The following is a 243793-nucleotide window of genomic DNA, read 5'->3' as shown; positions in this document are numbered from 1 at the left end:
TTAACAATACTCAAAATGCATGTATTTTGACTATAAACAGAAAATAAGGTTGGAAATCCGAGATTAAAGTACTAAACACATCTATTGTATATATGCGAAATCAGCGTGTCAATGAACCAGATTTGTAAGCAATTTTGGGTATTGGATAATAGCGCATCTAGACGACGATAGAAAATATTTGTTGAGAACATTTTTTTGCAGAAGTGAAATTAAATATATCTCAGCCGATTTACAATTTTAGCCAATTTAAGAACATTTGTAAGTACTAACTTACATCGTAACAAAACATGTTATGAGACTGCAACACACTGTAATTCTAGGTAATTTATTAACTTGTTGTAAAAGTGAAAGAGATCATACACAAAACAACTTTTTGATAAGATTTATTTAGTGATAAGTAAATCGGAATTTCTTTTTTCATGAACCTTGCTGACTTGCTAATACTCGCAATACTTGCAAAAGCGGTTATAAGATGTGCGTTTAAAATTACAAAGGGTGTGTTTTATTAGGGATAATTCAAAGATAACTCCGATTTCTCAATATACTAAGTGTTCCTAATGTCTGGAGACGATTATCATTCGCAAGCCATTTCTACAGGAAGATGGATTGCTATCAACTAAGAAGTACACTCCACTGGGGAAAATGCAGGCACCGCCAGTATTGCCGCTGATACTGCATGACAATCTTCGCCCTGAATTTGCATTACAGCTGAAGTATTCCGCGGAGGTACGTACCTGAAATTGTTAAAAAGCGTCGTTGGACAAGAATTTGTTGTTATTGACAAAAATCGCTTTTTCGCAACGAAATTACCAATCTATTTCTAATTTTCTGTACTTTAGGATGTTTGCCACTAGAGGGGCATTACTTTCATTTCCACTTAATTTATTATGGCCCGATAGTTTACGTAAAATTTGTTGTGTTTACATATATTTCACACATATTAAACAGATATAACTCATGGGAACATTTTATTTCTTCACGCTCATCCACCTATCGTTTCAGCAAACTCGGCACTCAGCTATAACCTTAACCGTACCGATGCGCGAATTCCGCTTCTTTCATATGTTTTAGCATTATTATCTTATTGAATTTGCTTCGGTATAAATAAAATGATACGTTTATAGGTCACAACATAATTTTATTTACATATTCACTTACTTGGACGATATTGTTTCGTCTGTTACCGTAGAAGTACACCCATTGATTTATTGCTGCAATGTTGATGTACCAGGATGGAAGTCTTCGGCCTGTTGCCCAGTAGAACTTGTAAATATCAACAGCTAAAAAGATACAAATGTGATCTTTTACTTTAATTTGTGAAATAATTTATTTTTCTAGGTGATCTCGGCTAAACACCACTTATCTCCTTAAGAAAGCTTCCGACGCTAAATCTTGCTGGTTTTTCGATCTAAGTTGAAGTATCCCAAAAATCATTATTGATTGAAAAAATCGGTAGTTTTGTTTAGTTTGAACGATGAGTTGCTAACAATTAATAATGATTGAGTGTTCTATATTGCCTGAATATTACATTTGCTTTAAAATGTTATGAAATTCGTCAATTATTTAAGTCTTACGTGTATTCGGGACGTAAAAGACCAAATTTGGAGTTGGCAATTGTAGGATAGCAGGGTCAGATACTTCTGGACATCGCTCCGTGCAATTTATGGAAGTGTAGCAAGCCCTTACAGTAAGATCTTGATCAAGCCGAGATACGAACTACATAAATAATAGAAAAAAACATTATTTAGTATTGTAAAATAACAAGAAATTGACGCAATCGAGTATTATCAGGACACAAAATACTGTAGCCGAAATCAGCCAAAAGTAAAACCATAATTAGAAAAATTATTCGAAACAACAATTTCAATAATTCGTATCACAAGTTCTAAAGACACTTTCTTTCATCAACTACCAAAATTTTCGAATATGATTGTTCCAGTAGTAGTGGAAAAATTATTTTCATCCCCAAAGCTACAACCAGTTTTGAACTGACTCTGCATTTTTTGTGTTACATAAAGGGTTACCTGTATTGGTATCAGAACAGCTTTCAATTAAAAGTTAATACATTTTTATGAAAAAAAATGAAAGTTTAGCGAATATGCTACAATATAATACTACATTACCTCTCGGTCGGATATGAGTGTCAATTGAGGAACACGCTGACGGAGAGCGGTAGCCTGACCCAACCGCAAAGTTCCACCTAAACGGTTGAAACTGGTCAATTGAGAGCAGGGTCTGTTACTTGAATCATCGTAATAATTAACATAGAAATTCGAAGATGTGTCGGAGAAATATTGCGCTGAAATTGAATATAGAAATATATTGATGTGGTAACATATAGATATATACATTTTCTTTGAAGAATATTTCATAAATTTTGCCGATAAAAGCTCCGATAAACACACTTTACCATATATATATATATCAAAACATTACGACCAAGAAACAAATAATGAAATAAGAGACCAAGTATAAAATAAATTAAAAAGTTACTCTAGCTGTAAAATTATCATGTTTGTGCAATTGGCGACTCAGACTATTAAAGCACGAAAGAAATATTTTCTGTTGTTAGCCTATGGTTTTGCTTAAATGTAACTCCATAGATACTCGTTTTCTTATGGATACATTTGATATCATTAGATGCAGACGTTTTTTGGATATCGTGTAACAGCAGACAGTTTATTTATTTTCTTTAGTTTATTTATCAGATACTGTTGTAACTGCCACAAAATTCTTGCACGAGATAACATCAGAATGAAGTAAAGAAAATGCGGTATGTAACTCCTACATTTTATTGCTATGGTGTTTTTTGTATCTTACCTACAAACAACACAGCACCCTGTGGATTTCTTGAAATGTCTAGCCCGCGCTGTGGTTCAGGAGGATATCCTCTGCTACCAAGATAATCGTACTTGACACCGGTTAGTTCTTCATAATAGTAAGAATCCCTCATTGTATTTGTGGCTTTTACAACTGGGAATGAACTCAAACTTGAATTCGCGAAAGGCATGAACGGTTTACTGTAGTACAAAAAATAACAAGTGTTAGCAGTGGATCCCCAAATATTTCTTCTCATGCTTCGAAATGAGAATAACATATTGTTCCATATTAATGAGAATCAACGCAGTATGAAAAAAACTTATGAGTCGAATTCTAATTTTGAGTACTACTGCGGTTAGTTGCATTCGAGTGGAACTTCTAAGACAAGAAAGTCCCACCTATGATTGCAAAGGCGTTAAAAACATGTTCATGTTTTCATATCTTCTATGGATTGGACAATTTACCTAATGAAAACGGTAGAAGATTTTACGAACCGGCTAGCATTACGTGATACACGCATTATTATATGAGAAACTTGCCATAAGTTCTCCCTTCTTACCTGAAAATTGATGCATCTTCAAAAGCTTCTAGGGTAGATTGAAGAGTCCAAGTTGTATTGCCATCATCCTCCATTGTTTTTTGAGCCACTGCCCATAATCGATCAATATTGCAGTGATGAAGCAGAAACAACGGGTCAAATCCGGAAAAATCAAGACTTGCTGGAAAAGGAAATATAAATTTATAACATTTTTATATTAATTAGTAATCTTATCTCAAAAAATCATGGACCTGCACGATAAATGTGAAAAAACAAATAATCAAATATTTCTAAAAATAGGTGCGGAATCGAGGTTACCAAAAACTCGGCTCACATGACGTCACATTTCTGACGTCATTTGTTTATTATTATTTTTAATGCTTGTCGTATTCATACTTATAAGAGTAAAAGTTTTGGACCTCTTTTAAAGATATCCTCTGAATCTGAAGGTAATATCCTAAATAGCTTTTTTATAACCGTTTAATAAAACGTCTGGTTTTTAAATGGGGGGAATAACTTTAATGTTTGAAATAAACCCTGCACTAGAAGGTTGGACCTTTTAAATCTCAATTTATCTCCTTATTTCCCATTCAAGCTTATTTTCGCTCAAGGATTGTTTTGCGTACATTTAAAAACCAGAGTAGAAGTTTCATAGCGTGTGCTTAAATATGAAAAATACGTACCAAACGATATAGCACATTTTTGGGTAAATCTTCCTTGACCACAAGCTGACACATGAGCGCCTCCGTGAGCAGCTTCTGTGGCTTCTGCAAAATCGTGCCACTGATGGGGTGACATCTTAACCGATGCAATATTTAACCATTGTCTTTCGGCATTGTCCAGTCTTGGCTGATAGAGAAGAAAGTTTTGGTGAATGTAAAAAAGACAAATGTGCAAAATTTTGGTAGCATATCGAGTCAATACGGGAAGATTAACATTAATGAATATCATTGTTACCGCAATCATTGACTACTTTTTGTTGAAACAAAAGAAGGAAAAATTTCTGGCAAACATTTGTTTATTTGCCAATGCTCACCCTAAATATAGCGTCCCGCTGAATAGTTCTCATAGGGCCTGTTCGGTCTATCCGCACTGTCATGTTTGCAAAAGGATTTGGTCGGAAGAAGTCGTACCACTGCTCAAGTATAAATTGAGGAGGCTCTCTGTCTTCGCCCGAAGCCAGAAAATTCCAATACGGTATGCCGAGTGTCTTGTCTCGTAAGTACCTGTGAGTGAGGAACTCAAAAATATAAGCAGTAAAATATTTTCGCCGAATCATATGCATTTCGCATAGAATAAAAGACTCCTTCAATAAACGATGATAGAATTTTGCCAAGTTAAAAATTGTGGCGAGATTGTTGACTTCGAATACAATAAGTAAAATACATCATACCTGGATAGCCCTTCTTCAAAGTTAAGAATGATACTTCTGTGCCAAGTCAAGAACCCAAGTTTTGCACCGTGGGGACAACATGATTCTCTATTATTGTTCACCATGCATTGTCCTGGCCAACCATGGGCCGCGGCTGTAATTATACAAAACATTGTGGTGTTGTTGTTAAATTATAAAATATGTTATTCAAATATCTGTCGAGTTAATGTTGCACTTATCGATTTATTTTAATCATCTTCAACCAACTTCCGTTTCCCATTTTTTATTCCATTTTTCCCCATTTATTTGACTCACCTAAATTGAAAAATCCGGTTGCTGAAGTGTCTTCCTTAAACCTTTCCATTGCTTGCCTCAAGTCGGCAATTTCCGCTGTTGTCAATTGTGCTGCGTGTTTACGAACTCTGAAGGCTACGTACAAAAAGATATTTTGTGATTTAGTTTGACCTGAAACTGTACTATTAGGCATGAAATATGGGCCTCTGAATAGTATTTCAAAATTTCTGTTGTAAAGGTTGTTCATGTTGTTGTGAACGGGAAAAATGTGGCAATCGCCTTTTTTGCTTAAAAGTCGAATTATCATTGTAACGCAAAAAGAATGATTTGTTATCGATTGTTATGAGTTCAATTCCACTAAATCCAATGAGAAGCAATGAGAGCAAACTTCTTGTGCTATATTATATATCGTCACACTCAAAACAGAAAATTTCATCAAAAGTTAATTATTTACGTAGTAATGCGCGCAAGTGTGTTAACTCGGACTTCATCAAATTGTTGTGGTAACGCACAATAGGGGGGTAAACGATTTTTGCCTACATAAAACATTGCTGCAATTATTCCGCGATAATGATATATTATTATTATTTTACATAATACCGTTGTTACATAACTGAGAACAATAAACGTCAACCATATTATATATATTGATGTATTGTGTTGGGAAGAATGCATATTTTACAATTATTTTCATTTAATGTTTTCTGTTTTTGTACGGTGCGTATATAAAAAAAAATAGGATCTTACGGCATTTTGGTCCAGTGTAACACTCTCGCTTTTCCGAGCCATCTCCGCGGCATCCATCAAGTCCAGGTAGACCATTGAGACATTTTCTCACTCGAGTCTGTAATCCTCCCCAACAAGTAGCTTTGCAGGCGGTCCAGCACGTCCAATTATCCCATCGAGCTGTTTTCAAAGAATATAATCATACAAATTAGTCGTTTCAATTTGTTTTTATTTTCCAATTCACGCATCACTCAATACCTTCCAGTAATTAAACGATCTTATATTTTGAGCCATCATATTTTCTGAATGCAGTAAATCTTTTTCTCTCATTTCTTTTGACTATAAAACCTCTGTTCAAACATAATTTTGAGTAGCCCATAATATTTGTTCAAACCAAAAACGTTCACATTGAAAGCATTTTCTATCTACTGTTTAATTTATTCCCCAGCAGTAATTCAAATATGATGTTTTACGCATTTAAGTGACAGGGAGTTTATAAATAAATCTCACCTTCTTCTTCGGCAATATTTTTTAAAGTACTTTCTCTTGGTGATTCTTTGCAATCCCATGTCAGTGTTATATCAGTTCCACTGTTAGCATCGAGATTAAACCTCTCAATGGTCTATATTTCAAATCATTTCATTAGTATTTTGAGAAACGGTATTAATGCTTTTATATGCAAGCTTGTAAAATGGCTAAACAGTGTTTATTAAACATGAGAGCAATGCTGAAGTAGAAGAAAAGGGAGGCTCAAACGAAGTATTATTTTCTACAGTACCGGTAGTTTCCGAAATCAAAAAGTTTTCGACTTCGCTGACTACCAGATCGATGGAATGCGATAGCGTAACCGCCATTTTGATGACGTCATCGCACAAAACTTCTAAGTAAAAAAAACCGGATTCTATAGAGCCCGCATAAATTGTTGAGATAAATAAGAGTAATAGCCTTCCAGCGAAAATAACAATTATTCACTACTAAAAATTTCGAAGCAATTGGTCCACTAGTTAAGGAGAAAAACAACACAGCAACAATATCTACATTACAAGAATATCAACAACAAATGAAAAGAACGATCCATAGAGCAGTTTTGTGTCCAAATAACATGTGGGAGGAGTAATGGAGTTGTCAAGTTACCAACGGGTAGCTAAATTATTACAGAAATAAACAATCCCGGATTGTTGAACATATTATTAAAATCATATATATTTCACCGTTTCTCCCGTCCTTTTTCCGGCGCCACAAGTTCTGTAATTGGTAAGGAGATGTGGCCGAACGAATGAACGGAATTCGAATCCTAATTTTTAAAAAAAAATAGGTTCCACAATTTGTACAGTTTATTGAACGAACAAATAGTAAAGTTATGAATAAGTTACAATACGGTGTAGTTTTTTTTTTTTTATATAAACGTATTCACCCAGTGACTCTAAAATTCCAAGTTGTGGTGTTTCACCTAAAAAAAAGTAAACAATAGGCTGTATTATTCAATATGGCATACGCTTTACTGATGAGGCAATGTTTTCAGCAATTAACGGGTTGCTGCCTTTTTCTCATCGAAAATTAGCATTGAAAGAAACCAGGTAATTACTGCTTCATTGTTTCAAACTGCGCAGTTTTTTGTAAATCATTTTCAACAAATTGAGTTTGCTTTTTCAAGTGTGCAATAGATGAAACTAACTTATCAGAAACTGAAGGAAAGAGAAGTACATGTTATATTTTATTTCTATGTGAAAATACTAAATTTATTCGAATACAAATATGTAGTATTTAATCTGAATCTGTCTTACCATTTTACTATGCATTGGTTTGTACGGTAAGTCAATTTTAGTCGTAACAATAGATATATTCCGAAAAAATATGTATTTGTCTGAGATTAATAATGGAATGATCAAATTTAATAGAAAACAAATATTACACTTTTGATATTGGTTTGTTACATTTGTCCTGAATATGGTGCATGTGGTGCGCCGAATTATCTCGACGTCTGAAATAAATATTTTTTATCAGTTTTTGAATTCAATAAACAAGTAACTTACAGAATAGCGACAATTGTGTTCCCGGTTCTGCAAAATGTAATGATAAATATTGTTTAAAAAAATGTAATTTCATCTGACATCATGAACGTGAACTTTCATTTTTTATCAATTGGCAATGATTTGCTAAGAAAAATAAATAAATTCATTCATAAAAACGGTTTCTTTTTACCAAAGCATTCTCTTCTACATGGTCCAAGAATCCAATTGTTATCGCATTCGCAGTAAAAACTTCCTTCTGTATTAATGCAGCGTGCTTGGTTACCTTTGCAAACTCCTAGTGAAAAATGAGTTGTAACAACCAGTTTAAAAGCAATATTCCAGTCTAGTTAAATTTTGCAAACTATTCTTTTCTTGCAAACTTCTTTTCGTTTAGCCACTAACTCATTCATAGGACAATGTCAGATATCAATAAAGTTTCCCTGAACTTTGACCACTTAAAATATTTTTATGCTCTATCATTGCAAATTTTTTAGGGTTTTAGGCTTTAAAGTTAACTTGTGTGAACGGTTTAATTTAAACAGAGTTCACATCTCAGAAAACTAAAAACTTGCAATCGACACGAAGTGAATCAACTTTCACAGCTAAGCTTGAAATGTTCGAAAGAAAATGTATCTGAGCAACGGCATGAATTTCAACTATTGCGTTGTTGCAGCTAGTTTATTGCTTGATTGGTCAGAGATAAAATGAAGTCGAAGCTCTGGGAACATTCGTTACATATAGCATGTAGAGTTTCGCAGTCGAATAACCGTAGAGAAATGACTCGCTATTAAAAGTTTTGGACAATAGTGCGTATCCCCCTAACAATGGTGTTATTCACTTTACTCGCGTCAATGTGAATGTACAATTCTATATACCTTATTTCATCATATTAATAGTAGTAAAATTGTGAGTCATCAAAAATACTTAATCTCTTACCTCTGTCCCGTTGGCACTCGTTTATGTCTACACAATATCCACATCTGTTCAATGTAAATCCCTGTTCACATTTACAACGTCTGGTGCTGTAACACAAGCCTCAAGAGTCCGTCATATGATAATTTACAATATAAAATAGTTTTTCATGGAATGGTAGACTTTACTAAAGGTTCCATTTGTACATTTGTCGTAAAGAAATTCGAGTTTAGAAATGACATCGGAGTACTATTTCGACACGTCACTAGGCTTGCACGTAATTGACAAAAATCAATTCCGTAATTACGGCCAAATCTATTACGTAATGACCCCGTAATTGCGATATTTTTTCACATATTTAAACTTATCATAACAACCAATTGAATCCACTTCATTTTCGATTGGGACATCGAGTTTGGGTTTTCATATTCCGGCGACAGATGTTAAGACAAGAGTGAATTCAAATTAATTTTATTCTGATTTTTATCTTTTGTGCTAGCTTTGATTTCCTTTATCACCTTCGCAAATTAACCGTCCCAATTTTATGCAATTAATTTTATCATTACCGACACTGGTATACGGATATTTATGAAACGATAGTTGAATTTTTTAAAATCGTATTAAAAAAAAATGTCGGGTTCCAATTTATCAATGCCACGACGAGCGTATTCTCTCGTTTGATTATACTTGCGCTTGCCTCGCGACGAAGACTTGTTATTGCACCGTTTTTAACATTATTCGACTTTACTACCTAGTCAGCATTTTATAATAATTATTGATGCCGACTTATTGACGTTATTCCGATTACCATGCTTCATTTTACATTAAATCATTTCGCGGCCTAAATGTTGTAACATTATTTGCAACAAATTTAGATCAAATATTAATTATTTGCGCATAATTTAAATACCGTACTTATATGATATGGCTTTTCCGAAAATACAAAGTTATATCGCAAAAAAATGCATATTGTGACACTTATTTTGCACTCACGAAAAAATTAACTTATTCTTCTAACTCAAGTCGACGATCTTATCGGCCAAGATTGACACAAATTTGGTCGAGTGTCGGTGGTTTTCAAGAATCAAAATAAGTTGCCGCATTTGGTAAAGACAGTTAATCATATTTGGCCGAAATATTGCGAGGCATTGTGGAAAATATATTGAGCAAGGACAAGTCCGGACTGATATAAAACGATAAAACCGGTAACAGAACATCAAGGTTTTGTAATTGAAAATGGTTCTCGCACAGAATAAACACACTGGCTCATACTTGATATTTGATAGTAGTTAAATTGAGAATATTGAACTGTTAAAAACAAAAAAAACGATCGTCGAAATTCTTAAATCTCGTTGCCTTGGTGAAATATAATCCAATGATCAGGACATTTTCAATTAAATACTGCACAAAGATAGTTATACATTAAACATTTAGGCTACAATTTAGCTTTTTTTTAAATTTCAAACATGCATTGTGGTGGAGAAATCCCACTATTTAAATACGGGTAAATATGAAAATAGAATAGGATTCTGGATTCGATTTAAGTATTCTAAAACAGTGGTTCCCAACCGCCGGTCCGCGGACCGTCAAATTGTTGTTTCTCTGCCGTCTCAATCGCTTTACCGATGCCGAAAAGACGAGGTTGCGTTGGTTCATTACGCAATTTCTCTTCCGTCGTCATATTGCTGATTTTTACCGGATCGCGGGAAATCCCGTCATATTGTTGTTTCTCTGCCGTCTCAATCGCTTTACCGATGCCAAAAAGACGAAGTTGCGTTGGTTCATTACGCAATTTCTCTTCCGTCGTCATATTGGTGTTTGATAAGCGCGACATTAATTATCACGGTGACGTATTGACAAAAGAGAGAAAAGTGAAAAAACGGCTGCAAATACCGAAGCTCTAACTTCTTCTACTTTTTAAACTTTCACTTTTTACAATTGACGGAATTGACTGCTTTGAAGAGAGCTCGTTTCAATCGCGAAAGCGCTCGACCAATAATTACGACTTTACGTAATTCGTAACTTCCCTTCCGTAACTCGAAATAATTCCACAATTCCGTAAATCTGTAAATTACGTGCAAGCCTACACGTCACTATTTCAGGCAATTTTTTTTATTATAGGATGAATATGTATTTACTCCTGATACTTGAAACCAGCTATATTTTAACTGTTGATGGAGTATAAGACTTCTTACGTAAATAAACGATAGAATATTATCATATTTCCTCACAGGCATAGTATTTGTAGCTTGAACATATAATAACTTATTCCGTCGATTTTGATACTGACGGTTACGTTGCCCACCCAAACAAAATGCGTATAATGCAATATATGGCACATAAAATGAATAGGGTCCATCAATTTGTCTATAATGTTGTAATGAATCGCACACCTTTGAATTAAAATAATATCAATAATTTGAAATACAATGTCGAAGCAAGGAATAAACCTATGACGTTATGTGTCATCGTTCTTCTGAAATAAGAATGGCATCATTCTCGCCTCAATTCTGTCTAAAAAGCATCGCGGATATTGCACGCATATATGCTTATAATAAGAAAACTCCGCGTAAAACATTGTGCTAGTTCTATTTTGAAATTATTATTCAATTAGCTACTCTTAGTAGGTACTAGGCTAGGGTATTGTGCACTGAACTGCAGAGTCTTTCTCCCTGTTTACTTTCTTTCTGTCAGTTACCGCTTGTCAAGGACACTTGATCGAGATAGTATCATAAAGATAACTAAAAATAGCAAATTCTCTTTCCACAAAATAGCAAGTATATATATATGTAAGCTTTCGTTAGATCATAGATCTAACTTCTTTCAGACAGAACAAGATTTAACTGCAAATATGAAAGATCAATTAATCGACGACTGCAAACTAATTTGGACATCAGGATTAGAAATTTTTCGAACTCTTTCCATATATCCATCAAATTTACTTTCGAACACTCCGAGATACAATGGTTCTGGATACAATGGTCCACCTAATAGACAACATACTATGAAGGGAACTTTTTGCAAAGTCAATGGACATTTATCAATACCTTTTACCGTCATCCTGCCTTCAAAGCATTTACACAGGAACATTACCACGGTCCTGCAATCAAATTCAGACGCATAATTATTCTGCTTAACTCTGGACTTTTTTTAACAAACACAGTGAAAATCTCAAGCAGCATTTAAAAAATAAGAATTATCCCGAATATCCCAAAACTTGTTAGTAAGCACTTCTGGATAAACAAACTGAAAATCCGGCAACGACGAGGAATCAACGTAATAGACTGGAACTCCAGGAAAAAGATCCTGCAACAGAATCAAACAACAACAAGCCAACAAAGTTCAAACAAAGTTCAGTTGAATGGAAAATATACAAATAAACAAACCTGGAACTCTCCCACATCAATCTTTTAGACCGCGTAGTGGCAGCAGACCCAACCCACCCATCTCTGATATTTTCAAAATTTAATATAATAGTATTTGACCTTTGATCTTTCACATTTGCATCTATATCGTGTTCTGAGAGCGGAAGTTAGAACTACGATTTTGACGAAAGCTCACAAATAGACTTTCTTCTTCATTAACTACATTTTTATAAGGAATAATATGCATAACAGTTGGAAATAAACTGAAAATATCCCAGGAGAGAGCCTGAAATCTTTCAAACTATATATAGGGTAAAATTTCAAAAAGTCGAATCACTTAATATCTGCACAAGTAACTTACTTTCTGTTTACTTTCGATGGTACTCTTACATATTCAAAGTAATATGTTAAGTAGTCTCTTGAAGAACTCGTATCAAACCGAACGTTTGGTCGTGAACTCTCTATGTGGGAGCAATGTGATGGTTCCATGCACGCATCCGAAATTCGACTGGCATCGACTGTAATTAGAAATGGTTATCTTAAGCAGCTACCTCTCACAACGAGACTTATACGAGTCAATAAAAGACATTTAAACCAATAATATAGCAATGTTGAAAAAATAATTTAAGGTCGTGACTAACTTACGCTTAAACCGTATTATAATAGGGGAATTTAAAAAATGTCGGTTTGTTTATTGCTACCCTAGATATTTTTTGTACTTACGGCAATACTTTCCAGTGTAATCATTAATGTATCCACATCTACAAGCGCAGAAATAGCTCCCATCAGTGTTGACACAGTCTGCATTCTGGCCGCAAGAAGTGCTATCTCTACATTCGTCAACGTCTGTCCAAGAAAATAAAGATTATTTTATATTGACGTGTACCAAACTAATATGTAATATGTAACTTTCTTGTCGGTGCATATTTAAATCTATATCATGATGGTCGCAAAACAGGTCGTACATACCTTGGCACGTCAGTCTTCCAAAACGACGAACTTCCTCGTAGCCTGCTTTGCAAGAACAAAAATGGGTTTCTCTTCCCGTGCTCCAGCACAAACCATTGGTTCGGTCACAGCCCCCGAAATTTATACGACAAGGGTCTGAAATGAAAAGGAAAGTTGAAACATCGTGATCAGATAGCGATGCTTATAATTGACGAAACAGTTATTAGGTGGTCGAGGAATTAATCCAGTTTTATTGCGCTTCAATGGCAAATCAAATCTAGCATACGTGATTTGTTAAGGAGGAAGACAACATTTCTTACGCGAGGATAATAGTATACCTACGCTGTTACCTCATTGGTAAGTTCTTTGTTTTGTGATAACCTAATTCGTCATGCGTTGACAAATAGTAATAAATTTGAAAATGAAAAATCATAATTGAAACTGAAAATCGTGTTATTAAAATAAAGACGAAATTGACTCTGTACGAAAAGCACGTTGATGCTGAAGATACGGTTTCATAAACATACATACGAAGTTTCATATTTCTATTGCTATTTATGCTAGCACTATGAAGCAGTGTAGTAGTTAGGTTTCATGAGTAACGTCATGGTGAATATTACTTATATTTGAATGTAGTACTGCGGTATGAAAATTAAGGATTCTAGCAATGAAGCAGCTTGATCAAATTTTTATTTCACGTCTAAAAACGACACCTCGAAATATCGCAATCTGCCAATAATTTTAGAGAAAGATAAATTGTTATAGATAATAAAGAGAATGCATATATGCGGTACTATGTTTCTTTGCTGAATCCAAAATGTTATTACTAGAAAAACCGGAAATATATTGCATACCTGCATATGCCAATTGAACAACCGCTATAAGCGTGAGACAAACTTTATAAATCATGCTTGGCCTACTATGTAAGCCTAAATGCAATTTCTAAATCAAAATCAAAAACAGTTATCAACAGTCAATCAATCCCACATCTTTTTTAAATAGGACGCCAACTGATTGTGGCATCTCAAATCGTGATCGAGGTACGACTGCTTTTGCATGGTGCTAATCAACCTTTGAAAGACGTCCTTCGTAGGGGATTACTAATCTCTATCATCATCTCCTCTAACCTGTAACAAAGGGGTAAGTCCGTGGTGAACCAAACTCTTTTTGTTTTTTTGGTAAAGCAGGTCTTTGCTTTTAAAAAACTCATTACTATCCCTCATTTATAGTCGAAGTATTTCAATTTGATTCAGTCAATATGGTTAGCTACAAGATGCGGCTGAAAATGTTGAGTGATTGTTAAATTCAGATTTCAATAACGCGTTATATTAATTACATCATTTATTTATTTTCTGATCAAATTCATTGTGAAATCATCCAATGAGCCAGTTATTGTCAGCCATTGTCTTACTGTAAGTTTACTATTCATTTCTATAATGAATATGGCTCGCACGGTTTTAAACGGCTTGCAACAACTGGTTCGATCAACGTGAACACAGTGGCTTTATAAGAAGAACAATAAACTGTAGACAAATTTGTTTACGAAGACGTGAAAGTATTAATGTTAAATTGATGTCAGATGGAATGACTATCAAAAGCCGCAATGCCACGCAAATAGCCTCTAAACATTTTCAAGTTTGTCTCGAAGCTGACTAGAGAAAAGTTTAATCACAAATATGGTGAAGTTTAATTAAAAACATGGGTTTGATAAATCTGGTGGGGAATGCCAAAAAATTCCGTTTTTTCAAACAATAGTAGCCCTCAAATGTCGTTAGATATCAGCGGCTGTCCTGTGAGTGAGTTCGAACGCGCCACTTTCAGTGCACCCATTTTTTCCCATTACCTTCAGTTCTGTGGAACTTCTGTGGAGCTTTTCATTCTAGTCGTATTGGCACGATTTGCTTATATAGTAACGCTCAATTCTATTCTATCACGATGTATTATAGTCTCAGTGAGTTTGAAAATGTAAATCTATTATATCGCTTTCAAATTCTTGTCGCAACAATTATCGTGTAACTGACAAATCGCTTTTAAAAATCAGCAGTAGAACTGAAAATTTCTCAAGGGTACTACTATATTATCTATTATTACATTGATTTTTTAATTTGTTATTAAAGAGGGAAATAGGATTTATGGCACATGTATTTTGGGCGAGACATGTACCTGTGGATTGTTTTGCAAAATTGTTCTTGTGGAGTGTTGAAGTTATCGTTGTGAAAAATCACCCTGTTTTCCTAAATATGTACTAATGACTTTCAAATTTTCCATTTATACTCATTGTTTCCTTATATTTGTACATTTATTTCTCGATATCGATTTTTGTTGTATGTATAGATTTTAGTTTCTTACGAAGTTTTGTTAATACCCAAGTCAAATTGGTATTTCGTTTACTATGAGTAGGGTTTTTTATCAATTCTAAAAAAACATCGTGTTTTAAAACAGGGGGTTGTTTTAAATCAATTATTTTCTGTATTTTTTATTGAAATACCCCTTTGTATCTCTGCGAAACTACGCCAAAACGTTGCATTCTGGCAGCTGCACACGCAGCCGGAATTATAATTTCAAAATTGTAAGTAAAATTTTTTATTTTGACTTTTACCACTATTGCGTACATTTATCGCCACCAAAGTCAGAAGATTTTACCCGTAATGTTTAGCCGATCAAGTGCAGCCCTTCGGCAAAACGAGTGGGTTGTGATAATGAAGAATATGCTTATATCGACGGTTATCTACTGATATGAACGATGAGACACCCTAGCCTAGCCTATGTCAATTGTAAGAGTCCTCTGGTGCAAAGACGCCACAACTAATCTGTTATGACGTCATTATATGGGTTTCGAGGTCATGTATTGGCATTTTTTTCATAAAATGAAGTCATTGTTACGGTTAATACTGTTCGGATAATTTATGCTCGGCATACTATGTTTTTTAAGGTTGAAGTGAGTTTTTCAAGGTTATACAAACTCATTTATTCGATCGCATTTCAATTTTCGCAAGGTGGAGAAGGTGTGTATGACCCTCTATCGATATTTGTGGCGTTTTGAAAGATTTATTGCAAATAAGAAGCGCTTGGTAAGTTTTTACATCCATTTTTCTTCAACCTATTTAATACAAAAAAATCAAATAGTACAGCCATTTTGAACAAAACAGGCAAAAAAAACTTGATTTAAAACAGTTGTTTTAAAACAATTCTTTTTGAACAAATCCCTAAATTCTATGAGTCAGCCGCAATGTACTATGCATAGGCCAAGTTTTGAATGAATCAATTTGATTCAATTCACGAGGATTTAATTCATTACAAAATAATGACTTTGTGTCAAACCGCGAACCATAAATACTCAATCATGTTCTGGTCACCATAATTCCGGGGAATCGTAATATTAATCCAAACATGACAAATATTAATATTGCGTTGATTGGCCCTGGGCGACTGACACGTCAATAAAGCAGACACAACAGCCATGTTAATACTAAGTTTGGAGATTAAATTATAATACCAATGCCTTTAGAATATTTATAAGATGGCGAGATTAAAAAAATTATTATTGGTATCAGTATAAACAGCATACTCTTTCGTGAACATTTGATGTCTGCAAGTCTTCAAAGTTTTTGCGTAAAAATTTATGCTGTTAAAATTTCAAATGAAAAACAGAAATACAGTATGCCGAAAAAACATTAGTATAGTACTTTTATTTGTTGATTTCAACATATGCTTTAGAAAAAAATAGTCGATCAACAGGTTTTAGATAATCCGTTTTTCACAAAGTGAAAGCGGTCGATAATCTTTGCAAAATCGGTAAACATTCTCAAGTGAAAGTGTTTGTTGTTGATGAAATGAAAAAGTGCGAGCTTATTTGAAAATGTTTCATTTGCACCTGGAGGTATATAAAGATCAGGCAACCTCAGAAAGTAGAAAAGCAAAACTATTCAAACAAAACAGTATAAAACTATTTCTACTAAACTAAAAACAATTATTTTTAACATTTATATGAAAATATCGCTTTGTGTTTGCAGTTTTATTGAAACATACAGTATTTTGATATGTCTGTTAACGATAAATTAATGAATAACGAAAAGCAAAATATTCCACTAAATTTAAAATTATTGGTATGGTAACTGATGACCATAGCAGGGTCAGTGTTTGATATAATTACCCTCTTATTGAATATACTAATGCCTCTGTCATATACCGTACTACATTTTATCACTTATTAATGTATGACTGGGTTGTCAACAATTCGATGTATGTTTTTATTTTTTCGAATCATTCAGTTTCTAGCAGTTGATAAATTGCTTATGTTGCAGTATAGTAGAAAGGAAAAGTAATTTTAATAAAAACGGCATTAAAGGTGAAACTAATACGAGTTCGATAAATTAATAGTTGTTTTTTTTCGCCACAGTTTTATAATTAGACGAATTATACAAATGAATCATAACTAATAAATGGAGATAGCGCAGAAAACAGAAGCACCTTAGGCGGAAAAAGATTCAAGTGTCTTAAAATACCATGTTTTTAATTAAACTTCACCATATTTATGATACTTTTCTCTAGTCAGCTTCGAGACAAACTTAAAAATGGTTAGAGGCTATTTGTGTGACGATGCGGCTCGTGATAGTCATTCCATCTGACATCATATTAACATTAATACTTTCACGTCTTCGTAAACAAATTTGTCTGCGATTCATCGTCCTACTTATAAAACCACTGTGTTCAAGTTGATCGAACCAAGCTGTCATTGTTGCAAGCCGCCATTGTTGCAAGCCGTTTCAAACTTTGTGAGCCATATTCAGGATAGAAATGGATAGTAAACTTCCAGTAAGACAATGGCTGACAATGAGTGGCTCATTGAATGTTTCACAATGAATTAAATCAGAAAATAAATAAACGAAGTAGAAGTAATTAATATAACGCGGTATTGAAATCTGAATTTAATAATCACTCAACATTTTCAGCCGCATCTTGTAGCTAACCATATTGACTGAATCAAATTGAAAAAATTTGACTATACATGAGAGATAGTGTTGAGTTTTTGTAAGGATGTAACACGCTTTATCAGAATAACAAAAACAAAAATAGTGTTGGTTCACCGCGTGTTCACCCCTTTATTACAGGCTAGGGGAGATGATGGTAGTGGTTAGTTAATCCTCTGCGAAGGACGTCTTTCAAAGGTTGATTAGCATCATGCAAAAGCAGTCGTACCTCGGTCACAATTTAAGATGCCACAATAAGTTGGCCACCTACTTAAAAAGATGTGGGATTGATTGACAAGTTTATAACTGTTTTTAATTTTGATTTAGAAATTGCTTTTAGGCTTACATAGTAGGCCAAGTATGATTTATAAAGTTTGTCTCACGCTTATAGCGGTTGTTCAATTGGCTAATGCAGGTATGCAATATATTTCCGGTTTTTTTTGGTAATAACATTTCGGATTCTGCAAAGAAACTTATTGCTGATATGCACTCCCTTTATTATTTATAACAATTTATCTTTCTCCAAAATTATTGGCAGATTGCGATATTTTAAAGTGTCGTTTCTACACGTGAAATGAAAAGTTGATCAGGCTGCTTCATTGCTAGAATTTTCAATTTCCATACCGTAGTACTACATTCAAATATTAGTAATATGCACCATGTCGTTACTCATGAAACCTAACTACTACATTGCTCCACGGTGCTAGCATAAATAGCAATGAAAATACGAAACTTCGTTAGTATGTTTACGAAACCGCATCTTTAGCATCAACGTGCTTTCCGTACAGAGTCAATTTCGTCTTTATTTTAATAACACGATTTTCATTTTCAATTATGATTTTATATTTTCAAATTCAATACTATTCTTCAACGCATGATGAATTAGGTTATCAATAATCAAAGAACTTACCAATGAGGTAACAGCGTAGGTATACTATTATCCTCGCGTAAGAAATGTTGTCTTCCTCCTTAACAAATCACGTATGCTAGATTTGATTTGCCATTGAAGCGCAATAAAACTGGATTAATTCCTCGACCACCTAATAACTGTTTCGTCAATTATAAGCATCGCTATCTGATCACGATGTTTCAACTTCATTTTCCTTTCAGACCCTTGTCGTATAAATTTCGGGGGCTGTGACCGAACCAATGGTTTGTGCTGGAGCACGGGAAGAGACACCCATTTTTGTTCTTGCAAAGCAGGCTACAAGGAAGTTCGCCGTTTTGGAAGAGTGACGTGCCAGGGTATGTACGACCTGTTTTGCGACCATCATGATATAGATCTAAATATGCACCGACAAGAAAGTAGGCTACATATTAGTTTGGTACACGTCAATATAAATTAATCTTGTTTCTCTTGGGCAGACGTTGACGAATGTGCCAATAGCACTTCTTGCGGCCAGAATGCAGACTGTTTCAACACTGATGGGAGCTATTTCTGCGCTTGTAGATGTGGATACATTAATGATTACACCGGAAAGTATTGCCGTAAGTACAAAAAATCTCCAAGGTATCAAAAAACAAATTAGAATTTTATACGTTTCTCTATTATAATACGGTTTAGGCGTAAGTTAGTCACTTAAGAATTATTTCTTTAGCATTGCTATATTATTCGTTTGAATGTCTTTTATTGGTACGTATAGGTCTTGTTGTGAGAGGTAACTGCTTAAGATAACCATTTCTAATTACAGTCGATGCCAGTCACATTTCGGATGCGTGCATGACGCCATCACTTTGTTCCCACAGAGAAGCACTCCAACGAGACGTTCGGTTTGATACGAGATTTTCAAGAGACTACTTAACTGAATACTTTCGTTATGTAAGAGTACCATCGAAAGTAAACAGAGAGTAAGTTTTTTGTGCAGATATTAGGTGATTCGACTTACCATATTTTAAAAGATTTCAGGCTCTCCTGGGATATTTTCAGTTTATTTTCAACTGTTATGCACATAATGCTTTATATAAATGTAGTTAATGATGAAGCAAGTATATTTGTGAGCTTTCGTCAAATCGAAGTACTAACTTCGACTTTGAGAACACGATATAGCTGCAAATATGAAAGATCAATGGTCGAATATAACCATTATATTAAATTTTTAAAATATCAGAGATGAGCGCGGACAGCTCTACTACGCTGTCTGAGCGATTAATGTGGGAGAGTTCCAGAAATGTCTATTTGTATATTTTTCATTCCGTTGAGTTTTTTGTTTGCTTTGTTGTTGTTTGAATTTGTTTCAGGATCTTTTATTTTGAGTTTCAGTCTTTTTTGTTCATTTCTCGTGGTTGCCGGATTTTTGATTTGTTCATCCAGAAGTGTTCTTTGTTCTTTTTGTATAACTCACTGTTGTTAAGTGCGGCGATTGCCATGGCACTGAAGTCGTTCATAGTCTGCTGTTAAAGTGGTTCGAATATTCCTGATATGGTTCGAGATTCTGGTCTTCAATTTTCTGCCGCTTCCACACATGTACTGTAATTGACATTTTTGCATGTTATCAGATATATTATGTTTTTGTGCTGTAGCTGATGCCTTTCAAAACGTGGTAATTTCCGTTTGTCGACGTACTCCTAAAGTTGGGTTTGGGATGAGTTAGACAGGCTGTGCACCTTTTTTCTTGCATAGTAAATCCCGTTCCGCTGCTTGTTTTTGATACTGGTTTCAGATTGGCGTGCACTAGCAAGTTTCTGGATATTCGGGGTAATTCTTATTTTTCAAATGTTGCTTGAGATTTTCACTGTGTTTGTAAAAAAAGGCCAGATTTAAGCATATGCGTCTGATTCTGATTGCAAGACCGTGGTTATGTTCCTGTATAAATGCTTTGGAGGGCAGGATGACGGTGAAAGGTATTGATGGATGTCTGTTGTATTTGAGTTAAGTTCCGTTTCTAGTTCGTTGTCTGTCTATGAGGTGAACCATTGTATCCAAGAATGGTAATTTCGTCTCAAAGTGTTCGAAGGTAAATTTAATGGATAAATGGAAAGAGTTTGCAAATTTTATAATCTTTTACAAAGATTTTTGATTCTGATGTCCAGATTAATTTGCAGTCGTCGATTCATTGACTTTTCATATTTGCAGTTATATCTTGTTCTGTCTGGAAGAAGTCAGATCTATGATCTAACGAAAGCTTACATATATTTATACTTGCTATTTCGTGGAAAGAGAATGTGCTATTTTTAGTTATCCTAATGATACTATCTCGATCAAGTGTCCTTGTGGCGACTGACACATACGAATCCGAAGTAGAAAGTAAACAAGGAGAACTGCAGTTCAGTGCTCAACACCCTAGCCTAGTACCTACTAAACATAGTTAATTGACAAATAATTTCAAAATAGAACTAGCACAAGGATTTACGCGGGGTTTTCTTATTAGAATCATATATGTGTGCAATATCAGCGATGCTTTATAGACAGAATTGGGGCAAGAATGATGCCAATCTTATTCCGGAAGAACGATGACACATAACGTCATAGGTTTATTCCTTGCTTCGACAATGTTTCGACATTGTACTTCAAAGTATTGATATTATTTTAATTCAAAGGGGTGCGATTCATTACGACATTATAGCCATATATTGCATTATACGCATTATGTTTGGCTGGGCTACGTAACAGTCAGAGTTAATTCGACGGAATGAGTTGATATATGTTCAACCTACAAATACAATGCCCGTGAGAAAATATTAACGTTAGAAATCTTATACACCACAAGCAGTAAAGATATGGCTGGTTTCGAGTATCGGGCGTAAATACCTATTCATCCTATAGTAAAAAATATTTGTTTGAAATAGTGACGTGTCAAAATAGTACTCAGATGTCATTTCTAAACTAGGAACCTTTTGTAAGGTCTACCATTCCATGAAAAAATATTTTATTTTGTAAATTATCATATGACTGATTTTGAGGCTTGTGTTACAGCACCAGACGTTGTGAATGTGAACAGGGATTTACATTGAACAGATGTGGATATTGTGTAGACATAAACGAGTGCCAACGAGACAGAGGTAATAGATTAAACATTTCTGATGACTCACAGTTTTACTACTATTAATATGATGAAATAAGGTATATAGAATTGTATATTTACATTGACGCAAGGAAAGTGAATAACACCATTATTAGGGGGATACGCACTATTGTACAAAACTTTTAATAGCGAGTCATTTCTCTACGGTTATTCGACTGCGAAACTCTACATGCTATATGTAACGAATGTTCCCAGAGCCTCGACTTCATTTTATCTCTTTATCTCTGACCAATCAAGCAATAAAATAGCTGCAACAACGCAATAGTTGAAATTTATGCCGTTGCTCAGATACATTTTCTTCCGATTATTTCAAGCTTAGCTGTAAAAATTGTTTCATTTCGTGCCGATTGCCAGTTTTTAGTTTTCTGAGATGTGGACTCTGTATAAAATGAACCGTCCACACGAGTTAACTTTAAAATAGGCTTAAAAAATTTGCAATGATAGAGCATAAAAAGATTTTAAGGGGTCAAAGTTCAGGGAAACTTTATTGGTATCTGACATTGTCCTGTAAATTGGTGGCTAAACGAAAAAAAAAGTCTAACAATCAATTCAGCATCTTCAAAAGAATAGTTTGCAAAATTTAACTAGACTGAAATATTGCTTTCAAACTGGTTGATACAACTCATTTTTCACTAGGAATTTGCAAAGGTAACCAAGCACGCTGCATTAATACAGAAGGAAGTTTTTACTGCGAATGCGATAACAATTGGATTCTTGGACCATGTAGAAGAGAATGTTTTGGTAAAAATAAACTGTTTTTATGAATGAATTTATTCATTTTTTTAGCAAATTATTGCCAAGCAAAAATAAATAAAAATTTACATTCATAATTTTAGATGAAATAGCATTTTTTTTAAACAATATTTATTTTTACTTTTTGCAGAACCGGGAACACAATTGTCGCTATTCTGTAAGTTACTTGTTTATCGAATTTTATTAAAACTGATAAAAAAAACATTTTTTTCAGACGTTGAGATAATTCGACGCACCACATGCAGCCTATTCAGCACAAATATACCAAACTTGTTGAACCAATTTTATTATTATAGTTGCACGAATACTTTTCAGTTTTCTATCGAATTTGATCATTACATTATTAATTTCAGACAACTACATATTTCTTCGGAATATTGTTGAATTGTTACTACTAAATTGAATTACAAACAACGCATAGTAAAATGATAAAATAACAGAATGGAATAATACATATATGTATTCGAATAAATTCAGTATTTTCCTCTCTTTCTGTCAGTTTCTAATAATTTAGTTCCATCTATTGTACACTTAAAAAAGAAAACTCATTTTGTTGAATATGATTGTTTTGCGAAAAATTGCATATTTTAAACAATAAAGCAGAAAATAAACCTGATTTCTTGAAATTTTCCATGAGAAAAAGGAAGCAACTAGTTAATTGTTGACAAAAATTGTCTCATCAATAAAGAGTATGGCATATTGAATAATACAGTTACCTATTGTTAACTTTTTTAAGGTGAAACACCAAGTCCTGATGTTTTAGCATCTGTGGGTGAGTACGTTTATATAAATAACTACACATGTATAACCTATTCATAACGTTACTATTTGTTCGTTCAATAATCTATACAAATTGTGGAATCCTTTTTTTTTAATTAGGATTCGAATTCCGTTCATTCGTTCGGCCACATCTCCTTACCAATTACAGGACTTGTGGCGCCGGAAAAAGGACGGGAGAAACGGTAAAATATATATGATTTCAAGAATATGTTCAACAATTCGGGATTGTTTCTTGCTATAATAATTTAGCTATCCGTTGGTAACTAATGGTGAATGAGCTCGTTTTATTTCATTTCAATTTTATTGACAACTCCATTACTTCGCTCACATGTTAATTGGACACGAAATGGCTCTATGTATCGTTTTTCTTTTCAATTGTTGTTGATAATCTTGTTGATATTGTTGCTGTGTTGTTTTTCTCTTTAACTAGTGAACGAATTGCTTCGAAATTTTTAGTAGGTAAAGATTGTTGTTTTTTTATGTGGGCTCTATAGGATTCGTTTTTTTTTTTTGGGGGGGGGGGGGGGCTTTCGTTTTCTTATACTTCAGCATTGCTGTCGTGTTTAATAAACACTGTGTAGCCATTTTACAAGCTTGCATATGGGGGGGGGGGGGGGGCTTTCGTTTTCTTATACTTCAGCATTGCTGTCGTGTTTAATAAACACTGTGTAGGCATTTTACAAGCTTGCATATAAAAGCATTAATAACGTTTCTGAAAATACTAATGAAATAATTTGAATTGAAATTTAGACCATTGAGAGATTTAATCTCGATGCTAACGGTGGAACTGATGTAACACTGACATGGGATTGCAAAACATCACCAAGAGAAAGTACTTTAAAAAATATTGCCGAAGAAGAAGGTGAGATTTATTTATAAACTCCCTGTCACTTAAATGCGTAAAACATCCTATTTGAATTACTGCTGGGGAATAACTTGAATAGTAGATAGAAAATGCTTTCAATGTGAACATTTTTGATTTGAACAAATATTATAGGCTACTCAAAATAATGTTCAAACAGAGGTTTTATAGTCAAAAGAAATAAGAACATGATGGGTCAAAATATAAGATCGTTTGATTACTGAAAGGTATTGAATGATGCGTGCATTGGGAAACAAAAACAAATTGAAACGACTAATTTGTATGATTATATTCTTTGAAAACAGCTCGATGGGATAATTGGACGTGCTGGACCGCCTGCAAAGCTACTTGTTGGGGAGGATTACAGACTAGAGTGAGAAAATGTCTCAATGGTCTACCTGGACTTGATGGATGCCTCGGTGATGGCTCGGAAAAGCGAGAGTGTTACACTGGACCAAAATGCCGTAAGATTCTATTTTTTTTTTATATACGCACCGTACAAAAACAGAAAAAAAACATCAAATGAAAATAATTGTAAAATATGCATTCTTCCCAACACAATACATCAATATATATAATATGGTTGACGTTTATTGGCCTCAGTTATGTAACAACGGTATTATGTAAAATAATAATAATATATCATTGTCGCGGAATGATTGCAGCAATGTTTTATGTAGGCAAAAATCGTTTTCCCCCTATTGTGCGTTACGACAACAATTTGATGAAGTCCGAGTTAACACACTTGCGCGCTTTACTACGTAAATAATTAACTTCTGATAAAAAATTTTGTTTTGAGTGTGACGATATATAATAAAGCACAAGAAGTTTGCTCTCATTGCTTTTCATTGGATTTGGTGGAATATACTTTTATTGTAACAATCGATAACAAATCAGTTTTTTTTTTGCGTTACAATGATAATTCGACTTTTAAGTAAAAAAGGCGATTGCCACTTTTTCACAACAACATGAACAACCTTAACAACAGAAATTTTGAAAAAATATTCAGAGGCCCATACTTCATGCCTAATAGTACAGTAACAGGTCAAAATAAATCACAAAATATCGTTTTGTACATAGCCTTCAGAGTTCGTAAACACGCAGCACAATTGACAACAGCGGAAATTGCTGACTTGAGGCAAGCAATGGAAAGGTTTAAGGAAGACACTTCAGCAACCGGATTTTTCAATTTAGGTAAGTCAAATAAATGGGAAAAATGGAATAAAAAATGGGAAACGGAAGTTGGTTAAAGATGATTAAAATAAATCGATAAGTGCAACATTAACTCGACAGATAGTTAAATACCATATTTTATAATTTAACAACAACACCACAATGTTTTGTATAATTACAGCCGCGGCCCATGGTTGGCCAGGACAATGCATGGTGAACAATAATAGAGAATCATGTTGTCCCCACGGTGCAAAACTTGGGTTCTTGACTTGGCATAGAAGTATCATTCTTAACTTTGAAGAAGGGCTATCCAGGTATGATGTATTTTACTTATTGTATTCTGAGTCAACAATCTCTCCACAATTTTTAACTTGGCAAAATCTATCATCGTTTATTGAACGAGTCTATATTCTATGCGAAATGCATATGATTTGGCGAAAATATCATACTGCTTATATTTTTGAGTTCCTCACTCACAGGTACTTACGAGACAAGACACTCGGCATACCGTATTGGAATTTTCTGGCTTCGCGCGAAGACAGAGAGCCTCCTCAATTTATACTTGAGCAGTGGTACGACTTCTTCCGACCAAATCCTTTTGCAAACATGACAGTGCGGATAGACCGAACAGGCCCTATGAGAACTATTCAGCGGGACGCTATATTTAGGGTGAGCATTGGCAAATAAACAAATGTTTGCCAGAAATTTTTCTTTCTTTTGTTTCAACAAAAAGTAGTCAATGATTGCGGTAACAATGATATTCATTAATGTTCATCTTCCCGTATTGACTCGATATGCTACCAAAATTTTGCACATTTCTCTTTTTTACATTCACCAAAACTTTCTTCTTTATCAGCCAAGACTGGACAATGCCGAAAGACAATGGTTAAATATTGCATCGGTTAAGATGTCACCCCATCAGTGGCACGATTTTGCAGAAGCCACAGAAGCTGCTCACGGAGGCGCTCATGTGTCAGCTTGTGGTCAAGGAAGATTCACTCAAAAATGTGCTCTATCGTTTGGTAGGTATTTTTTGTATTTGAGCACACGCTTCCTCTACTCTCATTTTTAAATGTACTCAAAACAATCTGTCTGAGAAAATAAATTTGAAATAAGAAGATAACTTGAAATTTAAAAGTCCAACCTTCTATTTCAAGCATTAAAGTTATTCACCCCATTTAAAAACCAACGACAAGCATTGAAATGAATAATAAACAAATGATGTCAAAGACATAACGTCATTGAACCTAGTTTTGTTAACCTCGAATCCGCACTTAATTATAAAAAAATTAATGGTCGATGTTTTTTTGAAAAGTTATTACTTATTCCATGTAATATTTTATATGCTTTTTTAGCAAGTCTTGATTTTTCCGGTTTTGATCCGTTATTTATGCTTCATCACTGCAATATTGATCGATTATGGGCAGTGGCTCAAAAAACAATGGAGGATGATGGCAAAACAACTTGGACCCTTCAGTCTACCCTAGAAGCTTTTGAAGATGCGTCAATTTTCAGGTAAAAATGAAAACTCATGGCAAGTTTCTTATATATAATAACGCGGGTATCACGTAATGCTAGCCGGTTCGTAAAATCTTCTATCGTTTTCATTGCGTAAATTGTACAATCCATAGAAGATATAAAAACAGAAACATGTTTTTAACGCCTTTGTTATTATAGGTGAGACTTAATTACCTTGTAAGTTTCACTCGAATGTAACTAACCGCAGTAGTACTTAAAATTAGAATTCTACTCATGAGTTTTTTTTTCATACTGCGTTGATTCTCATTAATTTGGAACAATATGTTATTTTTATTTCGAACCCTGGGTAGAAATATTCGGGAATCCACTGCTAACAATTGTTATTTTTTGTACTACAGTAAACCGTTCATGCCCTTTGCGAATTCAAGTTTGAGTCCATTCCCAGTTGTTAAAGCCACAAATACAATGAGAGATTCTTACTACTACGAAGAACTAACCGGTGTCAGGTACGATTACCTTGGCAGCAGAGGATATCCTCCTGTATCACAGCGCGGGCTAGACGTTGCAAGACAGGCACAGGGTGCTGTGTTGTTTGTAGGTAAGATACCAAAAAATACCATAGCAATAAAATAAAGGCGTTACTGTTTTTTCTGATGGTATCTCGTACAAGAATTTTGTGGCAGTCAAAACAGTATATATCTGATAAATAAACTAAAAAAATAAATAAACTGTCTGCCGTTACATGATATCCGAAAAACATCTGCATCTAATGATATCAAATGTATCTTAAAGAAACCGAGTATCTTTGGAGTTGCATCTAAGCAAAATCGTAAGCTTACAACAGAAAATTTTCATTCTGTGCTCTGATAGTTTGTACCGTCAATTGTACAGATATCTTGAATTTGCAGCTAGTGTAACTTTTTAAATTATTTTATACTTCGTCTCTTCGACTAATTTTCTCCAAAAGTCTGTGCCGCTAATGGTACAAATATCTTAAATTTGCTGCTCGGGGAAGTTTTCAAATTATTTTATACTCCGTCTTTTGTTTCCTTATTACTTATCGATCTTTAGATCGGTAAGTATGTTGATTGGTCTTTGTCTGTTTGTCTGTCTGTCTGTTAGATGCACGTATCAAAAATATTGTAAAATTGCTCTATGTTGATTTCCCGTAGTATGTGAACCAAGATGGTTACCAGGTTAGGGCATAGTTTTATTGTACTTTCCTTATTTTAGTTCTATCACGAGTTCGGAGACTAGCCAAGTGACTCCTGTAGTATTTTTATCTGAAATTACGAGAGTACCTCAAATTTTCACTTTTCAATCTAACATATTTTTATTTTCAATTTCAGCGCAATATTTCTCCGACACATCTTCGAATTTCTATGTTAATTATTACGATGATTCAAGTAACCAACCTTGCTCTCAATTGACCAGTTTCAACCGTTTAGGTGGAACTTCGCGGTTGGGTCAAACCACCGCTCTTCGTCAGCGTGTTCCTCAATTGACACTCATATCCGACCAGCAGGTAATTTAGTATTATATTGTAACATATTCGCTAAACTTTCACTTGTCTCATAAAAAACGTATTACCTTTTAAACGAAAGCTGTTCTGATACCAATACAAGTGACGTTTTATGTAACACAAAAATGTAGGGTCAGTCCAAAACTGGTTGTAGCTTTGGGGATAAAAATAATTTTTCCACAACTACTGGACCAATTATATTTGAAAATTTTGGTAGTTAGTGGAAGAAAGTGTCTTCAGAAATTGTGATACAAATTATTGAAATTGTTGTTTCGAATAATTTTTCTAATTATTGTTTTTATTTTGGCTGATTTCGGCTACAGTACTTTGTGTCCTTATACTCTTGCGTCGATTTCTTGTCATTTTACAATATAAAATAATGTTTTTTTTTTCTATTTTTCATATAGTTTCGATCTCGGCTTGATCAAGATATTACTGTAAGGGCTTGCTACACTTCCATAAATTGCACGGATCGATGTCCAGAAGTATCTGACCCTGCTATCCTACAATTGCCAACTCCAAATTTGGTCTTTTACGTTCCAAATACACGTAAGACTTGAATAATTGACAATTTTTATAATATTTTGAAGCAAATGTAATACCCAGGTAATACAGAACACTCGATCATTATTAATTGTTAGCAACTCATTGTTCAAACTAGACAACACTATTGATTTTTTTCAATCACCAATGATTTTTGTGATACTTCAACTTAGATTAAAAAACCAGCAAGATTTAGCGTCGGAAGCTTTCTTAAGAAGATAAGTGGTGTTTAGCCGAGATCACTTAGAAAATAAATTATTTCACAAATTAAAGTAAAAGAATACATATGTACCTTTTTAGCTGTCGATATTTACAAGTTTCACTGGGCAACAGGCCGAAGATTTCCATCCTGGTACGTCAACATTGCAGCAATAAATCAATGGGTGTACTTCTACGGTAACAGACGAAACAATATCGTCCAAGTAAGTAAATACTCGCGCATCGGTAACGTTAAGTCTATAGCTGAGCGCCGGGTTTGCTGAAACGATAGGTGGATGAGCGTGAAGAAATAAAATGTTCCCATGAGTTATAAATGTTTAATATGTGTGAAATATATGTAAACACAGCAAATTTTTAAGTAAAATATCGGGCCATAATAAATACAATGAAAATTAAAGTAATGCCTCTCTAGTGGCAAACATCCTAAAGTACAAAAAAATTTGAAATAGATTGGTTATTTCGTTGCGAAAAAGCGATTTTTACCAATAACAAAAATTTTTTGTCCAATAATGCTTTTTAACAATTTCAGGTACGTACCTCCGCGGAATACTTCAGCTGTAATGCAAATTCAGGGCGAAGATTGTCATGCAGTATCAGCGGCAATACCGGCGGTGCATGCATTTTCCCCAGTGGAGTGTACTTCTTAGTTGATAGCAATCCATCTTTCTGTAGAAATGGCTTGCGAATGATAATCGTCTCCAGACATTAGGAACACTTAGTATATTGAGAAATTGAGGTTATCTTCAGATTGTTCTTAATAAAACACACCCCTTTATAATTTCGAACGTACCGCACCTTAATTATAACCACTTTTACAAATATTGCAAGTATTACAAAGTCAGCAAGGTCCATAAAAAAACAAAATTCCGATTTACTTATCACTAAATAAATCCTATAGAAAAGTTGTTTTGTGTCAGATCTCATTCACTTTCACAAGTTATTAAATTACCTAGAATTACAGTGTGTTGCAGTCCCATAACATGTTTTGTTTTGATGTCAGTTAGTACTTACAAATGTTGGTAAATTTTTGTTTACTACTATGCCCTGTAAATGGGCTGAGGTATATTTAATTATACTTCTTCGAAGTGTTTTTCTTGACAAATATTTTCTGTCGTTAAAAACAATAATTTCGTATATATGTGTTACTATCTAGTACCAAATATTTTGATCCCATGCTTTTAAATCTGGTTTACTGACACGTTGTTATCGCATATAGACATTAGATGTGTTTAGTACTTTAATTTCTAATCTCGGATTTTTAACTCCATTTCAGTTTATAGTGAAAATACATGCATTTTGAGTATTGATATTAAGTTTGCAGATTGTCATCACATACATTACAAAATATACATTATGGTGAATGCTTATTTTCTTTGTAAAGTTTGCGATGAATGTCAAAATTCAGGTGGGAGGTATTGTGGTATGTTTCAAAATTAGACTGCGAGATTAATTTTCCTTATTTTAGATCTTTATTTTCACTCATCATACAAAATAGTTGTTGAAATATTAAAAGAGGTCCATTTGATTGGGCCATGGTGTCATCTTGGTACATTCGTACTAAACAGATCCAACGCGGATCCTTTTGTGCATGTCATAGTTCTGGACTCCTACAATATGACTTGTAGTGCCTTTTATAAAGTCGGTTGAGTTTTTTTTACTATAATTGTTAATCCCTTAATGTCTGGATAACAGTTCCAATTGTTCGACATATTGAAGTTGTTATTCCGTATAAAGTTTCGGGTGATTGGTTAAGGCTAAAGGCAAACATGAATGGAAGATAGACAACCTTTTCAAAAATCGTGTGCAAAATGCTAAATTTAGTTGGCCTCAAAACAAAAAGGCAATTGCTCGATCCCGCGAACAAACACTGAAACGAGCGATCGATAGTGAGTCTCAGTGAAATCCCGTTCAAAATTTTCGCCCCCTGGTGTTGGGTGATTCTCTGTCTTTTTCCATCCAGGGGACGGTTGCTTCGCTACTCGCGAGGGGAAACATAAGGAAAATTTCTTAGTAAAGTACAAAGCAGATATTTGTTCGGGATTCCATGACTGCACCCGGTCGTTGTGTCGGACGAATGACGGATTTCGTCCGGCACGCTGCCCCCACACCTTTATTTTAATATTTAGTTTAAATACCACGTCATGACATAAACTGATCACCGCTAATGATAGTCAAATTCTATCAATTCTAATCCGTTCTATGTCCGTGATCACTTAACCGTGACGACAATTTTTTGTCATAAATTTCACTTCAATTACAGTATCTTGTATAACCCAAATATGACATCTTTATTTATTACCATTATCGAGATGTGATCTAAAATCACTAGAGCTAGACTTTTAGGGTGATTGGATATTTTTTTCCACGTGAATATGATTTAAATAATTGTTCTTTAGATTCTTAATAAGATCTCTCAGAGGCTTGCAATTAGTCAAAATCCCTGAAGCATGACTGGGTCAGAAGTAAAAAAAAATCCGCCTAAAACAATTCGGAACACTTTTTCATTCATGCCCCTGTCCTTAAATTCTTGCGAGGACCTCTCCGAAGCCCACAATGAGTCAAAATTACAGGAGTGTGACTGGGGGTGAGAGAAAAAGGCATTAAACTAATTGTTCCAAACGTACCTTTGTACTTCGTTTCTTAACATTATTATTCTGAGTCGTGCAACATTCCGAACTCACTGGAGCGTTTTAGGGAGGGGAAATCACAAATTTCCGGTGGTGAGATATTCGATTAATTATTCTCTTCCCGATTTATGCATCACTTTGCGCGAAATCCCATTCCAAGTGCTCCTAATCGTCCAAAATCAATATTAACCAAGTGGGCGGTTCATCCGAGCGAAACTTTGAAACCGGCATCGATATTTTAATCCGGTAGCGGCACTAGATGTAAAAATGGTGCTTTGCTCTGGTAGCGTGCTGAATCTTTATTAGAATCTGTGCTTCGGCAATAACAAGCAACATTGGCTGTTCTCCAAATTGCTGAAACAAAGTATTATAAAAGTGACTCGAAGGCATTCACATTTCGGCTTAAAAGCCCAAGTTTCCACTTGCCATAAAATTCAAGCATACCTCAAACTCCTTTGAGTTCTCGATTATAAGAATGAATGAGTAGATTTATTTAAGTTTCAAGTCGTTCAGTGCCAGCCTGGCACTGCCAGGTAGTAGTACTTTTATCCATTTTAAAACTTGCTTGTGGGTTCTATGGGATTCGTTTTTGGTGTGCGATGACGTCATGGAAATTCAAAGAGTGCGCACTTTGTGGCGGTTCCGTATTCGCTTTCGTATACATCCGATGGCCAGGCGAGGTCGTGCAATTACGTTTATTATTATTAGATTGGCAAGAAATCGTTTAATAAAGAATTTGAACGGCATACTGTCAATTCCCGACTCTCTCTTAGTCCAGCGGATAAGACCTCAAATATGATAGAATTGTGCACTTATGGATGCAAGCATGAAACTTGGCGGCACACGTGTACAGTAGCTTCCCCTGATTAATTTTGAATATGGTGCCATCCAAAAAATACCTCGTTGCCATGGAAACGAGGCATTATCCGTATTGATATCAAAGGGTAAGAAACATTACTTTAGGAAAGGATATTTCCAAGATAAGTAAACCGCATTTTGACAATTGCCCTTGATAACAGAATACCTGGTAACCAAGGAAACGAGGTATCGTTATCGACAAAACACGATTATTAGTCGCACAACCTGGACGCTAACCGGAACACAAATACTACGTTCATGTTTTGCCACCTTGGTGCACATACTTCTGGAGTTCCCCCATCTCTATATAGTTGATCAACATGATATCCCAGCCAAACTACGCTTGGAAAAATTACCGTGTTCTCACACATCGACTGCACCGAATTAGCAATAAATTTCCATAATCAATTGTAAATCCTTTGTTTATTGAATAAACAAATTGGTACTGATTTCACCTCGCTTGTTACAAACTTGGCTTTGTTTTGAAGCAGTTCCTATTGTGTTCGACACGAGCGAGAAGTATTCATGTTATTGTCATGAATCACAAATTAAGCTACATTCACTTTCACAATTTAATTCCTTTTGTGCTCAACATCTGCCATTGCCAATGGTATATTTTCAAACTCATAGCCACATAAAGCTGGTGAAAATATAAAATATATATCTCATAACTGACGGATTATTGCTATCTTGGAGCTATCATATCGTCATCATATATATTAATAAATATAAATTCTTTCTCATAACTCTGGCATGGAGTATCTCAGCCAGACAATCTGTGGAAGACGGAAAACTTGCATTACATTTCAGCTCAAACTCGGCTGGAATCATTGATTTTTGTAATCTAGATCTAACGTCGCTTTATCTAATTGCTACAATAAAAAATAAATAGAAAAACTTTTGAAATAATTATGTTTTCCAAAAATATAATCAACAAAGACTCCCCAATAACTAATGGGGACAATTTTACTATTTGGATATATACTTCAAACAAAGCACTTATATTGCATAAAACTAGATTGAAGCGGGTAACCGTGAAGAACACCATGAATAAGTCGAGTTTTCGTCTTCGCTCTGCCCAAGAAGTGTATTTTATCATGAAAGTATTTATTCGTACATATATCTGTCAACAATAAAAATGATTACAATTATACTTACGAAACAAAAATGCCAAAGCTAAAAAGTAAAATTTGAAGAATCAAAATAGTTGGCAATAACCAATAATTATACAAATTATATAGGGGCAATTTTTTTTATGAATGTGCTTGTTTAAAACCGTGTACAATCCAAGATATCACCTTATTCAATATATAATGCTCGATACTGGTTACATCCAACATACTTCTGCCACGTATCACAAAGTTTATCAAAGCAGAGGGTCATAAATCATTCATAATCAATTCAATGTTGACTTTAGCATAGATTTTGATTTGCAAGCAACAATAGTTTTTACAAAACAATTACAAAACCTTTACTGTTCGATTTCCCCGACCTATACCAAATGTTTATATATACTATAAAGTTTTCGTTGTTCAAATTTACTAACTGAAAAGAAAACAGCGTAGTATACAGATATAACAGTTTTTTTTAGTATATAACAAAACCTTCTGTTTTTTTTTTTCACGTGAAAAAAACTTTATATCTGTGGCTTATGAAATCAAGTGCAGTCATAGTTTCTTCAACTTTATCGTTTTTTTCGTGCGGCGATTCATTTTCCATTGATTGATATTCAAATTTCGAAAGAACTGTTTCGTCATCGGCATTCACAAAATAAGCTATTGATCTTCTGGTTTTACTTCGTAGTTCTGGAGCGTTCGGAATTATGACACGATGGACCTAAATAATGATTGTAGTTGGAAAATGATTATCATGTTCATCAGATATTGTTATAATGTCAAACTAATCCAAATACTTCAATTATGACATATATGGGTATAAACAGTTACTAGAGTATGGACAGACTTTCTCCTGTTGCATACTTGCAACTAAAGTTGTAGAGTCGTAGCCTGACCTCGGAATTAATTTAATTTTTGCGGTTATATTGAGTTGTATTTATAAATTCATAATGTTGAGAGTCGGAATTACAGACCTTGCATATACGGGAGTAGTCGAAAGTTTTAAATGCAAATAAAAGACTCGTAAAGACGTTTTGTTATTGTTAATGCAACTACTTGACTTTCATGGTCGAAAATAATAATAGTAAGTAGTTGACCACATTGTAAAAGTTTGTAATCATGCTCGTTGATTTCTTGAACGTCGTATAAATATTTACAGCTCAGACTAAGCATAAACTATGATGACTTCACACAAAATAAACTTACGGTAGACTTGAGATCGTAATCGCTCCACATGCTTAACATATCGCCAACATTGACAACAATTGTATCCGATATTGGTTTGACGTCGATGAAGTCGCCTTCTTTTGACCTGACCTTCAAAAATCATACAAAAGAATCGTGCAACTAAGTTAAATAATAATGATATGAAGAATTTTCGGTACTCCCGTAGAATGTGAACCTAGTTGGAGGACACCGGAGCGTAGTATGTGTACCAGGGTAGGGTTAAGCCATACTTTTATTCCAATTTTCCTTATTTTAGTTATATTACGAGTTCGGGAACTAGCCAAGTGACTCCCGTAGTATTTGTACCTGAAATTATGTCCTAACCCTAACCAGGTACGCATACTACGTTCGATGTCCGCCATCTTGGTTCACCTATTACGGAAGTACAGAATTTTCATTGTACGCAGAAAAAAAATTGGTAGGTCGACCTTTTAATTTCAATTTGACTGGTATATTCCAGTGTAATATAACGTAATTCCATTTGAATTTCAGTGTTTCGATATGTTTGGAAAAAGTCAAAGTCTAACCTTCAGTAAAGGGAGGATATGCAATTAATGTTTAAAGGTTATTGGAAGTCAAAATAGAAAATTAGACTCCAAGGTAAAAATATTAAACAGCTTGCAATATGCAAGTGATGAATATTTAAATATGGTGGTTGCTAACTCGACGCCGATAAAAGGAAGGATATGTTGCTGCCTGCAATCAATGACTTCCTCTATTACCGATTGCAAGCATGAAAAGTTCGATGACATTTACCATCGACGCTTCAAAAATCTCATCCGTTTATACGATAAATTGAACAATGAACGCACTTGCTAAGCTAATTGATGTGGCGTAATCTGAGAAATGGTGAGCTAGCGTAAATGATATTATATATAACGTGAAATAGCAGCCATGGGACTTCAAGTATACATGAATTGTACAGTAATACCTATTGATTAGGACCAATGTTCGGTTTGTAAACCTCTTGTTGTTAGAGTTGATATGAAATTACTATTTTCTGAACAATTAATAATGGACGAATAGGGAATCAAATTTTCAGAGTCTGAAGATCTTTCAAGTTGGTAAAAGTCTGTTACATTTATATTTTTCACATTTTTTCTGAGTCCTGTGGGACTCGATATTTCACCCGAAATTTCGCTGCAATATTTAAACACAAGGGAACACTTTTTATGACATATAGAAACAAAATGCGTCGCAACTCTTGTCTGCCATCGTCATGCTTGTTCGCCGATAATTTCAGCAAACGACCGGTACCGATTCGCGACCTTCGTTGTCGTATGTTTGTATACTTTCACTCAAATTGGGATACCTCTTTCATTCCGTTGTCGCACTCGACAAAACACCAACATACCGAATTCCCATCTTCGATGTAATATTCTAGGATATTACCTGAAGACCTCCGACATCATCTTGAAATAACAACGTTATCGTTCCCCAATCGGAATGTTCTCCAACTCTTGCCTGATTTGGCAAAATTGTTTCCGTCGGGTCAATTCCTCCGTAATAAATCAATCTCAATGATGTGTGATTATCTGCATTATTTAAATACTTGTGGCTTTTTTCCAATATGCGAGGATCCTTTAATAAATCAAGTGGTGTATGTTAGGATATATAAAGTATAAAATAGATAATACTGGATAAGATCAGAGACATTGATATAGGTTGTGAGATATTGTGTACCGGTATATTGGAAATTCATAGTCATTGTTCTATGACGTCGTAATTTCAAATTGTATTTTTCCTGACTGAATAAATTCGTAGACATAATTTTCGTTACCACCGAGATAACTGTGTTCAATATGTGCCCTGTGTGCGTTGCTGCCCATCAACTGAATCTTAGTTTTGAGAACTAAATTACGAATGTAGGAACAACATTCTACATTTATTAAAAAATCTTTGTACATTAGTTTTCCTTTGTATAAATAATTCCATAGGTTTGGAGCATTCTATGATTAAAGAATAAAGGGCTCAGGCAACTTACTTGATTAACCAACCCAAATTGTTGCAGTTAAAATCCAATATTGGAACAGGCCAAAAAATAAACTTGCTAAAGCATATACCGGTATATATACTTTCTCATATACTTTTACGAATTCTTCCTCACCTTTAGTTTCATGCCCTTTCCAAGAGCACGTAGTAGTCTTATTGAGAGTTGTTTACATATTCCGGCGAATTTCATGGTAACATCATTGAAGCCCGGAACATCTGGCCATTCCAATTCTTCGTCTACATAAGCTTTTCCAGAAACATGAAACCCTTCCTGATGATCGTAAGGTCGGTTCGGATTACCTCTGAACATGATATGTATAAATATGCTAATAATTAACTAATTACCTAATGTTATTATTTATGTATGCAATTTTTCATATTTTAGCTCTAATTAAGAATTAGTTGAATACAAGTGGCTAGCTCATGCGGAGTTAGTAATGAAACTTTCTCGCTCGGCTTAGTCAACTTTCGTTAGCACAACTTCAGTGAAACTGCAGTTTTAATGCTAATTTATATTATTATGACCATACCTGCTATGAACCATATCCCATAATTTATAACATTAACATAGAACAAAAAAAATATCATTTTGTGTTCATACCTTGTCAAACCTATTTTGTCATAACCGAAATTAACATCGGACTTAGCAAAAGATTCTTTATATTCTCGACTTAGGCTAAAAAATCTTCCAGAGACATCAATTACTTTCTTCACGTTTTCACTGTAAATATATTTTTACATCCGATCACCGATAATTGGTTGTGCTGGTTTTGTAAGGTACATTAGTTGTCGATTGGAATATATGTTGTATATATTAATTATAATTCGGGGAGAATAAAAATGCTTATCGTTGAATCAAATAAAGGAGTAATTACTGAATAACTGATTTACCAATATTAATCTTATTTATCAACAGTGTGTAGTGGAGATTTCACGAGTCGTTTTATTTTAATAGAAATTTTCACAAGTCTTCCATTGTAAAAAAAATTGATAATAACAATATCGAATGCAAGGGACACCATATATATATACAATATATAAAAGCACACATAATATGCAATTTCATATTGCATTCAATTCAACATTAATGTTGTATCAACAATCCATGTTTATAAAAACATTGCATTAGTTTCCGATAATTCAATAGATATACACCACTTCAAAAATTGAAATGTATGCTGCACAACGTAACACAAGTTGCTCGTTGACGGATAGATGTTTTAGATATCCTGTATCTAAGAAGATAGTCCACAATGCCTGTACTGCAGGCTATAATTCATTGCGAAACCGCAATACATATGATCACCATCATTCATCTAAATATAAATGCAATAATTCGTATGATGAAAATTGTGACGCTTACCTCGATATACCAGCACCTGCCAGATATGCAAATCCAGATGATGAAAACGCATGATAAAGTTCAGTTCCAACTTGTTGTAATGTTGTTTCATTTAAATCCGATTCATCAACATCGAGACCGCATTTAGCGAAGTTAATTACCGGCACATTCATCTTGTTTCACAGGCTGCGATTTATATTTATCTGACACGATACCCCGTAGGCAGTAACTCTCTATATATAACTTCAAAAGAGTAGTGAATATTAATAATTTTAACAAAATGTTTAACCGCTAGGAAAAAATGATGACCCTGAAAAATCCCAACTGTTCAAAAATTTCTTCTAATTCGCAAAAATCACATATAGTTATATAACAAGTCGCTGTAAGTTATAACACGTTCGTACTAATTAAGGCAAAACCTATATTGCCCAAAACAGAATTATCGTTTATATAACATGTCACCGTGTATTGGTTCACGAGATATAATAAGGATCGTGTCGATCTTTTCTATATAAACTCCGTGTCTTGTGTGTTATGGGACTCGGCTTGGTTATTCAACTTTATGATTCAATTCGGTAGATCGTTATATTGACTTTTTCTGTTTGTTACAAAACAACAATTGAAAAGGCTGGTGATTTTGTTATTGGTCCTGGTGACTGCCGGGTGGATATCGGGACTCATCTGAATAAGAGGGAATCGTATTCTAAACGTCGTGTATGTTGCATTGAACGCTTTTCACGTCTACCGTACTCCAAAAAGGATGTGGGAGTCATTTAAAAGTAAATACCAAAAGAAATAAATGTAAATTTGAACTGAACAATTCTACTCGCCATGCGTACACTAATATGTCAATACAATTACTGCACTTCCCAAGCTTATTTTGAGGAGTTGATTGCCTGAATTTAAACTTAATAACATCTTGATAACTTGTCGGAACAATTGAGCGCCAACACTCGGCAACTTAGTTTAGGTAAAGCTCGACACAGATCGTTGAGATATACCTGCTGAACATTAGACTCATTCAATTTCTGCTAACCTTACTGCTTGTTTTATCTATTGGTAAATCGCTGGTTGTGCCCAATATGCGCAAACCTTGGACAATATTTCTTGCTTGGGCAGAAATTGATTGCCATTCCCATGGACAAAACTTAATAAAATTGCTTTTTTTTATTTAGTTGCCTACCCCCGTAGAACACAATGCACATACGTGCATCTGCACACGCTGACGTAATAACAAACACACTTTTGAAATATAAAAAATATATTTCTGCTTCGACTCCGACTATATACTTCATAACTAATCTTCGAGGCCCTATAGGGAAATCAAATATTAGAATTAGAATAGATCAGAAAATAAGAATGCAGACACAACTTGACTTTCGACATGCAGTTTACTAGTCCAACAATGCGTTTGTCGCAATGTTTGTACACATCCATCCCGCAATGAGATCTAACTTTCATAATATCAAGTGAAGTTTAGAGATAGAGAGCCCATATGCAACGTCTTTTTCATACCTGACATTCGGTAAACACTTTGTTAAGGTGCCGATAACCGTCTTCTGCAAACGACGCTGCCGCCAGCGTTCGACACAAGATAATTAAAATAACGAGAGAGCAACACTCAAATATATGGACACATGGATACGTTAATCAGAGCAAAGCAGTCCGGATTTCCGGAGCAGGTCTGTTCGGATTTCCTCTGAAAATATTATGTATAAATAGGCTAATAATAAACTATTTAATAACTAACTAATTAACTAATGTTAATATTTAGGTATGCATATATAAACTTTTTCTATTTTAGCTCTAATTAAGAATTAGTTGAACACAAGTGATACCTTACCCTTGACACTTACGACTTAGCAAAGCAAGCATTTCGTTACACACCACCGACGTTCGACGAGCACGTGATCAAAAGAGCAAGAAGAGTGCCAGCATAAAAGCAAATCTATTACGTGTCAAAAAAACGAATCCCACAGTGCTATCAATAATATTTGAAATAATTGAAAGTAATAGCCTTCTCAAAAAAAATTTTAATCACTTCTTCTTTAACCACTGAAAACTTCATAGCAATTGGTCCAGTAATCAAAGAGAAAAGCGACTTATTTAGGTTTTCGACGCCGATAAAAGGAAGGATATGATGCAGCTTGTAATCAATGACTTCCTCTATGGACCTTTCCCCGACCTTCGACTTCCTTATTTACTTCGTGACATTGGCCAATCAGCAAGATGCAAAAACTGACGTAACAATGCCCCTTTTTCGAATCCGCTCAGACACTATTCTCCCTCAGACAGATTTTCAGGCGTGGTTGTAAACATTACCTCATTTTCGCGTTTTTGAACTCTTTTCGCCAGTTTTTAGTTGTGTTTCGGAAATGTAAATATAAATCAGATAATTCAATGCTCACTATGTCTTTTTAGAAGTTTTAATTTATTCACAGTAATAATAAATTTAAGTAGAAATAGCTGTGATAGACTAGGCTATAATTCCTTACCGGTACTTCTAAAACACAGATTATTGTACGCGATGAATCATAATGATGGTTTGAAACAAACACCCCATTTTACAGGGGTCAACTCGCAAAACCACTATTAAAATGAGCCTCAAGAATTTTGCAATGGTAAAGTATAGGGAGATATTTTCGGGGATCAAAGGTCGGGGAAAGGTCCATTACCGACTGCAAGCAGTAAAAGTGCGATGACCATAGACGCAATATATACGCTTCAAAAATCTCATCCATTTATACGATAAATTCAACAATGAACGCATTTGCTAATCTAATTGGTGTGGCTTAATCTGAGAGATGGAAAACCAGCGTAATTGATATTATCTATAAAGTGAAATAGCAGCTATGGACTTCAAGTACTGAATTGTACAGTAATAACTAGTGTTGATTAGGACCAATGTTCGTTTTGTAAACTTCTTGTTACTTATCGATTTTAATCGGTAAGTATGTTGATAGGTATTTGTTTGTCTGTCTGTTTGTCTGTTAGAAAATGCACGCGATATCTCACGAAAGGGAGATTGAATCTGCTCCATATTTTGCATATGCATTCATCATATGCCTATTGATTTTGGATGAATTATGTAGTATAATTAGCGAGTTATTAATTAATTAGTGATGGGACACAAGGTGTCACTATGGAGTAAGAGCGCTGTTTTGGGGGGTCCCCTAACTTTCGATCGAGAAGTCTTCGGTCTCTGACCGATATTCTCGTTGTTATGATTGATGTGAAACTACTATTTTCTGAACAATCAATAAACGAATGGGAAATCAACATTTCATTGTTCGTAGATCGTTTAATTAAGCTGCCAAAAGTCTGTTACATTCATTTTTTTCATATTTTTTCTGAACCCTATAGGAGACCATGTTTCATCCAAAATTTTGTCGCAATATTCCAACACAAGAGAACAATTTTTATGACATATCGAAACAGAATCCTTGTCTGCCATCGAAATGCTTGTTCGCCCATAATTTCAGCAAACGGCCGGTACCGATTCGCGACCATCGTTGCCGTAAGTTTGTGTACTTTCACTCAAATTGGGATACCTCTTACATTCCGTTGTCGCATTCGACAAAACACCAACATACCGAATTTCCAGCTTTATTACTTACCGATATTTAGATCGGTGAGTGTACTGATAGGTATTTGTCTGTTTGTCTGTCTGTCTGTTAGATGCACGCGATATCTCACGAAGGAGAGGTTGAATCTGCTCCAAATTGCATGTGCATTCATCATATCTCGGACCAGAAGCCTATTGATTTTGGATGAATTATGTGGTATAATTAGCGAGTTATTAACCAATTAGTGATGAGACACGCGGTATCACTATAAAGTCATGAATCGAAACCTCAGTTTCGATCGATGAGTCTTCGGTCTCCGACGATATTATCGTTGTAATATTCTAGTAGGACATTACCTGAAGACCTCCGACATCATATTAAAATAACAACGTTATCGTTCCCCAATCGGTGTTCTCCAACTCTTGCCTGATTGGGCAAAAATGTTTCCGTCGGGTCATTTCCTCCATAATAGATTAATCTCAATGATGTGTGATTATCTGCAATATTCAAATACTTGTGGCCTTTTTCCAATATGCGAGGATCCTTTAAATCAAGCGGTGTATGTTAGGATATATAGAGTATAAAATAGATAATACTGAATACTGGATAAGATCAGAGGCATTGTTATAAGTTGCGAGATATTGTGTATATTGGTAATTCATAGTCATTGTTCTATGACGTCGTAATTTCACATTGTCTTTTTCCTGACTGAGTAAGCTCGTAGACATAATTTTCGTTATCACCGAGGTAACTGTGTTCAATACCTGCCCTGTGTGCATTGCTGCCCATCAACTGAATCTTAGTTTTGAGAACTAAATGTAGGAACAACATTCTACATTTATTAAAAAATCTTTGTGCATTAGTTTTTTTTGTGTAAATAATTCCATAGGTTTGGAGTATTCCTATGATTAAAGAATAAAGGGCTTAGACAACATACTTGATTAACCAACCCAAATGATTGCAATCAAACTTCAATATTAGAACAGGCCGGAAAATAAACGTGCTAAAGCATATATACTTTCTCACACACGTTTACGAATTCTTTCTCACCTTTAGTTTCATTCCTTTTCTAAGAGCACGTAGTAGTCTTATTGAGAGTTGTTTACATATTCCGGCGAATTTTATAGTAACATCATTGAAGCTCGGAAAGAGAAAGAGATCATGAAAGAGAGTTGAAAGATCGTTGGAAGAGATCATGTTATTTTTACTTTAATTAACTAATGTTAATATTTAGGTATGCATATATAAACTTTATATAAACTTTTTCTATTTTGGCTCTAATTAAGAATTAATTGAACACAAGTGGCTTGCTCATGCAAAGGTTTTTTATGAAACCTTATCGCTCGGATTAGTTAACTTTCGTTAGTACAACTTCAGTGAAACTGCAGTGTTTATGCCAATTTATATTATTCTAACCTTACCTGCTATGAACCATTCCCCCAATTATATAAATCAAAATATTTATTCTCAAATTATGCTGTACTGCTTTATGTACATTTATAAAATTAACATAGAATAATGAAAATATCATTTTGTGTTCATACCTTGTTAAAGTAATTTGTCATAACCAAAATTAACATCGGACTTAGCAAAAGATTCTTTGCATTGTCGACTTAGGCTGAAAAATCTTCCAGAGACTTCAATTACTTTCTTCACCTTGACACTGTGAATAAATTTTTTTTATTCGATCATTGGTTGTGCTGGTTTCTTTAGTTATATTACGTGTCGCTTTGAATATTTTGTATCAATTTAATTCGGGGAGAATAAAAATACCATATCGTTGAATTAAATACTGAATAACTGCTTTACCACTACTGATCTTATTTATTGACAGTTTGTAGTGGAGACTTCACGAAACCTTTTTTTTTCGAAGAAACTTTCCCAAGTCTTCCATTGTAAACAAAATTCATGATAAGCATATCAAATGCAAGGGACACCACATATATACTTATTTTATATATATATACAATATAAATACACACATAATATACAATTTTACATCGCATACTTATGGCAGTTTCGCTTCGCGTAAGTTCAAATGTGCTGATCAGCTGCGATACGGTACCAGTAGGTTTCTGTGATAGATCGCATACCCGTACCACTTTGAGTCCATATATTTGAGCATCGCTCTCCCATTATATTAACAATCTGATTTTACCAAATTTAGTCGGTGAGAATCTAACTACGATTGTGTTAGCAGCCCCGTGAGCTATATTTGGTAATTTTTCTTGCCTTCTCGGCGGTGTGGCGCTTCGCTTCGCTTTTCTCTTTGATCACTGGACCAATTGCTTTGAAATTTTCAGTGAGTAAACTTTTGCTGAAGGGCTATTACTTTTATTTTTGCTATGACGTCATCAAAATTAGGTGGCGCTACGTGTCCATATATTTGAGTATAGCTCTCTTGTGTTATTATGTTGTTGTTGTTGTTCTTGTTAGTATTCTTCTTCGTATCGTTATGAAAAAAAATCGCTTTTCTCTTCAACTACTTGACCAATTGCTTTGAAATTTTCAGAAGTTGAAGATTGAATTTTTTGCTAGAAGGCTATTATACTTTTATTTATTTCACATATTTCTGTGTGCTGCATGGGAATCGTCTTTTGTGTGGTATGACGTCATTAAAATTTGCCACTTTGTCGCGGTTCCGCGAACTCATATCAGCGGATATCTTGCGCAGCGAGCTTCCGCGGATCTCGTCTTTCTCGGGATCAGCCGAAGTGTGAGGTTTTTATGGGGAACGGCGGTCCGTCACACCTGATCTGGTAATACAGAAGTGACTCAGATCAGTTGGTATTTCAATTCACGTTGAAACATTTTTATCACAAAACTGAAGAGAGCAATATAACTGTATAAAGATTGTGCCAAAGTTTTCTTATCTCCAGTATCTCACATAAACAGCTGAAACAGAGACAACCTGTAAAATTTGACTGTTTTAAAAAGCGTGTCTTTGTTTTCTGTCAGCAACATACTACATACAAGAAAAAATTCAATTTTATTTTATTTATGTTATCGTTCAAAGTTTCTATCTCGCAGAATAAGGTGAAAAGCATTAAGATAGCCTATTTTTTTTTAATTGTTTACATGTTCGATTCGTTCATTAACGCGTTCTTCCTTGCACAGCGATTCTGCCTATCTGCGCAAGGATTTAAAAAAAACTCAACCTAATGGGCAAACCGTGTCGTGGTGTGACTTGTTACCAATATCGACCGCAGTCGAAATACTTACTTCCACAGGTTATTTCCACTATACAATCTGATCAACCCTCATATTACATATAAAATTACCAACCTTTTTCGAAGGGCCCTCATTTTAGTCCAGTCATGCAATGTTACAAATACATAATAGGGCCAGTTGTTGTATGGGATGTCAGCAGTGAATTCAATTCAAATAAAACTCATTACAGAGCATAACTTTTTTTTATTAGCATCAGCTAATTTAGCAAAGTTTAAAAAAAACACAAACCAAGAGACAACAGGGAAAAGCTATGTTTTGGACTTAGAGGAAGTTACACAAGTTTAAAGGCTATGATGTTGTTTCTTGAGGCCCCTGGCAGAAAAGGATGATGATTCACCATGCATGTGTGACAAAAGCTTTTTTGCGAATGTGTATGACAACATCCGATCCAACACGTTAATACCATATGATATCACTTGTTCTATAATCCATGTTATCTGATAATTCTTCATCAGAACGATTTTCAATATGAATTACAAAGTTTCTGAAATATTGACTAGTAAGAGCATCTGTCGCCACTGTATTAAACTGAATTTTATTGGAATGTTTACTCGCCTTTTTGGAAAATTCAATGGAGATATGCTGAATGAAAACAGGTATTCTGTAGAATCTGTAGATGAACACATGAGAAAAAGTAAATTCGATTATTGAGCAGCGGAAACAGACATCTTCTGCGTGTCCGCAGCATTTGAATATTCTTTTTTTTCAAATTTTGTACATGGCATCCCTGAAGTATTCTAAGATGTCAATTTCAGATCTAGGTATTCCACTGGCATTTATTGCAGGCTTTCTTTTTTTGTTATAACTCTTTTCATAAAGTCGTTTAATGATTTTGCAGCTTCTGTGTCTGTTAAAACATGGGACCTAAAAATATATTTGTATTTTTTTACAACAGTACCTGCTATCTGGATTATAATTAGGTCCTGATTTTTTTTTTGGCGACTGAAGAACTCCATCTACACCTTCAATATCGATGCACCAAAATACATAAATCCAAATGTACATTTTTCATCAAACCAGGTACAGGTTCAACTGATATAGCGAGCTCGTCTGTGTTGGAGTCGACTTTTATTGCCCATGCATATCAGTATGTATCAACTCCTTTATAATGTCAACTCCTTTATAATTTATAATATAAGATATTGTGCAATTGTATATTGCACAAACTCTAGAAAATATAAAACGTACAAAAATAAACGAAACTTGGGACCTCCTGAAGTATGCGTACCAAGATGGCGCACAACTTGAACTCAGGTTGTGCATCAGGTTAGGGTTCAGGTTATGCGACATCTTGGTGCGCATACGTCAGGACAGGAGCACCGAAACTTGGGTGAATGAAAATAAACAGGAAATTGATGTAAAGGAACAGTAGACAATGATAATGTGCTGTCAACGATTATGTAGTTTAACGTGATATAATTCTGAACATGATGCGGGGCAAAGGGCATATCACAACCCTGCAAAAATATTTGGTTCTTGTTCGTCGAGATTCTCGATCCGAACATTGCACGCAATCATGATATTTCTTGTAGAGTTGGCATTTACTGGCAATTGGCATGGGATTGGCAAACTCATTTCAGAGTGAGGTTTCAACAAGTTGTCACGTTGTATTTACGCAACAACGCACGATCATCACCATGACGTAACATAGGTGCGTCAGAGCGTCGTTCGACGGCATCACAGGCAAAAAAAGTAGCAAGTTTTGCAAACTTTACCGCTTCGTTGCTCGAAAAATTCAATTGCAAACATCATGAGATTTTTCATGTATGGAAAAGTGAAAAACTTGGTTACCAACTGTCATATATAATTTATTGTTTGTTTGTTTTTTTAAGAAAACGGCACTATTAATCCCTTTTACGTTTATACGGGGAATTTACGTTTATCTTCAAAACAAATAATCCGAACATTAGATAGCTCTGAAAAAACTAAACAACTTTCATTTTTTTTTGTGGCGGTAACGGTTTTAAAAATATAGTCAGTTAAAAAACATGACTCTCAAACTTCGGAAAAATGTCAAATAGGGCTTGGCAGCAAAAGCGATATAAAGAAATTAAATAATATTCTGACTAAAAGGTAGAACTGGAGTTAACGGCACTATAAAAAAAGACTGAGAATCAACAAACTTGGACTATCAGACTAATAAAAAGTGTGGCAAATAAAATAACTGATGAAAAGCTGTTAAATAAAAAAAATCAGTTTTTTTCATTTAATAGCAGCTGGTTATAGATCATGAAAGTTTGAGAACCGCTTGGTTCCTGAAAATATTTCTAATTTCAATTGAACAGCTAAAATGATGCAAAGTTAATTTGTCATTCAAAGATATGACTTGGGGTTGACTAGAATTTATTCCATGAAAACTTCAGTGTGGGCACATAGCATGCTATTTAACTTTGATTCGTTTCATTGCTTATTCAACAAGTAAATGGGATTCCGATATTTATCAATTGTAGTCAGCTATATGTCTAGTATCTTGGATGAGAGACTGACTAGATAAGAAATAAGTTTAAAAAAAACAGTACCAGTTCTTCTGTATGCACGGGGAATATCTAATTTTTTACTACTGTGCTATAATCCTGTTATGATTGTTTGGAGTTCAGGTATAAATTAATACCCAATAAAGGCAATCACAGAACAGGATCTGCCACTACCAAACTACTCCAATTTCCATTAATAAAACCCTTCCAAATACGCAAATAAATAAAAAAACGAAATCCGATTCGCTAAGCTTCAAGATATAGCAAAACGATGACGTAGTACAGTCCCACTGAATCGTAGCAAATCGGTCGTGAGAGAAACACTATATTCACTACAACTATGGTGAAGAGAGAGAGAGAGAGAGTGTGTGTATGTGTGTGAGCTCAACAATGACATCAAGCGACATAAATAAAGCATTAATAATGGCGATTTTATTATGAATGATGGTTATAAATATCAACTTACAATATCTAGGACAGTGGATCTCAACCTTTTTCTTTAGTGGCCCACTTTCGTTACATAAAAATTCTGTGGCCCACTAACTTTCTCATGTCAAGGGAAAAACTACAAGAAAAACCAGACTCGTTTTGCAATAATAAATACTTTCACTTTATAATAAGAATGAAAATCAGCAGCTTTATTTATTGTTAATACAATAACAATTTTGACTATAATTAAACTAAACTTTTCAATATCTACAATAACTTTCAGCAATTTTTAATAGGCTTGTTTCCCACTTGGAAATGTGTCCATGGCCCAGCAGTGGGTGGAGGAAAAAAAAACGAAGGAAAAAACGTTTTCTCCCTTTTATGGAAATACTATTTCGTCCGCGTGCTGTGCCCCTGTCAAAACGCGTCATTTTGCCATAGTTTCACAGCTTTGCGAGGGTATTCTAATGAAAAATACAAACGAAACAAAATAAATATGATTCAAAATTCCCATTAAAAAAATAATAAATCGAAATTTTGGATAAAATATCATATCTCATAATATTCATAAAATAAGAATAGAAAAACACAACAACAATTTGTAGTTACTGAAAATTTCAAAGCAATTGACCCATTAATAAAAGAGAATAGAGATTTCTTAATAACAAGTGGTCGAAAAAAAGATAGAATAAAAAAAACGATCCATATGTACATTTAGTCCAATGAACACACCGTCCTGTAATCTGGAGCAAGAGCCGCCCACGTGACAAAGAAAATTTTAGTAGATCGTCAAAGGGAAACCACAAAGCTGCACTAAATTAACAGCATTTATTTCAACACGAAAATTGATGAACCTTGTTAACCAATAAACGAAAACGCAGGGATTGCAGTATTAGGAATCACAAAAAGTAGCTATAAAACATTCAGTTTTATCACTCAAAGGTGATCAATTAGAATTATTTGTTGTGATCATATATTAGAATTCGAGAATAAAAACTTAATTAGTTCACTGTATGCAACCAAAATACTAAATAGTAAAATATAAGGGTACAGCAAATTTTGAATTTCATGTACTTCAATATGTATCACATGATCATAAGAAAAGCTAAATCAATATAATGCCGCAAAAGTAATTGTTCTTAATTTTCTGCTGCGCCCTAACTTCAACCAACTCCCATGATAACGCATGAAAAAAGTGCCTCGTGATTATAAATTACAGTTATAATTTTTTTAAATGCTGAATGCACGAACGCCCGAAATAATAATGTCGAAGTGTGACAGCCGTGTATTTTATAATTACGACACCGCTGTGATATACTATGTTTATTTGTTGAACAGAAAGCTGCAGCTCTAAACCAGGTACGAAGTTCAGCAGAAATGTAAAGTCGTCGAAATTGAAATACACTAAATCAGCTGGCTCATTAAATAAGTATCATGTTTTATACACTGAGGCAGGTAAAACTTGAGACTGATATGATAATTTTAAGAAATCTCTACTTAGTATTTCTTTAAAAGCCAGTATGCTCAATGTCATTTAGGTGGATAGGAAACGTAAAAACAAATTGTTGGCCGTCTCGTAGCTGTAATGCCACCTGCATTGGCATTTCAAGTGCATAAGATCTGAATCAAATTCATATTTTGGACATGCCCTGATATTATACTAAAGGTATATTTCAAAATAGACAAGACTTACAATAGTGTTTGTCAGCGGAATTCACTGGTAGTGGTACGTTATATTACATGTATAGAAATGGACGACTGTAGTAATCCGTAAGACCGTGTCCGATTTGAACGTATCGAAGATTAAATGCCACTTTGTCGATGACGTAAGCAAAACTGGGTAGTTCCTGTCTTGATATGCCTTTTACGCTTGGACGATAACATTGCTATAAGTTATAATCACGAAACTCACCAAGTATTAAGCGCCCCAACAAATCACGACATAAAGATATTCATGAAGGTGTGGCTAAGCTCGGCCACAATAGATAATTCGCTACATATTCAACTTATTTTTTAAATAGGACAAACTGGACGTGCACTTTAGGCAAAAATCTGTTGTTTTAAAAAAAATTTTGTTGGATAATTTACGAAGGCGGGTTTGCTTTCAAGAGTCCGTTTGACGACAGAAATGATTTCAACAGAAGACTTAGTAAATGAGTGCAATCAGTGACAACAAAGCAGACTAATAAATGTGGAAATCCCCAAATTTTCAATTTTTATTGTTTTATATCAGTCTAAAAATAACTTTGTTAAAAAATAAATAAATACGAAGCAAATGTGATGATAATAATGAATGAATCATTTGTTAAATATTGGTGGTTTTATTTAGCGTATAATCGACAGCTGCCAAAGCAATCGTCATCGGTAATTATTGAGATCAGAAAGACATTTGCCCTAAATGTTTGATTTTGCTATTAACTTAATGTGAGGTGGCGATGCCACGAATATTCCACCAACATTAGAATTGCATATCATTTAACCGATTCCGCAAAGATCTGTGCATATTTGTCTTTGGGCGATAGTCAGTAACAAAGCGAAAGTTTTGCATACATTTTTATCTTATACGTCATTTTCAACCTCTTATTTTTTATTTTCAATATAAAACTAATAATAATAAAACTCATGATATAAAATTCAAATGACGATTTTAATATTATTACAATAATTTTCATTGTGAGAATGAATCACGAATAGATTATCGATATATATATATATAATTATATGAAATCCCCCTGTACAAGTGAACTTTCTCCTAACCGATTCGGAAACAACAGAAACCCAACTCCCGATTGAAATATTTTGGACTTGGATGTTGTTATGGATTTGACAAACGCGGCCAGCGAGCATTGCGCAACAAATAGGACTCATTTCTGGCATTGTTAGATACGATCTTAATATCTTACAAATGAATTTGAGACAACAAAATCTTGTATAGATCTAATATTTCTTCCAAATTTTTTTTCAGAATATATTCAAGTTGTTTAGTAATGAAACAAGTAACAACGCTGAATACTGGGGTATTATGAAGAACGACGCAAATATTTTGAGTTACGACTACCAGAGAAATGATATTTTTTTATGGATTTCGATCGCATGCGAATTTTAATGGTTGAAATTTGTGACAGATTCGGGCCAGTAGGCGACTAGTTACAATCCTATTTACAACTCCTATTTACAACACCTATTTTACAAGTGATTCAAGAGTCTTGCTGCACACTAACACAAATATATTTCTGTAACGTTTCGTCTGACCAAGGTCAGACTTCTTCAGACATACATAGTTCAACTACCAACTACCTCGATCTTATTTTCGTCTCCTTTGCCTTTTTTATCGATTATTTTTATTGCGTGTACATTCATGCAATCATATTGAAAAATATTTTTGTTCACGCAACGCTACTTCTAAACAAAAAATATTTTGCTCTATAATTTGCTCAAATTGAACCAAAATGAGGAATGTATATGTGATACCTATTACACGCCCGGGATTGGGTCAATTAGAGTCGATTGTAAGCGTCGTAGCAATCTTTTTAATTTTCAACAAATTAATGAATGGCGAAAATAATTGAATGGTTAACAATATATTGGCAAACCATGATCAAGGATAACAATAACTGAAAGCATATTTGAAATTTTCCTGATAGTAGGCGTTGTCACATAAAATAACTTTACTTTAGAGTTCTAGGATAATTCCCTACGCAAATATTGGGTTGTCTTAGTCACGCTTGAACTGTTGATGATGTATGCATGACTTCAAACAAGTTTTATTTTCGGTCCTGCTTCGAATATTTTCAACTAAGATATCATTCTGCTTTTGAAGGCCGTTTTTTCTTCATATAAGTATCGACTCATCCATTGCTGATGAAGTTAGGGCATCAAAATGGCGGGTGCCTTGACCCCATTGTGCCATTACAGTTCAATAAACGAATCGTAAAACCAATTTATTCATCGGGGATATTTGCTTCCTTTATGCGCTTGGGATCTCCCGCTGAGAGGGCGATAATTTCAAAACCGGCCTTCTTTCTTTATCCGGTCTGTTCATTTTATTATCTTTCACTTATAATTGTGCGTTTAAGCGGAATAATAAAAAGGAAGTGTAGTTTTCGGAGCACAATAGCGAGCAAGCTACACTTTTAAAAATTGCCTGTTATTTCGGTTAAACTGAATCATATGAAATGATGAGGTATATTATTTCCTCTGAACATGGCCTGTGGATATAAATCCGCGATACCTTGCTTGGTATTAAGAACATCTTTGGTTAACCAACGAAATGCCACCAGTAGTAGTAGAGCTACTGACGAGTTACCACAAAACTCTATTACGTTTACTTTTTTTAACAGAAGAGAAAATGTGCCAACATTGATTCATCACGGGCTTTGCATTTTAATGAGTTCGCTTTCTGACGCTTTAGCTCTGTGGAAAATCGCATTATACAACAATTATTACAACTCATAAGAAAGCGTAAACAACTTTTCTGAAACGATCTCGAAGCCTTCAGAAATATTAAATGTTGTATTTATATCTCACAGCAGCCATTTTGATTTGTAACAACGGAAATATTTCAATTTCTCATCAGGTATTCCAGCTCCAATCCGCCTCGTTATTTCGAGATTTCCATGTTCTAAATTTTTAAGCAATTAACCGAATGAACAATCAGTTACTCACAAGAAGGACATTTCCGTTTTCAGTTCAATAATGCCATTTTGTTTTAGATTTACACCGATAATATTTGTCGAATTCATAAATCATAACTCACTTTAGATCGAGTATTTGTGTGGAACTTTTCATGTAAAATAGCCTTATCGACTCACAAGCTCTATTGTATTTGCGAAATTAATATTTAACAAAGAATAAGAATAAAACAGGGGCACAATATGAAATGCAAAAAATAGCAAATATTACTGGGAGAATATATGAAATTGCAAATGGCGATCACAATAATATCTCAAAATTAAGGCAAAGTTTATAACAATGATCGCATAAAGGCAAGATATCTAGGCAAAAACGGTATTTATCACAATTTTCATTTGAAATCTTCAATTTATGTCCTTTAGAAAGGATTGCGAGCAACAATTCAAAAAAATTGTTCTATTCAGGAATGACCTAAGGCATTTTGCATTAATATGGAACATATATAATAACGAATAAATTTACAAAAACAATTATAGAAGCATCATATTTATATATATTATAGCTCAACTTGTCCTTGTTGGACTGTTTTATAATGCTAATGAAACAAGTTTAAAACGCCGGAGTGTAGGGAAAATTGAGAAAAGCAGTGAAATTGTGAAAAAGAAGAGTTGACTAAGATAAATATACGATCCCGTAATTTTGATGGAACAACCATAATCAAAACATCAGAGTAATAAAAATGATGACAAGAAAATATATTCTAGGCCGCAAAATGGCATCAAACGGTTTTGGCGACTTTAATTATTGTAAAGGCACAAAAATGAAAAAAAATATGTGATAATCAAAAAAATAAAAAACGAAAAAAAAATAGTTTTGTCGTTGAGTGTTGAATACAAGTGTACAAAGTGTATAACCAAAAAAAATACACTTAATCGTGAAATAACTAGCTTGTGTGTTAAAAAGCTGTTATGCATCATTCCTACAATTAGATAGAGAACCAAAAAAGATAAATCGAATATATCGATCCCTAATACTTGCTATATTCAAGCTCATGTAGGTCTCAGCAAACATAGTGAAATGGTGCATGGTGAATTGTATCCAAAATATCAAACGTGCTGTTTAAAAAACATCAAGACAAACAAAATAAAACCTAAGTTAAATCCGTAAATACCAACTAGAAGAATTAATGAGAATCAATATTATCTGGCGATGGCATTATTCAGATATAACTGCTAATCAAATACTAGCAAATTAATGGCAGGCAAATGTATATGGTTACAGCGGGTTAATACTACAGGTTGTAACCAAGTCGGAACAAAAATACTGTATATAAACATCAAACCTGTCCATCAGTGGTTAAATTGTATACCAAAGGTTACTGGTTATTCGACTGAGCCCAGTTATAGTGAGCCACATAGCCAGGATCGGACACTCTGTTCTCTGCTGTTGTCTTCTGCAAGTATTAGTAACGTTAATTAACCAACGCACCGTATGTTTGGAGATGCACGGATGTTGAAAGTCGCCAAACGGTCGCGAAAAGCCGAACGAAGTAATAGAGACCTTACAACAGCCATTGCACATTAGTCTCGGGAACAGGGACAATACTGTAGTGGAAAACACTACCTATACGGTTACGATACATAAATATCACAACCTGATTGTTGTTGTTGTTGAATAGGATTCAAGTTATTTTCTCGTTTTTCGCCAAAATTCTTGTAATAATCATCTTTCCTGTGATTTCTTTCTTCGCTCGGTGGAGTTGGCATACCTCCCAGTCTTTGACTCTGGTACATGTACCAATCATTTGGTCGTGATGAGGGTGTGACTGCAGTCCAAGGTGCTGGGGTATGCATGGGTTTGTTAACATCGTTCATTGAAGTTGGAGGAGAACATAAGGGATTGACTATCGATGGCGGAAACTCTGGCTTCGGTATTGCAATTTTAGTACTTCCATTTGGATTTGGTAAATATGGCAACACGACATTGGATTCGTTTGAGGAAACAAATGTTGCATTTTGGCCATTGGTTATTTCAGTGTCTAAAGTTGTTATCCGTGTTTGGGAATATGTGTATGGCGCATTTGAAATGTTATTATTACTGTCCGATGAAGGGGGTGGAGCCGGTTGGTAAAGAATTACCGATGTCATGTCTTGTTCTTCTTGATTAGTTACGTCTCCCTGAGCTTCGTGAAGTCTCATGTGTTTACGTAATGAACTTGGATGAGTGTAATTTTTATCACATCCCTTTATCTAAATCGGGAATAGAAAGTAATTTATGAAACTGCGTTATGAATATTCAAATGTATATAAATACAAAATGGCCGAACCGATCTGAAATATGTTGAAAATTCTCTCGGTTAATTCAATTACCTCGTACGCGTGGAGCGAATAGAGCACTTGAATAACATTTTTGCCGAACAAATATAAAAATTTCAACACACATGAATGAAATTATGTCATAACATCAAAAGCTCCTGTGGACGATTTATAAACAATTCCAAAAATGTGACAATAAAACATTGAATTTAAACTCTAAAATCAATGATGAGCTGACAAAGGAAGTACTAAGCCATACCAGAAACAATTTTTACCGACCGTATCAATCCCAAACTTCAGAGTCGAAAATAATAAACAAACAAAAAATAGACGTCTACAGTACATACCTTACACGTGTACGGTTTGTCAGAAGTATGAACATGACTATGCTTCTTTCTGTCAGAGCTGTTGGCGAATCTTCGATCACATCCAGGAAAGGTGCAGGTAAATGGACGCTCACCTAAATGAATAAATAATTATTTAACAAGTTCATTTTAAACCTACAAACCACTTATCAGCAAATTATCATTATTTTCAAATGAGTTAAAACGCAGCCAACTGTAACAAAACCTTATGTGCTGCTAGCATATGAAGTCGCAAAATATAATAATAAGATGGCAATTTTTTAGTGACATGACACACCTAACTAAAGTGAAATAAATTTGAAGGCGAAACAAGTTATTACATAACTACGGTCGTGTTAATAGTATGTTACAAAAATTCTGCAGCGACAAGTTTTAGTTCACTCTTACTGCTCCATGCTTGCGTTTAAATTTATTTATTTCTGTTGGTCTCAAAACGAAGGAAATATTAGCTATTAAAGTATGATGATTTTTTTAACATTGTATAATAGTGTGATCAAGGTATATATGCTTGTGGGTTTTCATTCAAAACAAGATTTTCAATGTGATGCTTTATTTAACAAAAGTTATGTAAAACGACAGTGCCCGAGAGAATCACGCAAGACGGGTACGGAAAAGCGAGAATTAAGAAAAATCGATTCCGTTTGTTTGTTATACAATTTGCAAATAACAAATCAATTATTACTTTACAATGTGATTGATAACAAGGAATATAAACAAAAGAAAAAAGTTGGGATAAAACATTTCAGAACATCATTAATAGCTTCTCTTACCGTTTACTGATCATAAAAGTTGCTAAAATGTCATTGCCATTGGGGAAATACGAGGCTGCGTAATTGATTTAATAACGCTTCACACCTGGTCTGTGGTGACAACTGCATGATTATGTTTCGATAATGTTAGAGATTGTACTTCAGTTATGGAAGAATTCAGCAAAATGAATCTTGCAAAGAAAAGGAATCTTGCGAAGGAAATAGTCAAAAAGCAAATGATTACAATAACAAACTATTTAATAAATGCATAATACATACCTGTGTGAATTCGTTTGTGAATTTTCAAGTTTTCACTGCGAGCAAACATTTTTCCGCAGCCTGGAAACGGGCACGCAAAGGGCTTTTCTCCGGTATGTACTCGGGTGTGATTTACAAGTTTGTACTTTGCTTTGAATGCCTTTTTTCCTCTTGCACAATCTTGCCAGTAGCATGTGTGATCAACTTGCTCTGGTCCTCCAATATGGCTTATCGTTATGTGAGTAACCAAGTCCATCATGCTAACGAATACCATATTGCATGGTTGTTGTTGAATAGCGGAAGGCTTTTTCTGTTCTTCGTGAATTAGAGTGACGGGCAGAAGCCATTTGCAAACAAATTCGGTATCGTATGGTATTTCCATGTGTTGCGGAATTCCATGTGGTCGCATATACGGATAGAATTCTCCAAAAGGTTGTGGGCCCGGATAGAACTTGTTGCCATGCGTAAATTTGTAATTAAAATCTAAAGCGGTGGACGTGGGGCGGAAACCAACCGCGAAATTGCTGTTGCCAGCAGAGGCCGAGTGGTCGTGATACTGGGCTCCATGACTCGAATGATAATTAGCATCATAGAAAATTTCCTCCGAGGACAAAGGCACAAAACTTTCAGGAGTAAATTTTCGATAATTATGAAAATGTCCATAAGGCGTCATATCAACTGGGTCACGGCATCGTAATTCGTAGCAGGGCGTTTGCTGCATGCCATGCTGAGGAATTTGAGACACCTTTGCAGGAAACGGGGCCCCATATGAGTACAGGCTCTGCTGGCAAGGTGCTATTTGTCCCACGCAATTATTGTTGTTGTTATTCGGATTTGAAGGGTATTCATACAGATGTGAAGGAACTTGTTGCTGGTGGCTAACATAAATTTCAACGTCGTTGTGATGACTATCGCCCAACCTGGTCGGAAATATGCCGTCGTTAGAATCTTTCATGGTTTTATATAGTTACAAGTTCACAAAGAAAAATAATCTGCAACAACAATATGTTGTACTTTATGCGGCGCCGTTTGACTTCCAATATATTCCGGTAATTAGCTTTTGGATTGATATGTACTTTCATTCAGATTAGTCTCACACTGTGATGTATGCTCAGCAGGCTTTGCCTATTCTTTTCTACAAAAACTCACAGCACGGACAGTATGTACACGCTGAGAAAACTGCTGTGAAGCCTAATGCTTAAAATCTCTGACCCTGCGCTGTCGAAGACACAGACTGGTTGGCAACTATGCCAAACTGAATTTTTAAGCTCTCCAGCTGAGTTGCGTTATTGAGTTTCCTCGTCCCGCGCGCTATAGCATTTTCCAGCGGCACTTCTTCCCTCGTCATGACAAATCGGTTCGCTTCGCTCAACAAAGTTCCTTTGATGGCGCATTGTAAACCGCACACTATCGACCAAATAATGAGAGGTCTCAATCTAATCAAGCCAATCGCCTTTCCATTGATTGGGCTCAGCTAATCACGGGGATAAACTCTAAATAACATTCTTACATTACAAAATAATATAAACAATAACAAGATTTGGATTTGGATAATAAGAAAGATGAATGCTCAAATAGGACAGCATATTATATATTTAATTGTTATTCTCTGTTTTATTTGAATATTTCGTAAATTGATTGTACATAGATAGCAACCGTTTTAGTATGTAATCACAATTGGCCCGTGTACCGACACAAACACTATTAAGCCAGTTTTCTTTTACCAGACATTCGGTGAGTGAATTCGTAGCCTTTTGTGTGAAAATACAGAATTGAGATATATGTTGAATTGAATCACATTCCTAAATTCTGTATTTTAACATTGACGAATCATGCTCTTTAGTCAATTCTTTCACGGCAAGGGCCGAAAGGATTTTTTTAAATTCAGGAGGCCATAATTTGAGCAATGAAAGCACGTAAAGACAGCAACCTTTCGTGTGTACATCATATTATATGTGTATGTCACTATTAGCCGTTCTGGGTACAGGGCCAAGTCGGAAACAAGCTTTAAAAGTTCTATGCTATTGGATTAAACCAACTCTATGCTTAGGAGAAGTTCATAAATAACCTGTATACAATATTTCACTTGAATTCTTCAAAGTTAATTTAAGTAATTTCACATATCCCATTATTTATGTTTGCTCACTTTTAGGAGTATTGATAAGAGAGTTGCAGGCCAATGGCGCACTAAAGGCGAAACATAGGTTTATGTTTGCGAGAGAGGTGCCTTTAAACGCTGGCTGGCAGAATACCCAGAATGCCTCTATTTCATGCATTTTTAATAATACAGTGTTTGGATCGTAAATTTTTTAGTTAGGCCACTGCACTCTGGTGGAAAACCATATTAAAACATAAATATAAATTCAGTTCAAAATGACCTCAATCGAACATACTATGGATGAATTCGTCAACTTCAACTCGGAACGCCATCTCGCGGAAACATCATTACATCTGCGAAACTTCCACTGAATTGAAATTTGCAGTAAATACTTTTCAAGGACATTATTTTGAGCTTCTCAGCTTACTCATCTTCCGGATACCTCCGGATTAAACATATAAAGTAAGGTTTCAAATACACGTGAATTTCCGTCTTGTAATATTCCGCTAGGGTAACAAAAGTGAAAGTGAAGTCATTTGAGCATCTTCTGCAGAATGACAGGTAACCTATCCCGAAATATTCCCTGGCTGGCTATTCACAAATATATGTCTGATTTGGTATAGCAAATAAACAACAACTTCTTCCCGAATCCAGGATTTGATTACATCTGTAGTAAACTCGTATCAGGTTCATATATATAATTGAAGTTCTTGGAAAAACTTTAAGCACAAAAATTGGCATGATTGGCACAGTGACAGTAAACTGATGAAATATCACGGCCAACCGAGTTTGACCACTGAAGTTTGGAACTATTGGCGTAATGAGTGCAACATAAATTGCCTAATTTCACTCACGTGTTCCGTTACGACTCCTGCAAGCTTGAGTTTATTATATATATGAAACATGAGATTGTTAAATCCCATAACGTCAGAGTATTTGTACCTGGTTTTCCGAAACTTTATGCTTGCTACGTATTCTCTTTTTTCTAGTTTGAATTGGTCTGTGAAAACGGATGGGAAGTTCCTATTGCAGTTTCTCTCTATATATATGGCCGGACTTTCATCAGCACAGTTTTTTTTTCCAAAATTCGCCGACAGATTTTTTATTAATAATAATTCAATGGCCATGTATATTCTGATATATATATGTATGATATAGATTGCACGAGATGGGATTAGCGATTGAAAGAGCTCATGTATTTTATACATATGCGCCTACGGAATGTATTGACATAAAATACTGATACAATACTGACTGAGTGAATAAACCATTCTACGTAGCTGAAATTTGGTATTGGCCCATCATTTTCATAGTTAGTCTCATATTTAGGAGTTATTTACGAAAGACACGAGTCATTAACTACGTCATACCTATTACTTATCGATTCTAATCGGTAAGTATGTTGATAGGTATTTGCCTGTTTGTCTGTCTGTTAGATGCACGCGATATCTCACGAAGGCGAGATTGAATCTGCTCAAAATTTTGCATGTGCATTAATTATATGTCGTACCTATTGATTTTGGATGAATTATGTCGTATAATTAGCGAGTTATTAATTAATTAGTGATGGGACACAAGGTGTTACTATGAAGTAAGGGCGCTGTTTTGGGGGATCTCCTAACTTTCGATCAATAAGTCTTCGGTCTCTGACCGATATTCTCGTCTGAGTATTTGCAATAACGAATATTACAAAGTAGTGTCATAATAGTTAAACATGAAATAATAAATTTATGACAATCTAGCCATTGTTTCAGTAATTGACTTTCTGATTCAAAAAAATGATAATATCCGTCGAGAGCACTCAAAACTGTAAACTTTCTTCAATCTTCGTAATTTTTTCCATTTGTTGCGTTGAAGTATACCATTGGTTAGTATTGTTGAATTTAGAATGCGTGCTTGCCTTGCACAAATGCAATTTCCGTGCCTCGCAGTCAAACGTGCCCGCGTCTCGCTCGAAATACACAGTAACTATCCGTGCCTGTTCTTGGCATGTTTTTCCAGCTTGGAGGGTGTTAAGTTCGCATTTGATAATCTAATGCTGTACATCAGGGGTGTACAACCTTTAATACAGGAAGGCCAGATACAAATAACTTGTGAAACCGCGAGCCTCAGCTTCATTCATAACTTGGACTTCCCAGTAGTTGCACTCACAAAAATAATTTCTTTTTGTTGTCGATTTATGGCATTAGCAGGGGTCTTTTCAGAAATGATGAGTTAAAACGCATAAATTTCCGAGGAAAATTGCTATGCAAATTTATTGTCAACCTGACTTTAAACAAATTCAGTGAGAAATGTGCAGCTAGCTTTTTCGCCTGAATACTTTTTCTTTAAAGGGATAGCTAGCAATTCGAAGCCAAAAAGTGCCATATTTACAGCCATGACTTTTTTCCAAATGTGGAAAGTTATCTTGGTTGAGATGTTATAGTTAGAAATCGCCAAGATTCATTTCTAAACAGTCAAATCTGTCATGTTCTAGACTCTAGACTGGATTTAGACAAAATCGATTGATTTGTCTGCTGTCATGTCTTTCCTGTTTTATGTGGATGAGAATATATTCACAGGTTCTGTGATGATGATTCATGCTTCTCGTGTCAGCGTGTCTCGTGAACATCACCCAGTTTATAGTATAGATTTGTTTATACTTCCGAGTCACGCAGATGGAAGGAAGTTCTTTTTCCGATTATAACTTTTCTAACTATATAATTCATATCTATCGATATAAGATCTTGTTTGGAGAATTATAAGTGAGCGCAATACTAGAGTAGCTTAAATTTAATTAATGAAAGTTCAGCAACAAGATTGTATAAAAATTCGCTGATTCAGGTTGCTTACGAAACGTTTCTTGTTAAAATTAAGCCTGTACGCAACTCCTTCATTCTTACTTAGCGTCAGTGAGCTATATACAGACCATGCCTCCAAGCTTGTTGAAAATTCATGTTTGAGACTGAGAATATAGTTCGCAAAATCTAACACGAAATTCGGAACAGAAAACAAATATTATCAACAATTGGATTAATTGCTTTCAAGTGGATTCATATATAACAACTGTGATATGATGGATTAGTCAAATGACGCCTTATTAAATTTTGATATTTTTTATTTCATGAATTCCAGAATTATGACTTCACTTAGAAAACATACTTCAACTGGCACTATGATCGATAGGTAATATTAAATATATTTAACAAATGAGCCGACACTAAAGTAATTCTTGCCATTATAATGTGTAGAAAATATCTAAATTAGGCCCTTGGATTGTTGGATGAAGTCTTCCAAAAATTACCGGCATTGTTAGGTTAATTTCACAAATAAAATAATCAGGCGCCACAAGCAATTATTTGAAAGTGCGATATGGAGTATATAGTACCGTATCAAATGAAGGAGGCTCGCATTGGCATAACGAAGCTGTAGAATTTTTATCAAAATTCAAATCCGATGTTGTTAGTAAGGAATTGCGTGCAATGTAATTACTTTCTGTGGTGTTGTTAAATGCGTTAGCCATACAGATTAGTGCATTTGTACCGCCTTTTAGCTTGAGTGTTGACCCATAGCTATGAACTCATTGCCATAAAACGGTCATTATTGCTAAGCGTGTGTTTCTCAGATTGAAACGTTTGGAGATGAATATTGGAGAGAATGTCGCGATCTTACTGAATTCGTCGTCGCCGAAGAGCAGTCCATATTACCAACATATTACTTTCGCCTAAGCATTGGAACGTTGAATAGTTGGTTAATTGCATAGCAAATCGACACTGATAATTTGGACGAAAGGCTGTGGCTAATCTCCTGACAGTTTATAGACTGAAAAACGTTGATTCGAATTTTCGAACGTTGAACGAATTTGTCGTCACTAAACGACTTTTTGGAATCTTTAAGTTGAAAATTGAATCAAATCAATTTTACGCGCGCCCTTTTTCTCATAACCAGAGCAACTTTACACCAAAATATTTTAAAATAAACTTCGGATAAATGGATTATCAAGATCTTCTTGAGGACATTGGTTCATTTGGAAAATATCAGAAACGAGTATCCGTGTTACTGCTACTTTCACTGGTTCCAAATGCATTGCCATTATTGATGTTTGCTTATACCCAGTACCCAACGAGGTTTTATTGTTCTACCAGGGATATTGGAAATGGTTCTCAGGTGAGTAGTTAGGTTTTCATGGATAGTATTCAGCCCGCATTCCAATTTAGACTGTGGGAGTGTTGTGAACGACTGCTGAAAACACATTATATATTTAGCGAAGCAGCCGAAAGAAACACGGGCTAATTTTCGATATAAAAATTCCTATCAAATAAATATCGAGGCGTGTTCACGAATAAGTATACATTGAACTCAGACGGTGTGCAAATGAAACGTTCAATTACATAGAATTTACCGACGATTATAAGAATTAATATATACAATTCTATAGTTTGAATATTTTTGAAAACGGAATCGAAAGCACATATAAATGAACATTTTTCGCAGGACATTTCACATCCTATGTCCTTGAATCAGAGCTTTTTTCAAGAACAGAACACTTTCAATCAATGCGGCGTACTTCATGAAAACAATACAGTTCTATGCAAAGCTGAAGGGATATATGAAGACGATAATACCGTCATTGCAGAGGTATCAATAACTAGTTAGTTAGCACTTTGTACCTCTGATTTTCTTGCTTAATTGGTTTGTAGATTTTCATATTTTACGAAATACAATGTATGTTGCTATGGCAAAAACTGAAAACTTCAGAGTGTTATCGGGTTAAACGTAGTTAGAATTTGTATCCAAAGCTCTTTTCAGACAAATCTTCAAACAAACTGCAGTTTCACATTAATTATTAACATTGCTAAATTCCATAGAAATATGTAGTGATTTAAACTTCATGAGTACTTTATAATTCTGTGTGTCTGATATTTATTTATATCTTTATTTTTCAGTTTGGTCTGGTCTGTGAAAACGGGTGGAAAGTTCCGATAACAGCTTCACTATATATGGCCGGACTTTTATTAGCACAATTTTTTTCAAACTTGGCAGACAGGTTAGTATTTAGCATCGTTAATATAACATTACCTATAATCAGGGCTGCCATAACGTCCTTATTTCTAAGAAACATCCTTATTTTGACATGTGTCCATATTTTTGTTTTGATTTAGGGGTAAAATTTTTTATACCGGGCAGTCGGGCACTTAGATTGGTGAATTCGAATGTTTGGTTGAAATGATATTAAAACTTTACTGATTACTACGCGCATTCAGGCGCATACATAACAGCAAATTAACTGCCACAATGACAAAACAATAGCCTACCAACAAAGATTAGCTTGTGTAACTTGAGTCAAAATACAACTTAGAAGTGAGATGGAACAGATAATTTAAATGGGGGGGGGGGGGGGTATTTAGGGTTACGTGATGATATGATATTTTGGCAATAAAATTGGCCCAAATGGGTGTCAAGTTTGAGAAAGTGCAATTCATATCGTTCAATTTCGATAATGCCACATTCATCAAAGTTATTTACAAGTAAGCTCCATGTGAATGATATATTCCCGTGTTTATATATGCCGTTTATGACTTTATTCGCCGATGTGAGATGTGTAACGCGTTCTACCGTTTGTGTGAATGGCCACAAGTTTTGGTCAAGTCACTTGCGGTAAACTTTTCTCTAGGTTTTGCGTATTTCACAATCTTCCCATCGACTTAGTCTGTGTTGTTCATTTTCCATGTTCTGTGTTACAGAGAAGACGAAAGTTCGAAATAAAATTGTATTGTTTATCATATATGTGTCGCCCTCAAACAATAAAAAGATATTAGATAAGATCATTTTGTTTTCTAATACACTCTTCACTTGTATTCTAATATTGATTTATAATACTCTAGATTCGGACGTCGTCCCATAATTCTTGTATTCTCATTCTTGCAATTTGTAATGGTCGGCGTAGTTGGTTGTTCATGGAATTACATATCCTACGCCGTCTTTGTTTTTCTTTCTGGATTTACTGGAATAATCAGATATGTTTGCACGTTTGTTTTGGGTAAGTCTCTTGTGGAACTTACACTTTGAAATAGACATAGAATGTTTTTACCGTATATTTGAAAGATGATATATATATGTTGATAAAATGTGATAAATTCATGTGATTCGAAGCAAATCTTTGAACGCTGGATTGAAAAGACCCAACATCCTGCATTTATATCCGTCATTTGTGTGGCATAGGGTACAGAAACCAGGGGCGCTGCATCGACTCATCACTCGTTAGGGTCTTGGCTGAAAACAACACAAATGTAAAACGGTGGAAGAATTCCACGTTTAAGTGAATGGAAGTCTATTTATACTAAAATCTTTACCGCTGTACCCCAAAAAATAATTCATGTCAAAGTTTGATCTGTAATATACCATCATATTTTACAATATCACAGCTACAGAATTTTTGGGTGAAAAACGCAAAACTGAGATCGGAGCTATGTGCAGCATTGCCTATTCAGTTGGATATATGATATCTCCAATTTTTGGATACTTGTTCCCCTACTGGCGATGGTACTTGTGGGCAACTAGCTGTGTCGGTATTTTATACATCCCATTGATATGGTAGGTTTAATATAATGACGTGATTGTATTCGACACGAACTGAACATATTCACTGTTTTGTTAAATTTTTGTTGTTGTTCGGAAAAATTCTCAACTAATGAAACAATCAATTTTAAATTTTTAGTATATACTTAAAGATGGAAAAAGGCGCTTGAAGGCTATTATTTTTATGTTTTATTTTTAAATATTTTCCGCGTCTCATGGGACCTGATATTCAACTTAAAATACCACTGTTTCGATTAAAAAAAAACACTCCATATTCCGACAGCCACCCCCACCTTGACCGCTAACGTGGGGAATTCAGCTCCAACATACTGGTACTGACTACTAAGGCTGGGCATTTTCGAATACCTGATAATTTCAAAATCGAATATTTTTTTCGAATCGAATCTTGAATACTTGGGAGATATATATATAATTGTATGCGGCTTTTCATTGTAATTGGTCCTGTCAACAAATGAATTACCGAAAACATCACTAAGACAGATTGCTGAGCGTTCACACACAATAAGAAACAAGTTTTATCAATACCTGACTGTAGAAAATAGTCATATGTCAGAATTGCGTCGAAAAAATATGGCTTCGATTAAAAAAATTTGAGGTATTCACCTCGACAATTGGCGGAAGAAAGGAAAACAAGATGGCGGCGATTCAAAATTTGCAAATAATTTACTATTCGATTCGAAATGCCCAGCCCTACTGACTAGCAAATTCCGTGTCTGTGGATATACAGGGTGTCCAAAAAGTTTGGCCCGATTATAAAGTCTTTAGAATCCCATATTATTTTTTTAATTATAAAAAAGATATAGCCAGCCTGTATCTAATTAGATGTTATAGATGTTGGATGTTATAGTCTCCATTTATCATACAAAAAAATTTATTCAAATTTGCGATTGGTATTGCTATATGAAATCGGGCGGAACTTTTTGGACACCCTGTATATACACCTATGTTCTAATGCTGGCTCGTTAGGTGATAGTTTTGCTGGGTATAACTACTAGCGACGTTATATAAGACAAGCAAACTCAAACACTACTTTATGCCAAAAACCAAAGTATCAAACAAACCACATTAAATATAGCAAAATGTTTCAGGTTGTTGCCTGAGTCTCTACGTTGGCTGATAGTCAGTGGGAGAATCGAAGAAGCCAAAATTTTGACAAAGAAAATTGCCAGTGTTAACGGGAAAAATGCTGATGTCGAAAAAGTGTTTCAAAATTTGTCAACAAAAGAGGTATTCGTGTTGGGATATATTCTTGTATATTGCTTCAGAGATATTTTTTATAAACGAGATTTTCATCTATCATCTAATGCCATTGTTCAGGAGATAGAAGAAAAAAAAGTATCATTAGATAATTTTGACCTTGAAAAAGAAGCCAGTTATCTGCATATGATGAAGAATCCTACATTGCGTGTACGAAGTTGTGTTATGTATCTCACAGGGTTCGTATATTTTATTGGTAGTGTAAAGTTGGAACGTGAATTCCAATCCACTCAACGTTGTTGTAGTGGAGTTATATTTTCACCCGCACCCGTCTTGAAGAATTATGCGCAATCTCTAAGCTTCTAGTAACTGCAAAACTAAAATAGTAAAGAGGCAACGAGATCCTTAGAAAACGAACTGTATTCATCAATCTCCACATATGAGTAAAATGCTGCTACAGCACAGAAACTTGAAGACCAACGATAAAACTAATTTATAACGACACGGATGCACTATAAATAAATAAGCAATGGCAGAATGATAAGATAACATTCACAATGATAGCCATCAATACTAAATACGGCCTCATTAAGCAAAATTTATATGGCATATTTCACGAAACGCGCACCCCTATGCTAAACTAAATCCAAGACAAATCTCAATATTAAACGACACTCACACAATTCCACAGTGCCGTATAGCAGGGGTCCGCAACTACTTTTTAGCGCGACCTAAATTTTTTTTTCTAATTTTTCGCGACCCAAGCATTTGGTAAACATGTAATTAGTTATGATTTTAATATTTTTTATTAATAATTTATTTATAATTATGAAATCTTGATTTCTTTCATATATTAATAAAGTAATATATAATATTATAAAGTATTGAAAATGGCTAAAAAGGCATATACAATGCCTCTTTACTCTTTATTAGGTAAAGTTAAGACTATTATTGACACTAGCAATTTTCTTGCACAAAATTATATGAAACTTATCACATAAATTCGTGAATAATAGCGTTTATTATGACTAATGCGAATTATTAGCGTTGTGTTTTGAACACAACATATCAATTCGAGGTTCAATTTGGGAGACAGCAATTCGAAGATCATCTTCTACTTTTAGCCTTGATCTTTATTTGTTTTTTATGTATGAAAACGCAGGAAAAATCTTTTCACATAAGTAGGTAGTTCTAAATGGCAACAGAACATTCATTGCAGCAGCTGATAACTCCGGATATTCTTTGCAGCTGAAATCGAAAATTCAGCCAAACTTCTTTTGCCATCAAATGCGATCTTTAATTCTAATTGTTGTCCAATGTTTTGCTAGTCAGATTTTCCTTATGAAGAATGCAATGCGTAAAATTAATATGAGGCGCAATTTCTAATACTCTTGCTAAAAAACCTTTGTTTTCCCGTCATGGCCTCAGCCCCAGCAGTACAAATGCTAATACACCGCTCCCATGATAATCCATCATTCTGTAGTCTCGTCGCCACTGTTGAGAATATGTCTTTACCAGTGCATGTTCCAGAAAGCGCCACGCACATGAGTAACTCCTTTTCAAACTTCCCATTGGCTATATACCTAATGAACACAATCAACTGCGCTAAACCAGACGTATCCGTGGATTCATCTAATTGCAAAGCGTAATTTCCTCATTTGACTCTATCACTCAGTTGGCACCTAATATCTTGCCCCATTTCGCTGATACGTCGGCGAATGGTATCTACATACATTGGTATTTCTTTCATTCCCTTAGTTACCTTGACTCCATTCATACTTTGACTAATTGCAATAGTTTTGATTAGTGTTTCTCCAATGGTGTGTGTGTTTTTTTTTTTTATCTTTTGCGATTAAATATGCCACTTCATACAATGCCTTTTGAGATTTTTCTAAGATTGTGAGATACTTTGTCATTGTTTTCTTTTCGCCTAACAATTCTTTTTCTGATCGGCGGAAAAATGTATTGGTTTGTCAATGAATTCTGGATGCTTCGCTGCAAGATGGCGTTTCAATCTCACTGCTTTCAGGCTCTCGTTGGTAAGAACACCGGAACAAACAACACATTGAGGACGTGACTCATCATTTATAAAAATACACTTGAAACCGAGCTTTATAAATTCTTCGCTGTACCTCCGCTTATAAGGATGGTTTGAGTGATGTATTTCTATTCGATGAGGGTGAGGAGATGAGTTTTTTGTTGGGCGTTGATCCCCACTGCTTGAAGACGCAAGGATGTTTGAAGGTGCATGCTGTGTTCTGTTCTCACTAACCTTCTCCGTTGTATTCTCCGCTAGCTGCTTTTTTGGAGTATTCTTCAGTAACCAGTTTGTCAACATTATTTGTGGCTAAAACTACCTTTAAAATTCCCAACCCCGCTAAATTTTGAATTTAACCAAAAATATCTGACAATAACAAATGTAACAGCACCCTAACTATTTAATTTAGAATGGACAAATCTCATCATTTTAATCATTTTAATTCAATACATTCAACAACCATTCATTTAAATGTGCCGGTAGAAAAGTTTGGCCTAGTCTATCACATCTATTTCTAGATTAATTTTTTTTGATTAATGCATTTAAAATAAAACTTCAACACAGCAAAATGATTATTGAGTTATTTGATTAGGACTTATATTTACCAAAACACAACTAAAAACTAACAAACAACACGCGGAAACCGCCAAAACGAGGTAATGTTCACAACCACGAAAGACTGATGAGCGCTTCTGAAACGTTGATTGTTACTTCAAATTTTGCACTTATGCTGATTGGCCAATGTTACGGCAGTAAATAAGGAAGTGTACACTCGGGGGAAAATTTCATGATTATAATCAGAGATTTATAAAGTTGTTATACATAAATACGCTACGCAGACGCGATGCTCATATTTATGGAAAATTTAAATTGTTTTGCGACCCAGTGCGGAGGGCTTCGCGACCCAAATTTGGGTCGTCACCCCGTAGTTGCGGACCCCTGCCGTATAGAATAAGGATTCAGAAGCATTTTATCTCAAAACCCGGAGATAAAGTTTCACTACATAAGTCTTCACTGTGGTGCAATAATAAGTCACAGTCAACAGAAAATTAAGATAATAAAGATGGAACATAATTTGTCTGGGATTGTTTATATAATAGAGACATATAAATGGCATACAGTGTGAGGCGTGCGAGGTCAAATCTAACAGGTAGTCTAAAATAAATAAACTCAAATAAAATTTATATTCGAGCGGTGGCATTTTGCTTATTTGGCCATTTTCGGACCAAGGTCAAAATACAAAAAAAGACAGTTCGGGATCAAAGCTCACACTATATCGTTACAATGTGTCGTTTCACCTCATTTCAATGGTATTTTCGAATTAAACGTATATGTTAACTTATTTTAGTTTCATCTCTGCAACGATTTATTTTGGAATTTCACTCAATCCTTCACAACTCAGTGGGAATCGGCTCCTCAATATTTTTCTATCTGGATTGGTGGAAATTCCCGCGATTCTGTCAACTTATTTCCTAATTCAACGTTACGGGAGATCAAGAATATGTTTTTTGTTTCTTATCGTTGGTGGGACTTCTTGCACTGTTGTACCATTTACTAAAGAAAGTAAGCATGACATTACCATACTTATGATTGTTCGTCTTGGTGTGTTTTCTACTTCGTCACGAAAAAACTCTGATCATGTTACAACTCATACCGTGTTTCCCCAGAAATAAGACAGGCTCTTAATTCAATTTCTTTCGAAAAATAACACTAGGGCTTATTTTGGGAGGATGTGACCATATCATCCTCATAATGCCGTTGAATTGCTATCAAATAGGTCGCGCTATCGGTCTTATTTTTAGGGGAGAGTTTGTATTATTAATCATTTTTAAAATTCAACCTAGGCCGTTTTTTCTATGTAGCTATTATGTTTTTCGAAAGAAGTAAGATCTTTCAGTTCGGGCACATAATCCAACGTAGTTGAAAACCCTATGGGGGTATCGGTCTTTGTTGCGAGGCGTATACTGTATATGAATTGGACGAGTATGTGTGGAAAATATATAATAATGCTGTAACGAGCCTTTTTGCTCATTATTTTTAGATCAGCCGATTTTAGCAAATGCCTTTGTTTTGCTTGGAAAATTCGCAATTACTGGCGCATTTTTTATGATGTATGTGGTGATTGGAGAGATAACACCTACTCTTGTACGAAGTACATCACTAGGTTTAGCCTCGGCCAGTGCAAGATTAGGAGGAATTGTTATGCCTTTTCTGTTCTTCGCAGGTGAGAATTATTGAACAATGATACTTCACCTTCTAGTCTGCGAAGGAGGTTGCTGTATTTTGTAACATGATATGCAGATTCTCGTTTGAGCTATTGAATCTGGAAAGGTTCTAATAATCTTTTTTAAGATATTTGCACTGGAAATTACTTTTTTGAAAGGACAAACTTAAATGATACATGGTATAAAATATTGTATGACACATTATGTCGTCACAAGTTGGCTGTTCAATAAGTTAAGGTTGAACAGTTTCTTTTGAGTCATTTATTTACTTAAGGAAAATGTACTTCATTCCAGGCCAGGCAGCCGGTGAACAGAATCTACCAATGTTGGCGATGGGCGGGATGGCACTACTGGGCGGATATTTATTTCTGCGTTTCATCCCAGAAACAAGAGGGTATCCTATGCCAGATTCTGTTCTAGACGCAGTCAATAATAAGCGGTAGGTTCAAGTAATTTGAAAATGGGTAATTTGTCGAAAAATTGAAACTCATTGCAAATGTGGGAAGCAAAAAATGCATTTTAACGACAGACGATCCTCTTGCACGAGTATCGTAGGGTTTGTCCGTGTCCTAAGAGTAGTATTTTGTAATTGGGAGTTATTTATTCATCAACAAACATTTATTCATCACATGTGAAACACGCAACGAAATGGCTTTCCACTTGAACCATTTAAGTGAAGGTTTTTCATGATCTATGCGCTATTGCCAAGAAATATGTCATACTAAGGATGTTCAATTTCTTTTTCAGTGTTTACGGAATACAGACAGGTATGTCAAGACTTCACGGAAGACAAAAGCAGGAAAGACCAACATTACGTTGCATGAAAGGGTTGCCATATTGTTTTTTTTAACGCCAAATTTACCGTTTCTGGATTTTTCAAACACGTTTGACGTCAGAATTTCTGTTTGGCTTAGTTAAGTCTATTCAATGAGCATATATACAATGAGTAGAAACTTCCAAATACTTGCTCATTAATCCATTGTGCCCTGCATTTTTTACGTCGTCCAGCTAAATGGTTCGTTGCATATGGAGAAAGCATATCTCTCGCTGCAAAAATCCCTTGCTTCCGCCGCGTTGGGTGCGAAATTACCCGTATTGAGACTTGCAATTTTTCAATTCGTGTTCGGTTTTGGGTTTCGAAGTATGGTACGTTGAAAACATACTAACTATGAGCATATGCTTATTGGGAATGCATATCCATTAGGCAGAAAACGTAGTTATAGCACAGAATATGAAGTCAAATGCGGTTATTTCTGATTAGAGCATGGGATTTAGGTACATATCTATCCCGGGGGAAGCAAAGACGATAAAAAGGCCTAAATGTATGGCGAACCACGGCTTCTCACAATCTATTTAAATTTACTTTGTCAGTCTGGAATATCTTGAATATTAAAAACGAAGACAAAAATTCGAACAATAGCAGGGAATCGGCTTTCCTCTCCACCTGGGTAAATATGTCAATCCCACCCTATATTAATGAATACAATGCCCCACGCCCCCTTTACATGGGTCGCATTACGTTTGAGAAAAATTTTTCATGCGAAATTTCTTCCACAAAAAAGCAGCACCGTCGTTTTACGGTCGCGCATTATGGTTTCGTCAAAACGATATTATTCTGTGTATTATCACTGTACAGATGAGTACAAATCATATGAAAGCCATTGGTATATTTGCCACCACTGCTGCCGGACCATCTATGCTGGTTGTATTCCATCGTGTAATGAAAAGCATTACAAGTTTCAACTCGGCCATTTACCAGCGCAACTCACAACTCCAGATATGAGATTGAATCGATGTGAAGCCCACTTATTGAAGCTGGTCATTTCCTTCATAAGAGTTGCCCATATTCCCAGATCCAGGAAATTTCGGGTCATCGGATCTATGATATGTGTTGAAGCTGAAATTGGGCCAAGTATCGAAACAATATTACCAGTTGATCAGAATTTGATACCCATAGCTTTAAAACGGCGTCCTGAGTATCGCAGCAATTTTATTGAAGAAGTAGTATCGAAACATAAGGTTTTAGCATACTTTCATTTTTTCAAACAAAACAACCCACCATTTCGAGAAGTTCACTTTGATATTACGAAATTTGACCAATTTTTATCAATTACGCTAAAATCCATTGAAGATCAAGATGAGTGGAAAACTAGTAAATCTTGTGTTGTTGCCAAAGCTGGTACTGAACTTAATATTGCAATGGAAAATATTGTTCATTACAATGAAGAACATACCATAATTGGTTGTAGCGAAATGCTTGGCGACAATGAGAGTATAACTTTAATTCCTGAAAATAATGACAAAAATGGCCATGACGATGAGTATGACTTGCCGGAATATCTCACAGAATGCATTGCTGATACAGATATTGATCCTCTTACCAAGACGGAAAGCACATGCCATGTTACGGATAGGCTTGCATCAGCCATCATTCTCAAGGAACAAACTACCAGTCCGAACCAATTGAATGCTCATATGAACAAGATGCCATTTGTTACTGTTATCCGTACCGCTGGTAGCAAATTTACAAATTGGGAAGAATGTGAATATCTTGAAGAGAAATGCTTCCCACATTTGTTTCCGAGTGGTACTGAAGGTTATTTGTCTACGTATCATGGGTGTTGGATACGTATCGGAAATGGGTGTTGGATTGCGAACTACGTAAAACAACGGATTCTAAGTAATGATTGCAGATATGGACGTGACTCTACATATATGTTCTTTTTATTCAATGATAAAGAACAAATAGAGATTACGCGATCGTGTGCAACTTTTTTCCGCAAATCCAAAATTGGTAAAGGCAGATTTACAGCTCAATTTTTCTAAAATGTTGATAAGCAAGAAATTGAGCGAACAGATCTCGGATATGAAGTATTCAAAAATTTACGGGGAACCACGCCGTATTTCCAGAGCGCAAAATTGAAAATCATGACCATGATTCGGCAGTTGAGATTTCCAAATTTGTTCTTCACACTGATCTGTGCGGAGTCATATTGGAATGATTTCATTAAGATGCTTCTGCAAAAAAAAAACGCAATCAAATTGTATCAGATGAAACTGTAAGTAATTTGGATATATTCGAAATCAATAAGATACTCGTAACATTACTGACGTTACACAACATTTCAGCAATAGAATGAAAGTTATTTTTAGACACTTGCAAAAACCAGGTCTGTTGGGCAAATACAAAGTTTCTGACTATTTCTTCCGAATCGAGTTTCAAATGCGAGGTGCGCCACATGTCCATTCTTTACTGTGGCTGCGGGATGAAAATGACAAAAGTCCACCTCGGTATGATTCGAAAGAGTCCCGGCCGACCTACTTGTGAATCTTTTATCGATTCTGTGATCGCTGGGACGCTTTCCCATATGGATTCTGATATTCTGGACACAGTGTCTACCTTTCAAAGACATAATCACACTTTCACATGTCGCAAGAAGAGTTGTAAAATTACTATTAATTCTAGTGAAGGCCATAGTGTTAACGATGGAACAATAGAAGAACGGGAATTCCATTAGAACACGTGTAGATTCAAATTTCCCCACTTTTAAATGCCTCGAACAATGATCTTTGATGCACCAAATGAGAATGTTAAACCAGGAGATCGCAAATTATGGAAGAGTGAATATTTCATGCTTAGAAAATTTATCTTGCGTTAAACACATTCTGATCGAGATACTCGATGTAATCAAGAGTTCCTGACCCTATGGTTTAATGAATTTCTTCATGCAGTAGGCCTAACGGAAGAAGCATATTATAATGCTCTTCGGGCATCCCTCGCTGATAACAAGTGTGGGTCGCAGGTGTTTTTGAAGCGTGACTGTTGTGATTTGTGGACCAACAATTACAACAAGAACATTCTGGAAATACATCAAGCTAATGTGGATATATCATTTGTGCTGGATGAGTTTGCATGCGTTGTGTATGTGTTGGGGTACATTACAAAGAATGAATCAGGATTAAGCAGGTTGTTGCATCAAATAGAAGTGGAATCTGCAAAATACGGTCGAACACCTGGTGAAAAACTAAAATTGTTCAGTCTTTCACTTGAAAATAGCCGTGAAGTCTCTCGAAGTGAGGTCGTTTACAGAATGCTTGATCTTCATTTCGTGTGTAGCACTAGGACACACGAATTTATTCAAACATCCAATCCTTCCGCGCGTGATGGAATCATGGAAGATAATATTGCTGACTGGACGATGATGAAAATCCATTCCAGAACAGCAAGATTGACTACCATGTGAATAGACCAGATGATCTTGAAGATCTGTGTTTGGCTGAGTGGATACGTGAAGAATCAGAAAAGGCGATTCAGGAAAAAATACTCAACATTCAACGGTGCGTTATTATTTGAACAAACACAACGATACGGAAGTTGAACGTTCTCTCATTGTGTTGTTCAATCCTTTCAACGATGAGATGAAAGAAATTCACGAGGTGAAAGGTAGAACTATTGATGAAGTTTTTGACGCGTATAAAGAACAAGTTAAAAAGATGAATAAATGATTTGAACCTTACAAAAAATGCTTCTAACGATTGATCAAGCTATGGAAGACATTGAAACTCATCAAAATGGTGATCCAGATGACATGCTTTTTGAGGATCAAGAAATTGAGAAAGCTTCCACTGAAACTGAGAAAGAGTCGCAACACTTCGTAAAGCTGGCTAGTATTCCTTCAGAACGAGATGACCCTTATTTGCAAAGCGTATTGTTAAATGTAAAATGATCCGAAAACCTAATAAAAGTCAAAGACTTATATTTGACGATGTCATAAAAAGAATAGCGAATCAGCATTATCCTTCTGAGGACGCAATCCCATTTCACTTATACATCGTTGGGAAAGCGGGCACAGGAAAATCTTTTCTTATAGACCATGATTGAGGCGTCACGTTTGCTATTGGTGAAATCTGGAGATAATGCACCCAAACCGACGGTTTTAGTCCTCTCTCCTACTGCTGCTTCTGCAAGAATTATAGGTGGTCAAACTATTGAAAGCGGTTTAAAATTTTCTCGCGATGATGACTCGGAAACTTTTCAAGTTTTCTCCAGCAATACAACTTCTGCCTATGAGTATGAAAATGTCAAAGTTGTATTCATTAATGAAATATCTATGGTCGGGAGCAAAGAGCTACATCAGATTCATACCCGATTGAAACAAATACTCGGACGTGAAGATATGCCATTCGCTGGATTATCATTGATAGTTACTGGTGATTTCTCACAACTTCCACCAGTCAAAGACTCGTGGATTTTCGCGAACAACAGACGCCCTCCGAGAATTGACTTTACTGCTCCCAATAAATGAAAACTTCACTTCAAGCTATTTGAGCTTACAGAAAAAATGAGACAAATCGAGAATGTCGAGTTTTCCCACTTTTGCGATAATGTAGCCATGGATACTTTGAATGCTAGTGATGAAAGCATGCTGTTCAGTCGGGTAAACGAATGTCCAAATGAGAATAACTATGATCATTCTAGAGAACGAAATATGGAACGAAAGGCCAGATAGGAGGGTGCCTATAAATTATACGCTCGAAAACTACATTCAGACTTGGTATACGAGGAAGCTGGAGTTCGAAAACAGCGCTCACAATCCCCCGTTGTGGTCGCATATGCCATAACTACTCACAAGGCCCAGGGACTGACACTAGAGGAGGTAATCATTGATTTTCTATCATTAAGCAATAGAAAGTCTGCACCACCCGGTTGCTTCTACGTTGCCATCACGCGAGTCAAAAGGTTATCAAATTTGTACCTCGAGTCGTTTAATCGGTCGATGATAACGATCAGCACGGTCGTTCGGGACGAGCTCGTTCGACCTCGACATAATGCGCCCTATACATTCTATAAGCAACCATTGTGCATGTATAACAATCAACTCAAAATAATGATTTTAAGCGTGCTTATCACTTGACTGACCTTAATAGCGACCTTAATTTAAAAAATGCTGACATTATCTGCTTGGCTGAAACCAAGCTCAGTAACGATGATGACAATCCAGTTGTGGATGGATGGCTTGTCAATTTGGCATCAACTGAATCATGAGGCAAATACCATGAGAATGGCAATTTATGTTCGAAATGATACCACATACCAAGACTGAATAACTCCACACAATTGTACCTGACGTCTAAACCTTTGTTAAAAAACACGCATTTCTAGAAAAGTACAGAGAAAGCACAAAGGTCGTATTGCATACTTTCAAAACTCGTACAGGCGTTACCTACTTCTCTCTGTCAAGAACATCGTACACGAAAAAACAAGCATGCTGTGCATATACTACCTCTTACACTATACTTCATGTAATGAATGAAATGTCTTTATGTGGTGAATGAAATGTTACCTTCGGTTATGTACAGGGTTACCAGACCCCAGCGATCAAAAAAAGCCAAATCAAGACATAAAAAAGCCAACAATTTTAATAAGTACAAAAGCGCCATGATTTGTCAGATTTTAAGCTCTTGGCAGCGTACTGATGATGATGTAGAGCCATCAGTTCATTCAGTGAGGCACACAAATAGAAAGTAAAATAAATATCAAGCGGGCAGCATTATTTTACCATTCAATATATACAATACAGAGTGCCGCTTCAGTCTGTCAGTACTGCAGTATGTAATATACCTACAATATGTTTCTACTTAAACTTGTGCTACACCTTAAACCACTGATATCTAATTCAGTAATTTTAGCGTAGTTAATCACATCATTACTGCAATTGCAGAATTAAACCAAAGCTGAAAGCTCACATAAACTATATCAGGCATAATGAAAATTGAGTTATACAACTATTTTTTGTAAGCAGAACGTAAACTGACAAACTGGCAATGTTTACAACCCTGCTTGAACATCTGTCTGAGCAGCTGCAGAAACTGCCCTTATTTGTTATTGGGTATGGTTAAGAGTTAATTTAACAAACAAGGGAATCGATGCTCCAGGAAAGCCTGATGCTAAGTACAGGTAATAGGCTATTGTTCAGTTGTTGAACACTAAATATTGTATTTCATATGATTTTAATAATAGACACTAGAATAGACTTGAAAAAAGCCAAACGGAAATTCTGACGCCAAACGCCTTTGAAAAAAGCCAAAAATGGCAAATTTGGCGTTAAAAAAGCGTCAAATAAAATTTTCGTCGTAAACGAAAGCGAGATTTACCGTCGCTTATGTTAATCTCGAAGAAGACTTCTTATCAATAAACAAAAACCCGGAAAAACTAGACCAACAGTTTGCGACCGATTGCTAAATAAAACAGTAGAGTACATCAACGTACCCGCCGCAATCTAGCGACTTTTGTCGTTGGTACGTATACGTGCCCACCGCACGGAAAGGGTTAAGTAGCTAAGTACAGGTAATAGGCTATTGTTCAGTTGTTACACACTAAATATTGTATTTCATATGATTTTAATAATAGACACTAGAATAGACTTGAAAAAAGCCAAAAAAACGCCAAAAAGCCAAACGGAAATTCTGACGTCAAACGCATTTGAAAAAAGCCAAAAATGGCAAATTTGGCGTTAAAAAAGCCAATTTGGCAACCCTGGTTATGTAACCCCAATGACATCGAACTGCGAAACGAAAATAAACTGTCCAGTAAACAAAAGCTAACAGATTCAATTGCTGTTCGCTATGCAGGTCGCATCATCGCCGATTCGGAGCAAAGCTCAAAAGCCGAATAACGCCCAGGATTGTCATTCATTCCACATATTCCTGCTTTCTGGAACGACTTCTTCAACTCAGCCATGATGTCCTGACTATCCCGAGTCTCGGAAAACTCTGATTGCGATGAACCAGCCTCGTCCAATTCACTTTTTTGGTAGGACTTTTGAGGTCTGTTATAGTGCTCTCCAAAATTACGATTTTAGCGTTTCGTGCGATATTTACACGTTTCTTCCGCTTGTAACTGCTCTCCATTTTTTCTATCATAGTCGTAATATGAGCTGCAGACGCTGATACTTGTTGCGTTGCTAAAATGGCGTACTGGCCGTTGTACCCTTTTTCACCCAGGTGGTCGGCAAGTGCTTCCACCGAATCTTTTAGGAATTCTGCATCACGTTTGCAATCTCTGAAATATGCCGCCATTGCTACGCAACAAATAATCCGCAGTTAGTGCAAAACTCTCTCGCCAATTCCCTACAAGGAAAATCTGCGAAAAACACATGCACGCGCACTCGGAAGTAAAAGATATTTATATCCGAACGAAGTTACGGGCGACCACCAGTGTGCTACAGAGACTAACACGTAATGGATCATCGGGACACCACGATACAGACGCGGGGCTGAGTATCAGCCGAGATCCTGGGCGCCTACCGGCTTGTATTTATTTTGTTTTTATCGTCTATTATGCTGATCATAGAGTCAGAATAAACTTATACTGCTTCAATATTTCAACAGCTGGTGTTTTTCCCAACATATTTCCCCATTCACATATGAGTGGCATTATTAATCGAAATTTAATAATTATCAGGCTCTGAATAAGTTCCAATAAATCAAAATTAAATCTACTGCATGAAAAATTAAACACAATATGAGGCAAAAATTGGCACATGAAATGGAAGATGATAATAGGATAAAGAGCATCATGATTTCAAAATATAAAATTATTATAATGCAATGGATTGCAACAAAAAGATCCACACAACAGAAGTACAGAGCAATATAGCCTATATCAGATATGTACAAATAGTATGATTGAGCTGAATATCATAGGTACCGTATATGTTTAAAAAAATAAAGTACCTTTGTCTTATAATGATTAACTAGAAAGTTGCAATATTCAAGTCAATATTTTCAGTCAACCATACAGTATATTTAAAAATATTTTCCAGATTTTCAGGGTGTTTTAAAGCAACAAACATAAAAGTAAATTCTGTAAATCAAAATAAAAGTTCAATTAAATACTTTGATAATTATTAAAAATTTATTATTGTACCATTAATTGCACATGGATATCAAAATCAATTACATATTTAGATCTATGATACTGCTTTGAACACTGATATTTTGCAATTAGTAGAAATAGTAGTACTAGATGACAGTGCTAGTTCATGTTGAAAATACACACCCAATGTTGCTTTTCTTCGAGTATTATCTGGAGTTTTGAGTTGAGCAAGGACCTTCAAAGGGTTGCCATGCTTTATTCCATTTTCAGGATCAACACAAATCAAACCACATCTATTGCAATGATCACCATTTGTGAATCTGATATCTCTCGATTCCGAGTGGACAACTATGTCATTCCATGTATCCTCAGCTAATGGATCAGCTCCAGATATTATGAAATTCCCACGGAATCTCTTCATAAAACTGTCAATTAACTTAGATTGATCCTGAGAGTTGTTCGTCTCAATCTCAGTTTTGTTGTACAAATATTCAATGCTGGAACGATTTAGCAAGAGATACTGAGCCCAATTTACTAAAGATATTTGAGGAGCACCATTTTTAATTTCTTGTGCAGATTTTGTCAATCTAGGTTTCGCAAAATCTTTCTGTAAGAGGCGATGCCTTTTGCCCAAGACTTTTGTAAGCCAATCGGATACATCATTACCACAGTCGAACCCCTCAACTTTGTCACCACAAACTTTAGTCTCACAACATGGGTTTGGGTGTAATGTGCGACTAGGATTTTCCAAAATGATTGGAACTTGTATCCTATCAAAACCGTTTGCTTCCAGAACTAAAATCGGGTTTGAATTTTCAACATCAATGTATGGATAAATCAAAACCAACTTTGAATTCTTTTTTAAAGTAACAGTGGCATTATTTTCATCTACTATCATCCACATGCGATCATATAGCAATCCTGTTTCACATATTTCCCAACTATTGACCTCCATTCCCTGACAAGACTTTATTGGGTAAACAACAATTTTCTCCAAAATGATCGTACCATTTTTGCTTGATAGACTTAAGTTGTTTAAGTCACTTCTGAGATTATCCACTGATTTTTCAACGAAATTTTCAGACAAAAATTCTATAAACTTTTCAATATCTTTCTGTGTTGAACAATAGCCCAAGGAAATACGAACAATGCCAATGGGTTGACCCCTGATAAGGTCAATTTTATCACCACAAACATGGCCATCTTGGTATGCTTTCAACATCACTTCACAAGAAATACCAAGCATAGAAGAACAAGCACCTAAATTACAGCAACATCCGCCTCTCAAATGAATTTTGCAGTTATTTGCAAGTTGCATCACATGATTGAAACCTACAAAGCTTCCATCTGATCGCATAACATTGAAAGCCAGAATTGGGCCTTGCTTGCTACTATCAGTTCGCCCTGAATCTCTGTATCGATATATCTTCACAACAGGAGATTCATTCCAATGTTTTAATTGAATCATATCATTATGAAGTTTCTGCCAAAGTGTAAATGTATACATTTGAATGGACTTTCCATCTAATCCTAGCCGATAAAAAAAATCAAAGCCATGTTTTAATGCGAGAATGCCTAAAAAATTACTAGATCCATCTTCCATTTTTTCGTGTACATCAGGTTTTGGTAAAAAGAAGTCATCAGAAGCGAGCCACCCTGCAACTGACCCACCTCCAAAATATCTTTTATGGCAGAGAACATTAGTACTCGATTTTTTTATCAATAAAGCACCAAGACCAGTTGGAAATCCAAATATTTTATAAAATGAAATTGTAATGAAATCTGCGGGATTTTGTTTAAGGTCAAAAGGAGATGTTGAACAAAATGCTGCACAATCACACAGAACATACCACCGCGAATCACTAGATGACAATTTCAGATTCATTGACAAGTTATCATTTTGAAAATCCTTTATCCAGGTTAAAGGATATTTCACACCAGAGAAATTGCTCATTGCTGGAAATGCGAAAAGGCAGGAGCTAGAATCTTGACAAACTTGATCACCTTCAGTTTGCACAGACTTTACGAGCTTGCAATCATATTGCGATAAATCATATATGTTGCAATTACTATCTTTCATTACAGGAGAAAGACAGTATGAAGAAGCATTTTTCATAGCCGCCAACTCTCTAATTCCAACGACTGATGTGTGGTTGTCTTCCAAATATATAAAAGTTGATCCAGGTCCCCAGTCAAAATATTCACCCACTAATTTCAGTGCTTCAGTTGCACCTGATGTAAAAATCACATCAAATTCATCATCTGTGACATTGAAGCTTTCAAGAACTTTATTTCGAACATGGGAAATGATGTCACCCATGAGTTCGCTAGATGAGCTTTTGCTGTGTGTATTTCCAAGTAAATTGTTCTCCAAAGCATGTGCATAACTTTCAATTTGTGAACTTCCATGAAGTGCACTTCCTGCATGATCCAAATATACCTGATCAACAAGTCGACTAAATTCTGTTTCTCGTAGTGATTCGATTTTCGATGAGAATTCTTCCATTGCAGTGCCAAATTGTAACTCTAGCTACCAGGCTAAAACCGAACGTTTTTATTGGCAGGTTGGTAACATTGTAATCAGTGCTGGGTTATATTCCAGCCTTCAGTTAACCTTCAACTGCCAAATTTAAGAAATAAAAAATCTGATTAGGTACATTAATTTCAGAATTTACAGTTCCAAAATGCGCCCTTGAATTAATTGTGTAAAAGTTTGAATTACAAATTGATTAAAGTCACGAATGTATGGCTTGTATACTACAGTACTACAAGTATGCCTAACCTAGTCTAGACTAGTGCTACAAAACTAACTCAGGATCCCATCAATACTAACGTCAGAACAGCAGAACGTTCAATTCTACCGTACCTGGTATGCAGGTCATTCAGCAGGTACCAGTGTGCAGTGGTGGATTCAGCCAGTTCCCACCCGTCTCACGGAATTTCATAGGATTTACATATTTATCCCGGGGGAGAGGAAAGCCGATAAGACGGCTTATCCATATGGCGAACCACGGCCTCTCGTCCGGTTACCATTCCAAGTCGGGTATGGGATTAGTTTTACTGTATTGTTTGTTTTCGGAAGCATGGACTTGGATGGTGGAGGAAGCCGTAACCGACCAGCGGTTACGTGAACCACCCAACGACGGCGAGGAGTCCAGCAATCCTCTCGCACATAACCATCCCTGCATGGGATTCGAACCTGCGAACCCACGCAGAGTAATTAGAGGTGCGGTGGAGAGCGTATTCCTAACGCTTAGCCCGTTGAGCCGCACCGCCGCGCCCAAATCAGCGAACCGGTTAGGATAACTGGTTACTTTCAATGACTTTTTGTAACAGAACCTGGTGAAAAATAGGACTTTTGTGATGGAACCCAGTCAATCGACTGACAAAAAAATTGAATCCCACCACTACCGGTACCGGTATTGTACGGTATATACGGTAACTATCCGGCATAACAGCACAGCATATAATTCCCTTCAAAAATCTGAATTCACATACATCTATATTTTTTCAGACACACGGTTGCCAAAAACGTGAAACACAAAAACTGTGACAGATCAACACTGCAACATCCTCGCCTGTCTGCAGCTTACATAACCATTATTACTTCATTACATAACTTTCACCAAGTTCCGCTTTTGAACTTGACCAACTAAGCTCATCAGTGACAGCTACTGGCTATTTTACACTCATATTTAATTTGGCCAGTTTAGGCTTCTCTGTCAGTATTTAATAATATGAGATTTATTTCAATTATTTTGAATTTATAAATTAAATGTTCAGAAAGAAAGTATGCAATACCAGAAATTCAACAGAATGTGAAAAAATCATTGAGGTGTATATAAAATAAGTGGAAATCATTCAAGCATGACTGTCGCCTGGCAACGAATACACCATCTACTGGATTTTGCTTTCGCCATGTTGCTGTATTACTTACTTGCTTGAGAGTGAGATTATATCAGTGTATACTTCTTATTAATCTTCATTGAAATATTTTTGCTCTATTGTTTCAAATTGGAATAAGATAGGCAGTCAAATGAATTGATTCTGATAGATAGCGAAATAGATCAAGAAAAAATAAAGTTCTTTGAGCTAATAATCTTATATTAAAATAATTATCAGAATGCTTGGCATCGCCAGGCTACCTACCGGTACTACTTCGGTACTTACTGAAAACAACAAACTTTTTGAGCATACTCTGTAATACATTAAAGATAAGTTTCTGATCTTCCATGTTGCCTTATTCATTAAAAAGGATAGGATTTACATATTTATCCCGGGGGAGAGGAAAGTCCATAAGACGGCTTATCCATATGGCGAACCACGGCCTCTCGTCCGGTTACCATTCCAAGTCGGGTATGGGATTAGTTTTACTGTATTGTTTGTTTTCGGAAGCATGGACTTGGATGGTGGAGGAAGCCGTAACCGACCAGCGGTTACGTGAACCACCCAACGACGGCGAGGAGTCCAGCAATCCTCTCGCACATAACCATCCCTGCATGGGATTCGAACCTGCGAACCCACGCAGAGTAATTAGAGGTGCGGTGGAGAGCGTATTCCTAACGCTTAGCCCGTTGAGCCGCACCGCCGCGCCCAAATCAGCGAACCGGTTAGGATAACTGGTTACTTTCAATGACTTTTTGTAACAGAACCTGGTGAAAAATAGGACTTTTGTGATGGAACCCAGTCAATCGACTGACAAAAAAATTGAATCCCACCACTACCGGTACCGGTATTGTACGGTATATACGGTAACTATCCGGCATAACAGCACAGCATATAATTCCCTTCAAAAATCTGAATTCACATACATCTATATTTTTTCAGACACACGGTTGCCAAAAACGTGAAACACAAAAACTGTGACAGATCAACACTGCAACATCCTCGCCTGTCTGCAGCTTACATAACCATTATTACTTCATTACATAACTTTCACCAAGTTCCGCTTTTGAACTTGACCAACTAAGCTCATCAGTGACAGCTACTGGCTATTTTACACTCATATTTAATTTGGCCAGTTTAGGCTTCTCTGTCAGTATTTAATAATATGAGATTTATTTCAATTATTTTGAATTTATAAATTAAATGTTCAGAAAGAAAGTATGCAATACCAGAAATTCAACAGAATGTGAAAAAATCATTGAGGTGTATATAAAATAAGTGGAAATCATTCAAGCATGACTGTCGCCTGGCAACGAATACACCATCTACTGGATTTTGCTTTCGCCATGTTGCTGTATTACTTACTTGCTTGAGAGTGAGATTATATCAGTGTATACTTCTTATTAATCTTCATTGAAATATTTTTGCTCTATTGTTTCAAATTGGAATAAGATAGGCAGTCAAATGAATTGATTCTGATAGATAGCGAAATAGATCAAGAAAAAATAAAGTTCTTTGAGCTAATAATCTTATATTAAAATAATTATCAGAATGCTTGGCATCGCCAGGCTACCTACCGGTACTACTTCGGTACTTACTGAAAACAACAAACTTTTTGAGCATACTCTGTAATACATTAAAGATAAGTTTCTGATCTTCCATGTTGCCTTATTCATTAAAAAGGATAGGATTTACATATTTATCCCGGGGGAGAGGAAAGTCCATAAGACGGCTTATCCATATGGCGAACCACGGCCTCTCGTCCGGTTACCATTCCAAGTCGGGTATGGGATTAGTTATATTGTTTGTTTTCGGAAGCATGGACTTGGTGGTGGAGGAAGCCGTAACCGACCAGCGGTTACGTTAACCACCCAACGACGACGAGGATCAGAAGTTGTTTTATCTTGGCCATTTTACACACATTTCATCGAATTTTTACACGTCTTTGGTATTGTACCAAACTAACATTATGCTATTTTGTCATTTTTGTGAAATTGCTTTTTTATATTCTTATCTCTTCCGTTGTGCACCTTTAAAACTAAAATAGAACAAACTCTAATTTAACTATTTATTTTTAGCTATGTACAAGGGAAGACTATCTTTCCCTAAAATGTAGTAAATTTTGAAGTCTCTTTATTGTTTGACTTCCAACTTCATACAGTTGTTGAAATATATATTAACAGCAAAATGAAAAAAACAAATCGAAATAGTGCTGTTTCTAAGCCACGCTTGCCGCCAATTCCAACAAGAAATGGATTGGTGTCAGGACCTCAGTTTCAAACCAGTAAATTGATGACATACAGAAGAAGCCGTGAATACCAAAATGTCTTGAATAATATAATGTAAGTTATATTTTTTATTATTTGCCAATGCATTGTGCTGCAAAACATTATTTGATAAGTTTAGTTCCGCATTAATAGATCAGCGGTTTGCGCATCGTGCTATGTGCTGGGAATATACTTGACCTAGTACCTATGATTTTTCTGCGAGGGTTCGCAAGTTTGAATTCTGTCAACGGGGATAATTATGTGTGATAGGCGTTGGACTCTGTGCTCCAGTAGGAAGGTTAATTTAACTGCTGGTTGATTACGGCTTCCACATTCATCAAGTCCACAGATCTGAAACAAGTACTTAACTGGGTAACTAATCCCTTACCTGGCATAGACTGGTATGCTATATTATTAGGCGTTCTAAAATTACAGAATTGATGATGCCCACAAGGCCGCTGAAGACATGGCAGATCAAGTTCGCAGAAAACCACCGAAAAAAATATCACCGGAAATGCCAACATCGGTTAGTTTTTTTGTGAAATGATTAATATGCATATTAAAACGCCTAATTATTTTTATTTATTCACCCAAAGAATTATATTAACGCTTTAACCGCTAGGCCATCGTGCTGCGCTAAATAATTGCTATCAAATATTTATTATTATATGTTTACATTTGGTAATCAATGACTTCAGTAAAGTTTTCAAAATGGGTGTTCAAAAGTTTTTGAATATTTTTAAAAATTATAGGCTATTTTCTTTTAATGTTTTCATTTTTGTTTTAAGATGATGAGTTCTTCCAGAAAAACACGGGTAAGATAAGAGTTACAGTTTATTGATTTGGTAGTCATTTCTATGTTGTTCTATCTGATGATTCTAGTCAATGAATTGTTTGATTTTCCCCTGTCTAATCTCACTTGTAAATTGCTACCTAGAATTAAAATGGTGGCAATGTAGCCTGGAATAGGAAGCTATCAGCTATTTTTAATAAAGCATGAACCTGGAAAACGATTTAACTCAAATTTTAGTAGAAAACTAGTAATTGATCGATTTGCCAATTTCTACTATTATCGGTAAATCCAAATGTTTCAGCAAATGTACATGTATATGAAGAAATGTGTTGAATCTGGTCCTGTTGTACCAGTACAGCAAATATGGTTGAATTCAATGTTGTCCAAGGTACCACCTCACCTACAGAAAACGGCTCGTCAACATCAACATATTGAAGATCTTTTTGGAGAGGTCAAAGTTGATTTCAAATCAAGCATGAAAAAATCGATGGGTTAGTAAATTACTTTGATTTAAGTTTTCACATGCATTGGCTCTCCATTGCTATCACATTGCTGATTACCATTGATAGAATTTGCATGTTTAATCTATTTGGGGTTTATTATGTAGACAGGCTTCTTCAGCAACTGAGAAACCACATTGGATATATATCGTAATATTATTATATTGTTTGTTTCGACCCGTGAGAAATTTCTGGAGTTTTCAGTTTTCACAATGGCAATGTGGCCTTATCACAGGCAATTTCTAACGTTTATCAACTGGTCCTCTATTTGAATACAAAATTTTTGTATAGTTGTTTTTGTATTCTCATATCAATATTTCAGCTGAAATAGGTAAGAACAAATTGAGTAATATTTTGCTTTGAAATACATTGCTATTTTTCAATATACAATGCTAATATGTCTTACTTTTATTCTAGTACAACATGTCTTGTTGAAACCATCTGTGAAAGGACTCGAGAATGAAGTATCAGGACCACCTCCTGCTGAACCAACGTAAATATTTTTTTGTAATAAAACTGTATATGATTTATTATCAGAACTCAGAAACATACATTTATATTTTAAAAGTACATTCGATTTGATTATTATATATGCACCAGATTTGAATTGTTATTGAATTTGATTTGTTTCATTTCTTGCTTTTTCACTTGAGGAGTTGGTTTGACAATAATAATACAATTTTTTAAATATTAGGAACAATAAATGCAATGCTATTCTTGCAAGTGTTTTCCTATTTTGATTTGTATAATTTTGATGATTTTTATTTTTTCATTTCAGTGTTGTAAAAACCTTTTTATTTGTTTACAGGGGGTTAGATTTTTCCAGTACATGGAATGAATCATTTCAAAGAGCAAGGAATGAAATTATGGCAAACTTATGGATAACCCATCCATCTATGCAAACAGTACTTGGAATGTGTCAGGACAGTCTACAATCTATGTTATTGATGGAACTAAGTGAACTCAGGTAACAATACTATAAACTTGAAATGAAAGAGAAACGCAAAATGATACTGATACATAATGATTCTACCATGGACAAAATAAAAGATCGAATAAGTTAATTTCCCGAACACATTCTAAAATATTATTTTCATAATATATCTTGATATAAGAGGGTATTGTAGGTCCTGTTTTGCAAAAAAAGTTTCATCTGATTTTCAGTATCCTCGGTAAATCTATTTGAACCTATATTTTGTCTGATGATTAGCTGTTGAATGCTTGAAGCGCCAAATTATCTTAAATATTCATACAATTAAAAATTCACAGCATTAAATATATTCAATTTCAAATATATTATAACATTCAATACATTTTGGATATCCCCGATTTGTATCAAGCACTACAAAAGAAGTTATGTGTAATATCACTAGATAGTTGATTGTGTGTGACAAATGTTTGATTGACTTTGTCTGAAAATCCTAACAAATAATTTTCATTTCTATGCTCACCTCAAAGCTCAGAATGTATTATGTAGGGCATATTTTGAGCCTGTTGTCATTATTTTCTACATTTTAAGAATTCAAGGGCCAGCTGAAATAGAACATTTGAAAAATCACATCCTGCTTGAAGTGGAGAAGTCTGAAGATAAATTAATGCATGGATGGTATCCTCGTGTCATTAATATATTCACAGATGAAAAACAATTTGTTGGAATCAGACGAGATAAACTCGACTCATTTTATACATGCGTCTCTACGTTGGTTGCTAACCAGGTACAGTCGTTAAATATTTGAATAAACTAGATATAGATTTACCGAAATAATTTGGCAATTTCCACAGTCGAGGAATACAAAATGTATATCATTTACAAAGAGTTTTGTTTGTTGTATCATAATAATGTCATAATCATATAATATAGATTAATTAATTGAATGGGTGTTCAGATAAATCATCATTTGTAATATAGACAGATCCTTTAAAAAATGGCAAACAGTCCAGTTACACCTTGTCTTAAACCATGTGTAATTTTGTTTTCATATCAAGTTTTCCCAATTTTCACATTTATTGCATGATCATTTTCGATAAATACTTGGCTCATAAATATCATTTTCCTCTTCATAATATGTTCTACTATGAGTCTGCATTTTCTATTGCAGCAATAGAAAAATATTAGTATCATATTACCACCCTAGGCTCGTTTGGAGATATTTTCGGAGAGCGAGCCGTCTGCCATTGTCTTACGATGTTATGTTTAATTTTATTAAAAATTGTGTTTACATTGTTTGTGTCACAATGGATTGGTTTTCGATTACCCCTGTGGCGTAATAGTTTTCATTGAATGGATAATGCCTTGCTATATGTGGGATGTCAAAAAAGTTTGATCGAAAATATGTCCGAATTTTGGAACAGTGTTTTTTAAGAACTACCGCAATCTAGTATTCAAAGAGAAAATTATTCTCCAGCAAAATTGTGATTAATGTTAAATACTATAGGAAACAAAAGCATATATATATTGTTATTACACTAAATTGAGTAAATTATAAAATATAAAATTTGGGAACTCCTGAAGTATGCGCACCAAGATGGCGCACAACCTGAACTCAGGTTGTGTACCAGGTTAGGGTTCAGGTTGTGCAACATCTTGGTGCGCATACTTCAGGATTACCGAAATTTGTAATTAACAATGAAACTAATTTCTGTATATTCAATCATAGAGGTTTGATATTCTGTGTGGATAATTTTTATAAAATCGAGAGTATCACGAGAAAAAATTACCGACCTCTCAAAACTGGATTACATGTTCACGAAAATCAAACCCCACCTAAGGTTTAGCCACCGAGTTTAAACTGTTTTGAAATATGAGGTAGATTGAAACAAAAATTTTCAGATATTTTCGTTTCAATATTAAACAATATTTACTGCAACTCAAACTTATTGAATTGGAAAACTTGAAACTTATTCCTTACCAATATTATCTCTTGATGAAGGGTAGAAATATTAGAAGAATATTAGTATGGCAAACCATGGCCACTCCGCTTATCTGTCAATGTCAGGTATGAAAAAAGTTGACAAGTTGTTGACTATTCCTTTGCAACAAAAAGTCCAACACAAGATGCAAACTTGAGAACCCACGCAGGTTAATCAGAGATGTGCTTGCAAGTGCATTCCTAACACTTAGCACAGTAGGCTAACCGCCAAGCCTAGCCAAAAATAGTTAAAAAAAACTTGTAATATATTGTTTCCAGCTCAAAGATTTGGTAGAAAGATCACTTCATCATTGGGTCGGTTTATTCCATGATAACAACAAACACCAACTACCTATTTTCAAGATGGAATTGACATTTGATGAAAATGCTTCGAAAACCGAAGGAAAAATGGAATTTTTCCCTTCTTACCAGGTAATTCGAATTATTTAATTTTTTTGGATCGGAAATTAAAACTTAATGAATTTCTTGAAACGATTCATCATAAAATGAAATTATTGTTTATTCATACAAGCCTGATTCAAATAAATTTTATTTCGAGGGTTATCTATTTAATGTAAAAGATCGAAAACAAAAGGAGTGGTTGAAAAGAAATTTAAAATGTATTCGTGATTATGTAACTATTAGAATATAAACTTATAAACACTATCAAGCAAGTATTTAGTAGGATCAGTATAATTTGTGTTTAAATTTGTGTTTGCCAATTTTGGCCAGTATTCTTTCTAAACTTGGATTATTTTATCCTTATATCGCACTGTTAAATATATATTATATTTTTAATAGGATCTTGAAGATTGTATTGTATTTGTTGCTGAGACAATCATCAACAGTATGCATAGTGTTCCTACTGTACAGTCTTGGTTGTCTGGTTCCAGTTCAACAGTCAATGTTGATACCGGTATTGCTGATCATATAAGTATTGCAGCCGTTGCATTTTTACGAAGAGCAGTGAAAAAGAATTTTGAAGGTCCTCAGGAATGTATGCAGGGATTTGGTAAGTAATTTATATATAGGCTTTTTTATATCTGGGAGTGTAATTAAGGCAGTCAGTTGAGTTTCTGTGTTTTGAAGTTTGTTTGCATAAAATGGGATTTTTATGATTTAATAAACATAGCCTATTAAATCCTGTTGTGAACCAAATCCCAACTAGCCCAACTATGGTTAAATGTTATATATCTGTTATGTTTATTGCTGTAGATAACTAACGTAAAATCTTTATGACCGTTCGTTGCCAAACACAACCAAAGGTGAGGGTTAGAGGGATTCAATGTTTCAGTACTTTATCATTTTTGCATATTTAATATATTTTTCCTTGATTAAACGATTTGGTTATGTTTAAAAGTCTTAGTGAAATTGGAACTCTCTGCATATAAATGATTCAAATTATTAATTTTATTGAGTTTATTTAATATTTTACAGTGAAAGATTACAGTTTTCTTGTCAATGGAGAGGCAGCAAGTGATATTGAAAAATTTATCTCAGAAGATCATTCGTTTCAGGAATATTGTGATTTTATTGAAAAGTTTAGAAGAGTCGCCAATGAAATCAACAACCTTGACAATGTCTTCCATTTTGACATGGTATGTAGGCTTTAGTTGCATTTCGCAGTCAAAATTCAAAATTATATTTGAACAATTTAGCTTGGAATAGGGATGTTTACAGGGTCGCTATTGCTATTTGAAGGCCTACATCGCAGAAGTATTGAGCCAAATTCTACCAGACCCTCCATATAAGAGCTTTACAATCTAAAATATCTAATCAATATACAAAATAAAACTGCTTTATGCCTAAGTTATCAGCCAAGTTTGTGTAAAATCTTTTTATGTAATGCCTATGCACATATTTTTCTCCGAATGTGGACCTATACAAACGACAACTGATATCTGAGGAGCTATTATTACTTGGAAGGATCAGAATCTTTCCTGTTTGGCATTGCCTACCCACTTTATTACACCCTGGGTGAGATGGGGTCATTGGATTTGACTCCAAAATGTGTAATCTGTGATGCCAACACGGTTAAGTGTACCACTTCAACCATGTCACGTCAACAAAATTTATTGCAATTTATTTAGATAGGAAAAGCATGAAACTGTTGCCATAATGTCCATCTATTTTTTAGTAAGTATAAACTTCAAGAGACTTTATATGTTTCATATCCACTTTTAAGATTCGATTGGATTGTGATGATTTGAAACGAGCATTGGTCGAATATGCAAGAAAACATGCTGATACTCTTCTGACACGATTAACTGAAGATCACAGAGAAGACAATAAGAGGTGCATGGTTTATGCAAGTATTTCTTTACGGAAGGCACACCTAAAGCATACTAATATGTTCTATTCTGTTTTGAATAAACTGTTGAAGTTTTGTCCTAAATTTTTGACCTAGTTATCCACAATTACAAGTATGGATTTCTAGTGAATCAAATTTTGACAAAACTTCCAAATTCTTGCCTTTAGGAAGGATGTTTCAAGAAATAATTTTATGCAATGTTATTTGCTCCAAGCAATGCTATATATATGCAGCTGAAATTTCCTTGGTTCGGTCTTGGTCATTAAATTCATTACATCTATGATAAGGTGCTGTGTAGGAGTTTGGAGCTCGAGACTTGCAAATAGAGTTTTTTTTTAAATTTTTTGAAATCCAGATGTCAAGAAAAATTTTATTGAGCTGTACCTTTTTGGTTATCTTACAAAAACAATTTCCATTTTGATTAAAAAAAATTGTATTGTTTTTCTTTTCTAGCATCTGTTCTCGGTTTGAAGAAATCAAAGAACGAGCAATGAGAAAACCAACAAACAGTGAAGAAATGATGGATATGATTGATTATGTGCAAAAAGCAAGAACAGAGGGTGAGTTTGGATTTCTTAATTCTTCAGAAGTACTTGTACTGGCTAAAAAATAATAAATAAATAAAATATCTAAGGCTGTTTTTCTTGTAATGATACCACTTGTCAGACAGGATATGATTTACCTATTTATGTCGGAGCAGAGGGAAAGTGATAAGATGACTAAATCATATGCCGAACCACGACCTCTCATCCGGTTACTAGTCCATGTCAGGTATGGAAGAAAAAAAAGAGATAAAAATCTAGCAGATATTTGAGAAAAAATTCAGCTCAAAATGTAGCAGGTCACAGACTAATTTTACCTCTCCATATTGATTATAGGAACAACTAACGAGTTTTTTTTCATACCACGCTGCAAACAAGACTCAGTTTATGCAATAACCTATATGTAGGAATCTATTATTCTAGAAAGTACAAGGCCTTCAGTTTGCATTGCCTATTCAATTTATTACACTCTTCATTCCCTCTGCTATACATGAGAATTTTGATTCTGTTTTTCAATCCTTATTGGATTATCCAAAACTCGCACTCTGACTTTTGTACAGTTTGAAAAATTTATAATTTTGTAATATGTGCATGGATGTCACAGTAATATTAAACAAGTAAAGAGTAAGAAAAATTCCTTTGCAAGTGGGAAACTCTGCACTAGGCCTGCACTAGAAAAAAGGAAAAATGAAGTTACCAGCGTTAAGTGTAAGTTCTCAAGTAGTGCTGGTCCGACTTCTTAAAATAAAATGTCTTTTTGCTTTCTAAGGCGTCACCGAGTTAAATGAGAGAATTGGTGAATGCCGAAAACGACTCAATTTTCTTCTTGATCTCTACATGTTTTCTGATGATGATATTGCACTCAACAGTACCGTTCTCACTTGGCCGAAGAATATTCAACCTGTATTTGAAGCCAATGACGAGGTAGGCTAAATCTAACAAAATTTTAAGCAAAAGAATATTCTTTTCTTTTTTGACAATCAATTTAATAAAAACATTGTGTTTTTTCTCAGTTGGTTGAGGCGTCGAAGCGTGCTGGTGAACAAGAACTTCTCCAGAAACGTGAACGAGTTATGATGGAACTTGACAAACTCACTCGAAGAGTTGAGGAGTTTAATGAGTGTGGTGAACCTGATTTGATGCAGCAATATGTCAATGATGTGCGAACAGTACAAAAGAGATTGGCAGATGCACAAGAACAAATTTCTTTCATTAATAAGGTCAGAATTAGTTATATTATATGTCTATTATTTTAAGCCAACTTGAAAATTACACATGGAAATTTTAAAAAATGGCGTATTATACGAATAGATTTATAAGTTCGAGATAATGGAAAATACTGTTTTATGTGTTTTGACTTTTGAGCATCTAGCGGTATACGAACACAAATACATTCCAGTACCAATTCTTCTGACCTACCGTAAGTCAGACTAAGTATATTGTAACTGAAGTACAGTAATCATCATCATCGCATTCTTGTCATTTACACATACCATCATGAAGGCCTAGAAGAATGAAATATAGCTAGTTATTTATGTATAAACCCAAGTGATATAGAGAATAAGGTATAATATCATATAGATATGTATAAATATGTAATTTTTTCTCTGCTCATGGCATATAGTTTCCCATGTGAATTTGAATTCTTAAGACTCAAACCAAGTTCTGTGAATTCTTAAAAAACAATTTTACTATTTATTCTAACTTTGAATTTATTTTCTGTGTAACAGGAAGAAGTTTTGTTCAAATGGGAAGAAACAAATTATCCAGAGATTGAACATATACAAACATCCATGGAACCATTTCAAAAACTCTATACTACTGTACTAAGGTGGCAGAAGGCTGAAAAACGGTACTTGTGAACTTTTTTGGAATTCTGAAAATAAATATTACTTTTTATAGCATAGGAGATTTCAGGCACTATATCCTATTTCAATAGGTGTTTGTTTATACGATAGCGGTGATTGTGTTTTTTTTTTTGTAAAAATCATCATTGGGGAATAAATCAAGGTCAATACATCAGATATACTGGGGTTTTCTGGCAAGCCTCCAGTCTTCAGTTCACTCATTGGCGGTATTCGCTAATTGTAATTGTATGTGGGCGTTTATATAGTGCTATGATTTACCCCTTCCTGTGCCCTATTTTTAAATTTTTTGCCCAGCCGCGCAACTACCCCCCTGACTAAAACACTGATTACACTGACTGAAATTGCCACTAAAGTCATGACAGAAATGATAAACGAACTCAAGTTGCGAAGCGAAATCTCTCTTTGTGTGACGTGAATATTCTGTCGGAGGGGAATATTTCCAGACTTGTGTGCGGGCTGTTCAGCAAGAGTCAACTATAGGCAGGATTGCAACCTGGGTGTTGTTTGATCTATTTCTTATTTTCTCAGTTTGCCTAGTTTCTAATTAAAACGACCCTGGGTAGCCTTCCCATAAAACTCTGGTATTATTTGTTATTGTACTTGTTCAGTTGGATGGATGGTGAATTCATGAAATTAGAAGGTGAAGTTATTGAATCAGAAGTTGACGAATTTTGGAGGGAATTGTATAAAGGTAAAACTTTTGAAATTTTTATTCAATGTAAACTTATTTCCTACATGTTGAGATGATTGGATAGAACGCTTGAAAGATTTTTTCGACTAACTCTTTTAGTTTATAACACTGATGTGGTCAATGGTTATGCTTATAATACCTTATTAATAAGTAATATTAATAATTAATATTAATAAAGTAATAAGTTGGGAAATTCATATTGTTCAATTTCTGTTTTAAAAGCCAACAAAACATTCAACATGAAAAAGAAAAAAGTGGATGATGAAAAAAGAAAAGGAGCACCAAAACGTCGTAAAGTTGGAGCTGAGAAAGATGAAGAAGACAAGAAAGAAGATGTTATTATTGCATTATGTAGTGGAATGATGGAATCTGTCAAGGAATTCAAGGTAAAAACGGGAAAATTTTCTCAAATAAATAAATAAATCTTAGAAAAAATGAAAAGCAATGTCTAACATATTATGTGTTTGTGAGTTATGGGAAATTGACTGTAAACAGCATATTCATAGTCAAAAATAGCATTCAAAATTAGAAGAAAATAACACACAATTTACTAGGGAAGTGAAGCCACAGGGAACCAAATCTGGCAAACAAGCAGCAACACTCGGGTTCTAATAGTCTTTATCACTCCATCTTATGCTATTTTTGGATAGGCCTGAATGTTGGCACATCATGGTAGCATTTGAAAATCAATTGCCAATGCACCACTAATTACCATGAGTGGGTAAATCTAATCTAAATAAATACCTGGTTCTTGCTGTAGTAGGGTGGTAAGTGCAACCACTCACATCTTTATCCATCATCCATAAACCAAGTCCATGTATCTTGAACTATCAACTGATAAATGCATGTTCTCAATATTCTGCCCGATTGCTAACAGGACAAGAAACTGTGATTCACAATATAATCTGGTTCGATAGATTTTTCACCCTTTTGAAAAGTATAAAATCCATAGTTTTTGTGTTACTAGCTGGACAAATCATGATGAGTTGAACTTTCACTGTTTACAAGGATCTGTAAAAGCCACTCTAAATTTTTTATTGAATTGGGAATAGTGGTGTTAGCTTTGCCTACTGCATAATTTTTACACACTGGGTGATATGATAGGCATGGAATACCAATGCTGCGCACATAAAACCGAGAATGCAATACTATCTAATGCAATCATTATGTCATCAGGACATAGTTTGTTAGTCAAAAAGTAAAATTGATTTTTTGTTGTTTTCAATGGCTACCTCCTTCATCAATTCCTCTATTCTGTAATAAATAAAAAAATCTTTATCATTTTGAAAAATGCCACAATTTTATTTTTAAGGAAAACATTCCCCTTATATCGACTCTCTGCAACCCTGGTATTCGTCCCAGACATTGGTCCAACATGTCGGAAATATATGGTGAGGATTTGACTCCTGATGCTGGTACAACTCTACGTAAAGTATTGAAGAAAAATCTTGGAACGTATATGGAACAATTTGAGGCAATAAGTGCCGCAGCTAGCAAAGTAAAGACTGAATTATTTATTATATGAATTTTTGTGGGGAAGTTTTATATCTTCATTTCTGTTAATGATATTGGATTTTATTTATTATTGAATAAGTATTTTAATTCTTCTTGGTATATAGGTTTAAATTGCATGTAAATTGTAAATTAACTATATTGAAGCTATCTCAAAAATATTTTTGTACTCAGTGCTTACATATCTCCAGACAAGAAGGCATAGTCAGAGTAACCAGCCACAAAATCTTGATAAAACTCGAATTTTATGAATTTATGAAAAACAAATTTTTTTAACAATTTTTTTCATTATGGGGTCATACATCAATAGATTTTTATATACAACATTTTCTTTAAACGACCAAAATCTTTACGATTCTGTTCAACATTCTCTGAGTGAGGTTGTAACTTGTAAGCGAAGGATTTAAACGGGATATTCAGCCTGCAATGCCAACATAGTTAACGTCAAACTCTCTAATCATTCATTTTGATTACATCAGTAATATTTCTTTCATTGTTCATAGGAATTCTCACTTGAAAAAGCTCTGGCAAGGATGCAAGTTGAATGGGATGACATGATGTTCAGTACATTACCATACAGAGATTCAGGAGTCCATATCCTATCTTCAGTTGATGATGTTCAAACAATGCTCGACGATCAGATTGTAAAAACTCAAACCATGCGTGGATCACCTTTCATCAAACCATTTGAAGCTGAAATTAAGGTTTGTCAGATGTTATTTAAAGACAATAGTTTTTGAATGTAAAAATATTTGTAAATAAAAATGATTTTGCGTGGAAAATTTGATCTGGAAGATTGTTAAAAAAGCAAAGAGAATAGTGTATTTGAATCAGAACTGTAGAATTCGAGCCAGAGTGTGACATGCGTTTAATTCTATTGGAGTCGGAGATGGTGTCCTACTTTAAAACTCTGAAGAATCAGAACCGAAGTCGGAATTTTGAAGTCAATATTTCAAACAGGAACTCAAAAATCTATATGTTGACTAAGCATTTACAGAAGACAAAGAACACTTGCACATTCAAAGCGTTTGCTATCAGAATTTAGGTTTTTAAATAGTTACAATTCATGAATCATTGATAGAAATTATCGCTTTGAGCTTTCGACGTTTCACAGTACAACCAAAAATGTGTAATGTTACATCTAATGCTTAAACTGCCACCAATCATACCAAGTTTATGCAATTCAATTCAATTTTTTGCCTTCACTCTTTCCTATAAACCTTTTCAGGAATGGGAAGAAAGACTTCTTCTTATCCAAGATACAATTGATGAGTGGTTGAAAGTACAATCACAATGGTTATATCTTGAACCAATCTTCAGTTCAGAAGACATCATGCAACAAATGCCAGAGGAAGGACGTCTGTTCCAGATTATCGATAAAAATTGGAAAGAGATTATGAAGTTTACCATGAGAGATACACACGTATGTATTTACTTCATTGGGTGGTGAATAAAAATTCAGTTCTGTAAATATGGCATATTTCCAAGAGAAGACTAGACTCAACTCAGGTTATCTAAATCAGTGGTTCTCAACCTTCTTACACCAGCGAACCGGTGAAATTAAATAAAATGTTTTAGCGGTCTGGAAACAATCGATAACAGAGTGCTTTATTGCGCAATAAAATTTTTCGTCAACGATGCACTAAAAATAACAAAGCAAATACTGTTATTCTTTGCGCTCCAGCAAAAAATTAACACAAGCTTGACTTGATAGTTTGACACTCAAAAGATAATTTTAAACAAGTATTGAAATAGCAAAAAATCACTACACAATCCAATAAACATTGCCGATTAATTTTGTATTGGGGAGTGAAAAATCCATTAGCATGTTACAGAAATAACTTGAAATAGACTGTATTGATGCCAAAGTAAATGTTGTCAATCCGTGATTAAATCCCAGTTTGATTTTCAAAATAACGTTGGTTTAACATGGAATGGAGCATTCAATTCTTAGTGTCACTAATATTTATCTATTTTGCTGTTATTTGTGATATATGCCGGTACTATGACTCAGACTTAACTCGTGACTTAAGACTATCTCGACCTGAGTTGGGACTCAAATTTTAAAATTTGGTTGAACTCAGATTTGACCTGAGACTCAAATGGTCAAATGGTATTACTTGACTCACGACTCGAGATTCTAGGCACACGGTACACCTGACCCATTGCATGAATGTGGCCAAATCCAGCATTAAATAAACTTTTTACTCTAAGCTTAATCCCCAGTACTTTTAATCACAGCATCACCCATGCATATGTGTTTTTCTTAGAATGTTTCTCTTTATTTTTAATTATTAATTTCAAATTATTAATTTTCAGGTTCTGGCTGCAACATCGATGACTGGCCTTCTACAAAAACTGTTGGATAGCAATGTTCTACTAGATAAGATTATGAAAGGTCTTAATGCTTATTTGGAAAAGAAGAGATTGTTCTTTCCAAGGTATGGTAAACAAATACTTTGCTTACACAATGAACTCATATCAAAAAAGGTATATTTTTTCTCAAAACTTTAATTTGACTCAAATCGACATTAAGAATTTTTGGAATAGCTTCTTACTTGAGTCAGGGTTATAAAAAGACTCGAAAAAAGAAAGGCTCTAAGTCAGGACATGTACTAGGAATTTCAATCACTAATTGAATCAGTTCAGTATGGGGGATCTTTTTGATTTGGACATTGCATACCCATGCCCTGGGGAAGGTGGTGGACATAAAGTTCGAACCTAAGATATTTAAAAACGTAGTCTCTGGTTCTGGTCAGACACAATATTACAAAATGAAATTTATGACAGTGCGACGCAACTGTGATGCAACTCAGTATAGAAAATTAGGTTATTGAAAAATTCAATTTTCACTAATAAATGGGATTGTCTTCTTTTACAGATTTTTCTTCTTGTCCAATGACGAAATGCTTGAGATCTTATCTGAGACTAAAGATCCGACTCGAGTGCAACCTCATCTCAAAAAATGCTTTGAGGGGATTGCAAAACTTGAGTTTCTTGAAAATCTCGATATTAAATCCATGTTGAGTAGCGAAGGTGAAGTCGTCCAACTTGTCGAGTTAATCTCAACTTCAGCTGCCAGAGGTGCTGTGGAAAAATGGCTTCTTCAGGTACGGTATTTTGTTAGCTAAATTTATCTTTCAGTGAATTAGTGAATTTCATGATACGAGGTGACTCAAAACAAATAGAACTAATAAATCGTTTAATTATTTCTAATGAAATGAAGATAATTTATTTACCACTTGAACTCAAAAGCTAAAATTAACTGCAATCGCGACAAATTACTTGGCCTATTTTTAACTGAAGCATCAGAATTTGGTTTCAATTTGGTTGTTGCACCATCACGCTGGCCAGATTGAATTACCCAACGCGTCGGATTTGGCCCACGGGCCGTCCTCTCTAGAATGTGTTCTGAATGACCTGTGATCTGTTTTTTTGGTTCGCCCTGTACAATACAAACATAAGTGTAAAAATTCTGGTTACACATTTAGAATACCTAAACATTGACTTCAAGGATATATTATGGTTTTTGATTATTTTTAATGTGGGCTTTTTCTGCCGAGTCGTTGAATTCAAATTTAAAAGGAATCATGGAGTTTTAAATATATAAAAGGTCTTATGCTTGAAATGCATACGGATAACTTTGTAGAGTGACCTAAAGCATTTCTTGGCAATAATGTTCCCTTCTATGTTTTTAAGCTATTTGCAACCAACCATTCACTGACTAGGTCTTGAAGAATGGAATCCTTTTCATCCACTTTATGTCGGCCTAAAACTTATATTGCATTCTTACTGTTATATAGTTTTGTATTCTAATTATATCTTTTTGTTGATTTATTGTCGAAATTGGTCTTCTGTGTGAACTATACTCTCTACTTCACGTATGCTGCAGTTTTTGATAAATATGCCACTTACAGCAGCATCGAACATGTTATATGAATAGCAATCACATATTTCTCTACCCATGTCAATATTTTTGATCTATTTGAAATTCAAACAGGTTGAAGATGTGATGTTGAGATCAGTAAGAGATGTCATCATAAAAGCTAAAGAAGCTTATGTTGAGAATCCGAGAGATAAATGGGTGCAGGAATGGCCCGGGCAGGTAAGTTAGGATTTTTTACATTTTACATTTGATTATTAGTGTCATGGGTTGCGACTTTGTAATGTGTCAATTAATCAACATTTTGATTGACTGTGCATATGATGTATGGTCAATCACATCTCGAATCTACAGACATATAAAATCTGTTGAGTTTTCTAGCATTATTGGTTTTTCTAAGTCAGCTGTGTTAAACTGATTGTATCTTGAATTAAATAAATATTGCACATAAATATAATAAACTTATTATTCCATGTTGTCAGAAGAGTGATTCATTCAGAATACCAGCATTAAATTTCATTTCTAGGTTGATAATTTGCTCATAAATTAACAGGATTTTTACTAGTCAGTTGTGCTTCTGTTTATACCAGATTTATAAATAACCATATGATTCTTTTTGAAAATTTTTTAGATTGTATTGTATGTGACATCAATGTATTGGACGTATGAAGTACACGATGCATTGAACAAGGGAGGAAATAATGGATTAAAGGAATATTATAAGGCTCTTGTCACTCAGGTATGAATAAGGATTTTTTTAGTTTTTCTTGTTTTACCATGCCTCTCGATAACTCAATAATACATATTTTGGCACACCCTTGTATTATATGCATAGCTGCTTTTATGTATGCATTTCTGTCCTCTCTCGCCTCACAGCTTTGCAACCAGTAATTAGATATAAAAATCATAAAATATTGTTTCCATGTGCTTACCGTAATATAATGTAGATGAAACAAAGGTTTTCAAAAGTAGCGATTACTAATCTTTGCGTTACTTTTTATAAACACCATTTGAAAATATCATTTTATCATCACAGCTTGGTGATATAGTCAACCTTGTCCGTGGAAAACTTTTGAAACAAACCCGTATCACACTCGGAGCTCTTGTAACTATCGATGTGCATGCTCGTGATGTTATTCAAGAAATGATAGATAAAGGTTTGTTGTAATTTGAATTTCAAGTTTTTTATATAATAATTATTCGTATTTATAATGGTCAAATTATAGTCCAGAATATTTTTGTTTCATCTTTAAATCAAATTCATATCCCATTAAACCTATCGCAAAAAATAGATGACCTTCAGGCTGATATCTAAACATGCTTTTAATCAATATTCAAGTATTTTAATGAAAAGGTACAGGATTTTCAAGATCAAAAATATATTTCTAACCATTTTTTTTAAAGCAGCATTCTCAAGTTCTGCATTACATTAGTGTTACATTCACTGATTTATAATTGGTCTACTTTAAATTTTTTATATATTTTTTTTATTCAGATGTTGAAAATGAAAAGGATTTTAACTGGCTAGCTCAATTGCGATATTATTGGGAAAATGATAATGCGAGAGCTCGTATTATTAATGCTAATGTGAAATATGCATATGAATATCTTGGAAATTCTCCAAGGTAATTCACATCATTATTGCTATTATTTACAAATTTTTAACCAGTTGTTCAGTCTATGTTATCATGTTGCTTTGAAGGCTAACACGTGATCGACCAAAATCAATTCTGTAATAACTACCAAATCGCTTTTGTAATGACCCCGGCACAGCGGTGTGGTTTATCTTGCTGAACGTTCGGAATACGCTGGCCATCGCACCTCCAATTACTCTGCATGGGTTCGCAGGTTTGAATCCCATGCAGGGATGGTTATGTGCGAGAGGATTGCTGGACTCCTCGCCGCCGTAAGGTGGTTTATGTAACCGCTGGTCGGTTATGGATTCCTCCACAATCAAGTCCACTTACAAAAACAAATAACTACTAACTAATCCCATACCCGACATGGAATGGTAGCTGGACGAGAGGCCATGGTTCGTCATATGGTTAAGTCGTCTTATTGGCTTTCTTCTCCCATGGATAAATATGTAAATCCTATCCCATCCTCGATATGGCCAAGAAGTTGAGAAGTAATGGTCAGCTGATTATGGGTGAACAAAATAAAAAAGAGAGAGAACTTAACATTAAAAGTTGTGTCGCAACCCCACGATTTCAAAATTGATCAAGCGATGACTACGAGAGAGTTTCCCTGTGAAAATTTTCATTTTAAGGTGTAAAACCCTTAGTGTGGTATTAGCTGGAACAAACACATTTCTAGGTTTTTTTCTAAAAGTGAGTGTGTTGGTCATTAGTTATGCACTACGTATTTCTGAATTTTCAAATGTGACTGAAAATGAATTCTTTGAGTTCATAAATTCACTGTTATTACCTGACAAAATTCGAATCAATCTTGGAATATTTTATTTCAGGCTTGTCATCACACCTTTGACAGACAGATGCTATCGTACATTGGTTGGGGCATTTTATCTCAATCTCGGTGGGGCACCTGAAGGTCCTGCTGGAACAGGAAAAACAGAGACAACAAAAGATCTGGCAAAGGCATTGGCTGTCCAAGTAAGTATTGATGTGATGCATGTTTCATATATAAAACAAGCTTTTAAAAATTGGATTGGTAATTGAACGAGATGTGGTACGCCATATGATTAAGTTGTCTTATCGTCTTTCATCTCCCTGGGATAAATATGATATCATATCCTATCCAATGTATATATCCAAGTATAGTCGTATCATCCAACAAAACAAATTATATCTCTACTTTAGTGTGTTGTCTTCAATTGTTCTGATGGTCTTGATTATCTGGCTATGGGAAAATTTTTCAAAGGACTGGCGTCATCAGGAGCCTGGGCTTGTTTCGATGAATTTAACAGGATTGAACTTGAAGTACTGAGTGTCATTGCACAGCAGGTAATTTTAGTATTTATCAATTTTCTGAGATGAAATTGATAATATCTCAGGAACGAGTCTTTACGAAACACACAACTTTTTATATGCTGTACACATCTTGTGTAGCTACCCTAAAATCAAACTTGTCATTTTTATGACAGCTTATTACATACTCTCTGCAGAGAAGGCCATTCAAATGGCGATTCCCACCATATATCCTTTGCTACCCCTAATTTAATGTTAATTGAATACCTGCCATGTATCCGAATGAAAGGCAGTGGTTTGCCATATGATCAAGCCATCTTATCATCTTTCTGCTTGGATAAATATTAAAATCCCATCCTATCCTAAGTTGATTGCAGAATTATTATCTTATTATTATTATTCTGAAATTATTATGAGAGTTTTGTTATATCAGAGTATACCTACTGCCAGCTTTAAGTAATTTAATTACTTCATAAATTCTTATGTTATAATAACCTTCCAAATCGCACATTCTTAGTTAGTAAGTAGCAAAATATTCTATGTAACGACATGAATTTTTTCCAGATGTTGTGCATTCAACGGGCTATCCAGACCCATGTTGAAACATTCCTATTTGAAGGTTCTGAACTTAGATTAAATCCTAACTGTTTTGTGGCGATCACCATGAATCCTGGATACGCAGGACGGTCTGAATTGCCAGACAATTTGAAGGTACACTCCTTTTCTCTTCACTTTCAATAAAATAAGTTTTTATTTTTACATAGTGAACTAATTATATACCGGTATGTATTTAGGGAAATTATATTTGAATTATCTAATTATCTATGTTATTTGTTATTTCTGAGAGAAGATTATCATGAATATAAAAATAATTTCAATTGTACAATTTTGGAGATTTGCTGTCAAACCATAAAACATTTAATTTGACTTCATCTTCGACTAAAAATGGGAAGCCAGCTTTCAATCTGCTTTCCGGGCTGACAAAACTTTGCTTTTTCAATACTTATATTGGTTTTTGAGTTTGAAATTTCCAGCAATCCAAAATTTTTGCCCACCTAGACTGGCGGGCCATTGTAAGTGGGGCGTAAAATTTACATTTTATGAACAATATATACAGTGTTACAAAAGTAAAAGTGGAAAACAATGAGCCTTGTGCCAAAAATAAACTGGCTCGCGGGCCGTATGCCCATGTCAGGTCTTGCAGCAAACTGTTATAGAACCACATTTGTGTTAGTGTGAAACAGACTTTTGAATCACTCAGAATGAATCTAGGGTATTTATAAATTTATTTCCTTATCTCAAAGAGTTCATGACGTGTTTTTGACCTCAATATTAGCTTAAAAAACTCGACTTTCATTTCAGACACTGGTGCCACGCCCTTGCTCCACCCTATTGAAAAATACCATGTTTAATATTTAGGTACTCTTCCGTACTGTCGCAATGATGGTACCAGACTACGCACTGATTGCAGAAATTTCATTGTACTCTTGCGGTTTCTTGGATGCACGTAATCTCTCAGTAAAGATTGTCATGACTTATCGACTTTGTTCTGAACAATTGTCAAGTCAGTTTCACTACGATTATGGAATGCGAGCTGTAAAAGCTGTCTTAGTTGCGGCTGGAAACTTAAAACTGAAATACCCTGATGAAAATGAAGATATTTTGGTAAGTTATTATTATGATATCGATTAAGTTTATGTGAGATTAATTACCTAAACGTAAAAAAGACTAGATGTATCTACTTTACTATGGAATAGGAATTTTTATCCCGAGAGAGAAGAAAGCCAATAAGACGACGTATCCATATGGTGCATTTGATGGTGGGGAAAGTCATAACTTGTGTGAATCGCCGTATGCCGCAAGCAATCCTCTCACACATAATTTTCCCACATTGAATTCGAAGCCGCGTGGGGTAATAAAATGTGATGCAAGTGTCAGGCTTCAAACCAGTGCCATAAACATGTGAAGGTTCTAAAAATTTTGATCAAAATTTTTTTTCTTTTTTTCAGCTCTTACGTTCCATTCAAGACGTCAATCTTCCTAAATTTTTATCTCATGACATTCCTCTGTTCCGCGGAATCACATCTGATCTTTTCCCTGGTGTTACGCTTCCAGAAGCCGATTATGATCTATTCCTTGCTGCCATTAAAGAGGTAGCACTAAAACATGAAATAAAAACCGTTCCTGTTTTCTTAGAAAAAATTATTCAGACATACGAGATGATGATTGTACGTCATGGGTAAGTTGGTTTAATTTTTTGTTTTTTTTTCATCTGCTCAGGTGCAAATTAAGTACTTTTAGCATATTTAGTTATTCTGAAGAATATCCTAAGTGATTCAAGAGTCTTGCTGTGCACCAACACTAATATATTTCTGTAACATTTCATACTTCCTCGCATATACATGATTAATTTCAACAAGATTAGTGTGCAGCAAAACTTTTGAATTACTTAAAATAGGTATCTTCACTTTTGCTACAGCATCCTTACATTATTTGCATACGAATCCATTGGCGCAAAAGCATAGAGGAAGGTACTCGGCCTCATTGAAACCCAATCAGAAATTTAGTTCTGGAGAACTAAATAATTATATTTTGCATGGACAAATACTTTTATTTTACTTGAGAAATCAATCAATCTTGATTCCTTTTAATATTTAAAAACTACCGGTAGAATGTAACAAATATCCTGATTTTGTTGTACAATCAATCAAAAATACCTTTTTAATCTGTATTGTGAATACTTTTATTATGGTTATCTATGGTTTGTTCTGAGTTTTAAGGACCAGCTTTGGTTCCTTGCGGTTCCCCTTCCCCAGTAAAATGTGTGATTATCTTTTTTCTTTGTATTTTGTATAAAACTGACCCTTCTACTGGTTGGAAAAAATAAAATTGACTAGACCTATTAAATATATATCGGTACTTCAAAAATTACTTCCATAGTTGTGCTCAATGTTAATCCATATTGACCAAGTTTATACAAGAATTTATCATTGATATTGAACGACGCTATTCACTCATTTTTATCTGTTTTTCTCCTTTTTAAGTTTCATGCTTGTCGGTGATTCATTTTCTGGGAAAACCAAATGTCTTCATGTACTTGCTGATGCATTAACATTGATGAATGAACGTGGGCAAAATGAAGAAGAGAAAGTCATGTATAAAACTATCAATCCTAAAGCTGTTACAATGGGTCAACTATTCGGTCAATTTGATCCTGTGTCTCATGAAGTAAGTGAAATTTAAAAAAAAAGAAAAACAGTTTGAATCATGTTTGTTTTCGTGGTACTCTCGTAGTATGTGAACCATGTTAGGGTTAGGCCATAATTTTATTCAGATTTTCCGTATTTTAGTTCTATTACGAATATACCTCCTGCCTATAGGCTTCTGTCCCTTTTCACAACTTGATGAAAGGCGAACAAAATTAGTTACTTCCATATTGGTACACATACTTCTGGAGTGCCGTTTTCATAAAGTATTGTTGTATATACTTTATTTTTTTATAAGGTGCTGCTTACTCATGTCTTTTCACTCTGAGCAAGGCTTTATACAAGCAGTCACTGATACCTAACCATATGCAAAGAGATACTATTTTGAGAAGAACTGGAATCTTTCTCGTTCGACATTACCCACCCAATTTATTACACCCTGGGTGGGGTGGTGAACATGGGTTTTGCGTTCGATATTTTTTTACCTGTGACGCCATCATCTCCCCACTGGGCGCCTTTTACTATTTTTATTTATTTTTACAGTGGACAGATGGAAACGTTGCCAACACATTCCGTAAATTCTCTAGCACTGACACTCCTGACAGGAAATGGGTTATATTTGATGGACCCATCGATACGTTGTGGATCGAATCGATGAATACAGTACTTGACGACAACAAAAAATTATGTCTGATGTCTGGTGAAATTATCCAGATGACAAATGCAATGAGCTTGATCTTTGAAACTCAAGATTTGTCCCAAGCCTCTGTGAGTGTTTGAATGAATTGAAGATTTTTTATTGTTATGGAAAATACTGTTCGTTTGTGTCTAATCCACTGCATTCAACAATTATTTTTCTATTTATATGCAACATTAATCTCCTTGATCGTGCATTGGGCCGCACATTATGAATATCAAATTCTTCTTACAGGGATCTTCAAACATATTAATTGCATATTCCAATTGATTCGAAATTATCTGTATTAGATATTTGAAATTCTGTGTTTTGGAATTGCTTTAGTATAGTTTTATTCAATATGTAATGAATTGTGATCAAAAATATATTAATTTCATTACTGAAACTGGTGAAAAATAAAAAAACGAACACTTATTTTACCTATATTGCGATTCCAAATTCATTGGAAAATTGTCTTTTGTGTGTTCTTGTTTAACATGATCAAATTTGAAATATATTCTATATTTCGTATTCAAAATGAATTCAGAATGTATTAAGAGTATTAGATCATTCAGTTTTGGGTACCCTGCTGTCTGGTCACTGATAAAACATTGTCCTTCTGAATGATAAATTATTCCAAGATTTTTCTGGTTCAATTTACCAGTACTAGCAGTTCAAAAAAGGACATTTGTGTGAAACAAATTTTCTGTCATGTTCGATGAATGGTAAATGTAGTCTAATAACAGGTTTTAATTTTTTTTGTTGGATTTTGATCGATAAGAGTCATTTGGTGATGCGTAGTTATATAATTTTCTCCAAATTTTGCACAGAACAATACATATGTTTGGCATTTTAAATGCTGTTTATCTTGTATAGCCTAGTCAATGAAAATCTTTTTTCGCTCTCTTAATTCTAAAATAAATTTACATACCGGTACTTGTTTTCTAGTTGAACAACTTCTAAAATTGGAAAGTTTATTAATTACCAAAACTTTAAATTCCAGCCTGCAACTGTGAGCAGATGTGGTATGATATATCTGGAGCCTGGTTCTCTTGGATGGCAACCCATGTTTCAATCATGGCTCGACAAACTTCCACCTATATTATCTACGGACAACAGATCTTACATTGAAGTATTATTCAATTGGTTGGTACCACCAAGCGTCAGGATTGTAAGAAAGAAATGCAGAGAGGTATTGTTTTTAATCATGTTAAACAGCAGCGGGATTTTGTTTTATTTGAATAAAGCTTCTATTAAGTATCTTATCTATCAGTTGGGGTTACCCGAGATTAACTACTGGTAGGTACTTTTCTCTGCTATATGATATTGCGCAAGTGCACCCGTATGCATATAAAGCGAGGATGCCGTAGCAAGAATAAAGATGACTATTTTATTTGATTCAAGTCTTGCTGCACACTAAAACATTTCTGTTTGAAATTTGAAATATGCTTGTCTGAAGAAGTTTGATCTTAGTTAGACGAAACGGCAAAAATACATTTATGTTAGTGTGCAGCAAGACTCCTGAATCAAATCGATAAAAGCATGAACACAGTTTTTCATTTCATTTTTGGATATATGACTTACATTCTTAAAAACAATATTTTTTTCAAGGTCATTGGATCACAAGATCACAACTTGATTCGATCATTGATGTATTTCTTTGAAATGTTGTTGAAAGAAGAAGTTGCACCTGAGAGTGAATCTGATCACAAGAATATAAAAATACATATTCAGGTACATTTTTATGACTTCAATTCTTCTGTCAAGGGTTTGGTTTATATTTTGATTTTCTTCCATTGTGCTTCTGACAAAACTGGTCAAAACTTCAGTACTTCTAAAGTAATATGCCAATTTTTTTTTTATTTGCTCGAAGCATGATCTCAAACCAGCTTAAATTGGAAAGTTCTAATATAGTACATAGGTAATTGTTCAACTATTAAATAAAGCGTGGTCTGACTGCCCAGAAAACGAGGAATCCAATTTATCTTTCATTAAATCAAAATCTAATTTCTAGGGCGTGTTATTGTTTTCAATGATTTGGTCTATCGGAGCAACAATCAATCAAGATGGCAGGAATTTATTTTCTGATTATCTTCGAGAAATCATAACTGGGAAAAACGAAGAACATCCAATTCCATCAGCGATTGGAAAATTAGATACTGCCTTTCCCGAACAAGGATTGGTTTATTACTACTACTATGAGGTAATTTGACTTCATAGGGTAGCCTGAACAGATTTCTTCTTGCTATTTGGATGACATTGAAATTTGGAATCTTTAACAGTCTGTATTCTGGTCTAACTATTAGTAGAGGTTGCGTAAGACTAACCCCAATCCTTCCTCAATGCCTCTGCTTTAGTGGATCCATATGCGTATAATGCAAGGATGCTGTAGCAGGAATAAAAATACCATACTATGCAATTCAAAATCCTGCTGCACGCTAACACAAATGTATTTCTGTAACGTTCTGTCTGGTGTTGAAACTAATTATATTGATATCACTAGTTTGAATCGATCAAACATCAACTCCATTTTATTATAACATGAAGTTGAATGGTCAAAAATGATTGAATATTAAATGAAAGAATTTTAAAGAACACTTTACACCCTAACATTAATTTTCTTTTTAGATTAAAGGACGAGGCAACTGGAGTCCATGGACTCATTTATTGAGAGGACAAGAAATAACTCCAGATCCATCAGTAAACGTTGGAAATATTATTGTTCCGACCATGGACACTGCAAGATATACATATCTCATGGACGTCTGTATCAAAAACAAACGACCTATTCTGTTCGTTGGACCAACTGGAACTGGTATGTCTAATATTGACACACTATTTTTAGTATGGGATGGGATTTTCATGTTTATCTCTGGGGAGAGAAAAGCCGATTACGGTCCATGTTGATTATGAACTTATTTATTAGCCAGTTATTATATGTTTCATATGCCTATGAACTTGATGGTGGAGGAAGTCGCAATTTACCAGTCGGTACGTGAACCACCCTGAGGATTTCACATATTTAAGCTCTCTATGAGATTCGAACCTGTGAACCCCCAGGGTAAACTATGTCTAAAATAAATTATTGCATCGCAAGAATATACTAGACTGCAATTAAATAACTAATATAAAATAATCACTTTTACATTGATTTTACCAGAAATAACTTCTGAGTCAGAAACATGCGCTTGTTTGTGATAAGCGTGTTTTTGAAATCATGACATGGCATTACTTAAAGCAGAATAGATGCTTCCAAGTTTCAAATCTGTGATAGTTATTATTGAGCAAAACTTCAATGCCAAATATAAAATAAACAATGAAATTTACTATCAAATAAAATACAACAATATTGAGAATATTTACCAACGGCGCTGCGCTCACCATAAATTGATGTGTCCAATTTTGTTTTCAGGAAAAAGTGCTTATGTGAAAGATAAACTCATGAATAACTTATCAAAAGATGACTTCCTACCTGCTTTTGTGAACTTTTCTGCAAAAACAACTGCAAACCAGACACAGGGATTGATTATGTCCAAACTGGACAAAAGGAGAAAAGGTAAAGATCATCAACCATTTGAAATTATACAGCTAGTGATGTTATTTTATCTTTTTTGCACCTGCCTTCTGTTTTGAGCACATCGCAGAATTTTTTAATCCAGAGTCACAGCCAAAATTTCTGCTGGTAATTTCCTTCACGTGGGTATTTGAAGCTTGGGCCTTACTAAGCATTCTCAGCAGACAAATAAAGTAGAATTGCGTAAGTTTTCAATATCAAAATTTTGTTTACCTGGAGTTTGAACTGGAGTCAAAGTCTAAAAAGAAACAGTGTTTTCTTATTAAAAAATCAAATTTTGATTATCTTTTCAGGTGTGTACGGTCCACCAATGGGTAAACAATGTGTTGTGTTCGTGGATGACATGAATATGCCTGCCAGAGAAAAATATGGAGCACAACCACCTATTGAACTTCTAAGACAATATTTTGACCACGGAAATTGGTAAATCAGTTTTGAATTGATAATAACGGAATTTTCAAAAACATATTCTTCAAAAGACAGTTCAAGATTTGAAATAAGTTGATTATTGAATTGTGAAACAGTAAAAGATGAAAATAATCGCTTAAAAGTACTTAAGAGTTATTCAAACACCATCTCACCATATGTGTAATAAAATGGGTATGTGATGCTGAACCAGAAAGATTTTGATTCTCATAGAAATAGTAACGTTTTATATATCAGTGTCTATCGTACAGAGCCGGGTGAAAGATTTTGGGAAAACTTATAGTTGTTTTGAATAATTGTAAAGCTATTAATAGAAGTGATATTTTATTATTACCGGTATTTACTTTGTCAAACATTACATTCAATAACCACGATTCCCTATTTTAAAAGAATTTTTTGCATAACTTGTACATTTTTTTATTTTTAGGTACGACCTCAAAGATACCACAAAAATAAGTCTGATTGACATCATCATCTTGGCAGCAATGGGGCCACCTGGTGGTGCTCGTAATCCAGTGACAACAAGATTTCTACGTCATTTTAACATCATTTCTACTTTGGAATTCAATGACGAAACAATGACTAAAATCTTCAGTACAATTATGTCAGTTCATCTTAAAGCTCATGAATTTCCTACTGACTTATTTGCGACATGTAACCAGATTGTAACTGCAACAATGGAGGTAAATTTAAAAAGATCTAACAAGTGTAATCAGAGTTTAAAAAACTATCTTCTCCCAATTTTAATTTAAATTTTTTTATTATTATGATTCTATTGCTCAAACATGTTCATATCATTTTCATAGTGATAAAATTCTATTATTATTATTTATTAGTATAAAAGTTGCTGTAACTTTTGCCTTACCTGTTATTTTCACAATGACTAAATGGACTATATAATGGACTAAATGTGTTATTGTCACAAGAATTTTTTGTACCGTAACTTTTCCATTAATATGATCATTTTGAATTGTAGGTTTACAAGAAAGCAATGGATAATTTACTTCCAACGCCAGCTAAATCTCACTATACATTCAACCTACGTGATTTCTCCCGTGTTATTCTGGGTTGTCTACTGATCAAGAAACAAAGTGTGGAAAACAAGAAAACAATGATCAGGTAACTGTAGGAATACACTCGCCATCACACCTTGGATTATTCCGCATAGGTTTGCAGGTTCGAATCTTGTGGAAGATAATTATGTGCAAGAAGATAAGTGGCCTCTTCACCTCCGTAGGGGGGTTCACGTAACCACTGTTGGGTTACGCCTTCCTTCATTATAAAGGCCATGAATCTGAAGTAAATAACACTCTAATTAATCCGTACCCAACATGGACTGGTACCGGATAAGAGGCTATGGTATACGTCAGACTGCTGGATTCAATATGTTGATCATTGCAGGTAGCATGTCACAGATTCAAATCCCATGCCTTCCAATTCCAACTTACACAAAATGTAATAAATTTGGTAGATAATGCAGAACAAGAAAAATTCTGGTCTTTCAAACACTGCTAGTTTATCTGTACGTGTCTGTACGGGCCATTGTGGAGATGAAAGACGTAAAATAGCATTTTTTTTAAATTGGGTTAGTTTATCATAAACCTATTCAAACAATTGAAGTCATTTTAAACTGTAGTAGGTTTCTGTGGCCGCTTGTACATGCTTCGTTCTGTATTAGTGTAAACAAAACTAATAGAATACTTTTATGCTATCATTTTGTTTTATAATCAAACATATAACAAACTGGATTGAAATGTCATAGCCCTTATTATTATTTACAGATTATTTGTGCATGAAGTGTTCCGTGTATTCTATGATCGTCTGGTTGATGATGAAGATAGGCATTGGTTGTTTTCATCAATGAAAACAGTAGTGAAAGATCATTTCAAAGAAAATTTTGACACTTTGTTTGACCACCTTGCACAACCTGGAAGACCGGTAGCTATTATTGACCATTTCTTATATATTCTTGTTTAATTTTTTTTAAAGTGGTTTCTGAATGATTTTTTTTATCATAGGAGTCTATACTGAAATAGTTTTGTATTCTAATATTGTAGTATTGGTATTCCATTGAAATTTTGTTCTAATGATGAATAATTTAAGTAGATTTCAGTGGTTAGGAACACACTTGCGATTGCACCTCTAGTTACCCTGGCTTGGATTCACAGGTTCAAATCCTGTGATGGATAATTATGTGCGAGAGAATTACTGGACTCATTGCCGCAGGGGTTCACATAATTGCTGGTCAGTTACTGCCATTTTCACCAGTGAGTCCATGCATCTGGAACAAATAATTAGTTAGCTATCTCATACTAGGCTTCGACTTGTATTGTAAATTCAATCATAATCAATACAGTCAGTTCTCGTTGAAAAATTACTTTTGGCATTCTGGAGAAGTCTCTGTTTTAGCATAATATTTTTTTTCTTCAAAGTTGGAAGAAGATGACATGAGATCAATGTTGTTTGGTGATTATTTGAATCCTGATGCTGAAAATGAAGATCGCATGTATGAGGAAGTCAAATCGTTGGAAGATTTCAATTCCATTGTGGAACAATGTTTGGAAGAATATAACCAAACTCATAAAGCACAAATGAACCTCGTCATATTCAGGTATTCATGATCCAGTGGGTTCATTTGACTTAAATCAAATAAGACTGGAACTGGGTTTTCATGAAGTATAGTCGCGTCCCGTCGTTAGGAATATGCTCACCAACTCACAGATTGTCCTGTGACTGAGTTCGAATCCTGTCGGAGATAATTAAGTGCAAGAGGATTGCTGGACCCCTCGCTGGCCTAAAGGTGGTTCATGGAACCTCTTGGCAGTTACGGCTTACTCCACTGTCAATTCCTTGTATAGAACTGGTAAACGGATGAGAGGCCATGGTACGAAATATGATTGGCTGCCTTGTCGGCTTTCTTTTTTCCCATGATAAATATTTAAATTCTATATGAATATTTTGTATAAATGTGGTGTTCTACTATTATTACACTGGCTACAACAAGAATAGGGTGGCCATAGGGTTGATTACAGTCCCTGCATCATTTCATGGATATGCTATTCATAGAATCAGTGATAATTACGAAAAGACTTAATTATGCCAGCATCACAAGATAAACATATCAGGTTCACACCAATTTATCGCATCGTGCTAAGTGTTAGGAATACGCTCGCCACCGCATCTCTGATTACCCTTCACGGGTTCGCAGGTTCGAATCCCATGCGGGGATGATCATGTGCAAGAGGATTGCTGGACTTCTCGCCGCCATAGGGTGGTTCACGTAACCGCTGGTCGGTTACAGCTTCCTCCACCATCAAGTCCATGCTTCCGAAATCAAAATAACTGGTTAATTAATCCCATACCCGACCTGGACTGGTAACCGGACCGAAAGGCCGTGGTTCGCCATATGATTAGGTCGTCTTATCACTTTCCTCTCCCCCGGGATAAATATGTAAATCCTATCCTAATGGGTGAGAATTTCCTCACGAGAGAAAATTTCTAGTCAATATTTTTGTATTGGTATCTAATGCTGGAGTCATGGGCATCAGTCTACACTACAGACAAGTAGGACATATCGTTGTGTTAAACATGAACAATTAATTATACAAGAAATTGAAATGTAAACAACTATGATCAAAATAACCAAACTTTTTATTTGATACAGATATGTACTTGAACATCTTTCTCGTATTTGTCGTGTTCTAAAATCACCGGGTGGTAATGCCTTGCTTGTTGGTGTTGGTGGCAGTGGAAGACAATCACTAACTAGACTTGCTACATCTATGGCTGGAATGCACCTGTTTCAACCAGAAATTTCAAAAAGTTATGGAGTCACTGAGTGGAGAGAAGATGTGAAGGTATAATGCCTTACCATCACCAATAACATTTCAGTTAACATTACTGTTTTTCAGCTTTGAATGGTTTCCCAGCATTTGTTTCCTTTTTTTCTGTTTGCATCCATATTTTTTATTATGCAGGGAGTGTTGAAAGATACTGGAGTTGCAGGGAAGAAGACTGTATTTTTACTCACTGACGTTCAAATTAAAGATGAGTCATTCCTGGAGGACGTTGATAATTTACTCAACACTGGCGAAGTTCCGAATTTATTCGCTATTGATGAAAAACAAGAAATTATCGAGGTATTCAAGACTTTTCAAACTTCTAATTAGTTTTTTCACAAAAGGAAATGGATCTGAATGTATTATAATTTTTCATGCTCCATAATCAACACCCAACAAAACAAATAAATGGCAATGTGAACTGGAAGTAGCTGGCAAAGATGCCGTGTCTTTTATTCAGCATCTTAGCCTTGAACAAAAACATCTTTGCATAGCTATTCTATTATTAAGCTTTAATTGGTACTTGTTATTTTCACAAAAAGGCATAATATTGAGAAATGAAGCTGCATAGCAACCTAGTTGAATAATGCTAAATGTCTTACATCCTGCGGGTAATGATTTACAAATTCCTCTCGCAATTTTCAATTCTCCAGATATCCTGCTATTTATGTTCTATATTTTCCAGAGTATTCGACCAGCAATGAGTCAACAGCTTGGACCAAATGCTGATTACTCTCCTCTAGCTATGTTTGCTTACTTTGTGAGTCGTTGTCGTACCAATCTTCATCTTATCATTGCTTTCTCTCCTATCGGTGATGCATTCAGAAACAGGCTTCGACAATTTCCATCTCTGATCAACTGCTGTACAATCGATTGGTTCCAGGTACAAGATACACATAATGACTACTTTTAATCTTACGTCAATCGACATTTGCCGGCAAGTAATGGACCACAATGAATCAATATAGTTTCAGTATCTCTTGCCTTCACTTGGTTTCTCATATCTTTGATGCTTAGAGATGAGACTCCTCCACTTGTTAGGGAATGTGCAGTCCTTTTCATGTTCACCACCTTACCTAGGGTGTATTAAATTATTTAGGCAATGCAAAACCTAAATATTCTAGTCTTCAAAAAAGAGGCATCTCCATACATCGGTATCTGCTCGTACAGAGCATGTTCAAATGGAAAGCCATGTGAAAACATACATATTTCAATTTTGAAAATAATTTGTGTGTTCTCAAACATGCTATTTTTTGACTTTAGAATGCAATCTATTTTTAAAAAGATTTGTTCATATATTTCTTTGCTTTGTTTCTTACCTTACCAGTCTTTCAAAGTGAAAATATGTTGTTGATTATTTTCACAAAATTTATCAATTTTATTTTGTTTTGTGAAATATCTTAGCCATGGCCAGAAGATGCATTGGAGATGGTTGCGAATAGATTCCTTGAATCCGTTGAATTGACAGATCATGAAAGAACAGAGATTGTACCAATATGTAAACATTTCCATACTTCTTCAAGAAGTTTGTCTGAAAAGTAAGTTCATTTTAATTTTCAACTTAATTTCTTCAATACAGGACGCCCTCCAAAACCAGAACCCAGAAAATATTTAATTATTTCTATGAAAATGAAGTGAATGATTGTATGATTATACCCATAAGTTCCAGTAATTTAGAAGGCTCTGCACAAAACCGGTATGTCCTCTCTAGAATATGTTTCAAGTGACCTAGGTACTGGTACTATTTTATTAAGGGTTCATCCTGTATAACCCAAAAATTTGATTTAATTGAAGCAAAAAAATGTTGATCTTTTTATGATTATTTTCCTCTTTTTTTTACATAAGGTTCATAAAGTAAAACTTTTTAGAGGCATAGAAGATGAAAATTCTCCAATCCTCGGAAGTCCAAAATAAATAAAACATTTAAATCTATTTGGAATTGATTGCATTCTCGATATACTATATTCTTATATTTTAATAAATTCTGGGAGGAATAATTCAGAATGGTTTTACTTAAAAATTATATTTATTAACCCTTTCCGTGCGGTGGGCAAGTATACGTACCAACGACAAAAGTCGCTAGATTGCGGCGGGTACGTTGATGTACTCGACTGTTTTATTTAGCAATCGATCGCAAACTGTTGGTCTAGTTTTTCCGGGTTTTAGTTTATTGGTAAGAAGTCTTCTTCGAGATTAACATAAGCAACGGTAAATCTCGCTTTCGTTTACGACGGGAATTTTATTTGCGGCGGAACGAGAGAGTATTTTTGAAATTTATGCAAATTTCGGTGTTTTTTGGGTGGTAATAGAAGACATATTAACCCTTCTATCTACCAAAGTATTTTGCGTTAGATCACGAAATTGCTACAGCAATATTATGCTATTGTTTGCCAACCACGAAGCGGTAACAGTAAAGGATTCAGCGAATATTTCTATTTTTTATCACGGTTTGAAGTTTCAACTCCCAAGAAAAAAAAATGTCTTTTTTCTATCCAGTTTGTGACTCAGACCACCACTTTTGAAAAAACTATTTTTTTTAATCGCCAATTGCAAGCTCTTTAAATAAGCTTTCCAACGAGCCGTCAGTGGGCAGCAGAGGATTATTAGTTTTTCGTTAGTCGATCGATTAGTTGTGGGGGTACAAATGCATAAAACAAATTTTTATTTAATAAAAAATAAAAATCGCATGGAAAAGGTTAAAAGTGCTTTATTTTATTTCTGAAAGCTGTAAGAATAGAGAACCAATCAAATCATTGATTATCTCAAATTTTCTCCATTTTCCAATTCAATGTTATTAGAAAACATTGACTTCTATATGCTCTTTATTAAACATGAACCAATTTAGAAAAAATTCAATATTTTTGGTGATTCCCGTTCTGTAAGCGTCATATTTACTTATGTATACCACTACACTACATAAGCTACATTAACATGACACGCCAATATCAAATTTTGGAACACCAAATTGTTGGTTGTAAATGTTACCCATTTGCCGCAGTTGTCTAATGTCTAAAACAAAAACAGGTTTACTTATTACCACAATATTCCTTGAACAATCCCTACGAACGTCTGAATATTGTAACACCATTTTTATGTTTTTAAAAATATTCATTTTCTATATCAGATACCTGCTTGAACTTGGTCGCCATAATTACGTCACACCAACGTCTTATCTGGAGTTGATCGCAGCATTTAAAACATTGCTGATGCAGAAGAGAGATACGGTTATGAAGGCAAAGAAAAGATATGTTGGTGGTTTGGAAAAACTGGCTTTTGCATCTTCCCAGGTAAGTTCTTCTCTGAATAATTTTTCCAAAGTTTCAGTTACGCTGTGATCTGTGATTAAGGCTTGTTAGATGAAAATTATTATCTGAATGCTTGAGGTTTATAATTTCATTGATTATGACATTAGACTCAATTGCTTAGGGACCATGCATCTGAATCGAATAGTTGGTTAACTACTGTCATAACAGACATGGATTGGTAACTGGATGAGAGGTCGTGTTTCGTCATATGATTAGTTATCTTGCTGTCTTTCCTCTGTGCTTTTCTGATTTTTCCATTTTTTTTCTATTTTCCAACAATAGGTTGCTGAAATGCAACAAGAATTGAAGGAACTCCAACCACAACTTGTTGAAACTGCAGCTGAGAATGAGAAAATGATGGTGGTAAGTTTTTCTCCAAAATACAAAATAATGTCAGTTTTCAATGCTTATGAATGATTTACATAAATGACATAATCATAACATAAATTTCAATTTTTACTGATTTAAAATATACTGATAATAGGGATGGTATTAAAATATGCAAATGACATTTTTTATCAATGTACTTGAATATAATTATAAATCAACGACTTTGCAGAGCTTTTATTTATCGCCAACTGAGACCACTTTATTTAGCACTTTATATCCCTCTACAGGTCATTACTAAAGAGACAGTAATTGTGGAAGAAAGAACAAAAATTGTATCGGCAGATGAAGCAGCCGCGAATGAACAAGCAGCTGTATCTCAAGCATTAAAAGATGAATGTGAAAGTGATTTGGCTGAGGCATTACCTGCACTTGAAGCAGCGTTGAGTGCTCTGAAAACTTTGAAGGTAATTTATATATTTATTTGGCTGGTGATTATTCGCTTGTCAAGATAGCACTATTTCCATTTGTCATTATGGTGTTACCGTTCTTTTCTCACTCGTGCGGTATACCCAGTAATCTAACCATTTTTGGTTTTATTTAGGTGTTATTCTGGTGTTCTAGTGATTCCAGTAGCAAAAATACTTTTGAAATGTTCAGCAAATAGCTTTTCCTTCAGTATGGGGTTCACAAATCTATATTAACATAGTAATGTAAGCTCTGACAATTCTATTTGCTTCTACTATTTTTTCAATTGCTACCAATATTTCTTGTGTTATAGTTTCGCTATGATGTAGTTTTGAAGAAATTACATTCTGCTCCTAGGACCAAGATTTTACAATATTCCAAATCCAAATTTTTTGTTCCCATTTTTCCAGCCTGCTGATATTACCATTGTCAAGTCAATGAAAAATCCACCTGCTGGCGTCAAGCTTGTCATGTCAGCAGTTTGTGTGATGAAAGACATCAAACCAGAGAAAATCAATGATCCATCAGGTTCTGGACAGAAGATTTTGGATTATTGGGGCCCAAGTAAAAAATTACTTGGGGATATGAATTTTCTCAACATGCTGAGAGAATATGATAGAGATAATATCCCGGTAAGATATTTTGTTGATTCAATTTGATGACCAGATACAACATGCTATTGTATGCAAAACGGTTTCAAAATTAGTTTCTTTGCAATTTACGATGTATTTTACAAAATTATCAATGAAAACGTAAAAAAAAAATTTTATAAATAAAAAAAATAGTTTACACAGTATCTTGTGCCACGATGGAGTCTTTAAGATGACGACTTGATCATAAATGCTAGAAGAGCTTTTGTGCATTCACCAGTCTTGATTAATTACTGGAATAGTTAATCGTCTTATTATATTATGAGCATGGTCAAATTGGTGAAAGATCTCCAGAAGTGATGCGATTCTTTCACATCTAACCACTTCATTACATTTGAATGCGATTATATCATAGTTAATAAATGAGTGGTCCTAATACTAAGCGCAATGATTTAACTGTATACGTATGGATCGTTTTGCTGAATTGTTGTGATGCTTGTTGTTGCTGTTTTGTAAAAATCACTCTCTGTGTAAATACTGGTCCAATTAATTTCAGATTTTCAGTACTTCAGAAGTTGTTATTTAGAAGGCAATTACTTTAATTTTTCAATACCAACGGGCCCGTTATGATCACCCATAATTTTCATCGCTCTCTTGTATAACTTAGGTTCCTGTAATGAAGAAAATCAGAACTGAATATGCTACAAATCCTGAATTTGATCCAGTTAAAGTAGCAAAAGCATCTTCTGCGGCAGAAGGTTTATGTAAATGGATTCTTGCCATGGAAGTGTATGATAGAGTCGCGAAGGTTTGGATTTTTTACTCTTAATTTACCATATGTGTGTAATGTTATTTTTGTGATTAGACTCATTACTCATACTTTTATCATATACAGATATCTTCTATCCATTTATCTATTTCTAAAACTATTCTATCTTCATAGAAATGACCGCGTCATCCATTCTATTGTTTACATTGCATTGATACAGATATATTTACAGTGGTTAGTTTGTTATTGTCATTTTGGCGATTTACTATCATCTAGCATGGTTCTTATTTCTGCTAAATATATCAAATTTTTCAGCAAACCTAATTTGTAATATTTGAGACAGCAAAATTTGATTTTGTATATGAAAATTTTGGTTCCATATGCAAAATTTTTGATTATAACACTATTTGGTGTTTTAATAAATCTCACATTTATTTGGCTGACTATAATCTGCTGCAAGACTTGAAAGATAAATTTACTGTTTTCTAGAATGTTTTGTATTTGAAATAACAATATATTTTCATTTATCACTGCTTTCTTTAATGGATCATCAGTGGATCAGAAGTGGAGAAGTATAATTAATTTTCCCATGTTGTAAAACGCATGTTTCATTGTTATTATTTTCCGCCAATCCTACTCACTCAAATAAAAATTATACTCAAACACTTACTCGGGAAATCGATCATACTCAAGAACTTATTTGAAACTTTATTGCATCAATAAATCGGTTAGCGGAAGCTGTTACAATTCTCTCATTCCTAGAAATACTACTCACATAAATAAAAAGTTTACTCAAACACCCACTCAGTAAACTCACTCATTCACACTCAAAAATTAACCGAAACTTCATGATATACCAGGTTGTTGTACTGAAACAGACTGGACTTGCTACAATTGTATATGATTTTTTACAAATTTTACTCACTCAGATTACAATTCACACTCAAACCCTCACTCATTCACACTCAAAACTACCTGCAATTTTATATTATACCAGGTTGTTGCACCGAAAAAAATCAAACTTGGCGAGGCTCAAGAATCGTTATCAACAACAATGAAACTACTGAATGAGAAACGAGCTGAATTGAAAGAAGTACAAGATAGATTGGCAGAACTTCAAGCTAATTTTAAAGCAGCAACAGAGAAGAAGGAACAACTTGAATACCAAGTATGTTTTTAAATAGTTTAAATGACAAAAAAACTTGACAAAAATGGCTCCTTAACTTTTCTATTACCGGTACTTCTACTAGAGGGAAGAAAATATATTTAACATTTGAACACTTGAACTTCTATTAGTGTATGATTGTACTCGAAAGTTTCAGTAGGTTTAGGTTTCTTTGCTCGAAAATTTTGTTCTCCCCACAATATGTTCCAAACGACCAGGGTTCTGTTTATTTTGGGTCACCCAGGGTATACCAGTGGTTCCCAAACTGTGGGTCGTGACCCCGGGTTGGGTCAGTTGAATGCCAGGTTGTTGAACGTTTCTGGTTGTGTGGTCGCAAGTATCTGTAGTCTTATATTTTATGAAAATTGGGGTCGCGAAAAAAAAATGTTTGAACCCCTGCTGTATACTTTACTTCTGGATGAAATTGAATACCGCAAGCTATCTGTCATGTTGCAGATGTCCTATTTGTTGAAAATAACCCAAAAAATACAATTCTTGTATAAATCTATGTACCCGTTGTTGTTTTGAACCATTCTTTTTTCTTCATGCATTTTTTGCCTTTATTACAAGAATCTGGAATCATATTTTTATAGGTCGACTTATGTGCCAAGAAATTGGATCGTGCACAAAAACTCATTGGGGGTTTAGGTGGTGAGAAATCAAGATGGACACAAGCAGCTAAAGATCTTCAAGAAATTTATGACAATCTCACTGGTAATTATTATAATAACCAAGCATGGACAACAGATAAAGTGCACTGCAAAGTGCACTTTATCAGTTGTCCATGCTTGGTTTAAAATGTTTGTTTTTATCCAACAGGTGATGTACTGATATCTTCTGGAGTGATTGCTTACCTCGGTGCGTTTACCGCTGGTTTCAGAAAGATCTGCACTCAGGATTGGACCAATGCTTGCAAGGTATATTATAACTTCCATCAGTAGTTATTATATCTTATTATCTTATTTTAAATAGGTATTACATCTATCATATTTTATATGGATTTGCCTAAAGCATATTAAGTGCCCAAAGTGCCGAAAAATTACATAAATAATTGATTCACAAAGCTACCAAATGATACGTTACTACTGAAACAGAAGAACACATTTTTACAGCAAAATCTTCAGAAAAGCGAAATTTTTTTGGATAAATATAGCAAACCATCACTATTCCTACACCCCATCACCACTTCTGTTGAAGAATAAGCTTCTTAACTTGACAAAAATGATCCAACTACGAGCACTAATGCCACTTCATCAGTTTGGTTTTCATACACCTAGTCCAACCTACCTGAGTGTGTACGCCAGTTCTGCTTCATCAGTTTGGTTTTCATACACATAATCAAACTTACCCTTTGTTGTTTGTATTTTTTCTTTTGTATATTACTTCAAGTTAGTTAATGGTACCGGTAATTTTCTGGCGAAACTGACCTATTTTAGGTAGTTTACTTTTTAACATTATTATCCGAAAATAGACTTGGTACTGTAGGTAGATAGGGAATAAATTATGTTACTTATTATCCTTGTCTGATATTTTTTACAAAAATCATGATCACCCTCTGTTAATTTACCTCATCTTTTTACAGACTCGAGATATAACATGTTCCGACTCATTTTCACTGAGTAAAACTCTCGGTGATTTGATCAAAATAAGAGCTTGGAATATTGCAGGACTACCAACTGATAGCTTCTCAATTGACAATGGCGTCATCGTTGACAATTCTCGAAGATGGTAAAAAAATGGGTTACATTATCACAGAACACATTAGTTTCTAATATCTGGATTATTATATTATTTATGATAAAATATTGCTTGTTGGCCTCAATTTGATTATTCCTGTACTACTCTCTACCTGATATGTAGCAACTTCATACTTTTTGGTTTCTAAATAACCAGTTTGTGCTTGGCATGATGCTACTTCTGTGTAACTCTATTGAATCAGTCAAGGTCTAAAATTCATAAACAATTGTGTAGTGTTAAATCAGAAATAATAGGATAAGATTTTTCATATTAATTTCATGGAAAGAAATCCTATGTCAAACCACGACCCTCATGACTGATTACCATCATTTTGGGATTGAAATTGAATAGTTATTTTCTCAAGACGCACTGACATAATGATAGAGGGGTTCAAAACGACCAGTGGGTATGTGAAACACTCAGCACTCTTCTCAAACATTAATATGCCCCATGGAATTTGACCCCATGAACTAATGCATGGTAATCAGCAGTGTGATATGTGATGACAAGCGTACATACCCAAATTTTTGAAATATTTATAGTTCTATCTGCAATGAGTAATGCACAAGTTCTTTGCTCTATTTAGGCCATTGATGATTGATCCTCAAGGACAAGCTAATAAATGGGTTCGCAACTCGGAGAAAGAAAACAAACTCACTGTGATCAAATTGACCGATGCTGACTACATGAGAGTCATGGAGAATTCAATTCAGTTTGGAACTCCTGTACTTCTAGAAAACGTAGGAGAGGAACTCGACCCATCACTGGAACCCTTGTTGTTGAAGCAAACGTTCAAGCAGGGTAAGAATCAAGAAAGAACTTGACTCATAATTGTTATTTTTATGTAACAGATCAACATTTGCAACATTTAACATTTATACTTTTTGGTTAAGATTGTTTTGATCTAACATGATAGACTAACTGTGTTCGGTTTTTCAATTATGTAATGTATGAAGTTTTTCAGGACCCTGAAAATGACCATATTTACTGGGGCAAGTAGACGTGTTCATTTTTAGGTCAGGATTTTCTTATTAACTCAAGGATCTGACAAATCATGGCCTCCAGTCTGGTAACCTGGAGGAAGCCAAAACCGAGCGGTCATATAAAACACCCACATGGCAGAAAGTATTACAATTCTGTACATAACTAACCTCCACAAGATTCAAGCACACAAACCCATGCAGTGTCATTATTGGTGTGATGCATCAACTGCTGAGTTAGTTGACATCATATCTGTTTTTGCATGCCGCAATGCAAACTTGGTACATCCAGATCAGCCTTTTATTTAACAATTATTCAATATGATTGAAGTTGCCTGCTATGATCTTTGATGTGGCATTGCTCAATTTTTTGATTCTGTATTCCAAACTATCACTATCGTCAATCTTAGAGTTTCAGTCAATCCAACAAGATTTTCAAATTTGACTACTGTTCTATACTAGGTGGTGTACTTTGCATTCGTCTTGGAGAAAATGTGATTGAATACAGCAATGAGTTTCGATTTTACATCACAACAAAATTGAGAAATCCACATTATCTACCTGAACTTGCAACAAAGGTATCTTTGCTCAATTTCATGATTACGCCAGAAGGTCTGGAAGATCAGTTGCTTGGAATTGTAGTTGCAAAGGAGAGGTTAGTAGTAGGCCTATATATTGGAAAACATAATATCTTGCTTTTTTATTATAGATAGTACTATTACAATATTTTGTCTTTGTTTAATATAGCTTGGATGTTACAAGCGTATTCAAGTTCTAGTTTGTATACCAGATTCAACGAATTAGATTCACCAATATTAATTTTTTTTTAAATGAGAATTTCATAAAAAATTAAATCTTAAAATCAATATTGATGATTCAAAAGTCTTGCGTCATGCTTACTCAATTATAAGGGATTTTAGAATCTTGCTGCACAATAACAATGATATCAGGAATCTTCTTGAAATTAATAACATCTTCTATTTTAACTTAGCCATTGCTGACTCCACATTCTTCTTACCATGCTAGGAATAAATGTGTACCTAATGTTTTATTTTAACTGATTTTGATAATAAAACATTTAAGACCTGAACTGGAAGAGGAAAGGAATGTTTTGATCTTGCAAAGTGCTTCCAATAAGAAACAATTAAAAGAAATTGAAGACAAGATTTTGTACACATTATCTGCATCGGAAGGAAATATTCTGGAAGATGAAAGTGCCATCAAAATATTGGATTCGTCAAAAGTTCTATCAGATGAAATTCAAAAGAAACAAAAGGTTGATATTTCTGCTGGATTTTGACTTCTCATATCTAAGTGTTTCTTATCAATTCTACTGGGAATCTGGTTAATCTCTCTATATTTATTAGCTTGCAGTTGGCTTTGCACTAGCTTCAAAAATCCATGTCATATCCATATAAAATCTGCAGTTAGCCAGGTTACAAGGTAAAACTAGATTTCTTTTATATTGTAACTTTTTGCTTTAATTTATGTAGATTCACAAATATGCTATAAATGTTTCATTGTTGTCAAGTTTTGAACATCAGCTCAGCGCTTGGTATATTGTGCTAAGCGTTAGAAACTTGCCTGCCATTGCACCTCTGATAATAATGCGGAACTTATACTTAATTAATAATTATTAATAATTAATTATAATAATTGAGGAACCATACATAAACTATACTAGGATCCGGTTTATTGGCCTTCGTGTCCCTATATCTTAACATCTCTCCCGCATAATTCAATTCAGTAAAAACTTTTCAAATAATAATATTTGATTCACAGATTGCTGATATAACAGAACAAAAGATTGCAGAATCAAGAGAAGGATATCGTCCTATTGCTAAACATTCATCCATTCTGTTCTTCAGTATCACTGATCTTCCAAACATCGATCCAATGTATCAATATTCTCTCACTTGGTTCGTCAACTTGTATCTCAACTCTATCCATGAAAGGTAAGTTAACTGACTGGCATACTGTGGTCAATAAGGAGCTATAAAAATCTCTAAAAAAGCTTTACATTTTTTATGACACATTTGTACATCTTCAGTCCAAGCAGGGCTGTGCATGAGGAGCTGATTCTAAGGTATTATTTTTGGTTGGATCAGGTGTTTTTTGGTTCAGCATTGCCAACCCATTCATTACACCTTGAGTAAGCACCAATGGGTTTTAATGTGAGATTTTTGAGTTGCATTGCCCACCTAATTAGGTTCATCTCTCTTACAACAATGTATCTCCATCGAACAAATGAATTGACAAAATATATATTTTTTATTTCAGTAACAAGTCGAAGATCTTGGATAAACGTTTGAGATATTTATCAGATCATTTCACCTACAATTTATATTGCAATGTTTGTCGATCGTTATTTGAGAAAGATAAACTGCTGTTCTCACTCATTCTGTGTGCCAATATCACCATGTAAGTACAGGCTTTAGTTTTTCCATCTCATTGCATTTCGTAACACTTAAATATATATATATGTATTTCTAATTGTATTGATTATTACTGAGTCAATGCATACATCAAAAAGTGTTCACTAACGCATAAATCCACTGCCATAATTTTATATAGTTTCGGTGAGTATTGGAAATTCAATTGTCACCTATAATTAGATCAGTCTCTTTTACTTATAAGTGGGTATGCATTACCTTGCTTTGAATATTATTTTTTATAAAATGTACCATCTGTTTATTCTCAGGGCCAAAGGAGAACTTGGTAAAGAAGAATTCATGTTCTTTTTGACTGGTGGTGTTGGATTAGAAAACAAACTTGCTAATCCTGACTCTTCATGGCTGAGCGATAAATCATGGGATGAATTGTGCAGAATGAAGGACTTTCCTCCTTTCAAAGGATTTATGTAAGATTTATTAACTTTGGTTTATCATTTTGGCTTGACGAGAGAGTTTAAAACATGGAAGCAATGCTCAAAGATCTAGTACATCAGTTGTATGCTGGATTAAATGAAAACCGTTTTCTGATGATTCAAATGGTTCAACTTTAAATTACAAATCAAGTCCACTTAACTTTAATTTTTTTTTTTACAGTGACAGCTTCCATGATAATATTCTGCAATGGAGAAAGGTTTATGATTTGAAAGATCCACAGAATGCACATCTACCAGCTCCATGGGATAAAAGATTAAATGACTTCCAACGTATTACTGCTATCAGGTGTTTGAGACCGGACAAGGTAAAGTTTTCTTCATGAAATTTTGGATGTTCCTTGTGAGTTAGAAACTATCACGATTATTTTAATTCATGTATTTACGGTAATTCAATTAATAATTTCCTTTTATTTTTTTGGCAAATGTTGAATAGATGTTCTCAAAAAGTGAATTAGAAAAAAAGTTTGAGAATTTAGAAATGCGCATTTTTTGGGATTTACATAATCAAAAAGAGTATTTTGTCATTAGTTTGAATTGGTGTGCTACGATATCATAATTTTCATCAAGTTTCATGAAATTTGAACCCAAATTTGAACTATTTGAAAAATGTTACTATATTTCGAATTTCATAAACGAAACGAAGGCTTTATAAGAGAAATATTAATTCATTATTCACTTTATAAAATTTGGCATATATTTCAATTTTGTTGCATAAGGAGTATTAATTATAATATTAAATTAATATAAAAAATTACATTTGTAATGCCTAATGGAAAATTTTAGTTCTTTTAACAACGACTGATACATTACATGAGTGTCTGATTGTTCAGAGCGTTGTTTTGAGTAGATAAAGATACGATTGTATGATTATTATCTTATTTTTCAGGTCGTGCCCATGGTGCGTCAATACGTTCAAGAAAAATTGGGTCATAAATTTGTGGAACCGCCACCCTTTGATTTGGCTAAAAGTTTTGCCGATTCAAATGCAACAATGCCTCTTATTTTTGTGTTGTCACCTGGAGCTGATCCTATGGCAGGTTAGTGTATAAACAACACACATAAACACACATAAACAACAACAGTTCTGAATTATTTTTTTGTATGTTCTATACGATGAATGAATGTGACTTTAGCATGTCAGCATTGTAGATATTAGTATATAAAGTTAAATTTCTAGTTTTCTGTATAGTATATTTTCATCAATAAGACTATGCCTTCAAAAAAAACTAATGAACTATTTCCATACCCTTCATGCATATACTGGTAACTGGACGAGAGGTGGTGGTTCGCCATATGATTACGTATTGTATTGACCGTATTGTTGACTTTCCCCTCCCCTGAGATGAATATAAAAATCCTATTCTAAGCTGTTGATCAATTTTGTTTCCTGGAAACATTACAGCATGTAAAAGTAATAAAAACTGCTCATCTCAATTTTTAAATAGTATTTCAATCTACTTTATCGGATGTTATTTCAGTGTGTAAGCACCTTCAGTCACATCCCTTGCTTGAAACTCAATAGCGCTCTCAGTTCCTTATCTATTCCACACTGTAGAGCATCGGACATATATCCATGCATCTGAATAGAATAACTTGTTAATTATCTCTTTATTGAACATGGACTGATAATAGGATGAGAAACCGTAGTTCACCATAGGATTAAGCCTTATTATTGACCTTCCTCTTCCTGGGATAAATATGTAAATCCTATCATAATCCTATATTTGTGTATAACATCTGATTAATATTGATTCAAATTATGTTAAATTGAATCAAACTGGATTATGTTTTTTCACTTTAGCTCTCTTGAAGTTTGCGGCAGACAAAGGATATGATGGTGACAAGTTCAATGCCATTTCATTGGGCCAAGGTCAGGGTCCCATTGCTGCCAGTATGATAACGGCTGCCATCCAGGATGGTACTTGGGTGGCATTACAAAATTGCCACTTGGCCGTGTCATGGATGCCTGCCATGGAGAAAATTTGTGAAGAATTTAATGCAGAAAACATTAATCCAAATTTCAGATTGTGGTTGACATCTTATCCATCTGATAAAGTTAGTCCAGATTTTTGTTACCACTCATAACTAATGTTTGTTTGTATCTTGGTTTTCATTTTTACACACTTTGAACTTGAGATTCTCAACTTGTGTTGCTATCATGGTTAAGACCAATGCTCTAACAATGTGCAACCTTTTATACAGGAAGGCCAGATACAAATTAGGGCATTGTAACGTCATGGGTATAGATAATAAATTGACTCAGATATAGGCTTTGCAACGCAAGGGGATTGGAATTACTCGCACATGCCAGATTCAACTAAATCACAAACTCGTTTCTAGAATTGGCACTTCTCGTGGGTCGCACAATTTTTCCTTGTGGGCCACAGGTTGCACACCCCTGCACTAGGCCATATTCACTAAATATTTTTAAATGGCATCTCCTGCTTAGGGAGAGACGTGGATTGAGTTAATAATACAGTTTCATATATCATGCAAAACAAAAGTTAATAATTTAATTGCTTAAGAGATGGAGCATACACTGTATTTTGTTTCCATTTGTGTGCTTATACCCCTGATTCGGGCAATGAAGGTGACATTTTTCAATATTCTTTTTATATTTTATTTCAGTTTCCTGTCACCGTTCTACAAAATGGTGTAAAAATGACAAATGAACCTCCCACTGGACTTCGGCAAAATATTCTACAATCTTATCTTACTGATCCTATTTCTGATCCTGAGTTTTTCGCGGGATGTCCAGAGAAAGAATCGGTATGTATTATCAATTATAATTCATCAATTCTGTATCTGATTTAACTAGAACTGTATACACAGTGTACAGGAGAGTAGAATTTTCAAATTTGTCCCAAAGGGAAGAAAAGCAAATTACACAGCTTAATCATATTGCGAAACAATGCTTTACAGAATTCAAACCTATGAACCCACAAAGAGTAATCAGTGTTGTGATAACAAAAGGATTTTTAATCATAGCGTGTCTGAGAAAACATACCTACAAGTTGGCCTCAAAAAACAGAACCCATTTTGAAGCATTCTGGATTACTGAAACTTCTGAGTACAATCACACACAAACAAAAGTTAATTTATTCAAGTTCAAAAATTTCCTTATTTTTTGCAGAAGTACCGGTAATTAAGAAATTCATTGTTTCTGATTTTTTTTTGGGATCACCCTGTGATACAGATACATTGTTGTTTAACTATTTAAATGTACCATAAGTGTATGTATAGTTGTGTATAAAATACATATTCTTTTTTTATATGTTCATTTCAGGTATTTGAAAAACTTCTATTTGGTCTATGTTTCTTCCACGCCTTAGTGCAAGAAAGAAGAAAATTTGGACCACTTGGATGGAATATACCTTACGGATTCAATGAATCTGATCTGAGGATCAGTGTCAGACAATTACAGGTAGAAAAGAGATTGAATTTGGTTGCGTCATTTATGAATATTAAGAGTATACCTTAAATATTCTTTTTGCTTATTTTGTATACATGTGTATTTAGTGAAAAGTAAATAAAAATAAATTGATTCAATTGTTATGAAATAAAATGATCTTCGTATTTAGTTTTGTGATCTTTGTTTTTTTTTAGACAAGATAGATATAAATTTGTGCAAAAAGCTCTTTTCGGTAATTGCTGTAGTAGTATTGATTTTTTTTAAATTTTCTCATATAATCGTTGCTTGAACCAGTCTATAAGCAATTATATTGCCTACAGAGGAGTTAGTTGCATGTTAGATGCAGTAAGTATTCCTTGTTAAAAAGTGTGAAATATTGGAATTTGTGGGCAATAACAATTTTTTATTACACAACCTAAATTCCTGTTTTTCTGTTGAATTCTGTTGAATTATTTGCTACTCTTCATGTAAATTGTATTCTATAATAGCAATAGCAAACAATCTATAGATAAATAAAAGGGTATGTTAAATTACTGGTTTCTATTAAAACTCGTGTTCTAACTTCTTTCTTTCTATTTTTCAGATTTTCATCAATGAATATGAAGAAACCCCTCTCAGTGCCGTCTCCTATTTAACTGGAGAATGTAACTATGGAGGTCGTGTTACTGATGATTGGGACAGAAGATTACTAAGAACAAATCTTGTTGATTTTTATAATATTAATGTTGTAACTGAACATAAATACAAGTTATCGCCAAGCGGAAATTATTACGTTCCGCCGAAAATGGAATACCAGGGCTATATCGACTTCATCAAGGTAAATATTAAATTGTCATGAATGAGCAGGTGGTCTAACTCGCCTTGTTTAAACTTTTTTATATATACAACGCTTACTTACACCTTTTGCTTCAAACAAGACCCTATACGAGCAGACACCGATATTTCACAATATGTATGTAGTTACTTTTTATATGGAAAAACCGAATCTTTCCGCTTCAGCATTGCCTACCCAATTTATTACACCCGGGACATGGGATTTGAACCCTCAACATTAGTTATATCTTGAGTCATGCTTAGTTCTGATAAGAAACCACTTATGGAAAGCAAGACACTAAACTTCAAAGGCTATCTGTGTGGATGTGGATTTTGTCAGATCAAAAAGGTCTTAAAAACTTTTTTGGTAAAATGAGGAAAACACATATTTTTGATTTTTGAACTCCTCAAACTTTTTATTGAAATGCTCTGGTGAATAGTGTTTATACTTCAGAAAACCAACATACAAAACATCTACTGTATTTCTTTATAATTTTTTTCAAATAAAATTTTTCGAAATTTCAAAAATTGCCATTTTGCCTTGAAACCTTCAATATATAAAATATATCTCAAATTTTGAACGATATGCTTCCGCACTTTTTAGATTATTATGTGTTTCAATAATTAACAAAATTATTTCTATTTTTTGCTTTAAATTTTACAAATATGTTTCTTCACTTGATATTTTCACAATACCCAGCGATTATTATTCAAGTTCACGGAAAAGGGGAAAAATTTGCTTAAGTGATGATATTCAAATGCAAGTGTGACCATTTTATAACTTTTGATCTTTCCTATTTTGTTCAGGCATTCCCGACCACCCAACTACCTGAAGTGTTTGGGATGCACGAGAACGTCGACATATCCCGGGAACTCCAGGAGACTCGTCAGCTATTTGACTCAGTCCTGCTGGCTATGGGCTCGTCTGCAGGAGGAGGAGGAGGAAAAACAGATAACGCACTTAACGAAATTGCCACAGATATTCTAGATAAACTCCCACCCAACTTTGATCTTGAAAAAGCTTCCGAGAAATATCCAGTACTATATGAAGAAAGCATGAATACAGTGTTGGTGCAAGAGATGGAGAGATTTAACAAGTAAGTTGAAGGAAATCTAGAAGATTTATCCGAATCATATGCATGCTTGAGTATAGTTAGAAATGTCGGTACTCGCATAGTGTGTATACCAGGTTAGGGTTAGGCCATAATTTTATTTCGTTTTTCCTTATTTTAGTTCTATTACGAGTTCGAGGACTGCCTGTGTTAGTCAAATGAATATATCCCGTGCCCATAGGTTTCAGTCCCTTTACACAACTTGATGTAAAGTAGGGGAACAAAATTAGTTATGTCCATATTGGTACACACACACCTGGAGTGCCGAAATTTCTTTCTTTTTTCCAAGTATGGTAAATATATTGCGCATAGCTTGGTGTGGGTTGATTTTAAAAGTTTAATTCATCTACTCATTTCGAATTCAAAGACAATGTGCATCTAAATTCCGAGTAGATTTATATTTGCAATCTAATTGGTGGATGACACATGAGTATGCATAAATCTATTTCCTCCATGTGCATGTTAATATATGTCGTGCCGCCTAGCTAGTTATGACAAAAGCTTTGAGTATGAGGGAAAAACCAAATCTGAACAAAAAGTGGATTTTGAATATTCAAACTAGCTGTTCATTATTTAAAATATTCTTATATCATATGAAATTATGCATTTGTCACATTTATAGTTTTTAGAGCAACAATTTTAACGTGATCGATGGCATAGTGGTTTAAGCATTAGGTTAAATTGTCTTGGCAATGCAAATAACACATCTCTGGTTCAAATCCAATGCCACCCTTCTCCCGCCCCACTTTACCCAGGGTGTAATAAATTGCGTAGGCAATGCTGATCCTGTCGTATTGAAAATATAACCATTTTGTTTTCCATTTGCTTTTTAGTCTCCTTCAGACCATTCGAATAACTCTTGTCAATCTACGTAAAGCAATCAAAGGGCTTGTAGTGATGAATGCAGAACTAGAAGGTGTCGCTAGTAGCTTACTGATCGGTAAAGTACCAGAACTTTGGGCAAAACGATCTTATCCAAGTTTGAAACCACTTGGAAGCTACATCAATGATTTCTTGGCAAGACTCAAGTTCTTACAGGTTTGTTAAAGTTTCTGTTCGAAACAAAGATAATTTGTATTTTATTTATTATTTTGTTGTCTTCTTAATATTGCAATCGGAATTATTATTAACTATGAATCAAGATGAATGGTGAGATTCAAAATTTCATAAACAGGTTCTCTTTTGTATCAAAATCGCTAACAACAGGTTCCCTCATTTTAGAAAATGTATGTCACTAAGTAAGCTGCATTACCATGACACCTGCTTTATGTAATTTTGAAACATACCTTTCCAAACACCAAATAAAGAGTTACGGTAGTTGTCAGCTGCATTGCACGAACCTATTTGCTGTGGTCACTTAGAAGTCGATTCATAGCCTATTTATAATTTAAATCTATAACTTTTCTATGTACAAGCAATTAGTCAATTTGTTATGTATAGTGAGTAACAGGGCTGCTCTCAACATCTTGACTTCTATTTTAAAAGTCATGAAACAAAATTTAATTCCTATTTACAGGATTGGTTTGATGAGGGTAAACCAGATGTCTTCTGGATTTCTGGCTTTTATTTCACTCAAGCTTTCTTGACTGGCGCTCGACAGAACTTTGCTCGTAAATATACAATCCCGATTGATAAACTTGCTTTCTCGTATCAAGTTTTACCAAAGGATGAAACTTCGGATGGTGCTCCTACGGATGGCGTTTATGTGATCGGAGTTTTCCTTGATGGTGCAAGATGGGACAGAACAACGTAAGTAATGCTAGTATTTACTAGGATGTTACAACATAAAAATACTCATTTCAGCCAGGTACTGGTTTATGACAAAATATTCAGCCAGAACTGAGTCACTTACTGCATTCTGAATAAATTCTGTATTTCAGGTTTTAATTTAACCATTACTTCAAATGGTTGTCAAATCATAACGTGTCTTTTATGTTGTTGAAAAACTTGAGTGAGGCTGCTGCAGTTTTGACTTTTGATTTAAACCAGTTTTGCATCTTATTTACAAACTATTTCCAATATTTCAGTGGTCTACTATCAGAGCAACATCCGAAAATTCTGTTCGATCCAATGCCAATTATCTGGTTCAAACCAGACAAAGTTGAAAACATTAAGGAACAGCACGATTACGAGTGTCCAGTTTATAAAACGAGCGAGAGAAAGGGAACACTGTCCACTACCGGTCACTCGACCAACTATGTCATCGCCATCAAGCTTCCGACAAAGAAACCACAAAGTCACTGGATAAAACGTGGAGCGGCCATTTTGTGCCAACTAGATGATTAGGTTTTTTCCTCAAATGCGTTACACTTTTTTCCTCCCCCTCACAAGTATGTTTGTGTGTGCATGTGTCATCTTTTTTCAGATATTTTTTTTTTAGATAAGTTCGATTTTTTAGGTTTTTTGGAGTGTATTTATAAATTAGGTTTTGATAAATTTTAAGTGCTAGGTTTATAGTAGTTGAGTTTTCATTTTTTTTATATTGTTGTAAAAATTTAATATACAGCGCAAAATAATCAAGACCACCTATATTAGAAAAATGCTTATTAGTTTATTTATTGTTTGAAAATAATTTAAAATATAGATTTTTGTAACGGTCTCTGACGTTTCGGAAATTTGTTATACGGGCAATGTTAATTTTGTTATATTATAAGTAAATGCTTAAAATCCTACTCCTAAGCATTTTTTCTAATATAGAATGGTTTATTATTTTCAATTAGTTTAATATAAACTGCATTATATGAATATATTACAGATACTTTTAATGAGTTAAGTTTATTATCATAGCGCATGCGTGTGTGTAGGCTTTGTCAGTTATTTTCTATCAAATTTTATCTGTCCAAGCATGATTTATAGATAAACTAGTTAATGATAACTATAATATATAAATTATGCTAGGCAAGGTATAATCTGGGAAGAAAATTCTTGACAAAGCATGAGTGATTGTAGTGTATTAACCTCCTGTATATTTTTTCGCGAATAAACGCGCGACGTTAGCCCCGTTAGCAGAATTTAAGTAAAGTAGCTGCGTGCTCCCTCTTCCCCCACCAATTCACCCTTTACCATACCCTTGTTGACTAAATTTTGCCATCAAAATACATTTTGCATAGCAATGTATTATTGAGAGACGACTTTAGACAACTGATTTTGTAGCGTACTAATAATATTTTAAACTCTTCATATAAGTTTAAGCAGAACACTGTTCCATTTTTTTATGTAGGTTTCATTACTTTTACTTAGGATAAATTTTTGTAACACTGTAATTTGTTATAATTAGTTATAGTTTGAAAAAAATAAAGTTTTGTTTGATAATATTGACTTGGCCTTTGTCTGCAAAATGGGCTTAATGAGTGGTGCCTGCTAAGGTTTACTAGAGTTGAACCAGTAATTCGAATGTTAGAGCCCATGCAAGGCTACAGTGCGGAATGCAGTCTATAATGTAACGTGATGTCCTGTATAATGGGACTCGAATGAGCAACTGATTTCACATTCCATGACTGAAGGTCTCACACATGTGTTTACTTGAATTCAGCTCCTAGCCACAGCTTTAGAGCCAACGATCATCGACCACCCTAAAAGAACTGCATATGTCTTCACAAAAACCATCCATTGAGAGATTGACAAAACTCATTTGGATGTGGAAGTACATTCCTAGAAGCAGGCCAATCTCAAAAGGCCCTGTGATAACCCCAATCCATCATAAGATCCCGGAAAAGTGGATTAGATAATGCTTTCTTCCTAAACCAGTCTAACAGGCAATTCGGCCAACAGACAGATACATAATAAATAGACAACAACACACTCTGTTGGAAATAGCAATCTAGGATTTGAGGAAGGTATTTGACTCCACTCGAGTATGAGAACACCATCATGTATGGTAAAGTCTCTAATGAGCTACATTGAAGCATCAACAAACAGTGTGAAACAGAGAACTATCTCCATTGTTACTTATTGCGGCACTAGATTGGGCCTTCTTCGACTTGGACCAATAATAGAGGGTTTGTTGTTTTACGACTTGCCCATGGCACCATTATCATGATGAAAACTGGAGCATTTTTAAGGGGAAAATCGAGCCTTTGTCCCAATACTACAATTTATAGCAGCCTCTCAACGAAGTTCATGGTAAAAGAAAAAAGTGGGTTATAACAAGAACCAAACAACTATGGAGCGTTCCCAGCATGGGACCGCCCCATTAAGCCCCGAAAAAAAGACGAAGACGACTGTCAAGTATATAATAATATAGTTCATGAGTACTTGAACATTCTAGTAACCTTTTGCTTCATGTATATATGATGACGCATTTGAATAATGATGAAAAGCAAACAAGTTAGTTTGAAAATTCATAAACTGATTGACCAGTGGGTGGAATAAAAAAGGCAGATCCCTACCTAGCTTGCATGTCAGTAAGACTTGTGTGCATTTATAGGGGGGAAAAAACACAAAAATCAACAATTTTATCAATTTATTCTTAAAACATTCCGTAAATATGTAATGAAATTTATGAATAAATGCAGAAAAAGCATGCAGCAATTTTCAAGCTTATATGAAAATACCGGTATAATCAGCCTAAATGCTTATGCATTTGAAGCATTCCACAGACGGCTCACAATTATCTGGAGTGAACGCATGTGACTTTCACAATGTTCAACAGTATTAGTGACAAGTAACTGTGTTAACAAATAATTTATATAACATAGTGCAATTGAGCTTAAAAATACTGAAATAAAGCAAGCGCAACAATAACGAAAAGATGTAAAAATGCAATTGAAAGTGCAATAGTACTTTTCAATGAATAAACAGGTATAGTTTAGGTATGGATGGAATCATGACGCAATCCACCAATTCTGACTGTCATCCTGGAAAATTAAAGACAAAAAGTACAAGTACCTGATGGTGGCAGAATTTATGGACAAATAATAATTAACAGATCACAAAGGAAGACGATAGAATGATTTGTTCTAAACTGATAAAATAAAGCCCGATAACTGAGCCTTGTGGAAGTCCATTCTTAGAAACACTATTTCAAAAGAATTTTTTCTCAGTTAACATAAAAAGAACACTAAGTAAAAGAGCAGAATAACATAATTTTATTTTACATTGCTGGACGTCCCATGATTACTTCAAAATTAATAAAATAGTGCAACTAGAATGGAGGGATATTGATAACGCCTTAGACTTCATTCAATTAGCTAGTCAACTTAAAATCAAATCTGCCGTCTGAATAGAAGACTTATAGTCCATTACAAAAAAACATTCCAATAGCATAGTTTATATATAGCCTGTATCTAGAAAAGTAACTTTGTAATATGTAAGATCATAATAATTGGTGCCATTATTTTCCAACACTCCAATACAAATCAACACTTAGTGTCATCAATAGACATTAGTTCAAACACAACACGAATTGCAATCCTCTAGTGATAATTGAAAGTTTGAAATATAATAATCAGCTAACTATATTGCAGCTAAAACAGCCTTCTTAAATGCTCAAAATTGCAAAATACCATATAACTATAGTGCATTTCTAAATTTAAAAAAAAATAAAAGTAACAAATGCAAAAAACATGCAATGGAAAATACTAAAGAAATAACACTACTAGCGATAAGATAATAGCGTTGACGAAGGCACAGATAACCTAATCCCAACTGCAGTATGAATGATAAAAACAAATACTACATGAATATTCCAAACTAAAGAAGTAAATATAAAGGCACTCAATGGGTTTATGTAATAATGAAACTAAAGCTATATGATTTAAAAAATAAAATATCAAAAAACAAGATACCCTCGAAATATTTTGTTGCAACACTAAGAATAAAAATGTGTACCATTCACAGCATGCTTTTGGTAGTTCGGTATGAATATATTTTTGTACCACATAGAGACAGAAACAAGAGAAATCCAGATTTTGAATGGCAAAAGTATATTACCGTTTGCAATATGACTGATTTGGAGGCAATGAATATTATAATATAAAAGGTACCCTTAGGGAGTTCAATATGGAAATAAATATGCAATGAGTAGCATGTAGGCAAACTTACATTGTAGGGCAAGTATATGTATAAGGATAGGTAAATCATCACATATTCAGGCTATTCTGAACCGTTGATAAAACAATAGGAAAATGAATTTATAAAACTAAGCTAATCACAAATAGCAATAGTGTATGTATAAGCTATAAAACAAAAATACACAGCAGATAAAAAGTGGTTTACATTACCATAATTTCACTGTGATCAAAATGGTGGCTGGGCTGTAGTGACGTATTTCTTATCATAAGTCTAAAAAGTTGGTACTAGTATATCAAAAGTATAAAAATTAAACAAATTTATTCATTTTAAATTCAGTCATATATGACATTTTGAAAAACAAAAATGGTCCAAAGAAATATTTTGTACTATTTAGCATGGCAATGCTAGTAGACACGGTTACGTATATACGAGAAATTTGGAAAAAAAAATAGAACCTGTTGTATAGAGAGTATCCATACATGCAATTTCAACATTGAGTGTTAGAATAAAATCTATCAAATCTGAAATGATATGAAATGCAAAAAGCCATTTATTTAATCAAAAATTTTAACATATGGATCACCCAAAATATTGAATTTTGTGATTAGAACATACGCTCATTATAAGAAATAGCATACAACACTTGGCGCTATAGAGTACTTCAATATGTTAACAAAATGAGTCAAACACCGCGCCAACTACCATATCCATCTTTGGTGGGTTGTGAAAAATTAGGATGAATATACAATGTCCCACTAGGCACTTATTTTGCAATAAAACTTCGCAAGTGCAGACTTAACTATTATGTGAAAAAATGTGATAAAACAGGATGTAATAAAGCAAAAGATAAAATAACATAAAAATATGGAAGTTCAATAGAAGCTGAACTGCATGGACTATCTTTGTCCTGTGAAAAATAAAACACAAAATTATTATCCACTAAACAGTAAGGAAGGAGCTTCTATTTTTGGAAGGTCTGAAATCTCTTCAGTCTAGCATTGACTGAGCCTCCAATTTATAGCTGCCTGTCATAGGCTGTGGACACATGGTTTGGACAAGAGGACCAACATAGTTGGGTCAAATGCTCTGACAATCAGGCTATATTGCCAATAAAACACATTTATTGCTGTGAAGTAAAGATTAGAATAAGTTACATATCATCAGCTGAAGGATTTTTTGAAATGTACTGCTTACCTTAGATCCATATGATCTTACGTCGTAACATTTGTCATCTGGAGGTTTCCGATACCTTCAAAAAATGACATTTTGGCTTGAGAACAATTTATTCATAATTCATGAAAAAGTGCCGTGAAATGATTTCAAGCTATCTAAAACTTTTTACTATCATTAAGACATTTATTTATCAATATCAACTTCTTACAATGAGTGAAAAGATTAAACAGCATCAACTGCAAACAAGACAGTAGTATAATATACATTTATCCATTTTTTCCTTTGTTCAAAAAGCTAATAACATTCATTTAGGGATTGGTCAGTCGACCTTGCAGTCTTCCCTTGCGATTATATTTTACCATCATTGCTTGCTTTTTTACCTGCATTGTGTACTTTTAGGGCATTCGGAAAATATCATTATCTCTGTCTGATAAGGCAAAATATATAATAAAGCATCAACAAATTTGATTTCAAACTTATTCTGTTAAAAAGAGCTTAAACTGGGAAAAGTATTCATCAATAGCATGGCATTACCATTGAAAAGAAATTGACTATGACTGGAACTTCCTATGAACAACCCTAAAACAGATTTTTAGAAATGAGAAAGCTATTCAACCTAACATAAACTTACCTGATTGTATCATTAGCGCATGTTTCATCAATTGTAACATCAATAGGAGTATTATAATAAGGTTTTACTATTGAACAATCTTCTTGGCATATTGCTTCAGTATCTCTCACGATAAAAAGTAAATTTGTATTTTCAATATAAATTGAAGTAAATGACCTAACAAATAAATACAATAGTTAACGAGACGAAGAATTGGTTACATACAGGAATGACTAAACCCAAAGAATTTACTATTTCGAATATATTCTAACGTAGGGATTGGCAAGGTTTTTGGACCAGGGGCCATAAATTGTGCCCACCTAGACTGGCGGGCTATGTAAGTGTGACATAAAAAGTTACATTTTATGAACAATATATTTATTGTCACAAAAGCAAAAGTGGAAAACAATGAGCCACGTGCCAAAACTAAATTTAATAGAAATCTCAACAAATTCCTTAAGATATTTTAAACTAAAACATTAAAATTGATTGTGGCAGCATCAGACGGGCCAGATTGTATCACCCAATGGGCCGGATTTTGCCCGTCCATATCATTTCTAAAGTAATCTGGAATATATCCTATATTTGGTCATATTCAACAAGAATCAAATAGAAGTAAAGATATATTCAATGATTTGAATTTGCAAATGCGGGATAGCTATGATAAACAACGATTTAAATTGTTTGATTTCTCATCTTTCAGAAATTAACAGGTGTTTTTGGTTAACAGACTGCAATAGCTGAAATTGATAATATTCGAAAAGAAAATATTTTCAATTATTTATAAATCTCAGCTAAAAAAAAATGAAATCGGTTATAATAATGTATTTTTGACTTTGGAATATTCAGAATTTTAATTTAAAATGCACTTGACCCAATGTCTTTGATATTAATGCCCCCAAAATATTTTTGTGTGCACAGAATAGTAAATTGTGTAAAGATGGCTATCTTGAAATATTATTATAGAATATACCTTTCACAAAAATATGTACAGTCAAACTGTCCAAATAACATAGGACTGTTCGGTCCAAAATGTAAAATCGGAGTTTTCTCAACACAATGTTCTCGCTTTGTTGGTATAATTGAACCCGTAGGTGCTGAAGAATGAGAATGTCCAAACTCAAACAATGAATGAATTCCGAATACAGCAGATTGTGCTAATGTATAAAAGAACATCCTTGCACAAGATGACAACCACCAACCTAAGAATGTAAGTTTTAGTTAGACGCTGTACGCTATAAAATTGAAACATGGCTATAACTCTCCTAAGTGATTCAAGAGTCTTGCTGCACACTAACACAAATATATTTCTGTAACGTTTCATCTGACCAAGGTCAGACTTCTTCAGACATACATAGGTATGTCCCCCTTAAATAGTATAAAAGGTATGTTGTGAAGCATTATATTCAAGCAAATCTAATCAAGTGAAAATCATAATCATGACTGAGTTCACGAAAAAAAGAATTTCTAATATTCCAAAATTTTAAATTGATATTGCCGAAACAATAGTAATTCAATTGGCCTGAACCAAACTCTCATTTCAGTATCTAACTTTCTTCATTAAACTTATGAATGCCAACATTCTAAAATGATATTTCAAAGTGAAGTGGGTTAATGATAAAAAAAGGGAGACAGGAGGGAAAATAAATAAAACCATCCCGAGATGCGAATAACTATTTATAGAATCCTATAAAATAAGTACAAAATTTACCGAACGATAGTAGATCAGTAATTGTAGGTACAAAGCATCTCGGAATTCCAGCAGAATTATCATTTATTGGTCTTTCGCAAACAGCTTGATAATCATACATATGATATACATCGTATATTTTCTTATTCACGAGACTCCTCATAAATTCACCATCAACGAGACCAAAAAATTTGCTCACCTGATAGAAATTACAATAATCAAATTCTTTAAATAGAAACTTCATATTTTTAATAAAAAAGAACATCCTTTCCATAATGCATATTTGGAAAAGTGTGAATAATGGACTGTCTGGATACCTCATTCATGTCTTTAAAACCACCCCTTGAAAATTTGGCCAAATAAGTTTCAAAAATATATCATACAGCAAAATTTATGTGATATCAATTTATTCATTATTATTACTTGTATGGTCATTAGAACTGGCATAGTAAGTGAATCAGTAATATAAGATATTTTGTTAAATAATTATATTCTACTCCCCATGGTGAGAACGTATTCTATAACTGAAGGAATAATACTGGAATCAGCTAGCAAAATGGTATAACAAAATATTTAAGCTTAGTTCAATACTCAAACCAAATGCTTCTTATGCCATTATTTAAAAAAACACAGTCATGGATCCAAAACGAATTAAAATTTTTGGTAATAGTAAAATCTCACTAAATTCCATCACTGAAAAATTGGTGTTTATTATATTTTAGTTGAAATGAGCGTACCAAGCATCTAAAAGTAGATTTACTCCACGTAATAAACACTTACATCATCATAATATTTCTCTTGATTTGAAGCAATCAGGAATCCACCATCATCCAGAATCAAACATTCAGTATTCTGAAAGTAAAAACAAGTACAGTATTCGATGATAATTGATAACGAACCAAAATTTTTCCCAGTAACTTATTGGGTGCATGTATGACTCTGTTATGCAGTAGTATGACTCTGATGTAAAACTATATTCCTAAGGGCCTCATTCTATATTCTTAAGAATGTGATATTCGAATCTTGTTTTCCCCGACCTCTAACAGAGAGTAATGAATACATAACTGTTGGACATCAGCGGAAAAAATTTGATTAAACAAAACTACAAAATTATCAACAACAATTCAGTTTTATGAGGTATAGCATATTCAACCAAGACTATATATGAGATCACATTTCGGCTTGCGAAATATATTTCAGATAGCAGCCTTAATTAATGGTGGCAAATGTCTAAAGCAATTCATAAAAACTTTACTACAATAAAAATATACCTCAGTGTCATTGCAAAGCATATCCATTCCTTCTGTACTACAATTGACAGTATTGTTACACTAAAAACAAAAGAGAGTAATGCTGAAATATATGGACACAAATGTCAAACGTCACATAAATATATGTCATGTAAAAGTGAATTACAATAAAACAGCAAAATTATGGATTAAATATAGGACTCAGAAAAAAAATTTGTGTGGTCTGTGGAAGATAATTAGGTCCAGAGGATTGCCGTATGGTGGTTCATGTAAGCGCTGGTTGGTTACAGCTTTCTTCCCCATCAAGTCCATGTATCTCAAACAAAAAACTGGCTAACAAATCCCATTTCAGTCAGACTGTTAAAAAGAAGAGGCCGATGGTGCCCATCTGATTGAGCCGCTTATCAACTTTCCTCTCCACTTGGATTAATACGAAAATTTGATCCTATTCTAATAGCCTTCCAGCTAATTCTCCAAGTACAGAAAATTTAAAATTAACTGGTTCAGTATTTGATACCAATTTAAAAATAATAAAGAATACAGAATAACAATTCAGCAAAACAATTCACTACTTCACGCATAACAATGGTATCTACAGTAAATAAAATTTGGCAAAAAGAACCCTTATTGGTAATATTGATCCTCTTTATTACAATAACGAACAAACAAATTAGAAATACTTTTTCATAATACATACCCTGTAGGCGAGACTAAACATATTTTTTTGAAATGTATCTGGATGTAAAACGACTCCAGTTACCACAGGAGAGATAGTTGGTTCGTCACCAGAAACCCTGACAACTTTGCTTGCCACGATATACCCTCTTTTAGGTGTACTAGCGGTAGGTGGAGTATTGGTTGTAGAGTCGCTAGTGGTAGTAGATTCATATGGAGATGTTGTGGTTTGATATTGTGTGGTTGTTGTAGTTTCCGTATTGTTAGGTGTTGTGGGTTCAATAGTTTCAGAAGATTCTATAGCAGGGGCATCGACGAAAGTATATATTGTCCATTGTGGCTTATGGATTGCATGTCGAAGATACATGCTGTCACGAGGATTAGATAAAACAGCCTGTATTTCCTGTGAATAAAAAAAAAATGAAATAATTGTAAATATGCCCCAATCGCGTGGGGCAATGTTGAATGAGAAATTGACTCATCATTGTAAATTCATGGCAATTAAATTTAGTAACACAGAATGTTTGAATGATAAAGTAGTTATTATGACCAATATTTCCTTTTGTACAAATTTTTCATGTCTTTCGAAGGCTTCCAAAAATCAAGAAGTAACCATATTGAATATAATCAATTTCAAATATGAATAGGACATCCCCAGATATCAAATAAAATAAACACACCTTTTTAATTCGGTCATCACTCAAACTTTCAATATCACCATCAGTCTGATCAGTAAAATTCAAATACTTTGTTCTTATGAAAGACGGAGTTTCTAGAGCAGTGTATAGAGCAAGGACACCATCTCCATATTTGATTGAAGAATTGGAATCCCAAGAATTAGATGCCATATCATCACTAACATATGAATGCAGCAGAAGGCCGGAATAAATCTGGGAAGACATATTGCCTGCAAAAGAAAATATTGAGTTGAGTCAAAAATATGTTGGTCGGGTGGAAAAGGTTAACAAACTTGTACAGGCTAACCTGAAAAACAGAGCCCATAAATTTTGCATCTACTTGTATGAAAATAAAAAGAATTTATTCAACACTTCTGTTTGTGTATAATTGTATACAAAGGTTTCAGTAATCCAGGAAGCTTCGCACAAAAAGTTATGCTCTATCTAGAATATATTCCAAATGACCTGGGTTCTGTTTTTTGAGATACCCTGTATCATTTCAATACTTCAAACATTATGAAATAATATTCAATTGTAAAATCACTAATATTTAAAAGATTTTGATAGTGCAAAAAGAGAAAATAATTCCTGGTATTGTTTTTTTTTAATATGGGCTGTGGTGTCAGGGACAATTTACACCAGACTCTGTCTGACTCTAAAATTCTGAGACATGCAAGTACAATTCTAGATCTAACATATGAATCTGGGCTGACACGACTTTTTACACGCAATATTGACTCTAAAGTCCAGTTCCCATCTCCACAAAATTTTTAACAAAAAACTTTGACGTATGCAAGGCTTGTTTGATTGTCTGTTGGGAATTTTCAATCAACTTTCTTAGTAGTCAACAATAATTTTAACTAGGATTATTGCTGTTAGAAGTTAGAATTAGAAGAATAAATTATTGAAATTTCTATTTTGGATGTGACTCCCAACCCAAGTTTAAAAATGCAGTTCTGGATACAACTTCAATATCCATATATCCTGTCAAACTCAGACCCCACAGCCTTGCTTCTTACAATGAAAATTTGCGTAAACAAAATTCTTGATAAATCATAATGCTTTTCATGCATATAGAAATAATAATAAAAACAAAAAAAATTATTTCAAATATATAAAATTCAAACACATTAAATATCCCCAGTAATTATTAATGAAAATGAATACGGTAATAAAAAACACAACTCACAGGATATTTTGGACAGACTTTCAATGGGAACACCTTCATTAAAATTTAGATCAGCATCAGTGGCATCGGTACTGTTCTCTTTCAGTTCACATGGATTGAAACTGACAGCTTCTCTGCAAAAAAATCGCCAGGAATGGTTTTTTAAGATAATTTGACATTGAACAATATCTTTTTAGCATGCATTAACTTGTCTATGTTGGCATTGCAGATTACGAATATGTGGTGTAGTTGGGTTAGTGATCCCACCCCACACAAGGTTTAAAATTCAAATTTAATTTATCAACAATCAAAAAGTATATTACACATCAACATAATCGTCTTAGCTGTTTGCATTAAAATCCATAATATCGTCAAATTTTATGATGTTAATTATCTAATGTCTCAGATCATTAATTTTTTAATAGTCGAGACTTTTTGTAGGGCATATTATACGATTATCGTTCCAGACAAGGCCCTGTAGAAGCAGCAAGCTACTTTTTTAGTTTTATTACTCATCGATTTTAATCGGTAAGTATGTTGATAGGTATTTGTCTGTCTGTCTGTATGTCTGTTAGATGCACGCAACATCTCACGAAAGCGAGATTGAATCTATTCCAGATTTTGCATGTGCATTCATCACATCTCAGACTAGAAGCCTATTGATTTTGGTACGAATTATGTCGTATAATTAGCGAGTTATTGATTAATTAGTGATGGGACACAAGGTGTCACTACAGAGTAAGAGCGCTGTTCTGGGGGATCCCCTAACTTTCGATCGATAAGTCTTCGGTCTCTGACCAATATTCTCGTTTATTACTTACTGGGTAAGGTTATGGCAATGGGATTTGAGATTTCAACCTGCCATGTCACTATAGTTCATAAATCTTAACGCTTTAACCAATAGGCCACCGAACCTACTTCAAAATCCTTAATTTTTGATATAATTTAGCACTATTTGATTCAGAAAATTGGCATTTTGCGTAAATAATTTCATGATAAGACAGTCTTTTATTATGAAAATTTAATATTTGAAAAAACTGTGGAAAATAGTGCACTAATCAAAACATTATTTATAATAACTATCTTCTGTTACCTAATTCCAAACAAAATAAATAATAGATTAGTCCGAATAATCATGTGTCGTATTGATAAATATTAAAACTCCGAATTGTTTAAAAGTAGCTAGATCATTACAGAAATCACTTAGTTGTAATCAGAGACAATTACAAAATCCATATCTCATCAATATTTAGGAACTCCACCAAACATTGATGACTTACTTTTTGGCACAAGGTGTTGAATATAGGAGAGTTGTTGTATCGGATGATTGATCAGCCATTAATTTTTCCAAAGTTAAATCTGGATAAGAAGTCGAAATAGCATCCGTGGTATCAAGGTATTTCAACTTTGATGAATGAATACCGAGACCGAACCTGTAACATAGTATTAAAAAGAACTTATTCCAAATGTCTGAATTCATCATCTCACAATATAAGTGAACGACGTAGCAAATATGCTACTGTTATCGTCTGGCAACTCGTCACGCCAAAAAACAAGCTAGGTATCTTCCAACCCTAAAATGGTCATCTATATTTTTTTTTGCCAACACAAACATAGTCAATAGGGCACTTTCAGCAATGCAATGGAGAAACACTCAAGCCTCATTTGTTGTCTCTTGCAAAAAAATGTCTATGGACATGATGCAGAAATAATAAATAATATTAGAAATGTTAAAGGCATATCAACCAACCAAGCAAGCTTTCAAACTCTGCTGAAGATATATGCCAAAAAAGTATGGGCTATATACATACTTGAAAACAGTTCCAGATATTGAAGCATATTCATATCTATAAGATGAAGTTATCAGATATTTTCTACCCAAAACGAAAGGTTTTATCAATGATGAAGTACCGGTGCTACTCAGATCATTAATAATGTCTTGTCTAATCTAAAACATAAAAGAATTACAACTATAAGTTTTGCTCATTTTACACTTTATAAACAAAGCTTGAATAATAATAAAATGTCTTTTCTTCCAAACAGATGAGAAAAACAGATTCCCGACCTGACGTTACAAAGCTGAACATTAATTACACACCTGAGTGGGCTAAAAAATCTTTGAAAAAACAGATTTTTTCAATATTAAAGTACTGAATTTTTCAAATCAATTGGTCCACTTCTTGCAAAAAAAATTTTTTTTCTCAAAACAACAACAACAATTGAGCAAAATGTTAGCTAGTAAATTATTCACAATATTGTGCAAAATACAATCAATCTTACCTTAGCGATATTAGGATGTTCTAAATCAGCAAAATCAACAGACATTACATCATCATGATTTTCCTGAAATATAAAGAAATAAAGTTAAAAATGACCAGTAAGAATAAAACGAGTATGCTGAAAAAAATTGAAAACGTGGAAGACCTGACAACCTCACCTAAGATTGATTCAAATTGACTGACAAACAGCAGGAAATTATAAGATTTAAAGCTTTAATGGTTATTATGAATAATTCAGTAAACAATTGGAAAAGACATAAGCAGGAAACAACGACTTTTGATTGTTAAATTTTTTAATTAGTGTCATAAATTAATTATTTCACTATCCCGAGCAGAGTTTTGACAAGCAACAAAAAATGATGATTTTTAGAAATTATTACTAAAATAGCGTTGCGAATACCATGCAAAATCATTAATGATTTTAATATAACCACATTTATATTTCGTTGCATAATTAATGCATTGACATTTTAATAAAAATCTTGCTGAATTTGTCATTATAATCTCAACCCATTCCCAGAGGAGATGTCATCAACAATTACCAGTGTTTATAAAGTATAGTCATCTAAGTATCTTTTCAAGCGTCCCGAATAATATTCGTATCATGCTTGATCAGAGAGTGTTATAATGTTAATATGATGTAATACATCAGTTGTGTTGCTTGTCATTCATTTTCCTTACCTCTATTAAATTTGGATGCATGATGGCAAATCCATTGTTGTCAATCGCAAAAGGGTAATAGTCATGTCCCATCTGAAATTTATTAGAAAATAATAATGCTGAATTTATGAAATCAATGTCATAATACAGACTCGTAATATTTTCAAGTTTCATTTTTTTTCAAAATAAAATACCAAAATATGCAACGTCTATTTGCTAATTTGTCAAAGCAGTGGTAATATTCGTAAGTCAAAATCACTTAATTATGCATGGTAATTAGAATTATCATTAACTTTACAGGAATACGGAAGAAGATAAATTGAATATTAAATGATCCTTAGTGCTGATAAACTGCGGCCAACCAGCGATGTCTAGAGCAAGGTACATTAAAATAACTTTTATTAAAATTTAGACTTTTGAATAAAATACAGAAATAATTTCATTTCACAAAGTTGCAAATTACTTTTTTGTGACAAGATCATATTATGATTCTGTTCAAACAATTAAAATATATGAACAAAAATAATGGTGGAATTCAAAAATTTGGAAAGGCAACAGAGTGCTTTCTACAATGAAGAGAAGAAGCCTACAGAAGAGAAAATAACATACATTCGGATCTGTGATAGCATCTTTAAGATCTTTCAATACAACATCCATTCCAACGACTCCAATTAATTTGTTCTCATCATGTACTGGTGTTGATCCAGATAATATAAAACCAAGGCCAAGTTTATCTCCATATGGAAGACTCCATCTGACTTTCTTTCTAAAAGAAATATATTTATGTCGAATTATTAACCATTATGTCATATGGCCCCTTTTCAAAATTTATGTGGGTAGCGTTTAAATTGAAAAAATGTTGAATTGAAAAAAATCTCTATTTTACGTTAAAATGAAATGTTTTTCTATAGCAATTTAATTTTCAAATATAAATAATGGCCTCTCAGTTGAATTACAGGCAAACTAATTAAATGAATTTGCATTGGCAGTACGTAAGGATAAGTTACATTAGAAACACTGAATCAGACTCAACGCTATCGATTGCCGACTAAAGAGGGAGTAGTTTTCATGTTGTTTTCAAATTGATTGAAGCGAGACTGCCATGAAAGAATAACTTTGAAATTGACCGTGACCCGTCAAACTGAACAAAAACAAGAAAGCCTTTATCTACATATGCAGTTTTCTCAAAGTTGAATTGACTTAGTTTGTTGAATATGAACGAACATGGAGAAAGTAAGAAAACAAAGCATAACAAACATGATTAAAGTTATTTCACACACACTAAACATACTTGGTATATTCCAGTAATAAAAAAGGATTACATGTTTAATAATATACATAAATAAAGGAAATTGTGATCTTTTGTCGAAAATGTATAATTGTACTACATATGTAGAATGTACACATATTTTCAATTCCGTAGTTACAGAATGACCCAAAAATCAGAGTCCAGGTCATTTGGAACATTTTCTAGAGTGAACATAAGTTTTTTGCACAAAGTCTCCTTAATTACTGAAACTTTTAGATACAATCATGCACAAACAGAAGTTCAAGGGTTAAATAAATTTTCTATGAATTTATGGATACCTTTCTTTTTTGGCTGCCCTGTATGTAATTTTTGATGTCTCGCTAGGAGAGCAGACAGCGCTTTTAGCAATAGTTTTACTCGTGTATAGATATCAGGTGTTGAATAGATTCCCTTTACAGAGATACATACCGGTTTGCTTTTAATAGGCATGTTTTATGTGTAACAATTATGGTCCGAACATATTATATTGTAAGCAAATGTATAAGTAATTGCTAACAAACAATTGAATAAATGTAGATTTACGAAAAACAGGATTTAGGGAGTATGCAAACTTGAATCAGCAATAGCAAAAGACATTTATGTATAACATTTTGCCACAAAACCGAATTATACTGGCACATACGGTAACCACATATTATCACTTTTGTCCAATCATGTTTTTTAAGAAATCAATTCGGAAATTGAATATTGATATGTAAATGCATAATTCCATAATTGGAAACTTTTGGATCAATCCAAGAAACAACATGAATAACGGGGACATCCTCCAAAAATCAAGGTAATTAAACATTTTATTCATGCTAAAAAACAAAAACAATGTATCTATACACAAAATTAGCATGAAAACTGGCCAATAATGGCCAAAGCTAATGAATATTAAAAATCGTGTTTATTATGGAATATTGGTACTATGTTTGTTATTTTCAGTGGAGAAGTTTTCTTAAATAAATCCTTGTAAATTTCTAGAGATTTTGTAATAAGTAAATTTAAAAATGCTAAAGAATGGAACTTTTTTGTTCGACTTCCCTTTTCTAGAGATACTAAAAGTTGAACAAGCATTTGAGACCAGGAAAAGGGACAATTTTTTACAAATTATTTCTTAAAAGGAAAAACAATTGCATTGAATATACCTTATCTCAATTTATTCAATTCACCAGCATCCATAAGGTTCAGTCAAATTATACCATTGTAAAAAATTACCTAAATTTATCAACATATTTAGTCCTAATCATTAGCCAAAAACAACCCTGAATTGCTTTTATTTAAATTAAAAGGTTTTTCGAATTGACTGAATTAGTTACATAGTTTTGAATATCAGTAAAGATGATTTGTGCTGTTATTTGGACAGATTTTCTAACTGAGCAGGCGGATTAACATTAAATATTAATAAAAATTCTGAAAGAAATAGGGTCGAGCAAATCACAAGTGATTGAGTTTTAATAATAAAAGAAATGATTGGGAAGTCAATATTCTGACTGGCAGAAATGTTTTCCTAAGTCTCATTTTGATGAATGGCAATATAAAATGTTTTTTGATGTTCTCATAATTTGAATAGTAGTTCCAGACTCCAATGTTGATAGGGAGTCAGCTTTCATACTCAAAACAAATCCCTGCCAGTAAACTCAAGGTGACTTTAAATTGAATTCCTGAACCATTTTAGATGATTGGTGCCTCATGGTTGAACTTCCACAATTTTCATGTCAAAAGGGTAGAATTAAAAATTCATAAATGTATGAACTGAACTGCAGTGATAGTTCAAATGTAAATGTAATAAACATGTTCCAAGGAACAGTGACAATTGGGACAAGTCTAGAGATGTACCATTGTAACAGAATCAGATATCGAGCAAAATCGATATTCTTGTGTGATGGGGAGAATTTTCATCATGTTTGGAAATTTTGTTTTAATATTGAGTAGTGCAACATCAGTGACCATCATGTTTCACTTTTTGCTTAATACTAAAACTGTTTTCCTAGTTAAAGCCATCTCAGCATTGCTTCTGTGTCACAGTCAAAGTGCTCATCGGTCCCCCCAAATCGCTCCGCAGACCCCCCCCCCCCCATTGAGAACCAATATGATGGTTAAAAATGATGCCAAACAGACAAATACTTCAACTTGTCTATCCTATGCACTCAAGAAAATTGTATATACATTGATGTTAATTATATTACGTGTATCGGTATCAACATTATTGGTATCGGATCGGTATCGGCAAAACAAAAAAATATTAGTGCGTTTCTAAAAAATAATCAAGTTTTTATAACATATATTTTCACGAACAAAACAAATAACAGATATCTTACTCTTCTGCAGAAACAACCTCACTGATTTTCACCAAATAATTTTGTACATTTGATTTAGTGGCCGTATAAGATGGAACAATGTAATAATTTCCTCTATTTTTGCACGCTATTTCTTTTGTCGTCTCTGTTCCGTAAAAATGTTTCCCGACAGTAAAAGAGAATATTCGTTTCTGAAAGAAGAAAATTTTTTCAGATAAATAAAAAAATAAACATTTGGTTATGTTACACAAATCAACATTTATGGAATGTAAAAGTATCTAATTTCACATTCAAGTTCGTTGTTTGGAGAACTGAATCTAACAAGAGCATTCTAGAGGTTCGGTGTCTTTTAATTCTGTAAAGATTGCTCAAAGCAAAGTCATACATTATAATCTAGGAAGGTTAGAAACTCACTAGAGACTAACACTAAAAAGATCTTGATAAAACTTGAATCAAAATACCTATGAACAGTAAATATGAAACACAATGAAAAGGGGGATTTTGGCTAAAAAGAGAAACTTAAAAAAAATCTGTTTTGGGAAAATGAGGAAAACATATTAATTTTTGACTTTTAAACATCTACAACTTTCCACTGAAATACTATGGTGTATATTGCTTCAAACTCTGATTAGAAAACCTGCTCAAAAAGCTGCTTTTTCTTAGCAATTTCGTCGTGAAATTTTCCAGATTATAACCACTACAGATTAATATAAAAAAAATAAATAAATGATTGAAAATTTCCAGTCAGCAATCACTAAAAATGCCAATACAAGAACCAAATATCATCTCACATTTTCGTTTGAATTCCATGCCCGCATCGCCTCACTTGGATAGATAGCATCACCATCAGTAAAAAACATAACCATAGGATTGCATTTAGCTGAATAAACATCTACATGGGTAGTGAGTTCTAATGTTTTAAGAGCAACATTGAATCCTCGTTCAATATTCGATTTGTTATGAATTGAGATTGTTTCGACCCAATTTTGTAGCAGCTGTAAATAAAAAAGATCAACAAGCATTGATAGGATATAAATAAGACAGCTACAGAAATGCTCAAAATATATAGTCATTCAAATAAAAAAAATGAAAAAAAAATTTACCGGTAAGCGTTAATCCAAATTGAGGTTTTTGAAAGTTTTATCTGGCAAATCAAAAATATTTCTTCATTTCTGGAATCTCGCATCAAGCTTATTTTACACAAACAATGTAGATTAGGCTATTAAAATTCATATGAAATTTCTGCTTCTAATTAACAACACTTCCAATTTTCGTCCCAAAAGATGTGAATTGATGAAAAACCAGTACAATTTGAATTACATTCATTTAACAGTAATTCAACACAATCCAGTTGAGTTCTTACTTGGTTTAATGATACTGTCACACATTAAAACTGCGCTAATCATATTTGGCATGTAAATTTGGGGATTTAGAGTTTTTATATTAAAAATAAGTAGTTTCTCTTAATTGGACCATTTGTATGAACAAAATTCTCTCCCCGGAAAAGAATTTTATTTAATTTATGAGCGGAAATTTTATTTTGCATTTGGGTGTAGTGTTTGTTGGGAATATTTTCTCCAATTTAGTATTATTGTAATAATTTAAATTTTACAAAAGTCAGAATATGTGCGCATATGGCTAGCTAATAGCTAGGGATCTACTGAAAATGAACAACGAATAGAAATATGCATCGGAAGAGAGAATACAGAAGTGTTCCAAATTGATAGCGAGAGGAATTTATCAAAAAAGGTTGGAAAACACTGAATTAGATGATAAACTTCGAATCGTGAGGAAGTTTTTCTTCATTGAAATTAAAAAACTTTAGAATTTAGGCATCTTGAAACCTCTACCTGTTTATTCCTCGGAGTAGCTTGAAGTAACCCAGTACATTTCTCATTGATGAATTTGTATTCTTCATTGTATAATACCACGTTAACAAAATCGTTGGTTGTCAAAGTGTCAAGAAAATCACGAACTAATCTTTTAAATAAATTCAATGTCAATCCTTCTACACTTCCACTGTTGTCTATCAAAATTATGACATCTTTTGGCGATGACACACTCTGTAAAAAGGAAATTGTTTTAAAAATGCACGATAAGAATACACTAAAACAGGATTTCAATCCATATTCTATTGTTTACTCCTTGCTAAATTTCAAAAGTGTACAATAAATGAAAAACAGAAAGGTGGTGCTGAGCTAGACAGTGTCTTTATAGCAAAGAGTGCAACAATATTTATTGAGCAACAGAGGACGTTGCAACCCCAACAATGTCAAATACTTCCTTGCTTGCCAAATTTAACCCCAATGGAGGTGAAGTTGACCCAATCCGAGCCCTGAAAGGCAAGGCATTGAAAGTATTTGATTGAATTATTTAAATAAAGCAACACTACTTATAAGAGTCCAGCTGCACACTAACACAAATGTAATACAGAAATACATTTGTGTTAGTGTGCAGCTGGACTCTTTAATTGAATAGAATAGTCATGTTTATTCCAGCTACAGTATCCTTGCAGTATTCGCATACGGATCCACTAGCATAAAGGCATAGAGAAAAGATAGGGAGTTAGTCTCGCGCAACCCAACTCGAATTTACTACTTATAAGACTATCAATAACGATATATTATTAGATAGTGACCAGATGGATGTCTGGTAAATGCTCAGTATACTGACAATTTTAAAATCAGTCTAAACTTGTCTTTAGAAGCAAATCTAGGATAGATATTCCGATACAAATTCAAACTAATTCATGTATCCTTCCGAAGGTTCCTCCTTTCCTCACCAATAAATAATTAATTTAAATACTCTATCTTTACAGTATTTGATTACACATACCTGCAAAAACCAAGGTGATATCCTGCTATCAAAAATATCTGGTGTTTCACAATCATCAGACCATACACGATCAGGAAAAAACCTCATTACTCCTGTATGTGTGGCATAATAAACCCATCTTGTTAAGTGAGAATAGAAGTTATTCACACAAACTTCTCTCTGCATTATTGAATCGATTCCATCGCTCATGTAGATATCAGACAAAACATCAGGATCTGAAATGCAGAAATGACCATATATCCATCATGACAATGATTCAGTTACAAGATGTTGAACTGCAAGGTGTTTGTGAAATGTGGATATAGGAATTTTCCTAGAATCTTAGCTGTGTGAAATTCACTACCTTTAAGGTAGTTTTACTGACTAGTTGTATTAACGTTAAAACCGGTACAAGTCTCACACCAATCCGTTTCACAAAAGCATAATTCACAGCGTAATTCATTATAGTTTCAGCTCTCAGACCTTACTTGAGTGGTCGCTTCACTCACAGAGACCAGTCTAATTTACTTTTGAGTGAGTGGGCATGAATTTGAGTATGAAAAAAAAAATTTAATTTTCCATATTAATTTTCAAATTGACTGGTCTTCATGTATATAAAGAATTTAGATTAGGTAAACAAAAATACCACTTTTTTTTCAATATAAAAATTCTCAAGCAAAATTCACAATATTTGGAAGCTAAATTACGAGACAAAATTTGAGCATACATAATTGTTTCAATATGAATATGGTCATGGATTTGAATATGGATTTTAATTAAGTGTAATGCCAAAGTATAAATCTTATTTACTTAAACACCATTATCACTTTGAAGCGCCAATTAGTTTACTAAACAAATTTCAACATTGACACAATTTGAAAATGTAGTTCTTGGAAGTTATACTAATTTGATTATAAAATATTTTCCTTTTTTAAATCATATCATTGTTATCTAAGAATTTTGGTATCGTGCCTATTCTCCAAATATCAGTTTATTGCATAACAAAAACAAGAAAGCAATAATAAAATATACGGACACAAAAGTCAAAGCCAAATAAGTGTTCCCATTAGTTATACGAAAGCATTCTCAGGAGTTAACAATAAACAGCAAAATTTGAATTATCAGGCCTCGCAAGATTAAGAAAAAATTTCGAAAAGAAATAAAAGTAAAGGCATTCTGGCAACTCCTTCCCTCTTCAAGTACTGAAAACGAGAAATTGATTGGTCGAGTAGTTGTATAAAAAAGAATTTTTCACAACAACAACAACAATTTAGCAAACCGATTCATATTTTAATTTCGTGTTTAAGAGGAAAAATAACATAGGTAAAATTTACAAAAAAAAATTTCTCATCACATTTGAAAATTATGTCACCTTCGTTGAAAATTTCTGTTGGTATATGAACAGAACTCATATCAAACGCAACGGGCATCTTGCCGAATTGTTTATTGAGTTTATATCCGCTTGGTGATTGCACACATTCCACGCTGTCCTCTTCCACATCTGATGGAATTTGATGCCCACAATCACATTTCGCATTCCTATAAATTATATTAGGACCCATTTCCGATTCTGTTGGGATTTCAGCATCTGTTTCATTCGATTCTGAGCTTGGTGTCGAATAAAAAGTGACATTTCCAGCCTATAATATTAAAAACAATTTCATAAATATCATCAATTCTAAAATCTCCCTTAATGAATATCAAATATGAAGAAAAAATAAAATGAAAAATCTATTTAACTATGAATATGACTATATCTGAATAGTTGGAAATACGTTCTAGATTTTTCTGTAGTTTTGATTTTGAATTTTTTTAATTGACCAAAAAAATCAAAAACAAAAAACAGAAACCATAAATTTCTTCTATGAAAATGAGGAAGAAGTTTTTAACACTTGAAATCCTGTTTGTGTATGGTTATACCCCAAAGGTACATCTTCAAAAATGGGTTTTTGCTATATAATTCTAAATGATTACAAAATACATTCTGAACTTAGAATGATACCCCATTCCTACTCTAATCCTAATGAGGTCTTAAAACTGACGGCTATAAGTGAAAATCCACTAACACTTTTTGAGAGTGAAATGAGTTTACAATTAGCAGTTTATTTATTATTCAATCAAGATATATTATGTTATTATCGAGCAAGATATTTTTATAAAAATGACACTAAAACTTGGACAACTTGGGAATTTTAATAAAATAAAACTTGATTTGACTCAAAGCTTAGTTTGTGACAAAAAGTGAAAAAAAAAATATATCACTGATTAATGTATGAAACTTGTCCCATTTGTAGCAACTCTTATACAAACATTACAAACTGAATTGTAGAACAGATACCTAATCTCTATATTTTACCATATTACTTACAGTAAGAGAACTTGTATTTGCCCCAGATCTCAGTGTTTCAGCTTCTTGTGCTATTCTCTAGAAATTTAAAAATAAAAAAAATTGTTAGCGAATATTTGCACATTTGTTTTCTACACCACCCTCCAACACCATGCTAAATGATAAGCAGACAATCAGTAAGCAGATGTACACAAACAAAAGTGAGGGAAGTTTTTTTGCAAATGAATTGTTGAGGCCAAAATAAAATTGCTATTAATGCTATGACTCCCATATAGCAAAGATCAATTTTAGACCAATATGGATATTACAAATCTAAGTCAATAATATTGAGGCAATGGATAATGGCAGATCTTAATAAGTTAATTTATGAAGAATTCCGTTGAAATTTAAAAATCTAGTATACAGTTATTTTTAAGGTAAGGAGTGAAATCATATCGAAACTTTTTGAAAAAAATATAACAACGTTATTAAGAAGAGAGATCTTTCTCATTATTAAACATATACAAACTTTAATTAAGTCTTCTCTGTCCTTGAAAATCTTCTGCAATATTTCAACTTTTTCACTAACAAGCTGTTTTGAATCCAGGTCAACACTTGCCAAATTCAGATTGCTGTATTTCTAGAATAATAGGCAAATACATAATTATCAGCTCAAAAACAGTTTATACAGATTTAATTGGTAAGTACCTAGATATCTTTTGAGTGTAGATTTTCAAAGGCAAATTGTAAATATATCTTTTGAAAAGAAAAACGGTTTATCTCAATTTCATACAAACCACAGATATCAGAGTCCTGATTTGTAATATAATTCAATTATGACTAATAAACATATACAGGCTTTCAATAAAATCAATATACATGATGAATAGACCAAAATGAGTGTTATGCGTGAATATCCTTGAAAATTGTATTTTTCCCTTATATGCATTCTTGATTATTAATTATGCATAAATGTAGAAACCCATTCAAACTAATTTCTCCAGAGATTACCAATTTAAACAAAAAGAATTCTTTTAAATTTTTCGTTGCATAACAGTCACAAGATTAGATGAAGTAAAGATTTTTATTAATAACAAAATGAAATTACACACTCAAAATAAACAAGCTATTACAGCAACTAATCAATTATGCATGCCTAAATCAGTACAAAATTGGCCTCATAACCCACAGTTAGACATTCCATAACCTAACTAATTAATATTTCAGACGTTTGTACAGAGCACTAAGACATATTTAAACTATAAAGCAATACAAAATGTAGTGGGTAATAAGCTATGAAAAATCATGATTTTGATGGATACATTGAAGATGAATTTGAAAACCGAAACAACTAAACGCAAGTGGCAATCCATTTTTCTCGTTATCAGAAAAGGCCTATATAAAACCACTAAAACAAAATTTCAATACATATATATTTAGAAAAATTAAGTAGGATGCTTGAAACATAGCTAAAAATATGTGAATATCCAAATGTTACAAAGATGTTGATCAAGGTTGCAATCTGTATAAGTAGGCTATTACTTATTCAAATATACCAGGATGGAATAGGATTTACATATTTATCCAGCAGAAGATGATAGTCGATAACAGGGCTCAATCATATGGCGAACCATGGCCTCTCGCCCGGTCACCAGAGCATGTCGGGTATTGGATTAGTATGTCCAGTTGTTAACCAACATACAATATATTCAGAATTTTCAAACATTTTTCAGAAATCAATAAACATACTGAATTATCGTAATGCAGCATTGACAAAACCTAGTTTCTCATTATGCTCAAATTATCTACTAGAACAGTGGTTCCCAAACTTTTTTGACCATCGCCCCCCTAAACTAGTTTATACAACTTCATCGCCCCCCTGTACTACAAAAAAAATAAAGTCAGAAACGAATATATTACACACCAAATAAGAAGACAAATCATAGTTTATAGTGTTTTTTAATGAGATAGATGAGCTTGGTGTTCTTCAGCGATTTTTTTATTATATCTAAAATTACCCCGTTTACTGATAGAAAGGTGATTTCGTTGTTTTAATAGCAATAGTAGCACGGCTGAAAACCCCCTTTTTACCATATAATAGGTCGGGAATGAAAGAATCCAGGGTTCTACCTCCTCAAAAACCGCCGTGTACTCTTGCCTTATAGCATTTCACTTCCTAAATTGCGCTATTGAACCCCTGCACTCAACATCAACTTTTCTGCGTGTTTCCATTTGTCTAATTATAAGTAAATTGTAGGCTCGTCAAACGAGTGGCTGTTCCCTAAATTGTTAGGATATAGTATAATTCAGTATAAACGTGTCTCACGATAAATTCTGTTACGTAAAGAAATGTAATTTACTCCTCGAGCGTAGATTATAAATAAAAAAATTTCATCGTCAAAACCGCCGTTTGGATATTTCCCCGAGCATAGACTTCCTTGTTTACTTCGTGACATTGGCCAATCAGCAAGATGCAAAAAACGTAACAATGCCCCCCTTCCCATTCGCTCAGGCGCTCAGACACTCTCACTTAGACAGATTTTCAGGCGTGGTCGTGAACACTACCTCATTTTGGCGTTTTTGAATTATATTCGTTAGTTTTTAGTTGTTTTTCGGAAATTTGAATATAAATCAACTAAGTCAATGATTACTTTGTCTTTCTATGAGTTTCAGTTTAAATACAGCAATCAAAAATTAGTGTAGAAATAGCTGTGATAAACTAGGCTAAAATTCTTTATCGGTACTTTTAAAAAACAGATTGTTAAATGGTGTGTATTAGAATGATAGTTTGAAACAAATACTCCATTTTACAAGCAACAACTCGCGAAACCACTCTTGAAATAAGCACCGAAAATTTTAAAATAGTAAAGTATGGGAAGAATTTTCCGCGGTCAAAGGTCGGAGAAAGGTCCATTCAGTGAATCGTCCCGGGCCAGATTATTTTATTCCGGCCATATTTTGCCGACCACTGGGATACGCAAACTACCTTGCCTTACTGCGAAGACGAGACCAGAAATCCTTTCGCGTGTGATAATCGCCCACGTGATTCAAGCCTGCGAATGCACACAGAGTACAGAATTAAGTGCGCCGAACATAAAACAGGTATCGCAAAATCGCCCCCCTATCGCCCCCTTAGACTTTTTCGCCCCCCTCTGTATCGTTTTCGCCCACTGGGGGGCGATATCGCCCACTTTGGGAATCACTGTACTAGAATATCAATTCTTGGAAAAAATGTTAGTGTCTGTATTGTAAATTGTAATGATATGAGTATAGAAAACCATCTTATATTTTCAATACAAATATTTATGCAAATGATCAATATTATGGAAATATTAAAAATGCAATACACAAAAGATAAAATTATGAGGGATTTTGAAATGATTACAAACACATGCATAAAAAGGGTTTAGTGTAGTTTCGTACCTCAAATACTCCAGTGGGCTTAGCAAAACAATTTTTGCATATGTCAATCCTAACCACTACCTGACTGCGTCATCTAAAAATTCTTGTCACAACGATCCCGATATGAGAGAGATCGATGTCGTTAGTGATTTCCTTATCGCTGGCGCAGATGCCATTTTGGGCGATCGTAGGTATACTTTGGCAAACTCCATGAAGTGCTTGTGGCGTCGTAGTGACGTCATTTTTGGATGGCGTAGTCAGGTGGGGGTTAGGATTGACATGTTCTAAAATAGTTATGCTACACCCACTAGAAGTACTTGAGGTACGAAACTACACGAGACCCCATAAATATTCCTACTTTAGTTCAAACACACTGAGATTTAATAGTACTGAAATATGGCTTGAGAACAATAACAAAGACATACCTCTTCTAAGTAAGAAATTCCTGTAAATTCACCCAGTAATTTATTGACCAAAATATGACTCACTTCACCAGCAAATACTTTGATTCTGAAATATTAAGGAATAAATATTTTATTGAAACTTAAAACCATATAATATGAAAAATAAAACCCTCTGTATGAATGATACATAAAATGAAAATAACAAGATAAAAAACTGTTTTTTATATTTATTTTTGAAAAGAAAGATTATAAAAATTATATTACAAACAACAACTTTTCATCCAGGGTAATATTCGGGGGTAATAGCTATCTAGCTATTTATTATAGATACACTGGCATGGATGTATCTACTTAAAACTTAAAGTATTCTCAATCTGCTAGACACAAGTAATGGGTCCGTCATGGAATTTTTTTGAAAAAGTTTGGGAACCAAATGTTTTACTTTTATCTTTTTTTTTTTATTACTGTACATATACCAGTATTCTACCAGTTTGAACTCATCAATAACAGTGTGAAGAATACAATCTGATATTACCTCCTGCAATATGGACTAATATAAAAACATCAGGATATATTATAGAATAATACAGTACTAGTACTGCACTAATAACAGAATAAATGTATTGCCGAACGTTATGTTCTGCAGCAGCGCTGTCAGAATGTACCGGTACTGAAGTACCCACCTCAACTGCCTTTCGATGTTGTGACCGGCTTCTTGAGTTGCTGAGTAAGAGAAGAACACAACCCAAAGAAAACAGGTATATCCCACAAAACTCATATTGCATATTTCCACTCGAACAATGTTTTAAAAATTCCCAACAACACGGACGGCATGACCAAATCCAACAACAAGACAGAATACTAGCTTGAATGAAACCAACAAACAACGAAAACAGCCCAATGCCGCCGCCTTCTGCAAATGGTTGAATGGGAGTCTGTGTGATGGTAAACTGGCCGACCTTCCAGTTCGAGAGTTGCAGCTGGCACGGATGTCGTTGTCGATCGTCAATCAAAATCAACGACTACTGTAGTGCACAATCATGGTAATACGTATACTACTACAGTATATCCACGCTATTCGATATATCTATATGTAGTAAGATATTATGTAAAATAAAGGTTACATCGTAGTAGTATATATTTACGATTACATCGATATTAATAATGAAAATTTTACAAGTCCAGTACAAACACTATTGTTCGATATTCAAATACACAATATATCACTAAAATGTGACTTGTCGTAAATCTTTGCGAGTGATCATTTATGGATTGTTGATTCTTCATTATATCGAAAATGCTTAATTGATCGACTTGTCACAGTTGGTGTGATGGATAGTGTGTGAAAATACTTGTCTCGTCGTTTACAAACCAAAACTCTTCCAATCCAAGAAATATTCATCAATATGCTTAGCATGACGCAATATACAATAAATTACAAATTGAATATTAACAATATTGAACTTTGCGGTCAATGAAGGACTAAATAAATATTTATACAGGGATGGCCAATACCGAATAGTTCACTATTTCGAATACATTCGAAATTATTTTTTTCGAATATGAAATTTCGAATACTTCGAAAATAAAATCCACTAATTGAAGCTTATCTAAATGTATGTAGGAATTTCCATACAATAAGCAATGGAATAACTGCTATCTTCAAGTTACAACCTAGCTATATTACTAGGCATTTCATATTTGCAGATTATTGCAGTATATATTTTATATACCATGAGTCATGTTAACAGAATTAAATTAATACGACAATAGTGGTATCAATGATGGATTTCAATATTCGCGCAACACAAAATCATCCTAGCAAAACGCCCATACTTTTAAATACCAACCATTATCCAAATTATTTGTCGAAAAGCGGGATAAAGTATGAGGTATTTTTCCGACTTGTGACAATTTTTTCGTGAGTACAAAAATACGAATCAAAAATTAATTATATTCGGGAACTTTACCACACATTTTAAGTCCGCAGATCACCGTTGTATGTTTGAGTAATAATACTTTTATTATATTATTTCATAAATATGAAAATAGGAATCAAAAACTATTTATAATCGGGTAGTTTACCACACATTGTAAGTCCATAGATCGCCGTTGTATTTTGTAAATACGATAATAGGAATCAAAAATTAATATTAATCGCGAGTTTTCCCCACAATTTATGTCCACAGATTGTCGTGATATTGTGCCGAATATAATTAGTTTTGATTCCTATTTTAGTACTCACGAAAAATTGTCACAAGTTTATATTTTATCCCGCTCTTGGGAACTAATTTGGATAATGGTTCCCATTGGTTTGTATTTAAAAGTATGGACTTTTCACTAGAATGATTTTGTGCTGCGCAAAATAGTCGAGAATCCATGACCGATACCACTACTTAAAATGCCTTACTGTGTTACTTTAATTCTATTATCATAACTCAAATGTTGGTAAATCGGACAGTTTACCACACATTTGAAGGCCACAAGATCGCCGTTGCATTTTAAAATTATTAGTTTTATTATTTTGTAAACACGAATCCGAAATTAATTACAACTGGGCAGTTTACCACGTAATTCATGTCCACAAATACCCGTTGTATTTGGCACTAATACTTTCATTATTTTATCAATATAAAAATAGGAATCAATATTTAATAATATCGGTCAGTTTACTACACATTTTATGTCCACAGGTTGTCGATACAACCATGAGTTACGTTAAACAGAATTAAATTGATACGGCATGATATTTTAAATGCTGGTACCAGTCATGGATTGGATTATTTTGCGCAACAAAAAATCATCCTGGTAAAGGATCAATACTTTTAACTATCGTTATCAGAATTATTTGCCAGAAATTATTTCAAAAAAGGGGTTTTTCCAATAGGCCTCCAATAAGACGTGTAGAAAAATTCGCTAATAATTTTATATGTTCAGAACCAGATCATGTTAGTTTGGTAGAATCATACTCACAGAATTAACTATTTTTAACAATTGAGCGGTAAATTTAAGTTGTAAAGCGGCAATCGTTTTGGACAACCTATTAACCCAAATGTTGAAATAATTTTGGAATGTGATGATAAGTACTACACTGTACGTCCACGGGTTATTTCACAGCTGTGTTTTCTGTCCCTGTCGTGTTTTGCTGAATCAGCAAAACGAAAGGGTCACAAATCACTTTATCTCGGTGGCCGTGTTTCTCTTTAAAGTAAAGATAACCGGCCTGCGAATAAATATCATGATTGGCAGACCCTAAGACCCAAATATAAGGTTACACAAATCATGCTTGAGAAGACTCATGCGAATAATAACTAGGCCACATAGAAATAAAATAAACATACTTTCTCAATTTTTCGACGTAATGGAAATGAATTTGTAAATTAAAAGCCTCGTACACGAATTTCGGCAATGTCCACGTGCAAATGTGTCGCAACACTATGCGACGTACGGTCGCAAAGAATATAAACAATCAAAGTGCCGATTCTATTTTATCGTCATTACGTGAGACAGCGTAAAAAGTCGTTTAAAGATTCCCGTAAAACGAAACACCACGTTTACGGCGAAAAGTGACTACAATTCGGAATTATTCGAAAATCAGCCGAAAAGGTATTCGAATACTTTGTTATTCGAATACATTCGAATATTCGATTCGTTTTGGACAACCCTATGAAGGTGCATCCATACGCTGGAAGTTCTTTCAAAAATTTCACAATGCTCCTAAAGTTCTAATGAGTATCCTACTGGAACTCTTTACCATGACACACGTGTGTAAGAACTCCGGATATTAAACAGCCCCCTCTTCGTACAATAAAGTATTTAATCGTGTCCACGTGAATTATTTTGCTAAATCGCTGTTGGTGTTGCTATCGCTAGTCTTGTTGTTGGGGCAACTTTCTTGTTTGAAGAATATTTGCTCTCTCCGTAACTAATAAACCAATCGATTTTAAATTTTCAATGGGCCTAGTTGAAAACATAGGCGGACCCCAGAAGACTAATATATACTTTTACTTTCTATAGGACAGGGGTCACCAACGCGTTGCCCGCGGGCATCAAGTCGCCCGCGAAGATCATATGAGTCGCCCGCCGGTCTGTTCCAAACTAAGCTTAATAACGGCTCTTATAAGTAAGCTAGATCAATTAAATTTTGTCCTGCTATTTTAGTATAAATCACACTTATATGGGAACTGGAAATGACACTATATTAATATTTGTAACCATCAACCTTATTTTTGTTTGACCTCAGTAATGTGACGGGTCAATTTACGCTCTTCCAATTATGACATCACACCGATATCACTTTCCACGAACCCGCACTTTTTCTTGTCCGTTGGTTTGTGGAGCAGCAATAATACAATTATTGATTCCAAAGTAAAATGGCAGAAAAGCGATGAAAAACTCATCATTTTCACAATGAAATCATTTTTACCACCATGAAAAAAGCCTGCGTGTGTCTCATTACTGGAGCGATCGTAGCGACGGCAAAGCGGAGAGATATTTCACATCTTGTCACGCAATCTATCCACTGGACAGTGCAGTACGGGCAGAAAAAGCTCGCGATTCATATCATACAGCAATCCTATTTTACGAGACCATCGTGTGGTTCAACCTATCTTTGTGAATCAACATTTTTGACATAAACTCAGGATAGGAGAAGATTTACATATTTATCCCGGGGGAGAAGATAGACGATAAGACGACTCAACCATATGACGACCACGGCCTCTCGCCCAGTTACCAGTCCATGTCGGGTATGAGATTGGTTAGTTATTTGTTTGCGGATGCATGGACTTGATGGCGAATGAAGCCGTAATCGGCCAGCGGTTACGTGAACCACCCTACGGCGTCGAGGAGTCCAACAATCCTTTAGTACATAACTATTCCCGCATGGAATTCTAACCTGCGAACCTAACGCTATAAACGATGGGCCGCAGCGCCGCGACTCATTTCACCAGGAACAAACACGGAACACGTCTCACTGATGAAAATCTGCAAGACTTGCTCAGAGTTACAGTGTCAAGTTACACGTCGGAGTATGCTACTCTGCAACATTTGATAGTATAGTATAACTGTTAAGTACATTTTATCTTAAACTTGCGCAGAGTGTTGAAAATCAATTTGAAAACACTCAGTTTTGAAATGCAAGCGTCATTGATAAAAATGTATCTGCTACGTTGGAATAATCGTTTGATTCCCTGAAGAATCCTAAAGTTTAGTAGTGTCTCTACTTCACTAAATACCAGTAATTATACCAATAATTGAAGCTTAATCGGGCAACTGACTTTTTCAGAAATGTACATTGAACTGGTAGCCCGCAGCTCAATCTGTACCCAAAAAGTAGCCCTCGGCCTCGAAAAGGTTGGTGACCCCTGCTATAGGAAGACCCCAGAAGACTTTTATATACTTTTACTTTTTATGGGAAGACCCCAGAAGACTATTATATACTTTTACTTTTTATTTTTCTCTCTGGGTCCTATGAGATCCGATTTTTAAAGAAAAATTTTGCTGTTTTATTACAATTCGCGGGATCGCTGTTCTAATATTTGTCTTTCGTATCCATTTGCGAACTCAAAAATGTCTCATTGAAAAATTGTGGGGCACGTGGACAAATCTGAATGATAAGATCTGATAGACAAGTCGAGCCAGTGTCGTTATATATATATTAACTTAATGAAAAATTAAATTAACGTACCAAAACATGATAATATATATATATTGCAGATAATTCTCTCATGAATCTTTTGTATAAAGCTGCCGCCACAATGCAAAAATGTGAAATTTGGGGAAAACATCCCCGCCACGTTTTAAGCATTACAGACGGGTGCGCTCCCCACGTTAGCTGTGTCGATGTCGTGGTTTGTCATTTTATAATCAATCAATTTTATCGGCCTCTCTCTCTCACCGGGGGAAAATACGAAAATCTTATATATACTATTCCTTTCTTGTGTATGGGACTATCGTGCTGTGAATGTGAATGAGTGAGATTCTACCAAAGCAACCATCAGCATAATTTCAAAGTTCCCAGAACTTCAAATATATAATATGAAAAACACGTGTCCATGTATGCATTTTAAAAATATCATTCGTAGCAGCAGTGATTTCACATACTTACAAACGTATAAATATTAAAAACATCTATATCCGACTTGCAATGCTACTTTGTTTGAGAATATATATAGGGGAAAGTGGGGAAGGTTGGGACACTTTTTTTCTTTTGCATAATTTGAGCCGTTAATTCTGCATATTCTCTTAAGTTTGCGGGACTAATGCATAGAGGGGTAAATGTAGTTTTTATTCAGCAACAAAGAAATTCCCTTGCGACACACATCTTACTACCAAAATGCTTTGAAAAACGTCTGTCAAGTGTCCCACTGTACCCCACTTGTGGGGCACAATCGGACAGACCCTGGGGCACAATGGGTCAGTCTGTCAAAATTCAACGAAGTATGCCCTTAAAAATAAGCAATTAATCAGCATAATCGTCTAAAGTACGGGGAGACTTCGAATTTGAAGATTTAATATTTTTGAAATCAATGTTCAACTGAAATAGTTCAGATATTTTGACAAAACATTTTGCAAAAAAATTTGATTATTTCCTTCCTCGAATCTAAATCTGGAAATATTATTGATTCTCGAATATATTCCATATTGGGCCATGGGTCGAAAGAAACCATTATGTTACACAAAATATAACGCATCTCTAAGTCTCTAAGCACTTATTGTAACAAACACTGTCGAATTGTGCCCTGTAGAGCATGTCCCACTGAACCCCGGTCCATTGTTCCCCATAGGAAACAAATATTTTCAGACCATCCCACGGCAAAATTCGGAAGGCACAGCCACTCGCTAACGTTAGGAATATTTTACAGTGGATTGACGCTAAAGAATATCAGACGATGGTTTGTCTCGTTGGGAAGGCTAAACTAAAAAAAAGAAAAAACTGGAACGGTGAAATTTTTTTTTCAACCTCCCAAAACCAATTTCACCCCATAGCTTGCGCCAATCTACCCGTCCGTTGTCCGTTCGCGGGGACGTTGTAACTCACCGAAGGGCGGATTGGAACATCGAGCCGCGGACAGGATTGCGGATATAGTATCAGTGTGATAGCTGATTTTCCACTGTGCCCCCTGTCCCAACGTACCCCACCTTCCCCTACTGCACAATGAATAAATTCGTTTCTGACGATAATTTATGCTTCTACGTGGTTTTGCCAATTTGGTTGGATTTTGCGCTGACGGTAATCTCAATAATATGTTAAGTTTTGTTATTATGTGAACGAAGAAGTTTAGCTCATAACATAGCTCATAAGTGTGCGTTATGAGATTGTAACGAAATCTCTCCATCGAGCTATGAATAAGGGAAAGCAAATATCTTAGTGTATCTGGAAGATCTCACAACAACCCAAAAACGCCTGGTTCTTTACAGTTTGGCCGCTCCAGAAATCCTCTTTTCCATGTAAAATAGAGTTTTAGAGATTTAACTGTACAATTAGCGCGATCGTTTTGTCACAATTATCGTAGCAATTTTTCAAAATCTAGTATTCACCTATCTCCTAATACTTCCATTAAACCACAAATGATACTGTAAAAGGGTTCATCAAAATGATAGTTTCTATCCACCAAACGCGTTTGTATTTTCTTGGACAAATAAATTGAGTAATTTTCGATACCGTGTAAGTCGGCTGTATTGCGAAATTCATATAGCCTAAGTCAAAACAACGACGCGCATCGAACTGAAATTGAAAACGTAATGTCCATTTCGATGATATTATCATTGATCGAAGAAAAGGAACAAATTCTACTTAAATTTAGACGTAAACAACTGATGACCAAACATATTTTACGTCATTGTTACATTTCACCGAGTGTAACAAGATATTATACAAATGACTGTAGAACTTTCGGTGCTTCGAATGCTTTGGATTGACGACAACTGAAACATCGAAAACAGAAATTTGTGACTCAAATTTAGCCCACGGCGTAATAGTTTTCATTCTAACATATCTTAAAAATTAGGATTAAGTACTAGAGTTTGAGTATATATATATTCGGAAGATGTATATAAATTTATTGTTCTCAGAACTTATATTTCAAAATCCAAAGTACGAAGCCAGAGAAAGTAATTGAAGATTTTTGATTAAAAAAATTGTTAGAGGTATACCAGATAGTTCACTATTCAATCGAGTGGAATGTTCAAAGAAAATTATCAAAGATATTATTCACTTATGACAGCTTCACTTTAATTGTGTGTCCGTAAATGATATTTTCCTATCGGGAACATTTGTAACGTTTCGGTTAACCTAAATCAAAAATTCTTTTATCAACTTTATCATGATATCAACCTTTACATTACAATTTAAAATATTTTAATAGAAAATGAAATGGTCAATTAGTAGATTTTAAAGATTTCGGTGAACCTTCTCTGAATACTAGTTACATTAATGGGTTCTATGCCGTTCTTGTTGAGATTTCGCTAATCCTTTGAGTATTCAAATTAGACTGTTTAAAAGAGCTCGATGTGAGAAAATAGGTTATGATAGGTTATGATATGTGAGAAAATAGATTTCTTGTTTTGCATATTCATGAAAATATGTCAATTATATTCAATTTTTAGAGTCAGATACTGAGTTTCGTTTATTTGTCACGCGAACAAAAAGCATCTTGTTGCGATAAATACAATTATATTAACAGAAGTTGCCACAATAAAGTCTTAATTGAAGCAATGTTCTAACTGGCTAGGTAAGTATCGCAGCAAAGATGTCATACTGCGGTCAGGACACTTCAGTCTAAGTTTGTCATTACTCGCAGAGTTTAAAATACCATGTAAGCCATGACGAAAGGGAAAGATTTCTGTTTTTTCGCAATCGAGTATTTTCATTTAAGCATCAAGTGGTTTGTTTAGTCGACTTGTTAGTATTTTTGTTTGTAGTTCCCATAATACAATAATTCTTAATTGCGAAAGTTTGAAAATTTAATAAATATCAGTCAAATACAAGTTTTAGAATCACAATAGTTTGTCAGGTTCATGAAATAATAAGCAAAAAAATACCGACGTAATGCTTGAAATGCCACATAATGTCCACGGCCACAACGTCACATCGCAAGCGCATCGACTTCCTGTGATACCGAAAACACATATTCCGTTTTCGATTACAATTTTAAAACCACGATGTATGACTCATCGGACAATTACCTAATGCTAAATTACAATGTCATTGCTATGAATCTGTAATCGAAAAGGTTGACAAAATTTTTGTGGGATAAGTAATCGTGTTATGTTAGCTTTCAAATAATTAGTTGTGCCTGGTGCTATGTTTTGTTAAATAAGCTTAGTAATGGCTGCTGAATCATTCACTTTCAACTTTTCTAACAAAATATATACCGCGTTTCTCCGAAAATAAGGTCCCTTTTCTTCTTTTTTCCGAAAAATAACACTAGGGCTTATTTTGGGGGATGTCTTTTATTTTTATTTATCAAAAACAAAATTACAAAGAAGAGAATTACGAGATTTTCAAATTTACAAAATATGAAAACCGATATCCATTTACTTATAAATAACACGTTTTTATTTGAAATAACGGCCAAATATAGATGATTAGTCATTTGAAACGTGTAGGAGAGATTTCAAATAGGTCAAAAAACATTTCGCGCTATCGACTAGGTCTTATTTTGAGGGGAGGGCTTATATTAAAATCATTTTCAAAATTCAGGCTAGGTCCTATTTTCGGGAAAACACGGTAGTGCACAAGAGCTAACTGATTTTGTCTAAATGTTTTTTAACAAACTACGCGATGATAAACACATACTGTATTTATTTCAGAATTATTGCGTAATTTTGTCTTTTCTCCCAGTCCAAGATTTCAATCGATAATTAGCTAGTTTGGGCTACTATTTTAAATATGAGAATCATTTTTCTCACCTCATTTCATGTCCTTGACGTACATAACGCCAGACTCATAAATGCGAGATATTCGCGAAAAAAATTTCAAAACAAATTATATCTTGCTACTGATGATATATTGCAAGATATGCGTATTGTGACCTAATTTGAATATTTTTTCCCTTCTAGTCTATTTTGAATAGAATTCGGAAAGTCCAAAACTTCAACTTCTTTTTTATTTAATTCATACAGTAATAAGATTAGAAGTTCGAATAAAGTAGAAAACTTAATCCAAATCTAATAAAATGGTGCTGTACACAATTATTTATAGTGAAAAAAAAGGATGTGCTTTAGTGCGAAGTATATTTTTAAACCTGACCTATATAAAAAGTAGAAGATTGTAGAATATATATAATCGGTGTTTTGATGATGGATAGATGGATACTGATAGTGTTTAATAGATAACTGAAAGTATATGAATCAGATGAATACTAAACTACACTGCATGTGTTTACAGATTATTTTAAATTAGTGATAGGCAACTGACGTGATGAACACCTCAGCCTACACGAACGTTATTTTCGCTTTCGTTTTTCTTCGCCTCGCTACGTTTTCGAAGGCAAATACTATTTTGGAGAGTATTATTTTAATAGACGACGAAATTTACGATATACGGGATCTTTCGGCACCCGCACCGTTGGCCAACACGGTCACAGCTGGAACTTCTGGACCTTCATCTGAAGCTGCCACAATGGCTTCAAAAACAACAAACGTTACATCAACACCAACAGAAATCACACCAAGTGAAAACATGACTGTGGCAGGGGTGCAAAACGGCACAGAAGCTACCGTTGGTAAAGGTTAGCCTATTCTAAAAGTATCGGCTAACACAGACGACAGAAATTACCATGGTTCAGGGCAATCTTGCTAATTGTCCGAATCTTGGGAAGCATTCACTAAGGATTTTAGTTGGGGGAGGAAGAAGCGTACAAAGTATAAATTTTGAGTTTGGCTTCTGGTGATGAATGCCATATTTTAATAATTGCTGTGATGAAGGAGATTCGCTATAAATGCCGGATGATTGTTTGTATCGGAATCGCGATTTTGTTTGAAGTTCAATTGTTCATCAAAATGGCAGTTGGCACATATAATAAGGGGGCATAATTGCTAAAATATAGATTAACCATATGTTTTATGACAATAAATATTTATTTTTGCAGCTTCATTCTACCTGCCAGAACGGTGCTCACTTCCAGTGGATAAAGGTTTTGGGAGGGCAAATATTTTTCGATATTTTTACAACAAAACATCTGAACAATGTGAATTATTCGTATACGCTGGAAGTGACGGGAACGAGAATAGATTTTTTACTAAAGACCATTGTATGAATGAGTGCTTTATACCCAAAAATAAGAGTAGTATTCGATCAGGTAAGTTTGTTTTCTTTGTCGAATTTGCTCGTATATCTTGAACGAACTCGAAGTGTAGACACGGTAGGACTCATGCTGAGCCTATTAATATGAGATATAATATAGGATACCTTTAATTACAGAAGATTGACAGAGTATGGTAATCTCAGAACCACCGAGAATGCTCTTTTTAGCTTTCAATATATACAATATTATAACTTACCTTATTTTTAGATACGTTTGACTGCACCTTTGACGCAATGAGTAAGTATATGAAAATATCATAAATAAAATTTAAATACATGTCTTGACGTAAAACTACATTGAGACATTGTGAATGATTTTTGGACACGTTTAGTGGACATAACGATCGTTTTGTTGTTATGTTGTGTCTTGTTCTTGTTCTTGTTGTTCTTTGACATTTTTTGGACACCTAGTGGAAATATTAAAAAACCGCTTTTCTCTTTGATCACTGGACCAATTGCTTTGAAATTTTTAGTGGTTAAAGATGAAATTTTCTTTTATTATTATTTATTACTTTTATTTATTCCAAATATTTCTGTTAGCTCTGTGAGATTTGTTTTTGTTTGCTATGACGTCATCGAACGTTCTGCGGATATCGGACGCCATTTTGTGTCCTACTGTACTGCTTCGCTTGGTGTGAATATATTTGTAGATCTGTGATCTGAAGGTACGGTAACCGTACTGTAATGCGAACAAACGTGTCCATATATTTGGGCGTAGCTCTCTTGTTTAAGTTAAAAGACAATACAGTTTTGGACAAATCATATTTATCGCTTTTCTTCGAACGATTCTGATGCAGATCAATGTGAATATTTTATTTTCAGTTTTAGATAGGTGCCGGTTGACTTCAGATTTCCAGCAAATGACAGGCTGTGCCAGAGTATCGTTATTTGGAAGCAATCGTAAACAATGTAGCGATGCGGGATGTTGTTGGCATCACAGTTTTAGAATTTGTTATCAAACTGTTGGTAAGTCAATAATTTGCTTCTCTACATTTTACAATAATTTTCTGTTTTGCTATTTGGCCATTACCAGGACTGATATTACATGGTACGTCTACCGCACAGTCGCTTATTTTTTATGGGTTTATGGTGAACGATACTAATTAATTTGAGTCGTTAAATATCTGTTATTACATGTGGTAGTACTTTTTATACGACACATTCATAATAACAACGAATCAATTTTGCGGTGTTCAATCAACCTAACACCGCTAATCGACTTGCATCTCCTTTGCAAACGAAGTACGAGGCAGGGGAATTTTGAGCACCGACGGAAAAAGTTTATGCAAAAATGCTGTATGATTGTAACGTAATAAGTCAAGTTGTCCGTTTTTATGCGCAAATTGAAGCGATTGTGTTTTATACATTATAAGAAATCGAAAAAAAGTATGTAATAAGGTGCAACAAACACAAATTGAAAATACTTTTGGATATACCAGTCACACTAAGTTAAAAATGAATTCATTCATGGATTCGATTTCACACTTTTAATTGGTAATTCGAAATCGTGCTCTGTAACAACAAATTAGTGACGCGAAGATCTAAGAGAAGACTTGTGTCATATGAAATAACACAGCTCGAGCAAAGGATTGCATTTATGTTGCGGAATTATATCCTTGGAATTTCATTTAATTATTCATTTACGTTTCCAATGATATTTATCAGCAAGGAATGTTCGAACTGAGACTTGTCAGATATTTTTAAGACAAGGTTCGATAATGTATGGAATTGCGAATTTTCAAAGTCCTGCACATTATCGTCGTGGATGGATGGCTTATTTAACATTTACTGAACGATTGCCCGGCCCGTTTTGTGTGAGTCGCGTTATTTGTTATTTTAAATATATATTTATACTATTCAACTTAATATTATAATATAAAGGCTACTGTGCCATTTTCTGTTGCCGGAATAAATGGGAATGTATTAGTAGTTTCGTCAATTTATATCTGTATTTGGGTATCTGGGTTGATGATTCTCCCCAGCGCCATTTTAATGCTGGCTATGTATTGGTAGAAAATTACATCCGGTCAGTACTTAAAGTACAATAAAAAGCACCAATTCGACACAGACTTCAATTCCGGCTTGCGTATTTTAGTTTTCAGTTATAATTTATTAACTTTGAAGCCGATCTTTTATCGACTTTCCGATTTCAAAGCATTGATTGGTTAAGCCGGATAATTTGAAAATACGACTCCAGCACCAAGACCAATAACGTCAAGTTCTGGCGTTGATTCTACGCCCTGCCCTCAATATATTTTCGAAACCTCGATACCAACTTTGTAATAATGATTGTGCCATGCTTCCATCTTGCTTGACGATTTAATACTCTCTGGGATAAACATGAAATCCCATTCCTTTCGACACATTGTAAATGAATTTTCCAAATCATTCTAGATATTGAAAAACGACTTTGAAGTTCCGATCACGATCGGAAATAGATTCATAGACGACAGAGGCATCATTCTACAAGGATCTAACAATTTACGTGCGGGAGAAAGAACAGAAATTTTGTTTGCAGGATCATTAAACAGAGAACGACTGAATCCTACTCTGTGCCGCGGCCAACAATCATTTTCTTCTAATCGTGAATCCTGAAAGAATATTAGATTTATTTGGAAGTATTGACACTTTTATCTTGTAATTTTCTGGTCACTTATTTATTCATTCATTTAAAAAAAAACGGAGATGAAATATATTTATTTGATTATGAATTCTGTACTTCAGATTTCTGAGCATATTTGCCGAACTCTAATATTTGAATTCGTTTTTTCAAACTTATCTTCAAATATTAATAAATGGACGCTTGGAAAATAGTGCTAAATATATATTGTGTCCCTTGACTGGAGTAAAATATGAGACAATGCTGCTTGTGGTCGAAATGTACTACAGTATCATCTTACGCGGATTTGTTTTTGAGTGAAGCAATAATTTTGCCTTGGTCCCTGGTCTCAAGTCAAGTGTTTCCAGATTGGCGACAATTTCTTAAGTATTTTGTAAGATGATCACATTCTAATTTGAGATGTATCGGTATCGGCAATATCGACCCTTTTTTCGGTATCGGTGTGGGCTAAATGTAGACAGATATATTCAACCCCTACTCTTCCGAGTAGAAACGGTAACGGGATTCTTACCTGTTTTAGCTAATTATCTGTCAAACTATCTTAACTAATTTCGCTACCAAAATTTTATATTAACATTTTGAATAATACGTGGTGTTTATGAAGAAAATATCAATCTAATATTAGATGATTTCCAATGTGTAAAATACAAAATATGACATAACACTCGCACAAAATCCTGCGTACGCAACTCAATGTATTAGTTTAACAACGAAACGTCTGCCGAAATGACCATATTTTATTTTATTCTTTTTGAAAGTGTTGAGACACATTTTCGCATAAGTTGTAAAGCAATTCACGATGCAGTCAAAATTCAAGTATTTTCATAAACCTTTAGCAAAAAGTCTCTCGACAAGCCATTAATGCATCTGGATCACGAACATCGATTCTCCATGTACTGAAACACCTGTTTTTCATGATGACATGCACTGTAAATATTGCTCACAGACAACTGCTTTATCCACTCCGAGCCGTCAACTTAAGGCGATAATTACATATATTATCGGTACCTCCGTAGCCCTAATCATCGCAATGCATACGAGTTATCGAAGTGGTTAAGTATAACGAAAAAGATTATATAAAAAAGAAATGTCCATTCGGTCGTAGAATTTGATTAACCATGGTTACTTATCCGTTTACCAGTCAATATCGGACATGGTGACTAAATTGTCTTTAAACCTGAACTTCAAACGGGAGACGCAATCGAACACCAATGCTATTAATTAAATAACCAATAATACGGCCCAAAGGATTAGAACCTGCGAATACACTCAAGTTAATCTGTAGTTTAGGTACTGTCGTGGTGTGTGTACCAGGTTAGGGCATAATTTTATTCCGATTTTACTTATTTTAGTTCTATTACGAGTTCGGTGACCGTCTGTGTTAGCCAAGTGAATATACCCTTTACACAACATGATGTAAATTAGGCGAACAAAATTAGCTATCTTCATATTGGTACACATACTTCTGCAGTGTAGTTTTTAGCACAGTCGAGAGTTATAAATTGATTTTCTCATTGTTGTTTCCGACCTTCACTAAATAGACTCGCAAGTAGGTATACAGAATACTTTTATTAGTTCGGAGTGCCAGCATTTACAGTGATTAAAATAATGACAACATCCAGATTATAATTTAGTAGGAATGCAGACGACAAGTACAATTCAACAAAATATCATACTCGATCATGTATGAACTATAAGGCAATTGCAGTAATTCAAACCATAGTTGATCTCATACATGATCAAGTTTGATTTCAGTATAGATTACATTTAGTATATTATTTTTAATACAAAAATAAAATGATTACAGATTGTGCAAAAATCAGGATATCATACTTAGGACTGGCCAAGAGATTAAACAAATCGTATTTTGAGGATTTTAACCCAAAAAGGCAAACTGGGAAACGCTGTTTTGAGAAAATTATTAATACATGAATACATATTTTTTATTTTAAAACTTTTTCTGGTGAATATTGCTCCAAACTATGATTAGATAGCAGATTCATAAACACCTATATTTTTGAAATATTTCCAAATCGAACCTTTTTCAAAATTTCAACGCGTGCCTTTCTGTCTTAAAACCCTTCACAAAAAATAAGTCGAGGGTGTTGAAATAATAATTTGATTACGACCAGCCGTAAGTATATTTTCCACTCTTGTTGTTTGGAACTTGTTTAGGCTCATTCAGAGACTGTAGCTTGGAAATTTCTAAAACAGTGAGGGATTTTTTATAACAACAGTTCAATAGAATAGATTACGTTTCTCATATCATAAATATCCAACTTTAGAATTGAATGAATGAAAATGATTTTTGATTTTGAAAAAATAAGGAAAAAACTTATTATGCAGAGTAATAATAGTAAGTATACTCATTAACAAATTTCACTGCACATAATTCCAACATTTAAATGCAGGTTACAAGAAATGAAATTTACATCAAATTTTTGGTACAGAATATTAGTCATGGTTTAAATTTGCATAAGCGCATTCCTATCTAGGACTCTGTTGATAAATCAATTCAACAGCTTAATTCATCACTAGTTCAACTCTTTTACTAAGAAAACTGTTTGTTTCGTACATAATAATTTAGGATTATTTTATAATTTGCGGACTTCATAGTGTCAGTCAAATTATTTGAATACTCAAGAGTAAATTGAATGATAAATTATTGATGCTTAAATCAATAGCATTAGAAAATATTAGTTTCTACATTAGAATCAAGAGAAATCCCGAAGTATGTGAACCAAGATGGCGGACACCGGATCGTAGTATGTGTACCAGGTTAGGGTTAGGCCATAATTTTATTCCAATTTTCAATATTTTAGTTCTATTACGAATTTGGGGACTAGCCAAGTGACCTCTGTAGTATTTGTACCTGATATTATGGCCTAACTCAAATCTGATACACATACTACGTTCTGGTATCCGCCATCTTGGTTCACATACTTTGGGAGTACCAAATGAAGATGTTAAATGCTTCTCATATTCACTTCAAATCGTGAGATTTCAAATTTGGTCAAAAGTTAATAGAGCGGAAAGGTACGATATTGCAACACAAAGGAATGAATAAAAATTATATTATTCCACAATCCCACGCAAATGCAAAAAAATTAGCAGCAAATTAGGTCATGAATACAAAATTTCGAAAATATAGTACAAATACAGCAGATAAACATTTAATATAACACCAATACCAATAGAAAATATTTTTTACCATATTATTATGAGATTGTTGCACAAAGCCCATTATATAGTAATAATACAAAAAAATATATATAACAATAAAGAATAAGATATGTTGAAAAATGGGTAAAATTACAAGCATTCTCGTGATTCTGACGTAAAATCAACAAAGTTATTGAAAAAATTCAATAACAGTAAGTTACCCGCCTGTCAAACAATACAAGACAACTCAGTTATAACTATCTCAATGGTTTTCAATCTTTTTGGTAGCGCAGAACCCGAGTGAAACATTCCAGGCGCTTGTGGAACCCCTGAGCAATAGTTAAATTATCTTTTGTCGTTTAATAATCTGAATTGTTCAAATTGTAGTCTAGTACGGCAAAACAAAATGATCCTCAAGGTACAACTGGAAACCTAATACGAATAGTATTTGGTTATATTTTAAACAATATACATATATTAATATAGACTGTCAGATTTGAATAAAAACTTGCGGAACCCTTGGACTGCACTGGTGTAACCTAGGGTGCCGCGGAACATCGGTTGGAAACCGCTGAAACAGCTGGAAGATTTAGTGACATATTCAATATTACGATAACCATATTGATGACTATTTGAAAGATGATGTAAAATAGGGCACTCCCGAAGTATGTGCTCCAAGATGGCGCACAACCTAAATCTAACGTGGTACGCTTACTATATTCAGGTTGTGCGCCATCTTGGTGCACATACTTCTGGAGGTCCTAAAATAGACCATCTTACGTGAAATGCTGAGATTTGAATTTTGAGAATTTACAATAATATCTGAAAAGAAGAAATAATGCTGTGTTAGTTCCAGTACAAATACTATTTTGTGCAAAATACGTTAAGAAAAAATACTGATTTTGACTAAATAGTTTTTAATATTTTATAGCTATTAGTACTTTATAGTGGTATAGTTATAAATATGCAATTCTTAATTGAAGAAATTCAGACACATTTATGTTATTGTCATGATTGAATATATAAAAATAATATTTTGATATGTAGGAATTAAATAAAGTATGTAACATTGCAAACTTATCACCAAGCCATATCACTTAAAATCAAAAGCAGACAAGAATTATTTGATACCTATACAAAGTTTTGAATGACTCAAAGATAATCCGTAAGGTCCATCCCCGGTTAATCAATAGCAAAGAATAGTCTCAGTTGGCATTCGAAGAGTGTTTCATTAAGATACCATTATTTATTGCTTTAACCTGCTATATTGAAAATATTACTGAATGGGTTGGTACATCTTTGCTAACTACTGGATTTACTGTGAATATACAATCGTTTGAAAAGTAACAGCTTGTCACAATATGAAAAACACAACAAATATTATTAATTAGGCAGAATCATAGTTAACATCTTGGCAAGTTTGTGAGATAGCAGGGAATGCGCTTTCGTAACACACATGTATATTTTTCATGTAAACAATTTGAAAATTTGACATTTTGCTTATAAATTTTTTTTTTATGTACGATGCATATACAAACCTATAGTTGGTACAAGACCCTAATACAAGCAGGCACAAATATCTAATTATGATCCAGTTCGTCATTATCTACCAATTTTTCACACCCTGGGTGACATGGGGACGCAAAATGTGTAATCTGCGATGCCAACACAGTTAAGTCAAACATTTCACACGCTAGGCCATTGCGGTAAAAGTGGTTCGAATTATGCTAAATCATTTTAAATATTAGATGCTGATTCATCACACAGCTAATTGGTTGAAAAGTAAATTTTGCTTCAATTTTCTACATCATTGCAACTTACTGGATCTTGTTATAAAATGAATTATAAAATTTGTCTATTCAGTTATAAGTATAGCCACCAGCCTTAACTTGGTTCATGAACACCCCAATAAAATGTATGATATATCCCCACATGTACACAACCCAAAGCAAATTAGTAAATTTTAAAAAACGAGTAATAATATATATGGCTTGATTATAACCTGATGAATTATGATGAAAATATCATATAAATATGACAACATAATGATGTAATATAAAAGTAGTATTTAATCGCCTTCTTCATATTCATCATCTGATTCTTTCATAGTGATACTATGTCCCAATGCTCCTGTTGTTACTGATGCTGTAGCTTCTTCAACCTTAAATAAGAAACAACAGTGAAATTGATAAATATATGATTACGTGGACGACGTTACTATGTTCTGAGTGATGCAATTCAGCTGTTTCGCTCGAGACTGTTCTCGAAATGTTCTATTACCGACGCTGTTCTTGTTTTACACATTAGACGACCACAGAAAATGGGAAATGTGCACTACAGGCTGCAGCTGATGACTGGAGTAATGTGGTTTATGAATGTTGAATATTAGATATATGTAAAAAGTATGTCATGTTAATGTAGCCTACATAGTGATATGCTAAATGTGACGCTACCAGTGATGGGTTTAAATTTGAGAACAGGTTCCCTTTTGTATCAAACTCACTAACAACAGGTTCCCTCATGTTGAAAAAGCATGCCAAACTTATAGCTCTATGACAATACAAAAACGTAACTACGCAAGCTACATTAATATGACATGCTTTACATGAGTCTAATACATAATTTTTTAAAATGCCAAATATAACACTAGTTGCACGCTACCAGTTAACAAAAAGGATTTGTTGAATAGCAAGGCATTCCATGCATGGGTTTCCACGAACGCCCTGACCACTGGATGCTACCAAAGTTGGGTCGCAACACATTTACTAATCTATTCAGGTTATTCATACCAAAATACTAAAAATAGACTTACCGTTAATCGTTTGTGTATTTCACTATATTGAATATTTCGTACATTCATCACTCCTTGCAATTCAAAATCTTTGTAAAGTTTTTTAAATATTCTGATCAGAATTTTTAATTGATAAACGTTGAGTTGAAGTTCGGAACGAGCGTGTAACCAATCTCTCATCAGTTGCACATTTGAATTGTACCAGCGCTGAAAAGTTTAATATTATTAAGTTTACAGGAAAGCCATTTCACAAATATAGAAGGTAATATAAAAGGTTTGAAATATAATGTGAAATTTTGGGGGGGTGTAATAATGGGTTCGTTCCATAGGAAATTTAAGAAAAAAAAGCAATAGTCTTCTGTTGGCTTCAACCTGTTTTAGGTTATTTAAATTTTTTTTAAATTGATCGGTTCATTACTGGCAGTGAAAAGAGATTTTGAACAACAACAACCCTAATAACAACAACAATTTAACAAAACGATCCCTATGTACATTTCGTATCCAACAAAAGGTTGTTCGAATTGTGTACTTTTCTCACATTATATAAATACATGGATGGGTCAAGAAGGTTAAAGGATCAACTCGAATATCTTTTATATTCGCCATTTTCACTCTGAACCAGGGTTTGTACAAACAGCCTAATATGTACGGAACTACGATTTTTGGAAGGCCGGACCAAGCTATTCCAACAGCCTGAGTGAGGGGTTGAACCAGCTATTTCTGACTAGTGATGCCAACAAAGTACTGCCTGATGCTCTGAGCACTATGCCATCTTGCTTATTTCCCTCATAGACGCAGACAACGACTTTGAGTTAAAAAAATGCATATTGAGTATTAGATTTGAAAGAATCATACATATATATATATATATATATATGATAAAATAATTTTACACATGTATAAATTATGACAAACTGGATTGTATGGGTTAGTATCTTTTCATCAACCTTGTCCGAAGTGAAATCATAAAAATTAAGACTAAATGAAAATATTTATAGTTAATACTTATTAGTTACCGTAAAGAGATTTTCAATAAAATATTCATCGACAATTTTTTCTCGTAAAATTTCTTGGTTGATACGAATAAAATCAATGAAGCCTTCTGCTAATTCCATTCCAGGTTTCTAGAAAATGGAAAAAATATTAATAAATCTGAGAATTAATAGAATGCTTAATACATTGAAAATGACTATCGGTTTTTCAAGTATTTGGGAAATCTTTATTTTGCAATGAAAACACATTTTATGTTACTAAATTAAGCATGATTTTAAAATGCATTGTTTCTATTGAAATATCAAAAGATGAGATGATTGCCCAAAAATACTTCGACCTAACCAAACTAGTAAACAGAATATTCAGTAATAGAAAATAGCCTATTATAGCGTGTTAAACTAACTACGCTAGTTTCAGATCTTGGCTCAAGTCCTATGTTGTACCACCTCACCCTGATGTAGTGAATTGGGTAGGTGATGCAGAACCATGTAGATTGCAGTCATTAAAATAATTCATCAACGTATGATAATGATGAAAAAGACAAATAAGTACTTACTGATAATGAAAACAGAGAAGCAGTAAAAGAACCTTCATCAAATCTTGATAGTTTGGAGAGAACAATATCAAGCACTTTTACAAACTGAAATATGAGAAATGAAATGGTTGAAGCGTTGGACTTGAACATGTTGGCATCGCCTGTTAAAGATATTGACGGCCTTTACCTCACCCAGGTAATAAATTGGGTGCGCATTGTGAAATCAGAAAGATTCTGGGCATTCTCAAAATAGTAACGTCTTACATAGTAACGTCTTAACGCCGCGTGTTTGCATGTTTGAATCCTGTAAATCAGAGTTCCCCAAACTTTTTGGGCTGCTGGACCCTCTTTGTGAGTCTTGTTTTTGGCGGACCGCCATCCTATGTCATATCAATTTCTGTGCCCAACCAATGAGGAAGGATAATGTTTTCTTTGACAAAGAAAACTCATGTGGGTTAATCAATAGATATTAATGTTGAATATTGATAGGCTAACGGCAATTCGATAAGATTATGATCTATTTGTATGTTTCGCTGCGAACACCCTGTGCAGTCCTCGCGAACCCCAGTTTGGGAAACCCTGCTGCTCCATGGTGATTCACATAACCACTCGGGGAGTATGGCTTCCCCCACCATCCAGTCCATACATTTGAAATGAATAACTATTTCCATACTCAACATGGTAACAGGATGAGAGGCTGTGCCTGACCATATGACTAAGTCTTTTCACCTTTCCTCTCCCCTAGGATAAATATGAAAATGCCCTCTTCTATACAAACCTTTTCGACAAGTAATTTTTCAATTGTTTCAAAAGTTTTCTCCATCAATTCTTCAACAGTTGTATGATAAACATGGTGTTGACCTGAAGCGTCTTTTCCTGACTCACACAGTTTTGATGATTGTTTCCTGTTAGAAAGATGATGAGCAGTTATGAAAGTAGTTTATATACAGAAAACGACTGATGATGTGAGCAAAGTATGACACAAGAATGTCCTAATATTGCATGTTGGTGACTAGAAACGTTTTTCAGTTACTAGCAACACTGTCTAATGTCTATATTATTCTGTGCAGGCGTGCAGCGCTTTGAAGTTCTATTTTTGTTAACTTCTGATTCCACACTACTAGTAATAAATAAACAGGGGATCAAAAAAACATATTGGAACATATTGTAGTTATTCATGTATAATATGATTTCTGACAAAGTTGACAAGCCTTGTAATCAGTCAATGATACATTGAAGATATTTCTTTTGGCATAAGTTGTTTTGGCAATATTTGTTGCTTTTTAATTATACAATACAATAAAATTTTTTTGTTCGTCATGGATTTGATATAATTTCAAGATGAATTTAAAACAATGGAATTAATGAATATGGGATATTAAATATTCTTTACCGCCGAGTGATCACTTACCGGCATTCCAGAACAATATTTATCAAAATGCACGAGTTAGGAGTTAACTCAAGGTTTAATGTCACTCGTATTCTCTGTAATATTTCTTCAAATCGCAGTAATGATCTAGAAATTGAAAATGAATATATTAAATGTAGTTTTGATGGGAAATGCCCAAAAACTTAGCATTCTGGATTCACTTAGCATAACCACGGTATCCCATCCTAAACATAAATATAAAGCCATAGCAATTCACACACCAGTACCAGGTTAGCTGAAAAGAGGGCGGACTTTCCCGATGTAATAGCCTACCATGGGGTGTCTTTGTGTTGGTCTCATAATGAATTCCTATATCTCTAAATACTGAAAATTTGAAATTGTTTTGTTCAAAAGCGATTTTTCTCAGCAACAACTCTGAATGTTCCAACAAGAACAATAATTTTTCAAATGACTTTGTGCCCAAAAAAAAGCTATATCCACTGATTGAAAAATATTTTACACAAAATTACACTTAAAAACCTCTGACTTACCTTGTAACCATACTTTGAATCATGTCTGCTGCCATTAATTTTAATCTATGTTCGAGATGGCAAGCAAATACTGTATCAGGCCAATGTAGTTCTTTTATAAATGATTGTAAAGCTTCAAGCTTCCATAAAACCTTGGTAGCAGTTGACATGTTATCGCCATCTCGATTCATATTTACATTTAACGCTTGTGATGACTGCAGAATAGCACTGAAGCCAAAATCACTGTAAAAAGGAATAGTCCATTTATATTTATATGATAGATCAGAGTTTCGCAACCAGGAAAGAATTTTATTAGTTTTTAGGGGATATTCTACTTTCATATTCAACTAATATTTTCGAATCATTTAGTATTAATGTAATACAGATAATGCATACTATATATATACACTATTCAAATTGCCTAAAAGCAAGAGTGCTATTTACATCTATCACAAGCGTAAAACGTAAGAAGTGTTATCAGCAAAAAAAGATGATCTATTTTCAGTTGAACTGAATTGAATATATACAAAGTGCCCCAAAACAAATCGCAGGTAATTCGAAACATAATGTTGGAGAGAACCCAACTTTGATGCAAAGTGTTCTACTCCTAGATTATTGAAAGTTTTGAATACAATCATACAAAACAAAAGTTTGAGTGTTCAAGTGTTAAATAAATTTTCTTCAATTTCATGAAAATAATTACAAAATTTATGTTTTTTTGATGGGTCAACTTGTGAATTCATCCTATCCTGTCTGCCTTTTATTGATTTAAAAATAGTAACCGCACTCGATAATTTTTGAAAAAAAAAAAACGCTTTTGGCCCCATAAAAAAGCAGCTTTTGTTAAAATTAGGAATTCTTTTGTGAAAAACAATAACACATATATCAATCCAGCCATTTGACCCTAAAATAGATTTAGCATAAAGAACATGCTTTTTTTAAGAATACAGCTGTAAGTAACGCTGGTTGGCAAAAAATAGAATGATTGCTGAGACTAACTTTTGTGATAGCCATGCGTCTTTTCCAAATCCATTATGAATAGACTGAGCAACAGATGATTCCATTAAATCAACGTATCTGATGACGAGAGGTGCAAACATGTTTTGTAAATGAAGATGAAATCGGCCATTCCCTAAAGTTTCTGTAAGATATTATAACAATGATAAGTATATTCAAATAACAAGAAATCCACATATTGATTTACCAATAATGACGAAGAATATAAATCACAAAATGGGCTAATATTTATGATTCATAGTATGGATTACATTGTAACAATTATTATTTTCGAATTGGTTATGCCCAAAATTAAAGAAAATGACAGTAATTTTTTTTTAATACTGGTTTTGTGATATGGGACCCTTGAACTGGTCAGTGCCAAATATTGATGTCAATTCGCATTTAAAATTTGCCTTTTCACACAATATTGCATCATATTTGATTGTAACAATGATAGTACAATAGGCAATCAATGGACCTTTCCCCGAGCATCAACTTCCTTGTTTACTTCGTGACATTGGCCAATCAGCAAATTGCAAAAAGTGACGTAACAATGCTCCCTATTCGCATCCGCTCATATACTTTTCTCACTCAGACATTTTCACTCAGACTCTCACTCAGACATTTTCAAGCGTGGTCGTAAACATTACCTCGTTTTTGCATTTTTGAACTCTATTCGTTAGTTTTCAGTTGTGTTTCGGAAACTTAAATATAAATCAGATAATTCAATGGTCACCCTGTCTTCCTAGGAATTAACTTAGACAATAGTGGGAATCTTCAAGATTTCTTACATAGAATATAACGAATACATCTCTGGAAGGTCAAAACCACAAAGTAATTGGACCAAACTATTTTATCCTCCATTTTCACAAAACAAATATCTTGATTTTTCTCAATGTACATGTCAATAGCTAACAGGAACAAACATATAGGAACAAAAACCTATGCATACCTATTTACAACAACAATTATTTTTTTGGAAAAAAAAGGTGATTAAAAAAAAAGGAATATTTTTGTACCATGGCTTCGGAGATAATCATTTAAAAGTTGGAACAATGGGAAGCTATCCCATGTATCAGGAGGTTGTTGCTCTATTACCGAATCCATATCCACTGCAAACAACGACCAAAATATTTCTGAATGTTCGATCATGATGTCACTGAACCATGCGAAGGCCTGGTATAAGAAAAAGATGTTTGTTCGTGCATCAGTTGCAAATTGTTTATAGGCCAAAAAAATCAACCTAAAACAACTATGCTAAGCGGGATACATGTAAATAAAGGGGGAAATATTTTTATTAATAAAAACAATATCATCCTATAATACTGTTAAACATCAAATTTGTACCAGTAATGGAAATTAATACCAAATCAGGAAGATGGCTAAAAAATCAATGGCTGACAAAATTAGCAAGTGAAGAAATCATAGTTTATTAAAAAATGAGATTCAAATGTATTCGTTTTAGCTTGGGCTCTATTTATAGTTACTGTAAATTCATTTAAAATTTTATCTTGAAAAAAGCTGGCAATACTAAAATGAAGTCGTTGATTACCTATGAAGGTTCGCATGAATAATGTAAATACAATATGAAGCAGATTATAGCAAGAATTGGTGGCCAATTACTCACTAGAAGTCTAACTGTAAAAGCACTTTCAGTTTTTTGTTGTTTCAAATATTACTTAATAGTGCTTGCTAACAACACCAAAAATGTATTCACTGGATAATAAATATAAACTCTGCCACAAATCTAGTTTAAGAAAACCACACCGTTTTGACTGCACAATAGGTGGGAAATTTGATAATATTATATCAGAAACTAATATCTTAAGATGGAGATTACTCTATTAAAAATGGTAGCCCACGGTCGCCTATGCTTGCCAAAAGATTTATTTATCAGAATTAAATATAATTAAAAGAGATCAGCATCATACTTTATTATAATATGAATGTATAAAAAATGTGGTTGTCGTAATAACCAATATAACAAATCTTAGATAACAGTAACACTGAAGAAGTGGCAATAAATTGAGTCTAACACCACCTTAGTCACCTTAATAATTAAAACCACCATAAAATCAATTTCCCACATAAGTAAATACACACATAAGAACTTACCTCTCTTCCCTAATGCATCATAAAGCAGCATTAAAAATAAAAACACAACATTGATTTGTGAAAACATCAATATAAATGAAATATTGATAATCATTTGTAAAAGCATTGTTGTATTTAAAAAATAAATATTCTGAAAAGATAATGTATGGATACATAACTGTATATCAAATGAGAGATGATATACCAGTAGTATAAAGATATAGAAATGATGATTCAAAACAGAAATGGCCAACTGGATAAAACAAACATACAGGAAGCAGATTTTAAATTGGATCTAATGTGCCATTCAACTTCATAGATCACTTTGTTTCATAAAATTGTCGAGGATAGGATTTTCATATTTATCCCGACGGGAGGAAGGCCGATAAGATGGCTCAATATTATGGTGTATCACAACCACCTGTCCGGTTACCAGTCCATTTTGGGTTTGAGATAAGTTAGTCAGTTATTTGTTCCAGATGCATGGACTTGATAATGGAGGAAGGCTTACCCAAGCAGCAGTTACGTGAACCACCCCACGACAATGAGAAGCCCAGCAATCCTATCGCACATATTTATCCCCCATTATATTCGATTCAAGTCCGCCAGAAAGTGATTGACCAGTTGACAATCTCTAATTTAAATCGATCATCATTTGAAATTTTTTTAATGCAAATCAACAGAAAATTGTTATTGTTTGAAAGGCAAAAAAGATCAATGTAGGAGAAAGTAATAAATATATATATTTCCATATATATGTGTTGTCAACAAGAAAGGAATTTTGTTGTTTTCAGGGCAGAAATACAGAAGAATATAGGGGGAAAATTTTTTTTCCAATCATCATACTATTCAAGCATGATAACTCAATGAAACACCAAGAACAATTTTTTTTGCATCTCGAAAACACAAATATTGTGTTTTACTCAAATCAGAGAGATAAATTGAATCGATTATTATTTTACACAGAGCTCAAGTTACCGAAATACTTTTTTTTCGACCAGTTGTCGGCACATAGCCTGTGCCATCACTCAAAGGCTCAAGAAATATAAGCTAAATTCAAAAAAGGTTTATTTATTATTGAAGACTGATAGAATCAAATCATATTCCTTTACAAAGTAGTCACGGTCGTAGAGATGTGGATAAGAAGAAATAACTAAACTGAAAAAGGAATTTTTTCTAGTAAAAAAATTTACAGTACAGAGTAGCATGTCCAATATATCTTGAGAGAAGTAGTGTCCTTAGGGTTTTAAAACAGAAAAAGATGATTCTAAACTATATATAGTATTTTTCATATTTATCCCAGGGAAAGTGAAAGCTGATAAGACGGCTGAGGTACAGCGCGAATTAGGGGCCCTCATCAGGTTAGCAGGCCACTTTGAGTATGGAGATAGTTTATCAGTTATTTGTTCAGATGCTAGGACTCGATAATAGCATTTATGCTCAACTTGGTTTCTTATGAAAAAAAAATATGCGCTAGCAGCTAACTACCAATTTCAAACCTAAAACTACAAACTCCTAACAATCTGTGACTGTGATGGCTATATTCATCTTTGCGTTAATTGAGTTAAAAACCTAACTAAAAATTTGTCAAGTTGGGGTTAAGGTTAATCAAGTTCAGTTTCATTTTGAAAACAGAGATATTAACTCAAGAAGCAAACCTCAGAATGGTGTTCTTCATTCTGTTGGACAACATCAATACATAATTCAGCAAGATGCATCACAATTTCTAATTTACGAGATGGTGACACACTGTTCTGATCAAGATTTTCTGAAAAAGTGTTGGAAATTAGTACAGAAACAATAAAAAAGGTAATTATTCAGCAATAGTAATATTTACATGGCAGAAAGATCGATAACAAACAATTTTTAGCTCAAAGTTAGAATTTTCGTCCTATTCTTTCGTAAGTGTAGGAATCTAGTTACAATAAAGATTGAAATAGCCACTTGAACCTGATTAGATGCAGCTTTCAAAAGACAATTAACTTTACAATGGCAATTTCATATTTAATCCAGTGCTATATTTCATATTTCAACGTTGCTATATTGAATTAAAATGTATCCCGAAAATCCTAAACACAGGGTGACGAAAAATACATAACCAGATAATTTGGAACATAAATTACTGAGCGTCATGGATTACTGAAATTTTTGGGTACAATCATACACAAACAGAATACCAAAAGTTACCTTCAATTTTTCCATATTCTGAAACTCTGCTGTAATTGACAAGAGCTGCTTTCTCTAAACTACTGATAATGATTGAACGAACTTCGTCCTGTGGAACTGGAGTCACAATATCTTTCATCATAACCTGAATATAATGCCAAAAACAATGAGAAAACAATGCTTAAACATATGGACAAATAGACACTTCTCAAACTATGGATGAAATCATTATACGCTAGATACATGGCCCAAAAACAGAATCATACACAGACAGAAGTTAAAAAGTTAACTAAATTTTCTTATTTTTCATTGCCAGGGAAGGGGGATTCACCATGTTAGCAGTACTTGTGAAAATTGTTAAATATTAGAAGCAATAGCCTCCCAAAAACTTTTTTCATTTCAAAGTAGTAGGATGGTCGATTTAGTCCATTAGTTGTGGAGAAAAGAGACTTTTCAAAACCCCAATAACACGCTACAAGAACAACAACTGAAACTAGTTGTACCCGTTCCAGTAATGATAAAGTTGCTTTCAATGCTCCCTCTGGTCTTCCAAATGGAAAACAATATCGAAAATGTGTTATTTGATACATCAGATGATTCTTCAATCTTTCTTGAACTTCACCAAATCTTTGCTTCTCATCCATTGTCACAGTTCCAATACCATCAGGTCTGAATTAAGTGGAATTTGTAATTAAAATAATTTCAAAAAATTTATGTTTTTTAATTATCTTCAACTTAGAATTGTGCAAACAAAGTCCTTCCAAGATGTATGCCTTTCATTTAAAAAACGAGGATAGGGTAAAAGTAGAATTTTCACACAGGACAAGAAAATCCATAAGATGGCTCAATCATGAAGGCCAAAACCGTTCGTCCAGTTACTAGAAAACATCGGCCTTGGGGATGTTTAACCCGGTAATAGTTTCGAATGCATGGACTTGGTCTTGTAGCATACTCTCTCACCTGTTTCCATGAATATGACTTGCACAAAATGCAAAACTATAATGCAGCAGAGTTGGATCAATCATTGTTCCTTGCAGAGCTCTTTCCAATAAATCTAGAAATGAACAATATAATAAACATTCCAATAGAAAAAAGTGGGCATAAAGAGCAAGTGAGCAGTAATTCCCATAAATCACGAGACTCGCGTCATCCCAACTCATAATGACAAAAATGTTGCAAATTACAATGACACATAATTGACAATTCAGAAAAGTAACAAACCTGATAGATAACACAGATGCCTGTGACAACCACGAACTCCATATCTTGCACAATATTCATCCAATACAAATACTTGACCCGGGGAAAACCAGCCCTAAAATAGGAAATAATATTTGATAAAACATATCAAGACTGGAGAACGCTATTATCTGTATTGGAATTTAAGATGGAGATTTTAAATTGTCTGAAATTGGAGTCAAAATCTCAGACTTTTAATAGTGCTAAAAGAAGACAAAATTGTAGGTTAGGAACTGAGAAAGCATCAATTGACTAAGAATATACAATCATACACCACGGATTTTGTTATCAAAACTTTCCCTGAACTCGGTGCTGGAGTTGGAGAAAAAATTCAGGGAGAGTCAGGAGTCTGAGACCCCTTTAAAAGCTCGGAAAATATTCTGAGTAAATTTTCCTCGACTCACCAGCCATGAAACGCATGTGTGGGTAAAGGAAACAGATATTCGAATATAGCAACCAAGAACAACTATTCTGAAATATTTTTGAAGTTTCATTATAATTCTATTATTTTAACACTCATTCACTAATTCAATATTCATGAATTTAATTTTTGCTCTCCTGCACTGCTATTGAATATTCAAATAAAAATTATACAAGGTTCAATATTGCAATTGACGTAATGATAAGAAATAAGCCATCCTGAATATGAACTGAACCCAACTAATCCTATTATATTGCAAGAACTCATTTTGTTTTAATTGTATTTTTATGAAAATACCATTTTTTATTATAACAAATTATGAAAAAAATCATTAGTAATTCATGGTTAAAAGACAAAATTTTTCGAAATCAAATTCATTATTGCAATAGACAAATGGCGCAATAAGAAGTCAAATTTCCCTTAATCCAATAAAACAAAACCAAAATCAATAAGGCTGCAGTTTTATTCAGTTCGAAGCAACAAAGCCAGGGTCAAATACTCTAATATAAGTAGATTCCTAAAGGCATCTTTAGGCCGGTTAACCAAAATGGAATCAAAGCCTATACAGTAGTCTAGTATGCAGAAAAATTTTGAATCTTTCGGCGACAATAGTATTCATTGAATAAAACAGATGTGGATATGACTATATTCAACCATCTTGACACTCAACAAATTTCATTCAGCTTGAAATGGTATTTCAAAAAGCAAAAGTTGGTTAAGCAATAGCAAAAGTTTGGCTATAATTGTCAATCCAGAAATGATACAAAACCAAAATTTTACAAAAACAAACCCCATTCTAAGCCAAAATATCTCGAAAAAAAAGAAATAAAACAGGAATTGCCTTCATTCAAACAATTCACATTTTAGTAGCAGAGTAAGTTTCATTAAAACTATTTTAAATTTATTGTGTGTAAACTTAATAAAAAAATGCTCGTCTCTGATTCTTAACACCTCACAAATTATCACATATTATACTCAAATTTACCACGTTAATTACCAGTACCACGTTATAACTAGATCATCTCAAAAATTTAATGTCACTTTGTCAGATATATTCAAGAATCAGAAACCTGGAAAAGATTATTAGACAAATTAACTAGGCATTAGGAAAATTGAAAATTGCAGATACGTCTTTCTTGTATAATAACAGCATGTATGCACAAGCAAGTAATTTCAATCACCTTTACAACCAAAGTACTGTGGTGGTAATTATGTATGTATAAAATTAAGTATACCGAAGTATGTAAATATATATGCCAATATGGATTTGAGAAAAATTTGTTTTCTCAAACATCAAAATATTAAAGCCATCATGGTGGTTTCTAAGTTCCGCAATATTATGGTATCGATGTTGTTTTAAGTGATGATTATTAAATGATAGATGATTCAGTATTTGAAACACGAAAACACTATTTCAAAATAATAGGGTTAAAATACCACATGCTGCATCAGAACTGTTGTTGAATAAATTCCTGAGATTAATTTAATTATACAAAACTACATTATTATTCATAAACAAACTCAGCCGACCTTCAAAATCAAAAATCAGATTGATAAATTAAATGTAGAGATACCAAAACACAGGCTTCGTTAGGTTAAACGAGGGAATCAAAACAATAGTAAAACAATAGGCAATTGAATTCTTATGAGTCATAATGGTTTGCAAGTGACAGTATTAGTATCGTGTATTGTGTTGATCACTGACACAGGGCGACCTTGCGATTCATGGGTGATAGTCCTAATTGTAATTCTTATCAACTAGTATTATGCAGTAAAATTACCATCTATTCAAGTTTAAATATAACAATGAGGTAATAGGAAAAATTCTTAATAAGTATTATACTCACAAGACAAGAATATGAATCGCCTAATCGATGATTAAGGGTTAATTTTTGTAACAATTCAAATAAACTTGAATGATCATATTTGCAAGGATCCGCACAAATAAATTCATCCATTCCATGTTTTCGTGCTCTGTCAGCATCTAAAAATTGAAATATTAGTTGAATAAGCATTGCGGTAAGCATCAGCCAGGAATGGCCAATTCAGTAAAGACTACAATTCCGAATATATTTTCGACATAGCATTTAATCTTATATGAAATATTAATTATACTGTAAATTTATTTGCATACAATAGAGCAGGGATGTGCAACTTTTTTTGTCGGTAGGCCATATAACCAACTTCAGACATCAAGATGGCTCATACAAAAAATTTCAGTTTGCCATGTACACAACAAATTAAAAAATTCTCACAATGCATAATTTTTTATTTAACATTTCAGTTGAACAATTAAAATTTGGAGTTCTTGCATAGTTTGTTAACATCCCCTTGACAGAAGTTGAAGCAACCCTTAAGTGTTGACAATAGCCACAATAAATGGCTCGGCGGACCATTTAATTTGTTAAAATTAGCACAACTCATATTTACGATATTGATTCTTATAACACCAAATCTTGCTACTTTTCAAGCCATTTTCATTGGTTTTACACCTCTAATAGTGTTGAATAAGCCTAGATAGGTCCGTATATCAGTTATCATTTGCCACGTTACATATTTTTAGATGCAAATATTTTAAATTATAAAAAAAATCTCAATATAACCACTTTACATCAAATGGGACTGATTTTAAATATACTCTATCACCCTATTAATTTTTGGTATCCCTAACAACAACACAAATACAATATAAGCTTGTACTCTGCGCTATGAAATGTTCAACTCCAAGTCCTAACTCCAAAAGAACCAAATTATGTTAACAAAAACTTCGGTGTATGCAGGCTGCTCTAATTGCATGTTTAGAACGCTTAGTCAACTTGAAGCTTTACGATTTCTGTAAAAAATTCTCGCTTTGGCCATCACCAATAAATTTTGAAAGTTCCACTTCAAAAAAGTGAAATTCACAACTCTGGCTATCAGTCAGTTAGTTAGTTATAAAAAATATAATAACAGAGTAATCAACATACAAAACTGTGATATAGGAGCATCCAATTGACTGTGTTTATTAGAACCTCCCGTTAATTTTTGAACTTGTGTTGGTGGGACAGGTTTATGAGATTGTCCTGTTGCACGATACATTGCCTGTACCCAGAGTATACGGTCCTGTTCATCGTCACTAAAAAGTGGGACAAGAATAATGATAAATGCTAGTTGTTTTCAGTCCGTTAGGAAAGAGAATGTATGTTGGAGTTATAGGTTAAATTTCTCAGGTTCAAATCCCTGACCCCCCAGGTTGAAGAAAAATTTAAAAAATGTGGAATTGAAAAAATTATGATTTTTTTGAAATAGTAGCTCCTTAGTTATCAGTGACTTCTTGTCTGGTGCCTTGATAGGAGTGAAAACGGCTCATAACAATATAAACAAAAAATATTAGCTTTAATTAACTATTTCGTTATATATTCAATCAATTTTACATAATAAACAACAACTTTGAAAATCCACAACAACAAAAAACAAAATTTTATTGTGCTTTGAATATGAAAACACCACCAATGAAACCAAATTCTCTTAATATTCGCACACACAAACCTAGAAAATACAATTCTTTCTCCTTCTTTCACAGCATTAAAAAAGACACGACCGCCTTCATGTCCAGGTTCAGGGTCTGTGTAATCAACAGTAAATCCATCCAATTGCATCATTTCGCTTGGATCGGACTTACGCTCTTGATAACTACACATCGCAAATGTGTATTGAGAAACCTGAAATATGAAATTAACATTGAAATAAATATTCATTCTGAACATTTTTGAAGCACTAACAATTTTTTGAATCAAGCTCAATTAGAAGTAAAAAAGAAAAATTTGTGGGTATAGTTATAGGTAGCCACTGAAATGCTGATATCCACTGGAACTATGGACTTATGCCTGAAAATGCTGACCAGCAATTCAATGAAATTTTTTTATCTGCACAATTGTTCAAATTATTCAAAAGTACTGAAATAATAGGCCTATAAGATTTTATGGCCTATTTTCATATATAAAATTTGTTGAAGCAAGGCCACACTCAGAAATAAAAGCGACTGAATTTGAGCGGATTTACAGGTATCCACTGAATTGACGAGAGTTACAGAGACTATAAAGAATTATGGCGTAGAATAATCCGTTAGTACAGCAGTTCCCAAGGGGCACCTCTAAGGTGAGTTGCCAAGTGTGCCACGCAAAGTGAACAGAATTGTCCTAAACATAACTAAAAAATGACTGAATATTGTGTTTATTATAAATGTTTTGTTTCTTATTTTAAATGCTGTGTATATGAATCAATTACATAATTCATTTAACCGTTCCATGTCACACTACTTGCTGCAAGTTAGCAAATCATAAAATCATAATTGTGACGAATTAAAATATCATGTACATGTCATATAAAAATTTGGGGATATAATGTTGGCTTAGTTAAAAAAATTAAGTTGAAAATAATATGGCCATGGGCATGGCCAGTATACCTAATAAGTGAGAAATTTGTCATTTACAAACAACCAGATTGAAAATATCATGGACGAGTATGCAATAGTATGATCATCTCCTTAGCTGGTATTAAAGTAAGGTTTATAAAAGATTTAAAAGAAAATCAGTATAATGAGATCTTACTTTTCACAATGATATTGCAGATGAAATATCAGTTATATGAATTCCTAATGAAACCATTTTCCAATATGTCATATCCCACTTCAACTAAATACTCTGGACATATCCTATATTATTTTAAATATCAATAATAAATACATATACATCTGTCGACAGTGGCGACTCCTTGGCATGTTGCGACCCATTAAACCCAAATCAATAAATCAATAACACATTGAAAAACAGAGAACTATCTTGGGGGTTTGGATTACTTTTATTGAAGGGAAACCAAGTACGGCTCGATGAAAAATATAATATTATTAAAGTATGATTTATCAGTATTTCATGTATGGTTAGAGTGTGTGAAAGTTCGAAGCAAAAGGAGTTAAATAAAAATCCAATGTGTCTGCATATTATTGTTATTTTCTTGAGTGGTTTTATGTTTATGGTAAATCAATAATGAAAATCAAGATTCTATCAAGTTGTTTATAGTATTGATTGTTATTTGTGATAATAGGGATAAGGAGGTCACAAGAGGTCAACAAATCAGGAAAAAGAGATATTGGGAAACAGTTTTGCAAGACACCATTTAATAGCAGCACTATGTACCTGTACAAGCACGAAATATCTCTTTTTCCATTTCCTCCAAACCGTTCTACCTTGTGCCCATAAATATCCACAATATTTCATATTCTGTGGTCGATCCATTCTGACAATCAACTTGATTTTCAGCTGAAGAAATAATATAGGTTTGAAAAAAATTAAAGACATGGAAAAAGATTTAGATTGAATGAAAGTTGCATAATAATTAGGTTCCAAATTTGAAAATTTGTACAGATTCAAAGCTAATTCTATTCAATATTTTAAATTCCAATATTAGTTATATTCGGATAATTAATATTTTGTGCAATTGATATCGAAAGTTATGACCGAAAAGGTCTTCATTTAATTTTTGAAAACTGACCAATCAAATCACTGTTTAGAATATTAACTGTTCTGCATTTGCAAATGCAAACTCATTAGATAAACATTCAATTCTGTTGTTAGTTGAACAGGGGCTAAATTAGAATACATCCTGCTTCCAAAAATATTATTTTAGAATGCATTTGATTTAGGGCCATCTCTGTATGGAGTATTCAGAGGGTGTTACTGCTCCTCATTAGTATGATAAATAGGTAACGAATAAAAATTTATGACTGTTTTTAGACTGCTAAAAAGAAGAGAGAGATTACCCTCTCGCTGTCGGCATTAGTATCCGATTCATCAACATTTATGCCACATATATACACAATAATCTGAAATAGCATTTATCAATCAGAAATGAAAGTCAATAAAGAATAATAATCAGAGTTCAAAATAAACAAACATAAGTAGCGACAGATAAATCTGTCTTAAAAAATAATTACCGGTAATCAAAATAAGATCTACTTAACTAAACTGAAAAAAAAATGAAAACAATGAAGACATACATCATGGTCAGCACTATTCTTTGGAACAGCCATAGCGTAAAATTCTGGCGTCTTCGGGCTGTTTGGGTTGGGATGAAGAACAACCTAAAACGCAAATAAGTCGAAGTTAAAAACTTGACAAGATTAGATTAAAAGACAGTTGGTTGATTAAATTAGCATGTAACTAGCAACTTATCGCCTTTGTGTTAATACAAATATACATACCAACTTTTTTTATGATAGTATAAAAATAATTAAAAAGGCTATTTGGAGTGGTTCAAAAGTGTTCATATGAACGACTTGTCTGAGGAAGTGACTTTAGTTAGGTGAAATGTTCCAGAATAAAATTTGTGAAAAAGTGATGTAAGATCTTCAAATCATTCAATAAACAGATGCTGCTGCAAATTTTATAAAAATAAGCCAATCTTGACAGACACAAATCAAATCAGTAAATCTTGAAATTATTTTAATTTAGCTTTAGCACAAAAGAGCCATGAAGAAACTTGAAAAAGTTGTTTTGAAAAATGTCATATATTTTTAATTTTCAAACTTTTGTAACTTTTTATTGAGTATTTTTGGTGACTATTGGTAAAAAAATGATTGGATACCATCTAACATCTTATTAAAGAAAACTTATTTCTTTGTAATATTTTCCAATAATAATTTTTCCAAATTTCATTGCTCACTTTTTTGTCTTCAAGCTCTCGATTTAGCAACAATGTTATGATATTGTATTCAAAATTTAATATAATTCTTGATTTTTTAATATTACAATAAAGTTGGCTTGCAAAACTACATATACATGATAACAATCTAGTTTGGTGTTGTAGATCAGTTCAAAGAATTAAAGGTCGCAAAGATGTCAGACAACATGACGAAGTAGCAATTTCAAGAATCATGTTTTATTTATTAACACTGAAGCAGGAAGAAACCACAGATATTAGTCATCTCTCATAGACGTCCATATCTTATTAGCAGGGTATTCGTAAGATGCAGTTCAATAATGTAGTTCAATATCCTATCCAATTCTTCAATAATATAATCCAATATTCAATAGATTTAGTAACATTTTAGTAAAAGAGTTTTGCTGTTATTAATAATAGAGGGTATACTTCGTGAAATAAATTTGATATTGTGTGAATAATAATTTATCTCAAAATACTTGAATCATCCATTTTTACAAATTTATGAACAAGGTAGACTTTTAGGAATAGTTAACTATTTAGAAAGTCTTTTTGAAAGCATATCCATATTTTAATAAATGATAATAAATTTCATCTTTTTCAAAATTCACATAAATTGAAAAATTTGCCATAAAACAACCAAATTCAAAAAATTTATTCTCGGAATAATCAGATTTTTGACTAACATTGGATTTATTATTCTTAATTTGAAATCAAAATTAAAAATTACCACAATGTTATTTCGAACAAAAAATAACCGGAATTTCAAACAGAAGCCGTGGTCAATGACAACATATTTTATTGATCGACCAAAACACCTCACTTTTGTCAGATAAATGAAACCAGCGTACTTTGAACGTATTGTCACAAGTGTCACTTCAAATTATTGTAAAACCTCATAGTAGAAAATATCTACTACGAGCGCAATGAGTACTCAAGCACAATTACAGTGGTTAGTTTCAAATGAAGAACAGTAAGATAAAAACACAAATATTCAATTGTTAAAACCTATATTTGGTTGTAATGGAAAAATATCTCTACAGTGTGACCCAATAAACAGAACCTATAAATTTTGTAATTAATTCACAAAGATGAGAAAATTTAAACAGAACACTTTCTAAACTTCTGTCTGTGTATGATGGTACCCAACAGTTTCAGTGATCTAGAATAATTTGCACCAAAGTTATGTTTGCGCTAGAATATGATCCAAATTCTATTTTTTTAGTCACCCATTACTATTTGTTTCTATATCTCCGAATTCATAATAAGTGATATCGAAACATGAAAAAAAATTTTCAAATGAATTTGTAAGCGTGCTGTCTGGTGGTTTACTTAGCGACGGAACTTAGCTACATGGCATCATAGATTGATTCAAATCATGATAGGTCGAATAAACAAAAACATGATACTATCTGAAACACATGTTATGATATCAAAGATTTAAAAACATTGTTCTCACAAAACGTGAAGTATTTCCGAGCAACTTATAATTGTAATTTACGTAGAAACATACCTTTCCCAACTCTTTATCATCGATAGACAGCATTCCAGTACTTTCAGTAAATAGTTTAACTTTGACGATAGGAAGAGGATGTGACGTTGTAAAATCTCCTTGCGTATTCCAACTGAAAATTTGTAAAATTTTTATTTCAATTACTCAACTTTATAATGTTAAACCGAGTGAGAGAACTTTTTATGAAACGATAAATCAGTTCTTTTTTATCAATCGTTATTATTATCAAGAGAACTATATGTGGTAAATTAACAACAAAAATATCAGATTTATATATTTCATATTATCTTAATCAGATAAGCTGACCAACAAAATGCAAATCAAGCTGCTTCATCAAAAAGATAAATTAAAAAGCAATCTGTAAAAAAGTTGACTCAAATGGAACATTATTAATAATAGATAACATACACAGGTTTCGATGCTTCAGCTTGATCTGTTTGTTTCTTTTCTCCACCCTCAACTTCCATTGTACAATAAACAATTCTGTGAGATGCTAGTGACTTTAGTCCCTGGACTTCGATTACTATCACCTAAAAATATAATAATAAAAAAAAATAGATAACATTCTGGTACAAAATAAAGTGATATAGGGAGTATATGAATTGCTCGTAGTTCTTTTATGTCCATGGCATAATGGCAAATCCCGAATGGCATATTCCCATACTTTTTTTTTATTTATTGATGTACAAAAGAAATAGAATTTTCCTGTATATAGTCTTTAATTTACGAGATTCTAGTATGTTTGAAAATTGTTAAAAAAAATGGGAATTCAGTACATTAAAATCATATTTTGAAACCCCCTGATAACTGGAAACCTTGCGTTATTTAAACACAAAAATTTATTACGGAGAACTTTAGAGTATAATACAACTTCAGTACACAATATGTTATAAGATTATCCCTCAAATAAACAGAACCTAAAGTCATTTAGAACATATTCTCGAGATAACAAAACTTTTGTGCCAAGCATCCTAGATTACTGAAACTTCTGGGTAAAATCATACACAAACTGAAGTACAAGTGTTAATTAAATAAATTCTTATCATTTTTGTAAAAGCAATTAAGGAACTAATGGGTTCTGCTTATTTGGGTCAACCTGTAAAATCGAATATCTGAGATTCTAAATGTTATAATAATATGTCTGAATGCAATATTCTCAAAAATTTAAAAACGGCCATATTCTATATATATTAGGGATGGGCCGGGATTCGGATCCGGACTTGGATTCGAGTCGAATCCACGCATTTTTTGGACTCGGATTCGATTCCGAGTCCACGTCATTTTTACCGAGTCTATAATCAATTCTGTTTTTACTAATTTACGCCTATATTTGTACTGTTGCCTCTATAAATCTCACTACATACCTTAACGAGTTAAAATTCAAGGTTAAATCTGTAAAAATATCCCTCACGTGTACTATAAACACTCCTAATAAAAGCGACAACAGATATCCAGATAATATAACGCATGTTAAAAACTATTGATCGCTTATAACAATGATGTTGTGCCAGTCGCCTTCAAACTATCCATTCTTTTTGATAGACAATAAAATATGTGTTAGCCCAATATTTTTGAGTTTTTGATTCGCGTAAAAATGAAGCATGCTCTGGATCAACTCAATGGGGAATCTCATCGATACCTCTTTTAAATCGAGTTTATTACGTGCAATCCTTTCTATAATAAGGGAGCAATGGAAAGCATGGAGCGTTTTAGAACGTTTACATGAACTACTAAATTGAAATCAATGTATTGACGACGAGTGGCATCTCTCTACCATTTGCGCACGCCACATAGTAAATTTAAGGCTTGAAATATCTGGAATTATGGGAAGCATTGTAGTCAAAAGCTTTTTATTTTTCATATTGACATGTGAGAATTTTTAAAGCCGCCCAGAATTGACGCAAGGTGGTGGGCTGGAAATCCAGTTCACAGCCAAGGCGCACATTGACCCACGTTTACGTTTGTATTATGGTCGCCAAAAAAAAAAAAAAAATATATTTTTAAATTGATCCAACAGCTATCTGCGGAACCATTAGGCAAAAAATATGAGCTACGACGTATGTTTGTGAGCGCGCGATGCTGTAATATGGTCAAAAACGTGTTTTTCTACTTTTACATTATGACGTCACGGACTCGGAGGATTCGATTCGAGTCCTTGACCTATTACTCGGATTCGTCGAATCTCTGTAATGCCGGACTCGTCCCATCCCTAATATATATAAGTGATTTTCTAGTTCAATTTTTGTCGTGGAACAAGATGCAGTAAACAACAATCTAATTCCCAAATCACTATATTTTTAGAACAAACTTTTAATGAGTAGGCTATATTAAAAAAAATAAATAAAATAACTTATATCCACATGTGGCGTAACCAATCCAATTTTAACAGTCAGTGTTGTGATACAGAGACGACAAGCGGGAATCAAAAATATATTGATAAATCATCTTTTGATCATGGATGAACTGATTACGGTACAAAAGATTTATGCGTTGATAGAATATAGATTACCAAACCAAGTATAAGAATAGATAACGAAAAAACTAACATAGGTATATCAGAAGGTCATACATGAACACAAGTTAGTTATCATAAGGATGACATAAATATGCATTTACATGAGATTGATCTACAATGGCTGAGCTTTGTGCAAAAGCGGGTGTTTAAACGAAAATTTAATTATTTATTAGCTAGCCTACCTCCAAAGTGAAAGAGAGCACGACATCAGATTTTGAAAGAGTATTGTCATCTTCGGAAGCTTGATCGAGGACAGACATTGCTGATGTGGGAAGTCGAGGCAATCGTAAAGGGTAAGATCTCTCTGAACCTCGAGATACAGGTAGCGACTCGAGATTTGTCATCAGCAAGCTCACCTGTAGTGAACAAAGAGAGCAATATTTAAATATACAGACATGATAAGCAAATGTCACTTGAAAGTATTCCGAAAAATCAACAAAATATTGAGCCTTGTAGGACTAGGATATATATATGCAAGAAAAGTATTAGCGTTCTAGCAACTTCTATCATTTCCAAGTACTGAAAATTTGCAATCGAATGGTCCATTAGTTATGGAGAAAAACAATTTTATCACAATATCAAGCTCAATATAGCAAAATATTCCATAAGTCTGCTTTGTGCCCAATAAGTATTTTTAGTCATGGACTCATGATTCCTTCATGCGAATGTTATTAGAAATGTATAGCCTATATTCTAACATTTCAACACCATCAAATTTTTACTTCAATTAATGAATTTCGATTTTAAATATTTGGAAAACGAAAAGTGAATTTTGAATATTCTCAAGTCAGATTGGGCATTAAATTCACATTACTTACCAGTAGCAAAATCAACCAGTAGCCTACTAACAAACAACGTTCCTTTCATTCAGTATATTATTGCAAAAAAGCATAATATGACGTTAAAAAAATATGAGATGCAAAAATAGACCTTCAAGAAGACATTAGTATTCATTCAGCATAACAATTTTGAAGTCTAATCTGCCAAATTACATAAAAAAATACTATAAACAATAAAATATATTTTCACCTGTTGTCTTAGTTCATTTATATACTGATCTTGCAATTGCCTCTCGATTTCATTATTTCTACAATGAAATCTTGGAAATCTGTGAAGTTGTTCAATTTTATCGGCAGCATGCATTCTTCCATGCAATTCCCTTCGTATTGCAGCAGCTTGCTCGTCAGCGTTATCAAGCTATGGAAATTTATAAATTTAAATATTCATTTTTAGACCAAATTTTCACTTCAAAATTGACAGAAGGATGTAACATGTATCTAATGCGAAATTTAACAAATCAGCAAGCAAGCCAAAAAATATGGAAGTACGAAAAAAAGTACAAAACTACATAGAAATGTGGAAGCAGTCACTTATTTGATTATGGTGTTATTTATTCTCATAAAACAGGTTGACACTGGAAAAATTACAATCATCAAGATTACTATTATATATTATGGTAGCTGAATTCTGAATTAACAAAACACACACGATAAAAATGTCATTAACCATCCATAAGATGTTGCTCATATTGTAAAAAAGATACAATTTTATTAATACCTGACAAGCATTGTATAACAATTGGTGTTCAAATTTTTTAATTCCCAGAATATTTTGAAACATTTCGTACAACTGTTCTTTACTTAAGATAAGTTCTGATGCGGCAGCAGCAGATAAACGATTTCCTGGTCGCCGTGAATCTTCTTCACCCCTGTATATTGCATCAAACTTGGCCATCCATGAAGACAACACCTAATAAATAGAATTTTTTAAATTTTTAAAGCAGGTTTGTGGTATTGGAGATTAGAAAAATTCTGAAGGTGTAAAAAGTTGGAAAAGAAATAAAAAATTTAAAAAAAAATCACTTCAACTTACTGTTTCTTTGCTTAATCCATCGATTTCTGGAAGACCACGAACTCTTTTTTCAATATTGTTTTTAAACACTTCTCTGAAATCATTAGCAGAACACCCCCCACTATTCACCATCCGTGAAACTCTATCACTTTTCAAAAAAACCTGCAAACACAATTTTATTTAGCAATTCTACTACAATGAGGGCAGATTGATACTCTTATGAATAAAAGAACCCGAAAATAAGATTATTCTTGTATGCTTTTTTTTTAATTTTTAGTGTCTCTGCTGTCTTTTGTCGTACATAGGTACAAAGATTTTTCCAATTTTATTATTTTTGCATCACAAACTTTACAAACCATAAGGTAGAACTAAACCACTAAATAAGTAATTGACAAATGTCCATGAAGTATTTCACTATAGTAAGCTATACTATATACTAGGAAGATTGTTAGTGAATTAACGAGATCGAACAAATTATAAAAAGCTGGTAAATTCGAATATGTATAACATTTTTACGTCAAAATTAGCCGTATATGGAACTATTTGGTGGAAGAATGAAATAGATATTGAAACAACTTTTTTAAATAGAATCTCGGAAAGAGATTCTCAAGGGGACACGCTTCCAAGGAGTCGAGGATATCAAGACCAGTGTGACGAGACACCTCAAAACCATCACGAAAGAAGAATTTTCACAGTGCTTCAAAACGTGATCAAAAAGAATGGAAAAGTGCATCAAAGGCAATGGAGAATATTTCAAAGGGGAAAAATAGAAATTACTTGTATGTGTTAGACAATGTGGATGGACATTGTTCGATATGCATCTAAATAAACATCTAAATTCAGTAGTCCCATTTCTTTTTGCCACACCTCGTATGAAGAGAAAAGTGATTTTTTCACAACAACAACATATTAAATAAAACAATCCATAGGTCTTCTTCGTGTACAATAATAATAACGCTATACTGACCTCAAAATAACTTTGTACAGCGTTACAAAATGCTTCATCTGCAATAATTTGTGTTTGACCACCAAGGAATGCTTGAAATCTATCTTTGATTGTATGGAGTTGTTGCTTGTTCACCTGAAGCAAAAAACAAGGTGAGTCTTTTAAATGGAATTTAAACTATGAATAGTTATCGTGAACATTTTTGTTCAAAAAATTTACTTGATAAATTTACTTCTACAAATACATATATTGACACATGAGGCGGAAACAATTTGGAAAAGGGAAGTCCAATACAGAATTGTGAATATAGACCACTTTTTACACCCAAGTGAAATTTATCTCCAAAGCAGGCCCCATGAATAAATTCACTCCCAGTTCAGAATCACTGCTCTAGGTTGTTATCAGTTTCAGAAACTACCTTTGTCTGTCGTCGAGCCATGTCAGTAGGTTGTTTTGCATTAAAAGGGTATGAAATGCATCGAAGCACAAATATATAAAGTTGAAGTCGCATTCGACGTTCTTCTTCCTCTTGTAAGCGGGCCCGAGCTTCCACATCTTCGCTTGCAACAGAAGGAGATGGTGAACCATCTTTCAATGATGGCGTACCTGTGCTACTTTCCTGCAAATAAGGTGAATATGCATAAGAAAAGATGAAGGATTCAGATAAGATGAAATTTCAAAATTCTTCAACAGGAAAACTAAACTAAAAAAGTTATCAGATCTTTTTTTTATTATTAAAAAACTAACAGACAGTGTTCTCATAAAATAGTATATTGAAGCTTCAAGCAGATATCAATGCAGAAAAACCAAATTAACTCATGTTACATTTGAATAAGGTTTTATAAAAATCCCTTTTTTGTAATAGTTTGATTCTAACAGTCAAACCTTAAAACAGACTTAAAAAGGCACTACCTAAAATCATAACTAAAACAGGTACAGCTTTGAAACCTAGATCAAAAGATGGGCCCTGGTCCATAACGACAGAAGATCAAAATAAGATCATTTCTGAAAAATGGGAAACAAGCTAAATTGGTTTTACTTTTGTGCTATACTCAAAATTATGAGTTAAAAATTACAGAAAGATTATTTCACGAAAATTGAAATTATATATTAGGTATGAAACATAACAAAATTATGTAATGCAAAAAACCCTGGTACCTGGTTCGATGTCAAGGATTTCGAATCCGCTTTGCTTGGAGATTTTACAATGGTCTTGGCAGGAGTTGTTTCAAGTGATAATGAGGCAACATCTGGTTCGTCAGGTTGCTCATCATCCGTTTCATACTCGCTCGATGATGGATCAATCATTTTTAAAATTAAATTATATTATTATACCAGGACAACAACTGCCGAGAGAAATATTGAAGCAAAAATATTGTCTTGTTTTACCATATGTATACATTCTTTGTCGAAAACATACAAGGAGTGCATATTGGAATAAACTGTTAGCTTACTAAGTTCAGAACGTACAGCGTAACTTTTCATAACATTTTCAATGTTCTTCTTGGTTAGCAGAATAACTTGAACTTGATCAACCTGAACTAATTCTGAAAATTATATTTTTTCTCCGATTCGAATAAAAAAACTGATCCTGTTGGTAGAGTTTTAGATCATGTGATACAATACTACAAGAATATCAACACATATAACATACCAAACTAGATAGCGATCGGAGACCGCTGACTTATCGATCTTGCGGTTTCGATTCCTTCGCTCTGACTCAATAGCGACACCATGTGTCCCATCACTCATTAATTAATAACCCGCTAATTAAACGATATGATTCATCCAAAATCAATAGGATTCTGGTCAGAGATATGATGAATGCACATGCAAACTTTGGAGCAGATTCAACCTCATCTTCGTGAGATATCGCGTAACATACGAAAGTGTCTAACAGACAAACAAACACATACCTATCAACATACTTACCGATCGAGATCGATAAGTAACACAAAAATTTGGGGTCTAACAAAGTACACGCCGCAGGTGTGTACACGCCGCAGGTGTGTACTTTGTAATAACGTAAATAACGACAAAATAAATATCGTAACAATTGAAACCTGTGAATCTACTCAGACACTTCGCTCTCGCTTAGATAAATTTGCGAGAATGATTATGCGAAAATTAGTTATGAATCGAATATTTTATAAATGCTCATTATCCGAGGCATCTTTGTTTATCTGCAATACCGTAATCAAAACAAACACGATTCCAAGCTGTGATAGACTGGGCTCAAATTAGCTAATAGTTCTTTCATTTTTAATCAGAACTGCAGAATGGTGATTTGAATATGAAAACAGAACATACTACAGTACTAGTCTACTGTTCTATAACTGTCATAGTCCGGAAAAATTTATAAGCAATATCGGTAAAGAATAAAGGTACCGTAACTAACTCAGATAACAATAGCAGCGACATAGGTACGGTACCGTAACTAGTAAAGATTGGTTCGAACAAGGTCTTTTTTCATGACGTCTGTCCGTCGGCACAGTACCTCCACACTCCTCAATCTTCATCTTTAGAAACAAACCCCAAAACAAAACGAATTTCTCCTCGCCAGCGTTTGCAACAATAATTCCTTTCCTCCATTTGCAGGTTCACAAACCGTTGTATTAGCGACATCTGCGGAACGAATTATGCGCCGACATTCGCTGGGCTGCTGGGCGTGAATATCTGCGAATACCAAGGATTTACGACACTACATAGTCAAAGGTATGTCGTTAATAACTGTCAGTATAACTTCTAAATATAGACAATGAAATTTTTATGTCACAAGCTTTTTTGCAGGAACTTCAGTTATGCAGAAATCATTATCTCGCAGCTGCGTTCCTGATCGTCTGCGTCAATCAGCATTTGTATCGGTAATCAGTACCGGTAGGCCTAGTTCATTTTTTCACCATACATGAAATACGCTTAATGAATATAGAGAGTAAAAGGAAGCAAAACTTATAATTCGGGATAAAAGGAATCGACAGGAACCAATATTGGTTATCGAGCGGCGATACCCGTGATTAAGTCTAGCAGTAATTGATAATACAATGGAAAAGTCGAACACTGATTGAAAGAAAAAGGAAGAAATAAAAGTCGAGGCGGCCTAAATTTCCAGGAGACCCCGATACAAAGTATAAGCGTAATCCACCATAAATCTATATAGTTTCGGTTGTTCGTAACATTTCAAAGGTCGCCACACGCTGCTCACTCCTCTCCGACATGAGTCTCGTTAATTCTTCAGTGAAATGCCTCACTTTGAGCAAATTCTTCTAAAAATGTATAAAATAGTTCTTTTATACGCGATGAATATCTACTTTAATCTATGAAAGAAAAGGAATTTTGCCATAATTTTGTTAATCATTGATTCTAAAACGAATGGAGAGTTGGCGGTTACAAACTGACTCACACAACTATCATTTTTTAAGACCCTCTACTAAGTATATACTATAATCTATCTATAACAATAGTAATGTTAAATATTTAATTAAAGTGCAATGACATTGTGTTCATAAATACAATGACAAAATTCATTTGTGTTCAATACAGCGTGAATTTGCTTTTGCTTATGCGAATTTTTTAAATCTCTCGATAATCGGATGTTTAAAAACAGACGGATCAGCGGAACAGACAGACGGAAAAACAAGGTCGACTGACAAAACAAGATGATATTCGAAACAAGCACATTGAGGGGCTCAACGACATAATGGACCTTTCCCCGACCTTTGATCCCCGGAACATTCTTCCTATACTTTACCATTGCAAAATTTTCAGGGCTATTTTAAGAGTTCCTTAGCGAGTTGACGCCTGTAAAATGGGGTATGTGTTTCAAACCATCATTATGATTCATCGCATACAACAATCTGTTTTTTAAAAGTACCGGTAAAAATTTCAGGCTAGTCTATCACAGCTATTTCTACACTAATTTTTATTACTGCAATTAAATTAAAACTCCTAGGAAGACAGAGTGATCATTGAATTATCTGATTTTTATTTCAGTTTCCGAAACACAACTGAAAACTAACGAATAGAGTTCAAAAACGCGAAAACGAGGTAATGTTTACAACCCCGCTTGAAAATCTGTCTGAGTGAGAAAAGTGTCCGAGGAGATGCGAAAAGGGGACATTGTTACGTCACTTTTTGCATCTTGCTGATTGGCCAATGTCACGAAGTAAACAAGGAAGTCGCTGCTCGGGGAAAGTTCCATAACCAGTTTGATGCAATGTTTTCTTTTCATGGCCGAGACTACAACGAAACATCATTGCTAAGATAATCTGACAGATTGAGTCTACCACAGAAGTATTCAAAATTCATATCGGCTTGTCCGAGATTATCGAACTGAAAAATAGTTGTTAGATTTAAAGGGAGATGAACTCTTTCTATACCCTACGACTACGTACAACGGTTCGATTCCTGATGGGTGGTGATATAACCTATTTTCCAAACTGGTTTACGTAACCGTGAGAGGCAACAAGGCGTACATGCAACAATGCCGGGTTACATACATCCACTGGTTCAATTGCTTCCAGAGTATTGACGAGTAATTACATTCATGAAATAGGTGATTGACATTCTCAACTTGTACATTACAAAAGTCACATAGATTAGACGCTGCCAAATTGAGTCCATATAGAATATTATTCAACACTATTGCCCTATGAAATAATTTGATGTGAAAAGAGATGCGTTTGGTTTCAATAGGGGAGAAATATACATTGGTGTAGCATCTGTTCCATTTACACGGCTACGCCAACCAGCTTGACAAATAGGTTATATCACCACCAGTCATTGAATAATGTAAATGTATGATGTATGTAAAAAGTGGCATTAATTTCGCTTTTACCAAGATTGAATGTTTTTTAGGATACTGTAGGAGTTTCTTTGACATGATCTGTAATTGTGTTTTACTTGCTGGTCGATTTTATCTTTACAAATGTAAAATTGGTAAAAGAAGGCCAAAGTTCAATAATTTTTTTTTTAATTTTTGACATTATAATAGGGAATGAAAGAATATTGGCTCTGAAGAAAGGAAAATTACACAAACTTAAAAAAATGGGGAATTCTTGGCATTTAAAATATAGACTGTGGTATTAAATGCATGTGAGTAATTGTTAATGCGTCACATTTCTATTATTTGTATTGTATCAAATACTGCAATATTGTTTAAAAATATAAAAAAGATTGTTCATTATGAAAATTACTTTTATTCCTGTATATGTATTGAGTAATATTGTTGTTGTTTTTTGCATTATTGTACATTATGACAAACATTACGTTTGTACTTATATTGATATCGGTTAATATATATTGTTTTATTTTATGAAATCCAATAAAAAAAAACGTGTACAATTTTGTCCGCTATCCAATTTCAAGTCAATGCGGCTGTATTAACTAATTAGTTATTTTCATACAGGTCGACAGGAAAGTGTGATGATTAGTAGTCATATTATCGACCTATATGCTCTTTGATTTATCTGCCTCAACCAAAGGTCTAATATCGCACAACTATGGCCTGGACCAACGGTTCGCCGACGGTATTTCAGCGTGATGTAGGCCTGTTACATATCTTATCGGATTTGATTTCAATCTTGGTCTTCAATTGGTCAATCAATCTTCAATTGGTCGCGACTAGACATGTGCGAATTCGATCCAAATTTGTTCCCAATCTAGTTCAACCAAATTCTCTTCGGACGTGAAAATCAATTAAAGAGCAATCGAACTATTGTGTCATTCGGGTTGTTTAAATTCGACGTGTATCGTAAATACAGATTACAATCATCATATATATATATTTGTATATATATATAAAATGTGTCTAAATTGGTTATATTTTATTGGATATAGCAAGAGTTAAAGTTTTTGGTTAGGCTACCTTGAGAAGAAATAAAACAAATAACAAAGTTTTCAGTTGTAACATTGCCCAATTATTTTCGATATAGTTCGACTTTATTTTTCTAATGTGGGTTTCCGCACTCATCGATAACCACTGCTGGTTTTTCGCGTTTCCGATCTTCCTGAAATGTGATTTTTAGTTTGTTGTAATTTGGTATGTTCAGCATGGTGAAAAAATAAACTACTGATCACTTCTGGTATATATACGAATAACAAATCCAGCAATTTTAAAACCCACCACTCGTTCTGAAATCACCGCGAAACATAATAGGATTTTCATATTTAACCCGAGGAGTGGAAAACCGGCACGACGGCTCAATCATATGTCGGACCACGGCCTCGCGTCTGGTTACCAGTTCATGTCCGGTATGGGAACAAGTAACCGGACTTGATGGTGGGGGAAGCGAGATGATTGGTGGGGGAAGCGAGATGATTGCTGGACTCTTCGCCGCCGCCGGCCGGTTACTTACTTCCTCCACTATCAAGTCCATGCACCTGAAAACAATTAACTGGCGAAATAAGCCCGTAGCATTTACCCCACCAGCATTTACGCGAACCACCCTCGACAGCCAGGAGTCCATCAATCCCCTCGCACATAATTATACCCCACGGGCTCTAAACCCGCGCAGAGTAATCAGAGGTACAAACGTCTTATGTCCGACTGAAGTCAGTCGGAGTGAATTTCTTCCAACCGTTCGCCAACTCGATAGTGCCCCGTTTATCTGATTGAAACTATCATGGCTAATTCTCTGTTTTGTGATCAACAATCATAAAAATATCACAAAATAAGAACACCTCTGCTCTGAGATATTTATGCCATGGATGCATAAAGAGTTACAGCAAACACTTTGCCTATTTGTCATCATAACTTGTGCATGACTTTTGAAGCAGTGATACTTTTAACTAAACTTCAGACCTAAATCCACTCTAAAAGGTAATCAGTAAAATAAATATATACCAACAAGCTGAACAAATCATTCACAAAACTGAACTTTATTTATAACAGATATTCAAAAAACTCAACAAAAAGAAAGTACCAAGTAAAAATGGTTTGAGGCAGAAAGTGAATCAGATGTTACCAAATTTAACTTAAATGGAAATCATGAAACGAATTGAAGAAAACACTAAAATAATAAGCATAGTATAAATAAGAGTTTGTGGGAAAAGCAGTGGGACTAAACCTACAGAGGCATTTCGATAGGACAATGAATCTATCTTGGACTATTTCCGAAATATTATTAAAGCGAATGGTGAAGCTCTGAATATATAAACTTCTTAGGTCATGTACTAACATGCGTTTAGAAGGCACATAAATCAAGGATACTGGATCCAAATGTAGGAATCTCGGAAATGTAGGAAGTCAGAACTATTGATAATAATTGTACAAACTGGTAGACTAGTCGCACATTTATCTCACCAGAACAAAATAATAAGCTCAATCATATGCTGAAATTGAGCTTTTCATTGGTGTCAGGTATGCTGATATTTTACAAAGTTAACATTGCAGATATTTGGCTTTGCTGGAGGAAAAACAGTAGCAAAGTCATATTACTTTTTGTGGGGCTGTTCAAATGCTAGGTGTTGAGAAAAATCCACAACTACATACAATAATATCACCAATATTTTAAATAACAAATTGATAACAAGGGGATATTATAAAGATATTGAACAAGAATCTAGTTCTCAGTAATATAAATAGAAACACTACACACTCCATATACTGGTGTCAACTGAACGATAGCACTGATATGCTTGAGATGTGCTGGTGTTTGAAATCATACTGGTGAACTCTTGGGCATCTTCAGCAGTTGTTGACCCAGCAGATTCTCTCGGAAACATTGGAGCACCAAGATGTAAAGTATTCGGGATTATCCTCCTAGGACTGAATCGACATTCATTGTCTAATTTAGCAGGGAGACTCCGGCTCAAATGATTGACACCCTTGGACTGTTCGTCAGTTGATCTTTTGAAGATAATAGATGGTGAGTCTATATCTGGCAACCCTGTAATGTCGGGTTCCTGATTAATATAGGAAGCAGAATTTACCACATCATCTTTATCTATATGCATATTAGGGCTTTTATGATCTTCTGACAAAGTATTTAATTTGTGGTTAGCTAGCACTGATTTAGTATTGATGACACAGAATACTTCGTCCACAATTTGTCTCACTACCCCCTGAATATACTCCTTGTGCTTTTCACATCCAACAACGGAAATTGGCTCTTTGTCTGATGTGTTAGATTGCTTAGAATCAATGTCCAGTGCTGGGTGAATAACATTAACATGACTATCACAAGGTAAAACTTTTTCAACTACTTTTCCATTGCTGATATCTCTTGGCTGGTCAAGGTTGCAGAAATTTTTAGGTTTTTCACCGCTTCGTTTATTGGGATTGATTGGGGAGGAAGCCGCCTCTATTTCTGCTCTGACATCTGCAAATGATCTTGGAGTTTCAGTCTCCCTGCATTGTACACCTTTAGGCTTGTCAAAATATTCACATTGAGATACAGGAGTTGATGTCTGAAAATCACTAGCAAAATCATTTGGATTAGGCAGATTTGCTTTTGATACCACAGAAGAAAAAGCCTCTATATGTTTTGAATTTATACTAGTTGAATTCGTATCACCATCATCAGCAGTGGTATCGTTATCATATGCCATACCTGGAATGAAACGATTGGTAACTTTCCCGTTGTATCCAAACTTTGTGCCACGAGCAAGCACACTGTTACCTTGTTGCAATTCTTTATCAGTATCTGACACAACTTTGAAAATGGATAATTTTTTCTCAAATGACCATTTGCTGGGAGTTTTGACACCTTCTGCTTCATCTTCAGATATTTTCAGAACCTTCAGTTTCTGCGAAGTAAATGTATTTTTTGGAGTCTCATATTCCTCATGGAAATATTTAGAGTCAATGGTACTTTCACCAGCTTCATCATTTTTCCTAGATGTAGATGATAAATTTGTATTAACATTTGATGAATTGGGTAAAAAATCGCCAGGTTTGATTGAGGTGGTAGAACCAACTTCATATTCTTGGCGACTGCCATTAAACTCATCAATAGTGAAAGGTGGTGTCAAACTCTTCGGTTTTATTTCATGGAACTGTCTATCCAAAACACCTTGACTGACTTCGGTATTAGTTGGACTTATTTGTAAACACGGAGATGTGAGCTTGATATTTCCTTGGATGTTGCCATCAGCATTTTCATGTTCAAGAGCATCTGCTGACAGCGATAGTGAATAAATACCCCTTTCCATTGCGATAGCATTCGAATTCAAATTTTCTTTCAACTGAGAGGTCTCGTTACTATTGGCCACCTGACCCTCCACACAAGTTATAAATGGTGAACCATTTTCTTCCATGGGACTATCGGTGTCATCATTGTTATAGAATTTGAGATTAGGTGCAAGTTGCATACTTTCCAATGTTCTGTGTAGTTCATAGTCCTTATAGAAGGTTTCTTTAATTGGTTCATCATTATTACAACCATTGATACTTATAAACGAAACATTTGGTTGTTCATTCATTGCCACAGTCTGGCAGTACTGATGTTGGAACACAGGTGGGGGTGACAATGATCGAAAATGATCAGTTTGTGAAGCTTCTTCTATTGAATTAATATAATGCATCTCTGAAATAGGATTGTATATAATGAAATTCTGTGTTTGTGTAGACTTATGGGTATCAATATGTCTATTAGCAAAACCTTTGAATATTTCTTCCAAATCATCCCCTTCAATGTCATACTCACTATCACAAATTTTCATATTTCCTGATTTAATTTTTCTTACTCCATGCATTGGAGGTAAAGAGTAACTTCTAGCCACTCCCAATGTATGCTGGTGAACTGTTGGAATACAAGTTTCACTTTGGTTGAGAAAATGTTGACCATTCACTGAGTGAAATCCATTCGTTTGAGGTTCATGCTGTGGATACAAAAATTGTGATTTGCTATCAGGTACATCATCTGCATTGCACATATCAACCTGTTCAAAATTTCCCTTGCAAACTGTGTCATATTCAGGACATCCATCATCTTTTTGACAATAATCTACAATATTGTAGTTGTGGTACTCAGGAATGTACCTTGAACTTGGAGGACCAGAAGCACGACTTTTCTCTGATTTTTCAACAATATTTTGGATATCGCTCGGCAGCACAGAAAACTTGAAGTCAGTGTTGGTTGCACGTGAAACTTTTGAAGTATATACAACATGAGCAGCAGGTGAAACTGATATTCTGTTTTGAAATGATTCGGAATCTATGGATCGAAAATTTGTTGAAGGAACATCAACCTGACCAACATCAGACAGTAAAAATGGGTTTTCAGTATTATAAACATCAGGGCATGACACACAGAATCCAGAATTAGATGCTGTTAATTTTTCAACAAACACAGCATTGTTCCTAACTGGAATACATGAGTGAGGTCTTCCAAGCAATATATTAGAATTAAAATCTGTTGGTTTATAACATTTTTCTAGCTCATACCGAGCTGGACTAGCCTGATAATTTGAAAACCTGTTGTTTGGTTGGACTAAGTCACAATCCTGAACTGAAGCACCATTTTCGCTAAGTATTCTTGGAATTGATGCCCTTTGAACTTTGTACACTGCTGTAGGCTTAGCATCTGGTACATCAATTCCTCTTGGCAAACATTCCATTTCTTCCTCTGATATATGTGTATGCATTTTTTTGCTTGCATCTAACTTTTCTGCAGATAATTTCCTTTCACTTTTATTAAACATGTGACATTTTGACGACTTTTCTCCACAGGCTATGCCTTCTAATTTTTCTAAATCACTGGATTCTAAAAGAGATGTAAGACAGTTCAACACATGGTGAATATCTGACAATCTGCTATGGCTAGAAAATTTCAGACCTTGCTGAAATATGCATCTCAATGAATTAGGTATCCAGTCTGGCACCATTGAATAATTACGCCTGTTTCTTATATGCTGTTCTATTTTGCTGTTGTCACATCCTGTCCAAGGTAGAACTCCTGAGAACGCTTCAGACACTACAACACAAAAGCTGTAAATATCAGCAGCTGAAGTAACTGGCTTATTTAGAATTATTTCTGGAGCAATCCACCGGTTAAAACAAGAAGCAATTGTGCCTACTGGCCCAACCTTGTCATTGCTGGAACAAATGTGAAAAAGATCACCAAGCTTTGCTACAAGAACATCAGTGAGATAAATAGCATGAGAAGTTAGAACGCAGTGAACAAAACCTCTTCCATGAAGATATGACACAGCCTTGGCAATTTGTATGAGCAGTGTTGCTTTATCAGTGAGAGAAATATCAGTGTCATTTTTATGTAACGCATGATAAAGAGAACCATATTTTACAGGTTCATACACAAGCCAGTGACAAGGCATACGAGTATATGAGCCAACAGTTGATGTTAGGCACACAGACATAAGTAGAAGCAGATTTGGATGGCGCAAATGCCTACTCATTTTTGCTTCAGCTATGAGAAGATCCTCTGTGGACCGAATGAGCAAATTGCTTTTGCACTTACTGCGTTTGATGGTAACTTTATTACCTCGCCACAATGCCTCTTCAAGCATAAAGCCAGGGGGTGTTCTAAATATAGATGAATTGTGGGAAGATGTAAATTGGGTTGGAGAGGCAAGTGGAAGAACAGCTGGTACACCAATGCATCGAACATCATTGCTTTTTCTTTTTGGACAGCACAAAAAGTCACCATAGCCATGGTAGTCAACTTGCATATCATTTCGAAACAATACATTTTCCCGAGATTTAGAAAATACTTGTGGATATAAATGGCTACAATGTTTACCTTTATTTAGTTCAGATAATAATCCCTCATCGACAGCAGCTTGCCAAGTTCTGATTAGTTGAAGTACTTTCTTGCTAATTCTTTTTCCAGCTCGGACTGCCCATTCCTTTGGTGTACGTGAAAATTTGTCATGAAGACGCATATCCCCTCCATACTCCTCAACGACAAGCCTCAGAAGCTCTACTGAACATGAATAAGCTGCTGCATGTGTTGGTGTACTTCCATCATCACATCTTTTGTTAGGGTCAGCGCCATATTGCAACAACATATGTGCCACTTTCACCCGCCGATAAAGGCAACTGACATACAATAAACTTTGTCCTTCCCCATTTATGATGTCAACTGGAAAAGTTTTATCAGTATCCAATATTTTTTGAATTTTTCTGACTCTTCCTTCAAGGGCATACTGAAAGATTTGTTGTTCATCATAATATTCATTATTCGGCATTAAACATGCCATGGTTATTTTAAATCTGTAAAAAAGTAGCAAGTTAATATTGCGATAATATATTAATAATAGCCTATTACATAATTCTACGCTTGTTTTGAATTCATATTTATGTCATTACCAGAGATGTACCGATACCGATAATATATAACATCATGTTAATTGTCGGGGACAGATGGGATAAAACAATAGTTTGAACAATATTTACAATTATATCAGCTTAAAATACACATATTCCAGAACATGAGAAATTTGGCATTGTGAATTGCTTTGTTACTTTGCACGTATACAACCACAGGTCTCAACACTTTAAAAAAAATTAAATATGCTCATTACTGCAAACTTTCCATTCTAACTGCTGTGAGAAAACTCGTAAAGCTGTGAAGGCTTGACTATTATCAGACAATAGGTGTATAAGGGACCATATTATTATATGTATTCGATTTACTTCTTTTTAAAAATTTTCAAAGGGGGTGCATGCCGCACGTTCGTGTTTTAGGCCAGTATGGTCTTGTGCATACGTCCCGTCTTCAGTAATGATAATCTATCTACGCTTTTGTTGCTTTTACGAGACAAATAAACATACATAGGCTACATACATAACTGGCTAACTAATCCCATACCCCGTCTGGACTGGTAACCAGACAAGAGTTTGTGGTTTGCCATATGATTAAGCTGTCTTATTGTCTTTCCTCTTCTATCCTGTAAATCCTATCCTAAAGGCAAGAAATGCCGCAATGGCAACAGCTTGATACTGTGATAATAAATATTGAAATGAGGAAAAGTAATTTAGATAAAATGAAAGCCTATTTAATTAAGTAACCATCCAGACCGAATTTTATTATTTAATTTTTTTTTTTAATGGAACAATATAATAAAATATAACCATTCGAGCAATCATAAGATAAATAATTCAATATTCATATGTGTATTCCATCGGTGTTTGAGGTGTTGATCGCATCGGCATACAATTCATCAATTTTCAGTAGACTATATCGAGTTATATTATGTACAATAAGAGTAAAAAATTAAATATATTAGACATGTTCAACTTTATACATACTAAATTTATACACACTTGATTTATTGTTCAAATACAATTCCTTAGTATTTCAAATTCTCTGACAAAATTAGGTGATTTTCTATGTTTTTCAACAGTTCAATGTTGAGTCTGTAAGTGATTGCAGTTTTTATTTGTTTGGTAACTAGGTGTTGATTAGAGAGTACCTTCCGTACCTTCGAATATAACAGAATTTCTTTGTATCCATATTTTATATCTAGTAATTGAAAGTAAAAAAACAATAATATACAAATCTCGTTTTGTTGGAATGCACAGATGTAACAAATAGACTCTAGCTCAAATCCAATAAAACACAGAAACACAAGTTTCATAATTTTTCAAAAGTCTGGCATTATTTAATTTCCTAACAGTATTTTCAATAAAATCAAAAACATAATCAAAATATTTACAACTCATAAATAGATTGCTAACAAATTCCGGCTCTTTTTCACATACAGACATACCGGCAGCGCCGGATTAACCATTAAACAATATAAGCACGTGCTTAGGGCACCAAGCAAAGAGGGGCATCACAGAAATTTTAGAGCAGAATTTTATATAGGTCATCGGTATTTATTAAAATATTACGAGACGACTCAAACTTCAAAATGTTCGCTTATTTTTTGTCTTCAAGTATCATATTAACCTTCTTTACTAAAAAGAAACACTGAAACTTATTTATTGGACACGAAATGAGCCTATGAGTCGTTTTCTCAAAATGTTGTGGTTTTTGCTTTCTAGTATTTACCTTGTTGCTGCATTTTTATTTTGAAAAAATTTCTATTCTCTTCAACAATTGGACCCATGAACTATTTACACTATGGGGCGGTTTCACGATCGCATTTCAACGATATATTGGTCAGCAAAGTCGGGAGTTTCTTGATAAGGTAGACCAGGGTGGTCCAAACTCTGTCATGCTGATACATTCCGTGTGGCTCACAGAACAATTTTAGCGTATATTTGTATCTAATGGAGTAACGTTTTTGAGTTTTTTTTTAGATGGGGTTGGTATCCCGAAATTCAAACCCCTTTTCTAACGCTTTGTGCCTTTATTTTAGTAAAAACACTCGGGTCGGCCATGTGACAGTAGTGACGAAACGCAGAGCCGACTTAACGCCGCGTAATCCAGTTTTTTTTTTAGCTAGGTCCCGAAAACCAACGTAGTCTGACCAATGACATTAAACAACATGATGCGCAACTCCGGCATTTTTGTCCGAAGATCGTATTCGATAGCACGCTCCAATGCACATACTTGACGAGACGAAAACGAGCGGATGTGTGCTGCTTTCAAGGCGTAGCACGAATGGTGTTCGTTAGCACGAATGGTGTTCGTGCCTGCTTTGACAGTTGTTGTCGATTTTAATGATATTTTTGAAAGTTGGGGTAAAAAGAAATCGGTAAAAGGTAAGGTGAACACTATTGTTGTATATCACACCCGGGCATCGCACTGTTAAGTACATGTGGGAAAGCCAGCCTTTGTCAAATACTACGAAGTTATTAATTCAGTACGGTACGTAGTTGCCCATTTGCCGAAATTACATATTTACTTACCCCTTATGGTTTCAAAGAGTTCATGCACCTCCAGTTAGATTTTTTTAATCAGTGAGGACATATACTCATTGTTGATTGCTGCTCATTGTAACATACTATTACGCATTCACTTTTATTTGCGTATTGAATCAAAGTGTTAACAAGTTCACCTAACATTTCACTCATACCGGTCTATATTGTATAGTCTGATTTCTCAAGTATTTGGAGCCACGAATGCTTGTAATTTTCTGACTAAACCCTTTTATTAGTTGGTTTATATACCAAATTCAGTAAAATATTTTTTAAATAAAACATGAGATATTGGATTTATTAGCTTTTCCATTCTGAATCATATAGACTGCTTTATTTATTCTTAACGAAAATTAATAAATCTCCTCTCTTTCTTCAGATGTGAAAGTTGTGGACAAACCTGTCTAAGCATTGTGAGACTCTTGCAGCACAAGAGGCAATAGCAGAAATAGTAAGTATATCAATCAAGAAATTAAGCCGACATAAAGCAAAACTTTCAACTATTCGTCTAATCTCAATTTCCTATTATTTATTCACAGGACAACTATAGCAGACGGGGAGATATCAGAAGTCTGGCGACATATCAGTGACAGTGTGATTCCAAGAAATATAATGCAATTGAAAATAGAAAATTGCAATAGAAAAACAACCTATGGAGGCATGCAAAGACATTTGACCCTCCGGTAGAGTTGTGTATGGCCCCCACATCCTGCAGGGCTTGAGGAAAATAACTAAAAATTTCAAAGCGTAAGATTGCATAAGCGGTCTTATTTGTAAAAAGGCACAAAACACGCCAGACATACTTGAAACAGCTTTGGAAATGAGGATTACGGGTACCTCACTGCACCTGTGTTATATTTGGTTCATCAACTTTTGGTAGTACTATTCCGGAAGAGGTATAATCATCATTCATGATAAAATACTATCATATATTTTTTGAACAACTTCAATCTAGACCAGGGATCTCAAACTCGCGGCCCCAGAGAACTTCCAGTGCGGCCCTCGAACGCTTAACAATAATTGTAATAGTATTTTTGAAGTTTTTTTTTTTATCTAAATGTAATAGATTTTTTAAACCTTCTAAAGTGAAATTGATTATTCACACAGAAAACAATTTACTGAAAGTAGTTTTGGAATATTAATTTTTTTGTCCACATTTTGACCCAATTAAGAATACACATCAAGCTAGCAAAAGAATACTTGAATAAAACACTTGAGTAATTAAATTAAACGCAAAGTACATGAAGAAGGTGGCATTTTCGAAGAAAATGGGAGTTGTAACATTTCTGCTCTTCACAAAATTCTGAAGCACATTGTTTAATTTGTCATATTTCCGTCAATACAATCAAAAAACACAATAAGCTCAGCAGTCAATATGACAAATTCGAAGACCAACTTCGAACAGAAAATTTCCATGTGTTTGTATATTAATATAATTATACAACGACTTAGTTACTAAAAATCAATATCAATAATAATTCAAGCAATCCTATACCACGCAATGTAGTGCGAAATGTCTTGTCGAAAAAATCTGTCATTTGTTTTTTTACTGATCTATACATGAAATGATAAAAGTAACTTTTTTGCATTACTGGAATTAATTAAACATTCGTAAAGATCCAGATAAACCCATGATCATGTGGCCTCGTTAGTTAGAGTTGGTACTATAAAATCATTTCAGACTGGGTTTAGTATGCTGGTGACACAAAAAAGATGCCAAACGCCAGGACAAATGTAATTATTAAAACATTGAGTTTATACTGTAGTATTTTTGTTAATTTTAGGTTCATATATTTAGATTAAGTTATTTTTAGTGTATGTATTATTCTTTCCTTATTCAAAGCTTGTTCAAAAATGATTTTGATGGTTGTACATAGAATTTTACGATTTTTTATAATAAATACTGTAACTTGCAAATGTTGCAATAATAGTGGAATGCAAATATTAATATGTAATTGCATTTGAAATTGAAGAAAATAATAAAACTTAATCCAACTGTTTAGTTGCATCACAATATATGTCACAAACTAAAACTATCTTAAAAATATCTTTCAAGTATACATTATCGAAAACTGTTTGCGGCTCTTTTTACAATTTTCAAAATGCAATGCGGCTCTCGAAAACCCATGAGTTTGACACCACTGATCTATTCTAGACGATTCAAGCATTGCTTTGGGAAATTATATCACTTCAATTAAATTGAAATAATCTCGCTATATTAAATACAAAATCATTGCTATCATAAAGGTAAACCAATTCAGCCACTCGAAATATATTGGCCTTCACAAAGCAATGGAGGCAAAATTGAGAGTTCATGAGCTATGAACATTTGTTCTTTTCTTTGTCTTGAACTTTCCATACTCCACAGCCCCTATTAATTTTTTTTAATTTTAATTACCATGTGATGGTCATACATATCTTTAACTTGTATTTTCTGTCATGATGTATTATCTCAATGTGCCAAACTATTAATTAGTGTGCATATTTTGCTTCCAGATGACATAAATGTATTGTCATGTTTATTACCTCAGCTTGGAGTATTGACAAGAAAAAGGTGCCAGTAAAATTTTCAACTCATTGTTATAATCAGAATTCACAATCAATAGGAATTATAAACAGCCAACAATCAGTGAGAATTATATGCGAAATCCCTCAGAATAAATTTGTCTAAAATCGGAGGAAGGCAAAAAATATAAGTAGTTTCCATCCACACAAGCATTTCAAGAAGACTTGCTCGAGCCAAACTAAATGAGCATCGTCAGGTGATCGGTAAGGCTGCAAGTTGAATTCAGCCCTGCAACCTCCTGCATAGAAGATAATATTAATTAGTGGGCTATGAGCTAAATTCCTAAATTTAAACAAACCTATCTACGATGCATTATGTACCAGCAATGTTACCTACGATTAACTGAATATGTAATATGTCTAATAAATTCACCTACAAAAGCAAGTTCGATAGGTGCAAACTTTGTGTTATGGAATTGTATCGCAGCACAGTTTTGTATGACACCCTCTTTAAATGAAATTTCAATGATTAAGCGCAAACATTGAAATTACTAACTTTGAACTTTGTCATTATCTGCAAAATGTTCCACACAAATCTTTCCGCTATCGCGTTTGTAATCTTCTCTGATAAAAAAACACGTCTATGATGTTCAGAATTGCTCTTTACAGCTTGCCTGTTATTCCAGCTTTCCAAGTAAGCAAAACTTCTTAGATATAGAGATTATTTTGTTTCGTTACAGGCGCAAAAAGACAGGTACTACACGTAAAAAAGACGCCGAGTAGCAAAAGCGAGCGGAAAACGGACGCGAAAGGCGACGAGAAATATGTGCATTGGAGCGTATCATGAAATACAATGTTTTGCCTGTAGTCTTATGGAGTGACGTCAGAGTTGCCTATCATGTTGTTTAATGTCATTGGTCTGACTTGGTTGGTATTTGACGATGTCTTATTTTATTTAAAAAAAAAGAATTTTCATCGGCCTTACATATCAAAACACTGTCTATCGTTTGAGTTATGGAATGTAAAGCCATTTGGTTGCGAGGTCAAAACCATATGAAAAGGTAGAAATCGAGCGATTAAAGAATTGTTGCGAGTCTTAAGTAAATATAAAATAAGCCGTGCCAGAATGTCGAAATGAAACGTTTGTTGTTGCAGAAATTCATCAAAATTATAAGATAATCCAAAGAAATTATTTTAAAGTGCATAAGGAAGTGAGAACAGGTACGAAGTTATAAGTCTTTAACTTTATATATTTTGATTATTGAAATTCACCTATAATTTAAAAACCACGTAAATGCGAATTATAGAGAAATTCGTGGTTGTATAAAAAAGTGTGTCATCAGTGACCTCTTAGCTCATATTGTTTCGAGATATATCGGTCGAAAGTTAAATTTGATCAAGCATTTATCTGATGCATACAGCATTGAGTGATGGAAGATGTTCATTTATATACCCGTTCTTAGTGGTACTTTAGGACTCAGAGAGCAGTTTAGAATTAGGCTGTACATCAATACGTCTAATTACTAGAATATCGTCACGCTAATAACCGAATTGCGTAAGTCATTTTTGGCGATTTTGAGTTTTTTATAAAATAGGTATTTATGTTATGCTGCGCACCTGTCTGTTAACTCAGATTTTATTTTAGGAATTCCGAAACCCATAAAAATGGAGATTTAGTATGACATGCACATTTGTGCAATTGTTTCGTCATAATGAATTATCCTTGTTACCGCAGTACTATTGTGACGTCACAAAGGCAAAGACCTCTGCGAAGTATTTTCGAGTTTTTGCATCTCGGATTCTAGCTTAGCGCGTATTAATTTGAATTTTTACTACAGTATAGGAAGACGTACAGTTGTGATATTCACTGTCCGAGTCAAATTTACCTTGGTTGGCTTTTATATTGGGTGCATTGCTGTTTTATTCTTTATAATTAATCTTAGTCCTATTTCGGTGGGTGTGCAGAACGTGTTATATTGATGAAATATATTTTTAAACATTAAAAATGATTTAATTGAAACTGATTAGCTATTTTGGGGATTAGACATTGTAGATACTGAGAATTACATTCGTTTTTGGAATGTTTAGTTTTCAGGACTGGTGCATATAGTGAAGTTGCAAATTGCGTATGTCACCAAGTCATAGACACATTTCTGTCTAAGTCACAGTGCGCCATTATGACGTCACTTAACTGCGTCATACAAATTAACTTAAATCCGGCTACGATCAAAAAATTGAACCATGGCAAATTATTGACTCTCAATTGCATAACAAAATCATTAGGAAGTTTTTTACGTTTTTCTCAAAACTGCTAAAAATGACTTACGCAATTCGGTTATTAGCGTGACGATATGTTAAAATGGAATCTATAACATCTATACAACAACGAACCACCCATGTGGTCTCCAATCGTGATGGTAGTATACATTCAAAAACCGGAAGCTTTAGAAAAAGACGACTTCAAAGACAGAAAATGTCGTTCAAAGAAGAACCGGAATCCGAAAGTCAAAACTTTTCATTCTTTCTGCTATATATAAAGAACGAAACGCAACTGAAAGACATGGATACCAAACGGAATTATATGGCCATGGAAGGTTAGATGTTTCGCATACAATTTTCTCTTATTCGAATATATCTGGCCTTACTTTGTTTTAACGTCACATCTCAATATCCAAAAACGCCTAAAATTTTTCCTGGTTTAAGTCTAGTATGAATAAGTATGTTTGTTCAAAATTCTAAAGATATTACAGATTATCATCCCTAGTGTCGTCATTAAAATTATTTTGTCATCAATGTAACAATTGTTCATACACTGGTACAAATATCTAAGAAAATATTGATGTTCTAAACCTCACCTATATATAAATGAATATGCAACGGGTAATAACGGATGGCCACCATAAAACGGGTCTAAACTAGAGAGTTACCGATACCACTTTTGTCACCGATATTTCAGATTGAAAAAAAGATATATCACATAAGAAATTTATGTTTGGTATCCGAATGCATTAACTGATTCGGATGCATTGTACACTGACGCTAGTAATCTCGGTGTCCAATTAGAAAACTCATATGCCGGGATGTCCAATTCCAATTTATTATTAATATCGCGACCTTCGAATATCGTTTTTCGTGTTTAAAAGAATATCGAATATATGCAAATATTTTATTTTGTGTTTAATCGTGATCGTCGCGACAATTACAGCCAAAATGAAAGGATATCAATCAGTGCCGACTAGAAATACCTATACCACGTATGATACTAGGCGGCCACATCAATAAATCTATAAAGAAATTGTGTATTTGAACCAAATTAAAATTACTATAATCACAATATTTAATACCTGTGTAGAGAGATAATTGCGTCGGAATTTAGCCTAACGATGTCCATGGACTGAATGACACTCGCGCTTGACGATAAACAGAATTTATAACTGTGCCAAACAGTGCATGTTCTGTAAAAAGGACTTCGATTCCACTGTATGATTTAAAACTGAGCGCCTAGTTGCTCTCTTTTCTCTGCCGTGTTGATATATTTCTTCATAATTAATATGTAATATGTATTAAAAATGTCAATATAAAAAGTTGGCAGCAAAAAAAAAGTCAAATTAGATGAGCTGGTTCTGCTAGTAAATATTTAAAAACAGGTGAATCATATTCTCGTTACCACTCGCGGGGGTGTAGACATGCAGTTCCCGATCTGTCTGGACAAAAAAATAAATTAAAAAGTAATATTTTAACTTACCTTTCAAAACATTCTGAATCATATCTAAAAGGTAAATATATCGGAAATATCGGTATTAATTCAGCCGATACCGATACATGACCGATACCGAAAAAATAGCCGATATTGCCGATACCGATACCCGATACCGATACATCGACTCTAAACTGGTGGAGGAATCGATTAGGTAATAGATTAGATTTTATAGCACCATACGTACAAGCGAGCAATGTGCTATTTTTGAAAATAAATAAAAGCCACTCTATAATCGGCCCATCGGTATTTGAGAAAAATCAAGATGGATAGATTTCAATCATCGAACTGTTATAATTTCTCTTCAAAAAAACATGAATCATAGACAAAGCGCCCACTGATTAGATGACTGTATACGGACTCGAATTTGCAAAATACAATGCAATACTAGTTGAAAAGTTTGGATCAATACATGCATTATCACTGAAAAACGACAAGTTGAGGGGAAAGGCAATTTACTCTCCATTGTGCCCGAGTTGGTCTTGGTCCATTTTGAGTTTATTTTAACTCGATATTTTGTATTACAAATTAAGCAAATGACTGACTGGAACTTAATGATGAGAGACTTGATATTAAAGTTAATCATGAGCTACAACGTTTTGTTTGGGTACACCTGGTGATCAAAAGTTAAGTTGGCGGGACTAATACATAGTGGGGTAAATGTAGATTTTATTCAGCGACTAGAAATTCTCTTGCGACACACATCTTACTACCAAAATGCTTTGAAAAACGTCTGTCAAGTGTCCCACTGTACCCCACTTGTGGGGCACATTCGGACAGACCCTGGGGCACAGTGGGTCAGTCTGTCAAAATTCAACGAAGTGAGCCCTTAAAAATAAGCAATTAATCAGCATAATCGTCTAACGAACAGGGAGACTTCAAATTTGAAGATTTAATATTTTTGAAATCAATGTTCAACTGAAATAGTTCAAATATTTTGACAAACAAATTCTCAAACAAATTTGAATATTTCCTTCCTCGAATCTAAATCTGGAAATATTATTGAAAAAATGAAAAATATCAGACGGTGGTTTGTCATGTTGGAAAAGCTAAGGTAGAAAAAAAAACTGGAACGGTGAAATTTTAGTTTCAACCTCCCAAAACCAATTTCACCTCATAGCTTGCGCCGCTCCACCCGTCCGTTGTCCGTTCGCGGGGACGTTGTAACTCACCGATGGGCGGATTGAAACATCGAACCGCGGACAAGATTGCGGATATAGTATCAGTGCGAGAGCTGATTTTCCACTGTGCCCCATGTCCCAACGTGCCCCATCTTCCCCTTCAATATTGGTTATATTCACACTCAAATTTATTTATTAGCACATTTGATCTGTTTCTGGAACTAAGCAAAAGCATGTTCCGGCCACGGAAATGGGATGATTAAATGTCCTTCAAACTAAAAAATCTTATTTTCACGGTGACTCACCCAGAATAATAGTAATTTGTAAAATGAAACTTCACAGCACCTATTGGATCAATTGTAAAATTTTTAATATTTAAAAATGGATTTTCTCTTGTATCGACCTCCAACAACAGGTTCTACGGAACGCCAAATATAATCGTAATCGTTAACTACGGTGTTGCATTTGTTTAACGTCTAAAACAAGAACGCGTTCATTCCAATAACGGGTTCGCACGAACCCGCTGAATCGTATTACAAATCTTAATTGCAATTATGTTTTCGGGTTTTTACAAGATATATTGCTTCGAGGTCCCACTTTACAAAACTAGGTTCCAAAATCACAACTGAAAGAATATTACTTTAGATATTTCAATATGCTTTGTATAAATAAAAAAAGCGTAATGCTCATAAAATCAAACAAAAACAACGATAACATGCGCAGCAAGTTTTTGATATTATGACGGTATACAATTGGCACGGATATAATTTAAAGGAAAACTCAGTCACGCCGTGAAAAATTTTGTTTCATTCCTGAAGCTAATTTTATTTTAACCATAATATATGAGTTTACTCATTTCTTCAGACTAAATTAATTCATAACGATGTCAATAACGTTCGAGATAAAAGCTGTCAATGTTCATATATCTCAAGTTTAGTAACGTTTCATGTCAGACATCTTTTTATGTAAAATATATTGTTGACATATCATTAAAAGTTGTATATTTATATATGGGTCGTAAAAACAATTCCTCGCATAATTTGATGAAAGATATTACAAGGTCTGGTTCAGATTATAATCAAAGGGGTGAAGAGCCTTTTTTAAGCCAAATAGAACAATGATTGTAAATTAGAGCATTACTTGAACTATTCACTTAATTGCCGCTGTATGGAGTATCGTTACAACATTTGCGTTGGCGTTCCCAGTACTGTTATTAAGCTTCATGACCAATATCTAGAGTTGTAAATATGACTGGTCTCAAACTTGTTTCGGGATGCGTCATTTTTTTCACCAATGAAGTGTTGAGTCACATTGGCTTAAAACTTGGCTACGTTTTTTAAATAAATCCATTTCTTCAATTTGTTCCTGATTCTTACAGGACTCGATATTTAACCTAGAACTTTGCTGTTTACTTATAGTAAGACACTTTCTAGTTCATTTCGCACACTTTTCCTCAGTGTTCCTCAAAAATCCCTCATTTCTTGAAAACTTAGCCGACCTTTCGTAAACCAAAAGTTCTGGATAATTAAATAGAATCAAATTCTCGAAAATAAATTTTCCGTGGTAACCTACCTTCAAAATAGATAGTAAATATGGAAAGTATTCTAAACAAAGTTTATCAAACGAACAATAAAATCAATGACCCAAAAGTATTTACGGTAGGTATGTTTCGGATTGTGACATAACGAATCACTGATAATATGTAAAGCATTAATAAGCGTTCCTGCGGCATTGCGACAAATTTTGTTACTTCGTCCGAGTGCTCGACTTTCATTTGATCGCTTTCAACTTATTCCCACTTCCACAATGAAGCGATCGCATAAGACCATTCAAAAGTTAAAAACAATGCGTTCCAGGCCTGCCGAAATCTACGTTACTATTCTAAAAGAAACATTCTATCATAGCCTATGTCCGAATATTTATTTGCTACATTGTTCTATAATAAAATGAGTAGATAATTATAAGTCATAAGAACCGTCAGATAATGTAATATTTGCGTCGTTGCATTATTTCGTTGAGAAGTCGGAAGCACTCATAACATCTGAGCATTGAGAATTATTTAGACGGGATGTCACGTTCAAATCAATTAAAGTATTCCTAATGTCATAAAGGTATTTTGCCGATGGATATGGTGTTGGTGTGTACACTTCGATCCACTGAATCCCTGCGAGATGTTGACTATGTCATTATTAACATTGTATTTTCAAATAAGCTATAGGATCGGCATGGTAATAAAGTGGTGCCCTGTGTCATAATTTGGGATTATGGCTAAATTATATTTATTTTGGGAGGTCAATAATATTTCATAGTGGTCTGCATGTGAACAAAACCAATTTCAAAACTCAAAATGTTTGAGTTTAAATTATCCATGCTTTATCCGAGTGTTCTTAATTACGGTGACGTACCCTGTTTCATAATTTGGGATTATGGCTAAATTAAATGTATTTTGGGGGGTCAATAGTATTCATAGTGTTCTGCATGTGAACAAAACCAATTTCAAAACTCAAAATGTTTGAGTTTAAATCATCCATGCTTGATCCGAGTGTTCTTAATTACGGTGACGTCATCATATTTTTTTTTTAATGTATAATTTTTATTTTGATACAAGATCAATTTTATTTGTATGAATATTTTAAAGCTTAAGAATAAACAAAGAATCTGTTGTTAGTTGAAAACGAAGTAATTTGAACGCGCGAGCAACGTTCTCCGGCTCATAATAAATAAACAAACAAAGATACCAGACAGCACGCGATCAAACGCACTTTGATAAAACGAATATCACTTCACTTCAAAATCCCACTCTTGTTTTATTTTGAAGGTGACGTAAAGCTCGTCCAAAAGAAAACTCTTTCTCTAGCATATCAATCACGTGTTGACCACAGCGTTAAAAGTGAGAAACTTTATCTCGAAATTTTTTGAAATTTCTCTCTTCTTACCGGCGTATGGTCGAACGCATTTGCGCTACGTAATTCGGGCGCGTTTCAGTGGGAAGCGACGAAAATAAGCTTTTTAAAAAGATATATTGGGAAATGTACTAGCGTGTTTGATCAACTATTTATGTCATATTATATAAGGGGTATAAAAAGTCGATTGGGACCAACGTATATAAAGGGTACCATATGGCGAACCACGGCCTCTCGTCCGGTTTCCATTCCATGTCGGGTATGGGATTAGTTAGTTATTTGTCTTCGGTACCATGGACTTGCTGGTGGAGGAAGGCGTATCCGATCAGCGGTTACGTGAATCACCCTACGGTGGCGAGGAGTCCAGCAATCCTTCCGCACATAACTATCCCCGCATGGTATTCGAACCTGCGAACCCATACAGAGTAATTAGAGATGCGTTGGCGAGCGTATTCCTAACGCTTAGGACGATTAGTAACTCACCCATAATAATAATAATTCTTGAAATTTTGCACTGCCTTCGAGGTCATTTTGTGTTAATTTTTATCACCTGACAACTTTCGAAAATACTTCATTTGATGATTTGAACGAAAGATACCAATCTGAAGATGGAGTCTGTTATGGAGTATTGTTGCCACATTTGTGCTGGTGCTCCCTGTACTGTTATTAACCTTCATGACCAATATCAAATGAGTTATGAATATGATTGGTCTCAAACTTGTTTCGGGGTGCATCATCTTTTTCACCATTGAAGTGTGGCCTCACTCAGCTTATGTAACATAAATCATTGAGGCACATAAGCTCATAACATAGATCAGGGTTGTCCAACCATTTTGGACGAAGGCCACATTTAGTTTACGAATGATTGCGCGGTCCACTTGACATGGTAGTTATATTCTAGTTTCACCGACTACAGATCAAAGAAAAAACAAACAAAGCACCTAAATTATTAGAACAACGAAAATACGAAGATACAGTAAAGTCAAAAGTTTTAACCACACATAAATATTTATGGGAAGTATGGTACTGCGTTTATCCGACAAGTTTGTCAATCATAGGTGCAATGGACGATGTAGAAATGCGGAACGGATTTTTCACGTGGCTGTCAGAAATTAGTCTCACGGGGGATTTTACTTGGTTCATCTTTGAAAAAAAATTGCTCGTAGAAGTGAATGCTGTCAAATATTGAGGTCATGAAACTGCCTCTTCTAGCTTCACAGAAAAAATACAGGAAAACAGATTGAAATACATGGCAGACGATAAAAATAAATTCAAACATGTCTCACTAGCAATAACGACCATAAATGGACATAAAAGAAGCTTTCGATAGCTAGGTGGTGCTTCTCGTGCGTTTGAACGACATTTTTTATTAGAAGTTTCAATAAAGGCTCAGATTTGTGAAAGACATTGCGATTCGAATAATACCACGCGGGCCACTCGGAAATCTTCTGCGGGCCACATGTGGCTCGCGGGCCACGGGTTTGACGACTCTAACATAGATGGTCAACAGCAGCAGCCAGAGCAGCTTTATTAAATTTATTCATTTTTTCCCCGATTACTATGGGACCCTATACTTCACCTAGACCTCGACCATTGCTGTTTAAATATAGCAAGGCACTTTCTAGTTCATTTTGCACACTTTTCCTTCAGTGTTCCTTAAAATGGCATTACTTGGAAACTTGATCGACTTTATGTAAACCAAAATTCCTAGATAATTGAATAGAATCAAATTCTTTAAAATATGGAAAGTAGGCTATTCTAAACGTCCTGTCATTTGGACCCCCAAATAAAAGTCTTCATGCAATAACTTCTGGCATTCTGAACATCTTACAATCTCACATCACACTGAATATGATGTGAGCATGTAGGCAGCGCACGATGCAATCTCCAAGGGCGGTACATTTACGTTGGAAGTAACTTTACTATGTACACAGCTCACAAGCCGAAAAGAAACCCCAAACTAATTACACAATCAGCATTTCAGAACCCACTCTCCTACCAAAACGTACTTCACATCTATGATATATATTGTAATATGCGTCCTTACGTGAATTACTTTCTCTCTTTTCTCTCCACCTACCTACGCGAAGAGAAGCTTCAATCAAATATAGAAAATAATGGTACCTTACGACGACATATATATAACTTGAATCAAAGTTTGGGATCGGACTCTGCTTCCAGCGTCATCTAAGTTCAGCTCGGTTCATTGAAGTGGCTGTAATCAATTTCTGCTGATTCAAACCCTATAAATAATGCCATGAAAACTAAGCCAATTTTATGTAAATGTTAATTTTTCTTTACCGTTTAAATAGACAAAAATACAGATAGAAAGAGCTGATAGAAAATAAAGAAAGTATATTATGCACTGTAAAACGATTGGTGACTCAAAGGCAAGTGGGATCAGTAGAGTCCCTGGTGTATCATAGCTAGTAAAAGCAGGAAAAACGGTTTTAATAAATTTATTTGCCACAGGTCTCGTGTCTCAGTGTTCGACTTTTGTTTGATAGAATTCCACTCATCTCTAGTTCCACAGAGAAACAAATTGGTCAGATTGAACGAGAATGAAAAACAACTTTTTTCTCTGAAATATGCAGAAGTCTTCGTTTTTATTCTAAAAAAGGATTTATTATTTATTCCATTCTAAGAGAGCAATGTCCGAAGATGGGTACGAATGTACAATGACTAACAATGACACAGTACCCGTAGCTTACGGTGTCTACAAATGCCGTTTTCTAATTTGTGCCATTTTAGGGCATTTGTCTCACATTTACCAAATTCCCACTATTCCAACTGAACTGTTACTATATAGATTATAGAATATATATATATATATATCTTGGAGCAAATGATTACGGTATTCACATGAGGTGAATACAATACAATTGGGACACGAATTATTTTGACGCGTAACTCACCACAAAGTTCGTTATCTAATCATTCAACATTTTCAATTCCAAATAGCAAATCAAGTCTCAACGCGAAGCAATCCACATCGGTGGTATCGATAAGAATATGTAATGAAGTTGCCTTGACTGAGGCTGCTGCTGTTGACCACACCCAAATTTTTGACCAATGACTCTCAATGATTTCGCTCTCGATGTCTTTGTTACAGTGTATATAAAATAAGTTAAACGAAGTCACACTTTATTGATTTGAAAGATGATGCACTCCGAATAAATTTTTTGACCAATAATATTCATAACCACTGCGATTCATTGATTTGTTCAAAGTGGATTTCTTATATATATTTCCTCTCCTTATTCGGGTACAATGGGGAGAAAAAGGTCCGGCACTACTTTGACAATGATTTGAACCACACTTTGTGATATCTCTCACCAATTCATGCTACGAATTGTTTTTTTGCAATACATATAACACTTTTGATATGTCAAGAGTATGTATTTCACACAAATATTTACTTAACTCAATTCAGGATATATATATGAACTTACTTTGAAAGCTTTATTGCCTTTATCACAAATTTTAATAAACTCGTGATGAATTAGCATTAGTTGAACAAATGAGCAAACATATATATGCTTGAAGATAAATTAGCATTAGAAATGCAACAGAATTTTCCACGGCGTAACTATAGGTTTTATATCCGTGCCAATTGCATACCGCCATAATAATGAAAAGATGCCGAATTTCGTTTACTGCATGGTTTCGTTTAATTTTATGAACATTTCTCTTTTCTGGGTATTTATTTCAAAGCATAATAAAACAGTCAAATAATATTCTTGCAGTAAGGATTTTGAAACGTAGTATCATATAATATGATGGAATGAAGAATGTCGTGATCGATATTCCTTACTGTAACTTTTCTAAAATTTTGATTTCGAAAGTCAGTGATTTTTATTTTCTGAATTATATTCTGCCGTTTTTTTTTTGCGAAAACCTAAAGCTTTACAACTGTAAAGTACACCTAGAAAATGTGCAGATATATAACAGTACATGGAAGAGAATTGTAAACAAAGCTGTAGAAATCATGTAGTATCTCTGGAAACGTCATTTCCTATTCCGTCTGATATCTATATGGAATGACTTACATCTGACGATATAATTCTGAAAATCTTGCTGGAAGAAGGTTGTATAAACTGCATTATGTTGACATGCAGCCTATTTCTAACAGCGTGCATTACTGTGGTTATAGATGTCCATAGCCATCCAACCTCGTTCATTTATTACAAATGTGGTTTGACACCAAATGAGAATGTAGACTGGTCTCAGGCAAGTATTTATGAACGTATTTGATGTATGAAGTATACATGCTAAACTAATGGAATACTTCAATAAGTAATTGTGAGAACACTTGCCCTTCGAAATGGGGTACGGCAATTTTGGGAAACTCTTTAATACCCAATTGCAAATAAGATCAAATTATATTTAACTTTTCTTGATAGATACCTTCTTCAGTCTGATATCTGTCATCTAAATCTCCAGATGGAATGTTTTCGAGAGTAGTCAATTGTCAAGCTATAAAAAATATCACAAATGACGTACAAGTCATCTCGACCCGGCGTACTGGTATCTAAGATTACACCACAATTTTCAAATTGGTTCAACGTTTCTTTCCTACAAAAACTCTTTGCAATTCCGAGGATTTTTTTCGTTAAATATGTCATTCAAGAAAAGAACTTGGTCTGATGACTATTTGAAGTATGGCTTTACCTGCTCAACTGAACGTGACTCCAATGCGAGAATGGCGTGAGAATTGCCCCATTTTCAATCGATGCCACGTATCTCTCAATTGGTTACCGAAAAACAGCAGCAGAAGTATCACTAATAAATCTAATGAATAATTGAAGTTTACTGTTTGTTGCAATTTATTCTGCTACAACCAATGGAGCAATCAGTTTTTTTTTTCGGTGGTTGATACTCTCTTGGCAAAGCATTTCCTTCAAATTTAACTCGCAAAAACAACCTATGCTCAACAGTAAGGCAACGAATTCATATTTTATCAATTGAAGGCGGTCAAATTTTCTATAAATTTGTACAAAATCGACTTCCCCTCAATAAGTTCAGATTGCGCTCTTAGTTCAAATATTTGGGGTTCGTCAGAAGCTTGCGGAATAGCGTAGGGGTTTGGCAGGCTCACAAAGGTAAAGAACCACTGACTTAAGCGGTCCTCGAAAATTCCTTCGTCGTGGAAACGTTAGGCGCTACGATCTAAACAATTATCAGAATCAATTTCCCCAAATACATATTCCGTAATACCCCGCCTTTGAAATAGAGTGAAAGAGAGATTGATAGAGAGATCCGATAGTAAATAAAGCAAGTATTTCAAACATTGTCTATCAAACAAACAGTGAAATTGGTGAATATTTTTTGTTATGCGTCTGAATATTTATTTGCTATATCTTTCTATGATAGGATGAGTGGATATAATATGAGTCAAACAATCCAATTTTCGGCAGTGGCATTGAGAAAAATTTAGAGGCGATGTCACATTCAAATCAATCAAAGTATTTCTGACGCCAAGAAGATCTTCCGCTGTTGGATATGGTGTTGGTGTAAACACTCCGATCCATCGAATCCCTGAAAAATTTGAGACTTTGTTGTAATAAACGTTGTATTATGAAAATATTTACTGTAGTGAACATTGATAAGAACTGATCAAAACTAAGTACACCAAGGTATCAGTTTTGGTATCAAATTTCACACAATTTGGATTTTATTTCATTTTATTAGATTTTGACATCTGTTATTTTGTGCGTGACTGATTGCGCTGGAAACACAATGCTACTATGTTTTTTTTGTCTCATTTAACGCATTTGATGTTTCTCGAAACGGGGACTTAAAATATAAGATTTCTACTCATGTTTACTTTTACGCAAAGTAAAAACTAATTTGTTCCCTGCAATAGTTACACTTCAAAGATTACCTTCAAATTTATTACAATCAACAGCAAGAATATATGTTAAATAATCTGATGCAAATAAGATCTTTGTGTTGCTATTCACATGAGATTCAACTGTAAGGGTAAACACATAGGTTATACAAATGTTTGTGTTACAAGTGGTCACAATAGAAAGTAATGTACAAATATTAAATAAATCAGATCATAAATTAGGATTTCCATTAGATTTCTTCCGTTTACTATTGGGTTACTTGGTATATTTTAAACAACAGTATCGCATATCGCCTTTTTGTTATGGTGATAGATTGCAACAGTGCTTAGTTTGTTTTAATAAAAAGGCATAAGTTTTGGTATTTTGTCAGATCTATGACTTTCTTTTTTTTAAAACTTTTCCTTAAAGATTATTATATGATATCACAAAAACTGTGTTGACGTGTGTTGAAGATTTTTTTCCAAGATATATTATCGCATGATGTTTGCAAATTCTCCTTGTAGAACTTAGGTTCATTTGTGCATATACTGTGTCCATGTCTATTTGATTTCGATTGAAAAAGCCTTGGCATCGAAATTTCTTAGACCTTTTCTGAAAAAGTTCATACGCGCAAACCTAAATTCTTCCAACCAAGAGTTAGTTATCGTAAAATTACATTCTCACGTAAGTTCGTTTTGGCAAGTGAGCAAACGTTCGTTGTTGCAAAACTATATTGGCGAAAAAATCCAGGTTGACAGTATCTTTATATTAGGAAATGTAATTCGGGCTCGCGAAACCATATTCTCGCTTTTCGCATAAAGCTATATTTTTAAAATTTTGCAGCTACATTTGCCCACGGCCTGCGAACCTGAATTTCACGTGCCTATCAGAATGCATTGTGATAAATATTAGTTGTGCAGGCGAATCCTTTTCTTATCGGAGTTGGGTCGATAACACAGACACAATGGTGTGGCATGTGAATAGAGTACATGCATCTAAAATACATTGACTGTTTATGTAAATCATTCGAATGACTCTCTCTCTATATATATACATATACATATGCTATATTTTGCTGCAGTTGGGCCAATCGTTTTCTGTGGCATATAATGAGCTACTCGCTGCGTTATTTTTAACGGTTTTTAATAAAAAATGGTATGACAAAATGTTACGCAAGTAATACAGTTCGTTTAATATAGTCGAGTTAGTGCCCAATCGTGGCCGGAGTGGTTTCAATTACATATTTGACCTTTGACCCCCAAATAAATAAAAATTGTTGTGTTGAAGCTGTACTGAAAATTCTAGTATTCTCGAATATATTTCAATAAAACACAACTGAAAATAATATTATAATCAAAATTCATTGAATAATTTTCGAGACAATAGGGTTCAACATTTTTTTATTCATCGTTTTTGGTCATAACTTTTATTATAATTAAAACAAACCAAAAATGTTGTTATCATTCAATTGGTATTTGAGAGACGCATTCAACGATATATTACTTAATGATTGGATAGCTAAAAAAAATTAAAAATTTTGAAATTTGCAAATAAATGGGGTTGGGAAACTACTTATTATCGCATGTCGAATTGAGTTACTCGGGTTTCATTGATTATAATTTGATTTTCCGCCTTTGATGTTCGTTTTTTTGTTGAATTAAAATATATTTGAATATAACAAGTGCATTGCACGTGCTTTTCATCAACTTCAGGCAAAAAACTCAAAATATCGCTTCAAGATGGATGGTGATGTTATCAAAAACTCAATTTTCGCCGTAATTATTAGGTTTTCTAGCGATAATATAATGTATTAGCAATTAAAAGTATTTATATGAGCAAGTTAAAACTAAACCTAGTATCACATCATTAAATCGAACCTTCACCTGATTAATTAACCATTTTTTAAACAAATATAGTTACCAATTCGGGAACGGGAAGAAGAATCGGCGATGTATGAAAACTCGAATTCTCGCAGGATTAAATCCAATAGCCCGGTCTAGGATGGCAATTAACTTTTCCTTTCTCATTGAATGCAAAGTTTCGTGTTCTGATGACCGTGAGTTTGCTTAATCCCATAATTCAAACTGGAGAACAAAGGGAATGAAAGTAGAAAACGAAATAACTTGGTATCGGCATGAGCGACTTAGACTTGCGGTATAGAAAGTTGTCCTAATTCCTACATCTCTACGAGTCTCAATAACAAGTTTCAAGTATTCCATTTGTTAATTAGGAATACAGCCGCTGAAAGGTCACAGAGCTTTTAAATATGCCACAGTTTATTAAAATAGATTTTTGGGCTAATTACCTCCTTGTAATCTGAATTTCAACTGTGAAGCGTTCAATTTCCGATTTTCAGGTAATTTATTTTTCCGAGTGGGATTCGTCGAAAATAGCCACTGAAATGAAAATATATGGAACGATCTTCTCTCTCGTCTTGCGTTGTCTCGCCGCGGGATCATATGATCGCCGCCATCTTGGCATCTATGCTTCCAAAGTTTCTTCGTGTTGCATATGGTTTCGGCCAGTTTTCGTCTATTTTACTACCCAGTGCGCCGCATATGAATTTATATTCGACACTTTGTGGGTGTTCAAATACAAATGTATTCGAGTTGTATTTTTAGAGCCTGATGTAGGTCTCGTTCTTGAAAAAATTTGGTTGTCTAGGTTTAGGCGATTGTACAATAGATATAAGTGGAAACAATTGTTTTTGCCTGGTATCATGAAATGCAATAACCCCCACGGGGAAGGTTTCACCTAAGTCTCCAGTATAGGAAGAAGAGAAGTTTAGTTGATACTGCCGTAGTACCAAGTTGAGGTCAGGCCATAACTTTATTCCGACTTTTCTTATTTTAGTTCCAATACAAGTTCGGGTACTGTGTGTGTTACCCAAATGGATATACCCTTCGGTCCCTTTACACAACTTGATGTAAAGTAGGCGAACAATATTAGTTACCTCCATATTGGACAATTTAAATATATATCTCGGGTAGGCCACTGCGGCGCCAGGCCACGCAAAATACTTACGGCAATAAAATATGGCCAAATATAGGCAAATGGGTAATCGATTCCGATAAGCCCTTTTGGCTGATGTTCTGTGATCGTTTTTGTTCGCTTCTGACTGATACGTTGGCCATATTAGTAACCACGACTTACGCATATTCATATAACTGCCAAAATTAGACCGTATGGTGGGCTGGGGTATATTAGCGTTTGATATATAATGAGAAACTAATCAAGAACAAGCGAATATGCAAAAAAAATCGACACAAATAATTAATTACTGTTAAATTCCCATAAGAAATGCATTGCGCACATCGAAAAATTCGGAAGCATGTCGTCAAAACGAGAGAGGCTTCAAATGGTCCCGCGAAAACGAGAGAGAAGCACACTCTATATTTATGTGAAAATAGCTCACAATGTACTAGAGCAGTGTTCTTAACCGCCGGTCCGCGGACCGGTGCCGGTCCGCGGCAACCTTGCTGCCGGTCCGCCAAATATATTCCAATAATAAAATATGTTATACATAGGAAAACCGCAAAATTTACGGCGGGTCCGGTAATTTTGTGATTTTTTACCTTTTATTGATTGGGGCGGTCGCCCCCTATAATTTTGTTTATATTTAAACGCATGTTGTTTCCGCCTTACAAAATTATCATTTTGGATAAGTACGATAGTCGAGCGCGAACAAATAGTTAATATTTACCGATATTATAACTGTTTTCTGACAATATTGTACACGAGAGCGCCTCAGAGCACTGCCCATTTTTGTAAAAGATGCGGGGCCCGCAAGGGTGGTAGTACGTGGTCTTCGAACGTACCGTCGATCACGCGCTTCGGTTTTGCTCTACCTTCCCGTTCCACATTACGTCGTTATTATTATCACAGGTGTTCTCACTATTGCACAACCTAATTCATTTTTGTTATAATTTGATATGTTTCTCCCATTGTCGGCACTTGCGAGAGAAGTGGAAGGGGCAAACGAAGTGTATTTCATTACAACAATTAATCATCATCGCTAAAAACACTAAATAGGTTTAACGTTGTTATACACAATTTTAAGCACTGGACATATCTTTTCACGTTATAAAGTTTGTGCAAGGCCCGAGCATAATTTGATAAATATCATAGCATTTAGTATGTCGAAACGCTTATCCGACTTTTCAGACCACAGAAACTATCCAAAAAAGATGTACGTATTTGTATTCGAGATATAAAATAATCGTTAATTCCATCAAGCTTTCGTGAAATAGTACAATTTACTAAATTTAATGAAAGTTTTATTTCATTGCACCAGTGTTTGGGCTACCAAGCGTTTTGCCAGAATATTTTAAACGAATTGTCCAATATTAGGTATTTTTAATATACATACATACATCGCGCATTCAAAACGCTATGTTATTGTTATGTAACAATATACGCGGTTGTGTTTATTGCTTGGCGTTCCAAGTTCGCCTCCCCCCCCCAAAATTATTGAAAGTGCCTGCCCCTGAGTAGGCCTATAATTGAGCGACGCTTGAGAGTAAAATGGTGGCAAACAAACAGTAAACTATTACCCAGTTCTTTCAAAATAAACTCAGCGGTGAAAACCAAGTTAGTGGTGTGGACAGTACAGGGGGAGACTGCTACATCACCTTCACAACATGCCCCGAAACGACCTTGCAGCAATGTTGATATGGATCACGCAGAACCAAGCAAAAAACAAACGAAAGGAAGACTTCATTAGGCAGTATGATAACAAGTATTTGGAGTTAGGTTTACTATTGTTCCCAGCAGCGGAATTGTTTTAAAATGTTACCGGTCCGCGAACTGAAAAAGGTTGAGAACCACTGTACTAGAGGTTACCATAATTCATTTGACTATGGATAGTTGGAAATAAGTTACGCCAGTTAATGTAATTAGTATCATGTATTTCCAACACTGCGAAAAATCATAGTGACGTCATATGGTTTTCTAAGTGAAATTTATTTTGGCGTCATAACAAAGATGTTCATGTAATATGATGTCATAAATTAATATAAAAATTTCCGTTGTACGGAAGATCTGTATGTTAATCACGCAAGTATACTAAATAATAAGTTGAATATAGAAAACTAATAAACCGCATTACCAGTAGACTTGAAACAACGCTCACCCATGCATGACGTTACAAAGTAAAAATGACTATGCTCACTCATGCATAAATGACGTTACGAAGTAAAACTGACTACGCTCAGTCATGCATGATGTTACACAGTAAAACTGATTACGCTCACCAACGCATGAAATTACAAAATAAAACTGATTGTGCTCACTCATGCATGACGTTACAAAGTCATGCTGACTACGCTCACCCTTGCATGAAGCTACAAAGTAAAACCGACTACGCTCACTCATGCATGAATGACGTTACAAAGTAAAACTGACTACGCTCACCCACGCACGAATCTACAAAGTAAAACTGACTACTGTAACGTCATTAAAGCATGATTGAGCATAGTCAGTTTTACTTTGTAACGCCATGCATTGGTGAGCGTAGTCAGTTGTACTTTGTAACTCCATGCATGAGTGAGCGTAAAGTACAACTGACTACGCTCACCAATGCATGGCGTTACAAAGTAAAACTGACTATGCTCAATCATGCTTTAATGACGTTACAAAGTAAAAACTGGCTACGCTTACTCATGCATGGCGTTACAAAGTAAAACTGACCACACTCACCCAAGCATGAGGTTACAAAGTAAAACTGACTCGTTGACCCAGCATAAAGTTACAAACAAAATGAAACAGACTATGCTCACTCATGCATGACATGCATGACGCGTGAAGTTACAAAGTAAAACCGACTACGCTCACCCATGCATGACATTACAAAGTGAAACTGACTACGCTCACTCATGCATGACGATACGAAATTAAATGACTAGGCTCACTCATGCATGAAGTTACAGTAAAACAAACTACGCTCACCCATGCACGACGTCACAAAGTACAACCCCAAGAATGAACCAACTACGCTCACTCATGCATGACATTACAATTTAAAACTGACTATGCTCACCCATGCATGAAGTTGCAAAGTAAAACTGACCATGCTCACCCATTCATGAAGTGGCAAAACTGCCATTCGAAGTTGCAAAGCAAACCGACTATGCTCATCCAAGCACGAAGTTGCAAAGTAAAACTGACTATGCTCACCACCCATGCATGACGTTTCTTGGTGGCCTCTCACTGCATTTTTTTTGGTGATAGCCTTTCGGCATATTTGTTTCTAAAATGTCAAAATATAATACCAAGCTTCCATGTGGACCCAAGAGGTGTCGGTTTTCCCACTCGTTAGGACTTGTTGATGGGGTCCTTTCGCGCTTCAGAAAAATCTGAAACGCCCTATGCCCATATTTGAATGCCCAAAGGATACATGACTATACCAATGAAACCACAGTGGACACTCAAAACGTTTATTCACACAAATAGTGGCTTGTCAAAATTATAAAAACCCACCCAGTCATTAAAGCATAATATTATACCGCATCGTGATTGTCTTCACAAATCTTGTTCGGCTTCTTCAATTTCTCGGTAAGTGATCTTCTGAAAACAAAACCATTTAATAAAAATATTCAATAGAATCGAAATTATTAATAAAATTCACTTAATTGAACTTCTTATCATTGAAAATATCCAAGCCTAATAAAATTCGTAAAAATATTTACATGTAATTTGTAGATTTTCCTTGCATCCGTCTTTTCCTAATTTTCCCAGTCCCTTCATAGTTCTGTGCCTGAGAAGCTAGAATAATATTAAATATATCTAAGCCTAATAAAAACCCTATTATTCCTAATGGCGGGAAGGGGTCTAAATCTATCTATACCAAATAAAATATTAAAAACAAAAAAGCCATGGCAACCCCTGTAAATACTTTTCTTCTTTTGTCAGTGTCTCGATATCCTGGTTCCTGTTGATAATATCTTAAAAATAGAAGAGAAATTAATGATTATGACAAACACAGGTAGGAAAATATGGATACAGCATGTTACTAAAAAAGCTTTAATAATTATTAATAAATATTCAATATCGGCAATAAACATAATACTACGTGCATTATTGTATCAGATTTAATATAATCAGAAAAATATTGTATCAAACTAAAATCAAAATGAACACTAGATGGAAAAACATGTAACATATTTACCGGTATTTTAGAACTGCTCTGGTTCCGTCTTTTTCAAATTTCTTCAGTATCTTCAAAATTTTTTGCCTGTGAAGCTAAGATAACATTAACAATATCCAAGCCTAATAAAATTTGTAAGAATATTTACATTCAATTTGTAGATTTTCCTTGTATCAGTCTTTTCCTATTTTCTTCATTGTTTCTTTGTATCAGTCTTTTCCTAATTTTCCCATTGCCTTCATAATACTTTGCCTGAAAATCTAGAATACCATTAAAAATATCTAAGCCTAATAAAAATCCTATTAATCCTAATGGCGGGTATTTCTAACGATGGGAATGGGTCTAAATCTATTTATAACAGAGAAAATATTAAAAACAAAAAAGCCATGGCAACCCCTGTTAAT

The 243793-nt window shown here is 34.2% G+C and overlaps 10 protein-coding genes and 1 long non-coding RNA gene across 15 annotated transcripts; 5 read left to right on the top strand and 6 right to left on the bottom strand.

Moving 5' to 3' along the window:
- Positions 1-417: 417 nt before the first annotated feature.
- Positions 418-13929, bottom strand: LOC120339709 (uncharacterized). The gene is made up of 21 exons (XM_039407895.2): positions 13842-13929; positions 13009-13143; positions 12763-12885; positions 12401-12557; positions 8699-8784; positions 7953-8057; positions 7784-7810; positions 7165-7200; positions 6962-7044; positions 6261-6372; positions 5772-5930; positions 5046-5159; positions 4752-4884; positions 4395-4584; positions 4042-4207; positions 3380-3539; positions 2821-3020; positions 2124-2299; positions 1575-1716; positions 1159-1280; positions 418-734 (listed from the first exon to the last, which is right to left on the bottom strand). The coding sequence occupies exons 1-21, from the start codon at positions 13894-13896 to the stop codon at positions 555-557; spliced, it is 2661 nt and encodes an 886-aa protein (XP_039263829.2). The 5' UTR covers positions 13897-13929; the 3' UTR covers positions 418-554.
- Positions 13930-18222: 4293 nt separating this feature from the next.
- On the top strand, positions 18223-30677 carry LOC120339325 (uncharacterized). Its single transcript, XM_039407423.2, has 21 exons — positions 18223-18372; positions 19068-19202; positions 19323-19445; positions 19649-19805; positions 21871-21956; positions 22616-22720; positions 22863-22889; positions 23469-23504; positions 23612-23694; positions 24263-24374; positions 24680-24838; positions 25455-25568; positions 25729-25861; positions 26027-26216; positions 26404-26569; positions 26903-27062; positions 27425-27624; positions 28376-28551; positions 28956-29097; positions 29392-29513; positions 29840-30677. The coding sequence occupies exons 1-21, from the start codon at positions 18318-18320 to the stop codon at positions 30017-30019; spliced, it is 2661 nt and encodes an 886-aa protein (XP_039263357.2). The 5' UTR covers positions 18223-18317; the 3' UTR covers positions 30020-30677.
- A 3016-nt stretch (positions 30678-33693) lies between these two features.
- Positions 33694-38727, bottom strand: LOC120339833 (uncharacterized). Of its 2 annotated transcripts, none has more exons than XM_039408039.2 (6): positions 38493-38726; positions 37731-37850; positions 37245-37431; positions 36530-36718; positions 35117-35227; positions 33694-34631 (listed from the first exon to the last, which is right to left on the bottom strand). In XM_039408039.2, exons 1-6 carry the CDS (start codon positions 38642-38644, stop codon positions 34416-34418), a joined length of 975 nt encoding a protein of 324 aa, XP_039263973.2. In that variant the 5' UTR covers positions 38645-38726; the 3' UTR covers positions 33694-34415. The 2 variants fall into 2 exon arrangements, with proteins under 2 accessions (XP_039263973.2, XP_039263976.2); XM_039408042.2 differs by having other exon boundaries at positions 34438-34631; positions 35117-35222; positions 38493-38727.
- Positions 38728-52970: 14243 nt separating this feature from the next.
- Positions 52971-57863, bottom strand: LOC120339021 (uncharacterized). Its single transcript, XM_039407063.2, has 3 exons — positions 56512-57863; positions 55466-55578; positions 52971-55052 (listed from the first exon to the last, which is right to left on the bottom strand). Exons 1-3 carry the CDS (start codon positions 57443-57445, stop codon positions 54435-54437), a joined length of 1665 nt encoding a protein of 554 aa, XP_039262997.2. The 5' UTR covers positions 57446-57863; the 3' UTR covers positions 52971-54434.
- Positions 57864-62120: 4257 nt separating this feature from the next.
- On the top strand, positions 62121-72831 carry LOC120340139 (organic cation/carnitine transporter 2-like). 2 transcript variants are annotated; one of them, XM_039408398.2, is made up of 11 exons: positions 62121-62734; positions 63110-63205; positions 63514-63614; positions 64453-64607; positions 64993-65161; positions 66256-66394; positions 66485-66603; positions 69751-69965; positions 70444-70626; positions 70922-71066; positions 71375-72831. In XM_039408398.2, exons 1-11 carry the CDS (start codon positions 62558-62560, stop codon positions 71475-71477), a joined length of 1602 nt encoding a protein of 533 aa, XP_039264332.2. In that variant the 5' UTR covers positions 62121-62557; the 3' UTR covers positions 71478-72831. The 2 variants fall into 2 exon arrangements, with proteins under 2 accessions (XP_039264332.2, XP_039264331.2); XM_039408397.2 differs by having other exon boundaries at positions 62128-62734; positions 63062-63205; positions 71375-72830.
- A 6227-nt stretch (positions 72832-79058) lies between these two features.
- On the bottom strand, positions 79059-83086 carry LOC120339539 (molybdenum cofactor sulfurase-like). Its single transcript, XM_039407688.2, has one exon. It carries the CDS (start codon positions 82009-82011, stop codon positions 79600-79602), a length of 2412 nt encoding a protein of 803 aa, XP_039263622.2. The 5' UTR covers positions 82012-83086; the 3' UTR covers positions 79059-79599.
- Positions 83087-85464: 2378 nt separating this feature from the next.
- LOC120339242 (dynein axonemal heavy chain 12-like) lies at positions 85465-136191 on the top strand. Its single transcript, XM_078115958.1, has 72 exons — positions 85465-85732; positions 86093-86183; positions 86446-86472; positions 86752-86941; positions 87368-87443; positions 87759-87917; positions 88470-88665; positions 90139-90291; positions 90661-90871; positions 91297-91457; positions 92045-92154; positions 92624-92730; positions 93482-93636; positions 93726-93932; positions 94443-94564; positions 95189-95271; positions 95494-95657; positions 96584-96769; positions 97287-97487; positions 98012-98206; positions 99103-99224; positions 99665-99893; positions 100784-100888; positions 101298-101405; positions 101703-101823; positions 102162-102291; positions 103134-103278; positions 103486-103629; positions 104158-104304; positions 105013-105258; positions 105603-105832; positions 106638-106821; positions 107343-107567; positions 108479-108667; positions 109087-109209; positions 109490-109678; positions 110104-110290; positions 110888-111031; positions 111343-111472; positions 111903-112158; positions 112452-112594; positions 113257-113413; positions 113908-114086; positions 115140-115332; positions 115453-115614; positions 116000-116197; positions 116719-116852; positions 118439-118601; positions 118902-118982; positions 119237-119413; positions 119825-120046; positions 120672-120812; positions 121771-121941; positions 122532-122652; positions 122758-122855; positions 123521-123666; positions 124262-124476; positions 125118-125310; positions 125739-125931; positions 126438-126610; positions 126936-127076; positions 127357-127515; positions 127703-127847; positions 128429-128579; positions 129344-129597; positions 130171-130311; positions 130829-130966; positions 131538-131771; positions 132575-132864; positions 133713-133917; positions 134396-134628; positions 134907-136191. The coding sequence occupies exons 1-72, from the start codon at positions 85578-85580 to the stop codon at positions 135163-135165; spliced, it is 11913 nt and encodes a 3970-aa protein (XP_077972084.1). The 5' UTR covers positions 85465-85577; the 3' UTR covers positions 135166-136191.
- Positions 136192-137324: 1133 nt separating this feature from the next.
- On the bottom strand, positions 137325-162656 carry LOC120338812 (voltage-dependent calcium channel subunit alpha-2/delta-1-like). The gene is made up of 24 exons (XM_039406770.2): positions 162294-162656; positions 161632-161716; positions 158334-158444; positions 157847-157903; positions 156851-157118; positions 155500-155714; positions 154515-154727; positions 153456-153659; positions 152686-152855; positions 149683-149839; positions 149095-149166; positions 148415-148477; positions 147946-148082; positions 147415-147567; positions 146156-146268; positions 144970-145196; positions 144312-144692; positions 143636-143695; positions 143145-143216; positions 142386-142563; positions 141648-141876; positions 140696-140851; positions 140086-140140; positions 137325-139798 (listed from the first exon to the last, which is right to left on the bottom strand). Exons 1-24 carry the CDS (start codon positions 162386-162388, stop codon positions 139694-139696), a joined length of 3576 nt encoding a protein of 1191 aa, XP_039262704.2. The 5' UTR covers positions 162389-162656; the 3' UTR covers positions 137325-139693.
- A 9351-nt stretch (positions 162657-172007) lies between these two features.
- LOC120339366 (uncharacterized) lies at positions 172008-175774 on the top strand. 2 transcript variants are annotated; one of them, XM_039407475.2, is made up of 6 exons: positions 172008-172340; positions 172707-172916; positions 173130-173159; positions 173744-173887; positions 174587-174735; positions 175316-175774. In XM_039407475.2, the coding sequence occupies exons 1-6, from the start codon at positions 172037-172039 to the stop codon at positions 175514-175516; spliced, it is 1038 nt and encodes a 345-aa protein (XP_039263409.1). In that variant the 5' UTR covers positions 172008-172036; the 3' UTR covers positions 175517-175774. The 2 variants fall into 2 exon arrangements, with proteins under 2 accessions (XP_039263409.1, XP_039263408.1); XM_039407474.2 differs by having other exon boundaries at positions 172008-172346; positions 175316-175773.
- Positions 175775-177091: 1317 nt separating this feature from the next.
- Positions 177092-206725, bottom strand: LOC120339870 (calcium-dependent secretion activator 1-like). Of its 2 annotated transcripts, XM_078116367.1 has the most exons (29): positions 206520-206725; positions 205780-205980; positions 205383-205496; positions 204437-204577; positions 204122-204313; positions 203594-203761; positions 202747-202920; positions 200458-200579; positions 200050-200161; positions 197875-197958; positions 197015-197137; positions 195369-195541; positions 194807-194955; positions 193688-193824; positions 191402-191495; positions 191141-191234; positions 190684-190849; positions 190202-190325; positions 189673-189782; positions 188993-189064; positions 186940-187096; positions 185921-186062; positions 184943-185164; positions 184434-184538; positions 183801-183927; positions 183044-183127; positions 182511-182618; positions 181516-181701; positions 177092-180864 (listed from the first exon to the last, which is right to left on the bottom strand). In XM_078116367.1, exons 1-29 carry the CDS (start codon positions 206667-206669, stop codon positions 180772-180774), a joined length of 3924 nt encoding a protein of 1307 aa, XP_077972493.1. In that variant the 5' UTR covers positions 206670-206725; the 3' UTR covers positions 177092-180771. The 2 variants fall into 2 exon arrangements, with proteins under 2 accessions (XP_077972493.1, XP_039264031.2); XM_039408097.2 differs by lacking the exon at positions 188993-189064.
- Positions 206726-219742: 13017 nt separating this feature from the next.
- Positions 219743-222017, top strand: LOC144427302 (uncharacterized). The gene is made up of 3 exons (XR_013477862.1): positions 219743-219972; positions 220508-220579; positions 220668-222017. It is a non-coding gene; the product is annotated as an uncharacterized LOC144427302 (long non-coding RNA).
- Positions 222018-243793: the final 21776 nt, after the last annotated feature.

This window comes from Styela clava, chromosome 9 (genome assembly GCF_964204865.1).
Source record: "Styela clava chromosome 9, kaStyClav1.hap1.2, whole genome shotgun sequence".
Classification (NCBI taxonomy): Eukaryota; Metazoa; Chordata; class Ascidiacea; order Stolidobranchia; family Styelidae; genus Styela; species Styela clava.
Note: the sequence above shows the minus strand (reverse complement) of the source record. Positions and strands in the feature narration are given on the sequence as shown.

Coding starts and splice junctions, on each gene's coding strand:
- LOC120339709 (XM_039407895.2), bottom strand. CDS start 13,896: ATGATTTATAAAGTTTGTCTCACGCTTATAGCGGTTGTTCAATTGGCA. Junction 12,558..12,762: donor TTACACTGGAAAGTATTGCC/GTAAGTACAAAA, acceptor TTCTAATTACAG/TCGATGCCAGTCGAATTTCG. Junction 2,300..2,820: donor GGGTGCTGTGTTGTTTGTAG/GTAAGATACAAA, acceptor ATTCAATTTCAG/CGCAATATTTCTCCGACACA.
- LOC120339325 (XM_039407423.2), top strand. CDS start 18,318: ATGATTTATAAAGTTTGTCTCACGCTTATAGCGGTTGTTCAATTGGCT. Junction 19,446..19,648: donor TTACACCGGAAAGTATTGCC/GTAAGTACAAAA, acceptor TTCTAATTACAG/TCGATGCCAGTCACATTTCG. Junction 24,375..24,679: donor AAATATTGCCGAAGAAGAAG/GTGAGATTTATT, acceptor CTTTGAAAACAG/CTCGATGGGATAATTGGACG.
- LOC120339833 (XM_039408039.2), bottom strand. CDS start 38,644: ATGAATGTGCCGGTAATTAACTTCGCTAAATGCGGTCTCGATGTTGAT. Junction 37,851..38,492: donor GCAGGTGCTGGTATATCGAG/GTAAGCGTCACA, acceptor ATATATTTACAG/TGAAAACGTGAAGAAAGTAA. Junction 37,432..37,730: donor GACAAAATAGGTTTGACAAG/GTATGAACACAA, acceptor TATCATGTTCAG/AGGTAATCCGAACCGACCTT.
- LOC120339021 (XM_039407063.2), bottom strand. CDS start 57,445: ATGAAAGATTCTAACGACGGCATATTTCCGACCAGGTTGGGCGATAGT. Junction 55,579..56,511: donor TCACAAACGAATTCACACAG/GTATGTATTATG, acceptor TTATTCATTTAG/GTGAGCGTCCATTTACCTGC. Junction 55,053..55,465: donor ACAAACCGTACACGTGTAAG/GTATGTACTGTA, acceptor TTCCCGATTTAG/ATAAAGGGATGTGATAAAAA.
- LOC120340139 (XM_039408397.2), top strand. CDS start 62,558: ATGGATTATCAAGATCTTCTTGAGGACATTGGTTCATTTGGAAAATAT. Junction 66,395..66,484: donor AAAATTTGTCAACAAAAGAG/GTATTCGTGTTG, acceptor GCCATTGTTCAG/GAGATAGAAGAAAAAAAAGT. Junction 71,067..71,374: donor GACGCAGTCAATAATAAGCG/GTAGGTTCAAGT, acceptor TTTCTTTTTCAG/TGTTTACGGAATACAGACAG.
- LOC120339539 (XM_039407688.2), bottom strand. CDS start 82,011: ATGGAAGAATTCTCATCGAAAATCGAATCACTACGAGAAACAGAATTT.
- LOC120339242 (XM_078115958.1), top strand. CDS start 85,578: ATGAAAAAAACAAATCGAAATAGTGCTGTTTCTAAGCCACGCTTGCCG. Junction 99,894..100,783: donor TGGAAAAATGGCTTCTTCAG/GTACGGTATTTT, acceptor AAATTCAAACAG/GTTGAAGATGTGATGTTGAG. Junction 130,967..131,537: donor TCAGTGTCAGACAATTACAG/GTAGAAAAGAGA, acceptor TCTATTTTTCAG/ATTTTCATCAATGAATATGA.
- LOC120338812 (XM_039406770.2), bottom strand. CDS start 162,388: ATGAGTTTTGTGGGATATACCTGTTTTCTTTGGGTTGTGTTCTTCTCT. Junction 142,564..143,144: donor AAGAGAAATATTATGATGAT/GTAAGTGTTTAT, acceptor AATTTCTATCAG/GTGAGCAAATTTTTTGGTCT. Junction 139,799..140,085: donor TAAGATCATATGGATCTAAG/GTAAGCAGTACA, acceptor TATTTTTCACAG/GACAAAGATAGTCCATGCAG.
- LOC120339366 (XM_039407474.2), top strand. CDS start 172,037: ATGAACACCTCAGCCTACACGAACGTTATTTTCGCTTTCGTTTTTCTT. Junction 173,888..174,586: donor AATTTGTTATCAAACTGTTG/GTAAGTCAATAA, acceptor GATATTTATCAG/CAAGGAATGTTCGAACTGAG. Junction 174,736..175,315: donor GATTGCCCGGCCCGTTTTGT/GTGAGTCGCGTT, acceptor AAATCATTCTAG/ATATTGAAAAACGACTTTGA.
- LOC120339870 (XM_078116367.1), bottom strand. CDS start 206,669: ATGATTGATCCATCATCGAGCGAGTATGAAACGGATGATGAGCAACCT. Junction 204,314..204,436: donor ATGGATTAAGCAAAGAAACA/GTAAGTTGAAGT, acceptor TCTATTTATTAG/GTGTTGTCTTCATGGATGGC. Junction 181,702..182,510: donor TTATTGAAAATCTCTTTACG/GTAACTAATAAG, acceptor TAAACTTTTCAG/CGCTGGTACAATTCAAATGT.